General features: G+C 48.0%; 2 protein-coding genes and 1 pseudogene across 10 annotated transcripts; all 3 read left to right on the forward strand.

Moving 5' to 3' along the window:
* The first annotated feature begins 74,984 nt into the window (after positions 1-74,984).
* On the forward strand, positions 74,985-216,503 carry DLGAP4 (DLG associated protein 4). 9 transcript variants are annotated; one of them, XM_037811003.1, is made up of 13 exons: positions 74,985-75,231; positions 123,387-124,458; positions 125,307-125,351; positions 126,522-126,763; positions 128,927-129,041; positions 131,735-131,785; positions 135,403-135,643; positions 174,344-174,705; positions 177,001-177,080; positions 177,939-178,351; positions 212,583-212,674; positions 213,637-213,792; positions 214,652-216,503. In XM_037811003.1, exons 2-13 carry the CDS (start codon positions 123,460-123,462, stop codon positions 214,868-214,870), a joined length of 3,015 nt encoding a protein of 1,004 aa, XP_037666931.1. In that variant the 5' UTR covers positions 74,985-75,231; positions 123,387-123,459; the 3' UTR covers positions 214,871-216,503. The 9 variants fall into 9 exon arrangements, with proteins under 9 accessions (XP_037666931.1, XP_037666932.1, XP_037666929.1 ...); XM_037811004.1 differs by having other exon boundaries at positions 177,942-178,351; XM_037811001.1 differs by lacking the exon at positions 177,001-177,080 and adding an exon at positions 177,328-177,416.
* A 5,326-nt stretch (positions 216,504-221,829) lies between these two features.
* On the forward strand, positions 221,830-229,004 carry MYL9 (myosin light chain 9). Its single transcript, XM_037811022.1, has 4 exons — positions 221,830-221,934; positions 225,162-225,389; positions 227,355-227,516; positions 228,279-229,004. The coding sequence occupies exons 2-4, from the start codon at positions 225,206-225,208 to the stop codon at positions 228,449-228,451; spliced, it is 519 nt and encodes a 172-aa protein (XP_037666950.1). The 5' UTR covers positions 221,830-221,934; positions 225,162-225,205; the 3' UTR covers positions 228,452-229,004.
* Positions 229,005-275,339: 46,335 nt separating this feature from the next.
* Positions 275,340-276,632, forward strand: LOC119515289 (annotated as a pseudogene).
* The last annotated feature ends 4,297 nt before the right edge of the window (positions 276,633-280,929 follow it).

The raw sequence follows: 280,929 nt of genomic DNA on the forward strand, positions 1-280,929 counted from the left end.
GTCACACTGGGTTGTCTGGGGCAGCTCTGGGCTATGGGGCTGGCAATGGGCAGGAGTGTTTCCTGTCCACCAGGATGGTGGCTGTGAGCGGACACCCCCGTTTTCTTGGGAAGTTGTGGTGTTTAGTGAATTTTCTCAGCCACTGAATTATTGCCTTTTGTCTCAGAGCTCTCTTAGTTCTGCTCTTGACTTGACGTGCCCAAATTGAAAGTCTTTGAAGCTTTCTGTATTGGGCTTCTTAGAGTAATTGTTTTAGAAAAAGAAAAAAGGAATAAAAAAAAAAAAAAAAAAAAAGGGTTCTCCTCAGAGATCTAATGGGTTATTGAAATGCTAAGAGACAAAGCAACCAGGGCCATTAAGGAAAGGTCCACAGGGCAAAGAGATCAGCTTTTCTTCGGGATTTGCATATGCGCCTTAGGGCCTGAGCTCCGCCCTTCCCCTTTCTGTGTTCACCAGAACTCTAAAAATCCTCTGCTTTTATTTTGGAGTTTTTCGTGTTGTTTTTTTTTTTTCTATGCCTGTCTCCTCTCTGCTGGGCTGGCTGCTCACAGATTCTCTGGTGTCTGGTCTCTGTCTATCTATGGTTGGAGTCTGGATCAGTAGAATGAGTTTCCGATAAGAGCAGCCACTGCAGTTCTCCCTTCTCCTTCCTGGAGCTGACAGCCCCTCCTCCCACGGGACTGAGCCTGGCAGGGAGGGGCACGGGTCCCCTGGCCGCAAAAACTTACAGATTTCGCTGATCTCAGCAGTTCGACATTTTCATGAGTGTTGTATGAAGTATGCCCAAAGACAGACTGCCCTGTGGTGTCCAGTCCACGCAGTTCCTGGCTTTCTACCTACTTTCCTGGAGGAGTAACTAAAACATACAGCTCACCAGTCTTCCATCTTGCCCTGCCTGCCTGAGATTTATTTTTAAAAGAGGAATTCCTGGTGACCAGCTCAGAGCTGCCTATTGATAAGGCTTCCTCACACCTGGGCACCCCAGATTGCATCGAGTATCCTGAGTAAGTCATGGTGTTGGGCATGGGAGGGCTGTTCGCAGTGTCCACAAGTGGACCTAACACCACACAGACTGCTGGGGTGTTTCCCTGCTTTTCCATCTTCATAGTCTGTGCCTGCAGTGTTTCATTAGAGTGGCTGCTTGGTCCCCAGCTCTAAGGCCCAAGGGCCCAGTCTCGGAAAATCCTGTGCCCACCTAAGGTAATGTCCTGGCTGCTGCCTCCCCAAAGCCTGAAAAAGTTTGGAATCCACTGCTATGAGATATCCCAAACCTGGGTTCTTAAGTCTTTTTCAGCAATGAAAAGAAAAGAACTATTGATCTACAAAAAGACATGGAGGAACCTTAAATTCACATTGCTAAGTGAAAGAAACTGGTCTTAAAAGGCTCCGTAATGTATGATTCCAACTATATAACATTCTAGAAAAGTCCAAACTAGACGGTATAAAGATCAGAGGTTGCAGCGGGTTCAGGGGAAGAGAGGGAGGGAGGGATGAATTGGTGGAGCATGAGGCATTTTTTAGGGCAGTAAAACTATTCCATGTGATTCTATGGTGGATCATGACATTTGACATTTGTCAAAACCCATGTAAACTATAGACTTTAGTTACTAATAATGTATCAATATTGGTTCATTAACTGTGACAGAAGTAGCACACTGTTCCAGTTTGCTTGAGCTGCTGTTAGGCAAAATACAAGAAATGGTTTGGCTTTTATAAAGAGGGTTTATTTGATTACAAATTTACAGTCCTGAGGCCATAAAAGTGTCCAAATCAAGGCATAAACAAGAGGACACCTTCACTGAAGAATGGACAGTGGCATCCAGAACACCTCTGTCAGCTGGGAAGGCACGTGGCCGGTGTCTGCTGTTCCTTTGCTCCCAGGTTGTGTTTCAAAGAACTTTCTCCAAAATGTCTCTGGGCTTCTGTCTTAGCTTCTCTCTATCAGCTCCCATGCGTCCTTGCTTCTTTCTCCCAGGGCATTTTTCTCTAAGTATCTGGGGGTCCTCTCTTAGCTTCTCTGGGGCAAGCTCTGGGCTTTTTCTCTTAGCTTAGCATCTCCAAACATCCTTCTGTCTGCATCTTGAAGCATCTCTAAGCATCTCTGTTGGCTTCTGCTCCTGTATCTCTTCCTGAGCCTCTTAAAGGCCCACTCTGAATGGGCATGGCCACACCTTCATGGAAATGATCTAATCAAAATGTCTCACCTACAATTGAGTGAGTCACATCTCCATGGAAACAACCTAATCAAAAAATCCCACCCTAATCAAGACTAATAAGTCTTCCCCTACAATATTGCATTAAAAAACATGGCTTTCTCTACCACGGGACTTGCCCTTAGCAAGACTGTTGCTGCAAAGGAGAGGCTAGGCCTGCCTATAATTGTGCCTAGGAGCCTCCTCCCGAATGCCTCTTTGTTGCTCAGATGTAGCCCTCTCTCTCTAGCTAAGCCAACTTGGCAGGTGAAATCATTGCCCTACCCCTACATGGGATCTGACACCCAGGGGAGTAAATCTCCCTGGCAACATGGAATAGGACTCCCGGGGAGGAATGTAGACCCAGCATCGTGGGATTGAGAACATCTTCTTGACCAAAAGGGGGATATGAAAGGAAATGAAATAAACTTCAGTGGCAGAGAGATTCCAAAAGGAGCCAAGAGGTCACTCTGGTGGGCACTCTTACACACAATAAAGACAACCCTTTTTAGGTTCTAATGAATTGGAAAAGCTAGCAGTAAGTACCTGAAACTATCAAACTACAACCCAGAACCCTTGAATCTTGAAGACAATTGTATAAAAATGTAGCTTATGAGGGGTGACAATGTGATTGGGAAAACCATATGGACCACACTCTCCTTTGTCTAGTTTATGGATGGATGAGTAGAAAAATGGGGACAGAAGAAAAAAGAAAAAAAGGCACCCAGTGTTCTTTTTTACTTTAATTGTTCTTTTTCACTGTAATTTTTATTATTATTTTTGTGTGTGTGGTAATGAAAATCTTCAAAAATTAATTTTGGTGATGAACACACAACTATATAATGGTACTGTGAACAATTGAATGTATGCTTTGTATGACTGCATGGTAGGTGAATACATCTCAATAAAATTGAATTATTAAAAAAATTGAATTAAAAAAAAAAAAGAACATGGGCATAATATATCCAAATCAGTACACACACTAATGCAAGATGTTAATAGGGGAAACTATATATGGGGGCAGTGGGGGATATATGGGGACTTTCTTACTTTCTATGCAATTTTTCTGTAAATCTAAAACTGCTTTAAAAATAAAGTTTATTATTTTTTAAATTGGTTGCCACCTTTCTTAAAGTTTTGTAAGAGATCTCTGTAAATTCTGTATATGCACCCTTTGTGGGATATATGTATTGAAAACATACCTTTTCCCAGTCTGATTCTTGTCTTTTAACTCTTCTAAATGAAGAGTTCAATTTTAATGAAGTCCAACTTTTCATTCTTCTCTTTTATCGTTTCTTATATTCTTTGAAAGAAATATTTAAGAAATGAAGGTATTCACCATACTTTCTTCTAGAACCTTGATTGTTTTAGTTTTAGTTTTCACATACAGATCAATGCTCCAGCTTGATTGATTTTTTTGTGTTTGGTGCAAAATAAGAAAGTTTTTCCCCCATATGGATATCTAGATTTGGCGGCACTATTTATTACAAAGACCATCCCTTCCCCACTGAATTGCAGGGGCACCTCGTTATCCAGATGATTGTATATGTGCAGGTCCGTTTTGGGGATCTAATCTGTACCACTGATCTATTTGTCTGTCTTAATTACTATAGCTTATTTTTTTAATTAAACTTTTTACGTTGAGAAAATTGTAGGTTCACATGCAGTTGTAAGAAATACAGAGAGAGCCTGTGTACCCTTTACTCATTTTCCCCTAATGGTAGCATCTTGCAAAACTATTGTACAGTATCACATCCAAGATACTGACATTGCTACAATCCACTGATCTTGTTGAAATTTCCCCAGTTTTACTTGTATTCATTTTAGTGTATGTATATGTGTGTATTTAGTCCTATACAATTTTATCTGATGTGTAGGTTTGTGTATCCACCACCAAGGTCAAGATAAAGAACAGCTGCATAACTATAAGGATCCCTCATGATGACCTCCCTCCCATACACCCCCCAACTCCTTGTCCCTAACTACCAAGCTGTTCTCCATTTCTGTAATTCTGTCATTTCAAAATGGAATCATACAGTGCATAACCTTTGGGAATTGACTTTTTTCACTCAGCAGAATTCTCTTGAGATTCATCCGAAGTTATTACATGTATCAATAGTTTGCTCCTTGTTACTGATGAATAGTATTCCATGGTGTGGACATACCACAGTTTGTTTAACTACTCACTCATTGAAGGACATCTTGGATGTTTCTAGTTTTGACTATTATGAACATTCATGTACAGGTTTTTGTGTGAACATAAGTTTCTATTTCTCTGGGATAAATGCCCAAGAGGGCAACAGCTGGGTTACATGGTAATTGCATGTTTAGTTTTATAAAAAACTGCCAACCTGTTTCCCAGAAGGACTGAACCATTTTTTATTCCCACAGCAATGTATGATGGATTGTTTCTCTGCATTGTTGCCAGCATTTGGTGTTGTCATTACTTTTTATTTTAGCCATTCTGATAGGTATATAACAATATCTTATTGTGGTTTTAATTTGCCTTTCCCTAATGCTAATGATGTTGAATGAATACCTTCATGTGCTTATTTGCCGTATGCATATCTTCTTTAGTGAAATGGTTGTTCATGTCTTTTGACCATTTTCTAATTGGATTGTTTAATTTTTTACTGTTGTTTTGAGAGTTCCTTGTATATTCTAGATACTAGTCCTTTGTCAGCTATTTTTTCCTAACTCTAGCTTTTAGTATACCTTGAAATCTGAAAATGTTAGTCCTACAGCTTTATTTTTCTGTAGAGTCTTGGCTATTGAAAGTCCTTTGAATTTCCATGTAAATGTTAGAATGAGATTATCAAAACCCTGATTGGCTTTTGATTGGGATTGGGATTTATAGATCCACAAGGAGAGAACTGACATCTTTCAAATAGTGAGGCTTCCAAATATTAGCGTGGTATAACACTCTTTATTTAGGTCTTATTTAATTACTCTCCCCAGTGCTTTGTAAGTTTTAGTGTGGAAGTCTTGTATATCTTTCATTAGAGTCATCCCCAGGTATTTGATGGGTTGCAAGCTATTGTAAAAGGTATTGTTTACTTAAATTTTATTTTAAAATTGTTTCTTGCTAGTATATGTAAATACAATTGATTTTTGAATATTGTACCCAGAGACCTTGCCAAATTCACTTCTTAATTCTGCTTGTTTGTTTGTAGATTCTTTTGGATTTCCCACACACACAGTATGTCATCTGTGAATAATAACATTTTTATTTCTGTTCCAATTTTTTGTACCTTTTATTTCTTTTTCTTGTTTTATTGCACTGACTAGGAACTCTAGTACCATGTTGAATAGAAATAGTGATGATAGTGGACAGTTGACCTTCAGGGAAAAGCAGTCAAAATTTCTCCAAGGTATAATGTTACTATAGGGTTTTGTAGATGTCCTTTATAAGATTGAGGAAGTTCCCGTCTATTCCTAGCTTGTTGAGAATTTTTATTATGAATGAATGCTGAATTTTATCAAATATATTTTCCACAGTCTTTTGAGATGGTCACTTTTATTCATTCTGTTAAAGTGGTAAATTATATTGATTGACTTTCAAATGTCAAACAAACTTTGCATTCAAGGAATAAATCACATATGGTGATGATGTATTATGCTTTTTACATATCACTGGGTTTAATATGTTAATAGTTTGTTTAGTATTTTTGCATCTATATTCATGAGAGATATAGGCTTATGATTTTCCTTTCTTGTCATGTCCTCAAAAATTGGTATAAGCTTATTCTGAACTCATAAACTGAATCAGGAAATATTCCCTCCTTTCCTGTTCTCTGGAAGAATTTATAGGATTGATGTTTTTAATTACCTAGATGTTCCCTAGAACATTCTAATTCACTAGAAGGATTCATCAGTGGGGCCATTTGGGCTGAGAGTTTTCTTTGTGGGGATGTGTATGTTACAGATTCAATTTCTTTAATATATAAATAGGATTATTCAAGTTTTATTTCTTCTTGTGTCTGTTTTGATAAATATTTTTTTCAAGGAATTTGTTCATTTCAATTAAATTACCCAACTTTTGGCATAAAGGTGTTTATAATATTCTATTATTACTTTTTAAATGTCTATAGCATCTGTAGTGATGTTCTTTCTTCATTCCTGATATTGGTAACTTATGTTATTTATATTTTATTTAGATCTATCTATCTATATCTATCATCTCTCTATCTACCTTCTTTTTTTCAAAGAATTGACTTTTAGTTTTGTTAATTTCTGGATACATTTTAAATTAAAAAACCACCTGTTTTTGTTTTTTGTTTTTAACCACATAAATACTTAAAATTCAGGCCTCAAATCCATGTGGGGGCCAGACAATGCCCATAACTTCCCAGGGGAGATTTTTGAAATCCCATTCAGATCTGAGACTGAGATAGACAGTTTTCTTTGCTGTCTGCCTCTGTGGGGCAGCATTTTTAAAATTCTCTTTCCTCAGAACTGTAGCCTTTCTGAGTCCATGATTTCTGTAGGGTGATCCCTGACTCATTTGGCTCCTCACCGCACATGAGTCCCAGACTTTTTGTTACCGATCTATAGATGTCTATATGGCATCCTGCAGCTTCAGTGTAGGTTTATCTACTTGGTCTCACGTTCCTGCCTTGTTTCTGGCACCAGAGGTTTCTTTACATTCTTTAAAGCTTGTTCACTTGCATGTAATTTTTTACCTAGCATTTTTAGATGTTTTGTGGTGGGAGGACCTTGGTGCCTCTAACCTCAGGGCCTTTGCATTGGCTATTCCTTTTATCTGGAAGGCATTACCCCCAGATATCTACAGGACTACTCCTTTTCTCTTTTGCTCAGATATTACCTTCTCAGTGAGGGTTACCTGACCCCCCTAATTAAAATTAATCTGCACTAAGTCCAGCACTTCCTATCTCTCTTACCAAGACTTATTTGTTTTAGTTTTCCACAGAATTTATAACCATCTAATAAGCTGTATCGTTTATTTGTTATGTTTATTCTTTATCAACCATTTTTCTTTACTAGATGTAAGCTCCATGAGGACAGGATTTTTATCTGAACTCATGGAGCTTACTAAAATATTTCAAATTCCTAGAACAATGTCTGGCATATAGTAGGTTTTCAGTACATATTTCTTGAATTAACTGAATGAAAAAAGGATGTTTCCAGAAACCAGAGCACTCAGAGGGAGAAACTAGTGTGGAGAGTAGGACAGGGATTTGTCCAAAGTTACCTGGAGAGGTGGTAGCAGAATGTGGACCCAAAAAATGACCCCTGGTCTGTGCGCAGCACTTTATAAAGTACACTCATGGTCTTGGAGTCTTGGCACAGGCCCTGAATACGGGCGTGGGGGGGTGGGGGGTAGGAAAATAGTCTGCATTTCACTGACACTGTCAGTCACCTTCTCCTGGATGCATGGTCTTGTTCAGCTTCTGTTACACAGTACTCTCCTGGTTTTCCTTCTACTTCTTTGCTTGTATCTTTTTAGCTTCCTTTGCTTAACCCTTGAAGGCTGCCTTTTCTTGAGGCTCTGCCAGGTCATTTTCTTGTCTCTCTTGATGCCCTCTCATTGAATGATCTTGCCCACTCCTGCCATTGTCACTCTGTCTCTAGTCCCAGCTTCTCCCCTGATTGCCCATGTTCCTGGACACTTTCCTGGAAGCCTCTAGATGATTTGACGGGGTTCCTTAGGTGCAGGAGAAAAGGCTTGGTCCTGAAGGGCAGAATACCTAGCCCCATCACCCATCCATTGAAACCTTGGGCCAATTGTCACTACTCTCTGAGCCTCAATTTTTCCTGCTGAGAAAATGATGTTGACCTCAAAGAGTTGCTGAGAGGCTCCAGGGAGAGTTTGTGGATTGACAGTTTTTGTAAACTGTAAAGAATGGAGCTCTCTGGAGAAGCAACTACTGTTGTGTCCTATAGTCACCTCACAAACCTCAAGACCCCAGGTGGACCCCCTCCACCCCCTCCCTTTCCGGCCCCTTTCCCAGACCTTCTATTGCAGCTCCCCCCACACACACACACACCAGAAATCTGGGTTTCATTTATGCCTCCTCCCCTTCCCTCACCCCCACATCAGAATTCGTCGGCAATAACTGTCAATTCTGCCTCTTTGACATCTCTCCCCATGTCCCCTCCGCTCTTTCTACAACCTCAGCCTAGTCTAGGCTCTGCCAACTGTTCCCTGGACAGCTGAAGTAGCATCTTCACTGGCCTCCCTGCCTCTCTGCCCCCTTCTCACCCCCTATTGACACCAGAGGGATCTTCTTTAAACACTTCTGATCACCCCTCCCTATGTTCTGAATCCCATCATGGCTTCCCTTTACCTCTCAGATGAAGCACAAACTATTCATCTGGCACCCAAAGTCTTTCCTGATAAAGACCGCTGCTTGGCCTCATCTCTGCTGCTCTCCCCACATAGCTACACTCAAGTTATTTGCTTCTCCCTCAATACCCATGCTTTCTTCTTCCTTCTGTTCATGTGGTCCTTCCACCAAGAAGTCCCTCCTTGCTCTCTGTGTCTGCTGTTGGGTTGCCATAGCCCTATAGTAAGACCCATTCAGTGGGGTGTGGGCCATGGCCCTCTGGCATGGGAGAATGAAGGATAGGGTGCTAATACATATATTTTAATGTGACGGTGATCCCACTTGAGCCCACAAATCTTTAGGAACAGCCTCTCCTCTCCTAGGCTTAGCCACCAGATGTAAGAGTCACCTCTGAACCCAAGACTTGGACTAATGGGACCAACTTGGTATTTAGGTAGCATAAACCAGAAGATGCAGGGGTTTTGGGTTAACCAGATGTCTACTGGGTGAGGCATGCCTGTGAGATGCTTTGAGTGGGATTCACTAGATGCTTAGCAGGTGGAGTTTGGTTGTTCCTCTGGTAGGGCTGGTGGTGTCAGATACCCTGGTATGTGGTGGCTTGAGAGGGTTGAGGCCAGAAAGGGGCTGAGTCCCACTTGTCTACATTTCTCTCCCTCTACCCTTGGGTCCCTGGCTCCTCTCCCTCCCACCACCCCCAGCAGTGATTTCCATAGAGCTCTTGGGGCAATTCCAGCAAGTCATCTGCGCATTTTAATGTAACCTGGGACTTTATTCTGGTTCTACCACTGAATCTCTGAGTATCCTTGGATAAGCGGATTTACTTCTTTGAGCTTCATTTTCTTCCGCTGAAAAATGGGACTCTTAAATCCTACTGACTGGGGTATTGGGAGCATCAGCTGAAATAGTCCCTCTCAAGCCTTTGGTGCCATATGCAACAGATAAATGGGCAGTGGTCACTTCTTATGTGTCCTTCAACCCCTTCCTCACCCCCCCATACTCTGTTATCATTTCAAGGGAGAAGATCTTGTCTTATTCATATCTGAGATACTTTTCCCACTCCATGCTTGGTCCAGGGCCTAACATATAGCAGGTGTCCATAAATGTTTTCTGAACTGAATCACATAAAGTGGGGGGGGGGGGGGGGGGGGGGTGAACAGTGCCCTGGCTAGAGCATTTGCGCATGGGGTAAGCCCAGGACTCTGCCCCAAATGTGCTTCCCCATCATGTCTCATAAGCTTTAGCCTTTGAGTCCTACAGACCTGGGTTTGAATCCTGACTCTGCTCTTACTTGCTATGAGACTTGGGGCAAGTGACTTCAGGACTCCAAGCCTCAGTTTCCCATCTGAAAAGGAGAGAGGATCCCTAGCTCAAAGGTATGTGATGAGGGCTAGGTCTGACACACCAGTAGGTGCTTAGGAAATGGGGACCCAACCTGCTCCCCCATTCCTCCCTTCCTCCCTCCCTCCCTTCCTTTCTTTAATGTGAGAGATGTCTCCAAGGAAACTGGAGGAATTATTTTAAGAAAAGAGCTGAGGGCTCGGGTGGGAGCAGATGGTGGCTCGGGCATCTGGAAGGCAGAGGCAGGCGGCTCTGACTCTTCAAAGAGACAACAGCTTTGGGGCCCAGGTGTCTTCCCCCATCCCTGAAAGCAGTAGAACAGGGCCTAGAGTTAAACCCACATTGAAGAGCAGAGAAAAAGCCTTTCTGGCATCACAGAGAGGAGCACAGAGCTCTGGATCTGGCTATGTTTTCGCCTCACTAGTTGACCCTGGAAAAGTCTCCAGTCCATCAACTTGTTGGCCCTGTGGGTGAGTGGGAGGGCTTCCTGCAAGGGGTGGGGCAAAGAAAAGGTAGGATTTTTTGTGTATGTTGGGGGATGAGTTCCTGGATTAGAACAGGGTAAGTGAAGGTACCAGGGTGCTCCTGAGCCAGGAAGAAATTTATTCATTCATTTGTTCACTCATTCAGCACCTACCATTGAGCACCTACCTGTTCTCTGCCAGGCAATGACCACACCTTATTTCACTTCCTCCTCGGAACAGGCCTGTTGTGGGCTTTTGCCCCTATTGTATAGATGAGGCTCTGAGAAGCAAAATGAGTTGCCCAAGTTCAGAAAGCAAGCCAAAGATTTTTTCACGGTGTTATCTTCTTTTTCCGTAGCTCCCCATCCTTCAAGAGAAAGTAACTCTCCTCATGAGGTCCTCAGGGCATCATGATCCACCCCAGCTGACCTTTCTGGCTTCATTTTAAGCTCTCGAGACTTTGGTCATAGTGGCTTGTATGTGGCCCAGTCTGACCTCTGTGCCTTTGCACATACTGTTCCCTCATCCTGGTCTGTCCTCTCTGCCCTCCCTTCCTCATCAGGCTAAGTCCTGCACAGCTCAGGTTTGCCTCTTCCAGGAAGCCTTTCCACCCTCCACCGCACCCCAGCCCCCGGCTCATTCAGGGCTCCTCTGGCAGTAGTGGGTTTTTCCTTGGTCTCCCCCAGCACACAGCAAGCTCCCTGAGCCTGGAGACTTTCCTTAGGCAATTTTGCATCCCCAGTGCCCATCTCTGGACTTGACTGGGTGGGTACCAGTGAAAAGCGAATGAATGAGTGAATGAATTGCATAAGGATCACTCTAGGATTTCTACTCCTAGCTTTAGTAATTTTATTCTCCAAACATTTCCCAAGCACCTCCCCCGTGTCAGGCCTGATGCCAGCTCTAGGATGATGATAACTCAGCCTTGCAATTCACCGTGGTTTAAGAAGCACTTCCACGGTAAATGTCACAACCACCCAGAAAAGCAGGTGTTCATGCTGGTGTCCATTTTCCAGATGTGGCAAATGAGGCCAATGATGTTAGTGACTTGCATAGTTACAGCCAGAAATTGGCAAAGCCAAGATTTGAACCTAGGCCTGCCCACTCCAGAGCCCACACTCCTTCCACACTGTGAAAACAAAGTACAACAAAGCAAAGGAGTACGTGATCATACAGAAAACTTGGGAAATATAGGCAAGGAGAAGGAAGGGGAGAACTCTCACATAGCTTCCCCACCACACACCCCAGGATAAATTCCATGAACAGTTTGGGAATCTTCTACTTATTTTGGCTGAGCCTACAGGTGCAAAGAAGTGACCTGGCCAAGGTCACACAGATGCAAGAAGCACAGCCAGGATGTGAACTGAGACTGTCAGAAGCACATCTCGAGATGAATTTGATGTGGGCCCAGACCTCAAGGAGTGACTTGCAGGCTGTGGGAGAGACAGAAGCAAACAAATATGTTTTAATTTGGGTTGTCCCCAAAGCAGACCCTAAAACAGAGTTGGAAAAAGTCATTTATTTGGGAGGTGATCCTAGGAAGCAGGGGAGAGGAAGCTGGGAGAGTGAGGCAGGGAAGGAGGGAGTCCATAAAATGTTCATGAATGAGGAGGTGATCATGTGGGCAACCGGAGCTTGAACCTGCCGGGGACCTTCTGAGGAAAGTGGAGGACACGCCTCAGAACCATATTCCTGAAGGATGAGGCCAGAGCATTTACCCATTGACTCCAGCAGATTGCTCCTGGGGCCTTGCACTCCCCTATATTTCTAAGCTGTCCTGTACTTGGGCAGAACATGCTCTTGGAACTTCAGAAACCACCACCAGCCAGGAAAGTGGAGCGATATGGTGGGCTTGAGTGGACCAGTGTGGCAGGGAGCACCAAAAGCACCTGCTACAAGGTGATGGAGACATAGCGTGAGGCTTCTCCCACTCCATATCCCCAAGGGGCTGGCCCAGATGCTCGGCTGCCCTGGAGAAAGGCACTTGGGCTGGGCATTCCTCAGATCCCATTTTGACAGATCTGGCTCGGTCGCAACCTAAGTCTCCTGGATACGAGACTAGATATGGCCACTACTTGAATCTGGTCATTACCAGAGCTGGTCATTACCCAGGGCTGGATGTTAGCTGCTGCCAAATCGACTTTCCACCAGGAAGTTTACTGGCTTGAGTCATTCCATCCTTGTCCAGGGTGCTTCGTGAAGCCCACAGCTCTGCCTGTCTGCCCCCCTCCCATGGTCTGAGACACTAGGCTTGATGGCAGGAAGGGGGATGGGGAGAATCTGAGGCCCAGGGCACACAGCCTCTTTCCCCTAACCACGCTGCCTCCCTCATGGCCCCTGCACTGGGTCAGGTACGAGTCCCCTCCTCCCGCAGCTTTTGTGCCACCCCCCTCCATAGCCTGGATCACCCCATGCTGTGCTTGTGTGTGCCAACCCTTTCCCAAATGGGCTATGCTTGTGCTCATCTCTCCCCATCTCTCTTGGTCTTTCTGTCTCTTTGAGTCTTTGTCTCTCTGGGTTTCTCTATCTAATAAGATTTAAATTTTATTTTAATATGGATCTCAGGTGCCCACAATTGAGTTAAGCATAGTCCTTGGTTCATGACATGCTCTCAGCATCGATCCATGTGTGACCCTATTTATATGACATGATATGATACAATAGATTATAAAACATAACATAATATAATATATACACCTTTGAGCCACTGCCCACTCCAAGAACTAGAAGAAAACCAATAACTTACATCCACCTCTGTGTCCCATGCCACCCCACCCACTACTGCTCTGCTAGAAGTCACCAATATTCTGAATTTTTAGTTTATCCTTCCCTAGTTTCTTTGTTTTTAGTTATAGTACATGGACAAATGCCTAAATGATATGTTGTTTGTTTCTACTTGTTTATTAACTATTAAAAAGACATACTATACATAGTCTTTATGCAAATGCCATGTTGGTAAGAATTTGTCTATGTTGTGTGTAGTTGTAGTTCATTTGTTTTGAGTGCTGTGTATGGGTCTGTACCACTATTTATTTATTTGTTTATTTATTTATTCTTCTGCCAATTGTTAATTGGATTGTTTTTTGTTTTTTTGCTATTTCAAAGAGTGCTGCTAAGAACATTCTTGTACATGTCTCCTATATGCTTTGTGAAGTGTAGTCCAGAAATCGGCAATTTTGGCATCATCTGGAAACTTGTTAGAAATGCAGAATCTTGGGCCCCACCCTGGACCCACTGAATCAGAATTTGCATTTTAATAAGATCCCCGGGAGATTCATATGCACAGGAGAGTTTAAGAAGCACTGGTCTAGTGTACATGTGCATGGGTTTCTCTTGGTATACATATCCAGGAGAGGAATTGCTGGGCCATAGTGGAGGTGTAGCCCCTCCCATCAGCTGTATATGTAAGAGCTGCTGTTGATCTCCATCTTCGCCGTCACTGGGTATTGTCAGACTTCTTCATTTTTGCCATTCGAATGGGTGTGAAGTGGTATCTCATCATGGTCTTAATTGAGTTGCATTTCCCTGATGTTTCCTGGCCATGCACGTTTCCCCTTCTGTGAAACGCCTGCTCATGTCTTTGGCCCGTTTTTCTTTTGGGCTCATTCAAGTCAACCCCTACCTTGGCACATGCTGTTCTCTCTGCCTGAAATCTCTTCCCTGCTTCACTGCCCAGTGTCAGTTCAGGAGTCACCTCTTCCAGAAAGCCCCCTTAACTGTGCTCAGGTTGTGAGCCTCCTTGGCCTCACAGGCAGGGAAACTCAGTGTCACTTTCCCTTCATTTCTTCTCCTAGACCCTTTTCCTCGCTGAAGAGATCACAAATCTGGATGGCTTGGTCCCTATGGAATTTTTATTTTTATTTTTTATTTAATTGTCATAATTTAAAAATTGGGAGAGTTTGCATTTTTTAAAAAGTCTGAATTGCTGCTTTCTCTTGAAAAAAAAAAAAAAAGAGAAAATGTGACCCACCGGGCTTCCTTTCCCACATGGCAACAATTAGTGGGCACTGAGTAGGGGCTGCCCCCACTAAACTGTCTATTATAACCCTATGTTCATGCTCTGCCTGGCCTCTGTGGGCACTGGGCTTTGCCATCCATGCCTGAGCATAGCTGCTCTTTATCCTCTAAGTGTCTCTCATCCTTCCACTCCTTCCCATAACTCTACCCCTGTCCCCACTCAGGCCTTGGCACCTCTCCCCTGGACCATCACTCCAGCCTCCTCTGACTTCCCTGCCTGTAGGTGTGCCCCCTCCAGTTCACTGATCATGTCATACCCCTGCTCAAGAACCAGCAATAGCTCTGCATTGCCAACTACCCAGCTTTCTTTAAAAAAAAAAACAAAACCAAAACCAAAAAAAAACCCAAAATGATGATTACATTATGAATATTTCATCTAACACAATAAAGTCTAGAGAACAGCATGACAAACGCCATGTACCCACCACCCAGCTTAAGAAATAAACCATTTCAAGTACATTTGGAGCCCCTATTACATTCCCTTCCCTCTCTCCCTCAGGGTCACTACTCTCTTGAATTTGCTGTTTATCACTCCTGTGCATGTTTTTGGATTGTATTACATATGTATGTGTCCCTAAACAGTATATAGTATCATGTTGCATGTTTTCAAACTTTATATATCTGATCTCAAATTGTGTTATCTGTCTGCAATTTGCTTTTTCATCCAACAGTATATATTTTTCATTTTAAAGAATTGTACTGAAGTATAAAATTCATACAGTGTACAAATCATAAGTGACAACTCTGAATTTTCACAAACTGAATCAACAGTGAGTTTTTGAGATTTGTCCTCATTGATGTGTATGGCTTGTTCATTCCCTTGTGAGGGTCAGGTAGAGAGTTTTCCATTGTCTGAATGCCTCATTGTTCCTCCAGTCTCAGGATGATGGACATTTAGGTTGTGTAGAGTTTGTCACTGTTATGAATGATGCTATGAGCATCACTGTGCAAGTCTTCTTGAGAGAACACCCTGTGAGAGGCGTTCTCAAAGGCAAAGACTGCTCCTCTTCAACCTGTCCGGCTCCTGGCTCTTGCTGGCTCCCAGCTCAGCCAAGGGGGGCTTCCCAACTGCTTGAGGCAGCCCTTGGCCCTCCCTGCCAGCACCCTGCCCAAACACACAGTCCCCTCTCTGCCTGCCACATACTCTCCTTCCTCCTCTCAGCTCCAACCCTGTCTCTCCGTCCAGGTCCTGCTGAAGCCTCACCTCCTCCAGGGAGAGCCGTCTTGGGCAGCGTTGTTCTTCCTGATATCCTCTCCTCTAGTGACATCTCTCACCACAGCTGTCAGGGCCCACAAGAGACAGACAAACCCAGAACACAGGAAGCTTGGAGTGGTGGTGGTGGTGGTGGTATGGGGAAGTGAGCATGGGTGGACTAGGAGGGAGTGTGAGTATCTGTGTTATGAGACTGATTGCTCTGGGCCCTGATGGATGAGTAGAAGTCAGGAAAATAAGGTAGAAGGTCCCAGGCAGAGGGAAAGGTAGAGAGACACTGGACTAGCCGTTTCTGAGCTAGGGATGTGGGCAGGGTGGGCAGGGCAGGTAGAGGGGAAATGAGGCTGGCAAGACTACTGCAAGGAGTCTTGAATGCCACCGTTTAAGCTGCTCTGACTCTATTTACATTCAACTGGCATTCCCAGGAGATGGCTCTGAGTGGGACCTGGAGAAGGTGGGCACATTCATTGACACCTACTAAATGCCAGGCACCAGCAAAGGACTGACACGCCCATGATCCCTGGTTCCTCAACCCAGTTTGGGGGTAGATCAGATCCTAGTGTTGTCGCCATTTTACAGGTGGAGAAACTAGGGCTCAGAGCCCCAGGGGAGGTAGGGCTAGTACTCCTCCCGGGTCCCTGCAACTACAGAGCCGGTTTTTAACCCCTGCTCTGCCAGAAGGGAGAAGGCACCTGAAAGAGGATTCTGCAGGAAGTGGGGTCATCAGGGGGAGGCACCCATTCCAGAAGCAGGAGCCTACAGTTCGAATCCCGGAAGCTTCCTGACTCGCAGAGTGACCCGAATAAATCTCGCCTTCTTTGGGCCTCAGTTTCCCTCCTCTGCGAGGCGGCGATGGCTACCACAGGTTCCTTCTGGCCCGCTCCGTAGCCTGGGGTTTCAGGTTAACGCGCCCGCGCTGTGTGACCTTGGACCAGTCGCCTGCCCTCTCTGGGCTATCGGCCGGGGATCTCCAAGCGCCCTTCAGGCTCGGGAACGAGCGCCGCCGGCCGCGGAGACCCTCCCCTCCACTCCCCCGGTGGCGGGGGCGTGGGCGGGGGTGGGGAGCTGGGAGCGGCGCGGACCCCTCCCTCGCCCCCAGCCCCGGGCTCGCGGCTGAATCCGCGCCTGGTTTTGGGCGCAGCCGCGTGGCCCCCTCCCCCGCGCGCATCTCCCCGCCCCCCGCCCCCTCCCCGCCGCTCTCGGGGAGCCGGGGCCGCGCGGCTCCTCCTCCCGCAGCCGCATCTGGGGCGCCGCGCCGGCCGGAGGAGAGGCATGGGGCGCCCGCGGGCCGGGGCCGGGGCCGGGGCCTAGGTGGGAGGACCTGCGAGCGGACCCGAGCGAAGGCGGCGGCGCAGCGCAGCGGCCGAACGGGCCGCAGGCGGCCGAAGCGCAGGGTGCAGGTGAGGGCGCGGGGGTGGTGCGCGGTGGCCCCGACCCCCTTTCCCGCGCCGTCGCGCTCCCTCCTTCGGCAAGACCCCCAAATCCGGTTTTCGTCCCCGACAGACCTCCCTAAACCGAGGGAAGGCGCTGGCGCAGAGACGCTCCCTCCCCTTGCCAGTTGTCTTCCGAACCCCGGATCCGAGGAGGCGGCTCTGCGGTTGGGGAGCCCGCTTCTCTAGGTGGGATCTCCCCATCCAGGTCTCCCTGGACCCTCAAACCGTGGGTGGCGGCGGCGCCGGGGCCCGGAACCCCTGTCTAGGATGGCATCCCCATTCCGGCTCTTTTTCCCGCGGACTCCCCCATGTCAAGGGGCTGGCAAAGCTGGGAAGCCCCCTCCTCAGGCCCGACCCTCAATCCGCAGGGTGGCCAGGGAGTCAGGCAGACCCCTACCCTGCCAGTCCAACCTTGGAGCCTGGGAGAGGGAGGGCTCTGCCGGCCCGGGCATTCCTCCGTTCAACCCAGCTGCCTCGGATCCCTGCCTCAGTACCCCCGGGACACTGACCCTGCCAGCTCCTTCCTTCCAGAGCCCTCCCCTCAGATCTGGCATCTAGGGAGAGGGCGGGGGTCCTCCCAGCCCCCAGCCCGGGGTATAGCGCCCCCTCCTTGTTTGCGTGTCCGGAAGGGGCCTGGCTGACCCGGGTACCTGAGCTGAGGGGGCGCTCACATGGCTATGGGAGGCCCCCACGTGCGGCGCCCCGCGGTAAAAGGGGCTCGCGTTCAGAGCCCGTGAGGAGGAGGCCAGTTGGGCTCAGATGTTGCCGGCCTTCCGGGAGGGGATATGTGCTACCTGGACATGTGATGGCCCCTGGCCTCCCTTAGCAGAGCCTGCCACCTCTGGTCCCCCTCCATCCCTCCATCCCTCCCCCTTCTCTTCTTCCTCACTCCCTGTGTTGCAAAGGGTCTGCCAGAGATTGTTGATGTGAGAAATAAAAGAAATGGGGGGAAGGGTTGTCGGTTGGTGAAGGCCAGTTGTGTGTGTGTGTGTGTGTGTGTGTGTGTGTGTGTGTGTTGATGGAGGAGGTGTCCTGTGGATGGGAAGCCCCAAGCTTGGAGGGCAGTGCTGATGGGGGTGGTGGTGGTTCCCAGCACCCCCACCTGCCTGGAAGTGGAAATGACAGAAGGGGAAGGGGCTGCAGTCCCCAGCCCTGCAGGAGGCTGGACTGCTCTTCCTCCACCCCTTTGCACCTCCCCTCCCAGCCCATTCTCGGGGTTCCTGGCTCTCTCTGCCTCTGTGCCTTCATTTGTGGGAAGGAGCTGTGTTTCCTGCCAGGCCGGAGGTGGTGGAGGTAAGCCTGAGGTTGCACAGGACCATCTCAGAGAGTGGCTGTTGGAAGAGCCCAGTTTCCGTCCCTCCTCGGGTGGCTACCTCTCCCTTCCCTTCTCTAGCAGAGGGTCTGTGGGTTGCCCCGAACCAGGGTGGCATGAGGGGCCTGAGCCAGACCCCTTTGGGCACCAAGACTGGGTGGGGCCGCAGAGCTGATGCCCTGGCCGAGTGGTGGCCAGAGTGCTGGCTGTTGGCGGCCAGGCAGTGGCAGACGACGTGTTCCCAGCAGTTCCTGGAGACGCTGGCTGTGCACGTGGGGCAGGCGTGTGTGCGTTTGCTTGCGCCGTGTCGGGGGTGCACTGGGGTGCCTGGGTCCTCCCAGTGCCGGGAAACAGCAGCTCAACTTCGTGAGTGTGCCTGTGTGTGGTGTCCCCGGCACTCTCGTTCATCCATCAGATCAGGCTAGGCTTGTATTGGGCACTGGGTGCTGGCCTGATGTGGTCCCTATCCTCGAGGAGCCCCCGTTTTGTGGGGGAAGACAGCCTGTGCTGAGCATCAGGCCCATTGGGAGAGAAAAAGTGGGGTAGATTGCCCCGATGACTGAGGGCACATGGGGCTCAGGGGTGTAGCTGGCTGGTCCCAGCCCAAAGATGGGGCACGGGTGCAAGGACTGTGCCCTGGCTGCAAGGCTGATGTTTTTGAAAGGAGGCCATGCAGCACTTGGGAACCGAGGATCAAATGTGTTTTAGGGGGCTTTGAGAGGACTCGGTGACATATTGGACATCCCAGGGGTACCCACCGGCATCTCAATAGGTTCTAGTGTGGTTTGTGGGCCACTAGTTCCATAAACGCCAGTGTTTCCACACGATGGGAGGCTCTAAGGAAGAATGTTCCGGGCACTCTGTGAGACAGGTAGCAGGTGGTCTCTCGCTTCCCATATACTTGTGATGGAGCGATACATCTATTATATTCAAAAAGCATTAAAAAATAGCATTATCTGGCTTCAGTACATTTAAATACTCTGAAATGTGAATTAATAAAAATTTGAACACAGATTTTTTTTAAGCGCCCAGTAACTACTCAGTAAATGTCCTCAGCTCCCAGGATGAAGCTCAGCCTTCTCCCTGGGCTAGCCACCTCCCCCACCCCCTCTAGTTCTGGCTCCTGGGACCCGCTGGCGTTCCTGGAACAGGCCACTTTCCCGCCAGCCTCGGAATCTTTGCACTTGCTGGTTCCTCTGCCTGAGCCTCCCCATCTCCCCATTGGGCTAGTTAACTGCTTGTCATCTGGGTCTCAGCTTCAGCATCACCTCCAGAGGAAAGCCTTCCCTGACCCCCAGGCCAGGTCGGGTCCCTGTCACAGCCTTCACAGCCTTCACAGCCCCGTGGACCTCCACCTTCATAACAGCGGTCACCCTATTCCTCACTGGACGCACCGTGATGTGGCTGGTATGGGGAGGGGAGATGGTGGCAGCTACCTCTTCACACCGTTCCCCTGGTGCTGAGTACAGGTGCTGGCTTGTTGTGGGCACCCTCAGTCCATTTCTTCTGGGTGATGAATGGGTGAGCATGGTCTGGGCCAGTCTGAGTCGAGAGCCAGACCATGGGGCCTGGAGGGAGGTGGCAGGCACCATCGGCGTGGGCTCCTGGCCTCCAGCATTTGGCCTTGCTCTGTGTAGTTAATAGGCCCATGGCCCCAAAATGTCAGTGTGTCTGTGGGACCCTGGAGACTCTACAGGAGGGCTAGGGCCACTCTTGGGCAGGACCCTGCCTCCTCAGGGTGTGTATCTCTGCCTGGCCCTTTGGATGTTATACTCCCGCATCAGCTCTCTACTTGTTTTGCCACCCATTTTCTCATTCGTCTCTTTGTTCAGTCACTTGATCCCCTGCTTGCTCACTCCTCCATTCCCTAGTGCTCCATTCTTTCCTTTGGCTCACCAGTGCTTCCTGCTGTTTGCTCTGGGCTGGGCCTGGGGACATAGCCATCCTGCCAGGCCCTTCCCAGGGATGGAGGGTGGTTCTGTCTGGTATGGGGAAGGGGCCATTCGTCTGGACCTGTGGAAGTGCTTCCTGCTTACTAAGCTGGGTTTTGGAGGATGACAGGGATTTGGTAGATGGAGAAGGGTGGGAAGGGCACTGCCTGCAAGAGAATCGCGTGGATGAAGGCAGGGAGGCAGCCAAGTGCCAGATGGGTGGGGGGACAGAGGTGTGTGTCCCTATAGGAGGAGGTGGCCCTCCTGAGTGGGTTACCAGGAAGGCTGGTCGTGGAGGGGGGCAGTGAGCAGTCACGGTGGGTGCTCACCCTCTGCTGATGTGTGTGCCCTTGGGTGAGGCATGTCTGGGATCCCTCGATAAACGAAGGCTTGGACTGGTGATCTCAGAGGGACCTGCCACCTCCCACAGGCTGGAGTCTCTGATCCTGCCAGACCAGGAAGGGAGGCCTCGAGGCCCCTGCTTTTTTGGGGGGGGGTCTTCTGGGGGGCTGTCCTAGGATGAGGCTTGGTTTGCTCTAGGAGCTCTAGAGGGCCTCATGTAGGTGCCCTGGGGTCAGTTGAGGGAGTGAAGGGACCGTCTCAGCTGGTAGGGAATGCCCCATTGTCGGAGGTCAGCAAACTCTTGATGGGCTATTTTTTGGAAAGGCTGTTGCTGAGGAGAGGTTTCCTGTGTGTGACCAAGACAAGCCCCACCCCACCCCACCCCCGCCCCTGTACACACACTCACTCTCCATAATCCTGTTGAGGGGGCTCTTTAAGAGTCGCATGATGAGTTTCTTTTTGGTGGCCGTCTGGGAGGGAGCTGCCTGTTTCGTTCCTACACCCTCTCCCTGGTGACTTGTGGCAGCTGCCCCAGCCCAGGACCAAAGCCTTTCGGGTGTGCACAGCATTTTGCAGGGGGCAGTACATATTTACCTCCGTCTCTTCCAATCGCCCCAAAGGAAGGAATCAAAAGGGATATTGTCTCCATTTGACAGAGGAGGAAACTGAGGCTCAGGGAGATTAGATGGCTCAGGGAGGTCACTCAGAGGGTGAGGGGCAGACTCAGAGCTCAGGAGCCACCTGCCGCTGGGCACTTGGGGGTGGCCAGTGCCCAGGGGCCTCCCATTTGCTGATGGCACGATCACTTCCTGAGCCCAGGAGTGGGGCCCAGGATCCTTCTGTTCTGGGTTTCGCAATGCCGCCTCCTCCCCACCGATCTGTCTGACGTGGCCTTTTCAAAACCCAAAATGAATGGAAGCAAATTTTGTTTGGAGAATTTTGCTACACCCCTCACTAGGGCTGGTTGCAAAACCAGGCTTGGAGATCACCGGTGCTGTTGTTGTTGATGATGATGATAACCATATCATGGACTAACATTTTTCTTCATCCGTTTATTCAACAAAGCGTCATTGGCCATCTCCCAGGTGCTCTGAGCTGGGCCCCCTGCTCACTGAGCACTGACTCTAAGCGCCTCACGTCCAGCCTGTCTTTCAGTCCTTGTTACACACTATTATTATCGCCCCCGTTTTACAGATGAGAAATCTGGAACAGAGAGCTTTAATAAGTTGTCTAAGACCCCACAGCTGGTAAACGGGTGGCTCCATGATTTGAATCTAAATTGGCTGAAGTTTACAGTCTGGGCTCAGCCCTGGGTCCTGGGGATTCTGAAGCTTCCATTTGTTCAGCAGTAGATGATGGGTGGGGTGGAGGTTGGGCGATTGGGTTCATGGGAATCGAATGTAAGCAGACCCAGAGCCTGGCTTTGGGGACCCTGGACAAGTGCAGTGGGGGGAGCCGGGCCAGGCTCAGGAGAACAGCCTCAGAAGCACCCTGGATGCCAGTGACCCTTGTCAGCAGCCTCACCACCCAGGTCCTGGCCACGTCTTGTGGTGAATTGGGTGCATGTTAGGAAGGGAGAACCACGGCCTCTCCCCCAGCTTCTTTAGCTTCTCAGACATGGGTGCTGAGAAGCGATGACGGGCAGCCCTTTGGTGAGGGAGAGCAAACTGGCTCCTGCCCCCCCCTGCCCTGCGCGAGCACAGGTGGTGTGGGAGCTCCTGGGAGGCAGCAAGGCAGAAATTGCCTTGGTTCTCCTCTCTTTCAGCTTCGAGGGCCTGGACAGGTAACCCACCTTGGCAAGCTTGCTTCAGAACATTTAAAGCAGCATGTAGTGCGTGAGAGGGTCAGCTTTAGAAAGTGCCGGGATGCGGGAGGCTTCTGCCTTTGATGATGTAGAAGTGGGGCATCCTGGGTATAAATGGAGCCCAGGACCATGTATTGAGGGCCTGCTGTGTCCCTGGCACTCTCTGGGCCCCACAGTAGGACATAAGAACCATGTCCTGATGAGGTCACTCAGAGGTGCTTGTGATTCGGGGGTGGGCATAGCGTGGGGGAGTAGCAAGACTGTGTACCACAAGTGCTGGGGCTAGGGAGCGAGAATTCAGCCTTTGGGTTCAGATCTTTTTCTTTCTGAGGTGACAAATAAGCCTTCTGGAGGTGGGTCCAGGAGGCCTTTTCTTTGGAGCTGAGGAGAGTGGGGTGATGGCTGTTTAGGGGTCTGTAGTAGAATGGTGAGCTGCTTTGTTGCTGTGTGTCTCCGAGTGAGTCCCTGCCCCTCTCTGGAACTCATGGTCTCTGTCTCTTTGTGGGGAGGGAGTGGTCTCTGAGGCTCTCCTAGCTTAGGCTTTGGGGACTCCAGGGGTGAACTCTGCTGGAATTGCCTCTGAGAGGTGTCAGGGAACTTCTCTCTCCTCAAGCCTGACCTCTTTGCTTGGCTTTCCTGCCTCTCTCTTTGCCCCCAGTCCCTGCCAGAGGGAGGGAGCCTTTCCTTCCGCCCACTGTGGGCTGACTGCGCGCGGTGACGCAGCAACTGAGGACTCTGGAGCGCAGCTTGGAAACAGGGATCTGGGTTTGCTAAAGACAAGGGAAAAAAAGGTTCTTCCCACCACCCCCAGATGCCTGACTGCCTCCCTGCTCCCCGGCTGCCGCCAAGCCCTGGCACCTCCTCGGCTCTGCCGGATCCAGTGAGGGGTGGGAGGCTTGGGGCTGGAGGCTAAGCAGTACAGGGCCCCAGCTTGAGTCTCAGCCGTGCAGAGCCTTGCTGTGTGACCCTGGCATGGTGGCCTGCTTTTTCTGGGCAGTGTGTACCATGAGGGGCTGGGCTTTGGGACTGTGTGGCTGACCTGGTAGCTTTGCGGAGACAGGGTGATTTTGAAGGGACCAGGTGGCTTTGCAGGGATGGCTTTGAGGGGGTCACCTAGAACTGGGGGAGCTCCCATCTGGGCATGGCCTGTGATTGGGGGGATGGAGCTGCAGCCCCCAAAGCCACTGAACTGGACATAGCTTCAGAGGCCTCTGCCACCTGTGATCTCCACTGTGCACCAAGCAGTGTGTGCACTGGGCTGGCCTCCACATACTCCTTCCCTCAGTGCCCTCTTGGCCTGGCCTTCAGGGAAGGGGGGTGCCTAGGTCTCCTAAGGGGGTCCAGAGCCTGCTTCCGGCAGAAGAAAAAGTGGGAAGGGAGCATCACGCTGTATGCTGTGGGTGCATCCTTTTGTCCAATCCCACAGCCCTGGGAAGGAGCAAGGTGCTGTGATCATCTCATTTTACAGCTGAGGAAACTGAGGCCACACAGCTGGTGGGTGGTAGAGCCAGGATTTGAACCCAGGTCTGTTTGACTCAGGTATCCAGGGGAGAAGGCAGGCCCCAGTCACTGGGGTAACTGTGACCGCCCATGCCCACTCTGGGCCTTATTTTCCCCATCTGTGCAGCAGGAATGTGGTGGAGGGCTGGGGCTCCCTCATCACTGGGCCCTCTCCTGGCACTGCTGGGAATTTTCGGAGCCTCCTCACCCGACCTTCAGCTCCTGTACTGGAAGCCCAGGTGTGATGGCAGGTGAGAAGGCGGCGGCATCTCCTCTCCTCTGGAGGCCCTGTCACCTCTTGGTGTGAGAGATTCCTAGAGGACGTGTGCAAGGCCTTCCAGGGACAGTGTGGGGCAGAGGCTGGTTGGCTCTGGGCAGCCAGGGGTCTTGGCTAGCCTTCTCTGTCTGCCTGTCTGCACATCTGATCCTTAGATAGCTGCTTCACCAGGGACTCTGGGAGAGTGTGGATATGGATGGGGTGGGTCGGGGGTGGGTTCTGACCCCTTCCCACCCCCTCCCTCCGTGTGTGTGTGTGAGCCTGTGGGTGTGTGTTGTGTGTGTGTGTGTGTTGCCCCATTCAGGCTAGACCTTTTATGTATTGTCAGATCTTCTCAACACTGGGAAGTAGATATTTTCATGCCCCGGGCTTACTTTCCCACCTCCCTTTCTTCTATGTAGTCATTCAGCAAATATGTGTGTTTAGCCCCTGCTCTGTGTTCAAGCCAGGCCTGGGTGCTGGGGATACAGACTGGGAGGTGGACAGTCATTACATAAACTCTGGTGAATGTAAACTCATGTCAGTGGCAGGTGCTGCTACCACAGAGAGCTGCAAGGAGAGCCGACCTGTCTCAGGGGTCAGGGAGGGCTGCCCTGAGGAGGTGACACTGGAGCTGAGAGTTGGATGAGAAGGAGTTAACTGGGTGGAACAGTTGGTGCAAAGGCACTGTGGTGGGGGCAGTGCAGGGAGTCTGAGGATCTAAAGCCTGGAGAGAGTGAGAAGGAGCTTGGTATGAGGAGGAGTCAGGGCTGGTCCACCTGGGCCTGATGAGTCAGGGACAGAAACCGAGACTTAGAGGGGCAAAGCAGTCTGCCCAGGCGGGGCTGAAAATCTGTCCAGGTGTGGATTGGAGGGTCTGCCTCTGCTGTGGCTAGAAGGGCCCTTGGGCCTCCGTGAGTCCAACTCAGGACATTCAAGCAAGTTGCCTGAGGTTCCACAGCAAGTCCATGTGGAGCTCCTCCTCCCAACCTTTCAACCTCCCCCTGCATGGGTGCTTGCCACTGGAAGATACTCTGGAGCCACAGAAGGTTCTGGAGCAGAGCAGACCCACAGCGCTCTCCTGGCTGGCCACTCCCCAGGCCTTCCTGGTACTGGCGTGGAGTGTTGGCCACCTGCCTGCGGCTAGGGCTGAGGCTGGAGCTGACTGGCCTTTGCTGACCTGGTCTGTCACCTCCCCCTGCTGATGCCAGCTGGGGTGGGGGCAAAGTCAGTGGGCAGCCTGGGAAGGGGGCAGTGCAGGTGGGAGCACTACTGCTTAGCAGCTCTGTGGCTTCCAAGAACCATTTGTGGGGCTGGGTTCCATAAATCACAAGGCCATGCTGGAGCCCTTGGGATGGGTTTGGGGGTTAGAGAACCAAGCAGAAGTCGGGCTCCTTCCCTGCCCCACATCCCCTTCACAAGCACTGTGGCACTGACCTGCATGGCCTCTGGCCACTCTGACTGTCTCCAGCCTCCTGTGTGTGCCCTCCACACACAGGCAGAGGGATTGATCCAGAAACCACACTCATGTCCCACCAGTGCTGCTGATGCCCTCTGTGGTCCAGAGCCCTGAGCGAAGTGGGGAGGCTCTCTGTGCCCTGCCTATGGGCCTGCCTGCAGGCCCCCACCCCTGCTGCTCCCCCCATGGTGCTCCAAAATGCAGCTCACTGAGTGACCTGGGGTCCCCGGAACACACCAGGTCCTCTGGCCTCCAGCCTCTGCATTGCCCTTCCCTCCACCTGGAGGACCCTTCCCCAAAGCCTTTGCTTGCTAACTCCTGTTTGCCACTTAAGGCCCAGCGCAGGCCTCACCCCTCCTGGAAACCTCTGACTGCCCTCTCGCTCCAAGTGGGTCACCCCCTATTCACATCCAGGCCCCCAGAGCCCTGTGGATCGTGAGAGTCTGTTTAGATATCTGCCTCTCCCACCAGGGTGGGGGCCTGCCTGAGTCCCAAAGTGCCCCAGCAGAGTCCGGCCAGGGGCCTGACACTCAGCATGGAGCCAGGTGGTGCAGGCAGTGGGGAGATGGAAGGGCTGCAGCTCGGGTCAAGGGGTGCCTGCCAAGCTGGAGTAGAGCCTGAACCCCCCTGCCCCACCTCAGCTTTGCACTTGAGCCTCCTCTTGCCAGAGGGCCTGGGTCATGTGGCATGCACCTCAGCCACAGGCCGAGCCAGGCCCACCTGTCCTCCCTGTCCGGGGTGGGTGCGGTGGCTGTATGAGCGTTCCAGGGCACCTATCTGTGAGGACCCACCAGGGCTGTTGCTTTCAATCCAGGCAAAGCCTGCCTGTTTCACGGTCTATCTCCAGGAGTGACTTGAGGCTCCTGGGTGTTAGACCTGACTTGGAAAAGAGCCGTCATTAGGTTACGCGGAGCCCTGATGGCTGTTTCTGGGCAGGGCCTGGGCCAAAACTTGACATCTGCTCTCTTTCTCCTGCTCCCAGTGGCGGGGTGGGAGGCGCCACTGCTCCCTTGACGGTGGGCAAAGGGGGTGAGGTGGTGACACTCCCAAGGCCCCTCAACCAATGCCCCTCTGGAGCTGGGATTCGAGCACGGCCAATCCTTCTTCAGGGCCCAGCTCTTAACCAGTGCACCCTCTTGCCTCGAGAGCAGGCAGGGGAGGGGGAAGAGGGACTCCCAGCTGCGTGGGGCCCTTGCACCCTGTTTAAAATAGCAATGAGTATTTCAGTGAACTAGTTTTCTTCTAGTTTTGTTGTTAATTGAAAGAGCAAAACTGAGTGGAAGGTAGCATCTGCCCTCTTGAGTCCTGGGAAGGCTTTTTGGAGCGACAGGCCGGGCCTCCCTGGGGCGGTCACCACAGAGCTTGTCCTCCCACTAGAGGAGGTCAGCCGAATCTGAAGGTGGTCTGAGTTTGAGTCCCGGCTCTGCTCACTAGCCGTGTGACCTTGAGCAGGACATGGAAACCTCTCTTGAGCCTCGGTTTCCCCATCTATCCCCCGTGGTGTAACAGTGCCGCTGCCTGCCTTGGGGGCTTGGTGTGAGGGGACTGGGGTCCTGGGTGTTAAAGTTCCTAGAACAGGGCCCAGCGGACAGCACGGGCAAGCGATATTGGCGTGACCCGGCCTGGAGCCCCTTGGCGCTCCCTCCCCACACCCCGGTCCAGCTGAGCTCACAGAGGCGGAGCGATCGCACAGGGGAAGCTGCGCTCATCCCCTCTTTACAGATGGGGAAACTGAGGCCCCGAGATGACCTGCCTGAGGGCTTCAGTGGTGGAGATGGGAGTGAATCGCAGGCCTCTTGACTCCGAATCTAGAGCTAAAGAATCTAGAGCTCTGCCACTCCAAAGGCTCCCTGGGAGAACCTCAAGAAGCTGAAGAGAATCCTAGGAACCTTCAAGGGTGCCCAAGAGGCCTGGGTCCTCCACCCCTCGCTGCACTGGCACCTGTGTGTCCTGCTGGGGTTGCTTCCTTCTGTGCCTCTCTTATGACAAGGTAGTGGGAAGAGCTCAGACACGGGGCAGCTGGATCCAAGGCCCCTCCCCAGGCCCGCCTCTGTGAACACCCCCCCCCAAGCCTGCCTCTGTGTCCCCCTCCCCAGGCCCACCTGTGTCTCCCTTCCGCAGGCCCACCCCTGTGTCCCCCTCCCCCAGGCCCACCCCTGTGTCCCCCTCCCCCACGCCCACCCCTGTGTCCCCCTCCCCTAGGCCCACCTCTGTGTCCCCCTCCCCCACGCCCACCCCTGTGTCCCCCTCCCCTAGGCCCACCTCTGTGCCCCCCTCCCCCACGCCCACCCCTGTGTCCCCCTCCCCTAGGCCCACCACTGTGTCCCCCTCCCCCCAGGCCCACCTCTGTGTCCCCATCTCTAGGCCTGCCTGTGTCCCCCTCCCCCAGGCCCACCCCTGTGTCCCCCTCCCCTAGGCCCACCCCTGTGTCCCCCTCCCCTAGGCCCACCTCTGTGCCCTCCTCCCCCACGCCCACCCCTGTGTCCCCCTCCCCTAGGCCCACCACTGTGTCCCCCTCCCCCCAGGCCCGCCTCTGTGTCCCCATCTCTAGGCCTGCCTGTGTCCCCCTCCCCCAGGCCCACCCCTGTGTCCCCCTCCCCTAGGCCCACTCCTGTGTCCCCCTCGCCTAGGCCCACCTCTGTGTCCCCCTCCCCCAGGCCCACCCCTGTGTCCCCCTCCCCTAGGCCCACCACTGTGTCCCCCTCCCCCCAGGCCCGCCTCTGTGTCCCCATCTCTAGTTCTGCCTGTGTCCCCCTCCCCCAGGCTTGCCTCTTTGTCTCCCTCCCCAGGCCTGCCTGTGTCCCCTCCCTCTTCTGCTGGCCTGGTTTGTGCATGGCCCACATTTGAGGCGGCAGCTTTTGGGTGGGAGGTCAGACAATGGGAACCCTGTTTGGAGGGGCCCATCCACATCCACCCCTGACCCTCAGCTCCTGGGTGGGCTCCCCTTGCCAGGCCAGGTGGCTGTGGGCCTGTCTGGGGTGCCCCTGTAAAGGTTGTCCCAGTGCTGCGGGCCCAGCCTCCGTGGAGCAGCGGGCCTGCCTCATGCCCCCCACTCCCTCCCTGTGCATCCTTCTTTGGGAGCAGATATATTTAGACAAGTGCTCTGTTCTGTACAGATTCCGCATTGGCTGTGCTTGTTAGGGTTGGGGGAGACCGGGCCTGCGAGCGACTCACCTGGTGACTGGAGTCTGGGCCTCCTGAGCCCTTGACGGGGGGTTCGGACAGGGCTTGGGCCCTCGGCTGACTGTATGGGTTTGCCCCCTGTCTCTAAGGGCTTATCTCTCTGATCCCCCACCCGCCACTTCCTCCTCTGCCTTTTCTCAGCACTTGGAGTGCTTTCTCCCTTATGTGGTCCGTCAGCAGACATGGACTTGTGCCTCCTGCAGGCCTGCGCTTGCTGGGTGCTGGGGACATGGAGATGATTGACAAGGCCCCTGCCCTCAAGATGGCCCCATCACAGTCTGGGAGAGGGCTTACAGACAGCATCGAGAGACCTGTTGTGCTATCAGGAAAACCTTGGACACGGGGCACCCAAGATGGGCTGATGATCAGGGAGGGCTTCCTGGAGGAGGGAGTGGTTCAAGCTGAGACCTGTAGGATAAGTAGGAGTGAGTCAAAAACTGGAAATGAGGAAGGCACTTCTGGCAGAGGGAACAGTATGTGCAAAGGCCTGGAGTTGGTCGAGGGCCTGGCTGCCAGTGGGGGAGTGGAGAGCAGAAAGGTGGGTAGGAGCCAGATCTTGCTGAGCCTGGAATGCCAGGTGCAGGGCCTTATCCTTTCTCCCCTGGGCCCTGGAAGCTGTGGAAGAGTTTTCAGTAGGGCAGTGACAGGTCAGGCATGAGCATGGCTGGGGCAGCTGGTCAAGGGTTCCACCCGCTGCCTGCCAGGCTGGCGCCTCTCCCACCCCGGCAGCCTAGCTGTGCCCGGCTGGGTGGGAATCAGAAATAGCTCGCACGTGCTCAGTGCTTGGTGAAGCAGCTCCCCCGCCTCAGCGCATTTCATCTGCTCCTGAATCAAGGACAGCATGGTGCTTGTGAGCTGGGTGACCTTCTCCCTCCTGGTTATTAACACACTGCCCACTGGGCTTCAGGCAGAGCTGAGAGGGAATGGGGAGGGTGGCAGATGGGGGTCCTCAGACAAGGAAAGTGCTGAGGGGTTGCAAAATAATACCTGTCCCCTGGAACATTATCCAACCAAAGCCCAGAGTATAAGGATAAATGTAAAAATTTTTCCTGGAAGATAGATTCATTCATTGATTCAGCAAATATTTGTGGAGTGCCCACTCCATGCCAGGCCCTGTGGTGGACAGATGAGACACGGCTCTCAGTGAAATGGACACATCCTGGCCCTTAGGAAACTTCTAAAACAGGTAAAACCCCAAATAGTGAAGAGGGCCACAGGGGAGAGTCATGGGAGCTGTGGACTCAAAGGAATGGTCCTAGCCTAGGCTAGGGGTCAGGATGGCTTCCTGGAGGAGGTGACACTTGAACTGAGACCTGAGTGATGCAGACGAGTTATCCAGGCAAAGAGGAGCAGGGAACAGCATTCCTGGCAGAGGGAACAGCAAATATGCAACCCTTGTGGTTTGAACCTGGTGGTGGTGTCAGGAAAGAGGAAGGAGGATGCAAGACTGGAGTATGGGGGTGAGGAGGGAGGATGGGGTGAGACATGAGGGGGTAGCACGGGCCAGACCATGTGAGGTCTTGTGGCTGTGGTCAAGGTTGGGGGTTTACATAAGAGCATGGGTCTGGTGCCACAAGGCTTAGGTTCAAATTCAGCTCTGCAACTTATTACCTGGGTGACCTCAGGCAAGCTAACTACCTCTCTGTGCCTCAATTTCCTCCTGTGTAATGTGGAGCCAGTAATGGTCCCTCCCTCACAGCCTGTTATGAGGGTGAAATGACATCATATGGGGCTCAGGCCAGTACTCACAGGTGGTAGCGCATGTAATTTTGAAATTATCAGTGAGCGAAGTGTGTATGTGTAGATGGTTTTGTATAAATGGGAACCTATTGATCCTGCTTGTTGTAGCAACTTTTCCCCTTGATGCTGTCCATATTTCCAAGTCCACAACCACAGAGCAGTATTATAGTTAAGGTTTTTGTGTTGAGGTATGACATGTGTGTTACAGAGTGTACTAATCTTAACGTATGCCTTGATTTCTTTTTACTTATGTATCTCTCCTGTAACCACCACTCAGTCAAGAAATAGGGTATTTCCAGCTCTCAGAAGGCTCCCTTGTGCCTCTTCCCAGTTAATTCTTGCCCCCACCCCGAGGTAACCAGTTTTCTGACTTCTAAAACCAAAGGTTAGTTTTGCCTTTTCTGGCAAAATGGAATCATATAGGATGTTCTTCTCATCATTTTGTCTGTGAGATCCATGTTGTTGCGTGCTTTGGTAGTCCATTCTTTCTTTTATATTGCTGCCCCGTATCCTATTGGGTGAATATTTCACAATGTATCTGTCCTATTGTTGACAGACATTTGGAAGGTTTCCAGTTTTCTATTATATAGACAGTGCTGCTTTGAATTTTTCTTATCTGTATCTTTTGTTGAATTTATGAATTTATTTCAGTTGGGAATATACCCAGGAGTGGAGTTGGTGGGTCAGAGGGAATGACTATAACCAGCTTTACTAGGGACTATCAAGTAGTCTTCCGAAGTGGTTGTACCAGTTTACATTGCCACCAGCAGAGCGGGAGGGTTCCAATTGCTCCACAGCCTCCCCAACACTCCAACGACCAGTCATCAGACCACCTTGAACTCCTGAATGGTGGACATTTAGGTTGCCAAATTTTAAATGGTTTTAAAAATTTAAAAAAAAAGCAGTTTAAAAATAAAATAGAAATGTAAAAATATTAAAAAGAAAGAAGATGAAAAAATCATTAGAGGTGTCTACTGTAGAGTTGATGATAATTCCTATTGTTCATTCTTTCTGGGATTTTTTCTTTTTCATGGTGAGGATGATACCCTGGAAACACGTTTCTGTCTGCACTCCTCTTCCCCCACTTACGGCTCATTCGTATGGTGAAAGCACATTCCCCATGTTACTTAAAACTCTTCCTAAGCATCATTGTTTAGTGGCTGCCTAAAAAGAGGGGTGATTTAAATGCTGATGATGGAGTAAGAGTAGTGACTTTAGAGGAAAAAAAACTAGAGATTGTTAAAGCTATGGGATCATGGGATCCCAGATTATGGGAATTATAGTTTAGGAGAAATGATTTAGAATCACAGCACCTTACTTTGTACAAATGCCTCTCGGAATCTCAGTACAGTTATCTTCAAATGACAGAACAGGATGTGTTTACATTCTAGAAATAAATGGTTATAGATTGTTGAACAAATGAGTCTTAAAATTTCAAGATTTTAGAACCTCTAAATTGAAAGATCCAGGCAAGGTATGCTAGTTTAATCTCTTTTTCTCAATACAATTTTGACTTATTTTCTTTTAAATAAACAGCAATATTGAGGTATAACTGATATATGATAAACTGCACATATTTAAGGTATACAAATTGACACATTTGTGTACCTCCATGAAACCATCGCCACAATCAATATAATGAATATAGCCATCACACCCAAAAGTTTCCTCATGCCCCTTTGTAATCTCTCCTTCTTGCTCCTCCCTAGCCCCTTCCCACATTCCCATCCTACCCCTACCCCTGAACCCCAGGAAACCATTTATTTGTGTTTCTTAGAATTTTATATGCATTCTTTTTGCCTGTCTTCTTTCACTTACCATAATTATTTGGAGATTCATCAATGCTATGGCATGTATCAATAATTCATTCTTTTTTATTGCTGATTAATATTCCCTTATATAGATATATCATGGACATTTGGGTTTGCATCCATTTGGGGGCTATTACAAATGAAGGTGCTATGAACATTTGTGTACAAGTGTTTGTATGAATATATGCTTTCATTTCTCTTGGTTAAACACCTAGGAGTGGAATGGCTGGATAATATGGTACTTGTATGTTTACCTTTTTAAGAAACTGCCAAACTGTTTTCAAAAGTGGGTGTACCATTTTATATTCCCACCAGCGAGATATGAGAGTTCCAGTTCCTCTACATCCCCTCCAACACTTGACATAGTCATTCTTTCTAATTTTAGCTATTCTAATTGGTGTGGTATTGCATTAGTGTTATTTTCAATTCCTTAATGGCTAGTGTTGTTGAGCATCTTTTCATGTGCTTATTTGCCATCTGTTTATCTTGTGTGGTGAAGTGTCTGTCAAATATTTGACCCATTTTAGATTGGGTTGTTTGATTTCATATTATGATTTTTATGATTTTTTCATATTATGATTTTTACATTGTATTGTATACCACATTTTGTTTTTCCATTCATCTGTTGATGGACATTTGGATTGCTTCTACCTTTTGGCTATTGTGAATAATGCTGCTATGAACCTTGATGTACAGATACCTGTCCAAGTCCCTGCTGTCAGTTCTTCTGGGTATATACCTAGAAGTGGGATTGCCAGGTCATATGGTAGTTCTGTGTTTAATTTTCTGAGGAATTGCCAAACTGTTTTCCACAGCAGCTGCTTCATTTTACATTCCCACCAACAATACACAAGGGTTCCTATTTCTCTTTATCCTAGCCAACATTTTTTATTTTCTATTCTTAAAATAATAGCCATTCTAGTCAGTGTGAAGTGATATCTCATGGTTTTTTTTTTTTGCATTTCCCTAATGGCTAATGGTGTTGAGCATCTTTTCATGTATTTATTGGTCATTTGTATATATTCCTTGGAGAAATGTCTATTCAAGTCCTTTGCCCATTTTTAAATTTGGGTTGTTTGTCTTTTTGTTGTTGAGTTGTAGGAATTCTTTATAGATTCTCAGTATTAAACCCTTATCAGATACATGGTTTCCAAATATTTTATCCTGTTTTGTGGATTGTCTTTTCACTTTCTTGATAGTGACCTCTGATTGTTCATTGCTAGTCTATAGATAAAAAATTGAATTTCATATATTGAAAGGTCATTATCAAGAAAATTAAAAGTTTTTAATTTTGATGAGGTCCAATTTATCTATTTTTTTCTTTTGTTGCTTATGCTTTTGGTGTAAAGTCTAAGAATCCATTGACTACTACAAGGTCCTGAAGATATTCCCCAATGTTTTCTTCTAGGTGTTTTATAGTTTTATTTCTTATATTTAGGCCTTTGATCCATTTTGAGTTAACTTTTGTATTGGTATAAGGTATGGGTCCATTTCATTCTTTTGCATATGGATTTCCAGTTTTCCCAGCACCATTTGTTAAAGAGATTATTCTTTCCCTATTGAATGGACTTGGAACCTTTGTAAAAAATTAATTGACTGTAGATATGAGGGTTTATTTCTGAACCCTTAATTCTATTCCACTGATCTGTATGTTTGTCCTATAACTTTGTAATAAGTTTTGAAATCACAAAGTTTAAGTCCTCTAACTTTGTTCTTTTTCACAATGGTTTTGGCTATTCTGGGCCCCTTGTTAATCTCTGGATACAAGTCTTTACAGATATATGATTTTCAGATATTTTCTTCCTGTCTGTGGCTTGTCTCTTCATTTCTTAACAATGTCTTTCAAAGGACAGGCATTTTTAATTTTGATTAAGTCCAATTTATCAATTCTTTCTTCTATGGATTGTGCTTGGTATAATATCTAAGAAATCTTTGCCTAACCCAAGGTCATAAAGGTTTCCTCAGTGTTTTCATCTTGAAGTATTGCAGTTTTAGGTTTCACATTTAGGTCTATGATTCACTTTCAGTAATTTTTTATATGTTCGAAGTATGGACTAAATGTCATTTTTGCATGTGGCTATCCAGTTGTTACAGTATTGTTGAAAAGGCTCTGCTGGATCTATTGCATTGCCTATGCGCCTTTGTCAAAAATCAGTTGTCCGTGTGTGTGTGTGTGTGTGTGTGTGTGTGTGTGTGTGTGTGTGTCTATTTCAGGACTATCTCATTTATTCCATTTATCTCTTTGCCTTTCTTTACACTTGTATCACACTGTTTTGAAATCAGGTAGTTTTAACCCCCAACTTGCTCTTTTTCAAAGGTGTTTTGGCTATTGTAAGTCCTTTAAATTTCAACATGAATTTTAGAATCAGCTCATCAATTTCTACATGGAAGGTCTGTTGGGATTTTGATTGGGATTGATTTGAATCTGTAGACCAATTTGAGGAAAATGGACATCTTAACAATATTGAGTCTTCTAACCTTTCAATTTATTTGGGTGGTCTTTAACTTATCTTAGTAGTGTTTTACGGATTTTCATGTCCAGGTTTTTCATATCTTTTGTCAGATTTATTCCTAAATATTTCGTATTTTTAAAACTATTGTAAATGGTATTTTTAAAATTTAATTTCTGATTGTTCATTGCTAGTCTATAGATAAAAAATTGAATTTCATATATTGAATTTCAATATAGGAGAAGTCCTGGTACCCTTTTTGTGGATTCAAATGGATTTTCTATATAGACAAGCATGTTGTCTGTGAATAAAGATAATTTTACTTTCCAGTCTGGATACCTTTTATTTCATTTTCTTGCCTAGTTGTTCTTGCTAGAACCTCCAATACAATGTTGAATAGAAGTGGTAGGAATGAACATCTTTATCTTGTTCCTAATCTTAGGAAGAAGGCTTTCAATCTTACACCATTAATTATGATGTTAGGTGTGAATTTTTCCTGGATGCCCTTTATCAGGCCCAGGAAGTTCTATTCTTAGCTGGCTGAGAGTTTTTATCAGGAATAGTTGTTAGATTTTATCAATACCTTTTCTGTATCTTTTGAGATATTCATATGATTTTTCTCTTTTAGTCTGCTAGTATGGTGAATTACATTGATTTTCAAATGTTAAACCAACCTTAAATTCCTAGGATAAGTCTGTTTGGCCATGATGTGTTATCCTTTCAATAGATTGTTGAATTCAATTTTCTCAGTTATTTTTAGAATTTTTACATCTGTGTTCATGTTGTTTTCTTTGTTTGTATTGTCTATGTCTGGTTTTGTTATGAGGGCCCCATAAAATTAAGTGAGAAGTATTTCCTCCTTTTTTTCCAAGAGTTTATGCGGACTTAATATTGTTTCTTCCAAATGTTTGCTAGAATCACCAGCTATGCCATCTGAGCTGGGTGGTTTCTTTGTGGGAAAGTTTTCATCTATAAATACTATTTCTTTAATAGATAATAGGACTATTCAGATTTTCTGTATCTTCTTGCATGGCCTTTGGTAGTTTGTGCCTTTCAATAATTTGTCTAATTCATCTGTGTTGTCAAATTTATAGGCATAAAGTTGTTCCCTTATAATTTTAAACAAAAATAACAGCTTAATTTAGGTATAATTTCCCTACTGTACAATTCACCTATTTAAAGTGTTCAAATTAGTGTTTTTTAGTATATTCACAGAGTTGGACAACCATCACTCGAGTCAATTTTAGAGTATTTTCATCACCCCAAAAAGAAGCCCTGTACCCATTACCAGTCACTCCCCTTTTCTCCTGACCAACTCTCCAACTCCCAGTTCTATGAAACCACAAATCTGCTTTCTCTATATATAGATTTGTTTATTCTGGACATTTTATAGATGGAATGGAATCAAACAATAAGTGATCTTTTGTGACTGGCTTCTTTCACTTAGCAAATTTTTTTCAAGGTTCATACATGTTGTAGCATGTATCAAAACTTCATTCCTTCTTATTGCCGAGTAGTATTCCATTGTATGGATATACCATACGTTATTTAACCATTTGTCAATTGACGGACATTTGGTATGTATCCATTTTGGGCTATTATGAATAATGTTGCTATAAACATTCGTGTACAAATTTTTTTTTGTAGAAATAAGTGTTCATTTCTCTGGGGTGTATACTAGGAGTGGAATTGCCGGGTCATATGGTATATGATTAACCTTTTGAGGGACTGCCAGGCTGTTTTCCAGAGTGGCTGCACCATTTTACATTCCTACCAGCAGTGTATTAGGGTTCCAATTTCTCCACAACTTCATCAACATTTGCTATTTTCTCTCTTTGTTGATTATAGCCATCTTAGTGGATGTGAAGTGATATCTCATTGTGGTTTTGATTTGCATTACTCTGATGGTTAATGATGTTGAGCATCTTTTCATGTGCTTATTGACTGATATCTTCTTTGGAGAAATATCTATTCAAATCCTTTGCCCATTTTTAATTGAATTCTTATTATTAAGTTGTAAAAGTTCTTTGTATATTCTGGATACAAGTCGCTTATCAGATAGATGGTTTGCAAATATTTTTCCTATTCTGTAGGCTGTCTTTTTACTTTCTCGATGGTGTTCTTTGATACACAAAATTTTAAAATTTTGATGAAATCCAGTTTATCTACTGTATCTTTTCTTGCTTGTGGTGTCATATTTAATGTCTCATTCGAGGTCACAAAGATTTATGCCTGTGCTTTATTGTAAGAGTTTAGGATTTGGGCTCTTATGTTTAGGTCCTTGATCCATTTTGAGTTAATTTTTTTATATGGTGTGAGGTAAGGGTCCAACTTTATTCTTTTACATGTGGATATCCAGTTGCTCCATCACCATTTGTTGAAACAAGTATTCTTTCCCCATTGAATGGGCTTGGCACCCTTGTCAAAAATTAGTTGACCATAGATACGTGCATTTATTTCTGGACTCTTAATTATATTTAATTGATCTATATGTCTATTTTTATGCCAGTATCACACTTTTTTAATTATGGTAGCTTTTTGAACCTTATTATCCTTTTAATATCTGTAGACTCTGTTGCTTCTCTGATTCCTGTATTAGTAATTTGTGTCTTCTCTTTCTCTCTTTTCTGAACCATCTGACAAGAGAGTCATCAATTTTATTGATCTCAGAGAACCAGCTATTGGTGTCATTGATTTTTTTCTATAGTTTTTCTTTTTTCTCTTTCATTGATTTCTTGTCTGATATTTATATTTCCTTTTATCTACTTACTTTGGGCTTATTTGCTCTTCTTTTTCCAGTTCTTTAAGGTGAAAGCTGAAGTCATTGATTTGAGACCTTTCTTCTTTTCTAATATAAGCATTTAGTGCTACAAAGTTTCCTCTAAGGACTGCTTTAGCAGCATCCTATGAATTTTGATGTGTTATCTTTTCATTTTCATTCTGTTCAAAATACTTTCTGATTTCCCTTTTAATTTCATCTTAGACCCATGGGTTACTTAGAATTGTGTTACTTAATTTCCAAATATTTGGGGGATTTTCCAGAAATCTTTCCGTTACTGATTTTTGGATTATTTCCATTGTGGTCATAGAACATACTTTGAATGACTTGAATCTTTTTAAATTCATCAAAACTTGTTTTATGGCCCAAAATATGGTCTATCTTGGTAAACGTTCCATGTACACATGAAAAGAACATGTATTTTGCTTTTTTAGGGCAGAGTGTTCTAAAAATGCCAATTAGGTCAAGTTGATTAAAATTTTCGGTATCTTTATTTTCTGTTTCCTTCTCCTGTCAATTATTGAGAGAGGGGTATTAAAATATTTGACTGTAATTAGGATAGTCTATTTCTCCTTGCATTTCCAGCGGTTTTTGCTTGATGTGTTTTGAAACTGTGTTATTAGATGCATAAATACTTAGGATTATGTCCTCTTGATGAACTGACTCCTTTATCATTGTGAAATGACTTTCTTTACTCCTGGTAGGATTCTTTGCTCTGAAAAATACTTTATCTAATATTAATATAGCCTTCTAGTTTTCTTTGGATTAGTGTTCCCATAGTCTGTCTTTCTTCATTCTTTTATAGTTAACCTGGTTGTATTTTTATATTTGAAATTTAATTCTTGTAGGCAGCATATAATTGGATCTTATTTTCTAATCCAATCTGAAAATCTCTGCCTTTTAGTGGGAAGAATTTAGACCATTTAAATTTAATATGATTGTTAATATGCTTAGGTTAAATTCTTTCATCTTGGTATTAGTTTTCTATTTGTCCTATTTGTTCTTTGTTCCCATTTCTTCTTTTTCTGTCTTCTTTTGGATTAATTGATTATTTTTATAGTTCTGTTTTATTGTTTTGTTGATTAATTAGCTAGAACTCTGTTTTCTTATTTTAATGGTTGTTGTATGGTTGACAGTATACATCTTTAACTTATCACACTCTACATTCAAGTGAAATTATATCACTTCACATGTAGTATAAGAATGTTACAATACTATACTTTCATTTCTCACCTGACCTTGTGCTGTTCTTAATAGTGTGCATTTTACTATTACATTTGTTATAAATTCACATTACATTGATATTATTTTTGTTTAAACAGTTATCTTTTAATAGGAAAGTATATCATGGCACAAGATATATATAACATAACATTTAGTAGCATTAATTACATTCACAATATTATATAGCCATCACCACCATCTATTTCTAAAACTTTTTCATCACTCCAAACAGAAACTTTGTACCAATTAAGCAATAACTCCCTATTCCCTGTTTCCTCCAGCCCCTTGTAGCGTCTAATCTACTTTCTATCTTGATGAAAATTTTGCCTATTCTACTTGTTTTATATGAGTGGCATACAATATTTGTCCTTTTGTATCTGGTTTGTATCACTTAGCATAATGTTTTCAAGGTTATAGCATGTATCAGAAGTTAATTCCTCTTGTGGCTGAATAATATTCCATTGTATGTATAGAACACATTTTTGTTTATTCATTCATCTGATGATGGACACTTGGTTTGTTTCCACCTTTTGGCTATTATGAATAATACTGTTATGAACATGGTGTACAGTACTTGTTGGAGTCCTGTTTTCAGTTCTTTGGGGTATATACCTGAGAGTGGAATTGCTAGGTCCTGTGGTAATTCTGGGTTTAACTTTTTGAGGAACACCAAACCATTTTCCACAACAGCTGTATCATTTTACATTTCTACCAGGAATGCATGAGGGATCCAGTTTCTCCAAACCGTTACTAACACTTTATTTTCCGTTTTAAAAATATATGACCATCCTAGTAGATGCGGAGTGGTTTTGATTTGCATTTCTCTAATGACTAATGATGTTGAGCATCTTTTCATGTGCTTATTGGTCATTTGTATATCTCCTTCGAGAAATGTCTGTTCAAGTCGTTTACCCATATTTTAGTTGGTTTGTCTTTTTGTTATTGAGTTCTAGGAGTTCTTCATATGTATTTTGGATATTAAACCTTTATCAGATACATGATTTGCAAATTTTATCCTACTTTGTAGGTTGTCTTTTTACTTCCTTGATGGTGTTCCTTGATATACAAAAGTTTTTTATTTTGATGAAGCCCATTTTATCTATTTTCTCTTATGTTGCCTGTACTTTTTTTTTCATCATTAACAGGATTCATTTTTTTATTATGTATTTCCTAATAATTTTATGTGAAGCTTTAACATTCTTAGTAGCATAGTGAACATACCCTTTTGAATCCTGTCTTTTTTTAAATTCAGTTTTATTGAGATATATTCACATATCATACAATTATCTGTGATGTACAATCAGCTGTTCACAGTACCATCTTATAGTTGTGCATTTATCACCCCAATCTATTTTTTGAACATTTTCCTTATACCAGAAAGAGTAAAAATAAGAATAAAAAATAAAAGTAAAAAAGAACACTCAAATCATCCCCCCCATCTTATTTTTCATTTAGTTTTTGTCCTCATTTTTCTACTCATCCATCCATACACTGGATAAAGGGAGTGTGATCCACAAGGCTTTCACAATCACACTGTCACCCCTTGTAAGCTCCACTGTTATACAATCATCTTCAAGAGTCAAGGCTACTGGGTTGCAATTTGATAGTTTCAGGTATTTACTTCTAGCTATTCCAGTACATTAAAACCTAAAAAGGGTTATCTATATAGTGCATAAGAATGCCCACCAGAGTGACCTCTCGACTCCATTAGGAATCTCTAAGCCACTGAAACTTTATTTTGTTTCATTTCACTTCCCTCTTTTGGTCAAGAAGATGTTCTCAATCTCATGATGTCAGGTCCAGATTCATCCTAGGGAGTCATATCCTGCTTTGCCAGGAGATTTACACCCCTGGGTGTCAGGTCCCACGTAGGGGAGAGGGCAGTGAGTTCACCTGCCAAGTTGGCCTAGCTAGAGAGAGAGAGGGCCACATCTGAGCAACAAAGAGATACTCAGGGGGAGACTCTTATGTTTCCTGTACTTTTGATATCATATCTCAGAATCCATTTCTGAATCAGAAGTTATGAAGATTTTCTCGTTATGTTTTCTTGTAAGAATTTTATGGCTTAGGTCTGTAATCCATTTTGAATTAATTTTTGTATGTGGTAAGAGGTAGGGATCCAACTTCATTCTTTTGCATGTGGATATCCACTTGTGCCAACACCATTTGTTAAAAAGACTATTCTTTTCCCATTGAATGGACTTGGCACCCTTGTTGACATCAATTGGCCATAGATGAATCCGTTTACTTTTAGACTCTTTTTCGTTGGCTTTTATGTCTATCTTTATGACTGTGCCACACTAAAAGTCAGTTATCTTCTAAAGAAGAAAGCAATTCCTATATATGTATCCATGGAGCTGCCATTTCCAGTGTTCTTCATTCATTTTTTCGGTAGATCCACATTTCTTTCTGACATTGTTTTCCTTCAGCCCAAACAACTTGAACATTTCTTGAGTGTGGTCTGCTGCTGCTGAATTAATTCAGCATTCCTATGTCTGAAAAAGTCTTTATTTCACCTTTGTTTTTGAAGGATATTTTTGCTGGGCATATAATTCTAAGTTGATAGTTTTTTTCTTGCTGTACTTTAAAATGTTGCCTCCCTGACTTCTCACTTGCTTTGTTTTTGACAAGAAATCTGCTCTTGTCATCCTTATCTTTGCTCCACAGCACATGGCATGTCTTTTTTCCCCCCTGTTTTTAAGATTTTCTGTTTATCACTGGCTTTGAGCAATTTGATTATGATCTGCATTGGTCTGGTTCTATTCATATTTCTTGTCCTTGGTGTCATTGAGTTTCTTGACTCTGAGGGTTTATAATTTATCATTTTATGCATGACAGAATGAGGCTCGGGGAGAAGGAGGAAGTGCCAGAGCCACAGTTTGGTAGAGGCCACTCCTGCCTCAGTTTCCACATTTTCAGATAGGCCATGGGGTACCTGCATTCCAGATATTCTGTTTCCCACATAAGACTTGGTTCTCAGGTTGTGGTACCCAGTGGCAGAGATGATGGTCCTCTTGCCAAGTTGGTGTGGTGGCCAAGGTGCCAGGCAGCTGGGTGTGTCCCTCAACTTGATGATTCTGCTTGTCCCAGGTACTGACTGTGCCAAGACACGGGGCAGCAGCAGCTGCTAGCTGGGAGGACATCAGGCCCAGACCGTTTGGGCCCCAGATCCCCCCAGAGGTTAAAATCACACAATGAAGTTAAAAAAATGCCATTGGAGACAGTGATGGTGCCTCTTGTTTGTCTATCAGACTGGCAGATGTGTTCTAAAAGATAAAGTTCTGAATGGGCAAGAGTGCAGGGAAATAGGCCTTCCTAGGTCCCACTGGCTGGGGTGTAAATCAGGACCCCTTTTCTTAAGGGCAAGTTGGTACAGAGTTATCTTTTGCATATGCTTTACCTGGCAGTGCAGCTCCAGGAGGTTATCAAAAAAAAAAAATAGTTCAGAGTACTGGAGCTAAATAGACATGGGCTTGAACTTGATTCTATTACCAACCAGCCATGGGATCTTGAACAAGCTACTTTACCTCTCTGCACCTGTTTGCTTAGCTGTAAAATAGGAATATTGATGCTTACATTACCTGGTCCTGTGAGGTAAATTAATACTTACACTACCTGGTCCCAGTGAGAGGTAAATAAGATAATGTGTGCAAGACTTGCAGCACAGAGCCAGACACAGAGCAAATCCTGTGCTGGGGACGGGGGTGTCTTGATGATTATAGAGAGAAAACAAAAACCTGGGAGGACATTCACCAAAATATCAGTGTGGTCATCTCTGGGAGAGGAATAATTTTATTTTCCAAATATCTTTTTGTTTTCTTTCTAATTTTCTACAGTGAACATATATGGCTTTTGTAATGAGCAAAAAAAAAAAAAAAAAAAAAAGAAAGAAAGAAAGAAAGAACAGTTAAAACACAGTGCATCTTCCTGAGCCCACCCTGAAGAGGGTGAGCAGCTCAGTGGACCAGGTGGAGAGGGCGGCAGGGCTGGAGAAGGGCTGGCAAACCTGACTGGAATCCCACCCCCACCCCCGAGGCCGGAGCCGGGTTGGAATCTGAACGGACACCACAGTGGGAGAATATGGCTTCTATAGCATGATTCCCTTACTCGCTGTGTGACCTCAACCAAGCACCTTCACCTCTCTGTGCCTCCATTTACTTTTCTGTTGAATGGGCATATAATAGGACTGACTTCATATGTTGTTGAGGCTTCAGTGACTTTCGTTTTTAGCACAGCACCCAGTAAATGTTACTATTCTGACTGTTCTTATTACTATTATGATTATCATCATCCTTTATTGCCTTGGTTCCCGATTAGATGGAGAGGAGACGTGGCCAGTCCAGAGCCGGAATCCCGTCTCCCTCCCAACATATAGGGTATGATGTCAGAGAGGCAGCTCAACCCAGCTGGGGGCCTCTGGCAGACCACCCAGCTCTCTGGGCCTCAGGGTCCCCCACTCACAGTGGGAACGATCATTTCCATTTTGTCCACTGCCCACACAGCAAAGGTGCCTAATAAATATTCGTTCCTTGTCCTTGATGGATGACCCCTGGTGGCAGGCAGCAAGAAGGAGGGTGGAAGGGGCCCATACCCCACAACTCCCCGTGCCCCTTTTCCAGCTCCCTGATGGCCGTGGAGGGGGCAGGACCCACACTGGAACATCAGTCGCCTCATTAACTCTCTTTGCTTCTGAGTTGTAGCAATTAGACCTGCAATCTGGGCAGCGTTAGGAGCTGGGCAGGGGCTCCCCTAGGCTGCTGGCCTCCTGCCTGCCACTTGTCCAGCCTCGGCTGCCCCTGGGGAGAGGGGCCAGAGAGATGGGTTTCCGTGCACCAGATCCCCTGCGTCACTAAAGACGGATGCGGAAACGGAGGCTGCGGCGTCTGTTCACTCCTTCACTCCCGGTCACCCAGCGGATGCTTATGGCGCCCTACTGTGGGCGGAGGAGACGTGTGGTCCCTGCTCCCTTAGAGGCCTCGGTCTGGCCCAGGAGACCCTATAAACAAGCACATAAGGAAGTAACAAAATAAAATTATGGTCACTAGGGCAGATGCTGTGATGGAGAACAGTGGGGTGGGGAGACTCAACTAGGGTGATCACAGAGGGCCACCTGCACCGAGTCCTGGAGGTTATAAAGGGGCCAGCAGGAGCAGCAAATGCAGAGACGCTTGGGTGGGACTGTGCCTGACGCGTTCAAGCGTGGTTGGGAAAGAGTGGGGGGTGAGTATGAGATCATGAAAATAAGGGGTGGAGGGCAGGTAGCCATGGATGGGAGTTGGGTGTTTTCCTGAGTCAAGCCAGAGTCATGGGAGAGCTTGGAGCTGGTAGGTGACCTGATCAGATTTGCATTTCATGAGACTTTTCATCTGGAAATGGGGCTGGTGGGTGGGAGGAGGGTGGAGGGCGAGGGTGCTGGGCGAGGTGCTGGGACCAGGCGGCCCCATCATCATCATTGGGGCTATCGACAACAGGGAGGAGTGAGGGTGAGTTGACTGGGAGTGCGGGATGGATGAGGGGGCCACGCTGGGCAGAGGGCTCAGGTCCTTCCGTGAGTCCTTCCGCAGCCCACAGCCTTGCCCCTGGCCCTGCCTGCCTCCTGCCCACCCACCCCCAGGCCTCGGCTGCAGCAAGAGGGAAAGCTCCAACATGCTTATGAAACTGAAGAACTAAAATGTGCTTCATACATTAGTATTGATGAAAGGTTTGCATATATATCATCTCCTGTCACCCTCATGGCACCCATGGTAGGGAAACAAAATTCTTCCTACAGTACTGATGAAAAAACTGAGGTGCAAATAGACAGTGTTTCCTGCTCAGGGACACAGAGCTCGGGTAGGTTGAGCAGGAATTCGAATCCAGGTTGGACGGATTGCCACGCCCAGCTTTTTCCACTATTGTCCAGCTGTTCCAGTGGTCTCCCCACTACCCCCTGCTTATTCTGTGAAATAAGCACCAGCATATACTGGGCATCCTCTCTGTGCCACGTGCTGTGCTGGGTGTTTCATTTTGCAGCATCTTCTGTTCCTGGCCGCCCCATTTTACAGATGAGAAAGTGGAGCTGAGAAGGGAACGGAATTGCCCAAGGTCAGAGCTGGGCTGGCCTGGGTGTCCAATCTCTCCAGCACCCACTATCTCACCAAGCCCCCCATTTGTCAAGGCTCCTTCCCAGGGTAAGGCAGCTTGGGGACATCTCAAAGAATCTTCTCTGTCTGCACCATGGATATTCATGGAGCTTCAAAGGGGAAGCTCCAGAAGGAGAATTTCTTTCCTTCCAAGTGTAAATTCTCACCCTCTCAGATGCAGGAAATGTAGTCTGGCTGGAAAAAGTCTTAATCTTTTTTTTTTTTTTACTAGTTAGTAAAAGAAAACGGCTACCTCCAGCTCTTCTGAGAAATGAACATTTGTCCTGGCTGGTTGGTTTGGGACAGTGCAAGGACTTCAGAGTTGCTGGCCTCTGAGGCCATCTGTCCCCACTTTGGGGTTAGTTCATGGTTCAGAGAGATCATGGGCCTGCCAAGGCTACACTGGCTTCAGGGCATCCTATTCACCCTTCTGAAATCAGACTGCGTAAATGCAGCTCTTCTCCCACATTTGTGTATATTTGATATTTTTCATAATAAAGAGTCAATGAAAGCATTTTTTTAAAAATTGAAAACCAAAACAGCTCTGCAGGCTGGTGTCCTTTGGGGTGCGGGCTGCCCCTCCTGGGTGTGACATTCCAGGCCCTTCCCATGTGGCCCATCTCTGGTGCTGCAGCCACAGCAGTGGTTGCTCTCTGCTCCCCAAGCTCCTCACCCCATTTCCAGCCCCCACATCTTGACACTAGCTTTCCCCTCTGCCTGCTGTGCCCCTTTATGCTTCATGGACTCCTGTTCATTCTTTTTTATTTTCCTCATTCATCATGAATTCAGGGGTTTGCAGGTACTGAAAATGCGGTCCATTCTTCAAGGCTTAGTTCCAGTTTCACCTCTCGGAAGCCTCCCCTGACCTCCTCAGGCAGCCACCCCTGCCTCTCTCCCAAAGCCACTGCTTCATCTTCCCTCACCCTAATCCTCAGCAAGCCCAGGGGGGCTGGAAAGCCCTGCCTGCACCTACACACGGGGTTGGCCGCTGCCAGCAGGTGTGACCCCATATGCACAAACCCCCAGATAATTGGGGAATAACGACTCCTTGGACTGCAGGGAGGGAGGGCAGAGCTCTGGGGACAGCAGGAAAGTTGTGTTGCTGGTTCATTTAGCAAGCATTGATTGAGCACTTCCTGTGTGCCCAGAGAGGTGTTAGGCACTGGGGGCACAGCTGTGAACAAACCAGACCCAGTCCTGCCCTCACAGAGCTCACATGTTAGGCGCGGAGGGTGGACAGACACAATGGATGAAAATGCTAGTGTGGAAAAGAATCATGGGGAGGACCTCTGCAGGGCTTTCTGGGGGTATCAGAGGCTCTTTGGGAGGTGTTATCAAGGCAGAGTCCTGCTGGGTGAGAGGGAGAGGGGCAGGGAGGGGTGGGCTGAACGGTCCTTACGGAAGTGCCGAGGCCCTGGGCTGGAGAGGGCTGGACTCACTCAGAGAACAGTGAGAGGGTCGTGACCAGGAGGCCAGGACGAGGTGGGGTGTGCCAGAGGAGGTGGGGAGCCGTGGGCGGGGTCTGAGGGGGCTGGCAGTGGCAGCATGGCAGTTTTGCAGTTTGGAAAGCCCCCCATCCCCATGTCCCTGTGTGTAGGGGAAGTGTGGTTTGTAAGGGCCCGGGTGGACATGGAGACCCTGTGTTGGAGGCTGGTGCGCTTTTCATGGGGATGAGGGGGACTGAACAAGGACAGAGCTGGGGACGTGGTCAGGAAGGGCACTTGGATTTTAGTGGCAGGGCCCACTGCCTTTTGAGCCCTGGAGGTGGGGGTGCTGGTTCTTGAGGCTCAGAGACACTGCAGCCAAAGTTGTCCTTCTCAAGAGAATTACACAAAGCCACCCAGAGGTGCCTAGACCCGGGGAATCCTGGCCCCCTGCCCCTGGCAGTGTCCCCTCCTCCACCCCCCAGCTGCCCCTCCCAGCCTGTGTCCAGGACTGGCGTGTCTACTGGAGGTGAAAATCATGCCTCCCGCCTGCGCCCCAAATTGCCCCCTGGGGGTGGCAGAACGCCAGGTGCCCATTTTAATTTTCTGACAGCCATACTGTTTTATTGTTCCTATTTGGGGTTTTATTATTATTGCTGCTAATGGTTTGAAAAGGCCTTTTAATTAAAGCTGCAGGTTGGAGCCACCTGAGCCCCCAGAAGGGGTGGGAGGAGGCCTTGCCCAGTGCTTGCACTGCCCCTTACAGAGCCGGGGCTCCTGAGGTGGGGTCTGTGCCCCTTCCTCAGGGAGACTGAGGTGGGGTCCCTGCCTCCGAGTCCATGGCAGCAGCCTTTCTGGGGCCTCAGTCCCCTCCCTGAGAGGCAACCAGAGGATTTTTTCAGAACAGATTGCATGGCATCAGTTTGCTGTTCAAAACCCTCCCATAGCCCCGGTGCCCTCTCCTGCTTGTGGGCGCGCACTTGGGTTTGAGTCTTGTCTTTGCCACTCGCTGGCTGCAGGGCCTTAGGCAAGTTGCTTCATGGCTGCCAGCCTCAGTTTGCTCATCTGTACAATGGGAATGCTGGGTTCCTGCCTCCCCAGGATGTTAAGGAGATAGAGAGATGATGGAAGCATCTGGCCCACACTGAGCACTTAAAAGGAGGTTATGTTCTGGTGACGACTGAGATAGAGGCACAAATGAGACTGTGTATTTGAGCCCAGCATGTAGTTGGTGCTCTATAAACATGAGCTCTTTTTATCATGGATGTTGATTATCTCTGCCACCTTCTTCCCCTTCCCCTACACTTTCCCTTCCTTTCCCCCTCCCTTCCCCTCCCCTTAACCTCTTTTCCTCTTCTTTTCCTCCTTTTGTCCCAGAACATACAGGAGCCTTGAGCCCCTCTTCCCTTGGCACATGCTGTTTCCCCATCTGTGGTGCCTCTCTCCGCTGCTTTGCCCACCTGGTCACCCTTCCAGAGCCATGTCCAGGGGCGTCTCCTCTGGGAAGCCCTCCCTGACTCCCTCCTGGGCCCTGGGTTCCCAGAGCTTCCTGAGCAATCCCTCTTAGGGGCCTGGGCTCCCTGCCTTTTAAGCTGGTTTGCTCCCAGGGGTTGTAAACTCTGAGGCCTGCAGGACCCAGTAGATCAGGCCACAGTGGAATGTTTGTTTAGTGAAGGACCGCAGCCCTTTTGCAAGACTCCTGCTTCTAAGAGCTGTTTCCTCTCTGTGGCTGGAGGACTCCCGGGGGACAGTTCCCTTTAGAGGGTTTCCCCATCTACCCATGTTTATTGAACACTCAAGCTACAGGCCATCACTGGCTTTCTCCGTTTTCATCCTCATAACCACCTAGGATGTCTTTTCATGCCCTTTTGACTGATAAGGAGACCAAGGCTACAAAGCTGGCTTTTTGCCCCCAGGGTCAACTGGCTAGCAACTGTTGATGCCCCATACTCTGCTCACTCCCCTGACTGATGTTGGGGCCTCCATCAGTATCATGCTGTGCCCCAGGGCCTTTGCACTTGCTGCTCCTCCTGCCTGGAACAGACAACTTCAGGTCTTCCTCATTCACTTCGTTTAGGCCTGAGTTCAAATGTCGCTTCCTCTCCTGCCAGTCCTATCCCTTATCCTGCTTTATTTTGCCTCATGACAGTGATCACACTCTGACATATTATGCATTTGTTTGTTTAATTTCCATCTCCCCCACCAGCCTTCAAGGTCAGAGCCACGTTTGTTTCACTCTTGTCCTATCCCCAGCCCCTGGACTGGTGTCATACAGGTGTTTGCAGATGGGCCCCTATGGCATGTTGGTGGGTCTGGGGGCAGGGAGGGTTGTTGGGGTCTAGTAATCCTAAGGGCAGGGGGACTGGAGGACCCTGCTCTGCTCTGGGGGAGGTGCTACCTTCAGCCTCTCCCCGCTCCTCTGATTTCCTTTGCTCCCTCAGACAGACCCTGACCTGATCCTGTGCTCTGCTGGAATTGGGCATTGGTCTAAACCTTCCCCTGCCTGCTGCAGAAATGCCCTCCCTTCTCCTTCCTGGCCATTTCCCCTATTGTTTCTGTACCAGAGCCCAGCAGACCCCACATGCCCCTCTCCCTACACCCATTCTCTTTCTCTGGCCTCTCCCTGCAGCGCCCATGTGGGCAAGTAGCTTATGGCCCTCTGGTCTTTGGCTTCCTGAGCAGCTGGAGGTCAGAGGAGTGAGGGGAAGCTTCTTGAACTGTGTGTGACATATTGACATGTGGGCAGCACTGTCTGCCCAGACCTGATAGGGAATCAGCCACACGTGCAAGGGGGAGGCGGGGAGGCCCATGTGGAGTCTGCTGGAATGATCGTAAAACTACCATTCATTTAGTAACCATTTATTGAACACTATGTGTACATGAGGCCTCTGCCCTCAGGGAGCTCCCAGTCCAGTGGGGGAGACAGTCATCAAATGACAAGAAAACTAAATCAGTGCAACCATTCAAGAAAGTGGAGGGTCCCAACATAGTCAGGGGTTGGGGAAACCATCCCTGGTGGAGTGTTGTCTGGGCTAGGCCCTGAAGAGTGAGTGACAGCTACCCAGGTGAAGTGGAAAGGAAAAGCTTTCTGGACAGGGGGAACAGTATGGCAAAGGCACTGAGGCAGGAGGGAGCAGGGCAAGTTCGAAGGCCTGGGGAAAGGCTGGGAGGCTTGCCCCTGGTAAGCCAGGGAGCAAGAGCCAGGCTGGAGAGAGGGTGGGGACTCAGGCAGCAGGAGGCATTTCAGGCTGTATCCCAAGAGCAGTGGGGAGCCATGGAGGGTTTTAGGCAGGAGGTGATGTGATCTGGTGTGTTTTGATGCCCTCACTCCGAAGCTGAGTGAGGGAGGCTAGAGAGGACCAATGTGGACAAGGGGCACAAACTCTGGTCACAGCTGCGGGAGCCACACAGCGGGATTTGAGGTCATCGGCGAAGGATGTGCTCTTATGGAGAAGCAGAGCCGAGGGCTGGCATTTGCTCAAGGGGCACAACCCAAACAAAGATGTTGAGGGGGGAAGAGCAGGGGAGGGGAGATCCCCTGAGGGCGCTGCATGCCAGACCCAGGAAAGAGTATGGATTCTGGGATAAGCAACTGAGGCAGAGGAGTATGGCTGCAGAAGGGAAGAAAAGGAACCTTGAGTAGCCAGTGGTGCAATTAGCATATTCATGACCATGACAGACCATCATGAATATGCTAATCCACCCGCTCTCTGTGGTAGAGGGTGGCCTAAGTTTCCAGCACCCTCTTCTTCTGGGAATGCAGCCCCAAGTGGGAGTGGGGTGGGGGAGCCCTGTGCCTCCAATGTCAGCAGCTCCCTTCTGGCCACCTGCCAGTCCCTCCACACCCTCCCTCTCTCAGGAAATTCCGGCTGTTGGGGAAGTGAGGATGGTGCAGAAGGCAGGTGTCCCTGGGCCCCCCCCCCGACTGAGGCTGAGCCAGTGCTGCCCCTGGCCCTGTCTTATGATTCGCCTGCACGTGGCTGGCTTGGAGGGGGCAGAAGCTCCACGAGCAGATCTGCAGTGACTCACGTGGCGGGGGGTGGGCACGCAGGCAAGCAGCCAAAGGGGGCTCCCTGCAATCCCAGCCCCACGCCAGTACCACTGCGCATGTGCCCCAGCCTAGGTCAGGAGTCTCCACTGGCTTTGGGACACCTCGGTCCCTGTGTTCAAAGAAATGGTCACACTGGATCAGAGGTGTAGCTGGTGTCCCTTTATCCTGCCCCCTGGCTGTGAGTCTTGGTGGACAGCATGGGCTAATGTGCCAGGAGGGGAAGAAGGGAGAAGCTGCTTCCCAGACGGGGCCCTCTCCAGCCTCCATTTGGGACCCCAGGAGGTCCTCTCAGCTAGGCCCAGTGCCTCAGGGGGCTGGAGCTGGGAGGGGGATCGGTTGCCAAAGTGCAGGTGCTGTGATCTGGGGGGTGGAGGGGGTGGCATAATTAGCTGTCACTGCAGTAGTGAGTCAGGCACCACTCGTAGCTTTGAGTCAGCCCCACTGGGTGAAGGGGAAGGGGACACAGCCAAGGCCATCTGCGAACAAGTTGGGCCAGGTCCCCCTGGACACCTCCCACTGCTCCCCAAGGCTCCTTGCAGAGTGAAAGGGGCCTGCTCTGTGGTAGACTCTGAGGAGAGCTGGGAGGTGCTTCCATCCCCTCTAATGCATAGAGCGGGGAAACTGAGGCCCAGGGAGGGAGCACACTCACCCTTGCTTCCCCTCCATGGCTACACAGCTCTCTCTTCAGGTCCTTGGACACTGTACCAAGCTGCTTCCCCCGGTTTCCCTCTCCTGGGCCCTTGGGACTCTTACCAGTTTTGTCTCTCACCCTTACTGGGTGGTAAGCTTAGTTGGCATCCACATCTGTCTTGCTGGCTGTTCTATCCCAGCAAGGCAGGTGACACTCATCACAGTACTGCCACCCAGCACCAGCACCTACTGAGCACAGACTTTGTGTCAGGCCCAGTGTGACATCGCTGCAGGCCTTTGATCCCCCCTGCAGCCCCACAAGAAAGGCACGGTTCCCTCGAGGCCAGAGAGGCCACCCGGCCTGACAAGGTCACACAGCCCCTGCAGGGAGGAGGTGGGACCAGCTCTGCTGCTAGAGCCTGTCCTCTTGTGGGGAGCACCACATTGCCGGCCCCTCGTGCCCCACTCTTGTGCACACAGTAGGTGCTGGGTAAATATTGGTGGGGTGTACAGATGGGAGGATAGGTTTCTCCCAGAGTCACCCAGACATTGAGGGATGAGCCAAGCCTGTCACCCCAGTTTCTGTTTTCCAGTGTTTTCCTGATGCTGCTAGAGCGTAGAGGCCCAAAGCATCGTCCTCAGCACCCAGTGGGCACCGTGACAGCCTCCCGCCTTCCTGCTGGCTGGCAGTACAAGCTCAGCTCCCCTGGGGACGCCTCATTTGATTTTCTCCTCATTTCTTTGAGCAGATTGAAAAGTGGGAACAGAAGTAGGCTGTTGGATGGGGTGTTGGGGACGAGAGATTTAATTTCCCAGGAGCTCCCGGTGCGGGAGCTGGGGCCTCTCAGGTCAGGGGAGGGGCTGTGAGCGCAGGAGGAGCAGCCAGCTGGAGTCTTCTTGGGTTGTATGAGGCTGGGTGGTAGCTTAGCCACCCGTTCTCCCTCCCTGGTCTGGGGTCTCATTGGTGAGAGGGGCCGAGACCAGAAGCTTTAGAGCCAGTTGGCCCCAGCCTGGACACCAAGTGCCTCCCTACACTTGCTGTGGGACCCTGGGCAAGTCACTCCTCCTCTCCGTGCCCCTTTGGAAAGTAGGCTGCAGCGATGGCTTCCGTCTCTTCATACCACTGGGAGAACCTGGGAGGCCGAGGGAGTGCCTCCAGAGGGAGTAGCTGGGAGCATTTGTTGACTGAAAGGAGTGGGTGCAGATCAACAGGCCAGGCAGGAGAGTGGCTGGCAGGGGCCTGTCAGGGCAAGGGGAGTCTGTTGGGGGCTGGAGGCCTCAGCCTGGAAGGTTCCCAGCCTTGAAAACCAGACCCACCTCCTGCCAAAGCTGCCCCCCACCATCCTCAGTACGGCCAATGTTGATTAATGGCCCCAGAATGCCCGGGTGCCAGCAGCTGCCCTACTCAGTGGAATCAGCTGTGCTTTATGGGATTGGGGCCCTCAGGGAGCTCCTGGCTGTGCTTGGATAAGCCTCGGAAAAATGGGTCACTGCACGGCGGGGTCTGCATGGAGGCAGCCTAGACCGACTGGATGGGGCTGAGACTGGCTGCTCTGCCTCATGGTCTGGGGGGAAACTGGGCCCCACAGTGGGCAGGACATACCCAGGACCACTCAGCAGAGGGACTCCTCAATGCCAGGGCCTGTTACCCTGCTGCTCAGTGCCTAAGAGGGCCACACCCAAAGCTGTCTGGCGCACACATTTTGTACCCATTGTTTGCCAGAAGAAGTTTCTTCTTCTAACTGGCGGCAGAAAGGCTTGTTCCAAAAGCCAGAGTGTGCACCCGGTGCTGAGAGTACTTCAGACTTTAGGTGGCCAGGGAGGGCCTCTCAGAGGAGGTGACGTTTGTGTTGCACTCTGAGAGATGAGAAGGAGCTGGTTCTGTGAGTGCGGAGGAAGAGCGAGTCACATGGGGGGACCAGCAAGGGCAGGGGCAAAGGAAGGAGGGTGGCTGGGGGGGCCTGAGCAGGGGGGATTGAGGGGGAGGTGATGCTGGGGAAGGGAGCAGGGGCTTAGGTCTTTTCCTCCGTGCACTGAGAAGTGTCTGAAAATGTGTGACAGCTCTGCTTTATGTTTTAGAAAGACCCCTCTAGCCTCTGTGTGACAGTGAATGGGGGAGGGGCAGGTAGGGAAACAGGGAGCCTGGGAAGGCAGCTGCTGCAGACAGTGTGTGGCAAGAGACAGCTGTGGCTGGACCCGGGGTGGACAAGGAGGGCCAAACCCTGGGAGGTGGGATTTGTTGCTAGGATTATAGTTTAAGCCTCTCATCAACCCTCTAGGCAGTGACCATTTCTAAAATCTCAAAACCTGTTCCCGTCTTTGGTCCCTTTCATACCCAGGCCCCAGGAGCCCCATTTCAAAGGCAACACCACATCAGAGCAGCTTCCCAGATTGGAAGGGGCAGAATTGGGATGGGAAACCAGGATTCTGGGTTTAATGTCTTACCTGCCCCCTGTCCCCCACCAGAGGTCAAGGCTGGATCTCCTCAAGGGAAAGAAGGATTTTCAAGGTTGCCAGGAGCTCACTGGGTGGATTTGAACCCTATCTGTGTGTGCATGCATGCGCTCCACTCAGCAGGAAATTTGGGGCGGGCGTATTCTGGGTCCCTGGCTGGCCTTCTCCTTGCTGGGAAACCAGGCCAGAGCTGGAGGGGCCCCAGAAGTGCTGCTCTGGCCCCGCCCTCTCCATGGCACTCTGCCTGCTGGCAAGGGCACTGTCGGGCACTGTGTGGCCGCTGGCCTACGGGTGCAGCTGACACACATTGTCTCTGGGCTGCTTCATGCCTCTGCCTTCGACAGAGGATACTCCTGGGGGACAGAGGAGCAACAGAGAAGGAATCCACTTGCCCGCGGTTCCAGCCACCACAGATGTGGGGAGTCCTTTTCACCTTGCTGGAGTGGGGAGGGTCGGTACCTGGCTTGGCACAGTGTGAGGAGGTCTGACTGGGAGGTGGAACCCTGGGTTTGCTGGGTGACTTGTGGTAAGCCAGGTCCCTCTCTGGTTCTTATTTCCCCCCTCTTGAAAGTGGGGGGTGAGGGGGGGTAGACCTGGAGATTTCAAAGGTTCACTGGTCTGAGTCCCAGCTCCCTGCCTCACAAGCTATGTGATCTTGTGCAACTAACTTCACTTCTCTGAGCCTCAGAATGTTTGTCTATATTCTAATACCCATTTCAGGATATACTTTACAGAGATGCTGTGAGTAGAGGCAGGTCAAGCTCTTGGCAGATCAGGCACACATCCAATCAAAGTTAGCCTTCCCAAATAGTCACAGGTCCACATTTAACAAAAAGCTGACACTTGTTGGGTTGGGCCCCCTCTGTGTGCCATGTACTGTATCTGCATCTGCATTCACTCTTCACTACAGGCTCACGAGGTCAGAATAGTCATTGTTCCCCATTGCACATATGAGGAAATTGAGGTACAGAGAAGGCAAGGGTTGGCCTGAGATCACACTGCTGGGAGGGGTGGAGCCCGACGTGTCTGAGCCCAAAGCCAGAGCTGTTGGACACTGCAGGGCCCAGGTACTCTTCCTTCTCGAATTCTCAGCTCCCTGTCTCGGGCAAGATGCAGAGCAGGCGCTTTGAAGTGTTTCCAAACAGGACCTGTTCTTGGGAGCCCAGCTGGGGTGTTTCAGCACTGCGGACAGCACCCGGTGGCCTCCTGGCAAAGGCTGAGAGCCTGAGGAGGGAACGGGGCCTCAGCTGTGCCTAGGGCCCTGGACGTCAGGTCCTTTTGAGTGGGATGGGACCCTTCACTTCCTCCTTGTCATGTAGACATATCAGAACTCCAGAAGAAGCAGCAAAGCCAAGGTCTGCTCCTGCTCCTGGCACAACGAGGCTGCTGGACACAGAGGTCCTGCATTCTGGGAGGGGAGGAGCCAGGGTTCCCCTTCTGGTCCTAGCTTCACTACAGCCCCATCCCAGGCCCTGACCGAGCCACCATGGCTGGGGGTGAACTGACGAAGACCTGGTTCCAGGAACCCTGGGCTGACTTGGTCTTGGGAAGCCCAGGGGCTGAGTTTGAAGGGACCTGAGGTCACCACTGGCTTTGCTCTCCTTCTAACCCATTGTATAAATGAGAAAACGAGGCCCAGAGAAAGGAAGGCTGGATTCCTGGGATATCCCAGCTGAAAGTTTCCCAGGGATTAGCTGCCCTCACTGCTCCAGCATAGATGAGAAAACTAACGCAAAGGACCTTCCTCAAAGAGGCATTACCTTGACCATACCACCAGACTCAGCACCCCCTGCAGTTGTCTCCTGGAGGGATTGCTTCTTTGCCTTTCCCACGTGTACTATAATTTGAAAGTATGTGTTTGTGTATTTGGTGTCTCTTCCCCTGCTGGTGGAGAATCTGGGGACAGGGCTGTTTTTTTATGGCCATTACTTTGTCCATGCTGTTCCCCCATCCTCAATGCCTGAGCAAGGTATTAGGGTCCAGCAGAGGGAGGGATAAACCCCAGAGAAGAGCCATCAGGGAAGTCTTCATGGAGGAGGTGGTGTTTTAACCAGGCCTTGAAGAGGAGGGAGGATTTTGCCCAGCTGTGATAGGCAGATGGCATTGAGGATGGGGGAACAGCATGGACAAAGTGATGGAGGAGGAAAAACAGGTTGTGCCTCATGTATGGTGTGGGATGAGCTAGTAGATGATATATTCAGAGAAGTAGGTGGGGTTTATCTGGATTGTCGAGGCTGCATCTTGTACAAGCCCCTTACTTCCTTTCTGTTTTCCTTCCATCACTTAATCCCAGGATCTAGTTGCTTCCTACTAGCTCCCCATCCAGCCCCAGCTATTTCCCACCCACCTCTGTCCTCTTAAAATTCAGTCATACCCAGACCTCCTAAACTTTTCCCAATGAAGTGAACCCATGCTGAAGTCCCAGTGACCCGTAATATGTTGGTGATGGTAGGGGTGAGGGTCATGGAGGTTGGGGGGTTGCCTTGTAACACGGGCTTTTGTTACATTAGCCCAAGGCAGAGACTGTAATGGAAACTCGGGCAGCATAACAGGGAGGTTTGGGAGAACATTGCCAAGTTCTTCACATCACAGTGTGTGGTCATGGCAATTTCCAGTCTTTCCCTCCTTCCGTGCCTGTCCCCATGCTGGTGCTGTCCCTACCCTCGGAATGCACTGTCTAGTGGAGGAGGTGCATTGGTGCAGGACTCACAGATCTCCTGGGGGCAGGTCCTGAAGGGCAGAAATGAGTCTGGTCCATCTTGGACCGTCTACCCAGCTCCTAGCCAAGGCTTGGCCCAGAGTGTCCTTCACAAGAGGCCGAGCCCCTGTGTCTGTGGGTCAGATGATATTATCAGGTAAGAACCAGGGCTGTTGGTCCTCAGAGGATTGATGAATTCTCAGGTGTGTGCAGAAGTGGCCATGATGAGAGGGGTCAGGGACCAGATGGGGCCAGATCACAAGATGCCAAGCCAAGAGAATCCAGTACTCATCTGTTTGTTTATTCATCCAGTTATTCAGTCGGTCAACCAGTATTTGTTGAGGACCTGCTGTGGGCCAGGCCCTGAGCTGTGGAGAACAAGCCCACACAGGTCTGATGTTCAGGTTTGAATCCTGTGGCACCCTGGCTCTGAATGATAGCAAATCCAAAATAAAAGTGACTTAAACAGGATGGAAATGTATTTCTCTCCCACATCAGAGTCTAGGTAGGTGGTTCAGGACTGACTGATGGCTTCATGATCATCAGGAAACCAGACTTCCTCTGTCTTGTTACTCTGTCTTATTTATAACGTGGCTTCAACTTATGATTCATTAGGACTGCTCCAGCTCCAGCCATCATATCTACATTCCAGCCAGCAAGAAGGAGAAAAGGACACAGACCTTCATTTTCTCAGAAATTGCACGTAAGACTTCTGTTGACATCATCCTACCAGGAATTTGGTCACATGGCCGGCCACACCTAACTGCAGAGGAGGCTTGGAAATGTAGACTTTATTCTGGATGGTCAAGTATCCAGCTAAAATTCAGGAGTTCAATTACTAAGGAAGGAGAGAAGAGATATTGGGAGATGATTAGCAATGTCTGCCATGCTCCATTTCTTCATCTGGTTGGAGATCATTACTCTTCATTCATTCATCCAACAAATGCATGGTCACTATTTTAAGTGCTGGGTTAGCTGTGAACAAAATAGACAAAGACCTTGTTCTCACTGAGCTTTCTAGAAGGGAAAACAAATACTAAATTTAAAAATGTCAAGTAGTGAAAAGCATCATAATGAAAAATCAGAGTAAATGGATAGAAAGTGATGAGATGGTGTGATCTGGGGAGGGGATGTTTGAACAGAGATCCAAATGAAGTAAGGGGAAAGCCACTAGTGGGTAGGGGGCTCCAAGCCAAGGGAACAGCAAGTGCACAGGCCCTGAGGCATGTTAGAGGAACAGTGAGAAGGCCAGGGTGGCTGCAGTACTTTTTCATGGGCCATTGTGAGGATAAAAAGGGATAAGGTGTAAAGGATCCAGCATTTATCCTGGCACATAGTATGTGTTCAATAAATAATGTGGCCATATGTCATGGTTTGCCCAGGACAGTTCTAAAGTAATTATTACAGCTTCCCTTTCTCAAATCAGTCTCAAATCAGTGATCATATGATAAAGCATATGGCCACTGCATCAATGCATAACACTATTTATTGGGAAGCTAAATTCCCCACAATATTTCCGGGAAAGCAGCATCCCCAGGAGATGGGCCACCTCCCCTCCCTAACCCCTCCCTTACCCTGGCTCCCTTTTGTGCCCCTGGGTACCACTGGGCACCACTATGTTTGCACCAGCCCCCATGCCCACAAGCTTTCAAGCGAGTGGGTACACCAGTGTTGCGCACTTGACACATTTCAACCTGTGGGTCCTGGGTGGCTGTTCGATTTCCCCAGATGTGTCCCTGGAGTGGTGCTGTGGGGCCGGGAAAGAGATCTGTGCAGAGAGGCTGGTGCCAGCCCTGCCTTGTCCTCCCTGCTCAACTTGACCTTGGTCCTGGCTGGCCCCACCCCCCTGTCAGCTCCAGTTTCCCCTCATGTGCTTGGGATGAGGGGCCTTCAGACCCCCTTCGTGGGTGTGGAGGTGCAAATGAGGTGTGAGTGAGGATTGCTGGGGGATGGGAGGGTGGCGGGGGCAGTCCCTCCTGGGCAGGGCAGTGAGTGGGGGCAGCTTCCTGCCACTCCTCCATCCTCCCTGGCACTCATTCCCTCCCCATCCCCAGCACCTTCCTCTTTTATCACCCTCGACCCTCCTGAGACTCAGCTTCTGCAGACATCTAGATTTACAGGTGCTTAATAAAAATGTGTGCCTCACTTTCTTTGTCTGCAATGGGCCTGATAGTACTCAGCTGTCATTTCTGTTGGGAAAATCAGATGCACGATGGCCATCAAGGGACTTGCCCTCTGTACCAGGCCAGCAGGGGCCAAGAGGGCAGGTGGCAACATCCCTTTGTTCCCACAAGTGTCAGCACAGGCCTCTGCTCACAATAGGTGATTACTAAGTGCTTCCCAGCAGTAGATGGTAGACTGGCTCTGTCTCCCCTTTGGGCTATGAGGGCTCTGCTGCCCCCAGAGGCTGGTTGTGGGGGAGGGGAGCTGTCTTTGCCCCTTCTGCCCTCCTGAGGCTTTTGCTGCTGACCTTTTCAGAAACATTGCTTGTTTCCTCTGTGGAGGGCAGAAGTGTCTCCCATAAGCATCTCATCATAGAACTCAGCATGTGGCAGCCACAAGGGGTCTAAGAGCTCAGTTTGTCCAGCTGGGGAAGCGGCGGTTTTGTGGGGGAGAGTGGCTTGCCCTTGGTCACTGGAGCTGGGGCAGAACTAGGGCTCCAACCAGGGTCTGCCATTTTGCCATTCAGAAGTCTGTCTTCCTTACCGCCATCCCCTCCCACGCCCCGGTTCTCTCCTCTTTCATTTCTACCACTGTTAGGGGTCAGAGAGGAAAGCAAGCCAGCTCTTGAGGCAGGCGACCTGGGAGCTAAACTCACTTCTGCCACTCACGTATTATGTGATCTTAGGGTAGCTACTCAACCTCTCTGAGTCATCCAGGTGGGTGTGATAATAGCCAACTGCCAGGGTGGTGGGGAGGAGGAGGCTTGACACTGTTTCTAGAATTGGATTGACAGGGAGCCCTTGATGGATGCCAGTCTCATGCCCCCTGTCTGATGGGCATCTTGGCTGTCCATCAGGAGGTGGAGAGGCCCAGAGCTCAAGAGAAGGTGGTGCTGAGAGCACTCCCTCTTGGTATTTCAAAGGGAAGCTCAAGTCAAACAAAGTGTGCCCAGAATTTCTTTGTCTCAGAGGGCCAAGACCCTCTCAGTGAGGTCTATAGAAGGGACTGAAACACCCGGGGCCTGGGAGACCTGAGAGCCTTCCACTGTGCTCTATTCCTACCATCTCCTCAGTGCCCAGCCTGGCCCTGGGGGTCAGGACCCTGAGATGCAGCCACCATTCTCCTGGTCAGTGGACAGTCACCCGGGCTGGGCGGGGAGCAGGAGCCAGCAAGAGCCATCTCTCCACAGCACAAGCAGCGTCCCTGGCAGCTGGGGTGTGGCAGCTCAGGTCCTGGGCAGGCCAGTGGGGACAGGAATGTTGATGGAGCTGGGAGGGGCTGCATCTGCCCCCAGCACCCCCTCTCCTCCTCTTCCCAGCTAAGAGCTGATGATGCTGTTTATGCCTCACCACGCAGCGGAGTTCAGACCCAACCTCTCCACTGTCAGCACTCTCACCAAGGCCTCCAGGACCTGCTGTGGTTCATCCAATGGCCCCCTTTTGCAGTGCTGCTCCATCTCGCCCCTTTGTCAGCCTCCCTTCCTCCATGGGTGCCCTAAATGTTGGTTTCTCAGGGCTCTGTCCTGGCCGCCATCCCTCCTCAGACCGCACCCTCTCAGGGACTCATCGGCTCCCACTGCTTCGCTGTCCCTCTGGACACCCACAGTTCCCAACCCCAGCTCCATTCCTGCCCCACCCTGCAGCTCCACACCTGTGTCTTCAGCACTCCTGGGTGGGGTCCCCAGTGTCCCAGAAGCTCCTCCTGCTCGGTGTGTCCAGTGGCCTCCGCATTTGCCACAGGCCTGCCCCTGCCACTGTGTCCACTGACCAGTGAAGGGCACCTTCGGCTCCTCGAGGGGAACTTGGTGTCTACACCCCAGTATATGCCACCCCCCAAGCCTTAAAAAAAACAGCTTTATTGAGGAGTACTTTACATACCATAAAATTCACCTATTTTAAGTATCATTTGATGAGTTTTTGTTTGTTTTTTAAATTTTTATTTTGAAATACTTTCAAACTTATAGGACAGTTACAAAAATAATACAATCCCGTATGGAGGACTTGAATATACCCCTACCTCCCCTCCCCCCCCAGATACCCAGATCCACCAATTTTAACATTTTGCCACATTTGCTGTAACATTCTATCTATCCGTCCATCTGTCAATCCATTTTCTAAAAACTTGAGTGTAGGTTGTATACATCATGCTCCTTGAACCCTTAATACTGCCATGTACATTTCCTAAAAACAAGGCTATTCACTTATGCAACCACCTTAAGTGCAGTTGTAAGTTTAAGCAGTTTAACATTGATTTAAAGCTTATAGTATATATTCCAACTTTTTCACATGTCCCAGTAATGTCCTTTTGAGCCTTTTCTCCTCCCTTACTAGATCCCATTCAGGATCATGTATTCCATTTAATTGTCATCCATTGTCTCTTTACTTTGTCATTCTTTCTTTTTTTTAAACTGTGGGAACATGTATATATACAATATAAACTTTCCCGTCTCTACTCTCCCAAGCATACCAGTCAGTGGGATTACTCATATTTTGCAGTACCCTTGCCACCTTTGATTACTAGAACTTTCCCATCTCCCCAAGGAGAAACCCTACATCCATTATGCTTTAACTCCCCATTACCCCTGCTCCACCCCTACGCCTGACAACCTGTAATCTAATTTCTGTCTCTATGAGTTTGCATATTCTCCAGTATTTTCTTTGTAGTTACCATGGGACCTAAATTTAACATCCTGTCTATAATACTCTTGTTTACTTAGATACCAATTTAATTTCAATGATATACACAAACTATTTTCCTATACCCCTCTGTCCCTACATCTTTATGTAGTTCTTGTCACAGATTGCATGTTTATACATTATGAGTCCCAAACCACTGATTTATCATTACATTTTATGCATTTGCTTTTTAGAATCTGTAGGAAGTAAAAATTGGAGTTAAAAATAAAAAAAATGCAGTAGCACTGGCATTTGTATTTACCCATGTCATTACCCTCACCAGAGAGCCTTATTTCTTCAAGCAGCTGGTGTCTTTTCCTTTCAACCTGCAGACCTCTCTTTAATGTCTCTTGTAGGGCTGGTCTAGTGGTGACAAACTCCCTCAGCCTTTGTTTATCTGGGAATGTCTTAATCTCTCCCTCATTTTGGAATACAGCTTTGCCAGATATAGAATTCTTGGTTGGCAGTTTTTTGCTTTCAGTACTTTAAATATGTCATCCCACTGCTTTCTTTCCTCCATGGTTTCTAGTGAGAAATCAGCACTTAATCTTATTGAGGCTCCTTTGTATGTGACACATTGCTTCTCTCTTGTGGCTTTCAGAATTCTCTCTTTATCTGGCATTTGGCAGTTTGACTATAATATACCATAGTGTGGGTCTATTTGGTTCATCCTGTTTGGGGTTGATTGAGCATCGTGGCTGTGTATATTCATGTCTTTAGTTAAATTTGGGAGGTTTACAGCCATTATTTCTTTGAATAGTCTCTCTGCCCCTTTCTCTCTTCTCTTTCTGGGACTCCCACAATTGTATATTGTTATCCTTGAATGTGTCCCACATGTTCCTCAGCTCTGTTAACTTTTCTTCATTCTTTTTTCTTTCTGCTCAGACTGAATGATTTCAATTGTCTTATCTTCAGGTTCACTGGTTCTTTCTTCTATCAGTGCCAATCTGCTGTTGAACCCTTCTAGGGAATTTTTAATTTCTGTTTCTGTGGTCTTCACCTCTGTTTGGTTCCTTTTCATAATTTACATCTCTATTTATAGTCTCTTTGTGTTCATCTGTCATTTTCCTGATTTCCTTTAGTTCTTTGTCCATGTTTTCCATTAGCTCTTGGAGCATATTTATGACCGTTTTTAAAAAAGTCTTTCTCTGGTATGTCCTAGGTTTGATCCTCCTCATTAATGATTTCTCATATTTTAGTCCTCTTCTTTGCCTGGACCATCATTTCTTGTTTCTTTGTATGTTTTGTAATATTTTGTTGAAACCTGGACATTTTTATATTTTAATGGTTTATCACTGGAATTTAGACTTTGAGGGTTCTGTTCCATAAGCTTGTATCCAGCTAATATTATAACAGAGCTTTCCTTGATTGCCAGGAGCTAAAGAGGAAGAAGAGGAAAAGGAGGGGGAGGGGAGGGGGAGGAAGAGGAGGAGGGGGAGAAAACCCCTTTCCAAATGTTTGCAGATTGACCTGTGCAAATACTCTCCTTCAGGTCTTATCCATACAATGAGTTTGGAGAATAGCTCCAGCCCAAACATTGGGGCCTCTATGAACCTTTCTGCACATGCATCTTGTCTTGGGCATATGTGTGTGGCTCTAGGAATTCCCTGGTTTACATGGATATGAATGTCCCCTCCTTCCCTGGGAAAAGGTCCTAGGCACTGTACTGTCTGTCCTACAGCCAACAATCCCTTGCCCCTAGCAGCCACTTGACTGCTCTCCCATAACATTCTTTAGGAGAGTTCTTTGAGCGGCATTCGACATACCGGGCAGGCTCTGGGAAGGCAAGTCCTTTAAGCTACCACCAGACAATCGGGGCAAACATACATGCTCTCGGTATGTGCACTAGGGTTACTCTGCTCCCTCTAGAACCAGATCTTGGGAACTGCACTGAGAGCAGAGGCTGGTTCCACACTGAACTGGTGAAGAGTGGGAAGGGGCCAGCCAGGCGCCACAAGATCCTGCCGCTTTTAAGTAGCTTCTTTCTTGATTTGGTGTTCACGCTGTTACTGCAGTTTTTTAACTATCTTTTGGAGTGTTGAGGAAGATGTTTCTGCCAGTTCTATCTGGTTGTTCAAAGCTTCTGAGTGTGACAGAGCCAAGATCTCACTCTGCCATCTTGAATTGGGTGGGGGTCCATTGGTGAGTTTTACTAAATATATACAGCTTTGCAACCATCGCCATCATCCAGTTTTAGAACATTTCTGTCATCTCCAAATGTTCCCTAGTGCCTGTTTGCAGTCAATCGCTACTCCTTCCCCAGGTCCCAGGCAACCACTGATCTGCTTTTTCTGTATATAATTTTGCCTTTTCTAGAAATCTCATATAAGTGGAGATATACAATAAATAATTTTGTGTCTAGCTTCTTTCATTCAGCATAATGTTTGTGAGGTTCAGCCATGTTGTTGCATGTATCAGTACTATGTTCCTTTTTAGTGCTGAGTAATGTTTCAGTGAATGGATATACTATATTTTCATGGTTCCCTAGTTGATGTGCATTTGGATTGTTTCCACTTTTTGACTATTATGAATAATGCTGCTGTGAGCATTCACATAGAAGTCTTTGTGGAGACATTTGCTTTCATTTTGCTTGAGTTACTTCCCTTTTCCTTACCATCCCACCAGTCCCTGATTTTCACTGGGGAGTTTCCAGGGAAACTGACTCTGTCACCCCCCCATTAGGAATAGAGCATGTGTCTCAGGCCAAGCCATTCAGTGTGCTCCAGCCCCCAGGCACAACAATTAGTTGGTAGATGTGCATGTGAAATAAGCCAGTCCAGTCAATTTAGGACCTGGGCTGAAACTGCAGTCCTTTCTAATGCCCCTGATGGTGTGTTTAGTTTGGAGCAGCTGCAGCCACTTTAAGCCCATGAGGGAAGCCAGCCTTGGGTGGAGCTGTCACATGGACAAGGGCAGGTCTGAGAAAACATAAACAAAACAGAGCTGGAACACTGATTGAACTGTGCCTGAACTGTACTTTTTCAATTATATGAGCCAATCAGGTTATTTTATTGCTAACGTTAGCTTCAGATGGCTTGTTATTGTTGTTTATAGCCCAGGGGTCAGTAAACTATGGTCCATGGGCAGCATGATTGGTTAAAAAAAAGTTTTTTTGAAACAGCCCCATTCATTTATGTACTGTCGTGGCTGCTTTGGAGCACCTTTTGGCCTGCAAGCCTAAGATATTTGCCATTGGCCCTTTAAGAAAAAGTGGTCCCCACCATTATTGCCAAAAGCTTAATATTCAATCAGTCCCCTCGAGTCACTGAGGGCAGAAACCTGGGAGTCCTGACTCTTCCCTCCACCTCACTCCCACATCTAATCAGCCCCCAAGTCCAGATGATTTTTACTGTGTAAATATCTCCTGAATCGTCTCCTGTTCTCCAGCTCTGCTGCCCTGCCCTAGATGAGACCACCGTCCACTCTTGCTTTCATCACACCACCCACCTCTGAGCTGCACCACATAGCTGCTGGGTGAGCTTTCTCTCATCCAACCCTCACTAAGCCTCTGGGCTCCCCACTGCTCCCACAATAAATGCCATGCTCCCTGGGCTGGCATGGCAGGGCCCTCATGATTTGGCTACACCTGTGTTTCCGGCCCTGTCTCCCCCTTCCTTCTCCCTTCCTTTCCTGGAGCACACACACCAGCTCCCCACTTGAGCCGAATTCCTTGCAGTTCCCAAACATGGCCTGCTTTGTCCTCCTTTCAGGCTTTTGTACAAGCTGTTCCTCTGCCTCCAGTGCCCTTTCCCTCCTAATGACTCCTATATTTCCTTCAAGGCCCAGCCAAAGCCTCGCCTCCCTTTTGATGCGTCCCTGATTCCCCCAGGCTGGGCCATATCTCCATAGGCCCAGGGCTTCCCTCCTGAGTAGCTCTGCTCCCCCTGGACTGCCATGTTGTGTGCATATCTGCAACCCCATCACGTTGGGCACTCTGGAGACACTGGCCAGTTTTTCCCCTTGCTCTCAGCTTGGCCTAGCTTGTGACCTCACACAGAGTAGGGGCTCGAGAAATATTTGTCTGCGGGGCACATGTCCCCTTCCTTCCACTTCAGAGCCGCCATGAGGAATCGAGGGGCTCAAGGCAGGACAGAGCTCTGAACATGGGAGGGGATGGTCATGGACCATCTGGGTCAGTGTTAGGCAAGTTTGGAAGGACTGAAACTGACCCACTGGGCCTTTGAGGCCCAGAGACCCCCGGGCAGGGGACCTTCGGGCAGTGCAGAGAAACATCACACAAGAACGACTAACTGAGCAAACCAGGGGCTTGGAGAATGGCTCAGAGAATGGAAAGTAGGGCAGGCGAGAGCAGGCGCTGAGGCGGGCCCTGAGTGTGTGGAACAGAAATGGAGGGATTAGGGAAAATGTCATTAAAGCAAAGAGCACCTGTGGCCTCTCCGAGTCAGTGGGTGGGGAGGCCAGATGGCTTGTGAGGGGACCCTGAGTCCCGTCAGAGCTGCCAGAAAGTTTAGGGATTTACAAGACTGGTCCTCTGGAGGATATAGGGCACATCTGACTTCTAAGTTCTTGACTGAAAACAAATTTGGGCAACAGCTAGTTGGGTCCTGGATGAACCTTCCCAAGAAGCAGCTCTGGAGGGGCAAGCCGAGCACTGGACTCGGAGTCCGGCGCCAGCTCTGCCTCTTGCTCGTTATGAGTCTTGCCTTCCTCATCCCAGGGCTTAGAGACATGGGTGCTCCTTCAGCAAGTGCCTGTTGATATGAATCCAGTGCATGGGAAAACAGGAACTGCTCTAGGCCCAGGCTCCCTCACAGGGCTATGGTGAGGAGCAAATAAGACAGTGGTTGTGAGAGTGCCTTGCAAACTGTAAAGGGCAGTGACACTGGGCCCATGTCCCCTCCTCTGTGAAGCCTTCCTGGATTCTTCTTGTGGCTCCCACAGAGGGTGTACAAACCCTTTTCCTGCTGTGTCATGGATCCTGGTGATGGGCCTTCCTGCCCCAGGACAAGCATGTCGGCCTCATGTCCTCCACTTTGGCATGGTGTCTCTCTTGAATGACCTTGGATGGTAAAGAAACATTTAACTTGAGAGTTCTTGGTAGCCTCCGTTCATAAAAGCAGGAACTGGTGGTACATGGTAGAAATCTTTCTAACAAAATGACAAAATGGTGAGTCGTGGCTCATAAAGTGTGAGTGTCCTGGAAACACAGTCTCAGGTTTGAAATGCTAAAAGCCATCTAGTCCTGTGCTGTCCAGTAGGGTGGCCTCGAGCCACATGTGGCTGCTTAAATTTAAATGAAAGAAAATTAAAAATTCAATTCTTCAGTTGCACTAGTCACATTTTGAGTGCTTAATAGCCACATTTGGCTACCCTATCGGATGTACAGCACAGATGAGAGTATTTCCATCATTGCAGAAAATTCTATTCAACAGCACCCCTCAGTACCTTGAAAATTCATGTCCATGCCTTATCTTGGGCCCTGACAGTTTGTGGAGCTTCCAAGATTTAGGAGAGAGAGCAAGGGCTATGGAGCCTGACCAACCTGGGTTTGAATCCCTGCTGGGCCACTTGCTGTGCAACCTGAGGCACGGTTACTTCCTTCTCCTCCCTGAGCTTCAGTGTCCGCATCTTCAGAATGGGTAACCACACAGCCTGCACAGAGCTGTGAGGGTTAGAGGAGAAAGCTACGTAAAGGGATTCTTGGTCAGTGCTTGGTGGAAGGAGCTGCTGTTGTTGACAGCATGGGGTTCCTGGAGCTGTGAGAGGGCAAACAGGCTGCATGTGTCAGCAAGCTCTCTAAAGGGAAGACTCCCAGACCCTAGGAGCTGGGAGCTCAGCTGCTCATGCTCCTCCGGTTAAGGCAAGGCATGCTGGGAGCTCATCTGGGCACTGGAACTGTTCTGGGGCAGTCAACGGGTGAGGCTAGAGCTGGCAGGACTGGGACTGGCAAGGGCTTGGAGGGCTATAATAGGTATATTATTACTCCCATTTTACACATGGGGAACACTAAGGTCATTTCCCAAGGACACACCGCTACAAACCAGGGGAGCTGGGATCTGACCCCAGGCCACCTAGCTGCACAGTCCATACTTTGGATGAAGTCCTGGAAGCCCCTGGGAGTTGGCCTCAGTCTGCCCTTCCACCCTCACTTCCATTACTCTTCACCATTCCAGGAGATCTAGCCCTCTGCCTCTCCACCATCTGCAAATTCCTGTTAATCCTTCAGGACCTAGTTCTGTGAGCATTTTGAGGGCAAAGACTGGGTTGAATTCATTTTAGCGCCTTAATGTCTAGCATGTAGCTGGGATCATAGGAGGCCTTGGTAAATCATGGCTGGTAGCTGGGTGGGTGGTACATGATGAAGGAGGAGATGGAGGGATGGGTGGGGTGGATGGGTGGTGAATTCAATGGATGGGAAAGTGGGTGGATGAGTGGTGTGTGGGTGGGTGGGAGCTGGGTGGGGAGTTGCTGAACCTGCTCTGCTGCGGGTGGAGGTCATGAAGGGTGCTGTGGGGAGGCCTGGGGAAGGCAGGGCCATCTGAGCATCTGCTGATGCCTGTGCCACCAGGGAAGGGCAAGAGGGATGAGGGGCAGTGGGGTGCTGAGAAGCGGTGCCCACCTGGTGTAGAAATGTCCCCTGCCTGTGTACACCGGAGGGAACCTTGCCAGGAGACAGTCTGGTTGTTGGAAAGAGAGAATGTCACCGGGCATTGGGCATAAGGTTCCCCTAGAATGTGCACAGTGCCACAAATGCTTCTTGTAAGGCAGGGGCTGTTTCAGTCCCTGGAGACTGTCAAGGAAGCAGCTGACCCAGCTGCTTCAGGGATTTCCCTGTGCAGAGACAGAAGACCCCCTCGCCCCCACGTTCTGGAATGCGAGACCCTCTGGAAGCATCGAGAGGTGGAAAGGGCTTGGCATTTGGCTGAGGAAAAGCTGTGTTCATATCTACCTGGTTGCATACCAGTTCTGAGATCTCAGGCAGGTCCCTCCTGAGCCTGTTTTCTCTTCCATAAAATTGGAGTAATAACTGCCCTGCAGGGCTGTGATGAAGATAAAACCGAACTAATATATATATGTGTTTGTTGTGCACCAACTCTGTGCCAGGAACTGTGGTGTCAGAGATATGGCAGAGGCCAAGGTGGTGGTGCAGTTCCTGCCCTCGTGGCGCTCACAGACAATGAACAACTCCACAGAATAATCGCAGTGTGATGGGAGCCCCGGGGGGAGCCTCCGTCGGGGTGGCCTGTAGGGACTCCCGTGTCTTTCCCAGCTGGGACCTTGGCTGAGACCCCCCCCGGCAGCTCTTCCCATGATATCATTCTGGGGGCTAAGGCCAAGGGAAGGTGCAGTCCCAACCTCTCCTTCACCGGCTGGCTGGCTTTGGGCACATCGTGACCCTCTTTAAGCTCCAGAGCAGCCATGGAACCCATGGCCACCATCACTCTGGGACACTGTCTCCAATAAACAGGTTCAGTGTCCCTAGATCATTTATCTGGTTAGCAAGTCTTTACGAGGAGCTCATGATGCACAGGCAGGCCCTGGGCTGGGGAACACGACGAATAAGCCGTGAGCCTTCTCTGCCCTCCCAGATGAGTTGCCAGCAGGCCATTTCAATTCACGGCCATCAGATCTGTGATGGGGGAAGCTCCTGGCTGGGACTTGAAAGATCAGCAGGTGTTTTAAGTTGGGTCCCCCCAGAAAACCGACCCTACCATTTGAATGTAAGCAGTTTATTTGGGAGGGGATCCCAGGAAGCACTGGAAGGGGTGGGGGAGTGAGGCTACACGTGTGTTAATAACCTACCCATGGGCTAATGGATGGTTACCTTATGGGCAACCAGGGTTCAGTTCCACTGGGGACCTCTGGGAGACTATGTAGCCCACATCTCAAAGTTGTCCCACCCAAGCATGAGGACACTGGTGTTTGTCCATCAATTCCCACCTGTGGGTGGTTGAAGGCAGCTCCCAAGGGTGTTACTTCCTGGTGCTTCTGGCCAGTCCCCCGTGCATGTGGGCCTCACACTCTCCTGTGGTCAGAGAAAGCCCTTGGACAGAGTGAGTTTTCAATAGGAAGGCATTGGCTTGTGCCAAGGGGAGGTGGGCAGGACAGCTCTAGAACTTGCAAGGAAGGAGCTGGACAGGGAGAGTTGGAGAAGAGTGTTCCAGACAGAGGGGAGAGCCTCTGAGAAGTCCTGGGGACAAGAGAGCATGGCAATTCTGCATTACTGAAGGGTGTTCAGCTTGGCTGCAGCACAGATAGAAGCTGGAAGGGTGGGCAGGGCTAGGCCGTGCTGCGGGCCGTAGCCATGGAAGGGTATAAAGCAGGGTGTGGTCTCTCTTTTGAGAGAGCCCTCTTGCTGCAAGGCAGCGGATGGAGGCATGGAAAGGACCAGGCTGGAGGCATGGGGCCTGCACGGAGCACAGGGCAGTGGATGTGGAAAGAAGCAGGGGTTTGAACATTTCGGAGGCAGAATCAGCAGAGCTTGGAAAGGGATGGGAGCAGGGAGCAGTCCTGGATGAGGCCCAAGTTTCTAGCTTGGGTGCTTGGATGGATATGGTGTTACCAGGGAGGACTGAGTTTGAGGGGAAAGATGAGGTTCACTGTGGACGTGGGGGCCTGCGGCGGGAATGTCCAGGAGGTAGTTAGGGACAAGAGAGGAGTCAGGCAGGAAGCTCAAGGTGGAACATGGGCTGTGAAGGTGGCTGAGGGTTTGGCCAGCCTGGGGGTGGTTACCCTGGAGGTAGGAAGTGAGTAGCTTCTGTCTCCGGGCTGAGAGGGCCCCAAAGCCTGCCGCTGGCAGCTGGAGGACAAGCAGGTCACTGCTAGTCCACATCGCGCCTTGCCCTGCCTAGCCAGCACCCTGTGGCCACATCCTCCAGGGGCTGGAAGAACTCTGGGGGCGGCTGGGAGCTGCGTAACTTCAGACAAGTCACCTCCCCTCTCTGGGCCACGCCACCTGCCTGGCCTGCCCTGAGGAGTAAATGAGACAAGGGGGTGTGGGAAGCCCCCGGTGCATGGGAGAACTCGGCAAATGCTGTTTTTTAAAACCATTTTTCAATTCCAATTCAACTCCACAAATATTTATTGAGCTAAAAGTTTCTGTGTAAATCCATTTTGTACATTAAATTTTTGTTCCACAAATACTGTTTTAACTGGGCCTGGGGTGGCAAGGTTGGAGACGCTGCACATTTCAAAAGCCTTTGAAAAACCCAATTTGGTTTATTTTTTGAGTCAACGAGGATTTTGACTTTTCAAGCTTGCAGAGGGAGGCACTCTTTCTTTCTTTCATTCTAACGTGTTTTGAAAAAAATCCTCTGGCTGCTGCGCAGGTGGGGAGGGGGCCGTGGGGCACCTGGGGGCACCTGGTGGGGGGGCGCCCGGTGCAGTGGTCTGGATGAGTGATGGTGGTGGTCAGGACAGACGGGTTACTCTGGGGATAAAGAGGAGGGATTTGAAAGATGTTTAGGAGGCTTAAACAAACAAACAAACAAAAAACACAGCAGGACAAATGGTGTAGCAGCCCCTGAGGAAAACAGTGTGGCAGTTCCTCAAACAGTTAAATTTAGAATTATCATATGACCCAACAATTCCACTCTTAAGTATATACTCCAAAGAATTGAAAGCAGGGACTCAGATACTTTTACACCACAGCAGCATTGTTCACAATAGTCAAAAGGTGTAAGCAACAATTGGGAGGTAAATGGATAAATAACACAATGGAATACTGTTCAGCCATGAAAAGGAACGAGGCTCTGATGCATGGATGAACCTTGAAGATATTATGCTAAGTGGAAGAAGTCAGGCACAAAAGGATGAATGTTGAGTGTATGATTCACTCATATGAAATATCTAGAAACAAAATTCAAAGAGACAAAAAGTAGATTACAAGTCACCACAGACTGAGGGAAGGAAGAAAGGAAAGTTATTGTTTATTGGGTACAGAGGTTCTGTTTTAGGTGATGAAAAAGTAATGGAAGGTAGTGATGGTAGTGCAACATTGATAAAAGTAATTAATGCCACTGAATTGTACACTTAAAATGGCGCATTTTAGGTTATGTATGTGTGTGTATGTTACTACAATAACAACAAAAAATAATAGGGAGTGGTCTTAAGTTGTACCTATGGGGTGGGAGAAGGAGGAAGGGGCATGGGTTCTTCCTGCTGCTTCTTGGTTACTGGAGAGGGTGGAGCCAGGGACAAGCACTCGGCTACGTAATGCTGGAAGTTGGTGAGGTCTCGGGGCAGACCACAGGCAGCCCTGGACTGTCAGAGTGTGAGATGCCCACGAGACGGCCAGGCAGAGCTGTCCAGTAGGAACCAGGCCTTGTGACTTGGAGCTCCAGCCTGGGCTGGAGAGAGAAATGGCACAGCTATGACAGGCAAGGAGTGGAAACCCAGAACTCATGACAGTTGCTCAGTAAATATTTATTCAGCATCAAAAATATTTGTTGTGTAAAATAGTCACTGAGCATCTCCATGTATCACATGCTGGCACCAGGGATATGGCAATGAACCAAATAGACAAAATATTGCTGCCCGCCTGGGGTTGACAGTTTAGTGGGAAGGGCAGGCAATAATCAGGATAAGTTACTCTATTACATTCCCTGTTATGTAGTGAGACGTGCTAAGGGGAACAGTGAAGCAGGGAGGGGCAAGGGTCTGGGAAAGTTAGATGGAGTGACAAGGAGTAGCTTAATGGCAGTCATGCACTATTCCGACAGTTCTACATGAACGAATTCATCTAAGCCTCATACTACCATGTGAGGGAGATGCTGTACTTACCTTCAGTTTAGAGATAAGCAGCCGAGTCACAGAGACTTTAAGAAACTTGTCCAAGGTCACGCGACTATGTAAATGGCGGAGCCTGGATTTTTACCTGGAATCCATGCTCTTAAATTAAAAATCTTAACCACTATGCTAAACTGCCTCTCCTTGAGATGGTCAAGTCTGAGCAAAGATCAGCAGGTAAGGTTCACAGACATCTGGGACCAGGAAGAGCCAGTGCAAAGGGCCTGAGGCAGGAGCATGTCTTGTATATTCAGGGAATAGCGAAGAGGCCAGTGCAGCTGGGACAGAGGGGCAAGCAGAGAATAGAGGGAGAGAATTGGAGAGGTGGCGAAGGGGCCGCCTGTGGCGTCTGCAAGGCCTTTCGCTTTTACTGGAGATGAGCTGGGGCCATGGAGGATCTGGAGCAGAGGAGGGGCAGGATCTGACTTGTGTTCTAACGCAATTCCTCTTGCTCCATGCAGGGAGCAAGAGCAGAAGCAGGGAGACCAGCGAGGCCACGGGAAATGCAGGCGAGAGATGATGGTGGCTCCGTCTACAGCGATGGAAGCAGTGCAGGTGGTGGGAGGCGATCAGCTTCTTGATGTATGGTGAAGGTGGCTCCAGGAGGAGTTGCTGGTGGTTTGGATGTGGGGAGGGGGTGGGGTATTAGGGAAAGAGAGGCATCAAGAATGACTCCGTGGTTTGAGTCTGAGTGGCTGGAAGGAGGGGTTCCATCCGTAGAGATGGGAACAGCTGTGGGAGGAGCTTCATCCATTATCCCTTTTAATTTCCACATCCATTATCCCTTATGATCCTCTGGATTGGAAGCTAAGCGTGTATCACAGGGTTTGGAATTTTGATTCATTCATTAAATCAGCAAACATGTCTGCAGAGCCTACTGTGTGCCATACACTGTGCTAGGTGTGCTGCCAATAGTGAACAAGCCAAACACACTCCCTGCCCTCCTGGAGCTCCCGGTCTGATGGTGGTGGTAGCATTAACCATTGGTCACAGAAATGGTTACCTCACGTCGTCATGATAAGTGCTGGGAAGGAGAAACTGAAGGAGCCCTAGGAGCTAGATATTGGGGGCCCAACTTAGCTGGCTGCCCAGGGAGGGCCTCCTGAAGGAAGTGACATGCAAAGGCCTCTGGCTTAGTGGGTCTCAGGGGGTCTCTGGGGGCAGTGGGAGCTTCTTGGAAAAATATTCCCTGGTTTCCCAGGCCGCAGAAGAACCCTGTGGGGACTGCAGACCCCCAGAGGATGTCTACTCTGGGGAAGTAGCAACATCTATTCCAGAATTGTGCATCCATCACTGTAATCAAGTTTAGAACATTTTCATCACTCAAGGAAGAAACCCCACTCCTTAGCACATCAGCAGGCCCCCACAATCACACCCATTCCCCCAGCCCTAGGCAACCACAAATCTACTTTCTGTCTCTATAGTTTTGCATCTTCTGGGCATTTCATATAAATGGAATCATATGGTTCGTGGCCTTTTAAGACCAGCCTCTAGTGTGATATCTTCAGGGTTCCTCCATATTGGAGGTTGCAGAATCTTAGCTACCATCTAAACTGGCCAGGACCTAAGATACTGTCTTTGCATCTCCCCCGCTGCTGCAGGGACAAGGATGTGGCAGGGACTCCAAGGCAGTTCTCCAGACTCCCAGTCAGGGCTACTGACCCACTGCCCTGCTGTGCTGTGCTGAGGGACACCACCCTCTGCCATCACCTTCAGTTTGGGGCTCCTGGTAAATTTGGTTAAAAGTGACAACTTGGCTGGGAGTACATCCTCCCAAGCACTGGTTTTTCATGCACTGGCAATTTTTACACCCTACCATACATCTTGAAATCTTGTATGCATCTTCAAGAATTTGTGTCCACTAATTGAGAATTTTTTTGGAGTTCGACATTTTCTTGTCCTGCTACTTAAACACTTTTTGTTCGGACTGTCAGGACTGTTTTTGTGGGTTGCTGATGTCTCTGGGAGAGACAGGGCAGTGTTGGGGTTAAGTGCCAGGTTCTGGAATCCGATACCCGGGGTTGAGGCCCTGCCCTGCCTTTTCCTAGGCATGTGCTGGGGATAGGTATGGAAGTTCTCTCTGTGCCTCAGTTTCTTCCTTTGTAAAATGGGATAACGTCATAGGGCTGTGGCAAGGGGCAGATGAAGTGAATCCTGTTACTGGTCCTTGGCAGTCTTGGTTTCCATCAGATCCTCAGGAGAATCTCTGAGTGCTCCACAGGGCCCTGGGGCAGCCGCACGAGAGAGCTGACCCCCCTCCTCAACTATGACCTTCTACCTATTCCTGCGGTGAACTGACCCGTCCCTCCCCTCCCAGGGCCGAGAGGCTGCAAGCCCACTGAGGTTCTGGGCTCCAAGTCAGCTCACCCTCCTCTCTCTGTTTCTTTACCTGTAAAATGGGGGGAGGGAGGGTGGAAACTGAGGCCTCCAAGGCAGCCAAGAGGCTCCTCTGGGGGTTGGGGCAGGGGAAGGTGGGAATGAAGGGCCTTTTCCTTCTCCCGGGAGTGCCTGGTTCCTGCCGATTTACAGATCCAGGCAGGCGCGGTGGCACCTGTGCAGGAGAGGTGGGTGGAGGGGACACCTGACTTCCCTTTGCCTCTTGCATAAGATGTGCTACGTGGGTGGCGCTTGGAGGTGGCGATGCAGTGAAGGGCCTCCTGGCCGGAGCGCAGGGACCCAGGAGGAGTCTGTTCAGAGGGCCTTTATTAAGCTCTCACTCCACTGTGTGCCAGGTATTTTACCTGCACTTCCTTCTTAATCCCCACAATAGCCCTCAAAGGAGACATTCCCATTCCCAGGTGACAAGTGAGGAAACTAAAGCTCAGAAAGGGGAAGCTGCCTGCCCGACATTGCCTAGCCAGGGAGGGGCTGGGCAGAAATTCCAGCTCAGGACTGTCTGACTCCGGGCCGGTTCCTAACTGCCTCCATCCAGGGAAAAGGAGGGAGAAGCAAGACAGGGAGCCATAGCCACGATGTTCTGGGGATCCGTGCCTTCAGAACCCCAGCTTCCCAGCTGCTGTGGGGATTCTGTGGGTGGTGGGAAAGGTGTTGTAAATATGCATGACATGCAAATACACCTCTGAAAAAACAATGTGGGGAGCCCACATTGGCTGGGATGCCGGAGTGCTTGGAAAATATAGTGTTGTACAAACCCCCAGGTTTCTCTGACAGCTGCTCCCCCTCCCTTACCTCCCCGGGGGTCCCGGGGGTGAAGGCTTATCCCGGGCGCCTCCTAATTGCCATCCCTTCCCCATTCCTGCAGGCACAGGCGACCTTGTGAGCAGGGCCTCCCCTGTGCCTGGTGCCTAGTGGCCCCGTGCGCAACCTGGACTTGGTTGCCCGACCTCCTGGCACCGGCAGGAGCCCTGTCCCATCTGTTTCCACCAGCACTCTGATCGGGGCCTGGAGGAATGTGTGTGCCAGCCCGCGGTCCAGCGCCCGCTACCGAGCTGACACCCGCCCGAACCTGGCTGGTCCCTGTTTTCCCACTGCACGTGGCTCCCTGGTTGGTAAGTAACTGCATCCACAGTCCCAGGCACATGGGAATCGGGACTCCTCGTTGCCTACCTGTGCTTGGCACAGTCGGAAGATGCCCAGCTGTCCCACTCAATAGTGCCCACAGGCTGGCCAAGGGACCATAGTGAGAACTTTCAGGCATCTGGGCACAATTTATAGGTTTTCTGGCTTGTCTTCTCTGGTCTTTCTGACAACCCAGGAGGTGGGCATGGTGATCATGCTCAGTTTACAGAAGAGGAAAGAGCCTCAGAGAAGGAAAGCCATTTGCCTGAGACTGCACAGCAAGCCCAGCTCTGCCCATACCCATTGGTGAGCTCAGGCTCAGGAAGAGAAGGGGAGCAGTGAGCCTTGCTGAGGGCCATGGAACCTCAGGGGAGGCCCTCAGAGTTCCTGAATCTTGGGGGGATCTTGTCAGCCCTGGCCCCTCCTTCCTGTTCCACCCCCACTCCTCTGACTCCTGCCTTGGCTAACCCCCACCCATGGGACATGGTGCTGGCCTGGCAGCATCTCGGACCATCCATCTGAGGATGCCCAACACAGGCGAGCCTCGTCCCATCATCCTTCCTCAGTGACAGGTACCCCCTCAGCGTCAGCCCCTGCGCCTGACCCGTCGCCATACTCTTGTCTCATCCTCACGCCAGAGGCCATGCTGGCATAACCAGTCTAGTCCACTAGTTGAGGAAACTGAGGCTCAGCAAGGTCTGATAGCTTGTCCAGGGTCACCTGGTCACCACTGAGCACCACCTGGGACTGTAGGTGTAAGATATGCCTCCTTTCTGGCCTCACCTCCCCAGGGAAGAGGAACGGCTGCTTCATACCCACTGGACAGCCAGCTAGCACGGTGCCCGGCGCCTCATGGGTGCACGGTGAATAGTTGTGGAAGGAGGAAGGACGGACAGGAGGAGGGAAGTCTCTCTCACCTCCCTCAACCCAGACACCAACAGGGCCCAAGAGCCAAGTGGCTCTTTGTCCAGCTTCTGGGCCCTGCTGACTCCCAGAGGGTATGCGGTGCGCTCAGGCCCGTGGCGAGTCGGCCAGCCCCTCTGCTCTCAATTTTCTCATCTGCCAACAGCTGCCTGCTGCCTGATGGGACTGTTATGGGAAGGAAAAAGACTCGTAAATATGCATAATATGCAAATATAATGGGATAATAAAATACCTGTTGAGGTTCGCAATAGATAATGTCTGTAGAAGTGCTTCTTAGAGAACAAAGAGCTGCACAGTTGTGCGGTGCCAACTTTATTATTAATAACCATGAAAAGTGCCCCCTTAATTAGCTGCCTCCCCAACCTGACTCCCCCAACCTGGCCCCCAGCCTGTTGGAGGGACAGCAGACAACTGTCACATTTGGCTGAGGAGCTTTCTCAGGAGAGGCAATGATAAAGAGATCTCGGGCTGAAAGATGGGTCTGTGGGGTTTAATCATTTGCAACCCCTCCTGGCCCTGCCCAAGGAGGCCACAGACCCCTCCCCAGGGACTAAATGTGAATAATAGCAAACATTTCTTGAGCAGTTACTTTGTGCCTGATGTTGCGCTAAATGCCTCAGTTTCCTCATCAACTCACTTAAAATCCCTGAGGCTTTGGGTGAGGTTGATGGGGAGACTGAAGCACAGACCAGGGAGAAAGGGCTCGCTCATCTGACAACACCCAGCCTTGATGATACTGCCGTTCCATGCCCGCTCCGGCCTCTACGGCAGGCACAGCCAGAGGGCCGAGACTGTGGCCACTGAGCACTGAGCAGCGTAGCTGGCAGCCCCTGGCGTATGTGGCCCAGTGACGGAGAACGGGATTCCTTGGCACAAGCTGGAGAGCAGCCATCAGCGTGGCACGGAAAGATGGAGGCCTGGGCAGCAGCGAGGGAGGTGTGATTGCTGCTAATTTGCTAACAAGCTGGTTATTTAAAGAACAGCCTCAGCTGAAGCCGGGAAACGGATGGGGCGTCTCCAAGCCCAGGGCAGAGGCAGCCAGGGACACTTTGGCCCCAAGGGTCAGGAGGCCTGGGCGTCTGGCTGGGCAGGGCAGCGAAGTCACATGGTCACTTACTCACTTAGCTTTTCCTACACTTGTTACTTCTAATAATAACAGTGCCACAGAGTCTGGAAAAGATTACCTTTATTGGGCAAAAAGGACATAAGGATTGGGACTGGGCATGAGGGGTTCTGAGAGGCGGGCACTCTTCTGTTTCTTGACCCAGCTGGTGGTCAGGCAGTTCTTTACTTTGTGATAATTCATTGTGCGAAGCAATTTTGTTTTGGGCACTTTTCTTAATGTGTTAGATTTCACAGTAAAAAGACTAAAAAGCAATTATATAATAGCTAGTATTTATTGAGCACTTAATAACTGCCAGGCTGCCGAGAGAGGTAAAGCTGCTTGTCATGTGGCCAGAGAGCACTCAGGTGGCGGAGGTGGGATTAGAACCCAGATAAGCCAACTCCAGCCAGCATCCCTGTCCCCTACGTATCTCAAAACTCTTGCAGCACCGAGAATTGGGCCCAGGAAGCTCCCCCCGGAGGGCAGTCAGTCCTCGGACTTTCACCTGTACCTGCATTGTTAAGGCTTGGGAGCCAAGAGAGGGGTCTGTGGTCTCCAGGAGCAGGTGAGGATCTCAGAAGTCTGACAGGGGTCAGAGCAGAGCATGGAGCCATTTAAAAGTGATAAAGGACAGGAATGGGGCATCCCCAAGGACAGCCCAGGGGAGGAGGCCAGGGCCTACTCAGCTCTCATTCAAGGTCAAAAGGAGTGATCGTGTGAGACGGGGTCAGCCCCAATCGCTGAATACTTTGAACCACTGTTTCCTAAGCCCATGCTATGTACCAAGCACACTCCTTGTGTTCCTTAATCTTTGTAACAAGCCCATCAGGGCAGCAGTTTTGGCCCCATTTTACAGATGAGTCATCTGAGGGTGACGGAAATGTTTCGGAACTAGAGGTGGTAGTTGCATAATATTATGAATGTACTAAATGCCACTGAAATGGTCACTCTTAAATGGTTAATTTTATGTTATGTGATTTTCACCCTTGATTTGAACAACAACAAAAGATTCACAATGTGGTGACCTGCATTACATGGGACAGTTCAAGCTGGCCTCTCTAAGGAGGTGACATTTGAGCTGAGACTGGAGGATGAAACGGACCCAGCCATTCTGCAGGGGGGTCATTGTAGCACAGCTGATAGTAGCAGGCAAACTGGAAACAACCCATTGTCCATCACTAGGGGACCAGTTAAATCCATTTTATTGCAGCTGTTCAGAGGTGCCTGCTGCAGCTGTTTGAGACAGGACTGTGGATCTAAATTTATAGTTGCAGAAAAAACTTCATACTGTGTTGTTGAGTTTTAAAAAAGAGAGGTTATAAAACAGCATAGGTAGCATGATATCATTTTTGTAAAAATGATATATGTTCTTTGCTGTCCTCTTTCTACTTTTCTGGATTTGGAGTCTTTTCCTAAGTGTTAGGACTTGGGGGAGAAAAATGGGGGTAGGTTCTAGGGCTCCCACAGTCCTTCCTGGGGCAGATTTCCTCTCTGGCTCCCAACCAAATAAATTGGGATAAGGTATGTGCTGGGAATCAGCAGATCTGGATCATACCTCAGCTCCACCACTTCTTGGCTGTGTGACCTTTGACAAATCACTTGCCCTCTCTGAGGCTGTTTTGTCTTGTGTGAAACAGAGATAAGAGTAGAATCAGACGGTGGTTTGGGGCTAAGTGGGTTAAACCATGTGGAGGGCTGGAACAATGAGTACTGCATCACTGGTGGCTGTTGCTGTTCCCGCGGTGACTGCCAGAGATAAGACCTACTATGTGCTTGTCACGTCCTGCCTGGGCTGTCAGGGATGTCCAGCTCTGTTCCCCTAGGGTCGTCTGTCTCGTCAGTCACTGAGAATCAGAACCAGGTGGGGGCCGAGGCCCAAGGAGGTGGGCAGCTTGGCTGGGTGCACACAGCAGGCTGGACCCCACCCCCACCCTCAAGCCTCAGTGACCTCCCTGCCAGCTCACTTGCCTCTGCCAGCGAGCACTCTCACCAGAGATGCTGTTATGGGGATGCCCTTGCCCTTGACAGCCACTGATTTCTACCCAAGAAGACAGATGCTGCCTTACAGACACTCAGAGAATCTTGGCATCTTTATCTCATGCATAGAAACTTATGCTCATGAAATCAAACTCTTGGAATCATAAAATCTTAGTGATAACTAATCGGGCAAGTGCAAACATACGGACTTTACACATGAGTTCATTCTGCCTTTCTAGTTGATGGTGGTAAGTTAGAAACTACCCAGTTATCTATCAGTGAGATAAAGGTAAGTAAATTACAGCCCAGCTAGACAGTGGCATTCTCCGCGGCTGATACAGGCCATGCTGCAGATGTATACTTGACATGGAAACCCATCAATGGCACATTGTTTGGGGGAAAATAGGAGATTACAAAATGGTGGGTATTGTATGAGCTAATTTTTGTTAGGAAAAAATAAATATAAATGTATTCATGATCCAGCCCAAGGAAATACCAGGGAGGACATTCACTAAATATAGTTCATGGCATTTCTTCTGGATGGTAAGATATGAGAGAGCTCTTTTTTTTTTTTTTTTTTCTTTTTTCTTGTATCATTCACATCTTTTCAGGTACAAGTGACAGAAAACCAATCCCAAACTGATGAAAGCAAAAATGGAGTTTATTGTCTCATAACTGTAAAGTCCATAGGTGTGTTTGGCTTCAGGCTCAGCTGGTCCAGGGGCTCAGACAGTGTCACCAAGACCTGATTTTTCTCACCGTTTCCCAACTCTGCTTCCTCAAGGTTGGCACCATGTTCCCATAGGGTTTGCCTATAGAGGTGATGAGATACCTGTCCAGAGGAATAAGCAAGACTTCTTTCCTGATAGCTCAAGCTCGAGTCCTAGACTTGAGTCTTGGCACTGATAGGTCAAACCTGCAGGATGTGCTTGCCTGTCCATCCTAGGTGTTGCTGGGGAAATTCAGTACTCTGCTGGCAACCTGGGCCTTATGCAGTGCCTCCCAGCTCGTGATGGAGGCAACACTGCTAGAACTGCACGAGTAGAGAGTGGAGAAGGAGGGGTCCCCAAAAAAGTGTAGGCTGTGACCCAATAATATAGGTCAAATGGTGGCCAAAGCCACCAAAACCCTACCCCATACTTATCTGAATTTCCCACGATGCTTGACTTTCTTAATCAGGAAAGAATAATACACCTATTGTTGTAAGGAGTCCTGGGGCCAGGATCTTACAGTCAGAAGCTCACTGAGGCAGTCTTAGACTCTCTTGGAATCAGGACATCAGAATTTCTAAAGTACCAATTCAGCTCAGGAGGTGTCGGGCCCCTTTGTGTCAGAGCTTGTGCTGGGCCCAGGAAGGGGCTGTCCCGACCTCAAGGGCCTTGCAGTCTTTGGGAGCAACCAAGGAGCATGCAGGTGGTTTATCTGGAATATGGAAATATGGAAAGGCTAAGGTGGGAAGTGCATACAGGGCTGAGGGAACACAAAGGCCAGCCAGGGGGCAAGGAAGGCTTCCTGGAGGAGGTGACACTTAAGCTGAATGGCCAAGAAGAGTAGTGGCAGAAGCTTGTAGGCAGGGGAAACAATCTGTCAAAGGCCTGGAGACTCACCAAAACACAGTGTGAATGGGGAGACAACTCGCGGATGAGCAGGGGCAGGTCCAGACCACAGGCTTGGAGTGGCAGGATAAGAGCTTGGATTTGACCCTGAGAACAGCAGGGAACCCATGAAGGATGTGGGAGGAGGAAAGTGTCAGCGAGCAAACTGGCTGGAACTGGGAGCACAACCTCATGGGGCGAGACCTCACATGGGGAGGGAGAGAAAGGCCCTAATGGCTCCCCACAGGGGACTTAGATATCTTCTGGTCTAAATGCCTTCTCACCCTGGGTCAGGGCCCCTCCTGAGAGGATGGGCAAGGGCCTGCACATCCAGGCAGGGGGCACTGAGATGAGGGTGCCTTGGGTGTCTGCACACCCTGCTGAGATCTCAAATGGAGGCCAGAGAGAGTCACATCAACTTGACAGAAGAGGGAACATTTAAGCCTTTAGACACACATCTCCTGCCTCAGCCAATTCCCCAAATGCCCTCTGCATTTTTCAGACAAGAAAAGTGAGGATCAGAGAGGCCAAGCCTTTAGACAGCAACACAGAGCAAGTTAGAGGCAGAGTGGGAACGTAGACCCATTCTCTCCTGCCCCTGCCCCCTCCATGGCCCTCCTTCTTGCTTCTACACTGGCTTGTACAGCTTTTTTCCAGATGCTCCAACCATCCCAGATTATCCTGGTATCCTTCTGAATTCAGAAGTGGCCAGCAAAATTCTCAATCAAATGTTTGGTGACTGTTTATTTTGACAGCAGCATTTTTTATCGCTGATAGATCAAAACTGTGACATGCACAAGCTGTATTTTATGGGTTGTCTCTCATACTTCAACCTGTTCCACAGTCCCCATTTAATCATTCTTTCACTCACTCTACAGATATTTATTAGCACCTACCAGGAACTGTGCTAGATACAAGGCTACAAAGATGAACTAGAACAACCCCTGCCTGGGGGATTTCAGAGTTCAGCCAAGGAGAAAGGTATCTCTTTCGGCATGAACAGGTTGGGGTGTTACAGGGTAGTCAGAGGCGGATGCCGATTACTCAGGGATCCCAGGGCCAAAGCAGCTGCTTCTGTCCCTCTCAGCAGAGTTTTGAAGGCTGAATAGGAGTTCTTCAGGGAGAAACAACTAGGAAAAGTGAGTCAGGCAGAGGAACCAGCCTGGTCAAAGGACCTGCCTCCTGTAAGGCCAGAGTAGGTCACTGGGCCAGAGCCTGAGGGGTGATGGGAAGCTATAGGACCAGAGAGGTCAGCAGAAGCCAAAGCTTGGAAGGCCTCAACTGTTAGGCTGGGGAGTTTGAATTTGCTCCTTAGGGTAAATGGAAGCCAAGGACGTGGCAGTTCTGGGTGTTAGAAAGATCCTTGCTTGGAGCTGGTGTTGGGGGTAACACTGGGCCAGACAAGACCATGGGGATGGGGCAGAGAGATGTTTAGGAGAGAGATTTAACAGGACTTGGGCACTTGGTGGGTGCTGGAGGAGGGGACAGGGAGGGTTAAATTTTACTCTGGGCGGGGGGGGGGGCGCGGTGTGGGCTTGGGGTCCCTGTGAACCAGTGTCAAGGTGAATTCTGGCAGAGGCTGGGTCAGTGTCAGTGGGAGGGTCCTCTAGGTGGGGCCAGAAGGGACTGCTGACTTCATGGGACTTCAAGCAGTGACTGGTGAGGACTCCAGGGTCCCATGTCCCCACCAAGTGACTGGGGCAAGTGTCTTCCCCTCTTGAAGCCTCAGTAAAATGGGGGTGATGTTAGTGCCTCCCCAGGGATTATGGGAGGATTGCAGGAGCACGTTGGGAGGCCGGCTCTGCTCGGTGCCTTGCACTGAGTAAGCACCTGGTGACCAGAGGCTGCTCTGATTCCTGGGGTCCGGGCTACAGAGGTGGGCAGAGGAGCCGACTGGCCACTGGAAGCCTGGCCCCCAGCCCAGTTAGCCGTGCAAGGACAGCAGAGGGAGCTGGGGTATTTGGCCTGGAAGATGGAAACAAGAGACCTTGAGGGCTTTGCTCCCTGCACTCCTGTCCCGGGGGACAGTCCTCAGCTATGGGGGCCGGCAGGGCTGGGGTCTGACACTCACAGGAAAAGCCATAGGGAGGGAGATTCCAGCTTAGGTTAGGAAATCCTTTCGGATAAAACAAGCTCTCTGCAGATTGGCTAACTTGGGTGGCAGTGAGCTTCCTGTCACTGGGGGCGTGCAAGCAGCAGCTGCATCACAACTTGGCCGAAAGTCTGTAGAGTATTTGTGATTCAGCTGAGGATCGAGAGGGTCCTTTCCATCCCAGAGAGTCTCTGATTTCTCGTAGTTCCTGCTCTGAGCCTCGGTTCCTCGGCTATAATGCAGGGAAAAAGAAGTCCCTATCTTAGAGATGGTTGCAAAGGAAATCATCCAAATAAAGGGCTTTTACTCAAATTTGGCACATAGCAAGTGTTCTGTGAGGGGTGGCTATTATTTCCATTGTCAGTGTTCTTGCTGCTAAATTCTTAGGTGTGTTGCTTCCACCCGAAAGCCTCACGTTGCTCACCTGCCGAGCAGGGTGTTCGTGCCTGCCTGTCCTCAGGACCACTTTCTACCCTTCTTATCACCACTGTCTCTGTCTCCAGCTCTTCCCCCACTCACACACACATCCCCGGGGGGTGGTAGGAATTCCAGACCCTTCTGGGCCCCTTTTAGCTCCTGCTTGAGTGAGAGTTGGCAGGTTGGGGTGGCGGGCGCCATCCGCCTCCCATATGCTTCCTGCTATTTAGAGGAAAACTCTCCCCACGTTCCTCCAACCACACGGGCTGACATTTCCAGACAGACGCTGGTATCAGCTCTTTGGGGGATTGGCAGATAAATTTGGCCCCGGCTGTTGGGAAAATCTTCAGCCTTACCAGGGAAGCAGAGCCCTGGCTTGCCAACTTCCGTCCACCCCACAATCCTCGGGCCTGGTCCTCTGTGAGGCTGGAGCGCTGTTCTACAGCCTTGCAATTAGGGTAAGTCTTAACCAGCCCAGCCTTCTCCCAGCACAGTCCACGGCTGGGAAGTTGCAGCCTCCAGCTCTTGGCTCAGAGACAGCGGGCAGGAGTTGAAGAAGCAGCAATGCCCCTCCCCCAATGCTAAGTCACCTGGGTGTTGCCCAGCTCAGCCTGGCAGAGGGGCAGGTTTTAGAATCAAAAGACCTGAGCTCAAGGCCAGTTATTGTCTCTGTGGCCTTGAGCAAGTGGCTCCACCTCTCTGAGACTCTTTTTCTTGATCTGATTGAAGTTAGTATAATAATAGGATCCGTCTGATTAAAAGGACATAGAATATACATGATATGTGCTCAGCAAAAAATAGCTGCTATAATCATCATCATCATCATCATCATCATTATCATCTTTATCATTGTCACATTATTATTAGAACTAGAACAATGCCTGGCACATAATAGAGGGTCGGTAAATATTAGTGTTTTTCTCTTCTATCCTACAGCTGTAGTTACTCAGGGAATACTGGGGCATTTTGGGCTTCGCTCAAATAGGGGTAACCAGTGGCAGAAATGCACAAATAAGGACAGAAAGAGGTTGCCCCATCCGGGGTAGAATGTAGGTGACACCCCTCCATGCACGCAGGCACACACACACACATGCACACACACACACACACACTTCCTCTTTCTCTGTCCCCAAGTCTCAGCACCACCACCACCACCACCACCACCACCTGTGATGTCCTGAGGGTGCAAGGCATTAGCTTTGGTAAATGGAAGGCCCAGCAGGAGCCTGGGTTAGTCCTCAGCTCTGGCTGGAGGCTGAGTGGAAGGTTCAGGGAACCGTGCGTAGTTCTGTTTGTCTGGAGTAGAAAGGGGGTGGTGGGAAGGGGTGGGAAGCAAGTTGGAGCTTCATTCAGCACCTCCCAATGCAGCCCAAGCCCTGGACTCCCTGCCAGGCATTGGGGAAACTGGTGGGAAAGACAGGCATGCCTCCTGCCTGCAGCAAGCTCTGGTTCTGGTGGGGAAGGCAGATGATCAATGTGCAGATGGTCAACGAATAGGATTCTAGGTTGTTCTAAAAGAAACCCAGGTGCTGAGAAAGGGGGCAACATGGGTGGCAGTGGGGGTACCTGCTCGAGGCAGAGCAGTAGGGAGGGCCTCTCAGTGGCTTGAAGGATGAGTTAGAGCTAGCTCTGGGAAAACTGGGAAGGGTACTGGGTTGAGAGACAGAGGGGACAACAAGAGCAAATTCTGGGAAAGTGGCAGGAGCAATCCTAGAGGCTTTGAATGCCAGGCCCATCTACTGCACTGGCAGGAGGTCATGCTGGTGGTGGGAAGATTGAGAACCTGCTGGGTACACTGTCAAGACAGTCAGTGGGGGGATTCTGGATGAGGTGGTGGTGGGTGAGCAGAGAAGAGGGAGAGAGCATTTCTACTGGGGCCAGAATCTGAGCAGAATCCTCTGACATAAGCTGGGTACATTTTGAATGGAGGATCCGGACCTGAGTTTGGCTGGGGTGGGGGTGAGAGGGGAGGTCAGGGGAGCTTAGCGCTAGACCTGGGAGCAGTGAGGAAGAGTGCTGGGTGAACCTCACTTATTATAGTTCCACTCAATCAGTTGGAACTGCATTTGGCTGCATATAACAGAAGAAAAAGAAAAAAAATAACATTGGTTTAAATATCCAGGAGGTTATTCTCGTGTAGCAAGAATCCCAGAGGCAGATAGACTAGAGCCAGTGCAGCAACTCAGGGGAGCCATCAAAGTCCCAGGCCTCTTCTAGCTTCTGGCTCTGCCGTCCTAAGCATTCATCTTTCATCTTCATGGCTACAAAATAGCTGTCTGACCTCCAAATATTGTGTCTGAATTCCAGGCAGGACAACAGGTATAAAGGCCACATGCTGTCTGAGTCCAGCCTTCTCATCAGGAAAACAATTGGCTTTCCTGGAAGCCACCCCCACTGGACTTTTGCCTACATCTCATTGACCAGATGGTGTCACGTGGCCACCCTAGCTACCAGGGAGATTGGTTCAGTAAATATTTCTAACTGGACACTTCTGTTAGCTAGACAGAAGGGAAGAATGGCTAGCAGGATAGCTAGCAAGTTCTGCCCCAAAGTACCCACCTCATAGGGGCTTTTGAAAAGATTCTGTGAGAGAATTAATGTGTACAAAACATTTAGCACTTGGAACAGAGCAATCCTTTAATAAATGTTGGTTGCCTTTATTATACTGCTCTACCTGCACTCATTCACTCAATTTATTCATTCATTTGTTTAGCAAGCATATATTGTGTTCCGGGCACTGTGTATGGTGTTGGGGCATGACAGTGATGGTCCCTGCCCTCTTGGCCTTCACAGTGAGGAAACAGGCAGATTCATTCCACTTCGATCAGTGGCATGACAGAGGATTGGAATATCCATTTATCTGTGCCTGGTTTTTCTTACTGCTGAGGTCCCACCACCTAGAACAGTGACTGGCATACATTAGGCACTCAATAAATAGTTATTGAATGAATTAAATAACTTAAGAAATTCTCATCAGATGCCTACTATGTACTAGGCTCTTTGAGTCAGATAGAGAAGGTGAATGACACATCTTCCCTCCCTACAAAAGAAGCAGGGAAAGAAAGAAGTGGGGACATAGCCATGAAGAAGAGTGTTGTGCTTGCTGCCCCCATTGAGCTCACAGTCTGGGGAAAGAGCACTGGAGAAGCCTTCTAGAGTCCTGAGACCACATTCTGTTCATGTGTCCTGGGATAAGTTCCTTCCCCTACCTAAGCCTTACTTGTATATCAGGTGTGATCATCCCTCTGCAGGAATATCAGTGATGTTGGGGATGATGGTGTGTGCTTCCTATGCCCTGCTCCTTTGTGTGTGTAGGAGGCTGATACAGAGGCAGGTGGGCTGGATGCCAGCTTGCCACTTTAGGAGAGGAGGCAACTGTTGCAAGGATTGGATGGGACTCTATCTGAACTCCTTTGACATCTGCTGGGGGCCAGGAGGGCAGAGAGTCCAGGCCACGTCCATTCTTGCCTGGCTCCAATATCTGGGCCTCATAGCTTGTTGACAGCCAGCCAGGTGGGCATATGGCTTCCAGCATTGGATGTGGGTAAGCAGCAAATGGGCTGTGCTGGGTCCCCCAGGTAGGAAGTGAGGGTGATTGTAGTTATCCAAGATCTCTTGGAGGTGGGTAAGCTGTCTGGAATTTGAGGATGGAGATCTGGCTCTGTCACTTGTCTGGCTGTGTCACTTTCGGCAAGTTTCCTGACCTCTCTGAGTCTTAGTTTCCCTTTCAACAAAATGGATATAATAATCCATGCCTTACCTACCCCTTGAGGCCATGACCCAGTGCCTGGCACATAGTGGGCAGTCAACATTGGTAGTGATCATGGTTGCCATCATTATATTTTCCTTGTTGGGAGATGAGCAACAGGCATATATCGAGCCCATTATGTGCCAGATCGATGCTAATCACACCATCTCATTTTATCACAACTCTGAGGGGTGGCTTTTTCCTGTTTATCAGGTGAGATCACTGGGACTCTGCTGCCTCAGAAGGACTGATTTGATGACTTTTCTGAGGCTCCCGCTGAGCTGAAGTCCTGGGGCCCTTACAGAGGGGCTCGAGGCAGATCAAGATACTTGCTGTGAAACCATAGAAGTAGCCTATGAGGACAGAGATGGGGATAGTCAGGGCAAAAATAAATCTAGCCTTCATCAAATGGGTGAGAAGCCAATAAAAGATGGCCTTAGAGATCAGTGATGGACTGATTGAATCAATGGGATAGACTGAAGGATCAGAAATACTTTTCCTCTTTATTCAGTGTCTTGAGAACAGGGCAACGAGCCCAGCCCTTGAGATGAGGTGGCAACAGGCCTGTCCCTTGCTGCTGCTCTTGGCTGTGACACTCTACCCAGTGGCCATCACTACTCATGTTTGAAATGAAGCCAGGTGGTAAAAAAAAAAAAAAAAAGAAGAAGAAGAAGAAGGCTGGAGAGGCTCTCCTGGCCTAGAGAGATGGGTTTTCCAAGTCAGGAAATCTGATAAAGCCCCCTTGAGCTACCCCAATCCAAGGGAACTTCAGGTGGGTGAAAAACACATAGGAAATCAGGCATCTTTGGAATCAAAGATATGCAAATAGAAAAAGAAATGGAAGTAGCCTGTTTGGAATCTTTCAAATGATGTTGCCTTTCTTTAATGGAGCATATTACTAGCTGAAAAAGAGACTTTCAGTACTACCCTAGCATGGGGGAAGGGCTTTTAACGTCGGCTGTGGTTCAGGGCTATTTGGGGTGCACAGGGCTCACTTGCCCCATCCTTGGTGCTGACAACAGAGGCGTTGTCCATGGTGCTGAAGAGAGAGCGTGTCCTATCCTGGCAGCTGGGAGTGCTGTCCATGGTTCTGCCTTCAGGAGCGGTCTCATGAATCATTTCCAGGGCTGTGGAGGTCGGAGGCTTTGGCCTTGACAATATCTGAGGCAGAATTCAGGCCCATAATGTCATATAGCATTCACCCTTTTATGAGCTTTTTATACATTATTTCATTTGTTCTTAAACATCAGCTACATAGGAGGTACTAATATTATCCCCATTTTAGAGATGAGCAAACTGCAGTCTAGAGAAGTTAAGTGACTTGAGGTCTGTCTCTCTGGCCTCAGTTTCCTCAATCATAATATGAAAATTGTTAGTTACACAAACTAATGGGATGGTGCCAGGTTTTGTAAAGTGTTGCAAGGATGAGGTAGTATTAATATGGCTTACACACAGAGGAAGGCATGCGGGGATTGTTAAATACAGGTACTCTTATAATCTCATGGGGTTTCTTGGAAGGGGTAAGATTTGAGCCAGATCTGAAAGATGGTTTGAGGCTCAAGGAATGTGTAAGAAGGGACTGCCCATTTATTGAGCACCTACTACATACATGGCCCTGTGCTGGGCACTTGACAAGCATGGTCACTCAACAAGCCTTCTCTCCATAACCACTCTGGGAAGGGGTAACTGGTTCCATTTTACAGATATGGAAGAAGAGTGGGAGGGAGAGCCCAAGATTACTTAGCTAGAAAGTGGTGGATTTGAGAAAGGCTTTGAGGACTGAAATCAAAGACTCTAACATCAAAGCTGGAAGGGATCCTGGGTATCATCTGGCCCAGCCCAAAAATGGAGAGTGACCTGCTGGTGGCATGCAGAGTTGGTGGCAGGACCCAGATGGAGTTGACTTTTGCCATCTTTCCTCTTCCAGAACTGCACCACTACCCTCTCCTCACAATTGGCCTAGGCTACCTGAAGATGAGGGATTGGTAGGGTGTCATGAACAGGAACTGGGTATCAAAGAAACCCAAAGTTCAAGTCCTGGCTCTTATTTGTGAGCTTTGTGGCTTCAGACAAGCCATTTACCCTTTCTGAACCCCTGTTTCCTCAACTCTAACAGAGCAGAAGGACACTGTAATCACTGCCCTACAGGGTAGTTTTGAGGATCAGAGGAAACAGTTGATGAGAAAGGGCTTACAAGAGTTATTAGTAGAAACAAGACCCAGAGAGGGGAGCTGAGCTCCCCAAGGTGGCACAGCAAGTATCAGAAGCAGAGCAGGGCTTAGAACTGCCACCTTGAGTCACTGGTGCCACTTCCCAGTGGGACTGTCTGTCATGGCTGGGCAGCACTGGTGGCCCCAGCTGACAGACATTCTTTGAGGAGGAAAACTTGAACCCCAGAGCCAAGTGTCCCTGGAGGGGTCAGGGGCCAGGCCAGCTCTGGCTGCTCTTCCACCAGCCACTCTGACATCTCCAAGCTTAATATGCCTCATGGGGCTGCTGTCATGCCTAATTAGGCAGCCCTTGGCCACCTTCTCTCCAGGGGCTTGTCGTGGCCATCTGAGGTGACAGATGTGATCATAGCCTCTGCCCTTGGCAGAGATGGCTACCTGCTCTTGTGGTCACCTATGGCCTAAGAGATCAGACTCTGCAGCCCAGCCCAGCCCAGGAGGCCTCATCTCCTGGGCTCAGAAGTTTGGCTGCACCCTCCCCGCCATATCCCACCCTGGCTCCAAGGCCTGGCACTAAAGAAAAGGGAAGGAAGAAAAGATGGCAGGAGGGAGGGAAAACAGGAGGGAAGGAAGGCAGGGGACTTAGCATCACCAATCAACCTCCTCAGCTGAAGCTGCTATCACCATAGCACTCGTCCCTCCCATGTGCCCTTCACCAGACACAAAGCCCGCCTCATCCAGGCTTTCCTGCAAACCTTTCAGCAGGACACAGGATTATCTCCATATTACAGACCCAGAGAGAGGAAGTGACATAGTGGCTGAGAGGAGGGCTTAGCCTGGGCCATGGTCAGAGGTCAAGCTGGGGCTGGAGTACCATTAGGGCAAGGACAGAACTTTGGGCCTTGGCCTCACCTCCAGTGCCTGTGGACACAGAGCAAGCAGGTATGTGGAAGGAAGGGAGGGAGGGAGGGTCAGAGGGAGGAAGGAAATGCTGAAACACATTCTAGTCATTCTTGGTAGAAGGAAATTTCACAAACCCAAGCCCAGGGGTGTTTTTAAAATGATTCTGCTTAACATATATCATAATAAGTGAAGTATCTTTGCATTTTGCTTTTTTCACTTACCATGTTTTTGAGATTTATCCAAGAACAAGTGTGGCTGTAGTTCATTCATTTCTTCTGCTAAACAGTATTCCATTGTATGTTTCTACCATGTTTTATTTGTCCATCCTTCTACTGGTGAACATTTTGGTGTTTCCAGCTTTCATCATAAGCCATGTTGTAATGAACAACTGTGTGTACGTGCATTAGTGTTTCTCTGGAAGCAGTTTTGGTTTTAATAAACACCACCAAATTGCCCTCCAAGGTAGTTATGCCACTTTGTACTTCTCTTAATGATGTATCTGAGTTCCCATTTCCTCAGCACCTCACTCTCAGTTGATTTATCACTCTTTAATTTTCCCAATATGCTGGGAGAAAATATCTTGTTTTCATTAGCATCCCCTGACTATTAGTGAGACTGAGTGTTTCGTTGTATGTTTAATGGCCATCGGAATTTCCTCTTCTGCAAATATTTATTGAGCCAGGCCCCAAGCTGGGTCTGGGTTCACAGCAGTGGACACAGCTAAGGACCCTTCTGCTGGAGATCCTGGAGATCTGTGGCTGGGGAGGCAGGAGAGCACAGTGCTTAAGAAAGCTGGTTCTGACATCCAACAGTGCAAGTCCCAGCTCTGGTCCTTTCTCACTGGGTGCCCTGGGGCAAGTTACTTACTTTCCCTGGGCCTCAGCTTTTCCATCCTTAAAACAGAGGTGGCAATAATGCCCACCTCCCCTGTGCAGGTACCTTAGGGATAATGACTGCCAAGTCAGGGGCTTAGCTGTCATGTTCTAAGCACTCTCTCTGTGAACTGTCGTTATTCTCATTTATAGCTGTGAGTCTAAGCCGTGAGGATTTCTGATTCATCCCTTTGTTCCATTTTTTTGCTTCTTTCTTTATTCTCAACTAGTAAGAAAAGGAAATGAATGTCGAAGTAACTTAAGAGAAGAGAAAATAAAGATAGAAATAAAATAATTTCAGGTTATACTTTGCTAAAGGTAGGCTGTAACTTTGCTTCTGAGCTCTTTAGTATACAAAGAGAAGAGGGAAACAAAGAGCAGCATGACTCACAGTGCCCTAGAAAGGGAAAGAAGCCAAGTCATTGCCCAGGTATGTGCACAGGGACCCTGTCCTCAGTGCCTTTGTACGGTAAGTACAGTAGTGGGAGGGGGTTGCCACCACTCTAGTCTCCAAGGGGCCTGGGGTTCAGAGAGGCCATGACTGGGGGACTCAGGAGTCCATGATGCCCGGGGCAGGGGGGCGCTTCTGGAGCCTGAGTTCTTGGCTTCCCATTCTGGTGTGGACCGGGAGCTATGAACATACCTAACCTCCTGCGTGACAGAGTAGGCTCAAGGCAGAACTGTGCAAACTGGAACAAGGGGTGGTGAATTCCAGCTGGGGGAACACTTTGTGAAGGAGGTGGTATTTTCCCTGGTCCTCAAAGATTGGGTAAAACTGACCACCAGAGATGATGGTGAAGGTCATGAGATCCCTGCCAGGCCCTGTCTGGAGAAGGAGCATCCATCCATAGTCTCGAGTTCAACTGTCCACCCCATGATGGGGAAACTGAGGCCCAGAGAAGGCAGGCCTTAGCGTGAAGTCCCACAGAGGGGCAGGGACACAGCAGGCCTCCACCTGAGCCTCCTGCCTCCCTGACCGCCTCCCACCCCCACCATGGGTCCTGCTCTGGTTCTGACTCGTCAGCCCACTGCCTGCCACGTGGTGTCCTTTATATTTAACTCCACGTTGTGACTTAAGGAGGCCCAGAATAGCAGCCCCAGGGGGCCCGTGCCTTTGTGGCCCTCCCCTCTACCTAACAACTTTTTCTGATCAAGCCTCCCTTCCCCAAGAGAGAGCAGGGTCTCTAGACCTCTGTGTCCTTGCAGGGGGAGAACTGGCTTGACCATAAGTAAGACTCCAGTACGGGAGGTGATGTTGTGTATCTACTTGGGGAAACTTGGCTGCACACCAGGACACAACCTTGGCCTCAGACTGAGCCCCAATCTTGATCCCTTATGAAACCCTGAAACCTCTCCAGGCCGGGCTCTAACCCCAGCCCCATCTGAGCTCTGACCTTGGCCCAGATGGCTGGGAGCTGGGGACAGGAATAGTTGGGGGTCCACCGCTGGAAACTCAGCTGAGCCTCCCCCAACTCCTGCCCAATAAAGGCCAGCAGTCCTTGACACAGATTGTGCCCCAAGGATTCTATCTCAAAGACCTGCCCCTCTACCCCCAACACAGGGCCTTGGCCTCAGTGGCCTGGGGACCAGGAGCTGCAGGGGATAGACACAACTAATCTGTCCCACCCACTCTGACAGTGAACTCCTCTGCATCCCCAAATGGGAAGCCAGCAAAGCTGAAACTCTCCCTCCCCCTCCTAATTTGCCTTCTGTCTAATGCCGCCTGGTGTGTGAGCCAGAGATATTTTTAAAATCCATGTCCTTCGCAATAAAGCCAGCCCCAGGGACAAGGGACCAGCAGCTCCATTCGTCCTCTAAAACACCCAAAACTTCAAACCATATCCACTGCAGAGGCCCTCATCCCAGTCCACCTGTCGCGAACTGAAGTCACAGCTCCCACATTCCAGAGCCGTCCCCTCTCTTGCACCCTACAAGCCTGGAAGCTGTTCCCAGCAGCCACGGAGCTGACAGAGTGGAAGGAGCAGGGCACTGGAGGCAGCTCCGCTTCCTGACTCTGCCTGCGGCTGAGTCACTGCCATCTCTAAGCGCCAGTCCCTTGGTCTGGTAGGCAGTGACCGTGGCCCCCAGTCCGTAGAGCCAGAGTTGGGGGAAACTCACTGGGGTGCACAGTGCTCAGTGTGAGCCTGGCAGAGAGGCCCTGCTCACTGTTAGCACATCCCCACCACAGCCCGTGTCATTTGAGCAAATGGGTGGGACCTGCCACCGCTTCCCACAGCCCATCACAGTGCCTGCAGGTGCACAATTGGGGTCAGCTAGAAACCTCAGTTAAATAGAGATTGCACCAGAAGGGAGGCAGCTTAAGGCTGGCCTTTCAGAGGCGTTTCAGAGGCTCCTGGGAGTACCGTTAGGCTCTCCCCTGACTTCAGTTGGCGGGCCTTGGGGCTGGGGTGTGGGGAGAGAGTTGCTTGTGGTTGTGCCCCCAAACACTCCCCAATCCAATACCACTTTTACCAACAGCTCAGAAACTTCCAAGGTCTTCCAGGCTACCCCTTCCCTGGGGTGGAACCCCCTCCTGACGTCCTGCTGGCTCCCCTCCAGCCCCTGTTTGCATCCTTTCAGGGATAGAGAGCTTGCCCTCTCCTGAGGCGGCTCCTTGCACCTTGGGATTTTTGCTTAGATTGTGCCAAAATCTTTCTCCCTGTAGTTTCCGTCTCTTATCCTAATGCTTCTCCTTGGAACAAACACTTACTGTTGAGCCTGGCCCAGTACATTGGGCTCTGAAGACCCAGAGGGAAAACCCGACCTGACCCTTGCTGTCAGGGAGCTCACAGTCTATGGTTTTAGAGTCTGGTGGACCTGGGTTCAAATCCCGACTCCACCTGTTACTAGCTGTGTCAATAGGCAGGTCGCTTAACCTCTGCCACAGTATCCCTATCTGTAGAATGGGTTGCCCTGAAGAAAATGAGGGGATGCATGTCAGGCTCCGAGGACAGGCTGGACATGATCGGAACCTGATAAATGGTCCTTATTTTTGGGGGTGCAGGCTGACAGTGGCATAACCAGAGAAAGGAGAGGCAGCCCACCCCCAGGTGGAGCAAAACTGGGACATGATCAGCCAGGCAGAGGGGGAAAGGCTCTTGTGTCAGTGGGAATCCCGAGCAGAGGTCTGGTGGCTTGACCCCTCCAGGCCTGATGTGGGCTTGGAAGCCTAGTGTGTGAAAGCAGCAGAAGCTGGAAAAACCGCCTGAGCCATGTCACGGAGGACCCTGTCATTGGGCTGTGGAGTTTGGGCTGCAGCTGTGGTCACTTGGAGGCAGTGAGGGGGTTGGGAGGCATGGTTAGGTGGTGTGGATTGAAAAGGCTGGGCCGGTGTGACCCTTCTGATGGGTGATGGTGACAGATCCAGGGCTGAGGCAGCAGAGATAGAAAGAAAAGGCAGGTTTGAGAGGCAGCTCAGAAGTGGAACCAGCAGATCTGGCCAATGAGCCAGAGGGGAAGGGGACTCTTGGGGCAAAGGAGCAGAAGCTGGGGGGACTTTGGCGTCTGGCTCAGGTGGTGGGGGCTGCCAGTGGGTTGAGAACACAGGACGACCAGTGTGACAGAGGAGAGCCACAATTCAGTTCCAATGTGTTGAGTCTGAGATGCCTGGCAGACATCCCCGGGGAGGTGGCCAGGAGTGGCGACGGTTATTCATTCCTTCATTCTCTCATTCATTTATGCATTCATTCACTTACAGACATTTATTACCCACCTGCTATGCTTTAAGCACTGTGTCAGGCCCCAGGACACTGAAGTAGACAGGACCCAGCCCCAGATTTCATACGGCACACTGTCTAGTGAATAAGAAAGACAGTAAGTGAAATAAATGAAGTGCTCTGAAGGAAATCAACCTGGCTGACATGGTAGGGATAGGGGAGGGGGTGAAGGAGGCCTCTAAGGAGGTGACATTTGGGCTGATCCCTGGATGAAATGAGGGGGCAACGACGTGGGGCTCTATGGACAGAGCATACCTGGTAGTGGGAACAGCAAGTGCAAAGGCCCTGGGGCAAGAAAGAGCTCAGCATGTTCCCAGAAAGGAAAGAAGCCCCGGCTGGCCCAGGGCTGTGAATGGGCAGGGAAGGGTGGGATGGTCAGGAAGGAGCTTTATGAGGGATTTGGTTCTGGTCAAGAGTGTGGAGGGAGGCTGGGATGAGACTGGAGAGCTGAGAGTTACCTGGGCAGAAGTGATTAAAGTTGCAAAGGGAATGAGGTACCCCAGAGGGAGGGGCTTGAATGGAGGACACAAACCTCCACTCTTGCTGTGTGACCTTGGGCAAGTCTCCCCCTTGCTGGGCCTCAGCTTCTTCATCTGTTAAATGAAGATAAAATCAACAGCTGCCCCCCAGGGGGGTGATGGGGTCAGGGAAGTGGGCTGCTAAACTGAAGTGCTGTGCCTGTGGGAGGTGCTGCAGTGATCTGGAAGGCCAGTCCCTTTAAGGAAGCTGGACAGATTGTGGCCCAGAGAGGGCAGGGACTGGCCCAGAGTCACACAGCACACCTGGGACAGGGCTGGCTGGGATTTTTGGACTTGTTTCTCCTGACATCTCCAAAGGCGGAGGCCCCTGGGGATCACCAAGGAAGGAGCCCATCTTGGTTGGGTATGACTCGGGGGCAAGTGTGGGGGAGGTCTGGCTGCTGTGGGGGCTGGGGTAGGCTAGAGCTTGCCCCTGCCACAGCCTGGTGAGCAACGAAGGCAGAAGCTAGCAAGGGAGAGGAAAGAAACAGGCTCCATTGAACCAGCAGCTACAATTTCCCCACAACTTTGTGGCACTTTATTCATGTTTTCTTGAAATTAGGCTCGGGTTGGGGTCTCATTGTTTAGATGAGGAAATGAGGCTCAGAGAGGGGGGTTGACTTGTCCAAGGTCACACAGCAAATGAGTCTGTCTTTTGGCCAGCCCTGAGAACATGCTGGGACTCATCCCCTCTCCAGCCCAAATCTTGGTCCTGGACCCTACTGTACACCTGGGGAAGCTTGACTAGCCAGGGGGGCACCTGCCCTCCCCTTGCCACTGGCCTTTTTATTTCCCTGAATTCCTAACATCTTTTTCTGGCCTTAGGGCCTCTGCACATGCTGTTCCCTCCACCTGGAACTCACCATATCCACATCTCATCCTTCAGACCTTAGGTCAAGCCTCTCTTTCTCCAGAAAGTCTTTCTGACTTTCTCCCCATTAAATGCCCTCCTTGGCCTGCCTACCCCTTCTCTGGAGCACTGGTCACTGCTGTCATTTTCATCCATCTGGACTGTTACTTATTTATGACTTCTCTCCCCTGAGAGACTGTCTGGGAGCTCCTAAGGGCAGGGCCCACGTTGCCCGGGGTCTCCACAGGGCCTGCCCAGAACGCGGCTTCAGCAAACCCTGGCAAAATGGGGGCCTTCCAGGAGGTGCCCCGGCCGCTGGCCCTCCAGGCCGCCTGCCCCCCCCCCACCCGGCTCCCGAGAAGGGCTCTGGTCCTCACCTCTGCTGGGGCTGGGTCCCATCTCTATGCAGATTCCCAGCTGAGGCGGGGCCATGGGGGCTCTGCGGGCGCGTGTAGCTGTGCGCACGGCCTCCGGCCTCTGCGGGCAATTCCAGAGGCGCTCGCACCTGGTGTCTCCGTGGCGAGGTCCTCCCCTCCAGCAGCACCGGCCCCACGTGACCCCCTTCCGGCTTCTGCAGGATTCAGATCGGATCCGCCCTGCCTCCCACGTCTGCGGGGCCTACCCCACTCCTCGCTCTGGTTCAGGTGCCTCTCCCCTGACCCTTCTCATGCGCAGTGGGCTCTGGGCTACAGCAGCACCTGTGGAGGCCGCATGGAAAGAGTGGGTGCTGGGGCGACTGCCCGGGTTGGAACCCCAGCTCCTCTGCCCTGGCTGTGTGGCCTGGAGATAATAACGCCTGATTTGGGGGATCCAGAGTCTTCACTGCAGCCTGCAAGGCCCGACAGGGTCCGCCCCTCCTCTCCCACTCCTCCCCCTCGCTGCCTCCGTTCCCGCCACACTGGCTCACCTGCTGTTCCCGACCCGCCAGCCCCACTCCCACTTGAGCTCATGCGCTGCCTCTGCCCGAAATGTTCTTTCCCCAGCTATCCATGGGGCGCACTTCTGTCCAAATATCACTTCTCCAAAAGCCTCTCCTGACCACTCATTACTTCCATCTTCTTCACCTGCTTTAATTTGCTTCCAAGAAGGTATTGTCACCCAACATTATGTTATACATTCATTGTCTATTGTCTGCCCTCCCCTAGAATGTAGGCTCACAAGGGCAGGGCCTTGGCTTCTCTGCTGCAGTATCCCAGAGCCTCAAGGGCCTAGCAAATCTTAGGTGCCCAGTAAATGTCTGTTAATGAGTGAACCTAAAGCACTTAGTCCAAGCCTGGCCTTCCATGTCGGGCATGTAGCTGTCCTGGTTCTGCCATCACTGGCATGACAGGAGCTTGGTGAATGTCACTTGCTCTGAGCTGGACAGTTCCCCAGGTTTTATTACTTGTGACCTCACAATCCATTCCACAAGAGAAGTATTACCATTGTTTCCATTTTCTGGAGGAGGGCACGAGGCTTGGCAAGGTGAGGGGATCCCTGAGGCCAGCTGGGCGGGTGGGCTGCAGCCCAGGCTGCCCAGTCCTGGCGTCTGAGCCCAGTGCTTGCCACCAGCTCTGAGGCCACCTCCTGCCAGTGCCCCACAGTGGGGGCTCCAGGCCACTGGGGAAGGAGGCAGCTCCACGCAGAGGAAAAAGTCTTGGGCTTGGAGTCTGGAGCCCTGAGTTTCAGGCTCAGCTTGACCTCTTCCTTGCTTGGTCACCAGCTTCTGCCTGTCCCTCTGTATCCCAGGTCTAACATCCCTAAGTCTACAAGAATGACCAGAAAACATGGAGTCAGGGGCCTCCCAGCAGAACCCCCTTTTCTAGCATATGTGCACTCACACAGACACAGACACACAGATAGACACCAGGACCTCGTGAGGGGAAAGAGAAGGTTTGACCTCCTTTCTGGGATGATTTCAAGTGGCCTTCATTAGCCTCAGTTTCTCCATCTGTTAAATAGGGACCATAACAAGCCCTGCCCGCCCTCCCGTGATTCAGAGGAGGGAGGAGGGCTTCCGGGAACTGTGCCCTCTTGCGGAAGGATGGCCCACCAGCAGTGGCCCCTGCCCAGAAACAGAAAATGGACTCATCCCTCTGGGAGGGTCCGTGGGAAGAAAAATGCCGAGGCTCCTGGAAGTGCAAACGAATAACCCCCTTGAGTCCCGTATCACAGGCGACCGATGGAGGCTCGGGTTCCAGTGATCTCTCTGAAGTGGTGCAGAGTTGGTTTTGAAAACATCCGCGGGGAAACCAGTGTGGGGAGGGGGTTCCCTGAGGGAAGCAGTGGGTTCCCTTGAGGGACACGCCTGACCTCATAAGTTTCCCTGAGGCCACTGGCTCTACCTTGCCCAGGGCCCAGCACTCCTGGGACTGCTCAGGAGCTGTTGGAAAATGTAGGCTCTCACCCCATTTAGACTGGGGTGTGTGTGGGGGGGGTGTGTGCTGCTGCTGCAGGAGGTTTGGAACCCCCAGCTCGAGAAACAACTGACACAGAAAATGGAAGCGTGAGAAAGCTAAACTGCTCTGTCCACAGCAGGCATTTCACCAGTGCTTACCAACCACACTCCAGCGCTGGGCCCTGGGCCGGCCTGTCCTGGAGACCCAGAGATGCCCCATGCCCAGTGCAATAAGGGAGACAGATGTGAAAGTGAAAACTGACAAGTAGTTATTGCCTTGTGACTTGAAATTTAAAAAGTATGTATGATACTGTTTCTTTGGTATGTGTTGAGACTTGCTTTGTAGGCTAAAACATGGCTGAGTTTTGTAAATATGACGTGTTTGAAAAGAATTTGTGTTTTTCAATTCTTGGGATCAAGGGTTTCTATATGTTCTTAATGCTCCGTGATAAATCTGGTGTGTTAGAGGGAAGCACCGAGGGCTGGAGAGGCCTGACTCAGCCTGCGTGTCTCAGGGAAGGCCTCTTGGAGGAGGCACCACTTACAGGTGTTAGCTGGGTGGGTGGGCTGAGCATCCCAGCCAGAGGGGACAGCACAGACGGGCATGAAGGTAGACAGTAACAGAGCAAAAGCACAAGCCCCGATAGAACTTTCTAGGAATCCAGGGGAGGTCAGGTGGGTGTGGCAGGGTCAAGGTCAGAACATACTCATCATTCTTGGTTGGTGAGACGTCTCTAACTTCCACCACGATCATCGTACAGAGGGCATGTCGGATACAAAACAGGAGTGATACTACTTACCCCAGCTGACACCACTGGGCTCTTACTGCTTGCCTGGTACTGTGCTGATATTCTACATGGATTGCTTCATCTGATCCCCTCATCAGCTCTGTGAGGTAGATCCCATTATCCTCTCCATTTTCCTGATGAGGGAACTGAAGCCAGAGAGGTTAAGTAACTTGCCCCTGGTCATATAGCTGCCAAGGGATGGAGCCAGGATTCGAATGTGGCCAGATACAGCCTGACTCTGGCTCCCACAGTCTTGGCCACTACATTCTGCTGTTCCCTCTGTATGATGGGATTGCTGGGGAATGACACGTGCCTCCCTGTGACTGGGGCTTGGGACACCCTAGACAGGGTGGGGCTGCAGAGCAAAGGCTGGTCAAGATGAGGGTTTTACACTCAAGAGAACTGGATTCCAGTGCTGACTACTTCCCAGCTATGTGACCTTGGGCAAGTCACTTCTGTTTGAAGAGCCTCGGTTTGCTTGCCTATGAAATGGAACTGACACCGACTGACCTACTTACCTCCCTGTTTAAGAGTCAAATAAGATGGTGTGTGCTTTGTAGTCTGTGAATCGCTCTGCATGTGTGTGTCATTGTTGGCCAACTCAGGGAGAGCTCAGGAGGGCAGGCCAGGGGCAGGCCTGTGTCTGTCAGCAATGGGGAGCTATGGGTGGGCTTCGAGCTAGGGAGGGGCAGGGAATCCTGGGGCTTTTGAAAATGAAGCTGAAAAGAACCCTGCAGAGCCCTCATTCAGCTCCGTCAAATTCAATAAATATTTGTAGTCCTGGAATGGGTTTCAACCCTGAGCCAAATTGCAACCGGAGAGCCAAATGGGTTGCACAGAGGGCAGACTTGAGGATTCCAGGCCTTACCCCATCAGCGTGAAATGAGCTTTCGATTAGCCAGTGCTGCCACAGGTGCGGGAAACAGCATTGGGGGCAGGCTCCGTGTCTGCCACTCAGCTGCTAGGCCAGAGACTCCCAAAGGGGCAGCACCGTGTTTTTGTGTTTGTTGTAGCCGCCATCCTTGGGCAGGCACTGCTAGCATTTAGGGGCTGGGGAACCAGGAGTGACAGTTGTCCTGCAATGCTCAGGCCAGTGCCTCTCCAGGAAGGTTTGTCTCACCTGCATCCCAGGCAACTTTCAACTGCTTTGCAGGCCATTCTGGTAAGTAAAAAATCTGTTTCTAATACCCTGAGCCTGGGCCCTCACTGTATTTCATATACAAGTATTTTTCTGCCCAGTTTTAATATGCCCTGAATTTACCAGAAGTGTAACTATCGTGTATACCAAGGGAAGGACATGCTTGGTTCGTTCAGAACTTTACCAAGGGCTGGTCGCCATGTTAGAAGAGTCACACCCCCTGCTGGCTCGTGTAACTTGTGGTATTTGAGTTGCCAATTCAACCACACATTTCTCTTTCTGCATCTGGAGCTGCCACTGATTCTGGGTGTGGGTGCCAGCATCTGATTCCTTCATTACACCTTCTAGTGGAGTGGCGTTCTAGCATTTATACTTATAATGTGTGTTATTTTATATTATAAATTACTTTCCTTTCACTTCTCCTTATATATTTCAGTTAGGGCATTGTATTTTTTAAAACTTATGTGTGCAGGTAGATAATTCATGTTGTCTGACTTTCATTGCAGGATAGTAAATGGAGACATTATGAAGCATTTGTTAAAAAAATTGGATTTTTTTTCCTGAGGGGGTTGGTGGAGAACTATGGCTGTAACCCAGCTCCTTCCTTTCAGATGGGGAAACCGAGATCCAGGGAGGGAAGAGACTTGCCTTTGTACATATGGCAAGTGGGAGGCAGAACTGGAAGCTTGTACTTAGGGAGGATCTGTGTTACTCTGGGGTGGGGGAGGATGGACCCAGGAGATCAGTGAGGTGCCTGGAGCAGAACAGGCAGAAGGGATGGAAAAGAAGGCACAGAGTCGAGAGGCGTTTGGGAGGCTGGGCAGGCAGCTGTTGTTGGGTACCAAGGGGCAGGGGGATGTACCTTCAGTTCTTTCTTGAGGAATTCCTCTCTTTGCTGGAAGAGCTGAACATCTCTGGGTGGGAACCTTGGAAGAAATCACGCCACCCTACAGAGAGGCGAGACAGATCTCCCACCATCTCACCCCCCAAGCAACCAGAGACCAAACTGGCTTGGCCAGTCGGGCAGCCCGCTCGGCCACACCACCTCCCACTCCATCCTGGGTGCCAGAGGCTGCTGCTCCCTGGGAAAATGATGTGTCTGTTCCGAGAAACCAAATATCCTACAATGCATCCAATTAGATTTCATAGGCACATGAAAACACAATCCATCTTAGATGTCCTCTGCAAACCTCCAGCCGCAGATAAATATTTTATTCCATTCCAAGCAGTCCCAGGCAGCATATCAAGCAGCATCCGGCTGTCTCCCTGGCGGGTCCAAACAGTCCTGGCTGAGGAGGGGATCGTGGACTGGGGGTTGCCGAGCCCTTGTGTGCCCTTGAGCAGGTGGTTGCTTTTCCTTCTTGAGCATGGAGGGGGGGAGGGGGAGGGGCTTCACTTACAAAATGGGTTTGCAACAACTCCTGTCCTCCCCCCATCCCCCTGCAGTGCTGAGCAGGATGCTGGACCTGCCAGAAGTCCTTGTTCATCCGGGGCAGTTGGCTTGACACAGCCACAGACAAGACAGGCCAGTCCCCACTGTGGCAGAGCTCACGACCTGGGGCGCAGGGCAGAAATAAACACATACGCTAGACCGCCTTTGACACAGATGAGTGCTGTGAAGGACGCAGTGTTGGAGAAAAATGGGGTGCCTGGTGTTGATGAGGGTCAGGGAGCACCTCCCTGAGGAGGTAACTGACATTTGTGCCAAGATCAGACCTGGGAAAAGCATTCCAGGTGGAGGGTGCAGAAGGTGCAAAGGCCCTGAGGTGGGAGAGTGCTTGGTGAGTTGGAGGATCAGGAGAACCACTATGGATGGAGCCGAGTGAGTGCAGGGGAGAGAGATGAGAGAGGAAGCTGGAGACAGCTGTGGGCCGGGGTAGGGAGTGGGGTTGATGCCACCTGCCTGTTCAACAGGTGAATTATGAATTTTGAGACCGTTCACAATCACAAATGGGCAGGTGGGGACAGGGCCAGGAGAACACAAGTCCCCAGGGTGGGAGAGGCACCAGGTCAGTGCAATGCTGGTCCAGGTGCCCGGCCAGAGCCCCATGATGGGAACAGATGGCACGAAGGACCTGCCCCTTCCCCACCTGGGCAGAGCTCTTTGGGGTTCAGATCTCAGCTCCAGCACTTACCAGTTGGGTAAATCACTTCACCTCTCTGGGTTCAGTTTCTTCCTCTGTAAAATAGGGCATAATCTCATCTACCCTGCAGGTCTGCTAAATGGACTAATATAAGTCAAATGCCTGGCGGATCATGTGTGCCCAATGAATGAAACAGTTGCTGGTATTGTTGCTACCATCTTTACAGTAACTCATTTTCTCCTCCCCTTGACTTCTGTTGTTACCCATATCTTAACAGTGGCTCAGAGAGGGGAAGCAACTTACTCTAGGTCACATGGCTAGCGGAAGAACCAGGTTTTAAACCCAGGTCTGCTGGATTCTGTAGCTCATATTCCTTCAGGTCTGTGCTAACTTGGACCATGAACCAAAAAGAGGGAAGAGAGTATGCAGGAGTCTGGAGTCTCATCCTCTGAGAAAGGAGTCCAGAAAGAGGGGTGGCTGGGGCCAGGGAGGTGCAGCCGACAGAGGAGGAGACCAGAGGGGATGCAGTCTCTGCAGGGCCAGTCCAGGGCAGAAGAAGCTTATGTTTTCTGTAACCCCTGAGGGCAAAGCTGGAGCCAAAGAGGAGACAGATAGTCTAACCTGCCCAGTGATAGAGCAAACTTCTTATTCAGATAGTGAGCTGCATGTCCTTGGAGGTAGGTAAACAAAAGTCAGCAGGTTTCCAGATGATATTTGTATTGATTATTTATTGATGCATAACAAATTATCCCCAAACTTGGCAGCCTAAAAAAAGCAATGAACATTTATTATAACAGTTTCTGTGGATCAGAAATTCAGGAGCAGCTTAGCTGGGTGGTTCAGGTTCAGGGTCCCTTGGGAGGCTGCAGTTGAAATGTCAGCCCAGGCTGACTGGGGCTGAAGGATCTGCTTCCAAGCTCGCTTACAGGGCTTTTGGCAAGAGGCCTCAGTTCCTTGCCATGTGGACCACTCCATAGGGCTGCTCAGGTGCCTTCACGACATGACAGCTGGTTTCTCCCAGAGCAGGAGATCCAAGAGAGCAAGATGGAAGCTGCAACACCTTTATGACCTAACCCCGGAAGTCACATCCTGTCATTTCCACAATACTCTATTGATAACACGGGTCAACGCTATTCAGTACAAGAGTGTGACTCCAGGAGACCAGACTCGTTGGGGGATGCCTTGGAGACTGACTATCATAAGATTGGACTTTGAAACCATAATTGTCCCTTTCAGCATCAGGTGTGCCCTCCAGGCCTCAGTTTCCCCATCTGGAAAATAGGGGGTTGGACTGGTGATCTCTAAAAGCTCCTGCAGGCCTGTGGTGTGGTGTCCTCAGGGTCAGCCAGAGGGCCTCGGTGGTGGATCTTGAGAACTGGACAGTGGAAGCCTGTGGTCACACCAGGGTCCCTCTGGGCACTGAGGCAGGCTGCAGGACATTCCCCAGGAGGATACCATCCCCAGGCACCAGACCCCTCTGACGTGGCGAAGGAGGCGACTCGGGCAGGGAGGCTGCGACTGGCACATCTCTCTGCTCCCAAAAAAATCCCACACAGAAGGGATCCTATTTCATCTGTCTACCCTTCCAGCGAGCTTTTTCTGAGAGCTTCTCTACAAGAGGCAGCGTGTGAGGGGGCGGAGTTGAGTGGGGGAAACAGAGGGAGAGCGTGTGTATGGTGTGTTGTGTGACGTTGCTCTCCTCCTCCAGGCAGGTCTGTGGGTGAGCAGAGACCCGGCTCAGAGGAGGGGTTATAAATATTTGTTGGTTGGCTGGTCGAATGAATGGATAGATGAATGGAGCAGACACAAAAATGAGTAGGCTGCCATCTGGCTTGCCAGGATCCCCTAGGCCAGGGGGGACCCTGCTATGTGGCATCTCTTTCCAGTGCAGCATGCGAGGTGCTCCAGGCCTCTGCAAGTGTGGGACCTCCTGGCAGGAGAGGTGGCCCCCCAGGCTGCAGCCGAGAGGGGAAGTTGGCAAGCAGGCTAGGAAGAGGCTCCAGAGGAGGTGGTGTGTGAGCTGGCCCATGCTTCACTCCAGGGGAGGACCAGAGCATTCAAGGAGAGGGAACAGCACAAGCTTGTAGCAGGGTGTTTGGACACCATGGATGGGTCTTGAGCCTTCCCTCCATCCCTGTGAGATGAGGGGTCAGAGACCACGTCCCCTTCATCCAGGTGGCGGACACACCCTAGAATCCTAGACTCTGTGAGCTGTAGGTGACTTTGAAGACTCCCTATTCCAACCAACCTCCACTCTGTGCAGAAGGGGAAACTGAGACCCAGAGACCAGCAGGGGCCAGCCTGAGATCACACAGTGAGTTCAGAGGGACATATCTATGCCCCACGCTGCCAGCTGCAGCCTTTGTGCTGCACTGTGTTGGAGTTGGGGTGGGGGACAGTGGGAAGCCTGCAGGAAAATAACAGACCTGGATTTGAATTCTAACTCTCCTAGTTACTAGACATGTCCCCTCACCTGGGCCTCAGTTTCCTCATCTTTCAATCAGAATTAATAATACCTTTAAGAGTTATGGGGCTGTCAAATAATACCATGTCTTAAAGGGGCTGGTGCACAGTAGGCCCTCAACAAGTGGCATTCCTCTTTAAGATGTGGTCCTAAGTGGTCACTCATTTAGTCCTGCCTTGTTTCATTCATTCATTCATTCACGAGGCTTTAGTTAAGCAGCTGTTGTATACCAGGCTCTGAGCTGGATATACAGATGTAACTCAGGAGTGCCTGTGCCCTCAAGGAACTCACAGAGTGCGGAAGAGAGGATTCCAGTGTGGCTGGAGGGGTGACTAAAGTACCAGGGACCCCTTGGGGGTCAGAAATACTCTGAAAAGGGATGGCATCTGGGCTGGGCCTCTGAGAGGAACAGGAATTCGCCCAGGAAAGGAAGGGCATTCCAAGCAGAAGGAACAGCACCTGCAAAGACACAGAGGTCTGAACATCAGGGCGTGTTCTGGGAGGCCTGAAGGGCCCTTTGTCTATGGCTTCCAGGTAGGAGGCTGGGAGGAGTGGGGAGACAGGGGTCCACACCAGGCCAGCCTTGAGGCCAGGCCAAGGGATTTGGGTTTTGTATTAGTTTGGGTTCTCCAGGATACCCCAAGACAAGGATCCAGTTACAGGGAGTTCATTTGGGAGGTGATGGCAGGAAACACTGGTAGGGGAGTGGGGAAGGGTAGAAAGGGGAGAGTGAGTTTAGGGGGGTATCTATGCAGTCACCACTGGGGCCAACTGGGCTCAAGCTTCGGGGAACCTGTAGGAAACTATGGAGAACACACAGCTCAGAGTTTTCCCCACTCCAGCGGGCAGGAGGCCAGGGTGTTTCTCCACCCACTCCCCAACCGGCGCTGGCTGAGGGCCGCTCCTGGGGGCAGCAGCTCTTTGATCGTTCCTGGATCTGCTGAGCATGCGCCTGTAGGCAGGGCCGCGGGTGTTTGCGGTGAACAGCCTTTGGCAGGTGAAGGTGAATGCCCAGGGGATTTGGGGCACAACCCCAACAGCTTCTGCTACAGGTTTCATCCTTCCACTGTCCTTTGAAGAGAGGGATCAGCAAACACCTATACCGGGGAACCCAGCCCCCTCTGTAAAGTAAGGAGCCCCCGTATGCACCTTGCTCAGCTCAGGCTCACCTTTCCCCAGGGATCCAGCACTGAGGCACTGTCCAGGAACCCCCAGACCAGGTCACCCCTCTCAGAAGCCTTTGATGACTCATATGAGCCTGCAGTTTATAATTTTTTAATAGATTTTTGGAAAAGATAATATATTCACATGGATCAAAATTCTAAAGACTAAATGCAAGGTGGTATCCTGGATTGGATCCCGGAACAGAAAAAGGACATTAAATGGAACTGGCAAAATCCAAATAAATTAATAGTAATGCACCAATGTTAATTTCTTAGTTTTGACAAAGGTCCCATTGTTATGTAAAATATCAACATTAGGAGAAACCGGGTGAAGATTCTATGGTAACTCTTTGTGCTCTCTTACGGGAACTCTCTGTACTATCTTTCCAATTTTTTCTATAAATCTAAAATTATTCCAAAATAAAGAGCTTGTTTATATATATAAAAAAAAATTCTGAAGAAACATAGTAAAAAGTCCCTCTCCTACCCCTTTCCTCCATCCACCCAGTTCCTGTTCCTGGTTTCTCAGGTCCCCTTCGGCAGATAAGGCAATATGAATAGTCTTCTTTTCCCCCGTTGGTCGATGATGGGTACAGACACGGTTTGATTGTAGCAGACACGGTTAGGGCCCTGCCCCTACCGCCTTGGACTCACTGTTCTGGTTCCTGCCAGCCATTTCCTTCTGGAAACTCGTGCAGTTCTCTGGCTGAGGGCTTGCTTTCAGCCTGCACGGGGAGGGTGGAGGTGCTGGAGGGAGGTTCATGTCCTCAGAGCAGCCCTCAGCCATTGTGGAAGGAAAGTGGAGGATAGATGCTCCACTCCCTTGCCCACCGATGGGCTAACTCTGAGATATGCCTTCTACACCGTCGCACAAAATTCCCCAGCAGAACTGAGCGTCGGTTGCCCACGACCGAGCAATGCATCCTTCACTGGCTCTTCTCTCTTCCCCAGTCCCTCACTGTGCCTCCTGGGATCACCTCCCAGATAGAGTACTCACTCTCGCACCCTTGGCTCAGGTCTGCTTCCGAGAGAACCCAAACTGAGAGTGTTCACTACCAAAACACTCTTCTGCCCCTTGCTGTTTTTTCACTTAACAGTAAATCTTGGAGAACTTTCCAAGAGCTGTCTTGTTTTGTATTACAGCTGTGTAGTATTCCATTGTGAGCTGGGTCAACATTCATTTAACCAGTTCCCTGATGGACTTTTGGGTTGTTTTCAGTTTTTTGTTTTTTTTCAAACAATTGATTTTTTTTTAAATTCAGTTTTATTGAGATATATTCATATACCATACAGTCATACAAAGTGTACAATCAATTGTTCACAGTACCATCAAATAGTTGTGCATTCATCACCCCAATTTATTTTTTGAACGTTTTCCTTGTACCAGAAAAAGTGAAAATAAGAATAAAAAAAAGTAAAAAAAGAACACCCAAATCATCCCCCCCCACCCTATTTTTCATTTAGTTTTTGTCCCCATTTTTCTACTCATCCATCCATACACTGGATAAAGGGAGTGTGATCCACAAGGCTTTCACAATCACACTGTCACCCCTTTTAAGCTATATTGTTAATACAATTGTCTTCAAGAGTCAAGGCTACTGGGTTGGAGTTTGGTAGTTTCAGGTATTTGTTTCTAGCTATTCCAATGCATTAAAACCTAAAAAGGGTTATCCATATAGTGCATAAGAGTGCCCACCAGAGTGACCTCTCTACTCCATTTGGAATCTCTCAGCCACTGGAACTTTATTTTGTTCCATTTTGCATCCTCCTTTTGGTCAAGAAGATGTTCTCAATCCCACGATGTCAGGTCCAGATTCATCCTTGGGAGTCATATGCTGCATTGCCAGGGAGATTTATACCCCTGGGAGTCAGGTCCCATGTAGGGGGAAGGGCAGTGAGTTCACTTGCCAAGTTGGCTCAGCTAGAGAGAGAGGGCCGCATCTGAGCAACAAAGAGGTACTCAGGGGAAGATTCTTAGGCACAGTTATAAGCAGGTTTAGCCTCTCCTTTGCAGTAACGAGCTTCATAAGGGCAAGTCCTGTGATAGAGGGCTCAGCATATTAAACCGCCAGTCCTAATGTTTGTGTGTTCTCAGGTTTTTGCTAGTACAATGTTTCAGGAAGGACCTCGCACTTCTGTCATTTCCCACATGAGTAAGGTGGAGCTGTTGGATAGTTCCTAGGAGTGGAATTGCTGGTGCCCAGTGGCTTTTGGCTCCCTGTTCCATTTTGATGACCGGTGGCCTATAGTTTAAAATCTAGAATCTCTAGGGGGTCATCAAGGCCCCCCATGATCTGACTGCAGGCGCCTGCCTCCTTCTTCTCAAAGCGCATGTCCACCATACAGACAACTTGCTGTTTCCCAACACTCTTTGCCGAGCCTCACCCTGGACTTTGATTTTGTCTATGCTTTTCCCTCTTAGGAAATGCTCTTCCCTGTACCTTTGCCTTCAAACTCTTACTTGTCCTCAGAAATCTGGCTGAAATGCCACCTCCTCTGGGGAACCTTCCAGGTGCCCCAGTGAGTATTCATTTCTCCCTCCACTGGGCTGCCCGCCCCGGCTTTGACTCCTCCTGGGAATTGACTTTTTTATGTGTCGTGTAACTGTCATGTGTATTTCTGCCTGCTGCACTTGGCCACGAGCTCTGAGTCACAGGGCAGACTTCCGTAAACGGTGCAGGAATTGAATTAAATGTGCTGGCAATTGTTGCATTCTGACAATTTTGTTCTGCTGTTTGCCAGCACAACCTTCCATGATGGTCCTTTGGCAGGGGCTGGAATGGAACCGAGTGAGGCAGGTGGCTTCCGGGATCTGCTTGCCCCTGAGTCAGAGCCCTCTGGCCAGAGGGTAGGGCGCCATGAGGGGACAACGTTCCCCTCACAGTCCTCCTCCCAGCCCGGCCGAGGAAGGTCATGGTGAGCAGGCAGGTCGAGGCGTGTCCCCTGGCACAGCCTGAGCAGGTGGTACAACTGCACATTGTTTCCTGAAAGCAGGAAGCCAGCACAGGGAGGTAATTAGAGGCAGGGGCTCAGAGCCAAACTGCCTGGGTTCAAATCCCAGCTCCATTACTTCTTACGTGTGCAACCATGGGCAGGTCACTTTTCTCTGTCTCCATTTCCTCGTCTGTAAAATGGGAATAATAATAGGACCTGCCCCGAGGCTAATTTGAGAATCCAATGAGATAATTCATATGAAGTGCTTATGTGTACATAGGAAGCACTTAATAAGTAAGCTTCAGAGGGGCTTTTGGGGGGCTCCTGTAACAATCACAGCTGCTCTTTAATCAACACCCACCAGAAACTTTTTCCCTGTACACACCCTCTTACTGAAGTCCACAAATACATGCAAGTGAAGTATTTTTTTATTTTTAATTGTGGTAGAATACACAGGGCATAAAATTTACCATTTTAACCATTTTAAAATGTACAATGCTGTACATTCACAAGGTTGTGCTACTCTCACCACTACCTAGTTCCAGAACCTTTTCATCACCCCAAACAGAAAGCTTGTACCCATCACATTAAACAGTCACTCCCCATACTGCTTCCTCCCAGCCTCTGGAAACCACAAATCTACTTTCTGTCTTGATGGATTTGCCTTCTATTTCATATAAGTGGAATCATATAATATTTGTCCTTTTTGTCTAGCTTCTTCCACTCAGCATAATGTTTTCAAGGTTTATCCATGCTGTAACATGAATCAGAGCTCCCTTCCTTTTTATGGCTGATGATATCCCATTATAGGGTAGGTGAAGTATCTTATCCACATTTCCCAGGTGAAGAAACCGAGGCTCCGAGAGGCCCTCTGACCTGCATAAGGGCTCACCACCGGCAACAGGTGAATCTAGAATTTAAGCCCAAGTCACATGAGGGCCGGAGCCTGTTCTCTTCATCCTTTCGTGCTGTCTGGTTTGCAAACGCTTTTCCATCCAGCCTCATTTGCCCCCAGCGAGAACCCCCACAGTTGGGATAATCACCCCCATTTTCCAAATGGGAAAACTGAGGTGGGAGGAGGTGGTTTGCCTGAGGCCCCACAGTGAGTCAGCCAGGACTGAGGGTCCCCATCCCCACAAGCACAGCAACAAATACTGGTTTAAAAATGTCAGCTGGGGGTTACTGCGGTCTGCCCAGACCCTGCCGGGACAGGAAAGGGGAGAAGATGGGCACCCGTCCCTGCCTCCTTCCCAGCCCCGTGGTCATCCCCATGGAGACCTGGGGCCGACGGGCGCTCACCCTGCAGCTGTGGCCAGCTGTCCCCCCAGCCTTTCTGTAAGGTCTCACGAACAAATGACCCAGTGTAGTTTTTGGCCTTTGCTCATCAGCAGAAAATCATTTCAGTCAACCAGCACCCCCTGCCCACTGAGGGCCTGACAGCTGACTCTTTGTCCTGACCCACAGGGTGCTGGGGGTGCAGCAAGAGCAGGGTCAGGAGACCTGAGCCCTTTGCGGCCTTCCACTGGCCACATAACCTTGGACAGGTCCCAGCCCCTCCCTGAGCTCAGATGAAGTGCAGCATGAGGGCAAGGGGACAAACAACAAATGCTCCCTCCCTAGGAGTTAGACCCCTTCCCTGTCCCCTTCAGTTCTGTGACAGCATCATGGGAAACAGTCACGTGCGGCGACCAAGTCCCAGGCCAGCGCTGTCCCACGGTGCTGTCGGTGAGGGTGGGGCTCTGTCTGCTCGTGGTCATGGAACACTTGAAATGGGGCTCGTGCAACTGGGAAACTGACGTTTTTCTTTTTATTTAATTCTATTTAACATTTTTATTTTTAAGTTTTTAAAAATTTTATTTCTTAGAGCAGTTGTAGGTTTATAGCAAAATCATGCAGAAAACATAGAGTTCCCACATACCCCCCCCCCAGTTTTCCCTATTATAAACATTTTGCCTTAATGTGGTACATTTATTACCATTGAGGAACCAATATTATTATATTATTAACTAAAGTCCATAGTTTACATTAGGGGTCCTCCTTCTTTGTGTTGTATAGTTCTGTTTGTTTTTTTAAAATTTTTATTGTGGTAACATCTATTCAACATAAAGTTTTCCCATTTTAACCACGTTCAAGTATATAATTTAGTGGTGTTAATTGCATTCACAATGTTGTGCTACCATCACCACCATCTGTTACCAACCCTTCCACGACCTACCAATAAAGCATTAACTCTCCATCCCCCCTTTATCCCCACCCTGGTGATCTGGATTCTAGTTTCTGACTCTTATGAATTTGCATATTCTAATCAGTTCACATCAGAGAGGTCATACAATATTTGTCCGTTTGTGTCTGGCTTGTGTCACTGAACTTGATGTCTTCAAGGTTCATCCATGTGGTTGCCTGTATCAGGACTTCATCCTTTTGAGGGCTGAATAATACTCCACTGTGGATATATATCACATTTTGTTTATCCATTCTTCTTCTCTGAACTTTTGAGGGGCTAAACAGGGACAGTGCCCCGCCCTTCTGAATCCAGAGCCCTCACTCTCTCCAGCACCCTGATCTCCTCCTGTTGAGAAGAATAGCAGCAGTGAGTGCTGGCGGAGACTCGCTGCTTGCCCCCTGCCTGCTCGAACTCATTTATTTCTCCCAACAACCCTCTGAGGACACTGGGAGGGTTAGCAGGGAAGTTAAGTAACTGGCTCAAGGTCACACAGCCAGTAATTGGCAGCACCAGGATTCAAACTCGAGCCCACATCCGCAGCCCCCATGCTGCACTGCTCCAGGGGCAGGCCTATACTTGACCTCCCTGGGCCACCCCTGGAAGACATCTGGAACAGGGCAAGGAGGCTGGGAGGTGGAGGGGAGGTCACTCGTGATCATCAGCCTCTCATCCCCCAACTCAGGCTTTTTCTAGGTGAGGGTGGGCTGACCCTGAGTCCTCGAGGACTGAGGGGGTCCTGGCTTGAGAATCCAGGGAGGAAGCTCTGCCCAGCCCAGGAGGCTTGGACCAGACCTCCTTTGTTCCATCTCAGCCACTGACCCCTCTTCCTCTGCCCTGAGTCCCCACGGTCCTTCATGTGTAGGGTTAGCATGTAATTTATCATCTGAACCGTGATGCTTCTGAGAAAGAAGCAGGCCACTAATCCTCAGGGTCTCCAGGATCACAGAATCTGGGCAAATCGGGTCGTATGTCACCCTCTGTGCAGCAACGTTTACAAAGTGCCAGCTCTGTGCCAGTTTCCTTGCCCATGGTACAGAGGGACACTTGGGGGTGCCAGTGACTCCTCAGGGTGGTAACTTCCATCACAGGGGGAGCTCAGAGGGACCACACCCCAGTTATGAGGTCTGAAAAACCTTCAAGGAGGAAGGGGCGTCTCCTCTGAGCTTCCAAGATGTTAGCCAGGGGAAGATGCTAGGGACAAAGGGCTTTCGGGAAGGTTCTGGGGGAACGGAAACACCAGCCCAGCCCATCTGGGGCCCAGACACAGGAAGGAAGGAGAAAGGGGTATGGGGTGGCCCCACAGTCAACTCCCTTCTCTCCCATCCCAACCCTGCCCAACTCCTCCCCCCAGCTCGTCTCCCTCAGAGGCTCTGTGTCACTGCCTCATTCATTCAGCAGAGGTCCAGCGTGCACACAGGTGCCCAGCCTGTGCTTAGCACTGGGGACACAGAGGAAAACGGCATGGGCTTAGTCCCTACCCTCACCAAGCCCACAGAGCGTGGGAGATGGATTTTAATCAATTATACCATTAAATGAGCAGGATAACTTGAGACCTTGCTAAGTGCTTTGAAGGAAATCAGTGAAGGCTGAGAGAGAGAGAGAAGCAGCAGTGGGACGGAGGAAACTTCCTTGACAACAGGGGTCAGGGAAGGCTTCTGAGGAGGTGATCAACCGAAGCAGCTGGTTTTGTGAAAAGCTGAGGTTTCCAGGCAGAGGGAACAGCATGGGAAAAGGCTGAGGGTATTGGCTGGAAGCTGGGGTCCAGCTGGGGGTTGGAGCTTTACCTGAGGGCAAGGGGAGATCTTAAAAGGATTTAAGGGGGCAGATGAAGCGATGCCATCAGGTTTTAAAAACGATACCTCTCTGGTTCTGTCTCTATAGATCCTTTGTTCCGAGGTTCTAGGAGCCTCTAATTCTTTGGGTCTGTATTTCTTTCTCTTTCCCATTTCCCCCACACAAAGATGAGTGCCAAGCATGGGACCCCTGAGCTCTGAAGCCTCTGCTGAGGTTTAAGTGGGATGTGGTCATGCAGGGGCCAGGTAGGCAGCCCTGTCCCTACTGAGCCCCAAGCCCCCAGATCTGTGCCCTCACCCCAGAGGAGCTGCCCCCTCCATGCCCTGGGCCCGTGTTCAGGGTTTCTGGTCAAGATGGGGCACAGGAATTTGGCTTCGAGTAGCTGCCTCCAGGAGGGAAGTGGCCCAAGGTGGGGGCAGTGTCAGCCACACGTCCCAGCAGCCCGATCTGAGGGTTTCTGCTCAAGCCATTGTTGACCAAACCACCGGTTGATTGAATGTCATGCTTTTCAAGCAGTTGCTATGGACACCAACTTATTCAGACCTTGAATACATCGGGATAAATGTCTTAGATGAAAAGGATCCTGGAATCTCGGGCTGGAGGGCAGGGCCATGGAATGTGGGCTCAAGGATTCAGACTCAGAATCACACCCAATTCCAGCCCCTCCTGGCTGTGGGGCTCGGGGCAGGTGACGTTAGCCATCTGAGCTGCTGCTTCTCTAGTGTGTGTGTGTTCGTTATCTATTGCTGCATAACAAATTATGCCAAAATGTGGTGGCTGCTAAAACAATACACTTTTATTATCACACACAGTTTCTGAGAGTCAGAAACCTGGGGACAGCCTCTCTGGGCTGCTTGGGCTCAGATCTCTCAGCAGGTTGGGGTCAAGTTCTCAGCTGGGGTTGCCATCATCCGAGGGCTGGACTGGGGCTGGAGGATCTGCTTGGTGGCTCACACAGCTGGCAGTTGGCACTGCTGTTGGCAGGAGGCCTCCCAACATGGGCCTCTCCTTAGGGCTGCCCAAGTGTCCTCCAACCTGGCAGCTGGCTTCCCCCAGAGCAAGTAATCCAAGAGAGCAAGACAGAAGCCGCAGTGTGTTTTATGACCTGGCCTCAGAGGTCAAACTCTGTCATGTCCACAACATCCTGTCAGTTACACAGGTCAACCCAGCTCACTGTGGAAGGGGACTACATAAGGGCAAGAATAGAAGGAGGTGGGGCCCACCGGGGTGCATCTTGGAGGCTGATTGTGACCATAAACTCATCATCCCCACCAGGAAGGGTTGCAGTGAGGAGTGAATGAGCTCACGTACGTGAAGCGCCTGCTAGGTAGCGCGTGCTCAGTAAGGGATGGCCGTGATTAGCTTGCACTGAAAACTGACCATCCCGGAGCTGCCTCTCACTTTCTGCATCATTTCTAGGAGCCCCAAGACCTTCCACCATTCTTTCATTTAGTGAGATCTTTATGATCAGGCCCTATGCAGGGTGCTGGTGATACAGCAGCAAGGAAGACAGACCAGTCCCTGCTGTTCCAGGCTATGCAGGGCATAAATCCGGTGACACTGCCGAGGGGGTGGCCAGTGAGGAGCTGCTTTGGACAGGGTGGTCAGGGAAGGCATCTCGGTGGAGGGAGACTGTGAGCTGAAACCTGAATGAAGTGAAGGAGCGTCCAGGAGAGAGATGAGGGCAGAGGGGCCAGTCTGGGCAAAAAAGCCAAGGTGGGAACAAATTGTCTGCATTCATGGAACAGAATGGAGGCCCAAAGGTCAGAAAAGCCGGGTAAGAAATTTGGCTTTTAGTTTAACAGCCATGGGCATCTTCAAGGGGATCTGACTAGTCAGGTCAGTGAGGAGGCCACTGGAGTCGTCTGGGCAAGAGGTGACGGGGCTGGTCCCTGCTGGGGCTGTGGGGGTGGGGTGGGGGTGGTAGTGAGGCATGATGGACTTCTGGAGATATCACCTGGGGTGTAGAGTGGCTTGTGAAGGACATGTGGGGTGAGAGAAAGAGGAGTCATAGATGATTCCAAGGTTTCTGACCTGAATGAACACCAGGAGGGTGGCGTCATGAGCTGAGCTGGGGAGACTGTGAGAGAAGCAGGTCAGGGTGGGAGACCAGGAGTTCGATTTTGGACCTGTCACATCCAGAGAGAGATGTCACGGAGGCAGTTAGAGGTACAAGTCTGGTGTTTGAGAAGATTGGGTAGAAGATGTAAATTTAGGGGTTGTCAGATATAGGTGGTGTTTAAAGCCACGCATCTGGATGAGATCATCAGGAGAGAGTGTAGAGTGAAGCAAAGAGCATTGGATCTTGTGACATTTAGAGGTCAGAGGAGGAGAAGACAGCCAAGAGATGGAGCGGGTGTGGCAAGAGATGTAGGAGAAGGAGTTGGGGGGGGGGCAGAAAAGTCACAGTGCAGCACAGCCTGCCTCTGCTCCACCCCCTGCCTACCTTAGGCAGCACCAAAGCCCTAGAGACCCCATAGAGCTCACCCTTGCCCTTCCACTGTCATCCCCTCAGAGATCTAAGGCAAATAGCTATGTCCTCCATGGACTGCTGTAAACATCCCCAGAATGTTCAGCCATTCCCCCCTCACGTTATTTCCAGCCCTTCATCACCCAACTCTTCCTCGCCAGCCCCACTCCAGTAGTCTGTCTCTTACTGAGCAGGACTATCCCATCCCCTCCCTTCATTTAGACTCTGCCTCTGTTGTTGCAACCCTAGACAGAACCAGCCTTTTTGGTAGCAATAAATACACAAAATATGTGTGGGAAATGGTAAGGAGTCTGGGAAAGTTGAAGAGAAGGGCCATGAACAAAGGAAGTGGGATTGGTAACATGTAAAAGAGTTTTGAGTTAGATCAGTGAGGCTCTTGACCACCACACCAATGAGTTTTGACTGATGGGAAGAAGGATTCACAGACTGTTGTGGATTAGGAGAGTGATGCAGTCAGGTGAGCTTGGCTTCAGGAAGAGCCATGCTGGGTTCCATTCCTGGCCTTGCCCCTAATTGGCTCTCCCAGGCTCACAGGCCAACTCTGGTTCCAAGATGAGGTGGTGTAGGGCAGGAGGCCCCACTCTGCAGGTGGGGGGTGGTGGCTGCAGGCACAGCAACACCACAGAGCAGAAAGGGCTCCTGGGGTGGCACCAGCTCCACTGGTTCTTCCATGTTTCCGGGAGGGTAATGAGGCTTGTATTAATGAGAGGTAATTATGGGCACCCGGATGGGCCTAAGTATAGCTCAGAGACAAAGGCAGTGCGAGGCAGCCAGCTGCTTCCCGCCGCAAGGCCGAGGCCTGCCTATTTTAAGATCTCCCCACGGTGAAGCTCCTGCCACCCTTGGGTGTGGGGAGGCTGAGGGATTGGCACCCAGTGGACCAGAAACCCTGACCCAGAGAGCTCAGAAGAAGTCAATGTGACCAGGCCCCAGACCATCCTCCCTCAAACCCCCTGCTGCCCAGAGGGGATACCAAGGCCCAGAGGAGAAGGGATAATCCCAAGGTCACAGACAGTAAAGGGCAGAACCAGGATTGACTCCAGGTCCAACTGTTTGCACTTCCCACTCTCTCTGCAGCATCCCTAAGCTGGAAGCCTTGGCCTGCCCCGAGAAGCACATTGTTTGAGGTGAGGAGGGAGCACAACCAGCAGGTATTGAACAGTGCCAGAGCTTTCTATGTGACATCAGGGTTAATCCTCATCGTAATCGTGAAAAGTAGGGCTCATTGTCCCCATGTTATGGAAGAGGAAACCACATCTCCAGAGGAATAATTAAATCTCCAAAGGGAGAGAAGTTACACCCGGTTGTGTCCTGTCTTAGGTCAAGTTCTCCAGGAGACAGACTCTGAGGCTCTAGATTTGTTTATCAGGAAGTCTCTTGGGAACAGAATGCGAGTAGGGGAGTAGGTTCGGACTGCGATGCGGCTGCAGCAGAGCCCTCCGCTAATCCCATGAGGAGCCCTGGAGCTGGGATGGCCCATCAGGGTTGTTATAAATTGGGGGAAAGAGCGTGACCTTGGGCAAGGTGTCTCCCTTTGACCGAGAGCCATTCCTGGGCAGGGACCCAGCTGTGGCCTGTCAGCAGCCAGTGTTCCTCGCTGGGCCTGGTGGGGGCATCCAGGCGGCCACCACAGCATCTGCTGCACGTCCACGCTGGCCCTGCCCTCGAGGAGGCAATGGGGACATGGACTCATTTTCTGTGGGGAGCTGACAGGCCAGGAGAGGCTTGGAGGAAAGGGAGGCTTTCCGCGCTAATGAAGAGGGAACGAGTGAGTGATGGGCCCCAGGACAGGAGACAACACTACCTGTCAAAAACCTGGGGGGAACAGGTAGAGCCATAGAAATAGAAAGTGGATGGCTTTTTGCTGGATGGAGGGGAAATGGAGTATGATCAATGGGTATGGGTTTTCTTTTAAGAAACTTCTTTCTAGTTTTGGATCTAGATGGAGGTAGTGTTGCACAGTATTGTGAATATACTAAATGTCACTGCATTGTACACTTTAAAATGGTTTGTGAGTTTTAACTCAATTTTTTAAAATTTGGGGAAAAAAAACCTATGTGGGGGATGGGGTGGACCCTATGAGATGCAACCAAATAAGTACACAGGGAAAAATGTATAGGCTTTCTAATGACACATTTATTAGAAAATAAGAAAATAAATGAACTAGGTTCCCAACTCAAAAAAGAGGAAGGGATGTTAGAGGAAAGAGCGTGTCCTGGGCCCCAGCTTTGGAAGGGGGTGATGCCGGAGGCTCTCTCCGGAAGGTGGGTTTGCAGCCTCTAGACCTGTACTGTCCAGTACAATAGCCACTTGCCATGTGTGACTATTTGAATTTCTATTAATTAAAATTAAGTAAAATTAGTGTTTGAAGGGGGGTACATATGGGAACTCTGAACTTTCTGGATGATTTTTCTGTATACCTACATCTGCTCTAAAAAATAAATTTTAACAAATACTTTAAATAAAATTAAAAATTCAGTCCCTGAATCACACTAGCTGCCCTTCAGGTGTTCGGTGGTCACTCGTGGCTAGTGGCTTCCATACTGGATAGCACAGATCAAGGGGAAGATGGACAATAAACTAGCAAGCAAGTGAACATGTGAAAGTTTCCAAGAGTGATGAAAACTAGGAAGAAAATCCAGCAAGGTGATGAGCTTGACAGGCAAGTGGGGCGCAAGAGGTGGGGACTGGGCCAGAGAAGCCGGCAGAGATAGACCACGCTGGGCCTTCTGGACCTCCGCGCTTTGCGGAGCAGAGGCATCTCTGCATGCTGTCCCATGCTCTCCACCCTCTGCCCCTCGTCTAATGGATGCAGTCCCAGCACTGTCCCCTTCCTTTGCAGACCCTCCAGTTCAGAGGCCTGGGTTGGGAGTCAGGAGACCAGGGTGCCAGGCCTGGCTCTGTGTGGCCTTGTGCCGTCCCTTCCCCTACTTGTCTCACAGTTCCTTTAACTCCAGGAGATCATGTGACCGGAGCCGAGGGTTGAAGACACAGAGACTAGCTCTCCAAGGGCCTTGAGTGCCAGGCTCAGAGCTTGACATTTGTCCCAAGAGCCGTGGGGAACTACTGACAGGGAGGAACACTATCATTTTGGCATTTCAGAAACATTGCTCCAACTGCAGTTTGGAAAATGGATTGTGGGGGACATAGGGTGGACACAAGAGATGAGAAAAGAGCCTGGTGCAGTTGCCCAGGTGAGGGGTGGGGGTGGCAGAGTCAGAAGGATGCAGAAGAGAGGACGGAGTCAGCAAACTTAAACAAGGCAGAATCGCCAGGACTCGGTGACTGTCCTGGTTTGGGTTTCCCAGAAGCACACACAAGACAAGGATTCAAGTGCAGGGATTTTCAGTTGGGAGTGGGTAGCCCAGTGTAGGAGTGAGGAAATAAGGTGGGGAAGGGAGGCGGGCAGTAAAGTGTACGTTATTAAGCGGGTTATACCCTGGGCAACTGGAGGTCGTTCCCACAGGGGACCTGTAGGAGGCAGTGTGGAACAGTCATCTCAGTTATCCCTCCCTGGGGGTGGGGAGCTGGGGTATTTAAACACCAGCCCCTATTAGTCACTGGTTGAGAGCTGCTCGCAGGTGAAAGGGGGTGCCGTTAATTCTCTGGCAATTCCTACCAGCAATGTGTGAGCCGAGCAGGCTCTATTTGCCAGACAAAGCCCTGGGGCAGGGATCCACATGCTGGAATTTGGAAGTCAGGCTGATGGGCACCACAGTGCTAAGGCCATACGGGTGGGACACCGGTGCCTAGGCTGTAGTGACCGACTGGATCTGAAGCCAGTGTCAGTCAGGCTGTTCTAAGAGACAGAAACCCAACTCAGACTTCAGCAAAAAGTCTCAGCAGCTGAAAGCTCAGCAGCAAAAAGTACGTGGAACATCATGGCAGGATCCCAATGAAGGGCCCCAGGCTGATCCCCTGCCAGGCCCAGCAGCCCTAACAGGAAGGAGGTGCACTTTCCCGAGAGTGCAGCCCCCGGGGTCCTGGGATGGGGCTGGCTCCATCTGGAAAACGTGCATTGAGACTAGGGCAGAATCTTGTCCCCAAAGAACACGGGGGACTGTTACTTGGGAAGGACATGTCTGGCTTGAGCCCCAACTGGGTGACACTGAAGCTTTTTACTGACATGGAGGGTGCTGGGGAAGGAGCAGGATTGGGCCCTGGGATGCCCCAGTGTTTAAGGTGGGGCAGAAAAGGACAGGCCTGCAAAAGAGGCCAAGGAATAGCCAGAAAGGTAGGAGGAAAACCAGGACACGCAGGCCCCAGAAGTCAAAGAGAGCCCCTTAAACATGGGTCTAGTCTGGGGAGGAAAGCAGCTGAAAGGTCACTCGTGGTCCTTAAAGTATCTAGCTGGTCTGTGGAGGCCTCCCTGAGGGTAAGCCCCCACTCTCCCCTCAGTGGTCCAGAGGCACCTCCAAAGCAGGGACCTGTCTGACCCTTTCCCCCACTGGCAGGGTGAGGGATCCCATCAGGCAAGACCACCAGGACTCAGCATGGAGAGCCTTCCCAAGGCTTGTCCCCCGAGGGACGAGCATGTGCCCACACTTCACAGTTTACCAAGCACTTTCCCACCCCTTCCTCCTCCTGGCCCCATTTGGCAGAGGCACAGCCTGAAGCTCAGGGTGGCAGCCATGGGCCAGGCTCACAAGGTCCTCCTGGGGCACCCTAGACTCCTAGGTTGGGAGCACCTGGGATATGAAAGCAACGCCTGCTGGGAGGGCTGGGGGGGACTGGATGAGTGTGCAGGTGCCCTGGGCTGGAGGACTGAGATGCACTACTGGTACAGGACTCTGGGGTAGTCTTCTGACCAGCCCCCTCCACGTCAGTTATGTCTAAGGAGTCAGGCCCAGCAGCCGAGGCCATGTTTGCAGACAGTGTTCTCAAAGTTCAGCATCATTGGCCTTCACTGAGTGGGCACAGGGGGCCCAACTGCACGCACAATTCTCCCGCGAGAAAGCCACGGGGCAGGCTCCTGAGCCCAGGAATCTCAGCCGCTGTGGGGATGTGAGGGGGTCAAGAAAAGGTCAGGGGGCAGGAGGGATATTGGGGGGGGTGCCTTTGTGTGAAGATGTCTTCAGTAAGAGGTTTGGCCCTGCTGGCTGGATGGAGGGGCATCCTTGAATGTTAGGGGCAATGGATGGGATGGCCAAAGTCTAGGCTACCTGCTTCACCGTTGGCCAGAACTGCCTCTCCCAGCCTCATTTGCCTAGAGTGAAGGCGTGAGGCCATGAAGCTTAAAATGTTAGTCAGCAGACTTCCTCTCCATGTTTGGGACAGATACCAGCTGCCCGGGAGAAGCAAAGACCCTTCTAAGGGCTGTCGGCCACAAGGATAGACAGTTACTAAAGTGCTTTGGATCCCAGGAGTGGGGTTGGCCCCTGGGAGCAAGGAGAGACTACAGAAAAGGGGAGACCTCAAGCCAGGTGGACCCTGCAGAAATCTTGGGGGAAGGCCTAGGGCCCTGTTGGTCATGACACTGGCTGAGTCTCCTGGCAGGTGCATCAGTCCGGGCAAAAACGGATGACAGTGCGGACAAGGGTGGTGGAGTGGGGTGGAGAGCAAGGACAGAAGGAAGAGCTGCTTCAGAAGTGAAATCCACCAGACACAGTAGCTCAGTGTCCAGCAAGAGGTGCGAGTCCGGGACGACGGCCAGTTCTTCTTGCTTGGATTGCTGGATGGAGGCTGCTGCCATTCACTGCAGCAGGCGATACAGTGAGAGTAGCTGGGCTGAGGTGTAACAACGATCAGGAAAATATAGTCTTGGATCATAGGTAGGTTGGAAAAATAAAGTTAAAAAAAATAAAGGAAGAAATTGGCTGGGTCTGAGGCAGTTCCCCGAGGGCCTGGGCCGCCAGCTCTGGGTGCAGTTGCGGGACAGCTGCAGGAGGAATGAGGAGAGCCGTGGGTCCCTGTCCTGCCTCGGCCCCGGGCCCACTGTGTGACCTGAGGGAAGTTCCTCCCCTCTCAGGGCCTCAGTTTCCTAGCTATAGGGTGGGAGCTGGGGCCTAGGACAGTGTTTTCCACGCAGTGCTTGGTAGGGTCTGGGGTCCACCCTCAAGGGCTCTGAGAGGATCTCAGCCACCAGAACCCACACTTAGCCTATTAATTTCCTATGGCCACTGTAATAAATCACACAAACGTTGTGGCTGAAGACAACACAAATGGAGGTCGGCAGTCTGAAATGGGCCAGCCTTTTAAGGCTGCCCCAACTCCATGGCCTGCAGCCCCTCATCACCCCGACCTCCGTGTCCCTTGTCACATCTCCTTCTCCGGCTCTGACCCTCCTGCTTCCCTCGTATAAGGGCCCATGTGGTTAAATTGTGCCCATTTGGATAATCCAAGATGGTCTCCCCATCGATCCTTAACTGAATCACATCTGCTCAGTCCCTTTTGACAGGCAGGGTGTGACATTCACGGGTTCCAGGGATGAGGACGTGGACATCTTTGGGGGCCACTCCTCTGCCTGTCACACTAGGCTTTGGCCAGGGCCCACCCATCTGAGTGTTCTCCCCTCCCCAGCCCCACTGCCCTCACCCGCTGTGTTGCAGCCACCCTGACTCTTGCTCCCCCTCAGCCTACCAGGCACCCTGGCCAGACACAACCTTGAGCCTCTGAGCAGGGCTGGGGGAGACCTCCCACAGCTCCAGGGTACAGACAGGAACACTCGGGCCTGGAGAAGGGAAGGGCTTGGAATTTCCAGGATGTCCTGGCTGGAAGGTCCTAGTAATCTACTGACCCACTGCCCCATTTTACAGGTGGGGAAACCAAGGCACAAAAATTCCACTTAAATATCACCCTCTCGTGAGGCCTCGCCCTGTCCATCTGTTCCTGAGAGTGGCCCCTGTTACTGACTCTGCCAACTGTGCTCCAGGCCAGCAGCAGTCTTTCCCACTATGGGCTTGTTGGCATCTCTGACATCTGCAGTCCCCAGTGCCTTGCTCAGGGGTCACATGTAATAGATGTTTGTTGGGGGACAGCAGGTTTCTATAGAAGGCTTACATTTGATGGGGGAAGGGGGGTTCCTCTGGTAAAATAAAGAGTTGGAGAGTAACACCCTTAGACCCGGGTGACATGGGTCCTTTCTTGGTCCTGCTCTTCGGAAAGTTTCTCTGGCCCTCTTTAGACCCAGCTCTTCCCCAGGAGGCAAGGAGTCTTCAGGGGACAAGGGGCCATGCCCACCAGAGCCTGCAGCACACCCCTCCAGACCACGCTGTGGGTACTGGAACCCTGGAATTCCGGCCCAATGACCCCACCCCTGCTTCCAGGGCCAGCGCAGGATCTCCATGGGTGACTGCACAGCCAGCTGGGCCACCCCTCGGCCCCAGGGGTGGCTGTTTGGGGGGCCTCTGTACAGGCTTCCAGGTGCTGGGGCACACTCATGTGCGAGGCTCCTTGTGCGGAGGACAGAGTCAGAGGTGGGAAGCAAACGGAGGGTGGGGAGCTCCCCCTACCGCCACGTTCCACCATAGAATTCAGAGGACACCAAGAATTCTGAGTTTGAACCTTGCTTTCCAGGTTATTATGAAGATATATTCATTGAGGAAAGAGTGTAGAACATATTTTGTTTAACTGTTTGTTAGCTTGGTTTGTAACTTTTCAATATTTACACGAATAGTATGGGGGTCTCCATTTGTACACTCATCATACAATGTTAGGGGCAGGCCTTGAGTTGGAGACCCCACTGACCTCCGAGCTCCTCCCAAGCCTGAGGTCGATGGGGGATCTTGGTGGCCTGTCAGGCACCCTGTCCACTTGCGGTACAGCTGACTAACTGTCTGACCCTTCTCTGTCTTCTCTCCCCAGGATAGCTGCCGCCCGGGAGAGGTACCCCGGGCACCCCGCTAGGGCGACGGCCCCTGCCCCACGGGCCGGGATCATGAAAGGCCTCGGCGACAGTCGCCCCCGCCACCTCTCCGACAGCCTGGACCCACCCCATGAGCCCCTGTTCGCAGGGCCTGACCGCAACCCCTACCTGCTGTCGCCCACGGAGGCCTTCGCCCACGAGGCTCGCTTCCCCAGTCAGAATGCTTTGCCAGGGGATGGCCTCTTCCCACTCAACAACCAGCTGCCCCCGCCCAGCAGCACCTTCCCCCGCATCCACTACAACTCCCACTTTGAGGTGCCAGAGGAGAGCCCCTTCCCCAGCCATGCCCAGGCCACCAAGATCAACCGGCTGCCTGCCAACCTTCTGGACCAGTTTGAGAAACAGCTGCCCATCCACCGTGATGGCTTTAGCACGCTCCAGTTCCCCCGTGGCGAGCCCAAGGCCCGTGGCGAGAGCCCCGGCCGCATCCGCCACTTGGTCCACTCAGTCCAGAGGCTCTTCTTCACCAAGGCGCCCTCACTGGAGGGCACAGCGGGCAAGGTTGGCGGCAATGGCAGCAAGAAAGGTGGCATGGAGGACGGCAAGGGCCGGAGGGCCAAGAGCAAGGAGCGGGCCAAGGCCGGGGAACCCAAACGGCGTAGCCGTTCCAATATCTCAGGCTGGTGGAGCTCTGATGACAACTTGGACGGCGAGGGTGGTGCCTTCCGCAGCAGCGGCCCAGCCTCCGGGCTGATGACCCTGGGCCGCCAGGCCGAGCGCACCCAGCCACGCTACTTCATGCATGCCTACAACACCATCAGCGGGCACATGCTCAAATCCACCAAGAACAACACCACTGAGCTGACTGCCCCACCACCACCACCTGCTCCCCCAGCCGCCTGCCCCAGCCTTGGGGTGGGCACCGAAACCAACTATGTCAAGCGGGGCTCCTGGTCCACTCTGACCCTCAGCCATGCCCATGAGGTTTGCCAGAAGACCTCAGCCACCTTGGATAAGAGCTTGCTAAAGTCCAAATCCTGCCACCAAGGTCTAGCCTACCATTACCTACAGGTGCGTCCCCACCAGGGTCAGGAATGGGGTGAGGGGTGTGGAGGAGGCACCAGGTTCGAGACCCAACTGTGCTACAGATTCATGTGGGAAGTTGCTTCACTCTGGGCCTCTGTTTACCTGACTATGAAATGGGTGGCTGGTGATGGCTGCTAACAAGGGGATTCCTGCCCTGCTTATGCTCTCAGCAGGCATTGATTAGGGCCTTTCAGAACCCAGCCTGGGAGACAGAATAGAGACCATAATACATCACTGCCCTGAGTCCTTGTCATCCTATATAAATGAGACAGTGAAATTGTGGGAGGATATTGATATCTAGGCATCTTTTATATATCTATGACCTTTGTGGCTCTCAATCCCCTTCCTTAGTTTAGAAACAACAGGGAGGGAGGTGTGTGACCTGGCTCCCTTTCAAAATGGTTTTGTTTGGCCTGATCATGTGAAAATGCCTTGGGAACACCATGAGAGGGCAGCCTGCAGGGTGTGTGTGCCACCTGTTTGGGTGACTGAGGTGGGGGGTGGGGGGACAGGACAGGTTTCAAGTAGGGACAAGGCCATGTTCCCCAGGGACAGATGGGAGTGGGGGGAATGGACTAGCAGTTTGTTTGGGAGGTGGAATGCACAGGCCCCAGTGATTGGCTGGGTGGTTCAGCTGGGGGGGGGGGTGGTTATGGGAAGGCTGAGGTGGGGCCCAGTGGTGGGAGCCCCAGATGGGGAGCCTTCTCTCTGCCAGGAGGTTGCCCACTGACACTGTGGGCACCGAGAAGGGTGTGGCACCTGTGTGCATGGGGTGATGGGTGGTGTGTATTCATCTGGGCATGTGGTGAAGAAAGAGTATGCTGTGAACACAGGGAAACATGTATACCAGGGCGTCTGCAGTGACGCGTGCACACCTGGTGAGTGGTGGAACTCTGCATGCATTGAGTTAAGGACACAGTGTGGTGGGACCTGGGGGATGTGTGTCCGTGACGCTGTGGTTGCTGGTGTGTCTGTGAGGAGGGGTGTGTCCACGGGGAGGTGTGGCTTGAGGAGGGGGCTGCTGCGGAGGTGAGTGTTCTTGTACATGCTGGGCTGGGGGCGTACGCAATGAGCTGGCTGCTGGTGTGTGTCCTTGGTGAGGTGTGTGTGGTATGCTGGGAGCTGCTGAGGGGGGTGTGTGGGAGGGGTGTGCTTGCTCTCTGTACGTATTGACGTGCACACACCGAGGCGTGTTTGCTCTGTGCTTGGGCTGTGGTGCAAGTGCTGAGATGTGTGTATCCACTTCCCTGGGCTGAGCATCCCTGGTGCCTATGTGACCATGTGCTAACGGGACAAGGGGTGTGGACTGTGGGCTGCCTCAGAGCAGCCATCAGAGCCTGGCTTGGGGAGGCTGGGGAGGTCCCCTCACTGCCACCATAACCACAGGGAACCATGGAGTACCAGGGTCCAAGATGTGCTCACAGCTGTCACCTCCCTTGCCCTTATCACAGCCCAGTTCCATGGATGGGGTCCCTGAGGTTCAGATGGGGAAACTGAGCCCTCTTTCCATCTCACTGTGGCTGCTTTCCCCTGGCAAGCCCCTCTGCTCACCACCTGTGGGATAAGGAAGGTTGATTGGCTACGGGGACCCCGCCCCCACCTGATGTGCCAGGATCCTCTGACACCCCCCCACTCCACCCCCATCCTAGAGGCCTCTCTCTGCAGGTGACTTCCCCTCCTTAGGCCAGGCGTTCTGTGCGGCGGGTGGTAGGCCACCGTCCAAGACAGTGCAGGTGAAGTGATGGGGACGCAGGGGTGCTCAGCAGGGGTAGCACGGTGGAAGTCATGTGATCATATGGACCGGGGCACCCGGGTATCTTCCTTCCCAGCCCAGGCCTCTGCCCTGCTGCTGGGTGCTTTCAGTGGCGGTAAACCACGCACAGAAGGCCAAACTCTCCCAGGCGGGCAGCGAGGGCGCGTTAGAGCCCGGAGCTGGGGGTTCTCACCTTTTCCGGGTGATGAGCCCGAGGCAGGGGGGTCGGCGGGGCGCTGGGTCATGTGGACTGCCCCCCGCGCCGCCCCCGCCCAGCCCTATCCCCCATCCCCAGGTGCCCGGCGGCGGCGGCGAGTGGAGCACCGCGCTGCTGTCCCCGCGCGAGGCGGACGCCGCGGCCGAGGGGCCCATCCCGTGCCGGCGCATGCGCAGCGGCAGCTACATCAAGGCCATGGGCGACGAGGATAGTGACGAGTCCGGCGGCAGCCCCAAACCTTCACCCAAGACGGCTGCGCGGCGCCAGAGCTACCTGAGGGCCACGCAGCAGTCGCTGGGAGAGCAGAGCAACCCCCGCAGGTGAGCGCGCAGCCCCGCCCCCTAGGGCTCCGCCCACAGGCGAGCCCTGCCCCCTGGAGCCCCGCCTCTGGGAGGCTCTCCAAGTCTAAGCCCCGCCCCCGGAGGGCTCCACTCACAGGTGAGCCCCGCCCGTCTGTAAGCCCTGCCCACTTGCTCGTCGCGTCCCCTAGGAGACCCCGCCTCTTAAAGTGAGCCACGCCCATAGACGAGCCTTGCCCCCTGGGAGCTACGTCCCTTCGGGTGAGTGCCGCGCATACAGCAGCTATGCCTCTTTCCACACGTGCGAGCCCCGATCCCAGGCAAGCCTCGCCCTTAGGTGAGCCACTCACAGGTATGCCCATCACTGGGATCCTCGCCTTCGTGTCACTTCCTGTCCTTCGGGTGAGCTGCCCACGGAGAGCCCTGCCCTACAGTTGCATCCTGCCCTCCGGCCTCAGATCAGGGCGAACCCGCGCCCGTAATGGTCCATACCCCGTAGGTGAACCCGCTCTCAGGTTAGTGTCGTTCCTGAGAGCCTCGTCCTTAGGTTGGCCCCTCCAGTTTGAAGAGGGGACCCCGGAGAGTACCGTTATTTGGTGAACCGCCCCGTGAGTCCCGCCCACAGTTAAGTCCTGACCACGGTGAGCCCCATCCTTTGGTAAACCCCGCCCATAAGAAGAACCTCTTTCGGTAAACCCCGCCCATAAGAAGAACCTCTTTCGGGTGGCTGGAGAGAGGTAAACCCTGCCCACAGGAGCCAAATCCTCAGGTGACTTCCACTCCCAAAAGGGGTCTGCCCCAGAGGATACTCTTTTTCAGGCTAGGAGAGCCCTGCCCAGCACTGCCCAAGGGAGGCCAGAAACCCAACCCCCGCCCCTTGCCTCTGTCACTGATCTCTACGCAGAACTCCAAGACTTGGGGGAGAGGGGAGGATCCAGAAATCAGAGAATAGACAGCCTTTATCCCACCACCCTGCCTGGAATCCCACCATTCTAGTCCCATGCAGTTGCTTTAAAACTGGGAAGAATTAGAGGAACCAAGTTTATTTCTAGTTCCTCAGCTGTTGAAGCCATGAGCCAAAGGTTCATGGGGGAGGCACCTGGCAGGACTGGGACAGAGGGAAGAGGCAGGGAGAGGGCAGTGGACTAAGCAGCCAGGAATCTAATTGACTGGTGCAGAAGGCAGGGGAATGAGCTCCAGACTGGAATTGACACCACTGGCCAGTCCCAGGTCTGCCCCTCCTTGAGCCTCAGTATCCCCATCTTTAAGTGATGTGCTGACCTTGTGTGATCTCTAAGACCGCTTCCAGGTTTGAGATTCTAGGATTCTATGAATGACCAGTGAGCATTAAGGTGGGAGAGGTGGGCAGGGCTGGGCAAAGGCCTTGAGTGACAGGGAATCAATAATAATAGTAGCAGTAATAATGATAACAACTGCTATCTAAGAGTACTTGTCTGGTGCTGGGCACTGTGCCTGCCTGGGGGCACTTTAATCTACATTACTGAGTCCTTACCATGGCCCCAGCAGAAGGCACAGAGTCATCCCCATTTTACAGGTGAAGAAACTGAGGCTCTCGCCCAGGGTCACCTAGGAAAGTGGATTCCAATCCAAGCCCTTCTGTGTCCAGGACCTGAGCTGGTGGGGAAGGCCCAGGGTCAGGCAGGTGTGAGAAAGATTGAGGCCAGGCCATGGGGAGAAGGGGAGAGTCTTCAGGGACCTGGTAGAGGCCACCTGGACAATCTTACCAGAACTGAAGCCCTTTAGGCAGCCCTAACCTGAGGTCAAGGCTGTGGGCAGTGACCTGCCTCCTCTGTCCAGCCTCTGGTATTGCCCCAGACCTGCAGGGAGGAAGGGAAGGGGCTGCAAAATGTGGTTGGGTCAAACTGGCCTTGGGCTTGAAACCGTCAAATGCAAGCTGGTGCTGCCACCATGTGGTTTGAGTGGGCATGACAAGTGAAGGCCACCTCCACCCTGCAGACTCCCCATAGATAAAGTCAAGGCCTCCAAAAACTGGGAGCTTCCCGCTTGCTCATCACTCCCCCAGCCACTGCCCAGGATAGCAGCGACTTCCATTTGGGCCTCTGCCACTGGATGACCTTGGTCAGTCTTTCCCCCTCTGCACCTCAGCTTCCCAGGCTGCACAATATGTGGGCTGAGCCCTCTCTGCCCCCCACCCCTCACCAGGAGTCTGGACCGCCTGGACTCAGTGGACATGCTGCTGCCCTCCAAATGTCCGAGCTGGGAGGAGGACTACAACCCCATCAGCGACAGCCTCAACGACTCCAGCTGCATCAGCCAGGTGAGGGTGGGGGGCGGGCCAGGCCTGAAGGAGGGTGCCCCAACCCTCTGCCCCTCAGCTCATGGACCCTCACCCAGGAGAGGGGTAGATTTCCAGGCCCAGCCTGTCGAGTGCTCCCACATGTCTGCACTGTCCCTTCGTTTGGTCTTTGTTCCCGCAACTGCCTGTGTGTGTCGCTCTGCTCCACCTCCTTTCCCTGGGCCTGGCCGCTTGAGCCGAGGGCCCCACCACTGTCGTGAACCCAGGCTGCCAGCTGCTGGCCTCAGGGTCTTGCCACCTCTCCACGGGTTACAAACCATGAGGATGGGGAGCCCGAGACCTGGGTTCAAGTCTCAGTCTTATCACTGGCAGCAGAAACTGAGGACAAGTCACCTCCCCTCCCTGAGCCTCAGTTTCCTGATTTACCTCTGGAGAGTGATAATTCTTATTTCAAAGGGTTGTTGTGAGGAATAAATGAGTTAAAGAACTGAATGTGCTCAGCAAAGTGTAGCTAACTCTATGGTTATTATTATTATCTTGCTGTGTGACCCCAAGCAAGTTGCTTCTCCACTCTGAACCTTTTTCTATCTGTTCAGTGGAAAGTTGCACTCCTGGGGCCCAGCCAACTCTGCCACTAACAGCAATAAGTACTCTGTATGGCGTTTTTAATTTACATGCTCCTCTCTCAACTGTCAGCTCCTTGAACCTTCCATATGCCAATTTCACAGATGAGGAAACTGAGGCTCAGACAGGTACAGTCATGCAGCTAGGAGGAGGCAAAGCTAGGCAGGAATGGGGGCTTTCAGACCCCGGAACTGGATCCCAGCCCCTGCCTTGTGCACATTCTTTAGGGTTTGCAAAGGGAGACCTGCCATGGCTCGAGGGCTCCCCACTGTGGTATAGATGGGGAGATGCTGCCCAGAGAGGGCAGATGCCTGCGGGGTGGTGCACAGTGAAGCAATGGGGCTGCTGGGTGCAGACCAGCCTCCTCCTCAGGCAGGAACAGGCCTCTGGCCCCACGGTGTGCAGGGCTGGGGCCAGGGCTAATGGACTGATTAGAATGGGAAGGCATTGGGGCCCTGCTTCCTCACCACTCCGTTGTACCTAGCCTGGCCAAGCCCTCCCCAGTCCCCCACCCCCAGCACTATCGTTCCCAGACTCCCAGGAAACCAACCTCAGGCATGGGGAGGGGTAGAGCACTGAAGCCCACAGGACCCTCTGCCCCTGCCACCCTGATCTAGGCCCCACCATGTGTCACCTGAATGGCTGTCTCGGCCTCCATGCCTGCCACCTCCAATCTGTTCTCAGTGGCCAGAGGGAGCTTATAAAAGACATAAGTCAGATCATGCCACACCCCTGCTCCGAACCCTCCCGTGGCTCCCATCTCACCCGGAGTCCTCACTTGGCCCTGGGAGCACTACAGGACCCAGGCCTGCCTCCCTGTCAGCCCTAATTTCCTCCTTGTCCTGTCGGTCCCTCAGCTCCAGCCACACTGGCCTCCTGTCTGCTGCTCACACACCCAAGCTGCCACCTCACTCCTGCCTCGGGCGGCATTGTCTTTGCTGTGCCCCCTGCCAAGAGTTCTCTTCTCTCAAATCTTTGCACAGCTGCCTCCTCCTTGGGTTTCAGGTCTTGGCCTTCCCTGACCACTCTGTCTAAAGTAGCACCCTAGGCACAATTCCCTTACCTGCTTTATTTTCTTGACAGCACATGCCACTAACTAAATTATATTTATGTAGGTGTTTGTTTTACTGTCTGTCTCCCTCTCAAGGCTGAGCTGCCTTTGGGTGGGGACCTTGCTGTCATGTTCCCCACAGTGTCCCCAGCTCCCGGCCCAGGGCAGGTGCTCGCGAGGTGTTTGCTGCATGGGCGGCATCCCTCCCGGCCCCCCTGCCCTGCTTCTCTCATCTCAGGCTTCCTGTCTCCTGATCTGTCTCCCTCTGCTTTTCCCTCCCTGTCCCATCTCCCCTACTCCACATTCTTCTCGGAGTCTCTCCAGTCGGCCTCTGCCTCCGTGTTTCTCTCTGCGTCATTCTCCATCTCTCAGACACCTCATCTCCATCCTCTGCCTGGGCCTGGCAACTGGAACAGTATTGCCCTTGAACAACACAAGAAAGGCTTGTCGAATCAGCCAAGCTGGGGACCCCAGCAGGGCTCTCCCACCACTCTGTGCCACAAGTCAGCTCTCTCCTGGGCCAGGGTCCTCTGACACCTGCCCCCCAACCCCTACCCCAAAAAGCTTGAACTGACCTGAACCATATATGTGGCCCCAAAGTCAGAGTTGTCCCAGCCCTGGCAGCATCTCTGAGGCCTGGAGTCCTGCCAGAGGAGTCCCATCCTACAGGTGTTGGATGGCTTAGGCCCATCCTGCCTCGGGAAGAGAAGGCTCTGAATGCCACACCTAATCTGGAGATCCTGGTGGGTTGCCTGCCCAGGTTAAAGGTGGCAGACAGGGCATCCATGGCCCAGGGGTCAGGTCAAAAGAATGACTTGTAAATATCAGATTATAAGTCCTTAGCAATGCCCAGCCCTGGAAGGAATGAGTCTCCCATTCTTGGAGGAAGCCAAGTGAGATATCTTAGTAGCTGGGCCTCTGACTGTCTGGGGAAAAGACTAGACCAGCCAACTTCAAGTCTCTTGCAGCCAAGCCTGAATACCCCACCCCAGACCCCAGCCCTGGTTCCCCCATAACCCTCCCCCTCTCTTTCCTGCAGATTTTTGGACAGGCCTCCCTGATCCCCCAGTTGTTTGGCCATGAGCAGCAGGTCAGTATATCTGCCATTCTCTCATACCCAACCCTGGAGTCCAGGGCCGGGTCTTGGTCCTGGCATCTGAGTGGTCCTAGCCCCGCGATGAGGACAGAGTTGAAGCGCACATTGGTACCCTGACCCTCCACTCCCTGCCTCTATCACTTCACTTCTCTCTTATGCCTCAGTTTCCGCTCTCTAAATGGGAAAGAATTAGCAACTTTCTGTGGATGGGGCAAGAAATTACCCCAGGATAATGGAAGGCATTCCCCAAAAGTCTGACTCCCTTCTCCTCTCCTCCCCCAAAGCCTAGGTCAGGCCTGGGGAGACCATTTCATTTGGACTGATGGGGGGGCTGGTGGTATTGGCCTTCAGGTTGCAGCCCCCAAATATCCTGATTTTCTCCTTTCTGGGGTCCCAGCAGGGCCGTTAAGGATGCTGGGGTGTTGGAGTAAATGGGGAGAGTGTTTTACAAACGATGGCGGGGGTGGTGCCAGTACTCACCCCTCCCATGCACACCCATCCTTCCTCTGGAAGTGACCCCCCACACCCTTCCTCCCAGGCCCCAGCCCCCAGAAGAGAAAGTGGGACAGGGAAGGTGCTCTGAAATCAACCCTCATTGTGGCCAGGCACGGGGGAGGGACTTGCCCCAGGCCACACATCCTACAGGGACAAAACTAGGACTGGACCCACATCTCCTGATCCAAGCTGCAGATGCCTTCTGTGCCCCCTCCTCATGTCACAGTTCTTCTTAAACACAGCATTTGAGAGGGTCTTTGGGGTGCCCACAGCAGACCAAGCAGCAAGGATTTATAACCAGCATTTATGAATCCTCACACTCATTCCAGGGAGCAGCCTGTAATAACAGGAACAGTTTACCAGTTGCTTACTCTCCCAGACACTGTTCTAAGCACATGATATGAGTTATCTCATTTAATCTTGACATCAACCCTATGAAATTAATTAGCCCCACTTTTTTTAATTAAATTCAGTTTTATTGAATATATTCACATAGCATACAGTCATCCATGGTGTACAATCAACTGTTCACAGTACCATCATATAGTTATGCATTCATCACCCCAATCTATTTCTGAATATTTTCCTCACATCAGAAAGAATCAGAAAAAGAATAAAAAATAAAAGTAAAAAATAACACCCAAATCATCTCCCCCCATCCCACCCTATTTTTCATTTAGTTTTTGTCCCCATTTTTCTACTCATCCGTTCATACACTAGATAAAGGGAGTGTGATCCACAAGGTTTTCGCAATCATACTGTCACCCCTTGTAATCTACATTGTTATACAATCGTCTTCAGGAGTCCAGACTATTGGGTTGGAGTTGGATAGTTTTAGGTATTTACTTCTAGCTATTTAATACATTAAACCTAAGAGGTGTTATCTGTATAGTGCATAAGAACGTCCATCAGAGTGACCTCTTGACTCCTTTTGAAATCTCTCAGCCATTGAAACTTTATTTTGTTTCATTTTGCATCCCCTTTTTGGTCAAGAAGATGTTCTCCATCCCATGATGCCAGGTCCAGATTCGTCCCCGGCAGTCATATCCTGCGTTGCCAGAGAGATTTACACCCCTGGGAGTCAGGTCCCTCGTAGCGGAGAGGGCAGTAAGTTCACCTGCTGAGGTGGCTTAGCTAGAGAGAGAGGGCCACATCTGAGCAACAAAGAGGCACTCAGGGGGAGACTCCTAGGCACAATTATATGCAAGTTTAGCCTCTTCTTTGCAGTAACGAGCTTCACAAGGGCAAGTCCCATGATAGACAGCTCAGCACATCAAACCACCAGTCCTAATGTTTGTGACAACACCAGCATCAGTCCAGGTGAGGAAGTTCAACACTTCCGCACTTTTCCCCAGCTCCTCAGGGGGGCCCTGTGAATATATTCTTATTCTCTGCCCAAATTACTTTGGGACGTGTCACTATTTCACTCTAACCTATACTAACCTACCATATCTCACTTCCTATTCAAAGTTCCATGTAATTGTCAGCCCCACTTTATAGATGGGGAAAGTAAGGCCCAGAGTGACTTGCCCCAGTTCGTATTGTGAGGCAGTGACGGAGCAGTGCCATCCCAAAGCAAGGCCTCATCTCCTCTGGCAGTCACAAAGGCTCCTCGATAGGCTGCAGATTCCAGCTTTGGAGGATAAACACCTCTCTCTTGAATGCTTCCCCCCAAACTGAATTTGGGGTATGCCACAGAGACTATCCTTTTAATTTCTCAGTGCTGTCCAATAGAACTTTCTGTAATGATGGAAGTGTTCTATAATCTTCTCCATCCAGTAGGGCAGCCACTAGTCACATGTAGTTAAGTGAGCAAGTGAAATGCATCTGGTGTGACTGAGGAACAGAATTTTAATTCAAACCCAAATAGCTGCTTGTGGCTAAGTAGCTACCATCTTGGACAGCACAGATTTAGACCTTTCCCAACAAGCCATCTAGTTATTTTACCAAGTACACAGGCATTCCATTTCATTTAGAAGAGGAAAAGCTGACTCAGAGAGGACAATCATGGCTTCATAGCCATGTCAGGGGCAGAGCTGACCCCCAGGACTGGCTCAGTCTTTTTCCCCACATGGTGCTCAGCCCATTTGTGCCACTCCCCCCATCCTACACAGACACCCACCAGCTCCGGTCTCCCACCAGGCCCTCCACCCAGTGTCCATCTTTAGCCAGCTGATTCCCCAGCTTATATCCTGTGGTTCCCAGTTACCAACACAGACTGAGGCATGAGTCAGATGGGCCCTTCCAGAATCCTCAAGAGTGTATATGTATGGTGAGGAGTGAAACAGAGAGAAGCAGTCAGGCCCCTGCTTACACCCCCTGCTGCAGATTTGGAGGCTCCTAGATGGTCATCTCTGGAGAGATACTTAGAAACCATCTGGATGAGGTTGAACTAGATGCAAGATGGCAAATAGCATACATACCACCATTCTCTGTACTGCCAGCGGTAGGCATCACTAATCAATCCTCACTGTCACAACCCTCATTCTAGTCTTATCTTCTCTCACCAGACTGTTACATCAGATTCCTATCAGATTCCAGATTCTCTCACCAACATCCTGTATCCCAGCGCTAGATTCCTCTTCCTTAAAAATACACATTGATAGTGCTGGTTCCATCACTCCCTCACTGGGTGCCCCTGGCCAAGTGTCTTCTCACTGGCCCTCAGTTTCTTGTAAAATGAAGGGACTGGACCATAAGATGGTATACATCAGCACACCTGCTGCCACCCCTATTCCAACATTCAAGGCAGACATTATTAACTATCACCTCCCTCTTTCCAGCTGAACTCAGATGTGATCTCAAAATATATTATCAATAGATCCGTGTGTACAGCAATACATAATCTAGTTAACATCCTGTAACATTCCAACTTCCTCTCCCATTGTAGAGATGGGAAAATTGAGGCCTGGACAGGTAAGATGACTTTCCCAAGATCCCACAGCCAAGGCTGTCTATTATTTAAGGGCTCCATCTGCCCATTCCATAAGCTGGGGGTGGGAACAGAAGTGATGCTCTACAGACTCAACATGCCCTGCAGCTGAGCCAACCACCAGGAGCCCCTTCCCCCCAGGATGGGCAAAGCTGGTCCCTGACACCTGCCTTTGCCCGGACAGGTACGGGAGGCAGATCTGAGCGACCAGTATGAGGCGGCCTGCGAGTCAGCTTGCAGCGAAGCGGAGTCGGCAGTGGCAGAGGCTCTTGAACTGCCGCTGCCCAGCTACTTCCGCTCCCGCAGCCACAGCTACCTGCGCGCCATCCAGGCGGGCTGCTCGCAGGAGGAGGACAGTGTCTCCCTGCAGTCCCTCTCCCCACCACCCAGCACCGGCAGCCTCAGCAACAGCCGCACACTTCCGAGTGAGTCCAGCAGTGGGGGCAGGGAGTTTCTGCAAGCGGACCCCAGGGACCTGCCTGTGGGGAATGATGGGGAGGAATCCATGGTGGGCTGGTCAAGAGTGGAAGGATGGGTGGGAGCAAAAGCTGGAGGTCTTGGGGCTGAACTGCAGAGCAACTGGCAAACTGGAGCTCAAATGGGGTTGTAGAGGCAGATGCCACCACTGGGAGTTTGGAAAAAGCTGGAGGTTGTGGGTTCTTGGTTGCCCCTCACTTCCCTGAGCTGATCAAGCTCCCTGGCTTGTTTATTATTCCTTGCTGCTTAGAACAGCCACCTGCTGGTGGGCAGGGTTTCCTGAAGCCCTCCCTACCTTCTTGCTTTAGTTCGGGTAGCCAAACCTGCAAGGAGGGGTGGAACCTGCAAGATAGCAGAGCCTGCAGGGAGAGGACTGGATTTGCATTGAACCTTCTCAAAAAGAAGAGTTTGCAGGTTTCATACATACCCAAAATCAGTGATAGCCTTCCTTTCCTGATTCTTGATCTAAATCCTCTGAAGATAACCCACCCTTGATCAGAGGCAAAAAGGGACCTTGCATCCCTGAGCAAGCCATAAAATAATAAACAGAAAATCAAGGCCAAGGAAAAACATGGCACAGTTTTCAGTTTAGTAGAGGGAGCTTTGGACTTACTCTGGCTGCTTGCTTTCTTCTCTGAGCCTCACTTTCCCCATCTATAAATTGAGGGATTTAGCTGGACCCAAGCACTCTTGAGGTAAAGTAAGACTGTAGGGAGAGTTTAGCCAGGGCCTTCCACAGGTTAGGCGTTTGACAAGTCCTCACTATTAATACTGGTTCTCTGAATTGGCTTTGAGCTTCCTGGCAACCAAAGCGATACAGGCAATTGGGATTGGATTGTTGTAGGAAGAGAGATGACTGTTTCAAGAGCTCACTGGGTGTTTGATGTAAAGAAATGAACCTGAATCCCATAGATATTCTATACACAGGTAGCTGGCTTACTGACCAAATAAACTGGCCTTTGCAGGGGGCACAGCAAGAAACTACTTCATTTGTTCTATTTTCTTTTAAACTTACTCTGATCTTTCTCTTCTGTCCCTGGTGCAGCTCCCTGAGCTTTTCTGGTCATGAATAGTCTCATGTTCAGGTATTGAGTACATTCTGTTCTAATTTCAAAACTTCCAAATCATTTTCCTCAAGTCTCATCCTCTTGCAGCTAAGTTTGGACTTGGGCTGGAAGCCCACAGTGGGGAGCTGGGCAGGCTCCACTTCTTCTCTGTTCCTTGCTCACCAGCAGTTTCTGGTTCCTCCAGGTAGGAGAAGAAGGTAGCTGGTGCAGTCGTTGTCTGGCATCAGGACTCTGTGGTGCTTTGGGGGGTTCTCCCACCCTGCAGGTCCCTCCTGGTGTCTTGTTTCCTGGTGTGGGCCATCCCCTCCAGCGTACTGCTTCAGTTTCCACCACCCCACCCCACCCTCGCTTCTCCCTCTGCCAGTCCCCTACCCCACTCAGCCTCTGTTTGCCAGGGGCCCTGGCTCTGCCAGGCAGACATCTTGGACAGAATCCTCTGAAGAAAACTCAAAGCCTTCTTTCTTCCTTGGCTCCCACTTAACCTGTCTGAAAACAAGGGCCTTTGCCTCATTGAGCCCTGAAATTATGGGCTGGTCTGCTAAAGCCTTCCTTCTGGACCTGCTGGGATGGGTAGCCCTGCCAGTTTCTCCATGTTAGAGGTCTCCAAATAGAGTCTGAAGCCTCCAAATTCAGGGAGCCACTCTGCTCCAGATCCATGGGAACCTCAGGTGAAGGATCAGATTCTTCACGTCCTCATGCTCCATGAGAAGTTCTCTAGGCCTGATTCAGCAATTCTCTTCAAATAAACCCTCATTCACCAGTCTCTCCCAACCCCAATCGCTCATGTAGGGGCTAAAGATGGATGATGGGCAACATGCCCCAGAATAGTTTGAATCCCTGTATTGGACAGTTATTGCCACAATAATGCTGCCTAACAAACCACCACCCAATCAGTGTAATATAAAAATTCTTGCTTCCAAGTTTGGGGCAGCTCTGCTCCACATGTCTCTCATCCTCCTCCCTGGAACCAATTGTCCTCCAGGGATCAGTGGCCTAGCCAGGGTATATTCTTCTCGTGCTGATGGCAGAAGCACAAGAGAGCAAGCCGAGCTAAACAAGCCCATTTCAGGGCCCCCTGCTTATACAACATCTGCTAACTTCCTATTGACTAAAGCCAAGTTACATGGTTGAGCTTAAAGACAAGGGATGGAGAAGTTTTTCCCACCTTTGTGTAACAGACTCTACTTATATGGCAAAAGGTATGGTTACAGGGAGGGGGGAACAATCAGGGTCAATAATTCAGTATTCTGTAATCCATTTTCTTGACCACATTTTTTACATTTTTTACATCCCTCCCTCATATAAAATACGTTTATCATCAAGACCCCCCAAAAGTTTCGTCCAATTGTGGCAGTTGGCTGATCTTTTAATCCATGTCAAGTCTAAATGCAGCTCCTGTTGATTGAGAGCCAGGCTGTCTCCCCTGCATTCCACACACAAACCAGCATCCATTAGTGAAATAGGGACAAGATAACTACAATTCACAGTCCCATTCAAGAAGAGGGGAGAATAGAGATTCTATTCACACATATTGATCTGTGGCAATTCTGAAGTCCTTCTGGGTAAAAGTTGGGCAAATTGTTGGGCAAATACTCTGGGATGTGGAATGTCCCTTGATTAGGCCCAAGTTCTACTCCCCAGGGTTGATTGTCCAAACCACTGTTCTCCAGCTCTGGCTCTGTTCTCTGAAAGACCTTCCTTTTCCAGCAGCCTATTTGGCCACTTCTAAAGAGGGTGTTGGAGAATATGCCCTTTGGGCAGTCGAACACCTTTCCTAGCCTGCTTCCTGCCAGAAGAAAGTTAGGGGTCCAGATGTCTTTTTACTTCGAGACAGGCCTCTCCCTTTAGACTTAATTTTGTCCACTTTGGATATATCAGGCTTTGGTGAGACTATGTCTCTAAATTCTCTTGAAGTCCTTTTGACTGGCTGAGAGAATCTACTAGATGGCACCTTATTATTTTTATAATGTAAATAGAATGTGTTACCACATCCTTGATATGATGTGGTCTCCCATGCTGAATCTTAACTGGCTATGACCTTGGTTTGAGCTTTGTCCCCAGGCTGTATTTTAATTTGAAAATTCTTTACTGGATGGAAAGGCTGGAGATAAGGAATTTTCCAAAAGTTCCAACACAGAAAGCTCTCTGTATTCCTTCTAAACACTCCCTACAAACTGGCTACTTTTATATGTTCCTCTCTTTCTTGTAAGTCCTTATCAGATGCAGCTAAAAGGAGCTGACTCTTGTTTTCAGCATTCTGCTTGGAAACTATCTTGCCCAGATCCATTTGCTTTCTTCAAGTTACTGTAGGTGACAGTTTTGTCTCTACGTAACATGGTCACCCTTTTTCAAGCTTCCTGCAGCAGTTGACTCACTACTCCCCACTTGGTCCCAGAGCCAGTGCCAAATATTTTACGTTTTTTGTTGAAACCAAGACACCTCTCTCTCTCGGTATCAATTTCTCTGTCAGTCAACTTCTAACACAGTAATGCTGGATAACCAACAAGTACATACTTTCGGTGGCACACAATAATAAGCATTTTTCTCATCCATGAGTTTGCAGGTTGGCTGGGGTGGCTTGGCTCTGTGTGTTATATATCCTCCTTCTGGGGCCAAAGGGTCCTCTTGGCATCGGTGATCTAGCCAAGGCATGTTTTCCTCATGATGGTGGCAGAAGTTCAAGAGGGCAAGCCCCACTGTGGAAGCACTTTTCAAGTACCTGTTTTTGTCACATCTGCTAACATCCAGTTGTCCAAAGCAAGTCATATGACTAAGTTCAAAGTCAAGGTCCAGGGAAATACACTCTACCTTTTGTAGGAGAAATAGCAGTTTCATAGCAAAGGGCGTGAATACAGGGAGGGATTGAGAATTGAGGCCAATAATTCAGCCTATCACAGCCCACCCCCACCCCACCCACAGCCAGCCATCCCACTGAATGATCCATCATCTGGCTGTAAATGTAAGGAGCTGGGCTCCAGTTATTTTCAGCGTGGGCGTCTCAGCCCAGACCAAGTCCCTCCGGAGAGTATTGTGTAGCAACGTCTCACACATACCCAGATGTGTGTACAAATGCACCTACTTAGAGACACATATAAAAAAAACACATGAACACAGATATTCTCCTATGTGAACATGTCCCCTAGTGTCTACATACACCTGCACAGGCACTCACGTCCATGTCTATCTCCTTCACGTCTCATGCCACCTCCTCACCTGGAAGGAAATCATGCCTCTAGCAGATTGGGGCTACCAAAAGAATTCTCTCCTCAGCCCTCAAGGGGCCCCACGAGTATCCCCGGTCAGCCTTCGCTCCAGTCTCCACAGTGACCACTTACAAATGTGCTCTTCTCAAATCTCTGATCCCCTCACTCTCAGCAGGTAAACTCACCTACCTCCCAGGGAAATCTAAGCCACCAGTTTGCCCAGCCTGTGCCCAGAGCAGCAGCTGGTTCACTGGGGACCTTCAGGCTGCGTGAGGAAAGGGTGCCCTTCCTTACAACGCTTAACTGCCATCTGTTGAAAAGCAGTCTTAGTGCACAATTTTTATTAGAACAAGGTTCTTTACTGCCATCTGCCAGAGATTTGTTGTAATAATTATATAATTCACTTATGTCTGTGTTGTGAAAAGCACACCCCCACCCGCCCCACCCCCGCCTAGGTGGCATCCTCGTATACCGTACCTGCAGCCCTGCCCGTAACCTCCGCCCTCCACGCAGACACACAATGCACAGGCACACCCCGCTCAGCCACTGCCTCCCTGCAGGGTCATCCCGCTCACAGGGCTGCCCCTCCTCCTCAGCCGCTGTCTCTGTGGAGTGAGCCCTGCCCCTCCCCCAAGGCTGTTCCGAGACCCCCAGTCGCTTGGGGGCATGAAAGCTCTTTGTCACTCGCACAGGAGCAGGCAGTGCGTAGATGTGGGTGAGAGGCGGTTCTGGAGGCAGTGAGAGCCTGGCAGGGGCTGGCCCTCCCGAGTGGAGTGGTCGTGGGCAGGGCCTGCACCCACTCACAGCTAGCCAGTTTCCCTGCTGCAAGTGCTGCCCCCCCCCTTCTGACCCAGATTCCAATTCCAGAAATAGCCCTGGCAGGTGACTGGCGGGGGTGGGTGGGTGGGGCAGCTCCAGCTGGGAGTGTGGGGGGAAAGCAGCAGCTTGGCTGCATATACATGCCCCTCCCCAGCCAGAGGACCTACCTGGGAGGAGCCGCAGGGAACACCGTCACCCCCCAGGCTGCCCCTCTTCTCTCTCTACCTCTGAGAAAGAGAGGAAGAAAAGACAAAACCCTCCCTTCTCTTACTCTACCCATCCCTCATTCGTATTCATTCTCCCATCCTCTATCCCTTTCTTCCAGCTTCCCCTCCCTTTCCTCTCCCTCTCCTTCCTCTCTCTCTCTCCCCACCATCTTGGCTGTCTGTTTGCCTCCCTCAGTCCTGTTTCTCTCCCCTATTTTCTCTCCCTTTCTTCCCTCTCAGTTTCTGGCCCTCCCCTCCACCCTCCCATCCTCCATTTCTGGGTCTCTCCCACCCCCTCTGATTCACAAGGGAGACTGTCACATCATCCAGGGGACTGAGCAAGCATAATGGTTGGGCAGGGGGCTACTGGGTGGCACCCCCACTCCTGCCAACCACATTTGCTGTACCTGCGCACACCTGCGTACCACGCACATACACAGAAATGTATTCTTGGCAGTACTTGAGGTTCAGGCTGAGCTGGAGTAGACTCTGGGCCTGGGAAGCACACTTGCTCCTTGCTTGGTGGCCCTGAGTTCTAGTTTCAGCTCTGCTGTGTCACTCTGGGTGGGTGTCTACCCCTCTCTGGACCTCAGATTCTACATTTGTTGTAAGGGCTTGGATTTGGGAGCCCCCAAGCGCACCTCCCATCTGTGACCATCCAAGACCCTCGTACTGCTCTCCCTCTCTCTTCCTTGTCTCCCCTTCCCCAGACATTGATCAGCAATGTCTGCCATGGCAGGGGTGGTTAAACATATTTGCCATTCCTGATGTAACTCAGTTCTTTCCAACACACACAGATGCACAAACCCACTTCCATTTTACAAAGAAATGGCAGCCTAGAGACAGTGAGTGACTTGGTCAAGGTCACCCAGCTATTAGGTCAAGGAACTGAGTTTCCCTTTATCCCGTGGGGCTGGGGGTGGGGGGCATCCAAGGTCCTGGAAGAGGTACAGCATGTCACAGGAGTTTCAGGGAGAATCATCTGGCAACATGGGCAGGATGGATTGGATGCAGGGAGGCCACTCGGAAGCTAGTACAGTGGTCCAAGCAAAGGACAGTGAGGCCTGGGCAGGGGCTTGGGGATGGCAAGAAGTGGGAGGATCAAGGAGTGGGTGATATGGAGCCCACATTCCCTCCTGCTGAAATGGGCACCTCCCTGCAGAGGGCACAGGGCAGAGGGCAGACGTCCTCCCTGGGCTCCACCAAGCCTTTGGACCAAGACGTTCCTGGTCAATCGAGTGCCTGCTGTGTGCTCAGCGAAAGGTTCGTGACTCTTCTGAGTCCCGATTTTAAGCAGTCCCACCTAGCCTTCTGGGAGAAATAGTGGTGGGCACTTAGGACTGGTGTGCAGGCCCCGAACACCAGAATTGACAAGATGGGGCACTCCTTAACTCCCGCAGGACAGAAAATTCACCCCAAAGGAGGAGAGACTAAGGTGCTTAAAATAGAACGAGGCCATATGGTGTGGTGGTGAAGGTCATGAATCTTGCAGTCAGGCAAGCCCATTCGTTTAGTAGATGTTCACTGGTCACAAGCCATGATGTACACACCAGGAAGACCTCGGTGAACAAAACAGCTGGAACCCTTGTCTCCATGGAGCTTACATTCTATTGGGGGGGTAGTGGGGGGTGGTGGAAGGAAGTGGGGAGCAGATAAAATAATAAACATAAGTAACGTAATTAAGCATGTGGTTTATTGGAAAGTTTTAAATACTATGAAAAAAATAGTGCAGGGTAAGGGGTATTGGAAGTGCTGGCAGGGTGAGGGAAGGGCTGTTGCAGTGTGAACAAGGTCATGAGTAATGTTGACAGAGAAATGCTTGAGCCAAGACTTGAAGGAAGAGAGGGAATGCTGGGGAAGTTCTCCAGGCAGGGGAACAGCCAGTACAAAGGTTCCAAGGCAGGAGGGTGCCTTGCGGGTTGGAGGAGCAGGGGCCAGTGAGGCTGGGGCAGAGCAAGCAAGGAGAGAGAGAGGGTGGTGAGATGAGGTCAGAGGGAGTGGGGGGCAGATCACATACGGCCTTCACCACAGGCCATTGGAGGACTGAGCTTTTTGATCTGAGCCAGGTGGGGGAACCATTTGGAGCAGAGGAGTGGCGTGACCTAATTTCCGTGTTAAATGAAACACTCAGGCCGCTGTGTGGAGCCTCCAGTGAAGCGTCAAGAAGTGGGGATGCCAGATAGGAGGGTACTGTGGTAACGCAGGGAGCCATGGTGGTGGCTTACACAGGGTGGCAGTGAGAGAGGTGATGGTAAGGAGCTGGATCCTGGATGGGTTCTGAAAGCAGAGCCAACAGGATTCCTTGGTGGGGTGGATGTATAGTGTGAGGGAAGGAAAGCAGTGAAGGGTGATGGGAAGGGATTGTTATGCAACCACATAGAGAGGAGAGAGCCGCCACTCCCCTATATTCCATCTGGGGGGTGGGGCAGGACAGTCCCTATAGGGAAAGTTGGGAAAGACTTAGAAGCCCCCACACCTCCAGGAGAGCAATCTTGGGGCCCAGGCCAAGGATTGCAGGGCAGGGGACCAGATCTCCACTCCAGCTTGGGGACTCTTGGGGCAAGGATCTAGTCCTTGCCTTGTACACAGTCGGTGCTCCATGTCTCTTGGGACCCTAACACATCACCACTGGAAGGGAATGCTGGAATCCCTGGTCCAGCGGTTCTCAAACTTGGCAAGATGTAAACTCTAATTGAGACTGCCCAGGCTGGGGCCCAGGAATCTGCATTTCAGTCAGTGCCCCAGTAATCTCAATACCAGGGGTCAACCAGGGGCTACACTTGTAAATCAATTTAAAGTTATACTACCAAGTAGGATGAAGTGAATGCATACTTTCAAAGTGCTTACCACAGTGCCTGGCATCAAAATGGCTCAGTAAACCTCAATTGCTTTGTTGTTATTTTACCTTTATGCAAAAATCATGACAATGATATGGGAAACACTGTATCATCTTTTTCAGTACTTACAACAACCCCTATGATATGCCTAAAATTCTCTATTTTACAGTTGAGAAAACATGCACAGAGAGGGGACGGAACTTGCCCGCGGCCACTCAGCGAGGCAGATTGGAGAAAGGAGTTGGGTCCGTGGATGGCAGAGGGGTCACTTGTAGGTGCGGCCTGGGGAGATGAGGTCTGCGAGGAAGCTGCAGGACCAGGATTGAGAGAGCAAGGACTCGAAGCGAGGAACTGGGCAGAAGGGGCGCGGGGGCGGTGATCAGTCAGAAAGGGAATGGAGGTTTATCGGTTTAGGCAGCCCCGTCTGCCAGCCGGGCTCGGTGCTAGGCACTCTGCCCTCCAAGACACCACGGGAGCGCTTGTTATTTCTTTTTATCCAGGAGGAAAGAAGGCTCAGGGAGGATGCATGAGCCGCTCATCCAAGGTCACCGGGATGTGAACCTAGCAGTAAGATTCCTGATGAGGGCAGGAAAGCGGGGATGGAGCGGAGTGGACAACTGGAGCCATTTAGGACGTAGAGTAGATAGTACTTAAGGGCTAATTTCACTATGTAGAAATGAGAAGAACCCTCAGGCTGTTTCTCTAAGCTTCAGTTTCCCCCCGTTACCGCGGGGTTTCGCGGCTGCGAACTGTTCGGAAATCTCTTCCCGGCCAGGCTCTCGTACCGAGCATGCGTCGCGTTCTAGCTGGAACCGGTTTGGCGGGGCGGTTCGAGGGGCGGAGCCCCCGGGTTCAGGCATGCGCGTGCCGACGTGGGCGCGCGCTCCCTTGCAGCGTCGGTCTGCTTGGGCGTGGGCTGGACTGAAGCCCCGCGCGCGCGCATGACAGGCCACGTGCCGACCGGGTTGCGCGCGCCCTCGCCCGTCCCCGGGCGTCCTGGGCGACGCGCGCGCGCGCGGCTGACGCGAGGGGCGGGGTGGGGCGGGGCAGGCGCGGGGCTTTAACCCAGAGGCCCCGCCCCTCGGGCGTACAAAACCGGAGCCTCGGGCCGGGTCGGGCCGCGTGAGGGAGGAGGGTGAGTGCCCGCCCCTGGCCGCAGCTGCCGCCAGTTCGCCCGTCACTCCGTCCGTCTGTCCGGTCCACATCGCCGCTGCCGCCTCCTCCGCCCGGACGCCCGGGGCCCGCCCAGCGCCGCCCGGAGCAGCCGCGGCCCCGCGAGGAGACGGGTGCCGCCCCCGCCCGTCCCTGACCCCGCCCTCCTTCCAGTCCGTCCGTCCGTCCGTGCGTCCGTCCACCTACCCACCCTCCTGCGCTTCCGTCCGTCTGTCCGGCCGCCCTCCCCTTTCGTTCGTCTCCCCGCTCCTCCCGCTTTGTCTCTCCGTGGCTCGCTGTCTCTTTGTCTCTGCGCTCGTGCTCCCCCGCAGCCCCTCCCTAGCTCCCCGATCTCGGGGTCTCTGCTCAAAGCGCTCCTCTCAGAGCCTCCCTTTCTGAGCGCCTCCATTCTTCGGGGCTCCCCCGCAGAGTGTTCCCCCCCAGGTCTTTTGGCCCCCCCCCACCCCTTCTGAAACCCTTCACACTCCTCCAGGGCTCCCCTCAAGCTTCCCACACATCCTTTGGAGAGCCTCCCTTCAGTTTGTACCCCAACACCTGGGGGTGGTCTCCTGAGCCCCCATTCCTCAGGGTTTTCTCTTTTAAGTATCCCCCATATCTGCTGGGACCTTTTGGATCCCTTGGGGTCTCCTCCTAGAGGACCCCCAATATCTCCCTGACTTCAGAGTCCCTCTCTGCCTTCCCTTGGTTTGCTGCAGGTTGCTGTATGCCTGTTCTCTCTGAGGCATTCTGAGCACCCCCATTTCTCTGGGTCACAGCCCCCTGCTTTGCTCTCTCTGTCCCTCCCTCTGCATCCACATCTGTCTCAGTGGTCTCACCACTCTGACTCTTGCACTGAAGGCCCCCTTTGGAGCCTGTCTCTTTGCCCCAGGCTCTTGGTCCCCATTGCTTTCTCTGCCCCCCATCCCCTGTCTCCCCTTCTCTCTGCTCCCGTGTCTCTCCCTCTCCCTCTTTCTGTCTTTGCCGGTCCCTGGGTCTCTGACCCCATCCGGCCCTCATGGCTTTGTGTCTGGAGCTCTTGAAGCAATGTGAGTGGTGGGGTGTCCGGGTCGGGCCGGAGTCCGCCCGCAGGCTGGCCGCGGCCATGGCTCCATGGGGCTGGTGCTGGGGCAAGGGCTGGCACTGGGGCAGGAGACTGGGGCTCCCAACAAAGCAGGCTGGGGAGTGAGGGACCAGGCTGTCTGGCTGAGGTGGGAGTGGGGGGCCTTCCTGCTCTGAGGCTTTTGCTTTAGTTGCTTAAGTGTGCGTGAGGGGAGGGGGTGCCACAGGCTGGGAACTCCTGCCCGCTTGGCCCTGCATGCCCTGCCACTTTGTGATTGCTTGTGGGCAGGCCTAGGCTATTTTGGAGCCGGCAGGATGTGATATCACTTGGGTGTTTATTTAGACCAGGCTGGGGGTGGAGGGTGAGTTCTTGCCAACTTGAGTAATGAAATTTTGCAGGGGGGTGCGGCCTTCTAAGCAGCTGGGCTGTGGGGTTTGTGGCCAGAACTTTACAGGCCACCAGAGTGGCACATGACCAAGGTACTGTGTGCTGCCTTGGTCTTACTGATCTCCATTCAGGATGGTGGGGGACGTGGGTGGGTGGAGCAGTTGTTTTTATTCTGACCACCTGAGGCGGGTTTAGAGGTCTAAAACCTCTGGGACCTTGGTTGCCAGCTTCAGGCTGCGTGAGTTTGAGTGAACCTCTCCTTCTCCAAGCCTCAGCATCCCCATTTGTAAAAAAGGGAATGATTGTGCTGGCCTCACAGGGTTGTCATGAAGAGTAAATGTAATGTTTTGTAGACATGCTTATGAACTGTCAGCCTGTTTTAAACTGAGCCCCAGAGAGGGAAAGTACCTTACTCGAGGCAACACAGCTAGTTTGTGGCAGAGCTTGCCCTTCCCATAGAGGAGAGAGCTGGCTGTCCCTCATTTATGTTCCTTTTTGTCAAGTTTATAAAAATAGGGAGGTGTACCCAGTGCTGGGAGACTGTTGGATTTTCCATGTTCCATAGGCTCCCTCTTTGTTTTGAAGGTGGGCCCTGCCTAGCTTGAGTTCGTAGAGAATAAGTCAATCCATTTGCAGTTGTGAGCGCAGGCTGCTTTTCCTGCTTTCCCATTGAGTCAGGGAACAAAAGGCCCCAGCTGAGAGGGGCTCCACAGACAGCTGGGGTCTGCTGTCAAGGAGCTTAGCATGTCTCAGTTCTTGGAAGAAGGAAATGAGCCCGTTGTCTTCCGGATGAGGAGACTGAGGCCTAGAGGACAGGTATCTACTGGGGACCCACAGAGTTTCAAGCCAATGTCCTGGGTCCTGTTCCATGGCACTGCTCTGAAGAGGACGTTGTCAGGCTGGTTTCACTTTCCCGCTGGAGTATAATGACAATCTCTAACACCCATCAGCCTTTTACTGTGTGCCCCATACACATGCTCAGAACATTATATAGATGACTTGAGTGGGAGGAGGAAGAGCATGGTTATTGGCCTGGAAGGAGAGGATCAGTTCCCCCCATTCTCGCTCACTCTCAAGGAATTCACTTCCCCCTGGGCTTCAGCTTCCTTATCTGTAAAATGGAAATAATAATCCTTGTCCTGAGACTAATCGAAAGAAATTCCCTGAAGAAATTCTGTGAAGCAGAATGCCAAGGTTCTATTCCTGGCTCATACTGAGATGCTGTGTGACTTCAGATAAGTGTCTTCCTCACTCTGGGCCTCTTTTTCCATCTGAAAATTCGAGTTGGATGCCATGGTCTCTTGGGACCCTCCAGCTCTGACATTTGAGGATCCTAGGTTAACTGAAAAGCACCTATTTCTACCTGGGTCTCATCTCACCTGTTAACGGTATACTTGATCACAAAATTAAGAAGGAGAACGTGCTGAATGCTGCAGATGGATGTTAATGCCATGCTGGGGGTTTAATAGGAGAGAGGCCCTGTCTGGGATCAGAAAGACTGCCAGGAGGAGATGGTGTTCGAACTGGGCTGGGATATTGTATAGAATTTGGACAGCAGAGATGAGGGAATGAGAATGGCTTTCCAGGCCATGGGAACTGTATGAACAAAGACACAGAGGCCAGGACAACAGGTGTATAGCAGAAATAGTGAATAAACCTGAAGAAGGTACATGGAAATAGAGTTGGACACGTTAGCTGCAGCCATGTCTTGGAGGGTAGAGCAGTCTGAATTTGGAGAGTGCTGAAGCCATTCGAGGGGAGAAGTAGCCCCAGCAGAGCTGGTCTTTGGGACAGCTCAGCCTGTAGAGAGTACTGTGGAACTGGATGAAGCTGGGAGAGACTGTGGTGGGAGGCTGGGGCAAGGGCTGAGGCTTTGGCCAAAAAGTCTGATAGTTGAGAAAGGGAGGGGTGGGCACTGCTGGAGATTACAGCAGAGCCGATGGCCCAGCCTGAGAATGGGCAGGCCTGGGCTCACCCTCCTACAAGGCATGCCACTGACCCAGGCGCTGCACGCCCACTGCCTGTTTGTAAGTACTTCGGCTTAAGTGAAGTCTTTTAAGTTATTTTGAAATCCTCACAGTTTGGGGGCTCTGTGTCATCTTGGGAAATAGACTAGCTCAGAATTCAGTAACCCAGATCCTAGGCCAGCCTCCTCCTGGCTCCGTGCTCTGGGCCTTCTTTGGGTAAGGGCCTGACCTCTGGCTCCAGTGGCCTTTCCTGTGTCTTCAGTTCATCAGATGTTTACTGAGCCCTATTGTGTGCCAGACTGGGACTGTGGGAATTGGAGATGAATGAGGCCCAGTGATTTGGATGTGGTGTATGTATACAACATAAAACGTTTTCAGTTCAGAGAGTCCAAGACCAAGAATGCATGTCTGAAAACTTGGGCGTCTCCAAGCTCATCTTTCTTTGGTGGTGTGAAAATAGCAAAGGCTTAATTTTACCAAGCCTTTAAGGAGCAGATCCCCCTTAACTTAAACTATTCTGGAGAGTTGTAAAGCATCTGGCTTTAATTGGTCTCCATCACACACTGCCTATGTATTCTTGGGAAATTGCTTCCTTTGAGCTTTAGTTTCCTCATCTGCAAATGCAAATTAATCATGTTTATACTGTAGGATTTTGGTGAGGATTAAGTGAGAATATATTTATTAAAAACACCTGGTATATAGTAGGCACTTAATAAATAAGAGCTTTCTCCTCCTAATAATGTCTGGGTCACTTTTCTCTTTGTTGGGAACAAGACGGAGGCCCTACCTCTCCCCCGCAACTCCTGTGACTGGAGTTTAGGTAATAAGGAAAGTACCTTCTGACTGTTCTAATGAACAGTAGGAGTAACCCTCTAATCTCTCACGTGCTATGTGGGGGCATTGTGTAATCTGCCTGCCTGGCTCCTTCCTGACCATTGTTCCTCACTGCAGTCCTGGGAGGAAGTCAGAAGCCAGTGAAATTCTTCACATTTCCCAGGTGAATGATGAATGGGGGCGCAGAGATGGGCAGGGACCTGCAGCAAGGTAGTATTAGGCGAGTTTAGAGCCCAGGCCTCTTGACTTTTTCACCCACAGCTTTTCTCCAAGTTTATTGCTTCTGCCTGGTAGCATACTACCTCAGACCGCCTTCTCTGGGTCTGCCATCTGTTCTGCAAGGAGGATTTGCTTGACATTTCCCCAGCTTCTGATCTCATCTCAGTTTTAAATGGGGTTAGCTTGAGGTTGGGTGGGACTGAATCACCACCTCCCTTACTTAGCTTTCTCATTCTGACTAGCATCCAGACACGCCCAGAGGGCCCCTGGGAGACCTGGCTGTAGCCTCCATGCACCACAGGCTTTCAGGCCACAAGTTCAGATGGGCTCACGAATGTGTATCCCTGGGCTCTTGGGGGAAAGGCTGCTGCGCCGGCTCCGCATCTGTTTTTCACTCCCCAAGAAGCACAGCTGCATTGAGTGCTTGTTGCCCAGCCCACATTGTCAAATGCCACCTCCTCCAGGAGGTCTCTGGTTGCCGAATGAGTCAGACTATGAATTCAGTCCCAGGTCCATTCTTGCTGAAATGGCAGATTGCTTCAGCCCTCTGCTTCACTTTCCTCTTCTATAAAATTCTGGATTCTCATCTGTAAAAGTCTGAATTCTGAGCTCCACTTCCAAAGAATCTTTTGGGGGACAGGAATCAACTTTTTAAACAAGCCCTCTGGAGGATTCTGGTTCCGAAAGCCCATAGGCTACATTCTGGGAAAAGCTGAAACACACAGCCTGACTTGGGCCCACCTTGGACTGGTTAACTCTCGGCCTCAGTTTTCTCTGCTATCAAATTGGGCTGGAAGAACTCACAGTAAAGGCCCCTTAAGAAATAGCAGTTATCTGCATTGTCTCTGCTTCAGGCAGGATTGGTTGTTTCTGGAAACAAGTTACCCTCTTTTTACTGAGCCCTGGCAGAGACTGTCAGACCTGGCCAGGGCGAGGGCTGGGGAACTGAACACCTGGGCAAGATGAAGTCCAGCCATCAACGGGAACTTAACAAAGTTGATGAGGGGATGTGTGCATGTCTCTCGGGTTCCCAGGTTCCCAGTCCTGGCTGTGGCTGCCGCTCCTCACTTAGCCTGTGTTGGAATCAGCCTGTTCCTCACCCAACCACTCCTGGGTACCAAGGCTACCTCAAAGACAAATAAAATCTGAATTCTAGAGCTAAAAGATGATTGTTTCTTGTTTCACAGCAAGGCAGCAGGCTCAGAGGAGGGGAGGGGCGTTCCTGGGATCCCAGAGCAAAGCCATGCCAGGGCTAGATTACAGCCATAGCCCTGCCCTCTGCCCAGGCCCCCCCCCCCCCCCCCACGCTTCTCTACGCTGCTGGCCTGGATCACCAGCCGGAGAAAAAAATGGGAGCACAGAGTCCTGGTTTGGCCACTGAACAGTTTTCCCGAAGGACAAGAGCACAGAAGGTGGTTCCAAGTGGTCAGAGCTGGTGTGGGCTCAGCCTGGAGCTGTATTGGGCTTGGAAAACACTTTCTGACCGGGAGCTGCCCTCCCAGCCCTGGGCCAAGCTCTGGGAGAACAGGGAAGAAGAGACAGACAGGGCCTCTGCCCTGAGAACTTAGGGTCTGAAGAGGGAGACAAGACCCACAATTTTGAGAGTGGGTGACAGTATGTAATTAAGTCTCTGCTGAGGAGAAGCATTGTCTGAGAAAGAAGTTAGCCTGCAGCCAGAGGAAACAAACACCTTCTCCAGGGGGGTGGATTCCCGTAGGCAGAGGGTGAGGCTAACATTCCAGGGAATGGTTTGTGCTTAGGCAGAGGTAGGTAGGTAAGCATGCATTTAGGGAAATGGGAAGTAGACTAGTTTTGCTGATGCATCAGGGCTCTGGATAGAAAATCTGGGAGGGACCAGGAGGTTGCAGACAGTGTGGAACACCAGCTGAAAAGCTGAGGCTTTGAGGAGCCATGGAAGGTTTTACAGCACAAGTGAAGGACTTTTTCAGGAAGATCAATCCAGCCGAGTGAATTGGAATGAATAAGAATGATGACAGGGAGAGGAGGCTTTAAACATCCAGATGAGAGAAGAGGATGAGGTTTGGATAGGGCCCACGGTAGTGGGAAGGGCCAGTCTGGGTAGTGGAGGATGCTGTACCAAGGCTACTCACGCCTGTGAGGCCAGCTGGGGACCTGGTAGAACAGAGGGAAAGACTTTAGGTGGTGCTCTTTGTGCATCTGAGCACATTCTTGTGCACCTGCTGTATGCCAGGCTCTGTGCCAGGGGCTCCACGGACACTCATGAAATCCTTAAACAAGCCCAAGGCAGGGGGACTTACCATCTCCAATTTACAAATAAGGGGAATATGACTCAGACCCAAGGCTGGCTGACTCCAAACCCTGGCTCTTCCCCTGTTAAGCTCTGCTTCTTAAAAAGGGAACCCTTGCTCCAGGACTCCAGGGAGCTGAACCTACTTGCCCCTTGAATTGGGAGCACATGAATACATCCCTTAAAGCCCCCATCCCCTGCTTTCTGAAGACAGGTGGCAGGATTGAGGGAGGGAGGAACTTCCACACCAGCAATTTTACAGCTGGGCAGCGAGAAGCCTTCCTAGTTGTGCTGCACTGTCTAGTCCAGCAGTGGGCACGTCCCATGTCCACAGCTGGGCCCACTGAATTCGCAGCCAGCCAGCTGCCACCAGAGAGGGTGTTCCCTGCCCAGCTGGAGGAATCAGTCACCCACAGAGGCAGGAAGGGACTTGTCCCAAGGTGCTCAACACGAGAGAGGCTGAGCCAGGCAAGGGAGCCTGGTTCCAATTTCCAAGGCTGCAGCCAGGGATGCCCATGGGAAACAGAAATGGATGGCTTGGCCAAGGTCGCCCAGCCAGTCATTTCTCCCCTCCGGGTGCAGCACACACCCACCACACCAGCTTGGCCTTGGGCAGGGGGCACAGCCTCCATGCTTCCTTCACCCCCTCTCCTCCCTTGCTTGCAGTAAACACCCTGAGGAATCCCATATGCCAGTCTACTTTGACAAGTACTTTGAGCCCCACTGTGTACAGGGTACGATTGTAATAGTAACCATGTTTTTCACACTAAAATCCAGACTTATGTGCTCCTTTGGAACAGCCTGAGAAATACTCTTTGGACATGAGAACAGTGAGCTAGACTGACCTGTGCTGTCCTTTCAGTTGTAGTGATTCATTTGGTTAATGCTTTACTGTTAATGTTGTGTTTGTTCATTCTCGTGTATACTCATTCATTCGTTTTGTTTTGTCTTTGGCACATTGGTTCAGAATCCTTCATATTTGTTTAGCCTATTTTTGTTTGCAGAGCAGTTCATCTCAATTGATCCTTATGCAACCCTGGGAGGTCTTGACATCTTCATTTTCTGGAAGGGGAAACTGAAGTTCAGTGCTAGAAAGTGACTTGACCAGGATCGCTTACTTGGATTCAGTGGCTAAGCTGCTCATTTATTCAACAAATATTTATTAAATGCCTGCTGTGTGCCAGGCAGTGGGCTGGCCTTTGGGATGCAGTCACAGTCAGAAGAGACTTGGTTTTGCCTTCCCAGAGCCCACAGTCTCCTGATCCCCATCATGGGCCCTTTTTCTGCAGACAGGGGCTTAGATCTAGAGGTTAGATGGTCGTGGCCTATGAGCCCTCAGCCTGGAGCATCGTTGTAAGGCAGGCCTCACTGGCAAGTTTCTGAAAACTGCATTTTCAAAGTGACAAAAGAGGGCTCCAGTAATGATTTAATTATTAACAAGAAGGTGAGGAAGTTCATCTCAGCAGAAGGCCATCTGCTGCTTCTCCCCAGGGGCAGGTGCCCCAGAGCTGCTGTACCTGATGAGGTCCTGGCCCAAATTTTCTGCAGCCTTGAAATAGGAATATTTGATTACAGTCTGCACAGGTGTGGAACCCTAGGGCCGTGTGCTGGGCTAGGGACCCTCCCTACCTCCTTTAATATTAAATGAGATGAAATAAAGGTGGATCCTAGGATGTCAGGACTGGAAAGGACTCTGGCCCAGCCCCTTCACATCCCATGAGTATGGCAGAAATCCAGGGGAGAAGGGATTTGCTAGGATCACACGTGGAGGGAGACATTCCTCCCCTTCCCTGTCTTACCAGCCTGACTCATTTCCCCCCTCTTCCTGGGGGGCACCCTCTCCTCCCAGCTCTGGCTGTTTAACATTGAAAACCTTCTTCAAATCCTTCCTATGCCTCAAGGTCAAGTGTTTTGTCAGAGTCTGCCATGACACTTTCTCCCATCCCAGGACCCCATGGTGTCAATGCTGCCTCAGTCTGTCCTCAGAGGCTGATAGCCTTTTCTATAAGGCTAGACCAGCAGCCATTGAGTAGACTTTTCAAAATGGTGCCTAGACCCTGCCCCCGGAGCATCTGATTCCTGAGGTCTGCGGGGCGGCTCTCTATGTGCATTTTGCTTGAGCTGTTTTTTACATAAAAATATTTTTATTGAAAAAGCAGTACATCTCTGTAGTTAAAAATTTCAAACTTGGTTTAAAAAAAAAAAAAGTACCCAATGAAAAAATTACTCTTTCACCTAGACTCCTAGTCTCCAGAGATAACTGTGAACAGTTTTGATGTTTTCTTCCAGAAAACTCTGTATATACACAGGCAGGTATGTCAGTTAACATTCCTTTTATAATATAAAAGGTAGCATATTCTTTTCGTCCTGTTCTGTACCTTGAGTTTTTCATGCCAGTCTCTGTGGTAGGTTATTCTTTATGGGCACACCCAGGTCCATGGCCTCCTTTTTTCGTGATCGTGTGGTATTCTCCCGATGGATAAAGTTGTGTCTGCAGTCCTCTACTGAAGGACATTTAGGTTGTTCCTGTCTTGCTTCTATAAACAGTGCTGCAGAGAACATCCATCTGTGTACGTCTTTATGCCTGTGTGCATGGGTAGCCATAGCAGTTCCTACGAGTGGGATTGCTGTCTCAGAGTCTGTGCGCTTAAAATTTTGTTAGATATTTTCAAATTATCTCCTCTTCCATTCTGAGAAATCTGAAAATATATACTTTTTAAAAATCTCATCTCGTCCCCCCACCACCCCCAATTCTGATACATTTCCTTAGTTAAGAAACCAGGGTTCTACATTGTTCTAATCCAGTCTAGAGTTTTACAGCTGGAGCAAGGCCAGAGATGTTAAGGAGCTTGGCCAGTGTCCCTCAGCAGTCCTTGGCCAAGGAGGCGTCTCTCCAGAATAAGGTACAGATAGGTGGAAGTGAAGGGAGAGAGGAAGAAATGGGCTGGAGGGGTGGCAGGAGTGGAGCCAGGGTTGGGGGAAAGAGTGCTATGTCCAGGTACCTTGGGACCTGTTTGTGACTTGGTCTCCAGGGAGCGGTGCCCCCCTCCCATGCTCATTTCTCCTTCCTGAGCTTCTCTGGTATGTGCTGCACCTGCTTGGCAACAGCTGGGCCAGGGAGCTATTCATCTGACAGATATTTACTGAGCTCCTGAATCTCAGTGCTGGCTTGGCCACTATGTCCCTGCCCTTCTCTGAGCCTCAGTTTTCCTCATCTGAAAGGTGAAAAGGATCATCCCTGCCTTTCTCTGGTCATTTCCCACTGTGACTTGAGACTCAGGTCACTTCCCACTGAGGTGGGAAGATTCCGTGAGCAGCCAATGGAAAAAATCCATAAAACAGAGTACAGTGGTCCTAGCTAAACACTTTGTGAGGCAACCTGCAGTCATCAGGGGGAGTCCAAAGTTTGGCCCAGTCCTGGATGGACCGCTGCCAGTCTTAGCAGATGGCCTGTCAGCCCTTGGCCTGGGAGTTTTAGGGCAGCTGTTGGTGGGTTTTTTTGCTCTGCCAGGACAGGTCTAGCTTGTGCTTAGCAGGGTCCTGAATTTGCTCTATTCCCGGTTGCTGGAGCCTCTGGGACCCAGGATAAAGAGGTTCAGCTGACAGATAGTTCGGGACACCGGGAAGGTCTCTACATTGCAACCAGTTTTGCCTCCTCCCCCAAGTCTCCAGGAATTCCCTTTTGGGGCCCCCATAGGCCATCCCTGTAGCTCCTTTTCAGCCCCCTGTGGCAGCAGGAATGAGGAAAGGGACTTTTTTTCTGGTTGAAATGGCGTTTAAATTACTAGCCCAGTTCCTTCCTCCTGCTTTAGAATGGGGAAACGGAGACCTGGAGAAGTTGAGGACCTCCTCCCAAGTTTCTCAGTGAGTCAGCAGCCTTACTGGGATTAGAAACCAAGTGTTGGATCCCCAACCCTCCCGCTTGTCCCTAGCTCTCACCATCTTTCTCATCTCCTCCCAGTCTTTAGTTTCGCTTTGAGGTTAAAAACCAAAGTGAAAGGAAAAGGCGAAGCAGGAAGCAGCTGCTTCAAACGCAGCCCAGGCTGGGGTAGACATGGGGAACCCCAGCCCGAGCCGGCCTTGGCCTTATTAGGAGCGGGGTGGGGGCCAGAAGGGGCCCTGCCACCGAGAGGCGCCAGGCGCAGACAGGCGGGGGGCCAGGCCCGCTGCTGCCTGGGAGACAGCCTGTCGGACGGGTTCCCTGGTGAAGTCAGCCTCACCCGGGTGTGGTCCCAGCCTGGGCCCCAGATGGGGAGCTGCTGCCTTTTAAACTCCCGTCCTTCCGGGGCAGGGCTGAGCTGGAGCTGGGCCTCTGTGGGCCTGGGAAAGAAATCCTGGTCTCTTGAATCCAACTTTCACAGAACGGTTCCAGCCTCCCAAAAGGTAAGAGCCAGCTACTGCTCCCACCGTGAAGAGAGACTTCACTTTCTGTCATTGTGGGCACTTACCTCAGCCCCCGGCGGTTTCTTCTCAGGACACAGATGGCTTGAAAGCCTTTTCGTACTGGTCCCAGTCCCAGTTGCCAGCAGCTTGGAGAGGACACAGGGTAGGGAGCCGTAGTGTCTCACTCTGTTGCAGAGACCCTGCCCACCCTGGACCTCAGGCTCCTCTTTAGGCTTTTGGCAGGAAGGAGTTCCTTCCAGACTGCTCTTCGGTGGTATTGATTTTGGTCCATGGGAGCTGGTGAGAGTATCATAACACCAGGTTTAGTTGGCCTGTGTATGTCACAGATTAGCTGTTATCTAACCAGCTGGGGTCTCAAGTTCCTGCTTCTCTGTGCTTTTTCTAAGGAAATTCTCAGACTTGCCAAAGCAGATACGGTATCAACTTTGTTGCTTCAACAATATGGTTTTTGTTTACCTCTCCTCTCGCCTGCACGTCACAAGGTCCCCAAGCACAGAGCCAGTGTCAGGTTCAAGTCCTTTCCCTGAGTGCTGACGCTGAGCACACAATAGGGACCAGGAAGCCATTTGTGGGGTGGCTGTATAGGTGATCCACACCCAGCTATGCTGCTCCCGGAACGCAGGAAGGTGGAATTTACAGAGCCTGACTATGTGCAGCCGAGCCAGGCCTGTGGGGAGAAGTCCACGGCCAGAGGTTGCTCAGACCCGCGGTGAAGAATGTTGTTCCAGAGCTGGCCTGCTGGGTTCAGATCTGGGGCTGCCCTCTAGAAGCTGCAGACTTTGGCAAACTGCTTAACCTCTCTGGGCCTCAGTTTCATCTGCAAAATAGAAATGATATTACCTGATGGCTGTCTCCACATGAGGGCAAGAGAGAAAGTGCTTGCAAAGCACGGAGCACAGTGCCCAGTACTGGGGAAGTACATAACAAATGTTGGCTGCCACCGTCCTTGCTATCCAAGGGGAGAAAAGACCCGGAATAACTAGAGATTGAATAGGTTCCTTGCCTGTCAAGATGTAGCTGAACTGGGTGGGTGTTTGGAGGGGAGTCAGTCTTTCATGGCTGTTTACCAAGTGCAGAGCTCTGGTGGGGAACGTGGAGTAAATCAAGGCAGGCTTTAGGGGGAGGGGTTGACCTTAAAAACTGGGTAGGCTTCAGGTGGACAGCTTCTGAGGGGAGGGGAGGCAGGGGAAGTCTGCCCAGGGCCATCGGAGTCTGTGGGGCACACGGAGGGAGCCAGAGCCAGGGTTCATGTGCTCAGGGTCATCACTCCCTGGTGGCAGTTTCCCTGCTGGCATCCGTGAAGAGGAGCCTGTCATTGAGTGTGCTGTGTTTGCATAAATGTGGCTGTTCCGGGCTCTCCTGAACCTCTTTCATGCCCTCCCAAGCTTCCCACACTTGATGACGTGGCCATTGCCCTGCATAGGGGTGTGGAATTGTCAGGAGGTGTCTGGCTGCCCGCCAGGGTGGGGTAGAGAAGTGGGGGCTTTTCTGACAGCACCTAATAAAAGCAGGGCTACCACTGCTACTGCTGTCCCAGCAGGTTTTTCAAAGAGGGCATGCACAACAGTGTGTGGGAACAGTCCAGGGGAAGAGGATTCGGGTTCATCAGTGCCAGCTTCTCCCCACCCCACCCCCGCACCCCTTTCTGAACAGTCAGCCATTCATGGACTCAAAGTGCCAGGCACTGTGCTGGTTGCCAGAGGGAGAGTAGCAACAAGATTGACTTGGTCTCTTTCTTCGTGGAGCTTCCACCCAGCTTGAGTCCCCATCCCAGCAGGTAACAGATAAAGATGCTATCTGATTGTGATAAGAGCTCTCAAGGAAATAAATAAGGTGCTGAGAGGAACCTGTTCAGAGAGGATGGGGGTCACATCTCTGGGCAGGTGGCAGCATGGGCAGGAAGCAGTCAGGGGCGGAGCTGGGAAGGGCACTGTGGAGACCCTGAGATGGGAGTGTCGTATATTGAGGGAACAAGAGGGGTACGGGATATATCTGGCATGGTCTGCGAGATCTGGCCCGTCTTGGTGAGCCCAGTGAGGTCTGAGGCAACAGCTTTGCTCACCCTGTAGGAGCCAAGGGCACCGTGTTAGGAGGTGTGGTAATGAGAGCACTGCAAGTGATTTTGTCTTAACATCAGCACTTTTGAATACTTATTATTGGTTCCATAGTAATCCTAAGGCATCAAGAAAAGGCTTCTTCAGCATTCTCTATTCATTGTTATCTTCCTTTCATGTTTCACCGTTCACGAAACCCTGTTGCTGCTTCTGTTGCTGAGGGAGACTGGGCTGTAGTTGTTATTGCTATTTTTAGAGGTGATAGAACAGAGAGGTGAAGTGACTAGCCCACAGTCACACAGCTTAGTCAAGATTTGAAGTCCTGGTTCCCTGTTTTTCTGTTCTGCTACACTGCCTCTGTTTAAAAAGGCCAAAGTAGAAGCTTCAATTTCTTTTTAGTAAGGTTGCCATTCTAAAATTATTACAGTTAAAAAGTTTTGGTATAGAATGATATAATAGTAATTATGCTAGAGCAATGGGATTGCCCCCCCCATCTGTTTTCTATAATGAAATATAATATATTTGTAGTAAATTTCTTTTTTGTTGAAATTTTGTGGGTTTTTCCCTCCACGCAATCTTCCATCCATCCCCTTTCCAAGTTCTGTGATACTAATACCCCATTTCTGCCCTTGTAGACTTCCAGTGTCTTTATTTTCTATTTGAGTTATTTTATTTCTATTTCCTCAATCTCAGGAAAGAGATTATAGTCAGATTATAAATCAGCCCCTGCTTGTAAATATACTTAACTGAAATCAGAAATTAAAAACCCATGCTTAAAATAGTTTTAAATGTTTTATTCTGTGGCTTTTGTATTTGAAGTACAACACAGCAGTTTGACAACTGAGGCTTATCATAGGGAACTCCTTAGTGGCTCAGTGGACTCCTCACTAGCCCATTTTCAGGGGACATAGTTGAAGGGAGGAGGTGGCTGAAGTTTCTGAAAAATTAACTCCTATGGTGGTAAGTAACTCTCCAAGTTAGTGCATACTACAGATCTAAGTTTTGTGTGTGCGTGTTTTCTTTCTTTCTTTCTTTCTTTCTTTCTTTCTTTCTTTCTTTCTTTCTTTCTTTCTTTCTTTCTTTCTTTTAATTTTAGTCCGTGGTTTACTTTAAGGTTCACTGTGTTGTGTAGTCCCATGGATTTTTTTTTTTTTTAATTTTTATTCTTGTAAAACATATACAGTTTAAATGAAGTTTATGTGTGGCTGTGTCCAGCAAAATGGTTAAAGGCCTGATCATCTCCTGGGAGGGTCTCCGCATAGAGGCAGCCCTGGCCCCAAAGCCCATCGTGGCTTTGTGGAGCATGGCCACAGCCCTCGGTGGAGGCAGGATAGTGGGATGGTGAGGGCTATGGTTTTAATCATAAGACCCAGGCATAATTCACTGACCTGCTCCTCACTCACTATAGGATTTGGGCCAAATCCTTCCACCTCTCTCAGCCTCAGCTTCCTTGTTTGGGAAATGGGCAGTACTTCCTGTTGTATGTTTTCTCCCAGAATCGGTGAGACAGATAAGCAGTGTTCAGCTGTGGTTAAATGCAAAGAAAATAGGGCTTCTGATCCCCATTTTACAGGAGAAAAAGCAGAGACTGAGAAGTAAATTGACTTACCTAAGGATACATAGCACTTACGTGGCAAAATTGGGCTGAAACCTAGCAACCCTCAGTATGCATTTTACAGCTATTTAGAGTTCCTTATTGGTCAGTCTTTTGAAAGACAGTGGACTGTAAGGCAGATGATTGCTTTTTCATCTTACTGGATTTAAAACATTGCTTAAGAAGTTCCAGTGTCAATGGATCTGCAAGGGAGAGTAGAGGAGGGAGGTTTTGGTGGGGAATCAAGAACAGTGATTCTGCATCATGGAAATAGAATCTGAAAGCATTTCCTTGGTAATTATCTTGTCCAGGGACAACAGATACCTTGCTCTTAACAGTTACCCCTGCACTGGGCCCATGGCAGACAGTGTCAATCAATTATAGCCCTCTTCCATTGCGTCTGAACACAGCTTCAGAATCCTTCTCAACACAGGCAGGCATTCCCAATCAACCAGAATTGGCATAGCCAGTGGAGCCTGTGCCATTCCTGACCTAATGCACGCCCCTGCTTTTACAGATGAGGTCAATCCTGGGGGAGGAAGGGACTATTTGAGGGGCAAGTGATGTCACAGGTCTCTCTGTGAGAGCAGAAAAGGGTCTGGCAGGAAAGCCTGCAGCCTGGAGAGGTGATGAGTGTGCTTGCAAACATCAAGGCCCAGCAGCTCTGAGAGGGGTAGAAGTGACTGAGGTAAAATCTGCTTTTTTCAGGTGTTCTTTGGGATGTGGTTTGGGGATAGGGTCTTTGTGAAAGAGCACTGTAGTCACATTCTGCTAGGAGGAGGACAAATTCGTCTTTCTGTGGTAACTTCTAAACCTTGTGGGAATATGTACATCAGTCTTGCTGAAGCGAGCTTATATTTTTGTTACCTGTGAGACTGGATGCTGTGAATGTCAGGTTCCGGAGGTTGAAACTTGTAGAGTTTGCACTCGCTTTGCAGATAGAACATAAGTGAATCCCTCAGTCTCTCTGAACATCTGTTTCCTCAGCAGCACAAGGGGAGATGGTGAAATTGTTCCTGGCAGGATTGTTGTGGGAGTCAAAGAAGATGTAGACGTAAGGCCCACAGATGGTGGTCATCATGCCTCTCCAAGTCAGGGATCACATCCTCTCCAGGGACTTGGTTGCATTAGCCATTGCAATAGCCACTAATTCTTGTGCAGATGATAAACATCTCATAACTATGATTATTAGCCACTGTTCTTACTGTGTGCCTTAAAGTATCCATTGTGGGGGCAGGGTTCTGAGGGCAGGATGGGGAGGTTGGCAGCCTTCCTGCTGGTAGGTGTTCTTTGAGAGAGATCTTCCTGAATGTCACCATTTTGTGTTTTCAGAGCTAGTTGGGAGGAAAATTGAGTAGAGCGGGGTATAGGGATGAGGGGGAAGCATGTCGCCGAGACTTCTTTTGGTGCCTCTGTCTTCTGCTTGCTACGTCTCCTTCTACCAACTTGCATTGCTCTACTTGTATCCTCAGAGTCTGCCAGGGGAGACCTGCAGGCCTGCAAAGTCAGAGGTAGGCCCTGTCTTAGAAGACTCAGCAGGCATTTGCTGGGCATCTTTTCTGTGCCAGGGATGGGAACCACATGGTCCTGCCTGAGAGAGGAGGAGTTTAGTGAGAAGGAAGTGTATTCCAGGCAGGGAGCAGCCGGTGCAAAGGCCTGGAGGCTTAGAGCTGGGTGTCTTGACATGAAGAAAGTGGCAGACAGAAGTTAGAGGGATGCTTGGCAAGGCAGGGAGACCAGTGGCCACTACACTAAGATAGAACTGTGATGGTACAAGCCTGGCATGGAGGGCATGGATGGTTGTGGGTCCTCAGGCAGGGCACTGAACCTTCCTGAACTGAGCCCCTTGGAGAAGATAGGACTCCTCACCTCTGCCCCAGGCCAGAAACCCCCAGCCTCCGGGCTGTGGGGCCCCTAGCTCCGGAGATATGTGGCCCACAAGCTACTGTAATGACATTTGCCCACCTGCCCCGTGCAGCTTAGGACCTCAGAGCCCTTCCCCACCTTACTTCTTGAGAGACGCTCACAGCAGTCCTAGGGCAGTGGGCAGGGCAAGCCACTGTTAGGCTTAGTTCATGGGTGGAAGGGATGAGGCCAGGGAGCCTGAGTCCTGGGGTAATGAGTGCGGGAACCACCACAGACTCCATAGACTCATGACCAGCAGGCCGTTTCTGTATCGTATAAGCGGCTATTTGGAGCAGGGAGTGGGGTGGCAAGTGTCAGATGGTCTCATGTTCTGAGGAGGGATTTACCATCTCGGGTGGGGGCTCTTGTGCTGACAGACCTCCCAGATGAACGCATTTTAAGCCCTGATTCTGCTGTCTGAGGTCGTGGCATTAGTCCTCAGCATTATTTCCCCTGTGTGGCTAAGCTGGTGAACATTCTCCTTCTGTCTTTTTCTGCCTGTTGATAATAGTTCTGTGGAGGAAAAAAACAATTGAATTCTGAATGTCACACAGAAAGAAGTGATTTCTGATGTCACATCCAGAACTGGGCGTGAAGTAGGAGGGCAAAGAATGGGCATCTCAGACTGGGAAGGAATCTTAAAGGTCATGCCCGTGGGGGCTGGAGTGCCCCCCTGTATCCAGCTTAGCTGCCACCTCCAAGTCCTCTGTTCCATCTTTGGCCAGCTCCGCTTCTTAGAAAGCTGCTCCTTACAATGAGCGAAATCTCCTTCCCCTTAACCACTGTTCCCTGTCCCCTTCTGGTTGTGGTGTCACCCCTGGGGCCACGTGTACATGGCGGTCTCGGGTATTTGAGGATGCCCTTCCCCCGTGGTCCTGTTAATGCAGCCTCCATCTATTTGTGGTCATCTGGAGTGACCAAGGCATTTTTTCACGTATGATGTTTTCCTTGTGTAATTATCTTATTAAGATCTTAAGATGTGTTCTGAGGACAGGACCTGTCTCTCTTCCTTGTGTCTCTATCCCCATGGCCAGGCCAGGGCCTGCCGGGCACAGAGGTCGGCGGCTGTGCCAGCGCTGACCTGGGCTGAACTCAGTTTTCCCCATTCGGTTCTGCCCTGGTAGTTTCAGCCCATCTCTCAGCTGCCCAGCATTCTTGGCTCCTGCTGCTTGTCACCTGATATGCCACCTGTCACTCCAGGCACAGTGAATGAGCCTGTTAACACCATCTTTCTATTCTGAGATCCGCTTGGTCATTGAGAATGAAGAAAGAGGCCAGCAGTTGAGGTGTGCAGGGCCTGGCTCTGTCTGATTTCGTGCCCTGGACACGGGGGCCTGTGACAGCTTGTAAAAAACCAGGCCTTTGTGACCCATCACCAGGATTTGAGGTCAGCCCTCCAGATGTGAGGGTAGTTTTTTGAGGCTTTTTCTAAGTACCGTTTCCCAGGCCTTGTTCCTGGGCTTTGGAAAGGTAGCAACGGGGAGCCACATGCTAGAGCCAGTATTTGAAAGGCAAACAGTATTTGGAAAGCCTAGTCTTGCATTCCCTGCCCCCACCCTCATCCCAAGCGAGACGGGCTTGTAAACACCCCATTTTTGCATTGGACTGGAGCCACAGCGGTTCTGGCCATATTTTCCTGCTCATCTTGTCTTTGTGGTTATAGCTGTGATACACAAAGAGAAAGTCGTGATTTAATAACTGCAGCTTAGGAGCCAGCATTTGTTTAAAGCTCCGACTCCTGGGAGATGGCAGTAATAAAGCGTACTGGGTTGTGGGGAGGACTCTGCAGGTGGGTCTCTGAGAAGAAATAAGATGACGTTTGTGGCAGATCCCAGCACAGTATGGGCAGTGAGCAACACTGCCTGACAGGTTGCTTACTGGACGTGGTGGTAGAAATGGTATTGGGAAACAGTGTGCTATCCGGGGCCTCTGGTCAGAGGCTGGAAGAGGGGGGTGGGGCTCAGCCACTGAGGGGAGCCTCCTTGGAATGCCTGGAGCTGGTGGTCTCAGACTGGGGGACCTGAAGGCAGCCCCAGTCCTCATTTGGGTGGGTGGGGGAGACACCCACACTCAGAGCCCCAGGCAAGCATTCGGCTCAGGGCATCCACTCCACCTGATCCTCATGAGTGAGTCCCTTTGCCTCTCTGGTCCTTTGTTTCCTCATTTGTACTTTGAGGAGCTTGAATGAGTCTAGTGGTTCTCAAAGTAGCATGTGGGAATTTCAAAAAAAAAAAAAAAAAAAAAAACAGGAAAATATAGCTGCTCTGAGGAATTTTGTGGGGGTTGGAAGAGAGTCAAGAAACCCTCCCCAGGCAGTTCTGGCCCTGGCATCCTCAGAATCTGGTTTGAAAATCACTGGAAACATTATCTCCTAGGGCCTCTCAAGCCCTAGAATTCAGAGGCCATGCATCCCCTCTCTAGCCAGCCAGCTGTGTGGCCTGGGACAACTGGCCTCACCTCTCTGGGCCTTACTTTGCAGGCTGTGGTGAGACTCAGCCAAGCTTGGAAAGTCCTGGGCAACTGGGAAAGCACATGTCAAGGGTTCTGGGCTTCCTGTGTGAGAGAGTCCCTGGAGGAGCAAGGCCTGCGGCAGGACAGTGGGCAGCAGTGGTCACAGGCAGAGGGGATGCCTTCCTCTGCCATGGGGAGTTCTGGTCCCGGGGGTACCACACTCCTGTCCTCATGGCCAAAAGAGCCAGGGGCTGCCACCTTCTGACCCACTCAGAGGAAATAGTCAAACCCTGTTGGAGGATCCCAGGAATTGGTCCATTTGGGCCCTGCCAGGCCACACTGGCTCTGGAGTCAGGAAGCCTGAGTTCAAACCCCAACTCTTCTACTTATTGTCTGTGTGACCTTCTCTGAGTCTCAGTGTTTGCCTCTTTGAAATGGGGATGATAGGCCCCATGAGGAGTCAGGGAGCTGCTATGTAGGAAGCTAGGCCAGCTGCCTCAGTCTGTAGGTGACGCTGTGGAGCTTGCGAAGTCCCCCGATCAGCAGCGTTCCAGAGAAGCAGCTGGCCTGAGCTGTGGATGCATCCAAAGGACACTGAGCGATCCCATTCCTCAGCCCCTCCAACCTGAACGTGTCAAGACGAAGCCCCCTCACACCCTTGACCCCACTGGGGTGAGAACAGCTCCCCTTAGAGCAGCTGTTTTTTGACTGGGGCGGGGGTTGCCCTGGCAACCGAGCAGGTCTCTCTCGGGCAGCTGCTCCAGGCCCATGAAGAGGGGGCTGCCACCTGCGCTCTGGGTGGGGCTCTCCTGCCACCTGAGCCCAAAACCAGGCCTGGCTGCTGACCAGAAGGGGCTTTCTCTGCTTTCACCCAGCCAGACTCAGACACCACCACAGTGCCTCCCACCCGCCTGTTTCAAGGTTCCCCTGGGACTCCTGCCTTTCCTAGAGGAAGGCTCTGGATAGGCTTCCTGGGCAGCAGGGGCAGGGACTGGAGCTACAGAAAGAGCAGGGAGGTCTGAGGGCAGCTGTTTCTGCAGTTACAAACGTGTGAGCTTCAGGCCACATTAGCTGGCGGACACAGCATTTCTGAAAACTTGGAATTAACTATGTTGGAAAATTCAGAGGTTTTATGTTTTTTTAAAATCCAGATTTCTGGCTCCTCTCAAATGTTTGGCTCCTCTGACAATATTGGACCCAGGTCTCTACATGGCAGTTGTCTGCAGGAGGGATTCAACACCTAGTCCCTTACAGACAGGTGGACTTATGACCCCCATTGTAGGCCAGCCCACTTAGTTTCCACCTAGGAAAATTAGAGCCCAGAAAGGACTCAGGCCCCATGCAGGGTGCACAGCCCACCAGGGCCAGTGCTGGAAATAGAACCCAGCTTCCTGGCCTTGCAGAACTTTCCCCAGTGCCACTCTTAAAAGGGAAAGGCCTGGGCTCTCGTCTATAAAACATGAGAGGCTGCTGCCTCCCCTCCCAGGGCTGTGGCTGGATAAGATAGCACCTGGCCCAGGCCTCGTTCAGAAATGATTCTTTTGACTCTGTACTCATGATGTGCTTTGCCTGGAAAATGTTGCCAGACTGCTGGAAGCATTGCTTACTTTCTCTCCTCAACTATTTCTCAAGAGAAATGGTTGTCAAACAATTTCTGATGGCCAGTGCTGGGGGTTTGTGACGCTCTCATTCACAGGGCCTTGCCACCCGACTTCAGAGTTGCTCAAGGCTCTCCCTCCTGATGGGGTTCCCATGGCGTGGTGCCGGGGGCGGGACTGAAGGGAATGCAAAACCCTGGCCTGGGACATTAGAGTCTACTGCAGAGTCAAGAGTACATCATTCTGCTTCTCTGAACTTCAGTTTTCTAAACTGTCAAATAGAGATTTGTTTGTTCATTCAATAAATATTTACTAAGCTCAGCCATGTATTGGGCCTCATGCTTAGGAAGCATCATGATTGTATAAGATATTCAAGTCCCCACCCTCAGGGACTAACAAATACTCGAGACCCTGTCTGGTAGGAAAGAGGCAAAAGACAAGTGAACTAATACATTGATAAATGTGCAAATGAAACAGCGTCCTTTAAGAAAGAATAACAGCGTTTGACATGGTCGGGGAGGTCATGACACATGTGCGGAGGCCTGCAATCAGGATGCAACGGGGGCCATTTCAGACGGAGGACAGCAGCTTCAAAGGCCCTGGGGTGGGAGCATGCTTACGGTGTTTGAGGAACAGAACGGGCAAGGGGGAAGTAGGAACCGAGGCTGGAGGGAGGGTGAGCTCATTGCTATAGAGCTGGTGGGCCAAGGTGAGCTGTGTGGATTTTTACTCTGGAGTGGGGGACTTTGAAAGCTTTCGACAGCAGAGGAAGTCATCCAATTGGTACTTCTAAAAATCTTGGCTGCTTGCTGCTGTTTGGAGAGTGATTGTGGGTGGGATGGGTCATAGACAAAGCAGGGAGACTAGGCCCAGGGGTGGGGAAGTGGAAGTCTGGACTGGGCTATTGGAGATGGAGAAAAGAGGGTGTCTTTGTTTCTGTGGTAGAGAGAAGAGGCTGCAGATGGGGTTGGGGTGGGGAAGAGGCTTCTGGAGTATGTAACTGAGTGCCTGGGGTCCGCTCTCTGGAAGAGCAAGGCTGGTGAGGGGAGGTTGTTCTCGATATGCTCAGTTTGAGATGACCTTGACACCTCCAACCAGACATAGATGTCAAGTACACCAGGCTACTGAGATAGGAGGTGGTGTACCCTTCCTGCTGTGGTCAGGGCCTGTGCGCTGTGAAATCCTCTGACCGAGGGCTGGTGGTAAGGGGTGCTGTGGCCCCGTTCCCATTGCCTGAGCAACCCTGGGAAGCCAAGGACCCTGCCTGAGAGGAGGCAGCCCTCCCTTGGGCCCTCTGTTGGACCTCCCCATTATCCTTCCACCAGCTAGACTACTTAAATTTCACTTTGCCACGCCATGCCCTGCTCAGCATCCACCTCCCGTGCCCTGCCCCTCTGCACACAGCGGATTCCTTCACCTGTAGGCCGGTGTTTCCTTGACACCCAGTGACTCTGGATCTTCCTTGCAGACCCAATCAACCTCAGCGTCTTTCAGAAAGACCCCCCTGTCTGGCTCCCAAGAGGTGATGACTCCTTCCTTCATCCCGAAGTCATGGTACCAGGCATTACATGGGCCCACAGCAGGATTACAAAGCACACTCCCACCCATCAGCTCCTTGGCTCCTACCCAGAGCACACCAAGTCTCACACCCCTTTTATGGGAGAAGCAATTGACGTGCCCAAGGCTACCTCCTTCCACGTGACCCCCACAAAGTCAGTGCAGTGGAGGGTGTATAGGGTAGTGGCATACAGCCTGGTTTCAAGCCCTGGGCCCAACATTTCCTGTCTGAGAGGTAAGCCAGGGTGTCACTTCACCTTTCTGAGCCTCGTCTGTAAAATGGGGCAATTGCAGTATCTACCTCACAAGTACTGGTTTTGAGGATGCAGGCAGCTAACGGGTATGCAGGGCTCAGCTCAGGCCTGGCCCTGTCAGGGCGCAGGCAGGGCAGCTGGGCCATTGGAATCAGTGCCAGCAGCAGCGTGTCCTGGCTTCTGGACAGTCCCGGCCCTGAGGGCAGGGCCAGGCTCTCTCAGCGTCATGACTGTCTCCACCAGTATGGCACCTTTGTAACCTCCTGGCTTCTGTGGACTTAGGCGGTCCGTAGCAGGTATTGATTCTGGAGGTCCTGAACGCCCCACCAAAGGGTTTATTCCTTGTTCACCGGATGGGTTGTGGTACCGCTAAAGTTTCAAACAAAGCAGTGATGTGGTCAGATTTGTCAGGTGGCCGGGGTAAAGGAGGGACAGGAAGGGCAGGACGGGGGGTTGGAAGGCCAGGGATGGGTCTAGGGGAGACTGGCTGTAGATCAGGAGGAGAAGTGAAAGATGGGAGAGGCAGTTGGGAAGTACCTGGTTGCAGGGAGCAGTAGAAGATCCCCAGAAGATCTTGGGAGGATGTTGGGTTGAGAGGTGCTATCAGTCCTTCTTGCTAGTGTTTGAAGTTAAAATTCGAGGTTGCTGACCCTTAGGGCACAGCAGGGAGGTGGCTCCCAAAAGGAAACAGTTGGGTGTGTGTGTGGGGGGGGGGGTGATCACAAGGGCCATCAGTAGGGAGGGGGCTCTGAGAGGACAGTTTCTCCCCGATCTTGACCTAGCTGCTTGGAATTCTCTCTCTCCCCTGTTTTGGGGGAAGAAACAGAGGGAAAGAGAAAGGAATTTGTGGCTGGATAGGTGGGAGCCTTTGAGTTGTGCTTTTACCACGGCAGGCAAATAAGTTGCCCAGTTTAGTGTGTGGTTGGACAGGTTACTCATTGTTTGGGAGGAGGAATGGAATCTTACAGGCCTTCACTCTTTCCTCTCGCAAGCCCTTTCCCAAGCCTGCAGAGCCACCCAAGGGGATTGAGAGGCCCTGGCTTTGTCTGAGGCTGTCTCTGCCCAGCCACTCATGTGGGGCCTGATGCGGGCTCCACGGCCTCCTCAGGAAAGCCTCCTGCCCCAGCTCCCATGCCGTCTGTGGCTCCTGGCAGGCGTCCTCTTGAGGAGCCTGGGCCTCTTCTCATGCAGCCTCCCTGCCAGGCTCGGGCCCCTGGGAGCCAGCAGGCAGGTGGCATGGAGGGCCTCAGGACCAAGTCCAGCCTTGCCGCCAGGGCACGTGCAGGGGGCTAGCTAGCCTCTTGGGGTGCTGTGTCCTCCAGGTCTCGCTGGAGTCCCAGTTGCTCCTCTGAGAATCTGAAACTTGGGCCATCTTATACATCTTGACATTAAAAACCAAAACAGGGAAACAAATTTCACTCCAACCTTATAGACGCAGTTTGGTGGGTAAATTCCTGGGGCAGATGGCGAAAATTATAATGAGACAAAGGGAGTTGCTGCTCAAATGAAGCAGGACTTGTGCGCTAAGGGGCAGAGAGGATGGGCTAGATGTCTGAGGTCAGGGGCAGCTGCATGGAGGAGGTTCCTCCTGTCTGAGCCTTGGCATGAGGGACTTGCATGGCCTAGGTGTGGGGCAGGGATGCACGCAGCCCATGGGGATGGGTGGCTCAGTGTGCACGCGGGCCTGTGGCTTGGCAGATGCCTTTCTCAGGATCTTTGAAAATCTGCATAAAGACTAGCTGGAGGGGCTGGTCACACGGAAGAGATGCTCACCCCCAGGTCCCCGGTAAATCTGAAAGTTTTCCAGAGTGCATGGATGAAGGGCTGGACCCTCATGCCATGTTACTGTGAATCGTGGCACACAGACCATCTCCCTAGGGAAGGGAGGGGCAGCATTCATATCCTGGAAGATGCAGGGCTGGTCGGGTCCAAATGTCTCTAGGCACTTGCCTTCCACTAAAGTTGAAGCAGCAAGTGATGGCTGTGTACCCTTTGAGCTGGGCACGGGGCTACCGATATGCGTGAGATTCACTCTCAGTCTGCAGATGTCCGTAGTCCTTGAATGCTGCAACTGACCCACAGAAAACGGAGAGGGGGAGACTCTGCCTGGGCCAGAAGGAGCTGGGGCACAGGAGCCCGCAGTGGGAGGAGACCTGTGGAGGATGTGGGAAAGGCATTCCAGCCAGAACCAGTGCATGCGCAAAGGCTCAGATGCATGAAAGAGGGGTGTGCTGGGGAAACAGTGCATAATGGTTCTCTGAAGCTGAAAGGGGGCAGGCTGTGGGAAGGGAGATGAAGCTGCAGAGATTGGTAGGCGGGGACCAAGCACAAAGGGCTCCGAATTTGGAAGAGGACTAGAACCTTGGATACTCAAGTGTTGGGAGCCATCACTCTGGCCAGATAATCTTCATTTGTGACAACTGGAGTTTTTTTTTTCACAATGATAATGAGATTCATTTTTCTACTCAACCAATATTTATTGAGAGCCTTCTGTGCTTGAAGCATTATTCCAGGCCTGGGATATGACCTGCTGTGCCAAGACAGACAGATTTCCCCAGCCATCCACCCCAGGACTGCCGTCATTCGCTAGGAAGCCCTTAAATGAGCTGATGACAAATGTGATAGTTGCTTGACTGGGATTCCTGGGTGATAGAAGAGTGGAGGGCAGTCAAAGGAGTCCTCTCTGAGCAAGTGACATTTAAAACATAACGAACTGAGGCCCTGAGGTGGGACCAAGTGTGGTGTGGGGGTGAGGAACACAAAATGTGAGGGGAGCCAGATGTTGGGAGGGACGGGGTGAGGTGTTGGTCTGTATCTCCTGCAGTCACACCCCCCGGGTGTCAAGAATGAGGGTCCTCAGTATAGAGGATAGGGGGCTGGCTGGAAGGCTGGGGAATTGACAGGTCCCATCTCCCCTGCCCCCAGGAGTTGGGGGTGAGGTGGTGCTCAGAGCCAAGGCATGCCTGCCAGTCACACTGCCTATCTGCTGTGACCTGTGCCTCAGGAGACCTAGAAAAGCCAAGATAAGTTCACATTTCCTCTTATCACCTCTGGGCAGGCAGGTTGGCTTTCCCTCTAATGACTGACTGGCTCAGCCTGGGCACAGGTGCTCGGTGTTCTTCAGCAGGTTTCTGGGCCCAGGCAGCCCTGGGAGAGAGGCTGGAGGGTCAGTCCTCCGCCGGATCCCAGTCCCTGGCAGTGGGCAGCCCCCATGTTTCCTGGGAAAGGGAGGGTCCTCTTCGATGCCAGATCCCGGCAAACCCTGCACATACCGGCTCCTTGTGCCAGTGTCAGCCCTTCCCAAAAATGAGGACATGGAGACTGGGAGGGGACAAGGGCCCTGCCTGAGGCCACACAGCCTTGGAGCCCAGTTCTGGTTCCTTGACACTAACCATTGACCCCTTAAGAGGGATTTTCCCCCTTTAAACATTTGGAGCAGACTGAAGCTGGCTTCCCTGTTCTATCTAGGGCAGAAAACCCCACTGAAGCTCTGCTTGTGTGGGGATATTTAGACCAAACAAATCCATGCCTGAAATCTCCAGTGAGTCCTCTGTTGGGTGCTGGTGGCCACTGGCTTCAGCAGGCTGCTGTAACCATCCAGTCCTGGGAGGACCATCAGGCTGGGGAGTGGTGACGTTTGGCTTGCCCTGCTGGTCACCAGAGACCGAGGGAAGCCAGGCCAGCCCTAGGCTGCGTTGAACCTTAGCTTCTGGGTTGCAGCCTATGCAACCACTCCTTTTCTACAAGGAGAAAACCACAGCCGCGCAGTTGGTAAACAGCAGAGCTGAGGTTTAAACTCAGGCGTCTGTGGTTCATGCTGACCCCTAGCTTCTGGACTCTTGCCACCAAAGAAGACTCAAATGGTAAAATTTCAGGCAAGAGGAGTTAAAGGACTCAGAGCAAGAATTTATCCTTTAGTCACAGTGATGGGGACTCTACACCCATTTCTTGAGTGAGAGAATGAATGGGAAAACATTTGGGGGTATGTCAAGGACTGTGTGAATATGGTGTGCTGTTATCCAGCCTACCCCACCCACACACACACGCACACACTTAACAGAAGAAGGGGTGCTGAAGTCCAGAGAAGGGGCAGGGGCTTGTCGGAGGCAGAACTAGGGCCTGGAAACCAGGTATCTGCCTTCAGCCAAGGACTTTCTCTCCTCCCACAGTCACGCTTTGGCTTGCCCCTGCACACAGCCCTGGCAGGGGGTGCTATGGGGGTGCAGTGATCAGTGAAGGGGCAGGGGGTGTGGGCTCTGCAGTCAAATCTACGTGGCTGCCACGGGCAAGTTATCTAGCGTTTCTGAGCTCACGTGCCCCATCTTTATAGTAGAGATAATTCTCTACCCACCTCCCAGGGTCCCCAAAGGTGCTGAGCAGTCGGTAAATGACCCAGCCTTTGGCTGTCAGCCTGTGCACCCACTGCGGTGCACTGGAGCCTCTCTCTATGTGGGGCCCAGGCCCCTCCTCCCCGTCCACCACAAGGAGTGGCCACCCTTTTGCCGGAGCACTGCCCTTCCTAGGTTGAGGAGTTAAGAGATTACAAGTAGGTCTGCCTGGGGAGGGGGTCCCCAAGATTTCTCAAGACCTGAGCAGGACTGGGAAATTTTGAACAGAGCAAGCAGGAAGTGACTTATCTTCCCTGTGAGTGCCCAGAACAGGTCATCCACTGCAGGCGAGGCCAGCACAAGACATGTCTGGCAGCCCCCCAAGCTGCACCACCATGGCCTCAGTTACTTTTGAACCACTCATTTCCTAACCATTTCTCTGCTGATGAGGGCTCCTGGCTTTCCTGTAATCTAGTACAGGGCCTGCCTTAGTAGATGTTAGTAGACATTGGATGACTAGGCATATAGATGACTTTTTTTTTTATTGCATTTTTCACTTTTAAGTAATTTCACTTTTAAATAATAATACATATGCAGTTGTAAAAAAAATAAAACAGAAGGATCTTAGGTACCCTTTGCCCAGTTTCCCTTGACGGTAACATCTTGCAAGCCAGTATCACCTAGACTCTATACTCTTGACATGGACACAGTCCCCAGTTTTACTTGCACTCATTGGTGTGTGTGTGTTTAGTCCTATGCAGTTTTATCACATGTGTATAGGTTCATTAACCACCACCAGTCAGGGTACACAACTGCTCCATCACCACAAGAATCTTGTTGCCCTCTTATAACCACATCCATTTCCCATCACCCCCTCTCCCCACTCCACCTCCCCCTTCCCTAACCCCTGGCAACCACTAGTCTCTTCTCCGTCTCTGTAATTTGATGACTTTGAGAATGTTATATTAACAGAATCATGTTGCTTTTTTCACTCAGCATAATTCCCTGGAGATTCATCCAGGTTGTTTCATGTATTCAATAGTTCATTCCCTTTGTAGTTATTTCAGGGTATGGAGGTATCACAGTTCATTTAACCATTCAACCATTGAAGGACATCTAGGTTTAAGTTTGGGACTTTTATGAATAAAACTACCATGAACATTAGTGTATTAGTTTAATGTGGACATAAGTTATCTGGGATTTCTCTGGGATAAAGGCCCAAGAGTGCAGTTGCTGGGTTGAATGGTAATTGCATGTTTAGTTTATAAGAAACTGCCAAACTGTTTTCCAGAGTGACCATACCATTTTACATTCCCACCAGCAATGTATGAGTGATCCAGTTTTTCCATATCGTCAGCAGGATTTGGTGTTGTCACTGTTTTTAATTTCAGCTGTACTGATAGGTGTGTGTAATGATGCTCATTGTGGCAGAAGGTTGGATTTTACTTCTCTTGCCCGTAGCCCAGGTAGTGCTGGGCCTTGTTTCATAGGTTTCCATTGGACCATCTCTTTCACCTCTAGATGACTGGAAGCCTCTTGAAGGCAGGGCCTGAAGTCACTTCTCTGGCTCTAGCTCCCAGCCTGGGCCAGGCCCAGGGTAGGGTCCTAAGTTCTCACTGGGGGAGAGCACTTAGAGTTCAAGTTCTGAGAAAGGCCACTGGATCTGACACAGAACCTCACGGCAAGTAGTTACTGCTGTTTGAAAAGCACCTTCTGTTTCAAGCAAAAAGTTCAGCATCTGAGAAGCAAGCAGTGGGACTTTGGTATTTTGTGCCCCTGCTGTGGGCCAGCCCTAGGTGGGGATAGGACTGAGATTCAGAAATGACCTTGAATCCCACCTGTGGCAGGTCCTGGTTCCCTGAAGCTTGGTGGAAAAGAGGGAGTTGGGCCAGGCATGATGGAGTCTTTGGGGAGACAGACTTATATGTGCCCTGGCCAGGGTCCCACACAAGGAGGGGGAAGAGGGATGAGAAGAGGGAGATGGGAGGGTGGTAGCTGGCCAGACAGGGAGGGGGCACTGCAAGCAGAGGGCACAGGGGGAGAGGGAAGGAGTAGTTGGTCTCTCAGCTTGAGGAAAGCAAAGCTAACCTTGCGGTACTGTCCTTCTGACAGCTGCCCTGTTGTCACTGCCACCCCAGGGACTGCTTCCCTGAGCCTTCAGACTAAGTTCAGCCTCTGTCTGACACCTTACACCTTGCCATCTAGCTCCTACCCCAGATGTGTGCATGTGGGGTGCAAGGTGTCTGGTTAAGGCTGGCATTCCCCACTAGGCTTCGTCTTGCATGAGGGTGGGCAGAGCCTGTGTCTCTCTGTCTTGGTCATTGTGGGGGTCCGACCCCATCATCCTACTCCAGAAATCCTCCCCAAAGGAAATGACTGAAGCCAGAGCTAGGGTCAGGCCAGGCAAGGGCCTCAAACTAGGAAGGGGCTTGGGAGGGTTGGGGATCTCACTTTTCCCTTGCCTTCCTCTCACCCATCTGCAGGCTCATCATGCCTAGTGGCGTATAAGAAGACCCCACCACCGGTCCCCCCACGCACCACATCAAAGCCATTCATCTCTGTCACAGTCCAGAGCAGTACTGAGTCTGCCCAGGACACCTACCTGGACAGCCAGGACCACAAAAGTGAGGTGACGAGCCAGTCAGGCCTGAGCAATTCGTCGGACAGCCTGGACAGCAGTACCCGGCCACCCAGCGTGACGCGGGGTGGAGTCACCCCAGCCCCTGAGGCCCCCGAGCCGCCCCCAAAACATGCAGCGCTGAAGAGTGACCAAGGGACGTTGACCAGCTCCGAGTCCCTCCCTGAAGCCATCCCCAAAAGGAAACTGTCATCGATAGGAATACAAGTAGGGACCCTTTTTGCCTCTGTGTCCTCAGTCCACTCCATGCACCTGCCTGTGTGTAATTACATCTGGCGGGGGCCCACTAGGACTCCTGGGCAAAGAGAGTTTGTCTGTCTGTTTTGGGGGGTCAGCCCCAAGTGGCAAACCAAATTTCACCCATAGCCATGCCTTCCTTGCATTCACCCACACACACTGCGGAGTCTGCAGCCGTGGGCACTTGTCCTGCTCCCCATGATGGGTTGTCCCAGTGAATGTAGTTACACTCAGCCAGCCATCTCTTGTCCATTGTTTGCCTGTCCACTGTCTGTCTGTCCACTCCACCCTTTGCCCTGCCAGCCGACCCATGGGAGGCGAGACTGGCTTAACAGTTGCCTAATCCAAGGACAGCTCGGGCACGGAGGCCACAGCCCCGCTTGGCGGCGGGAGCAGCTTGGAACGTAGACGCCGATGGGTCAGGGGCCCAAGACACAGAGCCCCTGAGCCATGAGGGTTGCTCGAGGGGAACGTTGCCCAGAGCCCTCTCGGGCCTTGGGGACAGGTAGGTGGCTCAAGGCACCAGGCCCATGTCAAATTGAGAAGTGTGATGCCAGTCCCAAAGCCGCCCTCTGTGGGAAAGGGTCCAAGCAGACAGTCCCCCAGGACCTAGTGGCCAAAGCCAGCAGACCCTCCTGGAAGCTCAACTCACTGCACATCCACTGCCATGGGCAGTCAGCGGGGTGGGGTGCGCCATCTTCCCTCTCCATGGCCTCACTCACCTCCTGCATGCATGTAACAAATAATCTGCCTTTTGCAGCTGCTTTGTTTCCAGGAGTTGCTCTAAACTCCTAATGAGAGCACTCTCCAATCCTCCTGGAGCTTATCCTGACTGGATACTCCAGACTAAATTAGAGCATGCTCGGGCAGTGAGAGGGGGACAGCTACACTGGGCCAAGGGCATGTTCCCAAACCCAGGGAGTTGGTCACAGAGGACAAGGTGGCGTGCATGTGGCTGGGGACCGGCAGGGGGTTCCATTCCCTCAGCCATCCCTGAGCAATGGACATGGCCAAGTTGATGGCACAGCACCAGAACGCAGGGGAGGTAACAGGGTTCCAGAGGAGCCCCGAGTGGAACAGCGTGAGGGAGGCTGGCAGAGGGCTCGCTGGCCAATTTCTTGCACTTGCCTGGAATCCCTCCACCCCCTGGGAGATAGCTCTGGTCTTGTTTCCCCCACATGGGCTTGTTTCCCTCACATATGCAAGAAGAGAGTGGTCCAGGAGGCTCACCTGTCTGTGTTCTGGGCTTCTTCCTAAGGTCCAGTCCTTGCCCTTACAGCCTCTCCAGGTGGGATACTTTGGAAACCAGAGAGGCCCAATCTCTGTGCCTTAGTCCTGACCCCCACTTTGTTTAGGGAGTCCTACCCTCCTTGGCCAAACCAAATGCTGGTATCTTCCCAGAAGGCCTGAGAGAGGAGCCACCCTTGTTTCCCTTCACCCAGTGGGATGAAGGTGCTTTGAAAATCCCTATGAGATAAGGGCTCTTTAGCCCTTGGGCCGGTCCTGGGCTTCCCCTTGCCTGGATTCACGCCCACCCCCATCCCCTGCTCTTGTTGCAGCTGCTTGGAAATGCGGTGATACTGCATTCCCTAAGCTGCTCTTCCTGAGGGGAAGAGGCAGCTGCAACCCTGTGGGCTCAGACCCACTGCCCCAGGAAGCTTCCCGTGCCCCTGCTTCTGCCCATGAAACCCAGAGACTGGAGAGTCCCTGCTTTCCCAGGAGATCCCTGACAACGTCCCACACGTGGTGCCTCAAGCCCTAGTCAAATGTGGGTTCTGTCATTCACAAGCAGTGATGGGAGGGCTGGCCAGGCTACTCCACAGCCAGGTACCTTGGTCCCAGAAAAAAAAGGCAGGCCCTTGGATTGCTGCTGCCATGTCTTTTCCTACTTCACAGGAATATGAAGAGAGTCCTAGCTTTGGGCTCAGCCCTGGCCCTGGTCCTTTCTGCTGCTCCTAGGCCCACCCGGTGCTGAAGGTGAACAGGTGGTCAAGGCCCAGGAACCAGGGATGGCATCCCGTGCTGGGGGACCTTGCCGTCTGTAGCTCTGGGGGCAGCTTTCAAATCCAGAACTGCCATCCAAGGTTTCCCTTAGAACAGGCACCTCCGGCCTGCACTCCAGGCTTCAACCACAGGGTTGTGGTCGTGATTTGTGCCTCAAGAGAGCCCCCAGCTTCAACTACACCAGATAACGGCTGTGGCTTTGTGTGTGTGTGTGTTCTCTTTCGTCGTCCTTTTTTTCTCTTCTCTCTGATGCGTGTGAAGGAGAGGACTAGAAGGAACGGTTCCCACCTCTTGGAGGACAGCGGACCCAAAGCGATCGATGTGATGGCACCCTCCTCAGAGTAGGGAAAGCCAGTCATCTCCACTCCCATCCCACCTCCCGCCCGCCCGCCTCCACGCGAATGAGCAGTGCCCGGCTTAACCTCGTCCGGCCTTGGGCCCATGTGCAGTGTCCGCATGCCTCATGTCAGTCTGTCCACCTGTCAGTGTGCGTCATCCCACTATCGTGAATTTCAGCAGCAAGTGTGGTGTTTGTTTTTTATTTTTGTCTTTGTCTCTGTGCCGTTGCTGTCGTTGTCCTTCAATAAGGTTGACTGCATTCAGCCAGTGCCAAAAGAGGAGCCCAGTCCCGCTACCAAATTCCAGTCCATCGGGGTTCAGGTAGAGGACGACTGGCGGTAAGTCGCACAGAGTTGGTGGCTGCTCCTCCTTCCCCCCCCTCCTGCTCTCACCTCTCCTGCGCCTTCTCCTCCTGCTCTCCCTAACCCACTTTTCCTTGCTGGATTTCTAATAACCAAGCTGGGTTTGGGGTGCGGGCGGTGGCCCAGGCATGGGAGGCTGGGCAGGTGGGCGGGCGGACAAATGAGCACTTGCTCTATGAGATTAATCAACCCGTGGGGCCGAGGCTGGGCTGAGATGTGGCCCCAGGTACCCTGATGTCAGTGGTCTTGCTGGCCCCGCTGCAGTAAACAGGCAACCTTATGACCTTGTCTGTGTGTGTGTGTGCGCGGGTGTGGGCGGGCTGGGGCAAGGGCTGAGCCGAGAATGAGACGGGGGCTGTGGGACCCGCTTCAGGCGCATGGTGAGCAGACGATGCATCCGTTTCTCTGTCTCCCGTGTGTCCGGGTCGGGATAGCCTCTGGTCCTCTTGGTGATTCTCACCTCTTCCTGTCCCTGCCCCCTTCCAACTCCACCCACAGCAGCAGCGCCCCCTCACACAGCATGTCTTCCCGACGGGACACCGACTCAGATACCCAGGACGCCAATGACTCGAGCTGTAAGTCATCTGAGAGGAGCCTCCCGGACTGTACCCCACACCCCAACTCCATCAGCACTGATGCCGGCCCCCGGCAGGCTCCCAAGATTGCCCAGATCAAGCGGAACCTCTCCTATGGAGACAACAGCGACCCTGCCCTAGAGGCCTCCTCGCTGCCCCCACCCGACCCCTGGCTCGAGACCTCCTCCAGCTCCCCGGCAGAACCAGCACAGCCAGGGGCCTGCCGCCGAGATGGCTACTGGTTCTTGAAGCTACTTCAGGCCGAGACGGAGCGGCTGGAAGGCTGGTGCTGCCAGATGGACAAGGAGACCAAAGAGAACCACCTCTCTGAAGAAGGTGGGTGCCGCATGGACGGTCCCCTGGGGTGGGGGGAGGAGGGTGCAGAGCTGGTTCTCTAGCTCCCTGCCAGCCAGCCCCCGAATGGGGAGGGTCTCTCAGGTCCTCTTCTGGGGTCGGTTGTGAGCTCACCTCTTATTTTCATTCGTTCCTTTTTTCCATCCATCTACCCTAACCAAACATTTTTCTAGAAAGGATTTATGGCAATGGCTGCTGGTTGTCGTAGTGTGGGGTCTGGGGTCAGCCACCTGGGTTTAAACCCCAGGTCTTCCCTTGCTGGTGGACTGACCTTGGTCCAGTCAGTCTGAGCCAGTTTCCTCATTTGTAAAATGGGAGTAACACCACTGTAACTGCATGCGAATGTTGTGAAGATGGAATGTGGCAATGCATGTGAAGGGCCACAGTGCGTGATGCCAAGTTAGATGGCACCTTAATTGTGCCTTCAACAGCTCCCTGTTGGACACTTACCCTGTGCCAAACACCAGGGATCTGTGAGCCTTAACAGGATGTTAGGAACTATAAATGGGCGAGACAGGTGCTAGCTACTTTCCCACTTACCTATCTATACCATGCCTAGTTCCAAAAATGCCCCTGGGATATTAGCTTAAGAAAGGACTAGAAATATGTAGGGAACTTAGACATGAATAAAAGGGGAGACTCGGGGGGGGGGCAAGGTGGGCGGGGGGCTTTGAGACAGGCCCCTGGGAAGCTCCAGGCTGACAACCCAGGAGCTGTACCCTGCACTGACCTGGTTTGGCGAGAGCTCCAGTTCCCAGTGAGCATTTCCTCCATAGAATGTTCAGGAAGACCAGGGCTTCAGTGTCTAATTGGGATAGACACAGCATCCCACTGACCCCCAGTGGGGTGGGACCTGAGGAAAGTACCCTTTGATGATTCAGAAGGAGCTTCAGAGTCATTGTTTCACTGTCCCCCAGCCAGTTCCCAGCTTTGATGTCACTCCCACTGGTGTATGAGAATCTGTTGAGGTGTGCACCTAATAACTTTTTACAATAACAGTATTTAAAATATCAGAACAGAGGCAAGGATCAGAGAGCACTAAAAGGCTTCTAACAGAAAACACTCAGCCTACAGCTCTACTTAGCCTTTCCCCATTTTGAGCCCTTAATAACTGTAAATTCTGGTATTTACCTTCATATTTTTAAGAAATATTTAGTTACCTTGTATTTCTTTCTTAAAATTAATCATCATTGTGTATTTATTTCCTGTTACAATAGATGAGGATTTAACTCTTTTACACCACCCCCAGTCCCTCTGCCCCACCCACCCTATATTACATCGCAGGTTTTTGGTTAAATAACGACGAGTATTTCTATTTATGCGTGTGAATGTTGTTCACTGGATAGTCTAATAGTATAATATTATCTCATTTTCTTTTTTTATACATGTTTTTCCTACAATGAATGGTTACCACATTTTTTTCCCACACATTCCACCAACCCTCGTTAATATAATTTTCCAAATATGCAAACATACCGGATAATCCCATGATTTCATGCCCTCTGTCCTCTATTCTGGCCAGGTTGCTTTCTGGGCCTGCCACCCAGCTGTTGTCCCAAGACTTCCCCTATATCACCTGGAACAGCCCTTGGCCACTTTTCCGTGATGGACACCCTGCTTTTTGGACCCCATCTTCTGCTTTCTTGGTCTTAGTGCCTCATTTTGCTGGGACATATCTTCAGTTAGCTTTCTAAGAAGCAATGCCTCAGAAATTTTTTGAAACTTTGCATGTCTTTATTCAGACCTCACACAGTTTGGCTTCCGTCACTTCTGGTAAAAAGCTTGATGCCGTTCTGAGTCTCAGTCCTTTGAATTTTTTTTTTTAATCTCTGAAAGCTTTTAGGATCTTCAATATGACTCTCTTGTGAAATTTCTCAAGATGTGCTGTGGGGTTGGTCTTTTTTTTCATTTATTGTGCCAGTAGTTAGTAGATCATTGCCATCTAGAAGCTCAAGTCTTTTGCTTCTTGGAAATATTCTTATATGAAGTATTTTTAAAAAAATTTTCTCACTTCCATTTCCCCTGTTTCTCTCCTTCCAGAATTCCTGTCAGTCATATGGTGGACCTGCTAGATTGATCCTCAGTCTCTGTCTTTTCTTCCCGTGTCTGTCTTTTTGTTGTACTTCCTAGGACTTATCTCCCCCTTCCCCCCTCCATAACAGCTTTATTGATGTATCATTCACTTACCATACAATTTATCCTCTTAAGGTGGATTTTAATATATTAACAAGGTTGTACAACCATCACCACTGTCTAATTCCAGAATAGTTTTTCACACCAAAAGAAACCCTCTACCCACCTGTACCCATTAGCAGTCACTCGTCATTCCTCCCTGTCCCCCAGCTCCAGGCAACCACAAATCCTGTCTCTATGAATTTGCCTATTCTGAACACATTTTATTCCTTCATCGGTTTTTGGTTAATTGGATCGTTTCTACTTTTTTGGCTATTATTAACAATGTTGCTGTGAGCATTTGTGTACACATTCTTGTGTGAATGTATGTTTGTTTTCCTATCTCTTGGATATATACTTAAAGGGAGGAATTATTGGGTCATATGGTAACTCTATGTTTAACTTGTTGAGGAACTGCCAAACTGTTTCCCAAAGTGGTTGTGCCATTTTACATTCCCACCAGCAGTGTATGAAGGTTCCAGTTTCTCCACATTCTCACCAACACTTGTTATGATCTGTCTTCTGATTATAGTCATTTTACTGGATATGAAGTGGTATCTCATGGTTTTGATTTGCATTTCCATGGTGCTTAATGATGTGACAACTGTAATTGTGATATGAAACCAGCTGCGATTTCAGTCACAGGTACTGCTGACTTTAAAACTAAAGTGGTTCGTTACCCGTCCAAGCTTAAGAACATCCTGAATTCTATCTATGCTCTCCTAGGTGGGATTCTAGGAACCCCAGAGAGTTCCTGCTCTGTGATGACTGGGTGACATACTAGCCCTTTCCTTGGGGGTTGGGGGAAGGACCTTGAAATGTGTCTCTTCTCTGTAGTCCTTCAAATCGTCTTCAGAAAAGAACCTTCATTTGCTGGGGGCAGGGCATGTGTCTGGTTGCTGGCATTCTAGGAGCAGGGCAGAGGAAGGGAGCTTTTAATCCCATGGCGTTGGCAGTGCCCCCCACTGCCTGGTAGCTCAAGTTCAGAGCATCTAGAAATATAACGCTAGTCTTGTGTGATTTTAAGTGTTCTGGGAGCTGCATTTGGAAAGTAAAAAGAAACAGGTAAAATTAATTTTAATAATTTAATTAATCCAGTATATCCTAAATAATAGTATTTTCAACATGTATTCAATATAAAAAATTTATTAATGAGGTATTTTACATTCCTTTTCATGTTAAATCTTCACAGCACATCTCAGTTCAGACAAGCCACATTTCAAGTGCTCGCTAGTCCCATGTGGCTAGCGGCTGCCAAAGTGAATAGCACAGATCAGGAGAGTAAGATGGGGTGGGGGTGCCCAGATCCCTGCTGCCAACATGGTGATATGGTAAGTTTGAGTCTTTTTAACATTTCTGTACTATACTTAAATCTAGTTCTTTCTAGAGTGAGAAGAGCTTCCTTGCTAAGGAAATTATGTCATGTCAAACAGTATTGGTGTTACCCTCCCATATAGTTTTGGGGGAAGAGTTTGCCCTTTAAACATGACATTTCTTTCTTTTTTTTTTTTTTTTTTTTTTTTTGTTATTAAATTCAGTTTTATTGAAATACATTCACATACCATACAATCATCCATGGTATACAATCCACTGTCCACAATATGATAACATAGTTATGCGTTCATCACCACAATCTATCTCTGAACATTTTCCTTACATCAGAAAGAACCAGAACAAGAATAAAAAATAAAAGTGAAAAAAGAACACCCAAATCATCCCCCCATCCCACCCCATTTGTCCTTTACTTTTTATCCCCATTCCTCCACTCATCCATACACTAGATAAAGGGGGTGTGATCCATAAGGTCTTCACAATCACACTGTCACCCCTTGTAATCTACATTATTATATAATTGTCTTCAGGAGTCCAGACTGCTGGGTTGGAGTTTGGTAGTTTCAGGTATTTACTTCTAGCTATTCCAATACCTTAAAACCTAAGAGGTGTTATCTATATAGTGCATAAGAATGTCCACCAGAATGACCTCTCGACTCCATTTGAAATCTCTCAGCCACTGAAACTATTTCGTCTCATTTTGCATCCCCCTTTTGGTCAAGAAGATACTCTCAGTCCCACAATGCCGGGTCCACATTCATTCCCAGGAGTCATATTCTGCATTGCCAGGGAGATTTACACCCCTGGGAGTCGGGTCCCACGTAGGGGGGGAGGGCAGCGAGTTCACCTGTCGAGATGGCTCAGCTAGAGAGAGAGAGGGCCACATCTGAGCAACAGAGAGGTACTCAGGGGGAGACTCTTAGGCACCATTACATGCAAGTTTAGACTCTCCTTTGTGGTAATAGGCTTCCTAAGGGCAAGTCCCATGCTCAAGGGCTCAGCACATCAAACCGCCAGTCCCAGTGTTTGTGACAACATCAATACCAGTCCAGGTGAGGATGTCCAACACATCTGCACCTTCCCCCAGATCCTCGGGGCTGGGGATAGGGAGGCTGTAAATATATTTTTTATTATCTGCCCAAATTACTCTGGGATGTGTCACTATGTCACTCCAGCCTATACTAACCTACTGTATCTCACTTCCTATGCAAAGTTCCATGCAATTGTGGTGTTTGAACAAATCGACTGTAGAGTTGTACCGTTTAGAAGATTTAGATCCTGTACCAAATAGATATCTATTCCCTTGGTCTCATATGGAAGTTGAAGTTTTAAAACACAATCAGTTTCAACCTTTACCCTTTGGCCTGGCTTGCCCTGGAAACATGACATTTCTTAATAACTAGATTCCAACCCATGCGTTTGAGACCAATCTCTGGATGGAGCCCTTTTTTTTCATAGTCCTACATCAATGACCATAACTTACAGATAGATGTAGTCACATAGCTCATGTCCCTTAGATTCAAGATATATATTCTAACTGCTTAGGGAAATCAGCATTGCCCACCCAGGTGGGTGCCTCTCTTGAATGGATTTTTGCATTATCTTCTTGTCTAAATAGAGAGGCCTTTAAAACTGGGCCTTATTCTTTTGAGACACTTCCCATATCTTGGGACCACAGCTCTTTGTGGACGTGACTGTGTTTTCTGTGGTTGAATTTGGATAGCCATCTGCTCAAGGCCCTGCCTTTGGCCACAAGTTCTAAGATCACTCTGCTTATACCCATGAAAAGCTTCACCAAGGAGGTTCCATTTGAGTTTGACCTTGGAGCATATCTGCAGGCAGGGAGGGAAGAGAAAGGGCAGTCCAGGTGGAGGAAGCAGCATGTGCAAAGACACAGAAGCGTGAAAGGAAGTGGCAAGTTCCAGTAACTGCGACTGAAAAGAAAGGGATGGAAAGAGGAAGGTGGTAGGTCACAAGAGCAGAAGGCCGACTGTGAAGGGCATCAGGTATCAGGTCAAGGTGCTGGGCTGTTGCCCTGTAGGCAGGGGAGAGTTGTTGAGTGATCTGGAGCAATAATGATGTGGTTAGATTTTTCCTTTTAGAAAGATCACCGTGACTGCAGAGTGAAAAATGCACTGGAAGTAGAGGACTCAGGCAGTGGGAATGGAGAAGAAGGAACAGATGGGCACAAGAAATGTTTTCTGAACATTCCAAATGGACTGGATTTGGTGTCTGACAGATGATGGAGCACAGGAGTAAGGTGGATAACTCCACCTTTCCTGGTTCAGGGCACAAGTAGATGGAGAGGACAGTAACTTGAAAGAGGATGGTATGAGGAGGTCATGCTTGGTTGGATGAGGAGCTCTTGGAGAAGCAAGATGACGGAGGTCAATTTACGCAGATGTCATTATTGCCATTAAGGGGAGGTAGGGATAAAATGAAGGTTTAGACATAGTGGAAACTCTTGTGGCCTGGAGATTACTCAGGACTGATCCAGGATGAGTGGAGAAGCAGAGGGAGTCTTAAACACAGAGCTTACCAGGAACCAGCACTCGGCGTTTGTCGTTTTGTTACTCCCTGCAACCCAGAGAGCTATTAAAAAGAGGAAACAGTCACATGGAGTAAAGTGGCTCTGGCCCTGCCACTCAACAGCTGTGTGGCCTCCATCTCCTCATCTGTTCAGTAGGGACAGTCATCCTCACCCCTCAGCCTGGGGTGGGGATAGAGAAAGCTACGTATGTGGATTCTTGGCCCTGAGTGGTGGGCGGTCGATGGTGATAGCTGTGCCTGCTGCAGCTGCTCCCATTCTGCCTTCTGGACAGACACAGTCCAGGCAAGGCACCGACAGTAAAGAAAAGGAGGGCAGGCCTCCAGCCTCAGTGCCACAGGGGACGAGAGGGGAGGTGGGGAGGCACGGAGCTGGCAGCCTGAGAAGGGAGTTCCGTCATCCCTTTTCTCCTGTTGTGGCGAGAAAGCAATCTAGGGAGACCTTGGGTGAATCCCTTCACTCCTCCTGGCCTCCATTTCCTCACCTATAAATTGGGTAGACCAGTACTGACCCACAGGGATGTTCTAAGTATTACATGAGGTAAGGAACACAAAGCCCTTGGCAGGAGCCCAAGAGATAGTAGCATTTGTTACAGTCATCAATGCAGTTATTAATATTATTAGAAACAGGCATAGTGGCCTCCTCTACTTGCACCAAAGGGCAGTTGGAGTCTCCTTTTCAGTATCTCTCCCAAAGAACCGTCTTGTGTAGAGGCATGTACAAAGATTTCTTAGCTGTATTATGCATAGTAACAAATAAGACAGGCCCCTCACTGCCATCATCAGTAAGTGTTCTAGTTACTTTTGCTTCCATGTAACAAATCACCCCAAACCAAGTGGCGTAAAGCATCCGCCATTTTATAATGATCATGGATTTGGAATTTGAAAAGGCATGGCAAGAACTCCTTTTCTCCATGATGTTTGGGGCCTCAACTGGGAAGACGCAAGGGGCAGGGATATCTTGACAGCAGGGGGATGGAATCCTCTGCAGGCTCATTCACTCGTGTCTGGAGCCTCGACTAGGATGACTCAGACCACAACTGCTGACCAAAGTGTCTATCCCTGTCCTCTCCATGTGACTTAATTCCTTGGAAGCAGCACGGCAGCCTCAGGGTAGTCAGGCGTCTTAACGGTGGCTCATGCTCCAAGTATGAGTGCTTCAGCTGACAAGGCTGTGTCACCTTTTTTTTTTTTTTTCCATTTTTATGAGATTGTTCAGATACCATACAATTATCCAAAGATCCAAAGTGTACAATCACTTGCCCCTGGGTACCCTCATACAGCTGTGCATCCATCACACTTAATTTTTGTTCAATTTTTAGAAACTTTTCATTACTCCAGACAAGAAATAAAGTGAAAGATGAAAAAAGAAAAAAAGAAAAGGAAACTCTAATCCTCCACTATCCCTAACCAACCCCCCTCAATTGTTGACTCCTAGTATTGATATAGTACGTTTGTTACTGTTTATGAAAAAATGTTTAAATACTACTAACTGTAGTATATAGTTTGTAATAGGTATATAGTTCTTCCCTATATGCCCCTCTATTATTAACTTCGAATTGTATTGTCATACGTTTGTTCTGGTTCATGAAGTGATTTCTAGTGTTTGTATAGTTGATCACGGACATTGCCCACCATAGGATTCAGTTTTATACATTTCCATCTTTTGACCACCAACTTTCCTTCTGGTGACATATATGACTCTGAGCTTCCCCTTTCCACCTCATTCACACACCATTCGGCGCTGTTAGTTAGTCTCACATCTTGCTACCAACACCCCTGTTCATTTCCAAACATTTAAGTTCATCCTAATTGAACATTCTGCTCATACTAAGCAAGAGCATCTACATTTCTTCCACAAGGCAGGAGGGAGAGTCAAAGAGGGTAGAGAGGCAAAAGAAAGAGGAAACAAAAAAAAGACAGCTAGGAAGCAGCAAAAGGAAAAAATAACCTTAAATCAAAGTAGAATAAAGAATCAGACAATACCACCAATGTCAAGTGTCTAACATGCCTCCCCTATCCCCCCCTCTTATCTGCATTCACCTTGGTATATCACCTTTGTTACATTAAAGGAAGTATAATACAATGATTCTATTAGTTACAGTCTCTAGTTTATGCTGATTTGCATCCCTCCCCCAATGCCTCCCCATTTTTAACACCTTGCAAAGGTGACATTTGCTTGCTCTCCCCTCGTAAAAGAACATATTTGTACATTTTATCACAATTGTTGAATACTCTAGATTTCACCAAGTTACATAGTCCCAGTCTTTATCTTTCCTCCTTTCTTGTGGTGTCTCACATGCTCCCCCATCTTCCTCTCTCAAACGTATTCATAGTTACCTTTGTTCAGTGTACTTACATTGTTGTGCTACCATCTCCCAAAATTGTTTCCAAACCACAACACTCCTGTCTTCTATCACCCCTGTAGTGCTCCCTTTAGTATTTCCTGTAGGGCAGGTGTCTTGTTCACAAAGTCTCCTCATTGTCTGTTTGTCAAAAAATATTTTGAGCTCTCCCTCATATTTGAAGGACAGCTTTGCTGGATACAGGATTCTTGGTTGGTGGTTTTTCTCTTTCAGTATCTTAAATATATCACACCACTTCCTTCTTGCCTCCATGGTTTCTGCTGAGAGATCCACACATAGTCTTATTAAGCTTCCTTTGTATGTAATGGATTGCTTTTCTCTTGCTGCTTTCAGGATTCTCTCTTTGTCTTTGACATTTGATAATCTGATTATTAAGTGTCTTGGCGTAGGCCTATTCATATCTCTTCTGTTTGGGGTACGCTGTGCTTCTTGGATCTGTAATTTTATGTCTTTAATAAGAGATGGGAAATTTTCATTAATTATTTCCTCTATTATTGCTTCTGCCCCCTTTGCCTTCTCTTCTCCTTCTGGGACACCAATGATACGTACATTATTGTACTTTCTTTCATCCTTGAGTTCCCGGAGACGTTGCTCATATTTTTTCATTCTTTTCTCCATCTGCTCCTTTGCGTGTAGGCTTTCAGGTATTTTGTTCTCCAGTTCCTGAGTGTTTTCTTCTGCCTCTTGAGATCTGCTGCTTGTATGTTTCCATTGTGTCTTTCATCTCTTGTGTTGTGCCTTTCATTTCCATAGATTTCTACTAGTAGGTTTTTTGAACTTTTGATTTCTGCCGTATACATGTCCAGTGCTTCCTTTACAGCCTCTATCTCTTTTGCAATATCTTCTCTAAACTTTTTGAATTGATTTAGCATTAGTTGTTTAAATTCCTGTATCTCAGTTGAAGTGTACGTTTGTTCCTTTAACTGGGCCATAACTTTGTTTTTCTTAGTGTAGGTTGTAATTTTCTGTTGTCTAGGCATGGTTTCCTTGGTTATCCAAATCAGGTTTTCCCAGACCAGAACAGGCTCAGGTCCCAGAGGGAAGAAATATTCAGTATCTGGTTTCCCTGCGGGTGTGTCTTAGAAAATTGCTCCACCCTTTGATGCCTCGGGTCACTGTGCTTTTCTGCCCAGCAAGGTGACATGCCTGTTAGCCTGTAATTCTTGCCTGGTGTGAGGAAGGTGTGGCCGTGTTCCCCCCAGGCTCTGGGGTCTGGTTCTGAATGGAAAGGGCCCCCACCCCTTTCCTCCTAGAGAAGACAGACCCCTCAGGTGGAGGGTCATTAGCATTTCAATGGTCTCGCTCTGCTTGTGGTGTCTCCACCCTTCCCAGAGTCACAGCCCTGGAAACTAAAAATGACTGGGGCTTTCTCCACTGAGCCAAAAAAGAAACAGATAGTCCCCTTCAAGACCCAGTCCAAGGCGACCCTCCGGCTCTCCCAGGTCAGTCATCACCCAAAGCCTCTGTCCTGTTTTTTGGGGCTGCGTACCTGTAGTGAGCAGTTCACACTCGCTACTTAAAACCCCAGTTGGAGCTCAGCTGAGCTGTATTCGCTTGCTGGGAGAGAGCTTCTCTGTGGCAACCACGAGGCTCCGCAGCTTGGGCTATGAGGGAGGGGGTCTCCCTGACCTGGTTCCGCAGGTTTTACTTACAGATTTTATTGCTGTGTTCTCGGGCATTCCTCCCAATTCAGGTTGGTGTATGATGAATGGATGGTCTCGTTTGTCCCCCCGCAGTTATTCTGGATTATTTACTAGTTGTTTCTGGTTTTTTGTAGTTGTTCCAGGGGGACTACTTAGCTTCCACTCCTCTCTATGCTGCCATCTTGCCCGAGTCCTGCAGCTGGGTTTTCTGTGTCACCTTTTATGAGCTAGCCTCAGAAGCCACGTAGCAGCTCTTCTGCTGTGTTCGATTGACCACAAGCAAGGCATGAGCTCACCCAGGTTCACCCAGAGAGGAGAACTGGAGCCTACCTCATGGTGGAAGTGTCAAGGTTCTAGAGTGTGGGCTGGGAGATGATGTTGGGGACATCTTTGGACAATACAGTCTGCCACGGTAAAATATTAGTTACGGGGCAAGATGGCGGCATAGAGAGGAGTGGAAGCTAAGTAGTCCCCCTGGAACAACTACAAAAAACCAGAAACAACTAGTAAATAATCCAGAATAACTGCGGGGGGACAAATGAGACCATCCATTCATCATACACCAACCTGAATTGGGAGGAATGCCCGAGAACACAGCATAAAATCTGTAAGTAAAACCTGCGGAACCAGGTCGGGAGACCCCCTCCCCCATAGCCCGAGCTGCAGAGCTGCGTGGTGCCACAGAGAAGCTCTCTCCCAGCAAGCGAATACAGCTCAGCTGAGCTCCAATTGGGGTTTTAAGTAGCGAGTGTGAACTGCTCACTACAGGTACGCAGCCCCAAAAAACAGACAGAGGCTTTGGGTGACGACTGACCTGGGAGAGCCGGAGGGTCGTCTTGGACTGGGTCTGAAGGGGACTATCTGTTTCTTTTTTGGCTCAGTGGAGAAAGCCCCAGTCATTTTCAGTTTCCAGGGCTGTGACTCTGGGAAGGGTGGAGACACCACAAGCAGAGAGAGAGACCATTGAAATGCTAATGACCTCCACCTGAGGGGTCTGTCTTCTCTAGGAGGAAAGGGGTGGGGCCCTTTCCATTCAGAACCAGACCCCAGAGCCTGGGGGAACACGGCCACACCTCCTCACACCAGGCAAGAATTACAGGCTAACAGGCGTCACCTGCTGGGCAGAAAAGCACAGTGACCCGAGGCATCAAAGGGTGGAGCAATTTTCTAAGACACACCCGCAGGGAAACCAGATACTGAATATTTCTTCCCTCTGGGACCTGAGCCTATTCTGGTCTGAGAAAACCTGATTTGGATAACCAAGGAAACCATGCCTACACAACAGAAAATTATAACCTACACTAAGAAAAACAAAGTTATGGCCCAGTCAGAGGAACAAACGTACACTTCAACTGAGATACAGGAACTTAAACAACTAATGCTAAATCAAATCAAAAAGTTTAGAGAAGATATTGCAAAAGAGATAGAGGCTGTAAAGGAAGCACTGGACATGTATACGGCAGAAATCAAAAGTTCAAAAAACCTACTAGTAGAATCTATGGAAATGAAAGGCACAACACAAGAGATGAAAGACACAATGGAAACATACAACAGCAGATCTCAAGAAGCAGAAGAAGGCACTCAGGAACTGGAGAACAAAACACCTGAAAGCCTACACGCAAAGGAGCAGATGGAGAAAAGAATGAAAAATTATGAGCAACGTCTCCGGGAACTCAAGGATGAAAGAAAGTACAATAATGTACGTATCATTGGTGTCCCAGAAGGAGAAGAGAAGGGAAAGGGGGCAGAAGCAATAATAGAGGAAATAATTAATGAAAATTTCCCATCTCTTATTAAAGACATAAAATTACAGATCCAAGAAGCGCAGCGTACCCCAAACAGAAGAGATATGAATAGGCCTACGCCAAGACGCTTAATAATCAGATTATCAAATGTCAAAGACAAAGAGAGAATCCTGAAAGCAGCAAGAGAAAAGCAATCCATTACATACAAAGGAAGCTTAATAAGACTATGTGTGGATCTCTCAGCAGAAACCATGGAGGCAAGAAGGAAGTGGTGTGATATATTTAAGATACTGAAAGAGAAAAACCACCAACCAAGAATCCTGTATCCAGCAAAGCTGTCCTTCAAATATGAGGGAGAGCTCAAAATATTTTCTGACAAACAGACAATGAGAGACTTTGTGAACAAGACACCTGCCCTACAGGAAATACTAAAGGGAGCACTACAGGGTGATAGAAGACAGGAGTGTGTGGTTTGGAACACAATTTTGGGAGATGGTAGCACAACAATGTAAGTACACTGAAAGGTAACTATGAATACGTTTGAGAGAGGAAGATGGGGAGCATGTGAGACACCACAAGAAAGGAGGAAAGATAAAGACTGGGACTGTGTAACTTGGTGAAATCTAGAGTATTCAACAATTGTGATAAAATGTACAAATATGTTCTTTTATGAGGGAGAGCAAGCAAATGTCAACCTTGCAAGGTGTTAAAAATGGGGAGGCATTGGGGGAGGGAAGCAATCAGCATAAACTAGAGACTGTAACTAATAGAATCATTGTATTATGCTTCCTTTAATGTAACAAAGGTGATATACCAAGGTGAATGCAGATAAGGGGGGGGGGATAGGGGAGGCATGTTAGACACTTGACATTGGTGGTATTGTCTGATTCTTTATTCTACTTTGATTTAAGGTTATTTTCCCTTTTGCTGCTTCCTAGCTGTCATTTTTTTGTTTCCTCTTTCTTTTGCCTCTCTACCTTCTTTGACTCTCCTGCCTTGTGGAAGAAATGTAGATGCTCTTGCTTAGTATGAGCAGAATGTTCAATTAGGATGAACTTAAATGTTTGGAAATGAACAGGGGTGTTGGTAGCAAGATGTGAGAATAACTAACAGCGCCGAATGGTGTGTGAATGAGGTGGAAAGGGGAAGCTCAGAGTCATATATGTCACCAGAAGGAAAGTTGGAGGTCAAAAGATGGAAATGTATAAAACTGAATCCTATGGTGGGCAATGTCCGTGATCAACTGTACAAATACTAGAAATCACTTCATGAACCAGAACAAACGTATGACAATACAATTTGAAGTTAATAATAGAGGGGCATATAGGGAAGAACTTTATACCTATTACAAACTATATACTACAGTTAGTAGTATTTCAACATTTTTTCATTAACAGTAACAAACGTACTATATCAATACTAGGAGTCAACAATTGAGGGGGGTTGGTTAGGGATAGTGGAGGATTAGAGTTTCCTTTTCTTTTTTTCTTTTTTCATCTTTCACTTTATTTCTTGTCTGGAGTAATGAAAAGTTTCTAAAAATTGAACAAAAATTAAGTGTGATGGATGCACAGCTGTATGAGGGTACCCAGGGGCAAGTGATTGTACACTTTGGATCTTTGGATAATTGTATGGTATCTGAACAATCTCAATAAAAATGAAAAAAAAAAAAAAAAGAATGAGTTACATCCACCATTAGGAAGCAGTTAAAAAGAACGATTTTATTATTCAACATTATGATTTGGAGTTTGGTCTAGTTTGATGTATACAGACCTAGTTCATTTCTGTTAGATTCTGTAGGGTGTTGAGTCACTACATTGTCTTTGTCCATTTTCCTGATAATGGACATTTAGGTGTTTTCAGTATTTTATCAACACTTAGAGCCTCCCTGGTGTATGCGTGCCCAGGCATGACAAGAGAATTTTTGTAGGGTATGGACTTCGGACAGAATTACTGGGTGGGAGAGAACACACATTTTACATTTTAATCAGTTCTGCCTAATTACTCTCCAAAGAGGGTGTACCAATTTATCCTTACATTAGCAGTGTTCCAAATTTTCAAGTTGCCATTTCCCTCGGATCCTCCCTGTCACTTGATCTTGTCAAACTTTAAAGTATTTGATGAGTGGAGAATTATGTCTGGCTCATGTAGTTTGCATTTACTTGGTTACTAGAAAAACTGCGTATTTTCATTTGTTTCTTGGCCTCTTGGACTTTTTCTCCTGTGAATTACTTGTATCCGCTATCCATTTTTCTATTGGATTGTCAGTGTTTGATTTGTATTTCTTTATGTATGTGAATTTTTATGCTATGTCTATTATATCTCTGACCAATATTTTCTCCCACACTATTGCTTGCCTTTTTAAATTAATGATCTCTTTTGTTACTATAACCTTTAATCTTGATACTCATATTTATTAATCTTTTCTTAAATGTTTTCTGTCTTTGATTCTTAAGAACGCCCTGTTTCAAAGGCAGAGAGATTTTTTCCTGCTTTCCATGTTTTATGGTTTTGGTTTTGTTTTTGTTTTTAGTTTTTCCATATTTAGATGTTTAATTCATCTGCAGATTGTATTTTCCCATTCTAGGATTACATTCTGTTTTTTTCTTTTTTTCATATAGAAAGCCAGTTGTCACAATGCTGTTTATTGACATCTCCCTTCCCACTGATAAGCAATGCTAGTCAGTCATAACCTCTGTTGGATTCCCAAATACACATGGGTGTATTTCTGGGATGTGTTCTGTTCTGCTTTTCTATTTCTGTGTTAATACAACTTTTAATTAAAAGAACTTTGTAATATGCCTTGATATCTGATAGGATAAAACCCGCCTGCTTCCTTGTTTGTTTTTTTGTCTTTGACCAGAAAGGAAAACTATTCTTAAATCTTCATTTTTCCAATTTAATTTTATAGTTAATTTGTCAAGTTCCTCAGAAGAATTTTTCTGGAATGTTGACCAGAACCAGAGTGAATTTATAGATTAATTTAGAGAGAATTGATACCTTTCAAACATTGCCTCTCCTCAGCTATGAATAAGGTTTCTCTCTCCATTTATTCAGGTCTTCCTTTATAGCCTTCTATTCAAGTTTGATTAATTTCTCTAAGAAGACCTTACATAGTTTTATTAGGTTTATTTCTTGGTACTTTGTAGTTTTTCTTTCCATAGTAAAATAGGATCATTTTTTATATTTGCATTTTAAAATTAATTATGTAGAAATGTGTCAATTTGTACAATGATCTTGTGTCCAGTAACCTTGTATTACTTAGTTCCCTTGGATTTTCATCATAAGCAATCCCATTGTCCGCTAATAGGGGCAAGTTTGTAGTTCCCTTTCTCTTCCTACGATGAATCTTGCATACCTCATCTAACTGCAGGGGGACCTTCACACAGTGCAGAGTAGTAGGTTGATAGCAGGTATCCTTTTCTTGATCCTGCCCTTCGTTTGTTCAGTGAATATTAGGAGTACCAACCTGTGCCAGGCATTGCTCTGGCTTCTGGGAAGGTAGCCAGTGAACAGAACAGTGAAAGCTTCCTGCCTTCTTGGAGCTTCCATTCTCACAGGAAGAGACAACAAACCAAATAAAAAAAGGAAATCGATAATATGTAAGGTGGTTATACCTGCAATGGAGAAAATTGGGGGCAGGAAGTAGGATGGTGAGTGTTGCTGGGCAGGGGGTCCTGCCAGGAAGTCCTTTGGATAAGGTGGCCTTGGAGCAGAAACCTGCAGAAGGGAGGGAGAGAAGCCATGGAGAGATCTGGGGAGAAGAGCTTTCCAGGTGGCAGAATCAGCAGGAGCAGAGAACTACAGCGGTGGGCAAGTGTTTGACATGGTCAAGGCTAGGGAAGGGGCCTGTGTGGCTGCAGCAAAGGGAGCCAGGAGGAGTGAGGTGGGAAGTGAGGTCAGAGTGGTGGCCCAGAGAAGAGAACTTTATTGGAGAGTTTTCTGTGTTGTGCGCTGATATTCTTTTTAAATCCAATTCATTTATCAGATTGTTTAGGTTTTCAATTTCCTTATTGGCCTTCTGTCTGGTTGATCTATCTATAGGAGACAGTGATGTGTTGAAGTCTCCCACAATTATTGTGGAAACATCAATTGCTTCCTTTAGTTTTCCCAGTGTTTGTCTCATGTATTTTGTGGCACCTTGATTGGGTGCATAAACATTTATGATTGTTATTTCTTCTTGTTGAATTGCCCCTTTTATTATATGTAGTGGCCTTCTTTGTCTCTCCTAACATCCTTGCATTTGAAGTCTATTTTATCTGAGATTAATATTGCTACTCCTGCTTTCTTTTGGCAGTAGGTTGCATGAAATATTTTTTTCCATCCTTTCACTTTCAATTTCTTTGTGTCCCTGTGTCTGAGATGAGTCTCTTGTATGCAACATATTGATGGTTCATTTTTTTGATCCATTCTGCGAATCTATATCTTTTAATTGGGGAGTTTAATCCATTTACATTCAGTGTTATTACTGTGAAGGTATTTCCTGAATCAGCCACCTTATCCTTTGGTTTATGTTTGTCATATATATATATATATATATATATATTTATTTCCCTCTCTCTCTTAATGTCCTTTAACGTACCCATACTGAATCTCTTTAGTACTGAACCTTTCTCCATATCTCTCTCTCCTTTCTTTGTTTCTCTGTCAGTAGGGTTCTCTTTAGTATCTCAAGAAGGGCAGGTCTCTTGTTAGCAGATTCTCTCTGCATTTGTTTGTCTGTGAAAAATTGAAGCTCTCCCTCAGATTTGAAGGAGAGCTTTGCTGATAAAGAATTCTTGGTTGGCAATTTTTCTGTCTCAGAATTTTAAATACATCATGCCACTGTCTTCTCACCTCCATGGTAGCTGCTGAGTAGTCACTACTTAGTCTTATGCTGTTTCCTTTGTATGTGGTGAATTGCTTTTCTCTTGCTGCTTTCAGAATTTGCTCTTTCTCTTCTGTATTTGACAGTGTGAATAGAATATGTCTCAGAGTGGGTTTATTTGGATTTATTCTATTTGGAGTTCGCTGGGCATTTATGATTTGTGTATTTATATTGTGTAGAAAGTTTGGGAAGTTTTCCCTAACAATTTCTTCGAATACTCTTTCTAGACCTTTACCCTTCTCTTCCCCTTCTGGAGCACCAGTGAGTCTTATATTTTGATGTTTTATATTATCTATCATATCCCCAAGATCCATTTTGATTTTTTCGATGTTTTTTCCCCATTCTTTCTTTTGTTCTTTCATTCTCCATTCTGTTGTCCTCCAGGTCACTGATATGCCGTTCACCTTCTTCTATTCTTCTACTGTGAGTATCCAGAATCTTTTTAATTTGGCCAACAGTTTCTTTTATTTCCATAAGATCGTCTATTTTTTTATTTACTCTTGCAATTTCTTCTTTATGCTGTTTTAGGGTCGTCTTCATGTCCTTTATATCCTGTGCCATGCTCTTCTTCATGTCCTTTATATCCTATGCCATGGTCTCGTTCATCTTTAGTTCTTTGATTAATTGCTCCAAGTACTGTGTCTCCTCTGATCTTTTGATTTGGCTGCTTGGGCTTGGGTTATCCATATTGTCTGGTTTTTTCATATGCTTTAAAATTTTCTGTTGTTTTTGGCCTCTTGGCATTTGCTTAACTTGATAGGGTTCTTTTAGGATTTGTAGACCAATTAAAACCCTTATCTCTAATTTGTCAGATCTACAGCTTTGTGGAGAACACTTTCTCTAATTAGCAGGTGGCGTACGCGAGCCACCTATTCCCCTCAAGCCAGTTCTCCCCCACTTTGTCTTTGTGGTGAGTGGGGGTGTGAGTTTTGTGGGGTCCAATTGGTGCACCAAGCTTGCATGTGTAGTTGGTGTTGCCCATCCTGTATATGGGGCGTGTGTCTAAGCGGTTGGTGGGGGCGGCTCTAACAATCAGATCTCCCTGGTGTTCCTGGAGTTTAAAACTGCTGCAATAGTCTAATCCTTCAGTTCACTCCTGCCATAGTTTGTCTCTGCTGCTGACCCACAAGTCCTTGGTATTGGCGTATGGCCCCTGAGACTTGGGAGTGGGTCCCTCTTCTAAGCCATGCACCCCCAGGTTGAGGGATGATTGTGCTATGTCACAGGTGAGTGCCATCCCCCAGGGCAGTTCTGGGCTGCAGGGCTGTGAAGGGGCATTCCCAGTCTGCTGAAAGGATGGCTGAATTGGGTGTGTTAATTCACACAGCTCTGCCTTCCCAACTCGGGGACAACTAGCTGAAGGTGCGGGAAAGGCTAATGTCCACACCTGATTTTGTGTGGGCAGCTCTGGGTTGTGGAGCCGGTGCCTGGCAGGAGTGTTCCCTGCCCACCAGGAAGATGGCTGTGAGGGGACACCTCCCTTTTCTTGGGAAGTTGTGGTGTTTAGTGATTTTTCTCAGCCACTGGACTTACTGCTGTGTGTCTCAGAGCTCTCTTAGCTCTGCTTTTGTCTGGGTCCAAACTGTGAGTCTTTGAGGCTTTCTGTAATGGGCTTCTTAGAGTAATTGTTTTAGAAAAAGAGAAAAAGATTAAAAAAAAAAAAAAAGTAGGGCCCTCCTAGCAAATCTAATGGGCTATTGAAATGCTAAGAGACAAGGAGATCAAGGCCATTAAGGAACGATCTGGGGAGCAGAGAAACCGGTTTTTCAGACAAAGAAACTTGCTTTCTGGATTTGCATATGAGCCTGACTCTGCCTGAGCTCTGCCCTTCCCCGTTCTATGTTCACTAGAAGTCTTAAAAAGTCTCCACGTTTATTTTTGGGTTTTCCTTGCTGTTTTTGCTATCCCTATCTCCTCTCCGCTGGGCTGGCTGCTCCCGGATCTCTGGTGTCTGATTTCGGTCTATCTGTGTTTGGAGTTTGGATCAGTAAAATGAGTTTCTGATAAGAGCTGCAACTGCAGTTCTCCCTCCTTGTTCCCAGCACTGACGGCCCCTCCTCCCAGGGGACTGAGCCTGGCAGGGAGGGGCGCGGGTCCCCTGGCCACAAAAACTTACAGATTTCGCTGATCTCAGCTGTTCCATGTGTTCATGAGTGCTGTATGAAGTATGCCCAAAGTCAGATTGCTCTGCAGTGTCCAGTCCACACAGTTCCTGGCTTGCTACCTACTGCCCTGGAGGAGTAACTAAAACATACACCTCACTACTCCGCCATCTTACCCTGCCCTCTTGATATTCTTTTTAAAGAATTCACCTGGCTTCTATATTCACAAGCGATTTGGGAAGTGGGGGGTGTCGGAAATAAAGCGGTACCTGTAAGGGAATAAACGCTCTCTCGGTTCTGGAGGAGAAAAGAATTTATTTACGATCTTGCAAGATGGGGCGTCCAGCCAAACACGTGGAAGGCTGGCGCGCCAGAGGAAGAGAATGGCGATCTTTAAATCTCCTACTCCTAATTCGCAAGTCCCTCCCATTTCCCCATTGACTGGGTACTACAGAGGTTACAGCCTATCTGAGAACACTAACTAATTCATCTTTTGAGATTTTAATTTGTACAGCCAATCCCAGAGAGCCAACTAGCTCATTATTGAGATTTTGAACTGATTAGCCAATCCCCCCCAAATTTTTATTTTTTTTTTTGCTGTGAGTTCCCGCCTCTGATACTACCTCATATCTCTTTACATCAGGCAGATTCTCTCTTCTCTTTGTCTGGGGCTTGTTTCAACTGGTTTTGCCTCCATTTCCCTTATTCCATGCTGTCTCTATGTGAAAACGAAACTTATTCCTTTCTTACAGGAGGTGCACAAGTGGAAGTCAGGAGATGAGTCAGGAGGATGTTATAATAATTTGGGTGAGAGAAGATGGTGGTGGCCATGGAGATTTTAAAGGAGAGATCAGATTCCGGAAAGTGGAAGTCACTGGAGATCCTGAGGAGCTATTTCAGTGCAGTAGTGATGGTGGTGGATTTCGGGGGTAGGGGTTGGGTGATGACAGAGAGGGGCCTGGAGAAGGATTATTGGAGACAGCGAGCATAGAGGCAAATCTATTGAATTTTTCTGTAAAGCAGAGCAGAGAAATGGAAGGACATAGAATGGGAAAGGGTTTGTTTTTTTTAAACTGAGTCATAAGCATGTGTATATGTTGTTGAAAATGACCTCGTAAAGAAGGGTATCTTAGTTTGCCAGAACTGTTATGACAAATACCACACAGTGGGTTGGCTTATGCAACAAGAATTTATTGTCTCATGGTTTTGAGGCTGGAAGTCCAAAATCAAGATGTCAGCAAGGCCATGCTTTCTCCCAGAGTCAGTAGCCTTCTGATGGTGGCCGTTCTCCATCACATGATGATCGCTTTCTCTCCTCTCACTTATTCTGACTGCGTCCAAATTTCCTCTCTTTATCAGGCCTCCCAGCAGATTAAGGCCCATCCTGATTCAATTTGGCTTCGTCTAAATATGATCTTGAAAGATCCTATTCACAAAGGAGTCTATTAATAGTATTTTCAAAGGTTCATACCAACAGGAATATGGATTAAGTCTTAAACACATCTTTTGCGGGGGTACATGATTGAATCCCAACCGAGGGGAAATTTATTATGAGGAGAGAAGAGGACAAATTTTGAAGCGATACACTTGAGTAGGTGAGAAGGAAAAGAATTAGTGCCCAAGTTGAGAACAGGTAGTTCTTCCAGAGCCACAAAAGGGAGGCAGTATTTGAGTAGAGATGTAGCAGCTGAAAGCAGTCGTCACCTCAAAGTGAGAAGTTAGGGAAGAGGCTTAGGAAGTTTTGAGAGAAGCCTTGTGCTTCTGTGGACAGTGCCTCAGAGTAGAAGCTGTAAAGAGCATCAGACTCATCTAAGTATTGTTTCTCTTCTCACCAGGATCTTACCCTCTCAAATTCTCAAATTCTGGTTGCTTAGGTAATTAATTCTAGGAAGAAAGGTTTTTTGTTTGTTTGTTTGTCGTGTTTTGCTTTGTTGTATTTTACTTACTTTTCTTAGTTGTTCTTGATGGGAGAGAGGGTTCAGTTTGTCTGATACTACCTGGTTTGTCACAGCCAGAATCAGAAGTCATTAGTAGAATTTTCTAATGTTGAATCCATCAACATTCATAATGCCACTATGAATATTGGTCTGCAAATAACTGTTCCAGTTCCTGCTTCCACTTCTTTTGGGTATATACCTAGTAGTGGGATTGCCGGGGTGGTAGTCCTATACTTAGCTTTCTGAGAAACTGCCAAACTGTCTTCTATGGCGGCTGCACCATTTTACATTGCCACTAGCAATGAATGAGTGTTCCTGTTTGTCTGCATCTTCTCCAAACTGCTATTTTTGTTAATGGCAGCCATTCTAATGGATGTAAAAGGGTATCTCATTGTGGTTTTGATTTGCATTTCCCTGATGGCTAGTGATGCCTGGCCATTTGTGTATCTTCTTTGGAGAGATGTCTATGCAAGGCTTTTGCCCATATTTTAATTGGGTTGTTTGTCTTGTTGTTAAGTTGAAGGATTTCTTTATATATCCTGAGTAATTAAGCCTTTATCAGATATGTGGTTTCCAAATATTTTCTCCCATTGTGTGGGTTGTCGTTTTACTTTCCTGATAAAGTCCTTTGAGGCACAAAAGTTTTTAATTTTGATGAGGTCCCATTTATGTATTTTTTCTTCTGTTGCTTGTGCTTTGGGAGTAAAGTCTAAAGAAACCATTGCCTAACACAATCCTGAAGATGCTTCCCTATGTTTTCTTCTAGGAGTTTGATAGTCTACTCATATTTAGCTCTTTGATCCATTTTGAGTTGTTTTTTTATATAAGGTGTGAGATAGAGGTCCTCTTTTTTTTTTTTTAAACAAATGGAGATCCAGTTTTCCCAATACCACTTGTTGAACGGACCATTCTTTCCCAATTGAGTGGTCTTTGTCCCCTTGTCAAAATCAGCCATAGATGTGAGGGTTGATTTCTTTTTTTTTTTTTTTTTTTTTTTATCATCATTTTATTGAGATATATTCACATACCACGCAGTCATACAAAACAAATTGTACTTTCGATTGTTTACAGTACCATTACATAGTTGTACATTCATCATCTAAATCAATCCCTGACACCTTCATTAGCACACACACAAAAATAACAAGAATAATAATTAGAGTGAAAAAGAGCAATTGAAGTAAAAAAAGAACACTGGGTACCTTTGTCTGTCTGTTTCCTTCCCCTACTTTTCTACACATCCATCCATAAACTAGACAAAGTGGAGTTTGGTCCTTATGGCTTTCCCAATCCCATTGTCACCCCTCATAAGCTACGTTTTTATACAACTGTCTTCGAGATTCATGGGTTCTGGGTTGTAGTTTGATAGTTTCAGGTATCCACCACCAGCTACCCCAATTCTTTAGAACCTAAAAAGGGTTGTCTAAAGTGTGCATAAGAGTGCCCACCAGAGTGATCTCTTGGCTCGTTTAGGAATCTCTCTGCCACTGAAGCTTATTTCATTTCCTTTCACATCCCCCTTTTGGTCAAGAAGATGTTCTCCGTCCCACGATGCCGGGTCTACATTCCTCCCCGGGAGTCATATTCCACGTTGCCAGGGAGATTCACTCCCCTGGGTGTCTGATCCCACATAGGGAGGAGGGCAGTGATTTCACCTTTCAAGCTGGCTTAGCCAGAGAGAGAGGGCCACATCTGAGCAACAAAGAGGCATTCAGGAGGAGACTCTTAGGCACAAATATAGGGAGGCCTAGCCTCTCCTTTGCAGCAACCGTCTTCCCAAGGGTAAAACTTATGGTAGAGGGCTCAACCCATCAAACCACCAGTCCCCTATGTCTGTGGTCATAAGGGTTGATTTCTGAGCTCTCAATTCAATTCCATTGATCTATATGTCTGTCACTGTGCCAGTACCCCATGCTGGTTTTTGTTTTATACAATTTTATTGAGTTACATTCACACACCATAAATCTATTCAAAGTATACCATCAGTGGCTCCCAGTATCATCACATAGTTGTGTGATCATCACCATCATCAATTTTAGAATATTTTTGTTACTTCAATAATAATAATAATAAGATAAAAGTATAAAAGAAAACCCAAAACATCCCATGCCTCTTTTCCCCCTCTATTGTTGACACCCAGTATTTATGTGGTACATTTGTTACTGCTGAAGAAAGAATATTAAGATATTGCCATTAAAGTCCATAGTTTGCAGTAGGTACATTTTCTCCCATATACCCCTCTATTAACTCCTTGTAATAGTGTCACACATTTGTTCTAGTTCATGAAAGAACTTTCTTATATTTGTACTATTAACCACAGTGATTGTCCACAAGAAGATTCATTGTGTTATACGTTCTCATGTTTTTACTTCTAGCTTTCCTTCTGGTGACATACATGACTTTAAACTACCCCTTTCAACCACATTCACTCACAATTCAGCACCATTAATTATACTCACAATAATGTGCTACCATCATCTTGATCCGTTTCCAAACATTTAAGTTCATTGCAGACATTCTGCACATATTAAGTAACTGCTCCTCATTCTCTAACTTCGTTCTATCCCCGGTAACTTATATTCTAGATTTTATGTTTATGAATTTACACATTATAATTAGTTCATATTAGTGAGCTCATACAATATTTGTCCTTTTTTGTCTGACTTATTTAACCCAACATAATGTCCTCAAGGTTGATCCATGTTGTTGTGTGCTTTAGAACTTGGTTCCTTCTTATTGCTGAATAATATTCTATCATATGTATATACCATATTTTGTTTATCCATTCATCAGTTGATGTACACTTGGGTTGTTTCCATATTTTGGCAATTGTGAATAATGCCGCTAAGAACATTGGTGTGCAAGTGTCTATTCGCGTCCCTGCTTTCAGATCTTCTGGGTATATACCAAGTAGCGGGATTGTCTGGTCACATGGTAATTCAATACTTAACTTTCTGGGGAACCACCAAACTGTCTTTTGTCAAGTGGCTGTACCATTTTACATTCCCACCCCAGTGAAAAAGTGTTCTGTTTCTCCACATCCTCTCTAACACTTGTGGTTTCCTGTTTGTTTAATAGTGGCCATTCTAGTAGGTGTAAAATGAAATCTCATTGTGGTTTTGATGTGCATTTCCCTAATAGCTAATGAAGATGAGTGTCTTTTCATGTGCTTTTTAGCCATTTGTATTTCCTCTTTGGAAAAGTGTCTACTCATGACTTTTGTCCATTTTTTTAATTGGGCTGTTTGTCGTTTCATTGTTGAGTTGTAAGATTTCTTTATATATTCTGGATAGCAAACCATTATCAGATATGTGGTTTCCAAGTATTTTCTCCCATTGAGTCGGCTGCCTTTGCACGCCTTTGACAAAGTCCTTGGAAGCACAGAAGTTTTAAGGAGGTCCCATTTATCTAGATTTCCTTTTGTTGCTTGTGCTTGAGTGTAAAAATCTAGGAAACGACATACTATCATAGATTTTTTTTTTAATTCATTTTATTGAGATATATTCACATACCATGCAGTCATACAAAACAAATCATAAATTGTACATTCGATTGGTCACAGTACCATTACATTCATCACCAAAATCAGTCCCTGACACCTTCATTACCACACACACAAAAATAACAAGAATAATAATTAAAGTGAAAAAGAGCAATTAATGTAAAAAAGAATACTGGGTGCCTTTGTTTGTTTGTTTCCTTCCCCCATTTTTGTACTCATCCATCCATAAACTAGACAAAGGGGAGTGTGGTCCATATGGCATTCCCAATCACATTATCATAGATTTTGAAGATGTTTCCCTATATATTCTTTTAGGAGTTTTATGGTACTTATATTTAGGTGTTTGACCCATTTTCAATTAATTTTTGTATAGAGTGTGAGATGGGATCCTCTTTCATTCTTTTGGATATGGATATCCAGTTCTTCCAACACCATTTATTGAAGAGACTGTTCTGTCCCACTTGAGTGGATTTGTCAAAAATCAATTGACCATAGATCTGTGGGTTTATTTCTGAACTCTCAATTGAATTCTGTTGATCAATAAGTCTATCTTTATGCCAATACTATGCTATTTTGACCACTGTCACTTTATAATATGCTCTAAAGTCAGGAAGCGTGAGTCCTACTTCATTTTTTTTTTCCCAAGATGTTTTTGGCTATTTGAGGCCCCTTACCCTTCCAAATAAATTTGATAATTAGCTTTTCCACTTCTATAAACTAGGCTGTTGGAATTTTGATTGGTATTGCATTGAATCTGTAGACCAATTTGAGTAGAACTGACATGTTAACAACATTAGCCTTCCAATCCATGAACATGAGATGTCTTTCCATTTTATTTAATAAGTCTTCTTTGAATTTTTTTTAGCAATGTTTTGTAGTTTTTGGTGTATAGGAGTTTTATGTCCTTGGCTAAATTTATTCCTAGATATTTCATTCTTTTAGTTGCTCTGTAAATGGAATTTTTTTCTTGATTAGCTCCTCAGATAGCTTATTAGTAGTTTATAGAAACCCTACTGATTTTTATTTTTTTATTATCGAATAGATCATATATACATGAAGTGATAACTTTCCAAGTGCAATTTAATAAGTAGTTAGAACAAATTTCAAAGATTCTAGGTTACAGTTCCACAGTTTCAGTTATTTCCTTATTATGAAATATAACATATATATAAAAAGGTACCATCTTTCAAAGTATAATTTTAACAAGTAGATATATAGGAAATTTCCAAACTTGTTAGGAGTTATAGTACCATAGTTTCAGTTATTTATTTATTCTGAAATATAACATATATTTCACAAACCTTTAGCTAGAATGACAAAGGAAAAGAGAGGGTACAAATAATGAGGGTAAAAATAATGAAAATCAGAAATGAGGGAGACATTTATATAAAAAGGTGCTATCTTTCAAAGTATGATTTAACAAGTAGATATATAGGAAATTGAAAGTAGAGCTTTCAAATTACAATTTAACAAGCAGCTGTAAAACAAATTTCAAAGGATGCTATGTGTTACAGTTCCACCATTTCAATTCTTTCCTTCTAGCTATTCTAATACCTTAGTGTTCCAGTTTGCTAATGCTGCCATTATGCAAAATACCAGAAATGGATGGCTTTTATAAAGGGGATTTATTTGGTTACAAAGTTACAGTCTTAAGGCCATAAAAGTATCCAAGCTAAGGCATCAACACTAGGGTACCTTCACAGAAGAATGGCCAATGGCATCTGGGACATCTCTGTTGTCTGGGAAGGCACATGGCTGGCATCTTCTTCCTTTGCTCCCAGGATGTTTCTCTGTAGGCCTATGGAGGTATTTTCTTAGTTTCTCCCAGGCAAACTCTGGAGTAGCAAAAGTCTACTCTCAATGGTCGTCTTAAAATGTCTCTTTTGGCTGTAGCAAGCATCTCGGCCAGCGTAGTTCTTTTTGAAGAACTCCAGTAAATCAATCAAGACCCACCCTGAATGGGTGGGGCCACACCTCCATGGAAATAATCTAATCAAAGTTATTGCCCACAGTTGGGTGGATCACATCTCCAAGGAAACAATCAAAGGATTCCAAACGAATCAACACTAATATGTTTGCCCTCACAAGACTGCATTAAGGAACATGGCATTTTGGGGGACATAATACATCCAAGCTGGCACAGGAGTGTTCCCTCCTCTTCAAATTTTCTGGAAGAGTTTGAGCAGAACTGTAGTTAAGCCATCTGATGCCGGGCTTTTCTTTATTGGGAGGTTTTTTTATTACTAATTCAATCTCTTTACTTGTAATTGGTTTGTGGAGATCTTCTTTTCCTTCTTGAGTCAATGTAGTTAGTTCATGTGTTTCTAAGAATTTGTCCAGTTCATCTAGGTTACCTAATTTATTGCTGTACAGTTGTTCATAGTATTCTCTTATAGTCCTTTTTATTTCAGCAGGGTCAGTAGTAATGTCTCCCTCATCATTTCTGAGTTTCATTATTTGTACCCTCATATTTGTACCCTCTTTCTCTTTTCCTTTCTCATTCTAGCTAAAGGTTTGTCAATTGTATTATTCTTTTTAAAGAACCAACTTTCGGTTTTGTTGATTCTCTTATTTTTTTAATCTGTTTCATTTATCTCCACTCTAATCTTTATTTCCTTCTTTCTGTTCGCTTCGGGTTTAGTTTGCGCATCTTTTTCTAGTTCTTTCAGTATTGAAGTTAGATCTCTGATTTGAAGTCTTTCTTCTTTTTTAACGTTAGCATTTAAAACTATACATTTCTCTCTCAGCACTGCCTTTGCTGCCTCCCATAAGTTTTGGTATGTTGTATTTTTGTTTTTATTCACCTCAAGATATCTCCAAATTTTGCCTGTGAGTTCCTCTTTCACCCATTAATTATTTAAGAGTATGTTGTTAATTTTCACATTATTTGTGAAGTTTCCATTTCTCCCTCTGTTACTGATTTCTGGCTTCATTCCATTGTGGTTGGAGAATATATTTTGCATGATTTCAATATTTTTAATTTATTGAGACTTGTTTTGTGACCCAACATATGGTCTGTCCTGGAAAATGACCCATGTATACTTGAGAAGAACATATATTCTGTTTTTGATCCATGTACCCTCAAGAAGAATGTATATTCTGTTTTTGTTGGGTGAAGTGTTCTATATATGTCTGTTAGGTCTAGTTGGTTTCGAGTGTTTTCAAGTCTTGTATTTCCTCATTGATCTTCTGATTAAATGTTCTATCCATTATTGAAAGTGGTTCTATTAATGTAGAACTGTCAGTTTCTTCCTTCAAATATGTCAGTATTTGTTTCATATATTTGGGGGCTCTGCTGTTAGGTGTATATATTTACAATTGTTATTATCTTCCTGTTGAACTGTCCCTGTATCAGTATATAATGACCATCTTTGTCCCTTGTAACTGTTCTTGACTTAGTCTAATTTATCTGATACTAGTAGAGCCACTCTAACTCTCATTTGGTTACTACTTGCATGGTGTATTTTTTTTCCCTCCTTTCACTTTCAGCCTACTTCTATCTTTGAATTTAAGGTGAGTCTCTTGTAGACAGCATATAGTTGGGTCATGTTTTTTATCCATTTTGCCAATCTCTGTCTTTTAACTGAAGAGTTGAATCCATTTACATTTAAAGTCACTACCTGTAATGTAGGACTTTCTTCTGCCATTTTGCTGTTTAGCCTTTTTTGTCCCTCAATTCTTCTGTTAATGCATACTTTTATATTTATTTGATTTTTTTATGTTGTACCATATTGTGTGCTGTTTTGGTTTGCTAATGCTGCCAGAATGCAATATACCAGAAATGGGTTGGCTTTTACAATGGGGATTTATTTGTTTACAAATTTACAGTTCTGAGGTCATGAAAATGTCCCAGTTAAGGCATCAACAGGACAATACCTTCTCTGAAGAAAGGCCACTGGCATCTGAGGTTCCTCTGTCAGATAGCAAGGCACATGGCTGGTGTCCATTGATCCTTTGCTGCCAGATTCTGTTGCTTTCAGCTTCTGATTCCAGCGAGTTTCTCTCTGAGCATCTGTGTATCCTGTCTCAGCTTCTCCGGGGCTATTCTCCTTTAGCTCTCTCTGGGTGTTTCTCTCTTTTATCCTCATAAAGGACTCCAGTAAAGGATTAAGACCCACCTTGAACTGGGTGAGTCGTATCTTAATTGAAACAGTCTAATCAAAAGGTCCCACCCACAATAAGTCTGTACCCCCAAGAATGGATTAAAAGAACATGGCCTTTTTTGGGGTACATAACAGCTTCAAATCAACACAAGTACCTTCTCATTTCTATCTGGATATATTTTTCGTCTATTTTCATTGTGACCATAACTACAGGCTGGATTGTGTGTGAATGTTATTGAAAGGGAAAGTTTAGAGTCATGTATGTTACCAGAAGGAAAGCTAGAGATTAAAACATGGGAGTGTAAAACACAGTGAACCTTGTGGTAGAGGATGACTGCGATTAACAGTAAAAATATAAAAAGTTCTTTCATGAACTAGAACAAATGTACGACACTATTACAAGGAGTTAATGGTAGAGTGATGTATGGGAAAAGTGTACTTATTGCAAACTATGGACTATAATTAAGAGTAAAATCTTAATATTCTTTCACCAACAGTAAAAAATGTACCACACCAATACTAGGGGTCAATAATAGCGAGGGATAATGGGTATGGGATGTTTTGGGTTTCCTTTTTTCCATTTCTGGGGGGAGTAATGAAAATGTTCTAAAATTGTTTGTGGTGATGAAGGCACAACTAGGTGGTGATACTGTGAGCCACTGACTGTATGCTTTGGATGAACTGTGCGGTATGTGAAGATATCTCAACAAAATTACATTAAAAATTTAACATCCTAAATATATAATATTTGGTTTGCTACCAACTTAACTTCAGTAGCGCACACATACTTGTCCTATACCCCTCTATGCCATCACCTTTTTTAGTACTTGTTACCATTTATGTCTTTGTATGTTGTATGTCCAAAACCATAGATTTATCATTACTTTTTATGCATTTGCATTTTAGTACCTGTAGGAAAAAGTGAAGTTACATACTAAACAATGCACTACAATAATACTCTCATTTATAATTACCCAAATGGTCACCTTTACCACAGATCTTTATTTCTATTGTGCTGCTGTCTAGTGTCCTTTTCTTTCAATCTGAATAACTCTCTTTAGCATTGCTTGTAGGGCAGCTCTAATGGTGATGAACTCCCTTAGCTTTTGTTTATTTCAGAATGTCTTAATTTCTCCATCTTTTTCAAGAAAGTCTCACCAGATATAAAATTCTTGGTGGGCAGTTGTTTTCTTTCAGCACTTTTCAACCTACTACCCTCTTGTTTTAATGATTTCTGATAAGAAATTGGCACACAATCTAATGGGGGCTCCCTTGTCCATAACACGTTGCTTTTGAACTCCCTCCTTGTCTGTTACATGCAGTAGTGTGATAATATAGGGCTGTGTGTATTTTTCTTCATGTTTATCCTGTTTGGAGTTCTCTGGGCTTCTTGGATGTACATATGTCGTTTGCTAAGTTTGGGAAGTTCTCGGTCACTATTTCTTTGAATATTCCTTCTGCCCCTTCTTCTCTTTCTTCTCCTTCTTTGACTCCTGTAACATGTATATTGATACACTTGATGGTGTCCCAGAGGTATCTTAGGCTATTTTCTCTTTTTATAATTCTTTTTTCTTTCTGTTCCTCAGCCTGACTCATTTCTAGTGTCTTGACTGATTGTTCTGCCAGCTCCAATCTGCTGTTGAAACCCTCCTGGGAATTTTCGTCTCAGTTATTGTGGTCTTCAACTCCAGTAGTTCTGTTTGATTCCTTTTTAAAATTTCTTTCTCTAAGATTCTCATTGCTCATTCATCATTTTCCTGAGATCCTTTAGTTCTTTCTCTATTTTCCTTCATCTCCTTGAACATTTTTAAGATCACTTTTTTAAAGGCTTTGTTCAGTAAGTCCACATTCTGATCTTTGTTGGTGTTTTCTGGATTTTTATCCTCTTCCTTTTGGTGGGCCATCATTTCCTGTGTCTTTGTCTTGTACTCTTCTGTTGCACGCTGTACATTTTAATATTTTAAAATGTTAACTCTGGGATTTATTTCCTGAGATGTCTGTTATCTTAATTTTGTAACCAGCTGGTGATAACAGATTTTCTTGAGCTTCAGCCCTCCTGTCAGGAAGATCTGCCCAAGGCGAATGCAGTGTGCAGGGTTTTCCCTGGCTTTCTGAACCTGTGTCTTGTCCTGAGATTTTGCTTATTAGTTGTTTCGGAGTTCCTCTGTTTACAGGGGGGGTTGGTTGTCCCCTCAGTTTCTGAAAGGAAACAGACCTCTCTCTCCCAGGTGTTTGAAGCCGACAAGCTTTGGCTCCAGATTGTCGGCCTCTAGAGTTTCTTACACTCCTCTCCTTGCCTCAAGCTGTTTTGGCTTGGAGGACAAATTCTGAGAGCGGGTGCGCACTGGTGGGGACTTGACCAAGTTGGTCTTCCCCACCAAAACAGGGCCAGGGACCCACACAGGGGGCACAGGCTGGCTCCAAAGTGCCCTGGGGAGGGGGGGGGGCAGTCAGGAGGGGCACCAAGAGTGTCTTCCACAGCTCTCCAAAGCTGAGCTTTCTTGGTCTGCCCAGCAAATGCAGCCCTAACTGTGTCCGGTAGCCCTGAGGAAGTGTAGTTTTTAGTCTTTAGAAGTCGCTACTCAGAAGCCTTGCCCAGTGAGCAGCCGTGCCCACCACTGGTCTTGGGGAAGAGGATTTTTATGTCCCTTTTTGTCACCAGTGAGCTAGCCAGGAAGTAGATCCCCCTCCCCTGCAGCCAGCCACAAGATGGGGGGGGGTGGGCGCCGGTAGAAGAGAGCAGTTCACTGTTCTTGACCCTACTTGATCAGCCTCTTCCTCCCGCTTTTCCCTGGATGCTGTTCAGTGTTCTTCTGCCCTCCAGAGTTTCAAAATAGTTGATTCAGACGCCTCTTGCCTATTTAATAGATGTTCTTTCTGGTGGAAGGACTGAGTCCTGGAGCTCTCCCTGCTGCATCTCCCCACAACATCCTCAGAACTCTCAGCTTCTTAATCTCTACTCCAGTATGCTTATGTCAGATGGCCCCCTTTATATTCCTAATCTATCATTTATTTGCACCTCTTTTATCTTGATCAGTCTTGCAGGGTTTGTTAATTTTATTAGTCCCCTATTATATTTTGGTTTTTTATTATTTTCTCTCCTTTTTTTTCTGATGTTTTAAATTGGATGCTTAGCTCGTTTGTTTTTCAGCCTGTCCTTTTTTTTATATATAAGCTTTTAAGCTGGTAAATCTCCCTCTAAGTACTACTTTAGCCATGTCTGACATGTTAGGCTATTTATTTCCAATTTCCACTATGATTTCTTTGGTCCATGGGTTAAAAGTATATTTTTTTTGTTTTTAATACATTATAGGGACATATTCAATACGTTAATTTTTAATACATTAGTTATGTTTTCATTATTGGTTTCTAACCTAATTATAGTAATGTCAGAAAACCTGATCTTTGTAATTTGTTGAAATATATTTTATGTTGTAGAATGTGGTCATTTTTAGTGACTTCCATATGTGTGTGAGAAGAAAGTATTTTCCAGTCAGTGGGTATAGGGTTCTATATTATGTTTGTTAGATCAAGCTTGTTAATAAGTGAATCAAGTATTCTCTGACCTTACTGACTTTTTTGGTCTACTTTACCTGTCGGCCACTGAGAGGGCTTGTTAAGGTCTACTCTGATGACAGATGTCAGCGTCTCCTTATGGTCTGTTACTTTTTGCCTTATGCATTTGAAGCTGTGTTATTAGATATGGGTTAAGAATTGTTTTAATTTTCCTGGTGATTTCTTCTCCATCTCTTTTCTGCTTGTCCTTTTTTGAATTGATTTGAGATCCCTTGCCCTCTCCTCCCCTTTTTTCCCCTTTAGTAGGTAAAAGTTAACCTTTTTTTTTCTTTCTTTTAGTGGTTACCCAAGCATATTTAACCTATCAACTATGCTTACCTTCCTCCGAACACTCAAGTGTTTTAGGGTACGTTAACTCTAATCACTTACCAGTTAACTTACATGCCATTATTTTTTTAACCCCATATTTTTAATCTTATGCCATGATTTTGTACCATCTTTTATTTAGATTTACTCAGTTTTTACTAGCTCCTGTTTTCTCCTTAGATAGCAGGACTTTCTTCTCATTTTCCTTTGTAGAAGTCTAAGTTGACAATACTTTTCTCTCAGTACTCTGTATTATTCGACTGTCTTTGTCCATTGTTGAGGTTGAGAAGTTTGCTGTCCAATTCATTCCTTTAGCAGTATTCTTTCCTTCCCCACAGGCTGCTTTTAAGAACTTCTTTGTCTTTGGTTTTAATGTGAACTACGGTGGATTGGCCTGGGATTCATTTGACTTCCTGATTCTGAGGGCTGGTGTCATTCATCATTTCCAGAAAATTCTAAGCAGTTTCTCTTTGAATATTTTTCTTCTGTTCTCTCCTTTTTAAATAATTTAGTTACTACTTTTATTTCTTAAAAATGAGGCACCCAATTGTAGGCTGCTTCTTAGGAGAGACTCTTCTGCTTATTCCCCTACTTTAGGCCAAGGCAGGGACCCATTTACCACCAGCTTGTTTGGTTTGGTTAATTAAGCCCTTTAAGCTTTTTCAGTCCTAGTCTCCATGTCCCTTACTAGTTTTCAAAAGCGTTTATTCTTTGTGTGGCCCTTGTTTCTGTGACAGCCTTGTTTTTCTCTTGCTCTTCTCTGTCTCCTTCCGCCGTCCCATCATCTCTTTTCTGAGCGCTGCCTCTGTCTCTGCCTCTGAACTTGTGACACTTGGCCATGACTATGTAAAACAGTTTCATCTGTTCCAGGACAATCTTCTGGTGAATGTTCATCTGTCCTTTGGTGTTCTTGTAATATCTTTGTTTGGTTCTTACCTTGATACCTTTTTAATTTCCAGTTCCTTAACAAGGCAAATTCTTCCTTGATAAGTAAGTAGATGATTGTGGGAAAGGGGCCAGGACTGTCTCCTGGGCTAGGAGGATTCTTAGGGCATGGGTTGGGTGCCTTTGCTTCTCCCCAAGCAACTACAGGGCTGCTTCCCACACAAAGTCCCCACCCTCCTCCTCCTCCACTTCCCAGGCTCCTCCTCGGTGCTGAACCAGGCTCAGGAAAGGGGCTGCTGTAGTCCACACCCCCCTCTTTATTCCAAATACGTGATACCACCTTCTCCCTTTAGGGTCTACAGCACTTTAGAGAACTCAAAACTGCCACCGTCATCTGAGACCTGCAGCTCCAAGTGTCCTCCTGGTGTGGCTGTCACTGCACTTGGCAGCCTTCCCCATACACTGTGCTTCAGGGTTTTGTCGGAGACCATTTGTACTTCAATTTCTTGTTTTATGTTGATCTTCAGTGATTTCTAAGGGTGGGGATGGGGGGGTGGCAGTAGTATTTATGCCACCACTTTAAACCTGGAAGTCACGCTGAAAGACCTACCTTGTATTCCTGAGCTAAACAATGCTCATGATGAAGTGCCCTGCCTGCTCTTAGGGCTCCTAAAATGCACTGCAACATTTTCTATGCGTCTCTAATCTCTGGAACAGTTTGAATACATAAAACAGGGATTATCTGGTCCTTTTTCTGGGAAGAAGACTTTTAATTTCTGCTTCAGTTTTTTAAAATAATTTTTGATCTGATCAGATTTTCTATTTCTTTTTGGGTCCATGGTAGCTGTTATATGTTTTTCTGCAAAAGGTTTCCTTTTAAACTGTTTCCAAATGTACCACAAAATGTCCTGAGAAACAAAGGGCTATGCTTCACTTTTTCTGAATTGTTTGCATTTTTCACAAGGAGAGTGGATTACAGTGTAAATAAATGAAGACCAACTGCCATCACCAAATGATCTGTATCCTAAGGAGGGTAGGGAGATTAATGCCATGACCCTGATGTCACCTTCCATCTCAGCAAACCCTGTGCTCTGCTAAATCAGTCTTCTTTTCTGCCTTTTCTTTCTCAGTCTTAGGAAAAGTCCTCAGTGCTGTGGGCAGTGCCCAGCTACTGATGTCCCAGAAATTCCAGCAGTTCCGGGGCCTGTGTGAGCAAAACTTGGTGAGTACAATTCTTCCTGCGCAGTGGAGCCCATGGCCTCTGACTCAGATCCCCCAGCTGGGCTGGGGCCCTCGAGGCCACAGCGGCCTCCCCCGTAACACGAGAAGGCACCACATCCTCCTGCCTAGTGGAAAGATGATGGCACTGTGTGACAGTACACTGGTACCATGAAGGGTCAGGAAATTGCCTCTCAGCTCTCTAATGCTTCTGAAAATAGAAAATCAACTCTCTGTAAAAAAACAGCCACGTAAAAATTAAAAATCAAGTAGAATTTATATATATACACACATAATATATGCTACGTCTAAGGGTACACTCAAGGTAAGAGCTAAAGGAAAATCAGCATTAGGCTTGCTGGGTTTCCTTCTCCTTACCCTTACCTGTTAGGAGGGCTGGCCCTAGGGGAGCCAGAAGCAGTCCTGGGCAGCTTTTCCTGTAGGAGGCGCTCTCCAACTAGCAAGGGGCTATGGACTCACTCCTGTCGGGGTTCCGGCGGGGGGGCGGTCAGGGAGCAGTGGTTGGTGAGAAATGTGTTGCCTTGGAAAAGCATGATGGGAGGAAAACAACATGAATTCTGTAACCCACCTGGGTGTGAATCCTGCCTTCTCCTGCCTCACTGTGGGTCCAGGGCTGGTAACTCCCATTTCCTCCTGTAAAATGAGAAGTCACTGCCTGGCCTACATTAGGGACCACAGCGGTGACCTTGGTGATGGCCTGGGTCCACGCTGTGTACAAGGCCTACACTCATGGGTCTGGCCCCTTTTCCCAAGAATCCCCACCACAAGGGCTGGTGGTGACCAGGATCTGGCTTCCTTCATTCATATAGACACTGGGGAAAAGGGGAGCAAGACTTGACTTCAAGAGACCCCAACCATTGCTGGCAGTCAGGGCAACCATGCTAGGGGTGGGGTACAGGACCGGCCTCTGCCTTGCTTGCCCACTGATCCCCATCTGCCCCACAGAACCCTGACGCCAACCCACGTCCAACAGCCCAGGACCTGGCAGGGTTCTGGGACCTGCTACAGCTATCCATCGAGGACATCAGCATGAAGTTTGATGAACTCTACCACCTCAAGGCCAACAGCTGGCAGCTGGTGGAGACCCCCGAGAAGAGGAAGGTGAGCATGGAGCAGTGCGGAGGGGAAGTCCAGGGACAAATTCCTGGTCAGCAGTAACGCTGCCCACATCGGTCAGTGCTGCTTGGCTCCCTTCTCCGTGTGTCGTCTTTGAGCTGGGGCTCGCGTCCATCCATGTGCGGGGTCCATGCTTGGCCCTTGCCCAGCATGCTGCTTGCTCTGTGTAGTAGAGGCTGTCCCTGAAGCATGCTATCCTGCCCTGCATGGTCAGAAAATGGGGATCCTGGGAGACACATGCCCACACCCTCAGGCACTAACAGAGACCCGGTTGTTGGTCCTTTGGAGGCAGCACAATGGTCCCTTCTTTGGGGGCATGCTGCCAGGAGTCAGGGGGCCTGGGCCCAGTACTGCCTCCTTGGGTCAGTGTCTTCCCTGAGGATCAGGCTTCCTTCTGTAGAACAGTGAAACCCAGTGACCCCTATGGTTACGGTTAATGGACTGTGGCCCTTCCAAGCTCTGATCTAGAACAGCACGTGAAATGTGAACTGCAGTCAGGAGCCCCGAATCCAGGTCATACCTCTGGCTGTATGACTCAGGCTAGTTTCTGCCTTCTGTGGTCTCAGGCTTCTAATGGTTCAAGGCAGGGTGGGAATAGGTGATATGTCCAGCCCTTCCTGCTAGAACATTCTAAGAGTCTATGCTTGCCTTTGCTCCAGTGCCTTGTGCTGTTCCCACTATCATCGCTTCTTGTGGCTTCCTGATTCCAAATGTGTTGCTTGTACCCAATGCGGGGAGGCTGGGGTGGGGAGACTCCAGCTGCCAGCGTATAGTTGTGGGTAGCACCACACAAACTGTGGCACCTTTATTTTATTTTTATTCCCTCCTTACTGTCTCACTAAAGGAAGAGAAGAAACCACCCCCTCCGGTCCCAAAGAAGCCAGCCAAATCCAAGCCGGCAGTGAGCCGTGACAAAGCTTCAGATGCTGGGGACAAGCAGCGCCAGGAGGCGCGCAAGAGACTCCTGGCAGCCAAGCGGGCAGCTTCTGTGCGGCAGAACTCAGCCACCGAGAGTGCGGACAGCATCGAGATTTATGTCCCTGAGGCCCAGACTCGGCTTTGAGACCACAAAGGAAGAAGGAAACATCTCTAAGTCATTAAAAAACACACAAAAAACTAAATGCGAATGGAACAAAATTTTCTCAACCTTTAGTATTCTGTCTAGAGACCCTGAGCCAACTTTCAAATTGATGTGTACAAGGGCTCACAATTTGGCTTTTTTGGGTCCCTCCAAACTTTATATTATGAAGACTTACACACAAAAAAATCAACAGAAAAACAAAACTATAAAACTTTTTTTTTCCTCTTGCTGGCTGTGGTGGACTAGATAGATGGACTTTGGCAATTCCCCGGCCCAGCCTCCAGACTGCGGTCTTTTTACTTGTTCTATCAAATGAGAACTTAAACAAGCTTGTTTACAAGAAGACAACAGTCCAAGGGCAGCCTTGGGCACCTGCCATGTCCTTCCTTCCTTTTCCCGCTACCCCTGCTCTGACCTTGGAGTTTTCATCCTTCTGTTCTTCTCTCTTCCCTCAGAGCTCACATGGGGTCACCATCCTGGCCAGCAGCTTTCTGCTTCTCAGCCCATTTTGTGGTTGAGGGCCCAAAGGACAGAGAATCAGAGGTGCACCCCCTCCCTGCCATGTGCTCACACACGGGTGCACGCACACGCGCACACACACACACGCAGGCAGGCTCCTTTCCACAGCACAGGCCACCCTCCTGCTGCCGACCTCCAGCCCTAGGCCTCCCAGGGCAGATGAGGAGGGTTTAAGAAGCCTTTGGGGAAAAAATGAGCTAAAAGCCAGTTATCGTTCTCCAGACCCCCACCTTTTTCTTCTCTCCAGCCTCCAGCCTTCCTCAGCAAAAGAAAATTTATGACTCAGAGTGGTTCTTGGGTACACTCAAGAGAGGGACCCCATTTTCCGAGGGATTGTTGGTCCCTGGCCGAGCCTGTGTACAGTATCCCGAGGGGCGGGCAGTGGTGTCTGGATGGATGTGTACATATGCACATAGACCCTTAGAGTGTATATTTAACAAATGCCCATCTGCTCACCCTTGCCCACCAGCGCCACCGCTGTCTCTCGGGGCACCTGGCAGGAGGTGGGTGTGTGAATAGCATATATTTTTACATGTACTATATCTAGGTGTGTGTACAAGTGTGTGTAAAAATATATACCTTGTGTGTAAGCAGCCCTTTATTTTGGTCTCCCACCCTGTGCACACTGCCCCCCCCCCCGCCTCTCAGTTTCCTGTTCTTTTTTTTTTTTTTTTGCTAACCTCAATCCTCTCCCTCTCTCCCCAGCCCCCCACCCCCACTCACAGGGTGTCATGAGCCCTGAGCTGCAAATGGCCCAGGCCTACGGGGTGGGATGGGGTGGGGTAGGGGAGAGCACGGCAAGGGCAGGCAGTGTGGGCAGGCGCCAAGCTAGGCAGGGAGCTCAGTACACGAGGGGGCTGCTCTGTACTGTGTACACGACTCTACGCATTGGAGACATCCTCTTGTCCAGCATTTGCTGCAGGGGACCCAAGGTGAACCAAGGGCCTTTCTGGGACCCATTCCAGCTTGGCCACTGACTGTGACCTTGGGCAAGTCACTTGACCTCTGTGTGCCTCAACTCCTCTGTAAAATGGGGACAGTCCCTGCCCCTCCCTACCTCACAGGCATGTTGTGAGAATAAATGAGGTAATGTGTACCCAAGGCTCCTGTGTTATTGCAGGGGGCCGGGCTGGGCTGGGATGAGGTGGAGGGGAGTGGGCTCCACTGGAGTCCAAGCCAGAGACCCCTCCCAAAAGGCAGCTCCTTGAGACAGGCAGACTTGAGTGCAAGTTTTAATTACAGCTCTGTCACACACCAAATTTGTGATTCTGAGCACCAAAACTCTAAGCTCTTGGTTTCTTCAACTGGAAAATGAGAGAATAACATTTACCTTGCCAGCTTTTTATGAGCAATGCATAATAAATAGCTGCTATTATAGGCCAAGATGGGCTGTTACAGGGTGCCCCTCGCTGACCATCCATGCCCCCTCCACAGCAGCTGCTTCCGTCGGGACAGTTATGTGCACTGCACACCTGCACTGAGTACCCCCTCGCCCAGGCCCCATGTTGGGTGGGGGTCTATGGCAGCTTGTTCACCAAACTCACTCTCTGGTGGGGGAGACACATTCCTGAGGGCAGAAATGGAGGGGGTTTAAAAACTTTCTCAGTGCCTAGCACAGAGAAGGGCCTCAAGAACTATTTCCTAAATGAAGGACCTTGTGTGGGATGCTTTGCAGAGAAGGAAATATTTGAGCTGGGCTTTGAAGGATGAGCAGGAGTCCTCCAGGCAGTGGCAGTGAAGGGTGCAGCGAGCACAAAGACACCTGTGTGAGGCAGTGCTAGGCAGGTCTTCAACACCAGGTAAGGATTAAGGTCTTTCACCAAGGCCAGGTTTTGAATGGAACAGGGAAATTTGCTACCACAGAACCCAGCTTCCTATGGGACAGGGTTCCCCATTCCCAGTCTCCATGAAGCCATGGCACCCTCTGGACCCAGCCAGCACCAGAGTTCATCTCCAGAACGTGACAGGGCAATTCAGGCCTGGGGGATCCCCCATGGCCAACAGGGAACATGGGCCCTTGGGGACCCTCAGCTACCTCATGGCTTTAACCTTCCATAGACTGACAACTCCTATGTCTAAATCTACAACCTGTACCTTTCCCTGCACTTCTTACTCAACATCTCCACTGGATGTCTAGTCAAAATTAACACATCCAACAAATTAAAGTAGAAGGGATGATGGAGTTAGAAAATCACCATTTGGCAACCATCAATAATAACCCAATCAGTCAATGTTAAAAGTAGTGTGTGAACATTTGATAAGGAACAGAATATTCATAGTATCAAAGTGGCACTCCACAAATTACTTATTAATAAACATATTAATTACAAAAGGGGAAAAACAGTAAATTTATGATGGATAAATCTGGAAGGCAATACCTTAACTAGGTAATCAAGTTAACATTACCAGTGGTGGGAAAAACTTAACTTCATGTGCCTCCTAATATGAGGCCCTAAGAAGGGCACAACATCCCTTCTGAGGAATTCCTGTCAACATATATATGTTATATATGTTCTATATATATATGTTCTATATGTTACATATATATATGTTCTATATGTTACATATATATGTTCTATATGTTACATATATATATATGTTCTATATATAACATATATAACCAGAGCCTATTCCTGAGGGCACACAGTGTTGTGGCATTTCTCCAAAGAAGGTAAACTAATAGCCAGTAAGCACATGGAAAGATGCCCAACCTCATTAGCCACCAGGGAAAGGCAAATCAAAATCACAGTGAGATACCAGTTCACACCCACCAGGATGACTATAGAAAAAAAAGATCAGAAAATAGGTATTGGCAAGGATGCAGGGATACAGGAACCCTTGGACATTGCGGGTAGGAAGGTAAAATGGCACAGTCTCTGTGGAAAACAGTATGTCAGTTCCTCAGAAAAACTCAGAATCACCACATGATCCAGCAATTCCACTCCTAGGTATATATACTCCCCAAACTGAAAGCAGCAAACAAACAGTTGCACATCACTGTTCATAGCAGTATTCACAACAGCCAAAAGGTGGAAGCAACCCGAGTGTCCATCAACAGATGACAGATAAACAAAATGTGGTACGTCCATACCAAGGAAGATCATTCAGCCATAAAAAGAAATGAAGTTCTGACGCCTGCTACTACATGGATGAACCTTGAAAATTTAATCACTTATTATGCTAAGTGAAATAAGCCAGACACAAAGGGATAAATTGTACAATTCTACTTATATGCAGTACCTCGAATATGCAAATTCATAGGGACAAAGTAGGAGGAGAGGAGACATGAGTTATTGCTTGGGGGGGCACAGTTTCTGCTTGGGATGATGAAAAGGTTTTGGTAATAGTGGGGGTAGTTATAGATCATTGTGAATGTACTTAATGCCACTGAACTGTACACTTAAAAATGGTCAACATGTTAAATTTTTAAGTTATGTACATTTACCACAATAAAAAAAGAGAGAGAAAAAACAGTAAAAAGCAAAATACATAAAGAATTCTTACAACTCAGCAACAAAAAGACAACCCAATTTCAATTACTAGGTTGAATGTGTCTCCCCAAAATTCATGTCCATTTGGAACCGCAGAATGTGACCTTATTTAGAAATAGGGTCTTTGCAAATGAATTAGTTAAAATGATGCTATGCTGGATTAGGACAGGCCCTAAGTGCAATGACTGGGACCCTGGAAGAAGAGGGAAGGACACACAGAGAAGAAGCCACAGGAAGACGGAGGCAGAGGCAGGAGTGGTGCAGCTACAAGCCAAGGAAGGCCAAGGCTGGCCGGCAACCACCAGAAGCCAGGCGAGAAGCAGGGAACAGATTCTCCCTCAGCCTCCCGAAGGAACCAGCCCTGCCAATTCCCTGCTGGCCTCCTGAGCCGTGCGAGAATAAATTTCAGTGGTTCTACATCACCTAGGTTTTAGTAACTTGTTACAGCATCCCCAGGAAACAAATACATGGACCAAGGACCTGCACAGACATTTCTCCAAAGAAGATACACAAATGGCCAGCAAGTATAAGAAGATGCTCAGCATCATTAGCCATCAGGGAACCACAAATCAAAACCACAAAGAGACAGATCTCTCTTTATACGCACTAGCATGGCTATAAGCAGAAAGACACATAACAAGTATTGGCCAGGAAGTGGAGAAATTGGAACTCTCAATACACTGCTGGTGGGAATGTAAAACAGTGCAGTGCTTTGGAAACAGACTGGCAGCTCCTAAAGAAGTGAAGCATAAAGGCACCACTGACACAGCAATTCCACTCCTGGGTATATACCCAAGATAACTGAAAACATAGGTCCATACAGAAACTTGTAAATGAATACCCATGATAGTATTATTCATAATAGCCAAAAAGTTGAAACAACGCAAATGTCCAGCAACTGTTGAATGGATAAACAAAATGTGGTATATCCATACAGTGGAATATTATTCAGCAAAAAAAGACTGAAGTTCTGATACATACTGTAACATGGATGAACCCTGAAAACTTACTTATTATGCTATATGAAATAAGCCAGATGCAAAAAAAAAAAAGTACAATTCCCCTTACATGAGGTATCTAGAAAAGGCAAATTCAGAGACAGACAGCAGATTTGAGGGTACCAGGAGGAGGGGAGAATGGGGAGTTACTAATCAATACAGAGTTTCTGTTTGGGATGATGAAAAAGTTCTAGCAATAGTGGTGATAGCTATATATCATTGTGAATATACTTAATGCCACTGAATTGTATACTTAAAAATAGTTAAAATGGCAAATTTTATGTTATATATATTTTACAGTTTAAAAAAAAAAAGAAGAATATCTAAACGGAACTGCGAATCTCCTCAAAACCCTGCTCCTCCCTTGCCTCACTCATCTTAGAAAATGAAAGCTCCATCTTTCCAGCAGCTCAGACCCAAATTCCTGGAGCCATCCTTGCCTCTCCTCTTTCTTTCACACCCATTCTAATCCATCAGCAAATCCTACTGGCTGCACCTTCAAAACAGTTCCAGAATCTAACCACATCTCACCACCTCCACGGCTACCAGCCTATTCCAAGCCGACACCATCTCTTGCTGAATAACTCCTCATTGGTCTTCCTGCTTCTGCCCTCCGGCCCCTTCAGTCTGTTTTCAACTCAGTCTGTTTTCAGTGAAAACATAAGCCAGATGGCGTCCACCCCTGTGTCCAGACCACAGCCTGCAAGGAGTCTCGGGACAGGTCCCTGCTGCCTCCCAGGCCTCACCTCTGCCCCCTCACCCGCTTCCACCGGTCACTGGCCTCTGCCTCCAGCCTCCTTGACCTGGCTCAACAGCCCACCTCCTTCCTCAGGAGGCCTTCTCTGATGCCCCTCGGTAAAACAGCACCCCCACCCCCCACCCAGGGCACTCTTTCTCCCCTCACCCTGCTTTAATCTCCTTCAAAGCACTTACTACCACCTGCCAGGTCAGGTAGGCACTTAACTCTGTTTCCCTCCAATAAACAAATCCTTCAGGAGTGTGAGGACTTGAGTTCAGAGCTGTTTCTTCCCCAGCACCCAGCACAGTGCCTGGCAGGTGGTAGGCGCTTGGTTAATATTTACAAAATAAATAATTGGGTGTTGGAAAGTTCCCTTGGGAACTTCAGTGTTGGATCCCACGAGCTGGGAGAAAAAGCCAGGCTGGGGCTGACAGATGAGGTGTCCTTTTAGGGTTAAGTCAGGCAGGCTGGGGGCTGATCCGGACAGGTGGGTGCAGAGCGGGTCAGCCTGTTGTTTGGGCCAAAAGGCGGGGGCTCGGGAAGGCTGTCACGGTGAGGATGCTCCCTGGCCCCCAATGGCTCTTTCTGGCCACTCACTGTATCCTCACCACCCCCTGCCCATTTTACAGGTGAGGAAACTGAGGGCCCCTAGAGAGGACTCGAGTGGTCTGGCCAAAGCAGGCTGCCCAGTGTGGTCCTACCCCCAGGGGCCTGACTGGAGGCCCTTGTCCTTGAGCATGGCTGATCCTTTCTGACGCGCCTCTTCTGACTGGAAAAGGCCATACTTGGCTTGCGTGCGGCCCTGGTGGAACCAGGACCTCGGGACCAGGGTGGGGGTGGGGGTGGGGGTGGAGGAGGGGGGAGGGGAGAGGGGGATCAGGTAGCAGAGCCTTTGGGGGGAGGCTGGGGGGAGGTTGGGTCTGAGAGCCCCCGGATGCTCTGCCTGCCTTGCTGGAGAAAAGGGGCTACCATCCGGATAGATCCCCCTCCCCAGCCTGTCGGGACCCCGCACTCGCTGCGCCTCTCCCCCGCATGCGCTCCCCTATCCTACAATGGGAAAGCCCTTGTTGGGCATCCCGCCCCCAGCCCGTGGGTGGAAGCCAAATAAGGCCGAGCGGGCAGCCGCGGCCCCGCCCCGCGGCGCGCACATTCTTCTGCCTTGTAAGGCCCGGCCGCCCGGCCCCGCCCCCGGCCCCGCCCCGCCTCCGCCGCGCCCCCGCCCCGGCCGCAGCCCTCGCGGAGCAGCCCAGACCCGACGGCTCGCGCAGCTCCACGCACCGAGCACCTTCTCCGCACCAGGTGGGAGCCTGCCCGCGGTCCGGGGCCAAGTTGCTAGAGTAGGGGTCTGACTGCCCGGGACTGGAACCTGGGACATGCCCCACGGACGGGGCCATCGGCGGGTCCTCCGGGCATGGGTTGCGGGGCTGGGGCCGCAAAGTTGCTAGGGACCGCCAGGGATTCTGGCCGGGGCTGGCCAGCAGCGAGACTGTTCCGGGCTCTGGGGGGCTGGGGATCCTTGGGTGAGGGACGGGGATTGTCCAGGCTCTGCCCCTTGGCTGTGGAGCTGGAGATCCAAGCCCAGAATTCCAGGGTGCGGGCAGGGGGGCGGTGATCTCCAGCACTCCCAACCCAGTGGACCCATGTGCGAGTCACAGATGAGGAAACTGAGCCCTGCTGGGCTCGGTGACACCCCTTTCCAGGGCATCTGTGTCTCCTTCACATCTCCCATCCCCTGGGGCAGGAGGGAGGGATGGAGACCCGGAACATCCCCCACCCCACCTCCAGGCACTGTGTGCCAGGGGCTGGGGGCTTCCCCTCTCTGGGCCATCTGCCCACTTGTCCCAGTCTTCCAAGAGCCCTGTGGGGCTCACTGTATACAGGGCCAGACAAGGACTTGGGGCTGGGGGCCTCTGTACCTGCTCCCTGCCAGCCCTCCAGCTGCTCTGGGTGCTCTCAAGAAGTCAGATAACTCTCAGCCTGAGGTGGGGTGAGTTTCCAAGTGAGGCACTCCAGTGCCAACATTGCCCAGCCATAGGGACCATGAGGTAATGAGGGGCACAGGCCTTGCCTGGCTTCAGCCCAGGTCTTTGCTCTCATGGTGCGATTTCTGGCACCAGTAGTGGGGAGGTGGCATCTGGTCACCACCAAGCCAATCACCAGCTCTGATCCCCGGAGCCCTGGGACTTGGAGCTGGGAGGAGAGGGGCGGAGATGGCTCCAGGGTTAAGGGCCCAGCTCCTCCCAGACCCCAGTCCCCCAAGCAAGTGTAGACACTGCTGTGGCCACACAGAGGCCTCAGCCCCTGGGCGGCTACAGGCTCATATGAGCATCTTAGGATAGATGTTAACTTCTTTGTTCAAGGCACCAAGGGCCAAGTCTGCCACCCACCAACCCAAGCCCTGGTCCTGGCTTCCAACTGGCCTGGGCAGGCCACTTCCCTTCTTAGGCCACCGTGCTTCTATCTGCACAGTGGGGAGCAGTCCCACCCTTCCTGCACTCCAGGATTGCTGGGATGGACATGGCAGCCCTGTGCAGACTGTAAAGTTCAGTGCTGTCAGCCATGTCACGACTCCTCAGAAGTTGGGGGTGAGGGTGGGGGAAGGACCCAGCTGGGATCAGAGCAGTGGGTGAGTTTCTGGCCTTGGCTTCCTCTCTCCTGGCCACGCATGTGCCAGAGCTCAGTGACGATGACCATCACAGGCCTCTGCCGGGCCCAGAGGACTTCTCCCTGGCCACTTCCTGTGGGCACGCCATGAGTGAAAGTTCCCCGGGAATGCCAGGGCTCAGGGAGGGATTGGGCTCCCCAAAGCACTAAACCACAGGAGAGGAGGCTCCTTGGGACGATGGCACACCCTGCCCTCGGCCCCTTCCCAGGGCAGTCCCTGGGCACCATGCCACCGTGACCCCACCTAGGTCACGGGTGAGAAGGGCTTTTGTCCGTATGAGAATGGCCAAGGGCTAGCTATGTGATCCAGTGGACTCCAGTGGCCAGTGTCGACCACAGGCAGCTGTGGCCCTGGGGAGAGGCTGGGGGCCGGCAGGATCCTGCCCAGAGTTTAAGATCTCCAAGGCTAAAGACCAAGAATGAATAGAACAGGGTCACGGGATAAAGGCCTGGAAGCAGTCTGAGTGGCACATTCAGGGTGAAAACACAGGCAGAGAAGGCTTCCCGGAGGCCCTGGACCAAAGGGGCTCAGGGCAGAGGAAACAGGGTGGCAGCAGCCCTGGGGCCTTGGCCAGGAGGCCAACGACCTTAAGTCTTCTGGGCACAGTCCCCACAAGCCATGACAAGCATCCAGGGAAAGAGTCCCTGGCTGGGCCTCAGTTTCCCATCTGTACAGCAGGGCAGTTGACTGGCCAAAGCTGGCCTCACAGTCACTCACTCAACAAGCATCTAACCCACTGTGGGCTTTGACTGGTGTGATCGAGGGACAGAAACTAAATGTTTACTGTCAAAGCAGGGCGGGAGGGGCAGCTTCCTGAAGAACTGGGCTGGAGAAGGAAGAACATTCCAGGGGGAGGGACAAGGCGGGAGAGTCTGAGGGGTCTCTGGGGCACAAGCAGTAGCCCAGCGTGGTGGGATCACAGATGGCAACAGAGATGCGGTAAGGGGTGCCAAGTTCAGAGTGGGAGGGCAGGAGGGGTTCACACAGGGCCTTGAATGCCAAGGGAAGGGGCTTGGACCAGCTCTGGGGGGCAGCAGGAACCTTCGAGGGCTTCAAAGTAACAGGCTCAGTTCAGGGTCTCTGTGGGTTAGGAGAGACTGGCTGGAGGCTCAGAGGCCAGGTCTGAACTGGTGACAGGGAACAGGGGTTCTCAGCATGGGGAGCCTTGCACCCCTATTAGCTGGAATGAGAACAAAGAGTGAGGCCAGGACAGCTCTGTAATTCCCCGGGGCCGGTCAAGCACTGTTCTCCTGCCCTTCCATGGGCAGCTGTGGGGAGGGCAGGGGGCAGGGGCCAGGATCTCCCGGAAGGGAGTGCAGAGGGATGGAAGGGGGCAGCAGAAGAGGAGGGGGAATGCTAGGAACGCAGGGGCCCAAGGAGCCGGGAAGGCAGCCCTCACGTCTGCCCACACTGCCCACACTGCCTCTGGCATCAGCTGCAGAGAGCGCTAGATGCCGTAAATGCTAACGGGGATTAGAGGAGATAAGACAGAGAAATGGTTGGCACAGGGCCCAATGCTAGGTGTTTTCCCCAAACAGTGGCAGTGAAAACGACTTCCTCCATGGCCAGCACCGTGCCAGGTGCTCTTCGGGTTCTAAGTCATGTAATCCCCACTGCCAGGCCCCATGGGTGCCCCCACTGCCAGACGAGGAAGCTCAAGCACGGGGAGGGAGAGGAAGTCGTCCAAGGTCACCCAGAGCCCTCGCCTGTCTGTGCTCACAACAGTGAGGAGCTGAGAGGCGGGAGCCCCAAGGCCGTGGGAGGCTTTGAATGCCAGGCACAGAGGCTGCAGCCAGTCTGGGGAAGGCCGGAAGGTTCCCTGGCCCAGCCTCATACCGTCACCCGCCACCCCCACCCCCAGCCCTTTCTGCAGAGAAGTTCTCCCCTCCCCCACCTGAAGCCAAGATGTCCAGCAAGCGGGCCAAGGCCAAGACCACCAAGAAGCGGCCACAGCGGGCCACTTCCAATGTCTTCGCGATGTTTGACCAGTCCCAGATCCAGGAGTTTAAGGAGGCCTTCAACATGATCGACCAGAACCGCGACGGCTTCATTGACAAGGAGGACCTGCACGACATGCTGGCCTCGATGGGTGAGCAAGGCCGGGCCAGGGATGCCGCCGGGGCAGGCAGTGTGGCTGCTTGTCACTCAAGGAGAGTGCCCAAAGGACCCCAGAGGTTGAGGAGTGGAGGGCCCCTCTGCCCGCACACCCTGGGCAATTCTGCATCAGCTCCTCCCTGTCTGCGAAGCTGGGGGGCCTCGAGCTGGAGGCTGGAGCTCCCTTCCCACCGGGCGACCTGACCTCCTTGGGGAAGGGACCTGCCAGTGAGTCCAGCCTGAGCTGGAAGAGGTTTGGTGCCCTGGGTGGGGCCTCCCCTCAGGGCTGCCCAGCCCTCTCACCAGACACCGATGTGCGCACGAAGTCCACCATTACACAGGAAGGGAAGTGGGCACAGCGGTGGCCCCAGCCAGTGAGGGGCAGAGCCAGGGAGAAATGGTACCCACCCTAGAGAGTAGGTCCAATTACTTTCCCCAATTAACAGGGAAACTGAGGCACAGAGTAGTTCCATAATCTGAAGTCCAGCACTAGATTTGAACCCAAGACTGCCCCGTGCAGATCTGTGGCTCAGGCTGCCCAGTAACATTTCATTTAGAAAAAGGAGCCAGCACAGACCTGGTCCAACTCTCCACGGTTCAAACGGGGAAATGGAGGCCTAGAGGGGAAGCCAGAGCACCCCCCTCTCCTTCACTCACCCTCACTCTGAAGTCACCCATCCCAGCCTCTCTGACCGCAGTGACTTTCCCAGGAATCTGAATCTTAGAGCTGAAAGGGCTCAGGATCACTTCCCATTCTCCAGTGCTCAGATGGGAAAACTGAGGCCCGGGGGCCAGGCCTCCAGATGCCACACCCCAGCCTGTGGCCCTGCCCCGACCCCCCTCCCCACGGGCTGGCCACAGACCAACTCCCTCAGCCCCAGGGTGAGACTTAACGGGCCAGCACCGACTGGGGTAAGACCGGGAGTTTCTGGAAGCAGGAGAGACAGCTGTGTGAGGCCAAGCCCTGGGCTTTGGGGCCAGGCAGTCTGGGTCTGCCCATGGCTCTGCCCCTTCCTGGCTGGGGCCACCGCTCTGTGCCCACTTCCCTTTCTCTGCACATCTGGTGTCTGGTGAGAGGGCACAGGGGGTGTTGGGAAGCTCCAAGGACACAGGGACATGAAGACTTCTTCCCGTTCACCAGGTAGCACCCTGCACCCAGGGCCCAAAACCCCAGAGACCCAGACAGCCCTGGGCATCTGCCCTAAAGAACATGCACTCATGTTTGCCACTCATAGTGGTGGGACCACAAATGGGTCGTAGTCTTCTGCTTTAAGAACATCATCCTCAGGATGAAAGAAAAAGAATCAAGAGCAGCAAATAATAACATAGTAATAATAAGCTCTGCAGGCATTATTTTAAATCTCAAAACAATCCTACTGGGTAAACAGTATCATTCTCATTTTACAAATGAGGAAACTAAGGCTCAGAGAGGTTAAGTGATTTGCCCAAGGTCACACAGCGACCAAGTGGCAGAGCTGGGACTGGAACCCAGTAGTTGACTCCAGAGTCCACAAGGCTGTGCCAGTCATTGTGATGAGCGGTTGGGTTCAAATCTAGCACTGGACCTCAGATTACGGAACCACTGTCTAAGTCTTCACGCTTCTCCCAAGAGGTAGGGGACATGGCAGCACAGAGCCGGGATTCAAACCCAGGTCTGTGCGACACCAAAGCTCACTGGTTTAACCACTTTTGAAACTGTGCCTGAAATTTGGGGTCAGGCTGCCTGGGATTGAATGCTGGCCCCGGGCCTCACTCCCTGTGTGGCCTTGGGAAGTCGCCTCCCCTCTCTGTGCTGACCATCCGGGGTGGTAAAAAGGAAAGGCCATGAGGCGCGGGCAGCACCAAACTCTCAGGGGTCCTTTCAGACTATGGAGAGCTGACGCATCTGTGGGACTCCCTGGGACACGAGGGGAGGGGACAGGGCTGGTGACAGCAGGCACACCCGCCCCACTCGCTGCAGGGAAGAACCCCACGGACGAGTACCTGGAGGGCATGATGAGCGAGGCCCCGGGACCCATCAACTTCACCATGTTCCTCACCATGTTCGGGGAGAAGCTGAACGGCACCGACCCCGAGGACGTGATCCGCAACGCCTTCGCCTGCTTCGACGAGGAGGCCACAGGTCAGCAGCCCCCGTGCAGGGCCAGGCTGCCGGGGCCTCCAGTGCCCCTGCCCCTGAAGGCCGGAGCAGAACCCACCCACCTCCCTGCCTGTGCTTCCAGAACTGTAAAAGCCTTGCTGCCTCCTTGTCCTCCCGCAGAAATGCCAAACCCAAACTGCCCACGTCCCCCAAACCTTCCCGTCTTAATTATACCTGTTGGCCCCACACACACTCTCCTTCTGCCTTAGACCTTTCTAGAAATCAAACCATCTCATGCCCTTCTTGCCAGCAAGGTACAAAAAACCAGGACACAACCAGAGTGATGGTGGCAGTTGTTTCAATAGTAACATTTCTTGGGGTCCTCAGGCCCATCACAGACCAAGGCATGTAAGATGATTTTTAATCTCACAGTCCCCCACTAGGCTGGCAGATTTTCATACCCATTTTATGGATCAAACAGGCACAGAGAGGTTAAGCAACTCACCCAAGGGCACACAGCTAGGAAGGACGGGGTCAGTGTCAACCTCCGGCAGTGGACTTGCAGAGCTCCTGGCACTCTCTGTTCTCATGGCCCCAGGTTTCCCCCAGACAGCCCCACTGCGGCATCCTCCCCTCTGGGACCCTGGCAGCCCATGTCCTTCCTCCAACCCACCAGAGACCAGGCTTGGGTCTTTCCTGGCTCCTCTACCACAGGGTCTGCAAGGGCTGGTGGGCCAAGGGTAGGGGGTGTTGGGTGTGGCCCGACCCAGCTCCTTGCCCTCACATGCCCCGGCCCTGCCCCAGGTTTCATCCACGAGGACCACCTCCGGGAGCTGCTGACCACCATGGGCGACCGGTTCACAGATGAGGAGGTGGACGAGATGTACCGTGAGGCACCCATCGATAAGAAAGGCAACTTCAACTACGTGGAGTTCACCCGCATCCTCAAACACGGCGCCAAGGACAAGGATGACTAGGCCCCCCGACCCCATCCCTGTGCCCAGGCCCTGTCCAGTCACACACACCCACCCCCCACCCCCCACCCAGCTGTACCATCTCCAAGCCGACAACCACCAGCTCCCAGTGGAGGACACAGACCAGGAGATGGGTAATGCCAGGCAGGTGTTCCCCCAACCCAGAGGCCTGGGGGTCTGGCCCCTCCGAGGAAGGACCATCTTCCCAGGAGACGGGCTGGAAGGGCAAGGCCTGGAGATACCAGGAAGAGGCCCCTCAAGGGAGCTGGGGTCTCGGCAGGGGTCTGCCCAGCTGGAGGAAGGGGCCCTGTGTCCCGCGCCCACCACCCCCTCATGGTGTCCCCTCACAGGGTGTGGAGGTGCTTTCCCAGCCACTGCCACAAGCGCACAAGCATCACCAAGGTCCCCTCTCAGAGGACAGGACCCCAGACCCTCCCCTACCCCTGCCCAGCCACGAGAACCCACCCCCACCGCCAGGGGAGGGTACTCAAGAAGGGACGTGTCGAGGGGTATTTGTTCCAGGGAGAGCAAAATCTCAAATAGAAGGCTGAGCACAGCTTCGAGTCTGAGTGTCTGCATTGGGGTGAGCTAGGGGAGCTCTTAGACTCCCAACACTCCCACCCCTGTGCTGCCCTGATCCCCTTCCTGACCACTGCAGCCCAGGGGGGAGGCCACTCAGCTGAGACCAGATCACAGGGTGGGGAGGGAACAGGTGTGAGGCACGTGGCCCCCCTGCCGTGGAGCTCATGGGAGGGACGGGACAGAGTGGGAGGGCCCACGGGAAGCACCCCAGCAAACCCCGGGGTAGGGTTCTGAGCCTCTGAGGGGAAGGGGTCAAGGTCACCCAGGGCTGGAGCCTGGATCTCCAGGGTCACCTCTGATGGAAGGCAGGTGGGCAACCCAGCAGCTCAGCGGTGGAGGTGGGAACGGAGAGCATGACGGGTTCCATCAGGTCAGCTCCCACGGCCCCCCTAAACCTCATTCAGCTCCAGGAGCTATGGGGTGAGCCCAGGGCCACCCCTCGACAGTGGAGGGCAGTTCAGCCGCAGGACCAGGTGTGGCCCACAACTCTTTACCTCCACAGGCACGCGAGGCCGGGATCCCTGCTACCCGTGCACGATGGGGACACTGACAACAGTGCCTGGCACATAGGAGGGCTGGGAAAATGGGCTGAAGGACTGAACACATTGCTGCCTGAGGTCGCCCGGAGGTCTGGGGCTGAGCAAGGGCTGGACGCTCCGCGGGGCTCAGGCTGGAGATGCCCACACCCTCCCTGGGCCCGGCTTGGTCCTGCTGCCTTCCCTGCAGGCTGCACACAGGCAGCAGCCAGCCATGGCACATGGCAGAGGTCCCAGGTCATAGCAAGGTGTGCTCAACACCAAGGGGAGCCTGCACTGGTCTGGACGGGGCATGGTGAAGGCCTTCCCCTTGAGCCCCCACACATCCCCTATCTCAACTCCAGACAAGCCATCCCCACCCAAACAGGCTCCGAACTAGGCCTGTATCCCGCCCCGTCTCAGTCCCGACCACGCTGTGGGCCGCCAGCTCCACCCAGGGGTCCCTGAGCCTGGCCGGCCCTGAGGGAGGGACCGGGATCCTACCAGCCTGCCGGGCCCCCACAGGCCTCTGCAGACCACCAGATGGCCTTCAGAAGGCCAGGGACTCATCACTGGGGACAGACCTTCCCTGGTGGCCGGCAAGACAGCTGCCAGTTACAACCCTAGTTTGCTGCCCTGTCAGGGGCCGACTGTCTCCACCCAGGTGGCCGCAGGGCTCACAGCCAGGTGGGGAGAGGGTGGAGAGGGCCAACGGCCTCCTGGTCTCAGAGCCGGCCCGGGCTGAGCACAGCAAAGGGAACGGTGGTGGCCTGAACCAAGATCTGGAAGCAGGAAAGCACGGGGCATCTCAGGAGCCAGGGGAGGAAAGGTTTTTCACTTCACGTTCAATTTCATTTCATGTTTCAACTTATTAAGATCTTAAGCAGTTTCTCAGGGGAAAACAAAAGGAGAAAAAGCAGTTTATGTGTTTATTTACTGCAGGCAACAGTTAGAGGTAATGTGAAGCATCTCCCAGAACTGTCAAAGTCTGGCACAAAACCCAGACACACAAAGGAAAAGACTGATAGATTTAATTGCATAAAAACCACACACTTCTTTGGGGCTAAAGACAATATGAGCAAAGTTAAAAGACAAATGAAGACTGGGAGAAAATATTTGCAGCATATTTAACAAAATATTAATGCCAGTAATATATAAACATTAAAAAAATAATAATAAAGACAACTTAGTAGAAAATAATAAAGACAACTTAGTAGAAAATAATGGGCAAATAACATAGGAAGGGAATCTCAGAAGAAATACAAACAATAATCATACTCTTAAGTGCTCAAACATGTTTTTAAGTGCTCAATATCACTGTAAGATTGTAAAAATATTTATTTTTCCTAGTATTTTTCTAGTTTCAATTTTTATATTAGATCTTAGATGAAAATAATTATACTTCCAGCAGCAATAATAGTTCTCAGGTAACTCATATGATAGTGTTGCATTTATATTTTTATCCTTATTTTTGGCATATCTAGAGCACCCACTGTGCCAGGCACATCACACACACTAGAGCTCTCAAAATGGACAATTCACAGTTGTAATCCTAAAAGCTCAGAACGTCATGGGGAGATGGTTGAGAAAACAGAGGGAGCAACCCAGTGTAATGAGTAGCTTAGTGTGACTGGGTCGGCCCAGGTGTGGGGTGCAGGAAGGCCCTGAGGTGGGGTCCAGGACCATGAATGAGGGGTGGGGGACTGCCCAGGGAAGGTGTGAAGAGAGATTTCAGTCAGGTCAGGCTCCCTTGAGGAGGGTCTCAGCTAAAGGGCCTCTGGCTCCTAACAAGATCAGGAAAGAGCCTAAGCTGTGGCGTCCTCCTCGGCCAACCAACAGACTCCCCAGAAGCCAGAGGGATGGAGGTTAACAGAACTGAACGTGTGGGACCCCAATGGATGGGGATAGGGCAAGTGTAAGAAAAAAGGACAGACAGCGACCCCAAAGCAGCACCCTGGGGTGGATGGGACCCTCTCTGTGTGCCTTTTCACACCAGCAATTAGACAGGGTTTCGGGATGACCTCGGGACACAGTTCAGAGACTGCCCAAGCCCCCAAGCAGACCCTTCCTAACTTTGAGGGAGACAGCACTTGAAAAGAGCTGTGGGAAGGTGGAGATGAGACCAACAACAGAGGCAAAGAAGAACTGACAACTTCACAGACAAGGAATGTATCCACATTATTAACTATATGCCAACAATTTTGAAAACTTAGACAAAAATGAACAAATTCCTAGGAAAAAACAAACTTACTAAAAACTGGCTTAAAATAAATAATAATAATAATAATAAAAACTTAACAATAGGAAAAAAGGAAAAAGAAAGCACGAAGATTCTTATTCAAATTGAAGAAATTCAAGCGATGGTTAAAAAAATATTCCCACAAAGAAGGCACTGGGCTCAGACAGTTTTACAGGCAGGTTCTACCAAACTTTCAAGGAATGGATCTCCCCAATTTTACAAAGATTGTATCAGTGTAACTATGATACCAAAAGCAGACAAAAACATCAGAAAGGAAAATAACAGGCCCATTTTACTCATGAATATAAATGTAAAAATCCTATACAAAATATCAGCAAACCAAACCCAAGAGTGTATTTAAAAAAAGATAAATTATGACCAACTTGGGTTTAAACCAGGTATTCAAGGATAGTTTAATATTTAAAAAGTTATAAACATAATTTACCACATTAACAGATTAGAAGGAAAAAAAGATGATTATCTCAACAGTTGCACACACAAAAAAAACCTTTTTAAAGATATTTTTAAGTATTTAATTTTCCTTCATTTTCTAAAGGTATTTTAAAGTATTTCATATAATTTTAAAAGGCATTGTGTGTTGCGTGTTCGACCCGTTAGTGGAGCTGACCGGATCGTAGAGGCGCGGAGGAGAGTTACTCCACCAGGAAAGAAGGTAGAAAGCCAGGAATTGCGTGGACTGGACACCACAGAGCAATCTGACTTTGGGCATACTTCATACAACACTCATGAAAACGTGGAACTGCTGAGATCAGCGAAATCTCCCAATACAGAAAGCTTCAAAGACTTGCAATTTGGGCAGGTCAAGACAAGAGCAGAACTAAGAAAGCTCTGAGACAAAAGGCAATAATCCAGTGGCTGAGAAAATTCACTAAACACCACAACTTCCCAAGAAACGGGGGGTGTCCGCTCACAGCCATCATCCTGGTGGACAGGAAACACTCCTGCGCATCGCCAGCCCCATAGCCCAGAGCTGCCCCAGAGAACCCAGTGTGACGGAAGCACTTCAAATAACAGGCACACACCACAAAACTGGGTGTGGACATTAGCCTTCCCTGCAACCTCAGCTGATTGTCCCAGAGTTGGGAAGGTGGAGCAGTGTGAATTAACAAAGCACCCATTCAGTCATCATTTCAGCAGACTGGGAGCCTCCCTACACAGCCCAGCAGCCCAGAACCGCCCTGGGGGGACGGCACTCACCTGTGACATAGCACAGTCATCCCTCAACAGAGGACCTGGGGTGCACAGCCTGGAAAAGGGACCCACTTGCAAGTCTCAGGAGCCATACGCCAATACCAAGGACTTGTGGGTCACTGGCAGAGACAAACTGTGGCAGGACTGAACTGAAGGATTAGACTATTGCAGCAGCTTTAAAACTCTAGGATCATCAGGGAGATTTGATTGTTAGAGCCACGCCCCACCTCCCTGACTGCCCAGAAACACGCCCCATATACAGGGCAGGCAACACCAACTACACATGCAAGCTTGGTACACCAATTGGACCCCACAAGACTCACTCCCCCACTCACCAAAAAGGCTAAGCAGGGGAGAACTGGCTTGTGGAGAACAGGTGGCTCGTGGACGCCACCTGCTGGTTAGTTAGAGAAAGTGTACTCCACGAAGCTGTAGATCTGATAAATGAGAGATAAGGACTTCAATTGGTCTACACATCCTAAAAGAACCCTATCAAGTTCAGCAAATGCCAAGAGGCCAAAAACAACAGAAAATTATAAAGCATATGAAAAAACCAGACGATATGGATAACCCAAGCCCAAGCACCCAAATCAAAAGATCAGAAGAGACACAGCACCTAGAGCAGCTACTCAAAGAACTAAAGATGAACAATGAGACCATAGTACGGGAGACAAAGGAAATCAAGAAGGCCCTAGAAGAGCATAAAGAAGACATTGCAAGACTAAATAAAAAAATGGATGATCTTATGGAAATTAAAGAAACTGTTGACCAAATTAAAAAGATTCTGGACACTCATAGTACAAGACTAGAGGAAGTTGAACAACGAATCAGTGACCTGAAAGATGACAGAATGGAAAATGAAAGCATAAAAGAAAGAATGGGGAAAAAAATTGAAAAAATCGAAATGGACCTCAGGGATATGATAGATAATATGAAACGTCTGAATATAAGACTCATTGGTGTTCCAGAAGGGGAAGAAAAGGGTAAAGGTCTAGGAAGAGTATTCAAAGAAATTGTTGGGGAAAACTTCCCAAATCTTCTAAACAACATAAATACACAAATCATAAATGCCCAGCAAACTCCAAATAGAATAAATACAAATAAACCCACTCCGAGACATATTCTGATCACACTGTCAAACACGGAAGAGAAGGAGCAAGTTCTGAAAGCAGCAAGAGAAAAGCAATTCACCACATACAAAGGAAACAGCATAAGACTAAGTAGTGACTACTCAGCAGCCACCATGGAGGCGAGAAGGCAGTGGCACGATATATTTATAATTCTGAGTGAGAAGAATTTCCAGCCAAGAATACTTTATCCAGCAAAGCTCTCCTTCAAATTTGAGGGAGAGCTTAAATTTTTCACAGACAAACAAATGCTGAGAGAATTTGCAAACAAGAGACCTGCCCTACTGGAGATACTAAAGGAAGCCCTACAGACAGAGAAACAAAGAAAGGACAGAGAGACTTGGAAAAAGGTTCAGTACTAAAGAGATTCGGTATGGGTACAATAAAGGATATTAATAGAGAGAGGGGAAAAATATGATAAACATAAACCAAAGGATAAGATGGCTGATTCAAGAAATGCCTTCACGGTTATAACGTTGAATGTAAATGGATTAAACTCCCCAATTAAAAGATATAGATTCGCAGAATGGATCAAAAAAAATGAACCATCAATATGTTGCATACAAGAGACTCATCTTAGACACAGGGACACAAAGAAACTGAAAGTGAAAGGATGGAAAAAAATATTTCATGCAAGCTACAGACAAAAGAAAGCAGGTGTAGCAATATTAATCTCAGATAAAATAGACTTCAAATGCAGGGATGTTTTGAGAGACAAAGAAGGCCACTACATACTAATAAAAGGGGCAATTCAACAAGAAGAAATAACAATCGTAAATGTCTATGCACCCAATCAAGGTGCCACAAAATACATGAGAGAAACACTGGCAAAACTAAAGGAAGCAATTGATGTTTCCACAATAATTGTGGGAGACTTCAACACATCACTCTCTCCTATAGAGAGATCAAACAGACAGAAGACCAATAAGGAAATTGAAAACCTAAACAATCTGATAAATGAATCAGATTTAACAGACATATACAGGACATTACATCCCAAATCACCAGGATACACATACTTTTCTAGTGCTCATGGAACTTTCTCCAGAATAGATCATATGCTGGGACATAAAACAAGCCTCAATAAATTTAAAAAGATTGAAATTATTCAAAGCACATTCTCTGACCACAATGGAATACAATTAGAAGTCAATAACCATCAGAGACTTAGAAAATTCACAAATACCTGGACGTTAAACAACACACTCCTAAACAATCAGTGGGTTAACGAAGAAATAGCAAGAGAAATTGCTAAATATATAGAGACGAATGAAAATGAGAACACCACATACCAAAACCTATGGGATGCAGCAAAAGCAGTGCTGAGGGGGAAACTTATAGCACTAAACACATATATTAAAAAGGAAGAAAGAGCCAAAATCAAAGAACTAATGGATCAACTGAAGAAGCTAGAAAATGAACAGCAAACCAATCCTAAACCAAGTACAAGAAAAGAAATAACAAGGATTAAAGCAGAAATAAATGATATAGAGAACAAAAAAACAATAGAGAGGATAAATATCACCAAAAGTTGGTTCTTTGAGAAGATCAACAAGATTGACAAGCCCCTAGCTAGACTGACAAAATCAAAAAGAGAGAATACCCATATAAACAAAATAATGAATGAAAAAGGTGACATAACTGCAGATCCTGAAGAAATTAAAAAAATTATAAGAGGATATTATGAACAACTGTATGGCAACAAACTGGATAATGTAGAAGAAATGGACAATTTCCTGGAAACATATGAACAACCTAGACTGACCAGAGAAGAAATAGAAGACCTCAACCAACCCATCACAAGCAAAGAGATCCAATCAGTCATCAAAAAGCTTCCCACAAATAAATGCCCAGGGCCAGATGGCTTCACAGGGGAGTTCTACCAAACTTTCCAGAAAGAACTGACACCAATCTTACTCAAACTCTTTCAAAACATTGAAGAAAATGGAACACTACCTAACTCATTTTTTTTTTTTCTTTTTTACTTTAATTGTTCCTTTTCACTTTAATTTTTATTCTTATTATTTTTGTGTGTGGTAATGAAAATATTCAAAAATTAATTTTGGTGATGAATGCACAACTATATAATGGTACTATGAACAACTCAATGCACACTTTGTATGACTGCATGGTATGTGAATATAGCTCAATAAAAATGAATTTTAAAAAAACAAAATCCAAAAAAAATAAAATAAAATATACATTCTGCTAATCTCCCCTTTTGTTTAAAATAATTACTGATAAGGAAGGATTTACTTCTGCCATTTAGCTATTTGTTTTCTGTATGTCTTATATGTTTGTTTCTTAATTACTCCATAGCTACTTTTTAATATTTAGTTGTTATTTGCAGTGGGCCATTTTAATTCCCTTCTTTCCTTTTGTGTGTATATTTGTTAATTTTTTAATGGTTACCTTACTGGCAGTTTTTTTTTATCACTTTAATATGTCATCCCACTGCCTTCTGGGCTCCATGGTTTCTAATGAGAAATCGGCTATTGGTTTTATTGAGGATCTCTTATGCATGATTAGTCACCTCTTGCTTGGTGCTTTCAGGAGTCTCTCTTTTGTCTTTCAACAATGTGAGTATAATGTATCTCAGTTTAGATCTCTTTCAGTTTGTGCAGTTTTGAGTTCATTGAGCTGCTTGGATGTGTAGATTTATGGAGTTTTCAGCCATTGTTTCTTCAAATATTCTTCTCCAATCTCCCATCCCCCCTGCCTCTTCTCCTTTTGGGACTCCCACAATGTGTATGTTGGCATGCTTGATGGTGTCCCATCAGTCCCTTAGGCTCTCTTCACTTTTCATTCTTTTTTCCTTCTATTCCTCTAGCCTGGATAATTTCAATTGTCCTATCAAGTTTGCTGATTCTTTCTTCTGTCCACTTGCATCTGCTGTTCAATTCTTCTAATGAACTTTTTGCTTCAGATATTGTATTTTTCAAGTCAAGAATTTCTATTTGTTTCCTTTTAACAATTTATATCCCTTTATTGATTTTCTCATTTTGTTCAAGCATCATTTCCCTAGTTTCCTTTAGTCCTTTGTCCATGATTTCCTTTAGCTCTTTGAACACATTTAAAACAGTTGATTTATAGTCTTTTCCTAGTAAGTCCAATGTCTGGGCTTCCTCAGGGACAATTTTGATTTTTTCCTTTAATTGGGCCATACTTTCCTAATCCTTTGTACGTTTTGTGAATTTCTGTTGTAATCTCATTGAAATATAACAGGGTGACTCGGAAAATGAGATTCTTCACTTTCCACAGGGTTTGCTGTTTGCTTGATTGTGGAAGGCTTAGCTTGTGTTCGGCCAGGGTTTTGACAAGATTTCCTTGAATATCAGGAGCTGGATGCTGACGGTGAGGGTGGATGGCTCCTGGCACAGCATCGTGGCAGCAGAGGGAACCAAGGAATGCAGATCCAGGGTAGGCGGCAGCAGGCACGTCACTCACACAGGCCTGGGAAGCAGGGGTTCCAGGGCAGGGCCCCAGTCCTGTCAGCTCCATGTCTGCTTCCGTGGGCTGAGCTCTGAGGCTGGGCATGGCCAGGGCCTTGTTATGCGGGATTTTGGGTCCACCTCAGGACACTTTTGTGGTAGGCAGAATGCCTCTCCCCCCACGCCCACATCCACATCTTAGTCCCTGGAACCTGGGGATACGTTACCCGCCTACCCGCCTCCGAGCCAGGGCGACGCGGCCCTGGGCGGGGGGGCGGGGGCCCCAACCCCGGAAGTCCCGCCCCTGCCGGGTCGGCGCGGCCGCTCTAGCCCTAACTCATTTTATGAAGGTAACATCAATCTAATACCAAAACCAGGCAAAGATGCTACAAAAAAGGAAAACTACCGGCCAATCTCCCTAATGAATATAGATGCAAAAATCCTCAACAAAATACTTGCAAATCGAATCCAAAGACACATTAAAAAAATCATACACCATGACCAAGTGGGGTTCATTCCAGGCATGCAAGGATGGTTCAACATAAGAAAATCAATCAATGTATTACAACACATTAACAAGTCAAAAGGGAAAAATCAATTGATCATCTCAATAGATGCTGAAAAAGCATTTGACAAAATCCAACATCCCTTTTTGATAAAAACACTTCAAAAGCTAGGAATTGAAGGAAACTTCCTCAACATGATAAAGAGCATATATGAAAAACCCACAGCCAGCATAGTACTCAATGGTGAGAGACTGAAAGCCTTCCCTCTAAGATCAGGAACAAGACAAGGATGCCCGCTGTCACCACTGTTATTCAACATTGTACTGGAAGTGCTAGCCAGGGCAATCCGGCAAGAAAAAGAAATAAAAGGCATCCAAATTGGAAAAGAAGAAGTAAAGCTGTCATTGTTTGCAGATGATATGATCTTATATCTAGAAAACCCTGAGAAATCGACGATACAGCTACTAGAGCTAATAAACAAATTTAGCAAAGTAGCGGGATACAAGATTAATGCACATAAGTCAGTAATGTTTCTATATGCTAGAAATGAACAAACTGAAGACACACTCAGGAAAAAGATACCATTTTCAATAGCAACTAAAAAAATCAAGTACCTAGGAATCAACTTAACCAAAGATGTAAAAGACCTATACGAAGAAAACTACATAACTCTACTAAAAGAAATAGAAGGGGACCTTAAAAGATGGAAAAATATTCCATGTTCATGGATAGGAAGACTAAATGTCATTAAGATGTCAATTCTACCCAAACTCATCTACAGATTCAATGCAATCCCAATCAAAATTCCAACAACCTACTTTGCAGACTTGGAAAAGCTAGTTATCAAATTTATTTGGAAAGGAAAGATGCCTCGAATTGCTAAATACACTCTAAAAAAGAAAAACGAAGTGGGAAGACTTACACTCCCTGACTTTGAAGCTTATTATAAAGCCACAGTTGCCAAAACAGCATGGTACTGGCACAAAGATAGACATAAAGATCAATGGAATCGAATTGAGAATTCAGAGATAGACCCTCAGATCTGTGGCCGACTGATCTTTGATAAGACCCCCAAAGTCACTGAACTGAGTCATAATGGTCTTTTCAACAAATGGGGCTGGGAGAGTTGGATATCCATATCCAAAAGAATGAAAGAGGACCCCTACCTCACCCCCTACACAAAAATTAACTCAAAATGGACGAAAGATCTCAATATAAAAGAAAGTACCATAAAACTCCTAGAAGATAATGTAGGAAAACATCTTCAAGACCTTGTATTAGGCGGACACTTCCTAGACTTTACACCCAAAGCACAAGCAACAAAAGAAAAAATAGATAAATGGGAACTCCTCAAGCTTAGAAGTTTCTGCACCTCAAAGGAATTTCTCAAAAAGGTAAAGAGGCAGCCAACTCAATGGGAAAAAATTTTTGGAAACCATGTATCTGACAAAAGACTGATATCTTGCATATATAAAGAAATCCAACAACTCAATGACAATAGTACAGACAGCCCAATTATAAAATGGGCAAAAGATATGAAAAGACAGTTCTCTGAAGAGGAAATACAAATGGCCAAGAAACACATGAAAAAATGTTCAGCTTCACTAGCTATTAGAGAGATGCAAATTAAGACCACAATGAGATACCATCTAACACCGGTTAGAATGGCTGCCATTAAACAAACAGGAAACTACAAATGCTGGAGGGGATGTGGAGAAATTGGAACTCTTATTCATTGTTGGTGGGACTGTATAATGGTTCAGCCACTCTGGAAGTCAGTCTGGCAGTTCCTTAGAAAACTAGATATAGAGTTACCTTTCGATCCAGCGATTGCACTTCTCGGTATATACCTGGAAGATCGGAAAGCAGTGACACGAACAGATATCTGCACGCCAATGTTCATAGCAGCATTATTCACAATTGCCAAGAGATGGAAACAACCCAAATGTCCTTCAACAGATGAGTGGATAAATAAAATGTGGTATATACACACGATGGAATACTACGCGGCAGTAAGAAGGAACGATCTCGTGAAACATATGACAACATGGATGAACCTTGAAGACATAATGGTGAGCGAAATAAGCCAGGCACAAAAACAGAAATATTATATGCTACCACTAATGTGAACTTTGAAAAATGTAAAACAAATGGTTTATAATGTAGAATGTAGGGGAACTAGCAATAGAGAGCAATTAAGGAAGGGGGAACAATAATCCAAGAAGAACAGATAAGCTGTTTAACGTTCTGGGGATGCCCAGGAATGACTATGGTCTGTTAATTTCTGATGGATATAGTAGGAACAAGTTCACAGAAATGTTGCTATATTAGGTAACTTTCTTGGGGTAAAGTAGGAACAGGTTGGAAGTTAAGCAGTTATCTTAGGTTGGTTGTCTTTTTCTTACTCCCTTGTTATGGTCTCTTTGAAATGTTCTTTTATTGTATGTTTGTTTTCTTTTTAACTTTTTTTTCATACAGTTGATTTAAAAAAGAAGGGAAAGTTAAAAAAAAAAAAAAAAGAAAAACAAGGAAAAAAAGATGTAGTGCCCCCTTGAGGAGCCTGTGGAGAATGCAGGGGTATTGGCCTACCCCACCTCAATGGTTGCTAACATGACCACAGACATAGGGGACTGGTGGTTTGATGGGTTCAGCCCTCTACCACAGGTTTTACCCTTGGGAAGACGGTTGCTGCAAAGGAGAGGCTAGGCCTCCCTATGGTTGTGCCTAAGAGCCTCCTCCCGAATGCCTCTTTGTTGCTCAGTTGTGGCCCTCTCTCTCTGGCTAAGCCAACTTGAAAGGTGAAATCACTGCCCTCCCCGCTACGTGGGATCAGACACCCAGGGAAGTGAATCTCCCTGGCAACGTGGAATATGACTCCCGGGGAGGAATGTAGACCTGGCATCGTGGGACGGAGAACATCTTCTTGACCAAAAGGGGGATGTGAAAGGAAATGAAATAAGCTTCAGTGGCAGAGAGATTCCAAAAGGAGCTGAGAGGTCACTCTGGTGGGCACTCTTACGCACAATTTAGACAACCCTTTTTAGGTTCTAAAGAATTGGGTTAGCTGGTGGTGGATACCTGAAACTATCAAACTACAACCCAGAACCCATGAATCTCGAAGACAGTTGTATAAAAATGTAGCTTATATGTAGTGCCCCCTTGAGGAGCCTGTGGAGAATGCAGGGGTATTCGCCTACCCCACCTCCATGGTTGCTAACATGACCACAGACATAGGGGACTGGTGGTTTGATGGGTTGAGCCCTCTACCATAAGTTTTACCCTTGGGAAGACGGTTGCTGCAAAGGAGAGGCTAGGCCTCCCTGTATCTGTGCCTAAGAGTCTCCTCCTGAATGCCTCTTTGTTGCTCAGATGTGGCCCTCTCTCTCTGGCTAAGCCAACTTGAAAGGTGAAATCACTGCCCTCCCCCCTACGTGGGATCAGACACCCAGGGAAGTGAATCTCCCTGGCAACGTGGAATATGACTCCCGGGGAGGAATGTAGACCCGGCATCGTGGGATGGAGAACATCTTCTTGACCAAAAGGGGGATGTGAAAGGAAATGAAATAAGCTTCAGTGGCAGAGAGATTCCAAAACGAGCCGAGAGATCACTCTGGTGGGCACTCTTACGCACACTTTAGACAACCTTTTTTAGGTTCTAAAGAATTGGGGTAGCTGGTGGTGGATACCTGAAACTATTAAACTACAACCCAGAACCCATGAATCTCGAAGACAGTTGTATAAAAATGTAGCTTATGAGGGGTGACAGTGGGATTGGGAATGCCATAAGGACCAAACTCCACTTTGTCTAGTTTATGGATGGATGAGTAGAAAAGTAGGGGAAGGAAACAAACAGACAAAGGTACCCAGTGTTCTTTTTTACTTCAATTGCTCTTTTTCACTCTAATTATTATTCTTGTTATTTTTGTGTGTGTGCTAATGAAGGTGTCAGGGATTGATTTAGGTGATGAATGTACAACTATGTAATGGTACTGTAAACAATCGAAAGTACAATTTGTTTTGTATGACTGCGTGGTATGTGAATATATCTCAATAAAATGATGATTAAAAAAAAAAAATGTAGCTTATGAGGGGTGACAATGGGATTGGGAAAGCCATAAGGACCACACTCCACTTTGTCTAGTTTATGGATGGATGAGTAGAAAAATAGGGGAAGGAAACAAACAGACAAAGGCACCCAGTGTTCTTTTTTACTTCAATTGCTCTTTTTCACTCTAATTATTATTCTTGTTATTTTTGTGTGTGTGCTAATGAAGGTGTCAGGGATTGATTTGGGTGATGAATGTACCACTATGTAATGGTACTGTAAACAATCGAAAGTACGATTTGTTTTGTATGACTGCGTGGTATGTGAATATATCTCAATAAAATGAAGATTAAAAAAAAAAAAAAAAAGAATTGGGGTAGCTGGTGGTGGATACCTGAAACTATCAAACTACAACCCAAAACCCATGAATCTCGAAGACAGTTGTATAAAAATGTAGCTTATGAGGGGTGACAATGGGATTGGGAAAGCCATAAGGACCACACTCCACTTTGTCTAGTTTATGGATGGATGAGTAGAAAAATAGGGGAAGGAAACAAACAGACAAAGGCACCCAGTGTTCTTTTTTACTTCAATTGCTCTTTTTCACTCTAATTATTATTCTTGTTATTTTTGTGTGTGTGCTAATGAAGGTGTCAGGGATTGATTTGGGTGATGAATGTACCACTATGTAATGGTACTGTAAACAATCGAAAGTACGATTTGTTTTGTATGACTGCGTGGTATGTGAATATATCTCAATAAAATGAAGATTAAAAAAAAAAAAAAAAAGAATTGGGGTAGCTGGTGGTGGATACCTGAAACTATCAAACTACAACCCAAAACCCATGAATCTCGAAGACAGTTGTATAAAAATGTAGCTTATGAGGGGTGACAGTGGGATTGGGAATGCCATAAGGACCAAACTCCACTTTGTCTAGTTTATGGATGGATGTGTAGAAAAGTAGGGGAAGGAAACAAACAGACAAAGGTACCCAGTGTTCTTTTTTACTTCAATTGCTCTTTTTCACTCTAATTATTATTCTTGTTATTTTTGTGTGTGTGCTAATGAAGGTGTCAGGGATTGATTTAGGTGATGAATGTACAACTATGTAATGGTACTGTAAACAATCGAAAGTACAATTTGTTTTGTATGACTGCGTGGTATGTGAATATATCTCAATAAAATGATGATTAAAAAAAAAATGTAGCTTATGAGGGGTGACAATGGGATTGGGAAAGCCATAAGGACCACACTCCACTTTGTCTAGTTTATGGATGGATGAGTAGAAAAATAGGGGAAGGAAACAAACAGACAAAGGCACCCAGTGTTCTTTTTTACTTCAATTGCTCTTTTTCACTCTAATTATTATTCTTGTTATTTTTGTGTGTGTGCTAATGAAGGTGTCAGGGATTGATTTGGGTGATGAATGTACCACTATGTAATGGTACTGTAAACAATCGAAAGTACGATTTGTTTTGTATGACTGCGTGGTATGTGAATATATCTCAATAAATGAAGATTAAAAAAAAAAAAAAAAAAGAATTGGGGTAGCTGGTGGTGGATACCTGAAACTATCAAACTACAACCCAAAACCCATGAATCTCGAAGATAGTTGTATAAAATGTAGCTTATGAGGGGTGACAATGGGATTGGGAAAGCCATAAGGACCACACTCCACTTTGTCTAGTTTATGGATGGATGAGTAGAAAAATAGGGGAAGGAAACAAACAGACAAAGGTACCCAGTGTTCTTTTTTACTTCAGTTGCTCTTTTTCACTCTAATTATTATTCTTGTTATTTTTGTGTGTGTGCTAATGAAGGTGTCAGGGATTGATTTAGGTGATGAATGTACAACTATGTAATGGTACTGTAAACAATCGAAAGTACAATTTGTTTTGTATGACTGCGTGGTATGTGAATATATCTCAATAAAATGATGATTAAAAAAAAAAATGTAGCTTATGAGGGGTGACAATGGGATTGGGAAAGCCATAAGGACCACACTCCACTTTGTCTAGTTTATGGATGGATGAGTAGAAAAATAGGGGAAGGAAACAAACAGACAAAGGCACCCAGTGTTCTTTTTTACTTCAATTGCTCTTTTTCACTCTAATTATTATTCTTGTTATTTTTGTGTGTGTGCTAATGAAGGTGTCAGGGATTGATTTGGGTGATGAATGTACCACTATGTAATGGTACTGTAAACAATCGAAAGTACGATTTGTTTTGTATGACTGCGTGGTATGTGAATATATCTCAATAAAATGAAGATTAAAAAAAAAAAAAAAAAAGAATTGGGGTAGCTGGTGGTGGATACCTGAAACTATCAAACTACAACCCAAAACCCATGAATCTCGAAGACAGTTGTATAAAAATGTAGCTTATGAGGGGTGACAATGGGATTGGGAAAGCCATAAGGACCACACTCCACTTTGTCTAGTTTATGGATGGATGAGTAGAAAAATAGGGGAAGGAAACAAACAGACAAAGGTACCCAGTGTTCTTTTTTACTTCAGTTGCTCTTTTTCACTCTAATTATTATTCTTGTTATTTTTGTGTGTGTGCTAATGAAGGTGTCAGGGATTGATTTAGGTGATGAATGTACAACTATGTAATGGTACTGTGAACAATCGAAAGTACGATTTGTTTTGTATGACTGCGTGGTATGTGAATATATCTCAATAAAATGAAGATTAAAAAAAAAGGCATTGTGTGTTTAATTTCCATTTCCACACCTTTGTTATTAGTATATAGAAATGAAACTGAGTTCTGCATGCAATAGTTATATATAACTTCTTATCATCTCAGAAAACTAGGCCTAGAAGAAAATTTCCTTAATTTGTTAAAGGTCAAATACTAAAACTACAGCAAATATATTCAATGGAAAAAAAATTTTAGACATATTCCCTTTAAGATCAAGCTAAGATAAGGATATCTACTATCAATGATACTATTTAACATAGTACTGAAGGCCTTGACCAACACATTAAGATGTGAAAAAGAAATGAGGTTTATTTAAATTTAAAAAAAGGAAAGATAAAATATTATTTGCAGATTAAGTATTTCTCCATTCTACATAGAAACCCCAGTAGACTCAATAAAATATTAGAACTAATAAGAATTTGACATGGTTGTCAAATACAAGAACAATTTACAAAAACCAAAAGCAGTTCTGCAGCTTCTGGCCTTATGAGAGGTTAGATGCTCCGAGGACGCTTTCCATGGCAGAACAAGTATATTCTGCATAAGGTGCAACTATTAAGGCATTACTGATCCCGCAAGAGGTAAGGAAGGTCTCCAAGGAACCCCACCCTCAAAAAAGCACTGAATACCAGGCTGAACAACTGGGTCACCCTGAGGATAAACACTCAAAGCAATGCCGCTTTTTTTTTGTCAGTGACAAGGTGGGGGTGCTGATCCTGGGACCCCAACACTAAGTAAAGACCCTCAAGAGAAAGCTGAAGTAGTCCCAGGTCAGTGGCATTCCATGATGGCTACAGAAGTAAGTCCTCTAGGAAAACCTTCTCCAATATTTGCATACAATTCCTACATATTAAGATAAAACAATTAAGAAATAAAAAATAAAAGAGCAGGCCATTATGAATAAGAAGCAACAAAAACAATAACAGACTCCAACTGACTTCAGATATTGTCAGTGTGAGATAAAAAAAGATATAATTGTTGAAATTAATATGCAACATAGAACAAGAAGGCATTATATAGATCTAATCAAGGTCTCAGAAGAAGAAAATAGGAGACAATATTTTAAGACAAAACAGATGCTCGGAACTGAAGAAAAACTGAATCCCCATATCCAAGAACAACATATCTGAAAACAGGATAAATAAAAAGAAATCCACACCTAGATATAACACAGTAAAATTACAGAACTCCAAAGATAAAGAATCTTAGAAGGAGCAATAAAAAAAGGAAAGATCTTCTAGAAAGGAACTACTAGAATAAAAGCAGACTTCTCAATAGTAACAATGGAGGCTAGAAGACAGTGGCTTTTTAAAATACTGAGAGAAAATAGCCACAAACCTAGAATTTTCCCCAAACAAAACTATCTTTCCAGAATGATAACAAAATAAAAAAAAAGTTTACTGAGAAACTATATTAAAAGACATAATGAAGACCTGAATAAATGAAGACATATACCATGATCATGTATGGAGCAACTTATCATTGCAAAGATACTAGTTCTACCTAATTAATCTATAAATTCACTATAATTCTAATTTAAATAGCTTCAAGTATTCTTTTAAAGAACTCAAGTATCTAAAAAGGACAATTTCTAAAAAGGACAAACAGGGAAGACCTGCCTTTTAAGATATCAAGGTATGTTATGATAACGTGTTAAAAAGCAAGACTGAATACACTTAAGACCAATTTATCATGTTAACAGAGAAGAAACCAAAATCTAATCTTGCACAAATATGACATCTGGCAATATTCGCAAACCTTTTTTTATGAATAAGTTCATCAAAACTGAATAAACTTTGTCAAAATTTTAATACATTTCATTGCTTTTTTCAAGATTCATTATCTACAGGTTTTATAGTTCAAGGCAAAAATGTTTTACAACTTTCTATAGTCATTCAAATTGGGTTCCACTATTCTCTTTCACACTCTGGGACAAAAAGATGCTTTACAAACTGTCCTCTTTCTCCCTTTAAAAATACATCCCAACATGCTACATGTACAGTTACATTTCTTTGCTGCTATTGCTCCTAGCATGGTTTCCATCATCCATACCAATAACGACTTTTAACCAAAGAAACACATTTCCCAGAGAGAACTATCCGTCATACTTAAATATCTTAGCTGATCAGCAAAGCACATCCAATATGATATGCAGCTAACAGAACCACATACATCACTTTTACACCTTCCTAATGTACAAAATTTAACACGTTTGTTAACATGACCCAATATACAGCCACTCTAAAAAGTATAAAAACAAGAAGCAAAGGTATATACATATTAAAACTATACTTTGGCAACTAATATTTCCGTTTTGTATCTTACTTAGAAAGTATCCAAATATATAAAGTTTATCCATTCATTAACTGGATTTCAAATTGGTCCAAGGTCTTAAAGTTAACTAAGGATCTTGGAAATTTTGTTTTAGCTGACATACCACAAAACATAATCCCTGTTGATATAAGTTTGTCAGACTTATAATTCAACTTAGTTGAACATTATTTTGTTTTTTCCTAAACATAATATGGAAGCTATGTCAATCTGTGTGATCAGTAAAATGGTATAAGATGTTTAAGAAGTTCAGATGAATTAGCTCTACTTTGGAAAACAAGCCCATATCTTTTTTTTTTTTTAATGTACACTTGTATTATACTTCACAATAAAATAATCAAGGAAAAGACATACAGATGTTTTTAAACCAAAAACATCAAACCAGTTTCATCTGACCAAGAATTTACTTTGATTATGTGAATTACAAGCATAAAATTTATTTGTATTCTTATATAAAAATGCTTCTGTACACCAAAACCATAAGCCCCTCCACCCAGGAAGGCAGTGACTGAGCGGGCACACAATACATGACTGAGGTGCATGACTGGTCAACACTCTCAATGGATAGAAAAACAATGCCAAACAGAGGAAGGGACTTTGCCCAGTCTCATTGCTGGGTACAGGCAAAGTGGGGAGAAAGATACAGAGCCAGATCCACAGAGCCTTGTGCACCAGGTGAAATCCTCTAGCTCTTTCCAACTCCCTCCTCTTCCCACCGTCTCCCCAGGAGAATCAAGGGGGCTTTGAAGGGTCTTAAGCAGGACAAAGGCTTGATCAGATTTGCTAAAGAAAGAGCAATCTGGATGGAGGTGAGGGGCTGGACCGTTTAACCCGGGTGCTGGGTGCCAGGGGCCAAAAAGCACGTATTCAGAACCTGTTAGGAGTGGTTCTAAGTGTCAGGGGAACAGTTCACCAGCAGCAGGAGAGAGAGAGATACAGCAAAACTAACCATTGCAAAGTGCATGGGTTGGGGTTAGGGTAAGTATTACGTTGCAAACAAGGTGGAGGGACAGAAGCAGAGAATAGTCTGGGTGGAGGAGGGGTGGCCGGGAGACCAGTCCGGGGTGGCCAGGAAAGGCCTTTCTGAGAGATGATATGCAGTTGAAATCAGGGGACAAGTATTAAACAAACCAAACAAGTATTAACAAGAAGTATTAAAAACGCTGAAGGGGACATGAACTTGGCATGAGGCTGGAGGGGAGCGAGTGAGCCTGAGACCGGTGTGGGATGGAAGAGGTAGACACTGAACAAATGGTGAATTCAGAGCCTTCTAGGTCACTGGAGAGTACAGACATCACTGTAAATGTCATAGGGAACCAAAGACAGTTTTAGGCAGGAGAGAGACCATTCCATTTCTATTGGACACTTACTAAGGGCCAGGCTCTATATTTTACAGGGACAGTCACATTTTATTCTGTACAACTACCCCATAAAATAGGTGCTATTATTAATCCAATTTCACACATAAGGAAACTGAGGCAGGAAGAGGTTAAGTGACTTACTCAAGGTCACACAACTGTAAGAGTAAAACCTACACTCTCAATCACTGTGCAGGATGTGCTTAAAAAAAAAATGGCTCACATTTAATGAGCAATTACTAGATGCCAAGCAGACAGATTCCAGGGCCTCTGCAGTTCCCAGTTCACTGACGAGGAAAGGGAACTTTTTAAGAGTTCCTCTGGCTGTCAAATTATATGGACAAAACAAGACAAGGATGCCCCCTGTCACCACTGGTATTCAACATCATACTTGAAGTTCTAGACAGAACAATTAGGAAAGAGAAAGAAATAAAAGGCATCCAAATTGGAAAGGAAGAAGGGAAACTCTTCCTATTTGCAGATGACATGGTCCTGTACAAAGATAATCCTGAAAATTTCACAAAACTTCTAGAAGTAATAAACAAATTCAGCAAAGTGGCAGGGTACACAGTCAACATGCAAAAAAACCTGTTGTGTTTCTATACATTAGTAATGAACAATCTGAAGAGGAAATTAAGAAAGAAAACCCATTTATAATAACAACTAAAAGAATCAAATATCTAGGAATAAATCCAACCAAGGATATAAAGGGCTGACCACAGAAAACTACAAAACATTGCTAAAAGAAATCAAAGACGACCTAAATAAAGGGAAGGAAATTCGACGTTTGTAGTTTAGAAGGCTAAATATTAAGACGTTAATTCTATTCAAAGCAATTTATATATTCAACACAATCCCAGTCAAAATTCCAACTGCCTTCCTTGCAGAAATGGAAAAGCCAAGCATCAAATTTATATGGAAGGGCCCCTCCTTCCTGCAGCACCCAAGAGACTGTGGCGGACCCTCGCGTCAGGCAGATCAAGATCAAAACCAGTGTGGTGAAGCGGAAACAGTTTCCTCACGGTTCTGGGTACTGAACTGTCCCTCCTAAGCCAGCAATCCCCTGCCCCAGGCTACACAACTTGACTGCTCTCCCACAGCATTCTGCAGGAGAGCTCGGAGAGCTGCCTTCCACATGAAGGGCAAGTTCTGGGACAAGTCCCTCAGGCCATCACCAGAACACTGGGCCAGACATACATGCTCCCAGTACGTGCAGGAGACTTACTCTGCTCCCTCCAGAACCGGGACCAGAGATCTCTACTGGGAGCGCTGAGCAGGTTTTACTAACATTGGAGCAGAGATGACCAGTAAACTTGAAAATATTGACAACCAGTCCTTTTCCAACAGCAAGAATACAGTGGCTTATCTTTCTTGCAGTTTTAAGTGTCTGGCACAACCCTGGAAAATTCCTGTCTTCCTTACCATGGGAAAAATATTTTCTAGTAAGCAGAGTTGAACAATTTTGGTGAGAGAAAATGTGAGATGGTAACTGGTACCTCCCAGTCAGCTACTAATACAACTAGCCATTCTTAACTGTGATAAAATTTCCCAGGCCTGAGGATTCCCTCACTGGATCTATTTCAGCAGTTATTTATTAGGTATAAGGTGCTATGCTAGATATTGACCATGTTTTCCACCAGAACTTTGTTTTTCAGTTTTTGCCAAAATCGACACTCAACACCACTGGTTCTTAGTTGAAAGAGCATTCATAAGTGCTGTTGAACACGTGAAATATTTCAACACATGATATTTTCTATTTTAACATTTCTTAACAGATGCTCTGGTTTATGCTCGTGAAAATTCATATTAGTGACTTCTTTATTTTATGGATGAAATTTTGAAATAAGTCATACTTCACTTAGAATAGTGTTATTCTACTTAGATAAATTAAGTTTGTGGTCTAAATTAAATTCATTTTAGCAGCTAAGACAGTATTTTGAATTCAAATAAATATTACATCATCATTCTGATTTACAAGTAAAATGATACAAAGAGCTAATGTGAAACCAATAAGTGATGACAAAAATGCTAAAAAAGGGAAGGCAGTCACATATGACTTGTACAATTGATTTGCTGAATACTAATGCTTTCTGCTTTTAAAAAATATTTTCTCATCACTTCCTGCCCCAAGCTTTAGCTTCCTTTTGCTTATTTTGGCAACACAAAAAGGTATGGGAATAGCATTATTATTTAATATTTACTGAGCTTTGTAAGCCCAGAGAAGGTTATGACACACTGCCTCTGTAGGGCAGGATTTCCCAACTTTAGTACTTTTTGACATTTGGGGATGGTCAATTCTTTGGGGAAGATAGGGCCTTTGCACTGTAGGATATTTAGCAGCCCTTCTGGCCTCTACCCACATGCCAGTATGGAACTGTTATGGACCCCAGAAGATCTTTTAACGCAATCTTGTTGGATGGAACATCTGATTGAGTGTTTCCATGGAGATGTGACCCACTCAACTGTGGGTGAGAACTCTGATTAAATTATTTCCATGGAGGTGTGGACCCCGCCCACTCAGGGTAGGTCTTGACTGGTTCACTGAAGTGCTTAAGAGAACTCAAGAGCAGACCCAGACACTTACTGATGCTCGGAGACGCTTGGAGATGCAGATGGAATAATGTTTGGAGATGCTAAGAGTTAGATCCCAGAAAGAAAGGAACTAACATGTAGAAGGAATTTCTATCCCAGAAGCCCCTCAGGTTATCTCACAGAAAACAGGCACCCCATAAACTAAAGAATGAAGGCTGTTTAAGGCTGTCCCTGCCACAGTGGTGCCCCAACCCCAAAAGGTGGGTAAAAGCAAGATCAGATATTTCTGTGGGACAAACAACTGAAAAGGCCTGCTCTCCCTAGATAGATAATGTAGCTGCTTTTCTGAGAAGAATAATGGGCTAGAATCCTAACAACCTATCAGCCTAGAAGTTGACAGACACCCACCCAATCGAGGCCCAGAACACACTCAGCAGGACCCTTCTCCCCCAACACCCTTCCCTCCCCATGTGGGTTTTTCCTTTAAAAATGCTGCTCTCAGATAGAGGGCCGGAGCCATTTTTTCCTTTCTTTCTTTTCTGATGGCTCCCACCTGCTTTCTTCTGCTTTCTTCCTCTAATAAACCTTAAATTCTCTACTTAAACTATGACTTGCTGCATTTGTGTGGATTCTTGAATGGCTCTGAACCTAACACTAAGCTAAGAGATGAAGCCCAGAGTTTGCCCCAGAGAAGCTAAGAGAGGACTCCCAGATGCTTAGAGAGAAATGCCCCAAGGAATACCAAGCAGAGAACTGAGAGAAACTAAGAGAGACAGAAGGCCAGAGATATTTTGGAAAAAGCCATTTTGAAATGCAACCCTGGAGCAAAGGATCAGCAGGCGCCAGCCATGTGCCTTCCCAGCTGACAGAGGTGTTCCAGATGCCATTGGCCTTTCTTCAGTGAAGGTATCCTCTTGTTGATGCCTTAGTCTGGGCACTTCTGTGGGCTTGGAACTGTAACTTTGCAACCTAATAAATCCCCTTTATTAAAAGAAAATTATATGGAAGGGTAAGGAGCCCCAAATAACCTAAGTCCTCATGAAAAGAAGAACAGAATTGGAGAGCTCACACTTCCCAATCTTAAAACCTTTTACAAAACCACAGTAATGAAAACAGCATGGCTTGGGCACAAGGGCAGACATACAAACCAATGGGATTAAAGTGAGAGCCCAGAAAACAATCCTCACACTTACGGCTAACTGATCTTTGACAGGATGCCAAGCCCACCCAATGAGAGGAAAGAATATTTTCTTCACCGAATGCTGCTGGGAAAACTAGATCTCCATATGCAAAAGAAAGAAGGTGGGCCCCTACTTCCCACCATATACAAAAAATTAATTCAAAATGGCTCAAAGATCTACATAGAAGTACCAAACTATCAAACTCCTAGAGCAAAATATAAGGAAGTACTTTCAGGATCTTGTGTTAGGCAATGGTTTCTTAGACTTTACACCCAAAGCACAAGCAGCTGAAGAAAAAATAGATAAACAGGACTTAATCAAAATTAAAAACTTTTGTGCAAAGGACTTTATCATGAAAGTGAAAAGACAACCCACTCAATGGGAGAAAATCTTTGGAAATCACATATCCAATAAGGATTTAATAACCAGAATATATAAAGAAATCCTACAACTCAACAATAAAAAGACAAACAACCAAATTTAAAAATGGGCAAAAGACTTGAATAGACATTTCTGCAAAGAGGTTATACAAAGGGCCAAAAAGCACATGAAAAGGTGCTCATCGTCATTGGCTATTAGGGAACTCCAAATGAAAACACGCCTACTAAAATGGCTGCTATTAACAAAATGGAAAATAACAAGTGTTGGAGAGGATGCAGAGAAATAGGATACTCATTCACTGCTGGTAGCAATGTAAAATGGTGCAGCCACTGTGGAAGACAGTTTGGCAGTTCCTCAGAAAGTTAAGTAAAGATTTACCATATGACCTGGCAATCCCACTTCTAGGTATGTACCCAAAAGAATTGAAATGAGGGACTCAAACCGTTATTTGCACACTGATTTTCATAGCAGCATTATTCACAATTGCCAAAAGATGAAAGCAACCCAAGTGTCCATCAACCAATGAATAGATAAATATAATATGGTACATACATACAAAGGTATAATAGCTGTAAAAGGGAATGAAATTCTGATACATGCCACTACATGGATGAACCCTGAAGACATCATGTTGAGTGAAATAAGCCAGACACAAAAGGACAAATATTATATGATTTCACTGATATGAAATAATTAGAATAAGCAAATTCATAGCGACAGATACTAGAATAGAATACAGGTTACCAGAGGGTGGGGTGGGAGTAGGGAGTGGGGAGTTGATGCTTACTTTGTTCAGAGTTTCTATTTGGGGTGATGGAAGTGGTAATGGACGGTGGTGATGGTAGCACAACATGGTGAATGTAATTAACAGCACTAAATTATATATTTGAATGTGGCTAAAAGGGGAAATTTTAGATTGCATATATGTTACTAGAATAAAAATTAAAAAAAGTTTAAGACCATACAACACAGTGAACCCTAATGTAAACCATGGGTTATATATATATTTTTTTAACTTTATCGAAAAATTAAAACAAACAACAAAAAAAACCCCACAATATTTCAAACAAAACAAAGGATTATGACAAACAAATAACCTAAAATAACTGTATTGCTTCCAAGATGTTCGTACCATACCCCAAGAAAATTAATAAACCATATTCAAACAAAGGAATAAGAAAAACAAATAATCTAAAATAACTACATTGCTTCCAACATGTTCCTACCATACCCCAAGAAACTTAACAAACCAAAATGAAACAAAGATATAAGAAAAACCAAATAACCTAAAATAACTACATTGCTTGCAACATGATCCTACCATCCCCAGAAATTTTGCCAAGTATAATCATTCCTGAGCATTCGGATAACATTGAGATTACCCTCAATAGTTTATCTGTTCTTATTAGATTATCATTCCCCCTTCACTAGTTGTTGTCTATCTTTATGTCCTATATTTAATAGGACAATTATAAAAATATGCTTTCATCACTTGTAAAAAATGTAGCACACTAGTGCAAGGTGTTAATAATATAATAATAAGGTGGTATATGGGAACTCTGAATTTTATGCATGATTTTTCTATAAACACACAACTTCTCTAATTAAAAAAAAAAATTATATGGACAGGTCCCTGCACCTTTCTGGGCTTCAGTGTCCTCATACATAAAATGGGAAGGTGGGATAGGGTCATGGAACACAACACCTAAAGGGACCTCCAGCATCCCAGCTGACAGCCCAGAGATGGACAGTGGCAGGCCCAAGGTCACCCAGCAAATACAGGACAGAGAACTCAAAATTCCCAGCCCAGTCAGCCCTCCAAATGCCAGCTGCCTCTTGAGTACCTCCAAGGTCCCTCCAGTTCTAAGATGCTAGGACCCCATCTCAAGGGGCCAGCGGCTCCAGCCTTTGGAGAGCCTCTGGCTGACTCTTGGGCACCGCGGGTGGAAGAGGCCCTTTCTTCAAAGCTAACATTCAGGGTGACACAGCAGTGGCCCACGGGTGATGCTGGCAGCAGCAACCAGAAAGGGCATCCGGGGACCACCTCCCACCCACCCTCTGCCCTGCCCTGGTTCCCACAAGCATCCACTGAGTCATCTTGGGCAAACTACAGGCCTCAATTCCCACCGCACCTGCCAAATAAAGGGAAACAACAGAACTAGCTTTGCTGGAGTTTCTTTATAGGATCACTTAGCCCAGGACCCGGCTCTAATGAGCTGGTAAGAATAGGCAGCATCCCTCTTCTCCTCAGGCGAGAAACCCTTTGCTTCCCAGAAGAGTGGGGGTCGCCCTTCCTTGGGGCTGCTCACCCTCCACCCTGATGGCACTAAACAGAAGGTCTAATGTCTGCATATCCTGTGCTAGACCTAGAGGAGGAACTTATGTTTGTGTTCCTGCCTTCTTTATACAGCATTATAAAGCTGAGGAAAGAAATGTAAATAAACTAAATCTGAAAACAATTCACTTAGACTTAGCATGAGAGATGCTGTCAGCCCCCATCCCCACCTCTGCTTTACAGCTGCGGCTTTGGCAGCTGAGGTTGCCCTGAAGAGGAACTGGGCTCAGACACAAGGTCAAGTTGCCCAAGGTCAGCTAGCAAGTGCAGTATTTACTGGCTTATCAGATACACAGGTATATGAGATGCATCCCAATTTTACATGGAAATTTTTGGGGGAGGGGACGAATTTTAAGGTCAGAGATTACACAGTGGAGTAATTAGGACAACAAAATTTGGGTTGCAATCCCAGTTCTGTCATCTCTTAGCTGTGTGAACTTGGGTAAGTTACTTATTATCTCTGAGCCTCAGTTTCTCCATCTGTGAATGAGGATAATAACACCTACATCATAGGGTGTTATAAGGATTAATGAATTTATAAAGTGCGTAGAACAGTGCCTGGTACATAGAAAGTGCTGTATAAATAGTTATTAAATAAAATGAATTTTAAAACATACGGACTGAATGTGACTTTAAAGTTGTTTGATAGTTGATTGTATACCATGGATGACTGTATGGTATGTGAATATATTTCAATAAAACTGAAGTTAAAAAAAAACAAAGTTGTTTGATAGGAGAAAACATTTTGATTAGGTAAATACACTTCGGAGGACCCTAGCAGGAAATCACAAACTCTGGAAAGGTCCAAATCACAAAAGCTAAGGAAAACTTACATCAGTGAATAGTGATCCATAGTAAGTAACAAAATATACCGGATTTGCTGGGAAATGAAGCCCCATTCCACACATACAGTGATGCAAAAGTAAGTCCCAGGACTGCATCCCAGTCAATAGTAGCACCTAACAAGCAAGCCACAGTGCACAAATGTACGGAAGGAATTCCTACTCGGTACTCGGGGCAAAAGGAAACGCAACAAAAACTGGTACAAAGGAGCAAAACCCATCCCTGCGGAGGTGCCGCGTGTTGCCATGCCTCGCCACTAGGGGTCGCCCCAAGGGCACCCAGCGAGTTCCGGGCAGAGAGCTCGGAATCCCCAGCCCTGCCTTTCCGGACACAGCTGCCTCTCGCGGACATGCACGGTCCCTCCAGTTCTAAGATGCCGGGACCCCATCTCAAGCCCGGAAGCGCTCAAACGCCGAAATAAAGGGAACCTTCAGTCCAGCATGCCCAAGCGCCACACTTCGCACCGTCGCTTTCCATCTCATCCGCGATACGGCCACATTGTAAAGGAAGCGGGAATTGAAGACGGCATTTTTTTAGAAAGGGGAGGAGGGGACACGTGAGTCATGTCGCAACAAATAGGATATCTCCATTTTCAGGTGAGGAAACTGAGGCTCAAAAAGGTTAAGCAGCCTGTCCAGAATGATACTGCTTAGAGACTTTCCGAGCCCCCACCCCTGGCCGGTCTGGGGAAGAGCAATCAGGTAAGGAAGGTGTGTGGGGGTGGACGAAAGGGCGGCTACTCCCTCCCTCTAGGGCCAAGAAAATAACCCCCATACCCTTCCTGGCTGGTCCAAGAAGGCTGACCCCCTCCCCACTGAGCCGAGACGCGGAGGGTGGGGCCATGGCCTTTTCTTGGCGCCGCTTTATTCATTCCGCAGGGGCTCCTGAGCTTCCTGAGGAGTTACCATCAGTTCTCTAACGGGACTTGGTTTCTCCCCATCCTCCTCCCCCACCCCACCCCCATGACTCTCTCAGCTCAAACCAGAATCCCACTTGCCGCCAAAATACTTTGAGATGAATGAAAATGAAGACACAACATACAAAACTTATGGGATGCAGCTAAAGCAGTGCTTAGACGAAAATTTATGGCTGTAAATTTAAAAAGACGAAAGATCTCAAATCAAAAACCTAACCTTCAATCTTAAGACACTGGAAAAAGAAGAGCAAACTAAACCTAAAGCAAGCAGAAGGAAGAAAATAATAAAGTTTAGGTGTAAATTAGTGAGAGAGAATAGAAAAACAAGAGAGAAAATTAATGAAACCAAAAGTTGGTTCTTTGAAAAGATCAGAAAAACTGATAAATCTTTAGTTAGATTGAGAAGAAAAAAAGAGAAAAGGCTCAAATTATTAGAATCAGAAATGAAAGCGGGAGGGACATTACTATCTACCTTACAGAAATAAAATCCTGTGTCTTCCAGTGACCAGCTGTGTAACCTCAGGCAGGTTACTTGCCTTCTCTGTGCCTCCATTTCTCAAAGATAGTCCTTTGAAGATTATTTTTTTTGTTTTTTTAAGTGGAAATAACCCTGTTAAGATGAATTTATTTAGATTCAAAAAAAAAAAAAAAAATGAATCCACAGTAGAAACAACATAAATCTTGGCAATGACAAATACTTTTAACCCAAAGTGCATGCCAAAGACTTCTCACAAAGTACTTTCTGGAACCATAAGTGACTGATTCAGTGAAATAAGCTAGGACTCAGCATGTATCTCCCCAAAATGTGTTGGCCAACTATTGTGTAGGACCCACAATTTTCCTAAAAATCCCAACCAACTAGTTATTGTAAACACTTTTGCATCTTTTTTTTTTTTTGCCTTGGCTATGAGTTCCTAAACCCATAGACAAGATCAGAAAGATAGGAATAAATTGTTCCAATGAATATTTTCCTGTTTATGCCATTTGGATGATACCTACACCTGTGATTCTCAAACTATGGTACACATTCTAGAATCAGCTGGTGAGCTTTCAAAAATGCCAATGCCCAGACTGTACACCACACTGATTAGATCAGAATCTCTGGGGTTGAGACACAGACATGAGTTTTTAAAAGCCTCCAGGTGATCCAGTGTGCAACTTCTGAAGATTAAATAGAAGGATTCATGTCAAGTACCTAGCCAAGCATTGAGTGGCTGCTTAATTCATCATCACCACCTACTAGTTGCTTAACTTCACTCTTTTCCCTCTCCCTGCACAGCTGATCCTTCTTCAGCCCATCCTGTTTTGTTGGCTGTACCTTCAAACTATATCCCCAAACCAACTGTTTCTCACCTTCTGCACCATCATCCCTGGTTAGTCCAAGACACCATCACCTGTCCCCTGGGTTATGGCAATAGCTCCTCCCTGCTGCTACTCTTGCCCCTCATAATCTATTCCCTACACAGAAGCCACAGAGATGCTTATGTCTCCATTTGCCTGCTCTAAACTCTCCAATGACTTCTCATCACACGTGGAATAAAATACAAACTCCTCCCCCTGGCCTACAAGTTCCTGCTAATCTGGCCCTATAAACCTGGAGGCTTTTAAACCTCATGTCTGTGTCTCAACCCCAGAGATTCTGATCTAATCAGTGTGGTGTACAGTCTGGGCATTGGCATTTTTGAAAGCTCACCAGCTGATTCTAGAATGTGTACCATAGTTTGAGAATCACAGGTGTAGGTATCATCCAAATGGCATAAACAGGAAAATATTCATTGGAACAATTTATTCCTATATTTCTGATCTTGTCTATGGGTTTGGGAACTCATAGCCAAGGCAAAAAAAAAAAAAAGATGCAAAAGTGCCCAGGCCACACTGTTCTTGTTATTCCTCAAACTCATCCGGCTCATTTCTGTCTCATGGTCTCTGCTCTGGCTGTTCCCTCCACCTGCAACCCCCCTCTCCCCAGACCCACGCATGGCTGCAGCTTCCGAGGCATTAAAGCCTCTACTTAAGGTCACCTCCTGAGAGAGCATGTCTCTTACCAGCTTATCTGAAGGAGCGCTCCCCTTCGCCCTTTGCCCCAAACTGCTTTATTTTCCTCGCCCTTGCTTGTCACTATGTGCCATTGTATTATGTGCCTGGTGCCCATCTCCCTTCCTTACAATGAAAGCTCCCTGAGGCAAGGCTGTTGCTTTGTATGCTGCTCTGCCTCCAGTGTCTGGGTCAGAGCCTGGCACATAGAAGATGCTCAATAAATAATTGCTGAAACAGAATAGAAAGCTCAGGAACAAACCCACAGACAAATGGGACTTTGTATATGAGAAGGGATGAAGGTGGCATCTTAAACCAGAGGGAGAAAGGTAGATGAGTCACCAAAGGGTTTGGGGACAACCGGGAAGCCAAATTAAGTTGAAGATGAGTATTTATCATGGGCTTGTTAACTCCACCAAAAAAACCATAGAAGGATCTTTTCAAAATACATAAACACTCAAGGAAGAGGAGCATGGGAGAAGGGACCACAACAAAAATTTTGGAAGTTACAAAGCAAATGGACAAGCAGGAACACACTTAGTAAAACCAAGAAAGCTGAACCCAAGCTGGCAATGAGAAAAGGAGAAATTTTAACCCAATTTACACTGCAGCATCCTTAAAAGGCTCAGGAAACAGTGGCACCTCTAGAAGGAGGCTTGACGTGAGGTGAGGAAGAGAGGGTGCACTGGTAGAAGACTGTTTAAAGACAGTGCTTAGAATAGAAAAAAGCAGTGGACTCCTAGAACCCCTCTGACACTCCCCGCCTGGGTGCCACCCACCCTGACCCTGACAGAAAACCAGAAATTTGCTTCCGGGAGAACACAGAATAGAAGGTCCCTGGACAGGTGGACACCAGGCACAGGAGAGGGAGGAGACGTCAACAACAGAGGGATTTCAGGGAAGTTCGCACACTCACCATGGAGGATGTCCAGCCCCAGCCCTCTTCCTTCACTCAGCACCGGGAACACTGCCCACAGAGCACAGGGCTCATAATACAAAATGAGACGCCCCCATCCCCAGGCCTTCACCCCACTGGGCTCCTAGAACTCCCAGCACATGGATAAAAGTAGATGCCTATCACGGCATATCCTCAGTTCCCTGAGATAAGAGAAAACTAGAAATTTCTAGAGAAGAAAAAATAGGCCAAATACAAAGTAAAAGGAAGCAGAATGGCTTGGGACTTCCCAACTGCAACACCAAGCTCCGAGAGACAGTGGAGCAATGCCTGTACGACTTGAAGAGAAACGATTTCCAACTTAAACTCCCATGCATTGCTTATAGGAGTGCAAATTCTGGGCCTGTATCCTACACGCATGGTTCAATGTGTGTGAAAAGTTACTTCTGCAGTATTGTTTGAGATAGCAGAAGTCTGGAATCAACCCAAATGACAATCGATGGGAGACTGGTAAGAGAAATGGGGTACATTTATACCAGGGAGTAAGATGCTACTGTGGAAAAGTAATGAGGAAGCTCTTGATGTATGAACACAAAAGGTCTCCAAGATTAACTGTGAAGTGACAAAGGCAAGGTGCAGAGCAGAATGCATAAAGTCTCATTCACTTAATGGCCCCTTTACAAGTTTTATTTTAGTGTCAAACTCAGGGTACAGGGCAAAAAATATTTCACTTTCTAAAGGGCCAGAAGGGACAAGTAATAACCAGACCTCCTACAGAGGGAAGGCTTGATCTTTGCCAAGATAGTTACCCCAATGATCAAAGGCAGATCCAGGTTTTGTGAGACTTGAAACTTATATGATTTTTGGAGCCACCATCATGAAAAAGAATGTAAAATTAAATACACAAACTTTGGCACAAATGTGAATACTTTTTAAAAGGAGCAAAGAAATTACAGCAAATTACAAATTTTTAAAATCTTACAAATGTCACAAATATCAGAAAATCCAGAAACATATCACGGTATTCTTGTTAATTTGTTAATTAACTGCCTCTTTAAATCATTTTCTCTTCCTTTTGAGTATACTCTTTGATTGTCCTTCATATGACAATGGCTTTGTAATACCAGTTATTATAGAGAAAATAAAGATAACATAGACTTTCTTCTAACATGGTGCATTTACACATTGCATTATCAAGTACATTCCTGACAGAAGAAAATGTCCCATTTTAATAAGTATTGGTAAGAAGTGAGTCCTCCACTTCCATTTTTGCAGTCTTATGACTGGAAGCATTTTCCATAGACTAGCTTCTGACTCCAGACATTTAAACTTGTTTCTCTTCCTTTAGTTCCTTTAGAAGCATATAAATACTTCTGGTATGTTTGCTATAGGACACCTTTATACCATGATACCATCTGGCCTGCAACTTTGTCTCAAAAAAGCCTTTCCTGTACCAGGACAGTTATAAATGCTTGAATGACACACAGAAGTGACTCCAAACCAGGTAAATAGACAAACCCAAATTCAGTGTATTCCTAATTCAACCCTTAGCTGGAACCAAAAAAAAAAAAAAAAAATGTCCAGGGCCATTACAAGGCTACCTAAGGCAGGGAGGTGGAGACACAAAATTTACAAGAACATATGACCCCCTCCCAGGGCCTTGGCAGAGACCCAGGCAAGTAAGGGTCCTGTAAAAGTCAAGCTTTGTTAGCTTCAGGGAGGAGGATCTGTCTGTACTACAGAAATTTAAAGGCCTTTCCTCCCTTGGCCAAAATCTATCTTTACATCCTTTCAACTTGTCACCTGACACATTCCCCTCCTTGGGGTATACCATGAAAATCAATGTGTACCAGTTTGGATGTTGTATGTCCCCCAAAACGCCATGTTCTTGAATGTAATCTTGTGGGGCACATGTATTAGTGTTGATTGGGTTGGGATCTTTGAATTAGATTATTGCCATGGAAATGTGCCCCCGCCCCCACTCCCATTCAGCATGGGTCTTGATTAGTTTACTTGAGCTTTATAAGTGCTCAGGAGCTCAGCACTGCAGCTGACATAGACATTTTGGAGATGGCCATTGAAAGCAGACTTTTGCTAGCCCAGAGTTTGCCTGGGAGAAACTAAGAGAACACTCCCAGAGGCCCAGAGAGGAACGTCCTGGGAGAAAGCCATCTTGAAAACAGAACCCTGGAGCAGACGCCAGCCATGTGCCTGTACCTTCCCAGCTAACAGAGGTTTTCCGGACACCATCAATGTTCTTCAATGATGGTAGCCTATTGCTGATGCCTTTGTTTGGACACTTTTATGGCCTTAAGACTGTAACTTTGTAACCAAATAAACCCCGTTTATAAAACCCAATCCATTTCTGGTATTTTGCATAATGTCAGCATCAGAAAACCGGAACACAGTATAAGAACTTAAAGCCTTGGAAAAGGTGTTATGAAGGGAAAGTATGAAGGGATAGAGTATAAGAAATGGTACCCATGTCAGAAAAAAATCTGTTGGGATTCTTACCTAACACTGTAAACCAAAATCAATTCCAATAGAGGCTTAACTTTAAAAATTAAGCCATTAAACTATAATGTGTAAACTCTCAGAATTGAATCTTAGAGCACAGCTTATCAGAGGAATTCTTATAGTAATGGTCCCTAGATTGTAAGCTCTTACAACAGTCACATCTATTCCAGAGTTGTAACGGCTATCTTCAAATTCCAAGATGCTGATCTCTTTGTGTATAACCTGGTTGGTCTCTGGAACTTTGGGTATCTGTGTGACACCTGAAACTCAGACCTAGAGCTTAGAAGCTGTGAGCTATTAGCACATACAGGAAATATTCAAAAAGCTGAAAAAGAGTTCAGACTTCAGTTAGAGATATGAATGAAGTGGAGCTGGTTAGGACTAAGGCAAATCAGGCCAAAGGGTAACGGACAATACTGACTGTGTTTTTTTCTGTTTGTTTCATTTTTTGTTGAATTTTATTTTGAAATAAATTCAAACTTACAGGAGCAGTTGCAAAAACAATACAAACCCCATACCCAGAACTCCAGCATACCCCAACCCCCCTCCACCGATACCCCAGATCCACCAACTTGTACATCCGGTCACTCTACCATTTCTTTCTTTCCCTCCCTCCCTCCCTCCCTATCATCCATCTATTGCTCTGTCTTCTGAACATATGAGAGCAAGCTGCACACATCCTTGAACAAACAATATAATTCACATACACATTTCCCATGAACAAGAACATTCATTTATGCAATCACGTTAAGTGCAGCTAAGAAGTTCAAGAAATTCAACATTGATAGAAAGCTTACATTCTACATTTTTTTTTAAATTTTATTTTGAAATAAATTCAAAGTTATAGGAACATTTGCAAAAATACAAACCCCATACACAGAACTCCAGCATACCCTGACCCCCCTCCCGATACCCCAATCCACCAACTTTAACATGCTGTCAGACCACCATTTCTCTTTCCCTCCCTCCCTCCCTATCATCCATCATCTATTGCTCTGTGTTCTGAACATATGAGAGCAAGCTGCACACATCCTTGAAAAAACACTATAATTCACATATACAATTCCCATGAACAAGAAGATTCTTTTATGCAATCCCATTAAGCACAGCTAAGAAGTTCAAGAAATTCAACATTGATACAAAGCTTACATTCTATATTTCTTTTCTTTTTTTTTCTTATGTCCCAGCTGTGTCCCTTTGAGCCTCCTGTCCTCCATCCTCAGATCCCATCCAGGATCACCCTTGGCATTCAATTGTCATCTATTTAGACTATCTTTTTTTTTTTTTTCTATTGTGGAAACATATATACAGCCTAAATCTTCCCATTCCACCCCCTCCCTAGCATTCCATTAGTGGGATTAATCACATTTAGAATGTTGTAATGCTATCACCTTCCCACCATCCATTACTAGAAATTTCCCTTCACCTCAAACAGCAACCCTACACTCATTTCCTTAACTCCCCATTGCCCCTTCCCCCAGTTCTTGTAACCCACACTCTACTTTTCATCTCTATGGTCATATTCTCTGATAATTTCTTTGTGTTTACTGTGGGGCTTAAAATTAACCTTGTAAATCCATAACAATCTTGTTTTTATTTGATACCAACGTAACTTCAAGAGGACATGTAAACTATGTTCCTATACTCCTCCATTCCCCCACCTTTATATAGTTCTTGTCAAAAATTACATATTTTACATGGAGTCCAAAATTACTAATTTGTCATTAGAGTTTGTGTATTTTATATCCTGTACGAAGTAAATAGTGGAGTTACAGTTCAAAAATTATTGACTTCTATTTGTATTCCATTGTGGTCAGAGAATGTGCTTTGGATATATTCAATTATGGTTTTTTTTTTCTTAATTTATTGAGGCTTGTTTTATGTCCCAGCATATGGTCTATTCTGGAGAAAGATCCGTGATCACTAGGGAAAAATGTGTGTCCTGGTGATTCGGGATGTAAGGTTCTATATATGTCTGTTAAACTTCTCTATATCTCTCTCTCCTTTCTTTGTTTCTCTTTCGGTAGGGCTTCCTTTAGTATCTGAAGTAGGGCAGGTCTTGTATTGGCAAAATCTCTCAGCATTTGTTTGTCTGTGAAAATTTAAGCTCTCCCTCAAATGTGAAGGAGAGTTTTGCTGGATAAAGTCTTCTTGGTTGGAAATTTTTCTCTCTCAGAGTTTTAAATATGTCATGCCACTGCCTTCTTGCCTCCATGATGGCCGCTGAGTAGTCACAACTTAGTCTTATGTTGTTTCCTTTGTATGTGCGGAATTGATTTTCTCTTGCTGCTTTCAGAACTTGCTCCCTCTCTTCAGTATTTGACAGTCTGATCAGAATATGTCTTGGAGTGGGTTTATTTGGATTTATTCTATTTGGAATTCGCTGGGCATTTATGCTTTGTGTATTTATATTGTGTAGAAGGTTTGGGAAGTTTTCCCCAACAATTTCTTTGAAAACACTTTCTAGACCTTTATCCTTCTCTTCCCCTTCTGGGACACCAATGAGTCTTAAATTTGGACGTTTTATTTTATCTATCATATCCCTGAGATCCATTTCAATTTTTTCAATTTTTTTCCCCATTCCTTCTTTTGTTCTTTCATTTTCTGTTCTGTGGTCCTCTAGGACACTGAGTCGTTGCTCAGCTTCCTCTAATCTTGTATTATGAGTATCGAGAGTCTTTTTAATTTGGCCAACAGTTTCTTTTATTTCCATAAGATCGTCTATTCTTTTATTTACTCTTGCAATTTCTTCTTTATGCTCTTCTAGGGTCTTCTTTATTTCCTTTATATCCTGTGCCATGTTCTTCATGTCCTTTATATCTTGTGCCATGCTCTAGTTCTTTGATTGTATTTCTTTGATTAACTGTGCCGAGTACTGTGTCTCTTCTGATATTTTGATTTGGGTGTTTGGGCTTGGGTTCTCCATATCGTCTGGTTTTATCATATGCTTTAAGATTTTCTGTTGTTTTTGGTCTCTTGGCATTTGCTTTGCTTGATAGGGTTCTATCAAATTATAAAAAATACCAATCTAATTTTTCAGATTTACAACTTGGTGGTGTACACTTTAACTAACCAGCAGATGGCGTCTGCAAGTCACCTGTTCCCCTCAAGTCACTTCTCCTCAACTTTGTCTTTATGGTGTGTGGGGAAATGATTCTTGTGGGGTTCAATTGGTGAACTCAGTTTGGGTGTGTCATTGGTGCTGTCCACCCTGAATATGGTGTGTGTGTCTGGGTGGTCAGGGAGGCAGGGCAGCTTTAATAATCAAACCTCCCAGGTGTTCCTGGAGATTCAAGGCTGTTGCATGAGTCTCAGCCTTCATTTCAGTTTTGCCCCAGATTTTCTCTGCCGCTGACACACAAGTCCCCGGCACTGACATAGCGTCCCTGGGTTTTCTGACCGGGCCCCTTTCTCAGCTGTGATCTTCCAAGGACCTCTGCTGAGGGAAGGTTGTGCTATGTCAAAAGTGCTCTCCATCCCTCAAGGGAAGCCCCGGGCTGCTGGGCTGTGCAGGGGCGCTCCCAGCTTCGCCTTCCCAGCTCCAAGACAACTAGCTATGTGTGCACCCAAGGCCATTGTCCATGGCTGATATTGTGGCATGTGCACGGTGCCGTGGGATATACTCCCTGTCACAGAGGGCTTCCTGGCGTGGCTCTGGGCTGTGGGTCCGGCCCCGGGCAGAAGTGTCTCCAGCCTGCCGGGGAGCTGGCTGCAAGCAGCGCTGTTTCTTTATCCTTTTGGCTCTCCGCTCTGACCCCCTAGCCCTGAGGAAATCAGCAGTGGTCTATCCTCCACGCCAGACACTGAGAGGTTGGCACAACCCGCTTCTGCTGTGCTTCCCTGCTTGGTTCTCACCATCATATCTGCAGCCGCTCCTGGGTTTGTTTGTTTGTTTTTTTTAAAAGAAGTAGTCCATCTCTAAACGCCAACCCCCAGTTTCCCACACCGCAGCGCAGCCGCGGGACTTTCAGCCGGCTTACTTACTCATTTCAGAATGCAGACCCCCGGTTTCACCAAGTGCATGGTCCCTATGGATTTAGCAGACCTTGTCCAGCTGGTGCGTCGCTAGAACTGGTGTTCTGGGTCACTTTCTGGTTTTTATCTAGTATTTCTCACGGAGGTGTTTTTTTGCCCTGTCTCACTTAGCCACCATCTTAGGTTCTGTCCCTACATTTTATTTTTTTCTTATGTCCCAACTGTGTCCCTTTGAGCCTCCTCTCCTCCATCCTCAGATCCCATCCAGGATTATCCTTGGCATTTAATTGTCATTATCTGTTTAGACTGTCTTTTCTTTTTTTTTTAATTGTGGAAACATACATACAGCATAAATCTTCCCATTCCAACTCCTCCCTAGCATTCCATTAGTGGGATTAATCACATTCACATTATTGTAATGCCATCTGACTGTGTTTTAAAACTTCAACTTCTGAGTGACACCTAAGGGAAGAGATGTTTATTTGGTGCAGGATACATATCTTCTATAGCACACTAAATAATTTAACTTGTACGGTCAGTTTATCTGAACACCATAATTACATGGAACTTTTAATAGGAAGTGAGAACTTGTAGGTTTGCATAGGTTAGTGTTAAATAGCGACACATCCCTAAGTAATTTTGGCAGAGAATAAAAATATATTTGCAGGGCCCCCCTGAGGAGCTTGGGGAAAATGCGGAAATGTTGGACGTCTCCACCTGGGTTATTACTGATATTCACATAAACATTGATGACTAAGAATTTAGTAGGCCAAGCTCTTGATCTTGGGGCTTGCCCTTATGAAACTTGTTACTGCAAAGGAGAGGCTAAGCCTACTTATAACTATGCTTAAGATTCTCCCACAAAGAACCTCGTTGCTCAGAAGTGACCTCTCTCTCTAAGACTACTTGGCAGGTGAAGTCACTGCCTTCCCCCCCACATGGGACCTGACTCCCAGGGGTGTAAATCTCCCTGGCAACATGGGACATGACTCCCAGGAATGAGCCTGGACCCAGCATTGTGGGATTGAAAAAATATTGACTAAAAGGGGGAAGTGAAATGAAACAAAATAAAGTTTCAGTGGCTGAGAGATTCCAAATGGAGTTGAGAGGTCATTCTGGTGGGCATTCTTATGCACTATATAGATATCCCTTTTTATTTTTTAGTTTATTGGAACAGCTAAAAGGAAATACCTGAAACTGTTGAAATGCAACCTAGTAGCCTTGATTCTTGAAGACGACTGCATAACTATGTAGCTTACAAGGTGTGACTGTGTGATTGTGAAAACTAAATGAAAACAAAAGCTAAATGAAAAATGGAGTGGGATGGGGGGGGAATGGAATGCTTTGGGTGTTCTTTTTTACTTTTATTTTTATTCTTGTTTTCATTATTTTTGGAGTAAGGAAAATGTTCATCAATTGATTGGGGTGATGAATGCACAACTATATGATGGTACTATGAATAGTTGATTGTGCACCATGGAGGATTGCATGGTATGTGAATATATCTCAATAAAACTGAATTAAAAAAACAAAGTTAAGTAACTATAATAGGAGATTGGATAAGAAGGTATAGTGGAGTGAACAGTGGCCCCTCCAAAAGTTTTTTATTTGGGATATAAGGATTTGGGACTTAAGAAATTGACTAAAGTATCTGTGGGGAGACAGGAAGAGTGTATTTATTATTTCAGAAGTTGTGGAAGTGCTGATGGTGAGAAACACTCAAAAAAATCCTTTAAACATATTCCAGATTTTAAAGAATCAATACATAGACATTTATTTGCGTTATTACTACAAAATATTATGTTCTACTTACTTTCCAAACTGTAGCCTCTTTGTGACCCTAATTCCATTTGTAAGTTGACCAAAAGATATTTAAATTCTTTTCAATCTGATGAATTTACATATTAGATTGTGCACACGTTTGCCATTGTCACCAATCACTATAGTTTCATAAGAAATAATTACAAGGGCGATCAATCAAAATGACCCATGTTGGTATTGTGGCATTTGATGACCTGTGATCATTAATTTCAGTATTCAGATATATTGAAAGATAGGCCTCAGTACTATACAGGTACGAGGTATTATAAAATGAAATTAGCTTGACAGATTTTGCCAATTGCCGACCATGTGTTTGTTCCCAGAAATCTTACCCAAGTAAATAACTAGAATAACCAGAAATAATGAGAAAGTGTTTCCTAAGGCAATAAAAAAATCTATATTTAATAAAAAAAATTAAGCCATTAAGAAACAAAAGAAAAAAACAGGTGAATATCCATTTGATCACTGGCTAGGGTATTTTTTTTTTCCTATGCCTAAAAGCAAAGGACAAAATCACAAAGATTGATCTTTGACCAAATGAAAATTTTAAGCCTAAAAAAGAACGAAAGAACAAATGAAAGGAAGAAAAGAAAAATGCTTAGAAAAATGTAAGGCAAACAAGCTGGGAAGAAAAACTACTTGCAACAAATATGACAGACAAGGGTCAAGTGTCCTTACTACTAAGGAGATCTTGTGAATCAGAAAGACCCCAAAAGAGAACTAGGCAAAAGCTATGGAGAAAATCACAGGTGACAAATATCTAATACTGAGGAAATTATAAAATATTCGATTTCACTAATAGTAATTATGCAGATTAAAAGAACCATAGGGGAGTCTCAGCCTATCAAAGGAACAAAGAGTAGCAGAGAACTGGTAACACTTGCTGTGGCTGAGGCTGGGTGCTCTCCTGGAATGTATCTGGGAATATGCTTTAAAAATATTCATTTTCTTTTGTCCCAGTAATTCCACTTCAAAGAATTGATTTCAGGACATTTTCAGAATTGCAAGAATATTTGTATAGAAAATGTTAATTGCAGTCCTGTTGAAAATTGGAGGGAAAAATGTAAATAAGAAGGAACAAGACTCTTGTAGACTTCTGGGAAGATGGCGGAATAGGAGAGGCAGAGCAAATTTCTCCTCTGTGAAAAAAACTAGAGAGAGAGCAGAGGGCGCCCAGGACAGTGGGTTCAGTGTGTGAGCCAGAGAGGGACCTCTACAATACACAGCGGGGACTTGGATGAAAAGGCAGAGGAATTATGTCTAAAAGGATGGGGTGAGTTTATTCAACCAGGACCACTGCTGGGCAATGGTGGCTGCAGCTGGCTGCCGAGCCAAGGAGGGAATAGCTCTCCACTCCCCATGCACCCATCTCAGTAATTAGCTGGGGAGACAACCCTCTATAGTCCTGCAGCTGGGTGAGAGGTGGGGAGAGGCAAGGGTGCCACATGGTAGCACCAGGAGCCTCTCCACTACCCCAGAGACTTGTGGGAACAAGGCAGGCAGGGAATGGGGCGTATTTGAGCTGGAGGGTGAGACACGCAGCCACACAGCCCAAGAGTGATTCACTTGGAGGCCCGGGAATTATCAAACCCACCGTGCCCTTAAGTGGACTCCCTGCCGAAGTGCACAGGGCCTGCCCCCAACCCTCAGGGCTGGCAGTCCCCAGTGCACATGGAGAATTGGTGTGCTGACTGGAGACCCCATTCAGTGAGCAGGTCGAGTTGGGGAAAAGCTGGCTTGAGTCTAAAAGGTAGCTCAGGAGTGACATCTGCTGGGAAAACAGGGAAAGTACACTCCAGCAAGCTGTGGTTCTGTCAAATTTTAAATACACAGGTATTTAAAAATACACAGGTCCAGGTAATCCTGCATCTCCCAAAATAACTTTATCAAAATAAGCAAAAGTCACAAAGCACATGAAGACCCAAGTAGATATGGACAAGCCAAATGACCAAACTAAAAAGTATCAGAGGAAACACAGAATCTGGAGCAATTAATCAAAGAAGTACATACAAATCTCCAAAACAACTTCACTGGGATGGCTAAAGACATAAAGGACATTAAGGAGACTTTAGAAGAGCATAAAGAAGAATTTGTAACCTCAGGTCTTATGGAAATAAAAGCTACCGTAGATCAAATTAAAAATATACTAGAGACATACAACAGCAAATTTGAAGAGGCAAAAGAAAGAATAAGTGAATTAGAGGATAAATCAATTGAATATGATACACAAAAGAACAAATGGTGAAAAAAAGAATCGAAAAATTGGAAATGGATTTCAGGAAAATGATGGACAACATGAAGCTAACAAATATAAGAATCACTGGTGTCCCAGAGGGAGAAGAGAAGAGTAAAGGGCTGGGAAGAGTATTTGAGAACATAGTTGGGGAAAACTTCCCAACCCTTCTGAATGACATCAATATGGAAATCAGAGAAACCCAACAAATTCCAAATAGAATAAATCCAAATAGATCCACTCCAAGCCATACACTAATCAGACGTCAAATACTAAAGAGGAGAAAGTCCTGAAAACAGCAAAAGAGAAGTAAGTCATCACATACAGAGGAAACCACATAACACTAAGTACTGACTACTCATCAGGCACCATGGAGGCGAGAAGGCAGTGGTATGACATATTTAAGATTCTGAAAGAGAAAAATTGCCAGCCAAGAATTCTTTATCCAGAAAAGCTCTCCTTCAAAATTGCAGGAGAGGAGGAGGATCCAAGATGGTGGCATAGAGAGGAGTGGAAGCTAAGTAGCCCCCTGGAACAACTAAAAAAACTAGAAACAACTAGTAAATAATCCGGAAGAACTGCAGGGGGACAAACATGACCATCCACTCATCATACACTAACCTGAATTGGGAGGAATGCCCAAGATCTCAGCATAAAATCTGTAAGTAAGAACTGCGGATCCAAATCGGGAGACCCCCTCCCCAACAGCCCGAGCCACAAAGCCTCGTGGTGCCAGAGAGAAGCTGTCTCCCAACAGGTGAATATAGCTCAGCTGAGCTCTAAACTGGGGTTTTAAGTAGCGAGTGTGAACTGCTCACTACGAGGTATGAATCCCCAACAAGTAGACAGAGGGTTTGGGTGACGACTGACCTTGGAGAGCCGGAGGGTCTCCTCAGACTAGTTCTGTTCCTTTTTCGACTCACTGGAGAAAGCCTCAGCCATTTTCAGTTCCCAGTTCTGTGACCCAGACAGGGGTGTGGCACAGGCAGAGAGAGACCACTGAAATGCTAATGACCTCCCCCTAAGGCATCTATCTTCTCTAAGAGGAAAGGGGTGGGGTCAAGCTCTACTACCTGCCCTTCATTCAGAACTTACACCAGTCAAGAATTATAGGCTAATCTTTGCATCAGGCAGAGAGCGCCCCTGCATGGCCCGGCAGCCTCGGGCTTCCCTTGAGGGATGACATGCACTAGTGATGTAGCACAGCCTTCCCTCAGCAGAGGTCCTGGAAGATCACAGCTGAGAAGGGGGGCCCGCTTGGAAAACCCAGGGACACTACGTCAATGCCAGTGGTTTGTGGGGTCAGCAGCAGAGAAAATCTGGGGCAAAACTGAAACTCATAGACTCTTGCAACAGCCTTGAATCTCTGGGAACACCTGGGAAGTTTGAATATTAAAGCGGCCCTGCCTCCCTGACCACCCAGACACATGCACCATGTTCAGGGTGGACAGCTCGAACAACAAACCCAAACTGAGCTCACCAACTGAACCCCACAAAAATCATTTCCCCACACACCACAGAGACAGAGTTGGGGAGAACTGACTTGAGGGGTATAGGTGACTTGCAGATGCCATCTGCTGGTTAGTTGGAGAAAGTGTATGCCACCAACTTGTATTTCTGAAAAATTAGATTGGTATTTCTTTTTACAACTTGAAAGAACCCTATCAAGCAAAGCAAATGTCAAGAGGCCAAACACAATAGAAAATCTTAATGCAAAGCAATTCACCACATACAAAAGAAACAACATAAGACTAAGTTGTGACTACTCAGCGGCCACCATGGAGGCGAGAAGGCAGTGGCATGGCATATTTAAAACTCTGAGAGAGAAAAATTTCCAACCAAGAAGACTTTATCCAGCAAAACTCTTCTTCAAATTTGAGGGAGAGCTTAAATTTTTCACAGACAAACAAATGCTAAGAGACTTTGCCAATAAAAGACCTGCCCTACTTCAGATACTAAAGGAAGCCCTATTGACAGAGAAACAAAGAAAGGAGAGAGACATACAGAGAATTTTAACAGACACATATAGAACCTTACATCCCAAATCACCAGGACACTCATTTTTCTCAAGTGATCATGGATCTTTCTCCAGAATAGACCATATGCTGGGACATAAAACAAGCTTCAATAAATTAAAAAGAAAAAAAAATTGAACATATTCAAAGCACAATCTCTGACCACAATGGAATACAAATAGAAGTCAATAATTTTTGAATTGTAACTCCACTGTTTACTTCCTACATGATATAAAATACACAAACTCTAATGACAAATCAGTGGTTTTGAACTCAGTGTAAAATATGTAATTTTTGACAAGAACTATACAAGGTGGGGGAATAGAAGAGTATAGGTACACAGTTTATGTGTCCTACTGAAATTAAGTTGGCATCAAAGAAAAACAAGATTGTTATGGATTTATGAGGTTAATTTTAAGCCCCACAGTAAACAAAAAGAAATTATCAGAGAATATGACCATAGAGAAGAAAAGTAGAGTATGGGTTAAGAGAAATGGGGGAAGGGGCAATGGGGAGTTAAGAAATAAGTGTAGGGTTGCTGTTTGAGATGAAGGGAAATTTCTAGTAATGGATGGTGGGAAGGTGATAGCATTACAACATTCTAAATGTGATTAACCCCACTAATGGAATACTAGGGAGGGGGTGGAATGGGAAGATTTAGGCTGTATATATGTTTCCACAATTGAGAAAAAGAAAAAAAGACAGTCTAAATAGATGACATTTGAACACCAAGGATGATCCTGGATGGGATCTAAGGATGGAGGACAGAAGGCTCAAAGGGACACAGCTGAGACATAAGGAAAAGGAAATATAGAATGTAAGCTCTGTATCATTGTTGAATCTCTTGTACTTCTTAGCTGCGCTTAATGGGATTGCATAAAAGAATGTTCTTGTTCATGGGAATTGTATATGTGAATTATAGTCTTTGTTCAAGGATGTGTGCAGCTAGCTCTCATATGTTCAAAAGATAGAGCAATAGATGATGGATGATAGATAGGGAGAGAGGGAGGGAAAGAAATAGTGGTGTGACAACATGTTAAAGTTACTGGATCGGGGTATTGGGGGGGGTCAGGGAATGCTGGAGTTCTGTATACGGGGTTTGCATTGTTTTTGCAACTGTTCCTATAACTTTGAATTTATTTCAAAATAAAATGTAAAAAAAAAAAAAATTGAGGGAGAGGTTAAAATTTTCACAAACAAATGCTTAGAGAAGGTGGTAACAAGAGACCTGCCCTGCAAGAAATACTAAAGGGAATTCTACCAGCTGAGAAAAAAAGGAGAGAGAAGTCTGGAGAAGGGCACAGAACTAAAGAGTATTACAAGGGTAACTTAAAGGAAAAAAAGAGAGAGGGGGAAAAATAGATCTGACAACTAAAAACCAAAGGATAGGGGGCAAGATGGCAGAGTGGTGAGGTATGGAATTTCGTTACTCCTCTATGGCAGCTAGTACATAGCCAGGAACTGTATGAAACAGCATTTTTGGGGTTTTCAGTGACCAGTCATGCATTGTACACTAGTCTAGAACAGGTGGAACAGCTGAGATTGCAGCAAAAAACTGTAAGTTTCCCCCGCCAGGGGACTGGCAACCCTCCCCCCCAAGCATGGCAGAGTGTTTTGGAGCTGGCTCCCCGAGGGAAAAAGAAACAATCTGTGATGGGAGCAGGAAGGGGGGCTCAACTCAGCCTCAACTGCAGAATTAATTAAGAAATTCAGACTGCTGAATAAAAGCTTCAAGAACACATAAACCAGGAACAGGCACACAAACATGCATCAAAAAACAAACAAACAAACAAACAAACAAAAAAACACCAGAGATTTTTGGAATTGGAGGTGTTCAGAATACTGGAAAAGGGAAAATGGCTGGGCTCCAAGAAAAAGAAAAAGGGGCACAAAGAAACAGGCACCAAATCAGGCTCACATTTGCAAACCTGGGGAGCTGGTGTCCAGCTCTGGAAAGGGTTGTTTGTTTGTTTGTTTTCCTTTTCTTACTCTCTGATACTTTATCTTTTTACACTTCAATAGCCCCTCAGAGCTCCAGCTTCACCAGTGCCCCAGGCAAGGGCAAAAGAGTAACTATTCAGGTGAAAGAGATAATTGCCTAAAGCATATATCTTTAAATAGTCTATACTGTGACTGACAAAATTTGAAGGGTGGGGAAAGGCCTTGAAAAGGGATTTTTTTAAATAACTATTCTACGTAGCTCCTTACAAAAAGCTTCAGATATTTGCAGCTGGCCTCTGGAACCAGGCAACAGAGAGCTAAGATAGGTCTGACAGACAAAGCCATAAATCTAGTGAGGAAGACAATTCTCTAAAGGGCATAATTTCCCCAAGAAAATGGGGTGTGTGGCCCAACTCAAGTGGCCACCCTCCTTCAAAGAACTCACAGCCCAGGGGCTACAAAAAAGAAACCAGAGTCTGCAGAGAATTAAAGACACCTGTGGCACCACTTTACACGGGTGGGGAGCTGTGTGCTAATGAGCACCACCTGCTGGATAGAATAGGCAAAGCACGGAATCTAGAGGCTTCACAGGAGGGTCTCATTCTCAGGAAATGCCGTATCTTTCTCCTGAGACCTGGACCTCTCTGGACTGGGAAAACCTGACTGGGGTCGAACAAATCTTGGAAGACCCATTCACGAAAAGGTTACATAGAGTCAGGGCAGAAACCAGATAAACAAGAAGTGAAAATTTCTGATCAACTAAATAGAAGGTCTACAGTAAGTTGAATTGAATGGCAAAGGATAGAGAAGAAAGCCAATCAAAAAGAAAACCCTAGGTAAAGGAGTGAAAATAAGCTCCAGAATTAATCAAGAAAATCAGATGCCTAGACAACTAAAAATAACGAGCCATACTAGGAAACATGGAAATACGGACCAGCCAAAGGAAAAAACTAACAGTTTAACTGAGATACAGGAAATGAAACAACTAATTAAAGATGTTCAAACAAATCTTCTAAACCAAATCAACAAGCTGAAAGAAAATGTGGCAAAAGAGATGAAGGATAAAAAGAAGATACTGGATGACCATAAAGAAGAATTCGTAAGCTGGAAAACCAAATGACAGAACTTATGGGAATGAAAGGCACAATAGAAGAGATGAAAAACACAATGGAGCTGCATCCATATCCCTAGTCCTGGCCTCTTGCCTTACTCCCCAGAAAACATGAGCTTCACCACCCGCTGAACCACCTTCTCTACCAACTACCGATCCCTGGGCTCGGTCCAGTTGCCCAGCCACCAGGTCTGGCTAGCCAGCAGGGCGGCCAGTGTCTATGTGGGCGCTGGGGGCTCAGGCTCCTGGATCTCCATGTCCTGCTCCTCTAGCTCCTGGGGTGGCTGGGAGTCTGGGGGCCTGGCCAGTGGGGTGGCCCGGGGTCTGGCGGGAATGGGGGGCATCCAGGGTGAGAAGGAGACCATGCAAGCCCTGAACAACCACCTAGCCTCCTACCTGGACAGGGTGAGGAGCCTGGAGACTGAGAATCAGAGACTGGAGGGCAAAATTCAGGAACACCTGGAGAAGAAGGGACCCTAGGTCAGGGACTGGAGCCACTACTTCCAGATCATCGAGAAACTGAGGTCTCAGATCTTTGAAATTTCTGTGGACAACGCCCACATCGTTCTGCAGATTGACAATGCCTGGCTGGCTGCTGATGACTTCAGAGTCAAGTATGAGACTGAGCTGGCCATGCTCCAGTCTGTGGAGAGTGACATCCATGGGCTCCACAAGGTCATTGATGACACAAATGTCACGGCTACAACTGGAGACTGAGATCAAGGCTCTCAAGGAGGACCTGTTATTCATGAAGAAGAACCATGAGGGGGAAATAAAGGGCCTACAAGCCCAGATTGCCAGCTCTGGGCTGACTGTGGAGGTGGATGCCCCTAAGTCTCAGGACCTCAGCAAGATCATGGCAGACAACCAAGCCCAGTATGATGAGTTGGCTCAGAAGAACCAAGAGGAGCTGGACAAGTACTGGTCTCAGCAGATTGAAGAGAGCACCACAGTGGTCACCTCTCAGTCCACTGAGATAGGAGCTGCCGAGATGACACTCACGGAGTTGAGACGTACTGTCCAGTCCTTGGAAATCAACATGGACTCCATGAGAAACCTTAAAGCCAGCCTGGAGAACAGCCTGTGGGAGGTGGAAGCCTGCTATGCCCTGCAGATGGAGCAGCTCAACGGGGTCCTACTGCACCTGGAGTCAGAGCTGGCACAGACCTGGGCAGAGGGGCAGTGCCAGGCCCAGGAGTACAAGGCCCTGCTGAACATCAAGGTGAAGCTGGAGACCGAGATTGCCACCTATTGCCACCTGCTAGAAGACAGAGAGGACTTCAGTCTCAGCAATGCCCTGGGCAGCAGCAACTCCATGCAAACCATCCACAAGACCATCACCCACAGGATTGTGGATGGCAAAGTGTATCTGAGACCAGTGACACCAAAGTTCTGAGGCCCTGAGCCAGTAGAAGCAGGGTGCCCTTTGGGGAACCGGTGACCAATAAAAACTTCTGCATCTTCAAAAAAAAAAAAAAAAAAAACAAAACACAAGGGAGACATACAAAAGTAGATGTGAACAGGCAGAAGAAAGGATCAGTGAACTGGAAGACAGGACATTTGAAATCACACACACAAAAGAACAGATAGGGAAAAGAATGGAAAAATACAAGCAGGCTCTTAGGGAGCTGAATGACAACATTAAACACATGAACATAAGTATTATTGGTGTCCCATAAGGAGAAGAGAAGGGAAAAGGGGCAGAAAGAATAATCGAAGAAATAATCACTGAAAATTTCCCAATTCTTATGAAAGACATAAAATTACAGATTCAAGAAGTACAGTGGACCTCAACAGAATAGATCCCAATAGATCTATTCCAAGACACTTACTGATCAGATTGTCCAATGTCAAAGACAAAGAGAGAATTCTAAAAGCAGCAAGAGAAAAGTGATCCATCACATACAAGGGAAGCTCAAAAAGACTATGTACACATTTGTCTGCAGAAACCATGGAGGTGAGAAGGCAGTGGTATGATGTATTTAAGATACTGAAAGAGAAAAACTGCCAACCAAGAATTCTATATCTGGCAAAACTGTCCTTCAAAAATGAGGGAGAGATTAAAATATTTTCAGACAAACAGACACTGAGAGTTTGTGAATAAGAGACTGGCACTACAAGAAATACTAAAGGGAGTGCTACAGGCAGATAGGAAAAGACAAGGGAGAGAGGTTTGAAGAAGAGTGTAAAAATGAAGACTATCAGGAAGGGTAAAAAGAGAGAGAGAAAAAAATAATATATGACATATAAAATCCAAAACACAAAATGGTATAAAAAAGTACTGCCCTTACAGTAATAACACTAAATGTTAATGGATTAAACTTCCCAATAAAAAGACACAGACTGGCAGAATAGATTAAAAAATAGACCCATCTATATGTTGTGTAGAAGAAACTCACTTTAGACACAAGAACAAAAATAGGCTGAAAGTGAAAGGTTGGAAAAAGATATTTCATGCAAACAGCAACCAGCAAAAGTGGGAGTAGCTATATTAATATCAGACAAATTAGACTTCAGAAGTAAACAATTAAGAGACAAAGAAGGACACTATATATTCATAAAAGGGTCAATTCATCAAGAAAATGTAACAATCATAAGTATTTATGCACCAAGCCAGAGTGCCCCAAAATACATGAGGCAAACACTGAGAACATTGAAATGAGTAGTAGGTATCTCTACAAAAATAGTTGGAGACTTCAGTACACTGCTCTCATCAATGGACAGAACATCTAGACAGAGAATCAATAAGAAAACAGAGATGTTGAATTGTATGATAAATGAACTAGACAGACATTTATAAAACACTACACCCCACAACAGCAGGATACACATTCTTCTCAAGTGTTCATGGAACATTCTCTAGGATAGACCACATGCTGGGTCACAAAGCAAGTGTCAACGAATTTAAAAATATTGATACTATACAAAACACTTTCTCGGATCATAATGGAATGAAGTTGGAAATAATTAACAGGCAGAAGATCATAAAATTCACAAATATATGGAGGCTAAACAGCAAACTCTTAGACAACCAGTGGGTAAAGGAAGAAAATTACAAGAGAAATTAGTGAATGCCTCAAGGCAAATGAAAATGAAAACACACCATATCAAAACTTATGGGATGCAGCCAAGGCATTGCTGAGAGGGAAATTTATTGCTCTAAACACCTATATTAAAAGAGAAGAGAGATCAAAAATGAAGGAATTAACTGTTCACCTGGAAGAATTAGAGAAAGAAGAGCAAAATAACCCCAAAGCAAACAGAAGGAAAGAAATAAGAAAGATTAGAACAGAAATAAATGAAATTGAAAACAGGAAAACAATAGAGAGAATCAACAAAACCAGAAGTTGGTTCTTTGAGAAAAATCAGTAAAATTGATGGACCTCTAGCTAGGATAACAAAAAAATAGAGAGAGCGCGCGCAAGCGAGTGGATGCAAATAAATACAATCAGCAATGGGAAAGGCGACATAACTACTGACCCTGCAGAAATAAAGGAGATAATGAGAATATACTACGAGCAACTATATTCTAATAAACTAGACAACTTAGATGAAACGGACAACTTCCTAGAAAAGCATGAACAACTAACATTGACTCAAGAAGAAACAGACGACCTCAACAAACCAATCAAAAGTAAAGAGACTGAGTCAGTCATCTAAAGCTCCCCCAAAAAATGGATAGAGTTGATGGTAGCACATTATTGTGAGAATAATGAAATGAGTAATGATAATGTTCTAAAATTGATTGTGGGGATGTATGCACAACTATGTGATGACACTGTGAGCCAGCGATTGTATACTTCAAATGGTTTTTATGGTGTGTGACTATATCTCAATAAAATTGCATTAAAAAAAAGAAAAAAAAATCCCAAAGAAGAAAAGCCCAGGACCAGATGGCTTCACATGTGAATTGTACCAAGCATTCAAGAAAGAATTAGTAACAATCCTGCTCAAACTCTTCAAAAAAATTGAAGAGGAGAGAAATCTACCTAATTCATTCTATGAAGTCAACATCACCCTAATACCAAAGGCAAACAAAGACACTACAAAGAAAAAAAAAAGAAAGAAAATTATAGACCTATCTATTTAATGAATATAGATGCAAAAATCCTCAACAAAATACTCGCAAATTGAATCCAGCAGCACATTAAAACAATTATACACCACAACCACGTGGGATTTATTCCAGGTTTGCAAGGCTGGTTCAACACAAGAAAATCAATTAATGTAATATACCACATCAATAAATCAAAGCGGAAGAACCATATGATCATCTCAATGAATGCAGAATAGGCACTTGACAAAATTCAACATCCTTTCTTGATAAAAACACTTCAAAGGATAGGAATAGAAGGGAACTTTCTCAATATGATAAAGGCAATATAAGAAACAACCCACAGCTAATATCATACTCAATGGGGAAAGCTTTCCCTCTAGGATCAGGAACAAGACAGGGATGCCCACTGTCACCATTGTTGTTCATCATTGTGTTGGAAGTTCCAGCTAGAACAATTAGGCAAGAAAAAGAAATAAAAGGCATCCAAATTGGAAAGGAAGAAGAAAAACTTTCACTCTTTGCAGATGACATGATCCTATATGTAGAAAATCCAGAAAAATCTACAGTAAAGCTACTAGAACTATCAAAGAATACAGCAACATGGCCGGCTACAAGATCAACATGCAAAAATCTGCAGTGTTCCTATACACAAGAAATATTCAACAGGAAGAAGAAATAAAAAAAGAATTCCATTTACAGTAGCAACCAAAAGAATCAAGTATTTAGGAATAAACTTAACCAAGGCCACAAAAGACCTACACAGAGAAAACTACAAGAAACTGCTAAAAGAATTCAAATAGGACATTAAAAAAAAAATGAAGGAACATACCATGCTCATGGATTGGAACACTAAATATAGTTAAGATGTCAGTTCTACCTAAACTGATTTATAGATTCAATGTAATACCAATTAAAATCCCAAAAACTTACTTTGCAGAAATAGAAAAGCCAATAAACAAATTTATTTGGAAGGGCAAGGTGCCCCAAATAGCCAAAAACATCTTGAGAGAAAGGAATAAAGTGGGAGGTCTCACACTATCTGACTTTGAAACATATTACAAAGTTACAGTGGTAAAAGCCGCATGGTACTTGCAGAAGGACAGATATACTGACCAATGGAATCAAATCGAGTGTTCAGAAATAGACCCTCACGTCTATGGACAATTGATCTTTGATAAGGCAGTCAAGCCAAAGGAACTGGGATACAGCAGCCTCTTCAATAAACGGTGTTTGGAGAACTGGATATCCATATCCAAAAGAATGAAAGAGGACTCCTATCTCACACCTTATACAAAAATTAACTCGAATTGGATCAAAGACCTAAATATTAGAGCTAAGGCCATAAGACTCTTAGAAGAAAATGTAGGGCAATATCTTAAAGATCTTGTATAGGAGGTGGTTCCCTAGACCTTACACCCAAAGTGTGAGCAACCAGAAAAGAAATAGATAAATGGGATCTCCTCAAAATTAAACACTTTTGTACATCAAAAGACTTTATCAGAAAAGTAAAAAGGCAGCCTACACAATGGGAGACAATATTTGGAAACCACGTATCAGATAAGGGTTTAATATTCCAAATATATAAAGGGATCCTGCAACTCAACAACAGAAAGACAAACAACCCAATTAAAAAATGGGCAAAGA

The sequence above is a fragment of the Choloepus didactylus genome, chromosome 19, assembly GCF_015220235.1.
Source record: "Choloepus didactylus isolate mChoDid1 chromosome 19, mChoDid1.pri, whole genome shotgun sequence".
Classification (NCBI taxonomy): Eukaryota; Metazoa; Chordata; class Mammalia; order Pilosa; family Megalonychidae; genus Choloepus; species Choloepus didactylus.

What these genes read in the sequence shown, in the direction of transcription:
- DLGAP4 (XM_037811001.1), top strand. Translation starts at nt 123,460, where the DNA reads ATGAAAGGCCTCGGCGACAGTCGCCCCCGCCACCTCTCCGACAGCCTG. An exon ending in CAGTGACGCGTGCACACCTG is followed by an intron (nt 125,352 to 126,521) that starts GTGAGTGGTGGA and finishes CCCCATCCCCAG; the next exon opens with GTGCCCGGCGGCGGCGGCGA. An exon ending in CAACAGCCGCACACTTCCGA is followed by an intron (nt 135,644 to 174,343) that starts GTGAGTCCAGCA and finishes ACCCATCTGCAG; the next exon opens with GCTCATCATGCCTAGTGGCG.
- MYL9 (XM_037811022.1), top strand. Translation starts at nt 225,206, where the DNA reads ATGTCCAGCAAGCGGGCCAAGGCCAAGACCACCAAGAAGCGGCCACAG. An exon ending in CGACATGCTGGCCTCGATGG is followed by an intron (nt 225,390 to 227,354) that starts GTGAGCAAGGCC and finishes CACTCGCTGCAG; the next exon opens with GGAAGAACCCCACGGACGAG. An exon ending in CTTCGACGAGGAGGCCACAG is followed by an intron (nt 227,517 to 228,278) that starts GTCAGCAGCCCC and finishes GCCCTGCCCCAG; the next exon opens with GTTTCATCCACGAGGACCAC.